At 35.3% G+C, this 288,358-nt stretch overlaps 5 protein-coding genes, 1 long non-coding RNA gene and 1 other non-coding gene across 19 annotated transcripts in view; 5 read left to right on the forward strand and 2 right to left on the reverse strand.

The window, feature by feature from the left end:
* Positions 1-19,755, forward strand: part of LOC148948427 (uncharacterized) — a 51,660-nt gene extending 31,905 nt beyond the window's left edge. For all 3 annotated transcript variants that reach the window (XR_016142219.1, XR_016142221.1, XR_016142220.1), the window contains exons 2-4: positions 16,544-16,728; positions 17,728-17,799; positions 19,638-19,755. This is a non-coding gene — a long non-coding RNA (uncharacterized LOC148948427). The remainder of the gene's footprint in view (positions 1-16,543; positions 16,729-17,727; positions 17,800-19,637) is intronic.
* A 13,707-nt stretch (positions 19,756-33,462) lies between these two features.
* LOC148948431 (uncharacterized) lies at positions 33,463-34,593 on the forward strand. The gene is made up of 2 exons (XM_089094923.1): positions 33,463-33,804; positions 33,913-34,593. Exons 1-2 carry the CDS (start codon positions 33,463-33,465, stop codon positions 34,591-34,593), a joined length of 1,023 nt encoding a protein of 340 aa, XP_088951049.1.
* A 20-nt stretch (positions 34,594-34,613) lies between these two features.
* LOC148948432 (uncharacterized) lies at positions 34,614-39,642 on the forward strand. The gene is made up of 2 exons (XM_089094924.1): positions 34,614-35,287; positions 39,636-39,642. Exons 1-2 carry the CDS (start codon positions 34,614-34,616, stop codon positions 39,640-39,642), a joined length of 681 nt encoding a protein of 226 aa, XP_088951050.1.
* Positions 39,643-90,149: 50,507 nt separating this feature from the next.
* Positions 90,150-143,056, reverse strand: LOC148948433 (uncharacterized). 5 transcript variants are annotated; one of them, XM_089094355.1, is made up of 12 exons: positions 142,953-143,056; positions 135,373-135,553; positions 131,074-131,316; positions 129,238-129,364; positions 126,466-126,622; positions 122,176-122,827; positions 118,607-118,848; positions 117,604-117,747; positions 116,164-116,267; positions 94,876-95,668; positions 93,296-93,396; positions 90,150-91,357 (listed from the first exon to the last, which is right to left on the reverse strand). In XM_089094355.1, the coding sequence occupies exons 2-12, from the start codon at positions 135,539-135,541 to the stop codon at positions 91,231-91,233; spliced, it is 2,859 nt and encodes a 952-aa protein (XP_088950481.1). In that variant the 5' UTR covers positions 135,542-135,553; positions 142,953-143,056; the 3' UTR covers positions 90,150-91,230. The 5 variants fall into 5 exon arrangements, with proteins under 5 accessions (XP_088950481.1, XP_088950483.1, XP_088950482.1 ...); XM_089094357.1 differs by having other exon boundaries at positions 142,920-143,033; XM_089094356.1 differs by having other exon boundaries at positions 142,911-143,026.
* Positions 143,057-143,119: 63 nt separating this feature from the next.
* On the forward strand, positions 143,120-214,330 carry LOC148948434 (SOSS complex subunit B1). The gene is given in 4 exon segments (XM_089093928.1): positions 143,120-143,263; positions 179,319-179,428; positions 204,150-204,250; positions 213,989-214,330. Coding segments are annotated over 4 exon segments (558 nt in total). The 5' UTR covers positions 143,120-143,163; the 3' UTR covers positions 214,236-214,330.
* Positions 195,260-195,407, forward strand: LOC148948435 (U12 minor spliceosomal RNA). Its single transcript, XR_016142253.1, has one exon. It is a non-coding gene; the product is annotated as a U12 minor spliceosomal RNA (small nuclear RNA).
* An 18,237-nt stretch (positions 214,331-232,567) lies between the features above and the next one.
* Positions 232,568-288,358, reverse strand: part of MED18 (mediator complex subunit 18) — a 447,146-nt gene continuing 391,355 nt past the window's right edge. For all 7 annotated transcript variants that reach the window (XM_089094358.1, XM_089094361.1, XM_089094360.1 and 4 more), the window contains one exon: positions 232,568-232,841. In XM_089094358.1, the coding sequence (XP_088950484.1) occupies positions 232,632-232,841 (210 nt within the window). In that variant the 3' untranslated portion in view covers positions 232,568-232,631. The remainder of the gene's footprint in view (positions 232,842-288,358) is intronic.

The raw sequence follows: 288,358 nt of genomic DNA on the forward strand, positions 1-288,358 counted from the left end.
TTTGCACATGCACCATAGACAATGAGCCCATAGTCAATATGGGGTCTTATATGTGATTTATAAAACTGGAGTAAGGTTTTCTCCTTACAACCCCATGGTGTGGAAAGAAGTCTTTTTAGTATATTTGCTTTTCTATAACATTTTTTTATTGTGTTTGAAATGTGGAGGTGGAAATTAAGTTTTTGGTCAAGCATGAGACCTAGGTAATTAATATTATTATCTTCTGGAATAGTTGTTTTATTTAGAGTTAGTTTTGCATGAACATGATTTCGCTTCCGGTGAAATTGGATTATTTTTGACTTGGTGGGTGCAATGGGTAAATCTGAATGTTGACATAATTTTTCAAACTGGAAAAGTGACTTTTGCCTATTTGACTGTGCTATCTGAAAGGTGCTGCCAGATGACCATAGCACCAGATCATCAGCATATTGTAGATTCGTGTGGGGTAGGTTCATGTCCCAGAGATATAAGGCAAATAGGAGGCAACTGAGGACTGCTCCCTGAGGTAGGCCCTTGGTTATTGTCTTTTGGGGTGAAGAGGCTGAACCAACACAAACAATGAAACTTCGCACTTCTATGAAGGATTTAATAAAGGATACTAGCTTAGGAGGTACTCCAAGGTTTGCAAGTTTATTTAAAAGGATGTGGTGGTTCACATTGTTATATGCTCCTTCAAAATCTAGGAAAGCTGCCACTAGGATATTATTTTTTGAGAAAGATTCATTTATTGCATTTGTTAGCAAAATGAAAGCATCTGTTGAGGAGTGGTATTTCCTGAATCCAGTTTGAGTGTGTGGGATCATGTTATTTTTCTCAACAAACCAGAGGAGTCTGTGATAAATCATTTTCTCCATTATTTTCCCCATCACAGGTGTAATCATTATGGGCCTATAAGACTCAGGGTTATCTTTTGGTTTATTTTTCTTTAGGATTGGTAGGAGGGACGAACATTTCCATATATTGGGGAACCTAGAGGATGCCCAAGCGTGATTATAACAATTTAGCAGTTCTTGTTTGTATGAAGGTGTGAGATTCTTTATCCATGTAGGGTGTATATTGTCATAGCTGCTGCTAGTTTTGGACCTAATATGATGTATTGCATTATTCAATTCCTGGATTGAAAATGGATTAGTTATGTACTCGGATCCTGGGCGTGGTTGGTAACTAGGGTTCATAAGAATTGTGGACAGATTGCTTTGATTGTTTGATGTTAGCTTAATAACAAAAAGAGTTGCAAATAGGTTAGCCTTTTCAATATCATTGTCATAATGGGTATTATTATGTATAAGTTCATACAGGAGTGGGTTGGGAGAAGTCTTTTTCCCACAGATGTGGCTTATGACTTTATGTATAATTGGCTCATGCGTTTCTCTGGAGAGATTATTTGCAAAATTATTCCAGTATTTATATTTAGCATCTATTATAGTCCTTTTTAGATTAGATTCTGCTTGTAATTTTTTTAAATATGTAGTAGGTGTTGGTTTTTTTATGAATTCTGTCCTAGCTGCCTTTTTTATAATACATTTATTTATTAACTAATTTGTCAACCATGCCTTATGAATTTGTTTATGGAATGTTTTCTTAGGTGTTGTCCTGGGGATAGCATGATTAGCTGTATATATTAGTAAAGATGTCAAGGCTTCAGCATGTGTGTCAACTGTTGTGTTAGAAATGCATGAACTTTGGGTGAAACTTGTAATTTTATCATTTAGCTTATTTTGGAAAATAGACCAATTTGCTTTAGTGTTGGTATATTTGGAGGTATGAGATGAAGTTTCAGCAGGTTCATTTAGGGAGCAAACTATACCAAAGTGGTCTGTACACAGACTATCAATTTTATTTATGTAAATTTTGTTCAAAAAATTTAAAGACACAGTTTGTAGGTCAATTGTGGAGAATTTGGCACTTTTGGGGTTAAAATATGTATTTAGGTTTGGAGGGGTAGCAACAGCTAATTCATTATTATTTGAAGTCATATGCTCAATAAATTTACCAGCTTTATTTGCTGGTTTATTCCCCCACAAAAGGCTGTGGGCATTGAAATCACCACAAATAATGATGTTTTTTAACATATTAGAATTATTTATATAATTAAAGAAATCCTTGGCATCTGAAGTTTGGCCATTAGGGTTATAGAAGCTTATTATGTAGGTTTTTAAATTATTCAGCCAAACACTTATACCAATTACATCAACATCATTTTCAAAATCTGGAAAATTTATGCCACAAAATTTTATATTATTATTAACTAATAAAGCTACACCACCTCCTTTTCTCTCTGGAGATCTATCCTTTCTCAGGATAGTGTATCCCAGAGACTTAATTTGTTGATTTTGGGTTAAATGAGTTTCCTGGAGGCAAGCAATATTAATGGAATTATTATTCATAAATGATATTGGTTCATTTAGCTTATTTTCTGTGAGTGATCTTACATTCCATTGGAGTATTGATAAATGTTGTGTTGTTGATTTATTCTTCATATGACTGTGTATCAATGTTCAGCTTTGTTAAAAGTAAAGCAAGATCTTTTTTTGCTTGAATGAGCATATCATCTTGGATGTAGATTTTTGCCAATTCTGCAATAATTTTTGTTTTCTGTAGTTGATGTATGTTCATGGCCTGAACTGCATTACAGTTTAGAATGAATAAGCATATATTTGGGGATTGCACTTTTGGTAGTGCATTCTGTTTGTTGGTTAAGGGATTGATTCCAGGTAGTGTTTCTGGTTTGTTTCTTCTTGGGAGGGAGGGCCAGGCTGGCCTCATCTCACCAGAAAACGAGACTTGCTGGCTTGGTGATTCCTTCTGATAGGGATTTGAGCTAGGGGGCTTAGAAGATATTATTTTATATGGGGTGCTTGATGCATTTGGGGCATTTGACTTGGGGGTTTTGGTTGGTTTCATTACAGGCTTTATTTGGTATTGTTGGGCAGCATTTGCTTCCATTGCTGCAATGGGGTATGGGATGGCCTTCTCTGTTGATATTTGGAGTGTTAGAGCTCTTTTCTTGTATGCAGGGCATAATGATTTATTTGTAGATTCATGTGGACCTTTGCAATTGATGCATGTAGGCTGTGTGTTTTTGCAAGTTGTCAGCTCTTTAGGATGGAAAGATTTACAATTACTACACTCTTGGAGAATTTCATTGCATTTGTTTTTCGTGTGTCCCAGTTTGAAACACTTCTGACACTGAATAGGCTTAGGTTTGTATTCCTTGTGTGGTTTGATTTTACTACTGTCAAAATTAATTTTGACAATCATCAAAGATGTTCGGTGTTCAGGGTTGCCAACAGACCGAAAACTTTCGTGACGTCCAAACTCTTAAAAACGTACCTTTTGATAGGAAAGTCTCTTGGTCTCTTTTCAAGGCAGGGTGCCTAAATTTCACTACCAAGAGCGGTACTTGAAAAGGGGAGGGGAATTTTGTTGCCTGTATCATTTGAAAAATATATATTTATGTAATCTCATTAAAAATCTTCCCTCCAACCCTTAAAACGTGCCTAAAAAGTATACAATAATAATAATTAATTCTTCTTTACCTTTAGAAAATTCCTATTTATTCAACTGTAAGTGCTGCTTCTGGCTTACCTACACAGCAGAAAGACAACCCCCTCCCTTCAATGTGTGTATATAACCCCAGACTACTATTTTGCTTATTTTGTTGTTGTTATTTTTAGTTGCCATTATTGGTATTTTAAACCAAAAGTCTTAGAAATCTTAGAATGTATTTATTTAAACCAAAAGTTGACGAGTAATATGACCAAGATAAAAGGCAAATCAATAAGCACCGGAAAATTTAGAGTTCTACTAACCCAACAGCAATTGAGGGAGAGGCTATTTGAGCATAGGTCCTCAATCGACAAGCCCATGAGGCTATGCTAAAGGCCTGAGGTTTTTGATTTCGCCTTGGCTCAACATGTGCATGACAGTCCACACAATTTAATTTTGTTTGACGAAACCTCCATTGTTGCCCCCGTTAAAGGTCTCACGCAAGTTTTCAGCAAGTCATCGTCAAAAACATTGCTATTAAATCTTTCGGCTATTTTGAACGGAATGGCTATCCCAAAATTTTGACGAGATGTCTTTGGGAAAAAGGTCGCTGGAAGAGGCAAAATACCCTCTAAGATTTTTGGTCACCTAAAAAAGACACTAGAGTTTTTTTATTTCCGATCATATTAGCCCTCTCCTAATATTTTAGCATTATTGATTCGATACGATCATCCCCGGAAAAACAAACGAACAAAAATGCATCCGTGACCGTGCTTCTGGTAAAAATACAAAATTTCACATTTTGTATATAGGAGCTTCTAACCTCTACAAAAGAGTTGTCTGATATGCTGAATCTGATTGTGTGATTTTCATTAAGATGACTTGAATTTTTGGGGTTCTTTTCCCCTTTTTCCAAAATTGAGTAAATGTCTCAGGCTTGTAACTTTCGATTGGTATCATTAAACTTAATGAATTTTATATATTTTGTATAACCATAAGAATTTTTTTTTTGGTGTATTCATTGTTTTCAAGGCTCAGTTTCATAGAATTTTGGTTACTATTGAGAAGCATCATTCATTACTTATAATTTGTTACCACGAATTGTTTGATTATGTGCTTGACTGTTCTTTGTTTTTGTCTTTTGATTGTGTGATTTGATAAGTTAATTGAGCCACTGTCCATAGATCATTTGGGCTTCTAGTAGTGGCTGTGTTTATTTTATTGTATATTATTTTTGGGAATTGTTGAAAATTATGGTATCAAGCAATTGGAAATCCCCGTTATTTTCAAATAATTTGAGTTTTTTATAATTTTAATCCTAATCTCCCCCCACCCTCCAGACATAAGAATTGTAATTGTATATGAACCTTCACTGTATATTAAAGCAAACTTAAGGTAAGTGTTTTTCAAGATTCATTTATTTAAAACAGCTTTCATAGTATTGGCAAAAACTTCAATTAAATTGCATTATCTCTTACAACAAGGGAAAAAAAGAGATAAACTAAGCATGATTAATGACACTTTAACAAAACGGAATAACTGAATTTCTGAAGCAATTTGTTCTGTATCCTATTACCTCGAACTTGTTTGTGTGTCAAATATTGGCTTTTGGGGCAATAAGATGAGGAAACAATGTGCAGTAATTTTCATTAGCGAGGAGAGACTAAGTAAAAATTTTGTTTTTGCTTGAAATAGAGTGAGAATTTCGTCTATTCTTGGCAGGGTAAATTTATCACTGACTACTTGTTTGTTAAGGGTTGTATAATTTATTGCAAGTCTTAGATCACCATTCTTTTTTGGAACTAAGATCACTGGTGCAGAATACGGACTTATACTGGGGCATATAATCTCATTTTTTTCTAATTCATGAATTTTATTTTTTAACCACTCTTTGTGCTTATACGGTACACGATATGGCTTTTTCGCGACAGGATTTCCGGTTGTTAGAATTGAATGTTCATAAAACGGTATCAGTCCGTTATCATCTTCAGATACGGAAAAATCATCTTTGAAATTCCAAAATAATTCGCATAATTTTTTTTTAAGTTCCAAGTCAGTAATATAATCCATATTAAATTTGTTTAAAAATTGCGATTTAGTTAGAGGTTATTTGTTAATTGACGTTTCAATGCCGTTAACTAGGTTTCTTTTGGAATTTTCCCATCTATCTAAATCATTCTCTGAAATAACATGGATTTGAACTAGATGGTTTCCCTTTTTTATCGTAACTTTATCATTCCCGTGGTTATTAGCCATCCAAATAGAACGTTCTCCTTTTTTGTAAAATAAAATCTGTTCTTCACATGGCAGATTTTTAGGAATTCCATCTGATAGGATCACGAACCATATGTCGGGTTTGCTATCCACTGGTTCAATCATCTATGATATTTGAACTCTTTGCATCGTTTTGGGAGGGACTTTTGTTTTCCGTATTGCGAATCCATAATATTTTTCTTTATGTTTATTGTTTATTAAATTTAGACTGGCGCTATCCGCTAATAACGTTGGCTGTGCCTGAACCGCATTGGGGTTCATTACTTTTTTCCCTAATTCCACTATTTCCTTAATTTCGTTCTACCTATATCGTCGCATATCTCCTATTTTATTTTTGCAAATTCAATCCACTTATTATTTAAATTTACTTCATTTTTGCAATGTCTTCCTGAATAAGGAAACAAATTTTTTATTGTGCCATGTCCTCTTTGTACCGAGACATAAAGTTCAAAAGATTGTGACATTATGCCGTCAGAAATTTTATTTACTGTTACATTCTCTTTGTAACCTCTGTTGCAATTTCTTAAGGTAGGGGAAGGGGTATTCGCCGGGTAGACAAGCCTTTAGTTCGCTACGTCTAATAATACCTTATTCGAAGTCTAGGCAACTTGGACCTCTTGCGTCCAATTTATGCCCTGTTACACTAGTTAACTTGGGATATCTAAAATTCTTCTCTCGCCTAATATGCGGAGGCAACTAATCAAATACGTATGAGTTTATGATATTAACAGTTGCACCAGAGTCAATTAGGGCCTTAAATTTGCCACACAAAATCATTAAATATAGGTAACTTATTATTACTATCACTACAAGACGGTACTACTATTGGGTTGGACCTATAAAATTTTCTAGGCGCCCTCTGGGTCCAATTTAATCATCTGAGGGGCCTGAAACGTTTCCCTGCGGATTTATTTCATATTTCGGTGTCTACTATAGAGATTCAGTTATACTCATGGAATCTCTAGTTAATTGATTTATATTTGTTTGCCGATTTTGCCGTGTATTATTACGGTAGTTTGGATTTTTTGCAACGGTGCCAGGTGCTAGCGTCGACTGTAAATGCCGTCGGATTGAAAAATTTGCGTTTCCCGTCGGCAAAATCTCGGGATTTCTGTATACCATCCTTGCACCATATTGGTTTAGATGAGTATTGGGGTTTTCAAAACTATAATTATTTTGTCTATTTGGGGGAGGGTTATATAAATTCTGCTGGTACTTATTGTGAGCTACTGGTGTTTGCAATCTTCCCCGTCTATAGCCTTGTGCACCACTGGTGGTAAAATTTGTTCTCCCGAACAAATGGTTCCCATAATTTTGCGTATTACCGACTGCATTTCTTGGTACCGTTATGTTTCTGATTCTAGAACGGCACTCATCGTGATATGCCCAGTGTGATTATAATTATAGCATCTTACTATTATAGGACTGTTTCCATGATTGGTTGGATTAATGGGCTGAAAACATACTGTTTTCTGCCCAGTGGGCTCTTGCGTTCTATTTCTTTTTAGCACTGGGGAATTATTCTTTGAAAAGAAATTTGGAGAAGCCTGACCTTCTAGTGAGGTTAGTTTTGCGGTCAATTCGCCTAGGCTATTTATTTTGGTTTTTATTGTGGTTCGCTACAATCGTGTCAGTTTCCATCATTCGTCCCACCTCCTGAACTGCAAGATCCGATGTCTGAATGTTTTTGGATATTACCATTCTATATAATTTTGGGGGTAGTCCTTGCAAAGAGGTATGTAGTATGTTTTTCTTATACAATTCTCCTGAACCTTTTCCAAATTTTGCTTCTACTGAGATTCGTATATTATGTAAATATTCTCTCACGTTCTGTGTATGGTTAAAGCATACAGTTCCGTGTTTTAATTTATTTGTTGAACTAGTTTCAATAAATCTATCTTTGAATGCCGTTAACAATTTTTCTAGTGTATTTATCGGCAAACTGTCATCATCTCCTACAGTATTTTCAATTTGTTTTAGGAAGGTTAAAGCCTACCCTTTTAATCTTAGGAGTAGCATACCGACTAACGTTTCTAACTCTGGTTTTGTTAATTCTACAAATTTGGCCAATTGGATATTAAATTCGTCAATATCTGTTTGTCTATAATATTGCAGAATAGACTTTGTTATTTCTACATTTTTTGCGACCAACTTTTGCTCAATTAATAGTTCGCTTAATTCTTCCGACATTTTTGCGTTTGAATAATCCAAAATAAATTTATTTTCTTTCACTAAACCTATTTGGGGAAGACTGCTATCTCCTGTGAGATATTCTACAAGGGTTTCCTATTATAGCTTAGCAGTTATAGGCCTATTCACTTTTTCTTATAAGTCTGTATCTATTTAATGATTTAAATTTAAATTAAGAAGTTTGTAGCATAACTAGTTCACATGTTTTCCTCCAAGTTTTTCGACCACGCCACTTCTGCCGTGGGAATTTTGCTCCTATCGACCGCGCCACTTGTAATGGGGCTAAGGTTAATGGGTGACCGTGCCAGTCTCTGTGAGAGAAAATAAAAGAGATTAAAAAGTAAGTTGGGATCCAGATTCAGATTCCCTTTGGAGCGTTACCGATGGAAACAATTGAACTAGCTATTTACTTTGCTGTGAGATACAGACATATAAGTAAAACTACACAAATAGAAAAGTAATGGATTTATTGAAGCTTACATTTCGGGTGTACAACAGTGTATGTACACCTGAGCAAGGCTAACTTCAAAATTGACTACAATAGAGGCAAAGTTAATCATTAATTGTAATAATCATAATAACGACAAAATGACAATGACGCGAAAATCACCTTTCCTCACTATATCACAAAAGTCTAGATTCTGCGCTCTAAGAGCTATTTCACGATTGGCGCAACTCCTGTGGAGGGTCCGCTACTTTGTTATTATGTTTACAAACTAAAATCATTATGCTAACTGATTGCCCAATAATTTATTTTCAATATTCTGATGATTTAGGCGTTCATATTCCTTTGATAGCTTAAAACTTCCTGTGAACTTTGTATCTCGTGGTTTTTATTGCCAAGTATTTTCGCAAAATTCAAAACCGTCTTCCTTGATTTAATAGTTGGTGTGTAAAACAAAATGTCTGGCATGCAGCGAGGTATTTATATCGGAAGTATCCTTAGAAGGAAAGAATTTTTTTATATTTTAAATATATTTTAAATATATCACATATTACTCACGGTACATTTGCGTCGATGAGTCGTTGTGTGATGTCACCAGTGAGCTTTTCAGTCTCTGGGCTTCAAGAGCTCCAGTCACTGAAATCGATGAAAAGACGCGTAAAATTATGCAGTCAGGCTATTAACATAGTGGCGCAAAAATACGCTTTGACCTTTTCTTGCTCTTTTCTTCTTTGAATTGTAGGCAATCCTCAACCAATAAAACATAAAAATCCGATTCAGACCCACTCAAGAACTGCAAACCGCTTGACTGCCTTATCGTCTACGAGCCTACAAATTATTGCAACAACACAAAATAGTTGAACAAAACAACTGAAAACAATAGAAGTCTTCTTTACCACATTGCAGTTAAGTGTATGTCTCTGTCCTCTTCATTGCCAAGTATTTTGTTCCGAAGATCACTGGGTATCTATAATATAAAATTTAGTAAACCAGCGAAATTAAAAAACAATGGTATGACTTAGAATTTATTTCTTCCGCAGAAAATACGACTAGCATTCTTTAAAGGAGAGATAGCTCGTTTTTTTTGTTTTTTAACTTATTGCCTGCACAATAATTTCAGCATTAGGTGAAATTAAGGCGTAATATCTCAATTCCAACTATATAAATGGCTCCAGTAAACCAGAGAACCAGAGAAAATTATCTGAAAAGAAGAATGAATAAAATAACAAGAAAGGAGTATCAGACATTGGTAGCACTTCAGGACTGACTAAATGAGCATGGAAAACTGATAAGAGTGGAAACTTCGACGGTTTAACATGGAAAGATAGGATTTAAAAACTACTAGCGCCAGACGCAGCATAGTTTCTGGCGAAATGATTAAAAATGCCCTTAAATAAATAGAAAAATTTCAAGCTGAACTGGATCAAACAGTTCGTGGTAACGAACTGTAAATAGGGAGCGACCCAGCTCAATGGTAACCGAAATTCTAGAAAACTGGTTTTTGATACCAGTAGATGCATCAAAAGAATCAGATTTCAATGCTGAATTCAAATATATAACTTTCATCATGTTTAATTCTACCCATCAAAAGTTACGCGCCTGAGAAAATTTGGCTGATTTTCAAAAAAAGGGGGAAAGACCCCTTAAAAGCTATAGAACCTAAATGAAAATCACACAATCAGATTCAGCGTATCATAGAACCCTACAGTAGAGGTTTCAAGCTCCTTTCTACGAAAATGTGGAATTTTGCATTTTTTGCCAGAACAAAGGTCATGGATGTGTGTTTATTTGTTTTTTCCCAGGGGTGATCGTATCGAAATCACGGATGCGTGTTTATTTGTTTTTTTTTCTTTTCCTCGGGGGTAATCGTATTGCCCCAGTGGTCCTAGAATATCGTAGGAGGGCTCATTGGAAAGGAAATTAAAAGTTATAGTGCCCCTTTTAAGTGACCAAAAAATGGAGTGCAACTAGGCCCCTCCCACGCTCTTTTTTCTCAACTTTGCCCAATTAAAATTTTGAGATAGCCATTTTGTTCAGCATAGTCGACAATCTAATAGATATGTCTTTTAGGATGACTTAATCCACCACAGTTCCCAGGGGAAGGGCTGCAAGTACTGAGCTTTTCCCATTGCTTACATATTGTATATTGGGAAGTATACAGACATTTTCAGGAAGGTTTTTTTCGGTGGGGGGGATGGAGGAGGGGGTTACTCGGGAGAATCTTTCCGTGGAGGATGTTTCTTTGGGGTAAGCTACAGTTCTATGAAGGGGGCGCCGGATTTCCAAGCATTATTTAAAAAATTATCAGAAATTGAACTAAAAAAACAAGTTTTTTCAACTGAAAGTGAGAAGCAGCATTAAAAATTAAAACGAACAGAAATTATTACATATATGAGGGGGTTCTCTCCCAAGTCAATGCCTTGCTCTTTACGCTACAGTTTTTTTAGTACTTTCAAAAGAGCTATCTATTCTAATTAAACAACCTTTGTGATTCAGGGGTTTGTGAATTAAAGTTTTTTTTAACTTTTAATGTAAAGAGCGTGGTATTGACTAAGGGGAGAACCCCCTCATATACATAATAACATATACATAATAGAAAAAAAACAAGCGATACGGTTCAATAGTAATCGAAATTTTTAAAAATGGAATTTTGATGTCAATAAATGTATCAAAAGAATGAATTCATATTTCTGATTCTAAATACATAAATTTTATTAAGTTTAGTATTACTCATCAAAGGCTATGAGCCTGAGAAAATTTACATGATTTTTTAAAGAGGCGGGAAACATCCCCTAAAAGTGAAAGAATTTTAATGAAAAACACACTGTCAGATTCAGCGTATCAGAAAACCCTATTACATAGGTTTCAAGCTCAAATCTGCTAAAATATACAACTTTGTGTTTCTTTTTCCAGAAGAAAAATATACGAATATAGAAGTTCGTTACGTAAGTTAATTTAAAAATCACGTCAGAACCAAATTTAGAGACAGCCATTTAGCAAACGAAAAGTAAAATTTTTATGCAAATTTTGTTTACTTATTCAATGACAGTGAGCCAAAATAAAAGTTGCATTAACTGAAAAAAGATTATAAATTAAATAAAGGAAAACAAGTTTTTTAAACTGAAAGTAAGGAGCGACATTAAAACTTAAAACGAACAGAAATTATTCCGTATATAAAAGGGGCCGTCCCCTCCTAAACACCTTGCTCTTTACGCTAAAGTTTGACTCTGTCTCACAACTTTATTTTTTAAAACAATAAAAAACTTATGCATAAAGAGCGAGGCATTTAGGAGGGGACAGCCCCTTTCATATACAGAATAATTTCTGTTCGTTTTAGGTCTTAATGTCGCTCCTTACTTTCAGTTTAAAAAAATTGTTTTTTTATTTAATAGCTTAAAGAGCATGGTATTGACTTGGGGGCGAGCCCCCTAATATACGTATTAAAAATCTATGAGTATAAAAGTTCGTTACGTAAGTTAATTCGTAAGTTACGTATATTTATTCCTCATAAAACGTTCATAAATAAAATTAAAAAAGTTTTGAGAAAGCCATTTTATCAAATAAAAGTAAAATTAATGTGAAAATTTTGTTTTAATTATTCATGTACGGTGATTCAAAAGTTTTTTAACTGAAAGTAAGGAACGACGTTAAAACTTAAAACGAGCAGAAATTATTCCGTATATGAAAGGGGCTGTCCCCTCTTCAACGCCTCGCTCTTTACACTAAACTGTGACTTTCTCGCAACTCTTATTTTTTTAAACAATAAAAAACTTTAGCGTAAAGAGCGAGGCGTTGAGGAGGGGACAGCCCCTTTCATATATGGAATAATTTCTGTTCGTTTTAAGTTTTAACGTCGTTCCTTAGTTTCAGTTAAAAAAAGTTGTTTTTTTATTTAATTTGACTGTCAAAAAGCTAACCTACTCTGTACACGGTTGCCAGCTGGACATATTTTATGTCCAAAGGACATATTCCTGTGTGCTGGGACACAATGACATAATAAGGCAAAAAGGGACATATTTTAGAAATTTGGGACATAAATGGGACATATTTTGCAAATTTATGACATAAAATAGAATATTTCCCCGCTGGACACGTATGTTTGCAAAAAAAATGTCTTTTTTCACCGAATCAGTATTAAAACTACTGGTCTAACACTAAATTTACTGAACTACCTGTTTTCTACTATTTTTTTTACAAACGTTATTTTTTTTTTTTACAAACGTTATTATTTGTCGGAGTTGCTTGTCCTTTCCCGCAGACAACAATCTGCAAATACTCTTGAAATTCTTTACAAGTTTGTATTCTTTCATCAGTAAACAATTTTGTTTAACAAACGATTTTTGTTGCTACTGTTGCCTTTTTCTTTAACAATCGCGTCTGGATTCCAATACTCAGGCAAAAAAATCTTTCTATTTATCAAGTATTACTAACTGAAAATTAAAAAGTTAGTAAAAGTAAAAATAGATTCTTGATGATCTGGAATCAATTTTGATATCAATAGATGTAGCAAAAATTAGCTTATTGTGCTGATTCTAAATAAATAATATTTTTCAAGTATAATGTTACAAGTATCAAGCATCAGTAGTGGGCCTGAAAAAATTTGCCAAATTTTTGAAAGAGGTGAAAAACACTCCATAAAAGTCAAATAATTTTAATGGAAATCACGCCATCAGATTCAGCGTATCAGCGAACCCCACTGTAGAGGTTCCAAGCTCCTATCTATAAAAATGAAATTTTATAGTGTTTGCCAGAAGAAACATCACGGATTCGTGTTTATTTGTTGCTTTTTCCAGGGGTGATCATATCGAACCAACGGTACTCGAATTTCGCAAGAGGGCTCGTTGAAACGAAAATTAAAAGGTCTAGTGTCATTTTTAAGTGACCAAAAAATTGGAAGATAACAAGCACCCGTCCCACGCCCTTTCTTCCTGAAAGTCGTTTGATCAAAATTTTGAGATAGCTATTTTGTTCAGTATTGTTGAAAGGTACAATAGATATGTCTTTGGAGATGACATGACCCCTCAGAACCACCAGAGGAAGTGCCACAAGTTATGAAATTTGCCCACTGTTTACATATAGTATTTTTTTTATAGGGAAGTATACCAACATTTTCCAAGGGAGGATGGAGATCTTCTGGGGATGGATTTTCTTTGGGGAGAATTTCCCATTGGGATGGAAGTTTCTGGGGACGAACTTTTCAAGTGAAATTTTACAGGGGGAGAATTTACTAGACTTTGCATACAGAATGTATGTTATTTGTCTTTTTTTCTCGTTGTTGATCCCATTGTACATGTAGAGACACTTTAAGGGAACTCTCAGGGGGAAGTTTTCAGCCGATTTAGAATTCTCTTGGGATCTTTTTTTTTGGGGGGGGGTATTTTCCACGGGAGAAATTATTTAGGGGGAATTATCACCAGGAGAAATTCTCCATAGGAAATTTCCGGGGGATAAACTTTCCAGGGGGGGGGTTGTGTTTTCCAAACAGGGATATTCCCCAATGACCTTACAAAGGACCAGCAACTAAATCAATACAAGTCTTTCCTCAATTAAAAGTATGGTAAGGAATACGTTTCAAGCAGAATCGTAGGCAAAAACTTTTCTGGGAAGGATTCGCAGCAGGGATGGATTTGTCCGGGGGTAATTTCCCGGTGAAAGAATTTTACATGGGAAGAATTTAATATAGAGGAATTTTTCGTGGAGAAACTTTCCATAGAGGGGGGGGGGCTTCCTGGGATTATATGAAAAACGACCAGATATAAATACAAAAACTAGTTTTTCTACCGAAAGTAAGGAGTGACATTGAAACTTAAAACATACAAAAATTTTTCCGTATCTGACGGGGGCTACTCCTTCCTCAATACTCCCTCTCTACGCTATTGTTCGACCTTTTCTCTAATTTTTTCAAGAACGATTCTTGAAACACAAGGGACATGCCTCCTTTGGAGTGTACCTCCTCTACACACGTATTGTTTTCCCTAGATACATCCAACAGAAATTTTGAGATAGAAATTTTGTTAAAAATGGTCCATAGAATATAACAATGCCCTCAGCGTTTGCACAACCCCTAACAGCCCTAGGACAAGGGTTGTAAGTGATGCCCTAGGGGCATACACGGTTTTATGGAATGGGTAGTCGTATAAACTTCAGATGGGGCTCATTTGATAAAATTTAGTGCCCTTATAAGAGTCAAAAGTGATTTGAGGGCAACCCCAAGTGCCTATCAGTTCCGAAAAGCAGCATCCAATCACAATTTGTAGACATCTTTTTTTTTCAGCATTGTTCAAATGTCCAGTAATTATGCCTTTGGGGATGTCATTCCCATGATTGAAGGGCAACCCATCTTACCTACTGCTCCACAACGTCGCTTGACTCCTGGATTGTACCTTATGACATGCACAAGAAATACTCTGATTGGAAAAAAGCTACCAAAAGAAGTGAAAATGCTAACCCTCATGCCGACCATACCTGTCAAGCGGAACTCTCGTAGGAAGATGAGCTTTAAGCCCCCACAATTAGTTTTGAACTGTTTACAAGTTTGTATAACTTTTGTGCTTTCACACTAGCTCATTTTTTATGGATGTACTAAATGAATCTTTTTCGTTTTCATTATATTTGATGTTAACTGACCACTTTAAAATAGGTTTACAAGTCGTAAGAAAACTAGTTTCTGAGAATTCAAGATGGACATATTATAGACAAAATATGGACATAATTTAGCTGAAAAGGACACATTTTTGATGCTAAAGGGACATATTCATTGACCGAAAACTGGCAACCCTGACTCTGTATATTTATATAACTGGAAGGTGAAGTCTCTCTGTAACAAAGTATATAAACACATACAAAGTACTGACAAACTCTCCAAAAGTGACCCCGCGTACCTCAGCGCCTCTAGAGGCGAAATGTACTACTTAATCGCTCCGAGCCAATAAATTATGCTAAGTGTGATTCAGGCGACGAGTGACTGGGAAATTATCGAATATTAGCAGGTTAAAATTAAACAGTAAATCGTTTGATATGGATATGAAGAAGAAGTATTGTACTTAGAAAACTGATTATTATTAAGTGCTGCCGGCTAACAACCAGAATGAGCGTTCGATGCTTTTTCAAAAGGTGCGATATTAATCGAGAAAATGCAAAAGAAAAAGGAGTCAAATTACTTGCTGTACCAAATAACAGGTAGGCTATGAAATGTTTGAAATGTTTTTTTTTTCAAACTTCAGAAAAGTTCTATTCTATTACCATAATGAGATAGCTAAGAAACAAACATACTATGATCTACTTAGAATTCAATGTTATAGGCTATCAAAATATAAATTTAGAAAATTTCAGAATGGCGGGATTCCTTTCATCCCCTAGATTCTATAAAACAAACTTTTCGAGGAGACAGAGGGATTCGGGATAGGGCCCCGGGGCTTCGACCCGAACCCCCAGTAAGCCAAAAACTAGAAAATACTGACCTAGTCTAGGCTATAGGTTATAGGCTAATGAGAAATCTGGAAATGGGCCGTAGTTATATACGTTTTATTTGGTTAATTCGAGGCTGTAGCCTACTTAGTGAGAAATAGTGAGCAAATAAAAAAGATTAAGGGAAAGATTTTACAATTTACACGAATTATAAAGACGATAAACGACCGGAAAATGCTGTATTATAGCTCAATTTCAAATACTTTGACTACTTACCCCCAAATTTATGATCAATTTATCAGAAGGTGCAGCTTTTAATGGTAAACTCCAATATTTCAAAGTTTCAAAGCAAAAAAAAGTTATGCCGAAAAACTAGCACGTTTTAATCCTCTCGAAATTCAAGTTTCGTCTTAGACACTATATTTTTTGTTAATGTTTCCATTTCCTCGTGAGAAAGAGCATTCATTTGAAATTTTTTTCCCCGCATTTTGCCGGTTTATGCTTTTTCTTATTGATAGTCTCTAAAAAAGAGACAAAAATGTGAACTCTGTATCTTCTGAATTATAGACTTTTTTTTATTATCGATGATATTGGCTCTTGGTGGCCGAAATTGGGTTCTCTTCAATGTAGCTCTAATTCTAAAGTCCGATATGAAGCGGGGCATTACTTTTGGATAGGACTGAACTGGCACTAACAAACCAAATCTGACTACTTGTTATTTTTTTTTCTTTTTCACAGACGGGAAGAATGGCTCAGAGCTGTGAAACATGAGGATTTGCCGGAAAATTCGAAAGTGGCAAAAATACTCTTCATATGCACGAGGAATTTCAAGGAAGAGCATTTTATGGCAGCAGATATTACTAAGCTAAACAAAGTCTTGAAGCCAAACGCCATCCCGTTTATTTTAGTCGGTGACGATCAAAGTAAGAATTATGTCTGTTCATTAGCTGTCAGTGGTGTAGTTGGGTGAGAAAGTCGGGGAAATGCGATAAATGGGGAAAGTAATCCATTTGTTTTCCTACGACAAAAAAGGCTCTCGGTTTCATCTGCTTAATTTTTAACCTTTGAGGCATCAGTTATTACGAGATGGTAGCTTTGGGATGGTGAAACAGTGCAGCCCTCCCTCCTCTTTTGCAAGGACTGTACGCCAAGGATAAGCTATTGCCTGAGATTCACTAAAATAGATTCGCGACCTAATCAAATAAATGTTTGTAGCTGGTTTAACAAGCCAGGTTTGGAAGGTTCAGGCAACATTATTATGCGCCAACTATTATCCGACTTCTCGAGGAAAAGGTATTTATTTCAGTTGATGACTCCCTGCACTGGTGACATTGCCTTTACCGACATCAATAGCAACCAGTACAACCCGAATTTGTTTGAAGTTGTGAATTTTAGTGGTAAGTGCTTAATTAGTTAGTTAACTTAGTAAATGAAAAATTACCACTTTTGCTCATTAAAAGCTTGTTTTTTTTCCTTTCCCTCCTTATTTTTGTAGAAAGGCGTCACTGACGTAGCATTCTATAGAATCCAATTAAATCATAAGAATTCCTAACTAACCTAGAATGGTTATTTGTGTTCAATGCATCTTAGAAAAGAAATGTGCGTTTGCATCTTTGACATTGAATCCGGACCTTACGTTTATATTTAGCTTTCTGTTGCTAACATACTCGTATAATTCTTTATTTATCCAAATATTTCAGCCTATCTGAGCATTTAGAGCACTGCTCTGTGCTGCACTGCGCCTACCTGCATATTCAGTCGAGCTTTTATGCAATATAACTTCTACACACCTCACCACTCCCCCTCTCTTCTCTTCTCTTCTCTTCGTATATCGTTTTTTCTTTTCTTCTTTCTTATAGAAGTAGATTGGAGTAGATAGGATATGTCGCAGCAATAAAAATAAGTTTTTTCCACTCTTACAGGTGACATTGCCGTCACTGACAATGGTAGCAGCTCACACAACCTGAATTCCATTGAACTTGTTAATCTTAGTGGTATGTATTGTATAGTAAGTTAGTTCATAAATCTATTAGTGCTCGTTATTGCTCATGCTCATTTATAGCCAGTTATTTCCTCTTTCTCCCTAGTTTATGAAAAAGACATAATTAACACTTAGAAACAAAAAAAAAGCTATTTTGAATATAACCCCTCATGATTTTGCCATTTTTTTTCTGTGATTTGATGGAGGGAAAGTTCCTAGATTCTATATGCATCGAAGGATTAATTAAAGCTTCCTTGGAAAGAAAGTAAATTAATGGTTATAGTTTTTTATGGCTTTTGCTGTTTTGATTGGGGAATAAGCTTGTCCACATAAGGTTGCAATAAGGTTGCAATTTTCAAAACATTAAAATCAATGTTTTCTCTTAACATTCACCTTGATGGATCTTTGCTAGTAGCTGTCCATGATCAGAAATCAGCAGATATAATACTTAATCTAAAATCTCTTCTGAATACCCCAATTGATTCATCTAAATGGAACCCAAAACAATACCCAACAAAAATAGTAGTACATAATGTTCCCCTAGGAATGCCAATTCAGGAGTTAAAAGAAGATAGGGCTGGTAACACAATCCCTGTAGAAGATGTCACTCAAATAGGTAAATCCAACTCTAATGGATTAAAAACAAGTAGATCTTTCTTATTTACCCTGAAGGAAAAAATTTATAAACCGGAAAAGTTATTCCTTTTTGGGCAAATCAAACCGCACAAGGAATACAAGCCAAAGCCCATTCAGTGTCAGAAGTTTCTGAAACTGGGACACACAACAAATAAATGCAATGAAATTCTCCTAGCCTTTAGTAATTGTAAAGGATCCCATCCTAAAGAATTGACAACTTGCAACAACACTCAGCCTGCATGTATCAATTGTAAAGGCCCACATGAATTCACCAATAAATCACAATGCCCTACATACAAGAAAAGAGCACAAACACTCCGAATAGCAACAGAGAAGGCCATTCCATACCATTTTGCAGCTATGGAGGCAAATGCTGCCCAATCACACCAAATAAAACCTATATTGAAATCAAATAAAACTCCCAAGTCAAACACTCCCAATGCATCAAGTACTCATTACAAAACACCCTCCTTTAAGCCCCCTAACTCACATCTCTATCAGGAAGAATCACCGAGCCAACAAGCCTCCTTGCCTAGTGAGATGAGGTGGGCCGGGCACCCCCTCCCGACAAGAAACAAACCAGAAACACTACCAGGAATTAATCCCTTAACTGACAAACTAGATGCACAACCAAACATGCAATCCCAAAATATATGCTTATTCATTCTAAACCGCAATGCAGTTCAGGCCATGAATATACAACAACAACAGAAAACAAAAATCATTGCTGAATTGGCAAAAATCTACATCCCTAATCATATGCTCATTCAAGCAAAAAATATCTTGCTTTACTATTAACAAAGCTGAACATTGATGCACAGTCATATGAAAAATAAATCAACAACACAGCACATATCAATACTCCGGTGGAAAGTAAGATCACATACAGAAAATAAGTTAAATGAATATTAATAAGTTAATGTTTATATTTAGCTTTCTGTTGCTAACATATTCGTATAGTTCTTTATTTATCTAAATATTTCGGCCTATCTGAGCATTTAGAGCACGGCTCAGAGCTGCACTGCGCCTACCTGCATATTCAGTCGAGCTTTTATGCAATTTAGCTTCTACATCCCTCACCACTCCCCCTCTCTTCTCTACTTCTCTTCTCTCCTCTTCGTACATCGATTTTTCTTTTCTTCTTTCTTATAGAAGTAGATTAGAGTAGATAAGATGTGTCGCAGCAATAACAATAAGTTTTTTTCATTCTTATAGGTGACATTGCCGTCACTGACATTGGTAGAAGCAAACACAGCCTGAATTCCGTTGAACTTGTTAATCTTAGTGGTATGTCTTGTATAGTAAATTAGATAATAAATCTAATAGTGCTCGTTATTGCTCATACTCATTTATAGCCAGTTATTTCCTCTTTCTCCCTACTTTATGAAAAAGACACAATTAACACTTAGAAACAAAAAAAAAGCTATTTTAAATATAACTCCTCATGATTTTGCCATTTTTTTTTCTGTGATTTGCTGGAGGGAAAGTCCCTAGATTCTATATGCATCGAAGGATTAATTAAAGCTTCCTTGGAAAGAAAGTAAGTAAATGGTTATAGTTTTTATGGCTTTTGCTGTTTTGATTGGGGAATAAGCTTGTCCACATAAGGTTGCAATTTTCAAAATATTAAAATCAATGTTTTCTCTTAACATTCACCTTGATGGATCTTTGCTAGTAGCTGTCCATGATCAGAAATCAGCAGATATAATACTTAATCTACAATCTCTTCTGAATACCCCAATTAATTCATCTAAATGGAACCCAAAACAACCCCCAAAGAATAGTAGTACATAATGTTCCCCTAGAAATACAAATTCAGGAGTTAAAAGAAGGGCTCTCAGATAGGACTGGTAACACAATCCCTGTAGAAGATGTCAATCAAATAGGTAAACCCAACTCTAATGGATTAAAAACAAGTAGATCTTTCTTATTTACATTGAAGAAAAAATTTATTTCCCGGAAAAGTTATTCCTATTTGGGCAAATCAAACCGCACAAGGAATACAAGCCAAAGCCCATTCAGTGTCAGAAGTTTCTGAAACTGGGACACACAACAAATAAATGCAATGAAATTCTCCTAGCCTGTAGTAATTGTAAAGGATCCCATCCTAAAGAATTGACAACTTGCAACAACACTCAACCTGCATGTATGAATTGTAAAGGCCCACATGAATCCACCAATAAATCACAATGCCCTACATATAAGAAAAGATTACAAACACTCCGAATAGCAACAGAGAAGGCCATTCCATACCCTTTTGCAGCTATGGAGGCAAATGCTGCCCAATCACACCAAATAAAACCTATATTGAAATCAAATAAAACTCCCAAGTCAAACACTCCCAATGCATCAAGTACTCCTTACAAAACACTCTTCTTTAAGCCCCCTAACTCACATCTCTATCAGGAAGAATCACCAAGCCAACAAGCCTCCTTGCCTAGTGAGATGAGGTGGGCCTGGCACCCCCTCCCAACAAGAAACAAACCAGAAACATTACCAGGAATTAATCCCTTAACTGACAAACTGGATGCGCAACCAAACATGCAAGCCCAAATATATGCTTATTCATTCTAAACAGCAATGCAGTTCAGGCCATGAATATACAATAACAACAGAAAACAAAAATCATTGCTGAATTGGCAAAAATCTACATCCCTAATCATATGCTCATTCAAGCAAAAAAAAATCTTGCTTTACTTTTAACAAAGCTGAACACTGATACACAGTCACATGAAAAATAAATCAACAACACAGCACATAGCAATACTCCAGTGGAAAGTAAGATCACTTACAGAAAATAAATTAAATGAACTAATATCTTTTATGAATAATAATTCCATCAATATTGCTTGCCTCCAGGAAACTCAATTAACCCAAAATCAACAAATTAAGTATCTGGGATACACTATCATGAGAAAGGATAGATTATCAGAGAGAAAAGGAGGTGGAGTAGCTTTAATAGTTAAAAATAATATAAAATTCTGTGGCGTCAACTTTCCAGATTTTGTAAATGATGTTGATGCAATTGGTATCAGTGTTTGGCTGAATAATACAGAAACTTACATAATAAGCTTTTATAACCCTAATGGCCAAACTACAGATGCCATGGATTTTTTTCGCTATATAAATAATTCTAATATGTTGAAAAATATCATTATTTGTGGAGACTTTAATGCCCACAGCCTTCTGTGGGGGAATTAACAAGCAAATAAAGCTGGTAAGTTCATTGAGCGTATGACTTCAAATAATAATGAATTAGCTGTTGCTACCCCTCCAAACCTGAGCACATATTTCAACCCCAAAAGTGGCAGTTTCTCTACATTTGACCTACAAATTGTGTCTTTAAATATCTTGAATTAAATTTTTATAAATAAAATTGATAGTCTATGTACTGACCACTTTGCCATAGTTTGCTCCCTAAACGAACCTGCAGAAACCCTATCACATGCCTCCAAATATATAAACACTAAAGCAAATTGGCCTATGTTCCAAAATAAACTAAATGATGAAATTACAAGTTTCGCCCTGAATTAATCCATTCCAAACAAAACAGCTGACACATATGCTGAAGTTTTGGCATCTTTACTAATAAATACAGCTAATCATGCTATCCCCAGGACAATACCCAGGAAAACCTTCCCAATACATATTCCCAAAGCATGGTGGGCAAATGAGTGCCCAAATAAATGGAGAACAAAAAAGGCAGCTAGGAGAACATTTTTAAAAATGCCATCACCTACTGCATATTTGAAAAAAACTACAAGCAGAATCTAATCTAAAAAGGACCATAATAAATGCTAAATATAACTACTGGAATAATTTTGCAAATAATCTTTCCAGAGAAACACATGAGCCAATTATAGATAAAGTCATAAGCCCCATCTGTGGGATAAAGACTTCCCCCAACCCACTCCTGTATGAGCTTATACATAATATTACCCATTATGACAATAATAATGAAAAAGCTAAGCTATTTGCCACTCTTATTGTTAATAGGCTAACATCAAATAATTGTAGCAACATGCCCCCAATTCCTATGAACCCAAGTTACCAACTTCGCCCAGGATCCGAGTATATAACGAGCCCATTTTCAATCCAGGAAATGAATAATAATAATAATGATAATAATAATAATAATATATTGAAAACCTGTCGTATACAATAAATGTACAATGACAGTGTATACAAAAATATGAAAAGAGAAAACAAAAAGATAATATACTAAAAAAAATAACAACAAAAGCAACAACTTCTTAAATAGTATACAAAATAGTACGAAAAGTGGAAACAGAAAGATAACATGCTCAAAGATTACAACAGAAACATCAACTTTTTCGAAAATAGCAACAAGGACAACAACTTTTGAAAGGAGAAAAAAAGGGAAACAAGACGGAAAATTAAACTAGCAAATTCACCCACTCGTGCTTCCGAATTGCTGTTCTTCTTTTTTGCAGAAAAACAAAGGGATGGATCTAGCCTACAGACTAAAATATGTCCTGGGAACATATTTTGAAGTACCTAACTCTGCTCCTTCTCTTTCTAGAGGGTATTGACCTTTGATGAACTTTTAAAATCTCAGCATTACAAAAGTGAAAGCTTGCGCAGTAGTGTTTTAGTAAAATTCTAGTTTAGCTACTTTTTGCTTTCTTGGAAAAGGGTTAGGTTAGGAAAATGAACCTTTCGGGGATTGATCTACAGACTTAAGTTTGTCCTTGGAAATTATTTTGAAGTACCTACCTCCACTCCTTTTCCCTTAGAGGGTTCTGTTCTGACCTTCGATGACCTTTAAATATACTTTTGTTATAAAATCTTGTATAATAGATGTTGTGCTTAAATGAAGCACAGGAAAACTGTTCTCAGCTACACTTCTTTGCTCAATCCCGCCTTATGAGGTTTCAAAAATCTGTTTATATATTCCCTAAATTTAGAATTCTACTTAAATAACAGGGACTGTGTTGTCAAGACTGAAACCAGACCAAAATAAACCAAAAACTAGAAATTAAAGTCAAATATGGTTTTGTCAAAATTCCAATCACTGGCTATTCAAAATGAACAAAATAAATCATTAGTACCACTGAAGAAAATTCTTAGTGGGTCTCTAAAATAAAGCTGAACCTTCTTTGATCAAGGCTAAAAGGATTATTCAAGTTCTGATCACTATCATAGGCAGCACGCTAGCGCTGCCTAAGTAAAGAACGATGTGGGCACAATGTGCTGTTTTTTTTTTTTTCTTCTTCTCCATACCCGCGCACGTTGTATCGAAGGAGTTGTCGCAGAAACTTTGAAAAGGGCTCATTCGATTGTAAATTAGAGTGGCCTTTTTAATAGTCAAGAGTGATTGGAGGGCAACTAGCACCCCCCCCCGCCCGTCATTCCGACAAATACGTCCAATCAAAATTTTGAGATAGCAATTTTGTTCAGCATAGTTGATTTCCTGATAGAAAATATCTTTGAGCAGGACACTCCCCCACAGGGCAAGGCTTTTAAGTTATGCCCTGAGGGCATATAAGGTTTTTATAGAAATTATTGGCGAAGAAACTTCAAAAAAGGCTCATTCGATTGGAAATTCAAAGAACTAGTGCCCTTTTTAATAGTTGAAAGTGATTGGAAGGCAACTAGCCCCCCTACGCCCATCATTCCCGCAAATACATCCAATCAAAATTTTGGGATAGCCATTTTGTTCAGCTTAGTTGATTTCCAGATAGAAAATATCTTTTTGTGGAGGACACTCCCCAACAACCCTTGGGGCAAGGGTTTCAAGTTATGCCCTGGGGTATATAAGTTTTTATAGAAGGCGTTGTCGTAAAAACTTCAAAAAAGGCTCATTCGATTGGAAGTTCAAAGAGCTAGTGCAATTTTAATAGTCGAAAGTGATTGGGGGGCTACTAGGCCCCCCCACGCCCATAATTCCCCTAAACACATCCAATCAAAATTTTGATGTAGCCATTTTGTTCAGCGTAGTTGATTTCCAGATAGAAAATATCTTTTTGAGGAGGACACTCCCCCACATACCTCAGGGCAAGATTTTTAAGTTATGCCCTGGGGGCATATAACGTTTTTATAGATAGCGTTGTGGTAGAAACTTCAAAAAAGGCTCATTCGATTGGAAATTCAAAGGGCTAGTGCCCGTTTTAATAGTCGAAAGTAATTGAAAGGCAACTAGTCCTCCCCCCACTCATCATTTCCCCAAACACATCAAATCAAAATTTGAGATAGCCATTTTGTCCAGCATACTTGATTTCAGATAAAACCTAGTCAATACCTTGCTCTTTAAGTTAAAATTCGAATTTTGTTCCAATTCTTTAAAAATGACCAATTCTTTACAAATACCGTTAATTAGATAAATAGCTCTAATGAAACTACTAAATAATCTTTGGCTTAAAGAGCAAGGTATTGACTATGGGATGAACCCAATCATATACGTAATGTTTTCTGTCGTTTTAAGTTTTGATGTTGCTCCTTACTTTTAGTTAAAAAACTTGTTTTTTTATATATAATTTCTGATCTTTATTTAAATAATGCTGGGAAATCCGGAGCCCCCTTCATAGCAATGTCCCTTCTCCCATGAAAACTTCCTTCATGTTAAGATCCTCCCACATAACCCCCGACCCACTCCCCCCCCCCCACTACCAGAAAAAATCCCCTCTGAAAACGTCTGTATACTTCCCAATAACCAATACTATATGTTAACATTGGGTAAAATTCATAACTTTCAGCCCTCCCCCCAGGGACTTTGGGGAAATAGGTCGTCCTAAAAGACATAGTTATCATATTTTTGACCATGATGAACAAAATGGCTATCTCAAAATTTTGATCGGGTAACTTTGGGAAAAAATGAGCGTGGGAGGGGGCCTAGTTTCCCTCCATTTTTTGGTCATTTAAAAAGGGAAATAGAACTTATAATTTCCGTTCGAATAAGCCCTCCCACGATATTCTAGGACCACTGGATCGATACGATCACACCTGAGAAAAAAAAACTAAATTTTCATTTAGGTTCTACAATTTTTAGGGGGGTCTTTCCCCCTTTTTTCGAAAATCAGCCAAATTTTCTCAGGTGCGTAACTTTTGATAGGTAGGACTAAACTTGATGAACTTGATGAACTTATATATTTGAAATCATCAATAAAATCTGATTCTTTTGATGTACCTATTGGTATCAAAATTCTGTTTTCTACAGTTTCGGTTACCATTGAGCCGGGTCGCTCCTTACTTACAGTTCGCTACCACGAACTGTTTGATAGAGAAATCATAAATTACTAACACTTTCAATTGTTGGGTGGCCACATTGCAGGTAGTCAATTTATAAAGTTCTAATAGGCCATAACGTCTATAATTAACTGATATTCCATAGCGTATTGGCAGTGAACTCGTAATTTCAAAAATTGTTTCAAGCATGTTTGCAGGATTTGCAACAATAAATGGAAAACTTTTATTTTCTGCTTGAAGGATAGAAAGGATTACTCTTTCTATTTTCTTTACTAATTTTTTTTATTTGAATTGAGCTTTTTGTCACTTCCTTGTTGATCTGCTGTCTTAGAAAATTTTATGTCTTTATTCTCTCTGGATATATACTTGATAATACGTTTGGAAGTCCTTCCTAAATTCTAAACTTTTGTTTCTTTCCATTTTTAATTCTTTGTCAAGGTCACTCACTAATGATGTAGAGCGGTCCGAAATATGTATAACTTTTCATTCTTTGCCGTCAAATAATCGACTTCATGAAAAATTTTTCTACTTCTTCTTCAGTTGCTAATCCTGTTACCCATCCTATCGTTTGCCCCAAAAATTGTAATAGACTTCGTTTGTTTCGTTTTGTATTTTCAGTCATTAATGATTCTAGCATTTTGAGAATTCCGTTTTCTTCATTTAATTCTAAGTGTAATAGTTTACAGATATCTAATACACATTCTTTTAGGTCATGTATTCCTCTGAGTTCTGTGAAATCCTTTTTTTTACCTTTTCTAAGTCTTTTTCGACTATTTGTTCCATAATCTTAATATTTTCGACATTCGAGATGATCAAATTTAGATCGTCTATATCAGACCTGAGGCTTTCCATATTAACGGACCATATTACCTGATGTATCCCATTAACTGGGAAAATTTTACCAATATCCTTGAAAGCTATTTGGCTATGTATATCTGTTTCCTTAAGCATTATCCTTCTTGTAAACAAGGTCAGCCAAACAAACAGGGTTCCAACCATTTCGGAAATGGTTTTATGTCTTTTAGTTATAGCTTAACATGGCAGGCTACAAGTTTATTTTATTTAAAACTTTAGAAGGGTCTGTAATTTTACATACCCATGACACAATTAGCAGTGAGAAAGTTGAATGTCTTATAATATGGTATTCTAGTTCTTGTGAATTTCGACCTCCGGACAATCACTGTTTCGATATGGTTATTACCCCATACCCAGCGCGTGTTTCCATTGGTAATAGAATTAAATTTTGTAATCGCCGTTGGCACTTTCATACCAGATTTAATGCAGCGATAACGAATTATTCTAGTCTTAGTTTTGCAGATCCTGACCGCGGGGATTGTTGCTTATATCCAGGTTTTCTCCCTATTATTTTACAGTAATTTGTTTTAAGTGATGTCCAGTGTAAAGTGTATAATTTTTTTAACGACTGATGGGAGGGTCATTTTACACACTCACCATACTGTTTCTATAGACCAAACCAACAACCTTAGGATTTGGAATATTTTGTCCTGTCGGGATGGCCCCAATAATCATCGTTGCATGGTTTTGGTCCTTGGTGGAATTTCGGTGTCAACTCTTGAACAATTTGTAACCAATTTGGTGCGAAAGGAAACCAAGTTATATACCGTTCAGGTTGCACACTTTGCTGGATTTTGTGTAGTTCCTAAGCATACAGGTCTGGAGCAGCCCTTTGAAAGTTTAATTTTAGAATAAGGTATGTTTATCAGTTATTAAGGTTTTGCCATTTTTCCGTCAAAAATCCTTTAAACTAGAATCTTTATAATTTAATGGTTTTATTTTAGTCGTTCTTTCAAGAGTAACTCTTTTCTCCTGTTCGTAATTAGTACTACTTGTTTGCACAGAAGTATTTCCTTCTGCATTCTCATTTATTGCATCACATTCAATCCTGTTCACAGTTTCAACTTGGGATTCTGGTACCCTCAAATCTGTAGGTGTTTCTGGGTTACTAGAATCACTCAACTCTCTCAAAGCACTTAAGGAAGGTTGATTTATATTCTCTAAGTTATCGTCTCTTGCTTGGTATAGTAAATTTCTTTTTAAATTAAAATACCAAATGTTATGTGGGGTCTCTTCCTATATCAGTGTCTTATTTGTTTGTTCCCTTCCAATTTCGTCTGTTACAAGGTCTAAAGGTTTGTCCTTTACCTTTGACCTTTGTTTTACAATTTCAGGGTTCATAGCTAAGAACCTTTCATGGTCGCTTATCTTTTTAAGTTGTCTTTTATTTTGTAAAAGACTAGCCGTCTTTTACAAGTTTTTCACTCGTGTAACAAAAAGACATTTTTATATAATTCTGTTAAATCCAGATAAGGCCCCCAATAGGAATAATTTTTTGATGAACTCTCTTGGATGACATACACTAAATTATTAGGTATGATTATGATTTCTAATATTTTTTGTTGTATTGTGCTGCTTGGCTCTTTCGGGCCCTATTTAATTCATTAATACATATATGTTGGCTGACAAATACTTCTTGTATGAGGCTAGAAACCCATTCATCTTCTGAACAAAACCCGTTCCTCGGATTAGAAAAAATATAGTCGAATACAGATTTAGCTTCGAACCCATGGAGTAGGAAAAAGGGTGTATATTTCCTTCTAGCATCTATGCTAGTGTTTAGCGCTAATTGAATGAATGGTAAGAATTCACCCCAGATGATTCCATGTGTTTCGTCATTATAATGTGTGAATATTCCTTTTACGCATTTTACTCTATTTTCGGCTAACCCATTTGATTGGGGGTTTCCAGGGGACGAATGTGTGATTTTGAATCCCAATGCTTTGGCTATTTCATTAAAAGTTTTACTTGTGAAACATGACGCATTCTCTGATAACAGGAAATCCATATTCCCAAAGTGTGATATAATTTCTTTTATTATAAATTCCATAACTGATTTTGACCTAAGGTCTTTGGCTGGTGCTATGACTGTATACTTAGTGAAATGCTCTACTGCGATAATTATATATTGGTGACCGTTTGCACAAAGCTGCAATTTTCCCGTGGTATCCATTGACCAGATATAAAATGGGTGTAGACTCCGGCGCCGTGCCGATAACGGAAGACCACCGGTGGCTGGGCCAAAAACAGCGCGCCGTTCCGCCGGTAAGATGTTGGCAGCGCGCCGCCAGTAAGATGTCGGATAGCGCGCCGCCGGCGCGATCAATGTTGACCGCAAAATATTAATGTTTTCATCAGTCTTTCTCAAATCACAGTTTAAATTTACAACAGATTTGAGACTATTTATGAGTTCAAAAATTCACAAGTCCCTGGCTGGAAACTGGTCTTCTTCGTTATTCATCAAGAGAAGTAGAAATCTGGTAGAAACGAAATGGCTGTGGCGTTTCAGAACCTTTGCATAATACGAGTAGTTGAAGTATCTATTAGAATTATTTATGTATTCTTAACATAAATAATTATCAAAATTGGTATTTTTTTGGTTTTTTAGTAGTATAATTATTTATGTATTCTTAACATAAATAATTATCAAAATTAGTAGTTTTTTTCATCGACCAATACTGCATACAAAACTTCAAATACCGTATCACAAAATTCTTCAGTTATCTGGGTAAAAACTTTGAATATAACTTTGAACTTAGAAGCTTAATTTTTTCATAATGCCCTTTGCCTATATCTGTTTCATCACCTTTAAAACAGTTGATATGGGCGACTTTGATATTGATTATTTTTTCTGCTCTTTTGGGTTTTTAAAAAGCCTTCTTGTATTAAAAACTGGTTTTTACTTACAATTTAAAAAAAATGCATTAAATTTTTTTTTTTGGCTTCTTTTATAGAATATATATCATGTAGGCTAAGGCTGAACTGCTGCTTTTTTTATTGCTTTTGGCTGCTCTTTTGAATATTATTCATTTTTCCTTTTGGGGATTCATTCCAAATTATAAACTGATAAATACCTAATATCAGTCAAATTATAAACTGCATCTAAAATGAGTAAATTTATCAAATTGAAAAATACATGATAAACACTTCAATTACAATGAAACAATAAACACTTAATGGTTTATTCGGTATGAAGAAAATTGAAGTGCCAGCTATTTTCTTAGGTAAAAAATGAAAAGCTCATCCGTTTTAAATGTAATTAAATCAAATAATATGCAGACTGAAGTAGCTTCAGGAAGATGTTGAGATTTTCATCCTAGTTCGTTAATTTTAATCCAGGCAAAATGTTAGGACACTTAGTATCAGTTAATGAGTTTAAGCTTTCATTTCCAAATGCTCACAAAAATTACCAAATTTAAGAAAGTCGCAACAATAAGTCATCTGTGGTCAAAATAATCAAAGACTCCTGTTTGATCCCCACCCAGGCCCAAAGCTTCTGCTATGGTCATTTCCATGGCAATCTCTAAAGAGTTTCTTTTTAAAATAGCTTTCAAGCGTAGTTAGGGGTATTTAGCGTTTTTTGCTTTTCTTCAAAGCTTTGAAAAAAGTGTTATAATATTCCAAATTTTATGCCCTAACTATGCCCTAACTCTTGGCATCTTATACACGCTGACTTTTGCCAGCAATCTTTTCGGTAATGTCCAAGTTTCCCACAATTTTTACAAGTTGGGGTTTCGCAATTTATTCTTAAATGTCCGGGCTTCCCACAATTAAAACATTTTTTTTCAGTAGTTATAATTCTCATTGTTTTTAGATTCTATCCTGGAGTTAGCTCCTTGTTCTTTAAGGAATTCTTGTCTCTTGAGTCTACCACTGCTGCTTCCAAGGACATGTCTTAGAAGTCCCTATACATTAAATCAATTGATTCGAATCTTTTTGCTAGTGGTAGTAATTCATCCTGGTCGTCAAAGGTATTAGATTGTTCTAATACTCTTCTTCCAACTGAAAATACTAATTTTTCCAACTTTCCAACTTCTTCTAACTTTTAAAAATACTAATTTTTATGTCTTCTGCCCTTATGCCTGGAGAATTTTTTGCATAGTCTATATTGCATTTCCCCTGATCCGTGAGTGAAATTGGTGTACCAGCTCAGATGGCCTTTGTTTCTCGGATAGGAGTTCTTGTAGTTTTGTGTGGCTGTTTTTTCATGTAAAAAGGCTTCTTTAAGAAGTCTTTCTAAATGGTCTATATCTCTGATTTTAGAAATGTCTAAGCTCGTTGCAAATCTTTGGATTTCTCCCCATGTATAGCAAATAGATTGATAGATTGATTGATCGTAGCAATATCATTTTTTCCAAACTCCTTTGTATTTGTTTAAGGGTCGTAATTCACGAATGGATATCATTTGGATATGTTAGTAACGAGATTGGAGGTGTCTGTTCTACGAATAGATTTTGAAGCCTACTTGTGATGGGGGCATTTCCATATTGCTCTTGCAGAGCGTTTATTCTAGCGTTTATGCACTCTCTTTTGCTCCTATTTTCTCCTCTTGCGCTTGTCGTAGTGCAATTTCTAACTTTTTAATTTTGTTTTCATTTGAACTCATAATGGCTCATTATTTTCAACTCTTAGTGTGGGGAACGTTTTGAACCTTTAAATTGTTTTAAATCACTAAAATGAGTTTGTTTATAAATTGTGAGAGAATTAGCTCAGTATGTCGATTTAAATTAACCTTCAAGACTAGTATTATGATTACACACTCTTAAAGAGGATTAACCTGTGGTACTATTTGAGTAAATTACAGACCATACGGATACTAGAGCTTGTAACAAAGAGAAAGAAAAAGAGAAGAAAGAATGAATTTTAGGAAGGGAAAAAGCTGTCTAAACTTCCTTTCAAGTCAAGCTATTTAAATTTGTTTGCTTAAGGGAACACTTTTTCAAACTTTTCTGTTTCTGATAGGCTTTGACAATAATCGTCGGAAAAACTGAACACACAGCTTCTTGGGAGGAATAGAGAACTAAATTTTTACAAAAATTTATAATTTTTATTAATCCTCCCCTCCTTAAACGAAAGTTGCACTGAGCTTGAGTACCGCTGTCACCAGTTATAAGATTGCCCTACTTATCGGGGCTAAAATTTGGTAGCGTGTTATAACTGAGGCGTTGGTTTGAATCGGTACTCACAATCCAGTGATATCTGATATTTATTACAAATAGAATAAAAGAAAAAATGTTGTAATTCTAATTATTCTGAATTCTTCCAATACCTCTTCTAGGTCGGCTAATCTTATATTGTTTTGTGTCTGTTGTTCAATCCAATTTGTTTACCTTAAAAAGGGATTAAATTAGTTCTAGGCTATCAATACTTCTTATTTCAAGTTTTACTCTTGGATAATTAGACAAGACTTGGATACTAAGGTAATTAAAATTCTTTACTTCAAATTATTGTTTCTCGGAAACTTGGAATAACCCTTTGAGTAGAACTCAAATTATTTGTTTAAACTAAACCAAGCTCTTATTTTTATATCTTGAAAAAGAGGTGAACGTTCCTTGGACCTTCGATAAACTTAACATTCACAAGGGAAGATTGAATCTATCCTGAAAAAAAGGAATTGAAATTTTTAATTGGACAATATAATTCCCCTTTGTTCCCTAGCCTTTCTGTACAACATCATGTTCGCCTTTATATAAATCAGCTGGCGCAGGTTAGCAAATGCAAGATTGGCTAAAAAAGACGAATGAGGTCCCTTTTCGTATAAACGTCGGATAATACACAAGGGAGGAGTAGTTTTATTGTCCGATAGTCCCAATCTTCTTATATATAAGATTTTAATAAATCCTAGGTAAGTTCCATGGGTCACTAGGCGGGAAAGAGAAGCACAAAGCTCTCCTAATATAACAAATGAAACTCAGAGAGGAGAGAAACTGACAAAATGAAAAATAAAATAAAAAAGGGTGAAAAAACGAGGATTTTGTCAGCCAGTGGCGAACCATGAAATAGACAAAATATAAGCAAATATTTTGACAAGGACCTCCGCCAAGTCGTCCTAAGTGCTAAACAAAAAAGAAGACAAAGAAAAAAAACGAAAATCTAACCTTTCGAAGTTTACTTTACAAAGACAGAACAGACACTCAGTGTCTTGAGAAAAACCCTGTTTTGAAGCAATTTTTATCATGTAATATTTTCAAGTGATATTTTTAAGCGTTCAATCTGATTTTGAAACATACTGATTTATTTGCATTTTATGGTGACATAAATTGTTGCAAAGTCAAAGACAAGTTTGTACCTTGCTGAGATAAGGGTCTCTCTTTGTTCAACAAAGATTTAACAATTTTGGATTTGGTATCTTTACAAAAAAGTCATAATAAGACTTTGTTATTTTTACTTACACAAAATTCATAATTAGGCTTGGTTATTTTTACAATTTAGTTAGGCTATAATAAGGCTTTCTCACACTATGTACCGACAAACGTGGCCCAAGATGAAAATAAGGACAACATCTATGCGGTACTGTCCTCCGAGCTCTCCTCCGTACCTCCGCACGACTACCTCCCAGTCTTAGGAGATTTTAACGCGTGTGGTACTAACAGCTCTGGTCTGTACAATGGTACTGTTGTACCTGTGACAGTTGACGCTCTTAATGATAATGGCGAGCGGCTGCTCCATTGTTTTATTACCCATACTATATCAGTCACAAATACCTGGTTTGTGAGAAAAGACACTGCGAAGTACCCATGGAACAGCAATGATGGCAAGACAAAAAAGATGCTTGACTACATTATTTTTTCCAAGACGCTGGCTTTCGGCTGTCCAGAACTGCCGCTCATACAGAGGTGCTGAGCTCGGCAATGCCGACCATTGTCTCGTCTCTGCAAGGATAAAACTCCAGGTGAGGGCCAATTAGAGTAACTCCTCATTCACCAAGAAGATAGACACCTCCCGACTGAAGCCAAATCCCTGGATTCGCGAGCGGTATATGGCTGAAGTCTCTAACCGCTTCGAGGCTCTCCAGCTGTATTCAGAAAGCGTTTCAGCATGGGCTAATTTCAAAGACAATATTCTCAGAACAGCTACCGAAGTTGTGGGCTCGAAGCCGCAAAAGAAGAAAGAGTGGATTAGAAACCAGACGTTTGAAATAATTGAGCAGAGACGGCGAGCGAGATTACGAGAAGATATGACACTCTACAGACAGCTCACTAAACTACGCAACTCCTTACTTCATAGGGACAAGACAGCCTTCATTGCGGGTAAAGCCGCTGAGTTCAAGCAAGCTGCCCAAAAGAAAGACATAGGCGCAACATTCAGGATCCTGTGCGAGGTGACTGGCCAACCTGACATGACGTCCGCAAGCCTGAAAGCAGCGAATTGAGAAACTGTACACGACCAGTCTCAATGTGTTAGTCTCTGGGAGTAACACTTTAATAAGCTGCCAAACTCTGATCCTCCCAACTGCATTGACCCAGGGCTTGTTGCCAATGCTGCAGAAGCCACCCCTGCCCCCAACGGCGCCAAATTTTCTTCTGAGGAGATTAAATCTGCATTGAGGAAACTGAAACACAATAAAGCAGCTGGCACCTGTGGCATCGCTTCAGAGCTTCTTATTACGGGTGGCCCTACAACGATACTTTGGCTGCAGATTGTGTTCAGCATAATCTGGCACGCTGAATTTATACCGTCAGACTGGAAGAAAGGAATCATCGTGCTAGTGTTTAAGTGCAAGGGCAGTAAGACGGATTGCAGCAACTACTGTGGCATCACCCTACTCTCTGTTCCTGGAAAGCTGTTTGCAATGCTCCTGTTGAAACGTGCAATAAGTTCTTGCAATAAGTTCCTGCCTCGCCCCCAACAAGCCGGATTCATGCCAGTAAGATTGACAGCTGAACGGATTCATAGAGTCAGACAGATTGTTGAGAATACACTGGAATTCAAAAAGAAAGCTTTGAATGAGACACGCCGGGTCCACCCTTTTGGTATAAGTTATGCCGGGAGGACTTTGTCTGATGTAGACTTTGCCGACGATGTAGCCGTCCTTAGTAAACATCTCGACCAACTTATTCTGTACTCGAGACCCTCTCCTCTACTGCTTCCAGAATTTGGCTGGAAATAAACTGGAAGAAAACGAAGATCATGCCCATAGAAAAGACCGAATCGGTATCACTCTTAACTGTTGCAATCAACGGCCAAGCTGTTGACGTGGTAAGGCAGTTATCTTATCTTGGATCAATTATATCATCAAATGGCAAACTTGACGCCCAGATCTCAGTCAGATCAGCCAAGGCAAACTCTGTATTCGGACGACTCCTGAGAGCAGTCTTCCACAAACCGCAAATTAGTCACCTTACGAAAGCCTGTATCTACAACGCCAAAGTCTCAAGCATCATGCTTTACTCTTCTGAGACATGGTCGATAACCCAAACACAGCTAAGAAAGGTCGATGCCATCCAAACTAGTTACCTGAGTCGAGTTGAAGGCTTCAAATGGATCCTGAGGACCTTCAAGTTAGTGAACCTCTCCACCCACGTAGAAGCTCGTTCTCTAAGATGGTACGGCCACTTACTCTGCCTCCTGCCAACTGCTCCTGCTAGGATCATATCGGACTTCAATCCCTCGACTGTCTGGAAACGTCCTCAAGGGAGGCAGCACACCAGATGGGCTGATGTTATAAATAAACGCCTCTTCAACCGCAACATCGACCCAAATGAGGCCCCATCCTTAGCCCTGGACAGGGTTGCTTGGAAAAAACTGACAGCGCTGTCAAGCAGTTCCCTTATCGCTGGCGACCATACTGAGCAAGACTTTAAGTTAAGAAAGTCAAACAGAGACCTTGCCTTAAATAGATACTGGAGATATTCCAATATACCCAATTTCCAATTTTTTAAAATTACAGGATTCAAATGAAAATTTTTCTTCAGTTTAAATTAAGATCATCTGACCAAACTTTTAATGAGAATTAGGTCAGTTGACAAGCTAAGTCATTTACTAAGCAGAGAATTCTCGCCGTATCTAATTGGTGAATAGCCTTTTATCTATTCTGGCTTGGTTTGTTTGATTCAGTCTTTCTTCTTCTCTGTTAAGAGTTACTTCAAAAGATCAGTTTTCTTTTTTTTGAACACCGAAGGCGGCTGGGCGGAAGTCCGGGATGAAATATTTGCTTCTGTCATTTTTGCTTCTTTTCTGTCAACTGGCTGACATTATCCTCCTTTTTCTCGGCTATTTAATTTTTTGCTCTTGTTTGTTATATGTCAATCCGGCTTGTAGCCCTTTCTGTCTTTAACAGCTTACAACTTTATTTCAGCTAATATTTCACCATTTTAAAATTATAAATACTTGTACTATAATATACTTTATCGTTCTGATAACAAGAGACTGAAATCAGACAGACGACCTTTTAAACCGGGTGATACAGCTTTACATAAAATAGATTCATATCCAAACCTATTACTGCCAGCCTTTTCGCGTTTTAGAGCTGTGAAAATCGTAAGCCCTCGTAAAATATGTAAGATACTAGTAAAATACGTAAATTACGCAAGATAGGTAAATTATGTAAAATACCAATTTTACGGTGGTCCGTAAAATTCACAGTTTATATAATTATCCAGTAAGTTTATCGCAGATCATTTCTGGTCTTCATTCTCGGTACGAACAAAAAGCTCCTCCCACTTATTTCTGAATTAGTAGGTTAGTCTGTTTCCGATTGTTTCCAACAAAGTGCATTATTCGTAATAGCGGGCTTCCACTTGTTTCCCATTAGATCACTGTCTGACTTGTCTACCCGTGAAAATATCTGATTCCGCTTATGTTTCTATCTGCAAAAACGTTCTCTGGAGCACTCGCACCTTGGTCCGGGTTTTTATAATGGGTGAGATAGGGAAAGATCATACTGGATAATTATATAAACTGTGGTAAAATACGTAAAATACTCAACTTTATCGCGACCACTTTTATGCATTACAACACTACTTCAAATACTATAATTTGTTTTCCAAGAGTGTTACAAAATTTAGATTTTGCTGGTGTATAAAAGCTAAACAAGTAATATGGCTGGATCAGCTAAAAGGAGTCTACAGGAATAAATTTCTTTAGTGCACCTGATGCAGAAAAAGGACAGCTCACATAAAGACAGCTCTTCTGAATAAAATACAGATCTGGTATTATATCTTTCTCAGCCTTTTGAGAAATTTTTGTTTCAGACCCAAACTTGACTGCTGTCATCACTGTTGCTATCACCTTAGCTTGAAGACTTAGGTGTTTATTCTTCAAAGCCTTTTTAAACTAAAAAAATTACATCCTGCGCTATCGTCATTCTACATGTTCATCCTCGCTATATCTACCATTCTTACTAGTAATGCTAGCCTACATTCAAGTGGGTTTGTAAATATATTTGTTTGCTCGATCTTTTCATTGCCCAGTATCATCTCTTTATCCTCATTTATTCCTTATTTAAGCAGCATTCTTCCATGCATTAATTTTAATACCTCTTTTCATACCTTGAGTGCTCAAAACCTCCATTGCATTGCTCCATTGCTCAAAAACCATTGCTGTGTCTATGGGACAAAGTTCTTCAAAATATTCTATACCTCAGGGAGGGAGGAGTTAATCCTGTTCAATGCTGATTTCACACCAAACCAACCAACTATTGAAACGTAAAACAAACAGAAATTACAATTAGCAGAAATTAGTGTGACCAGGGCTGACACCTTCCATGCCTTCTTAAAACCAGAAAATAATTAGCACTTTACTAAAGAAAAAAAATGAATATGCATTGTCAATTTAATACACACATGCTGATATTTATTTCTTAAAGTCTTAATAATTTTTGATTTATTATAGTTAAGAAACTTAGAATATTTTAATTGTATTTTTTCAATGAAGAGCAAAGTATCTTTTGGTTTTGAGAAGCCATAGGGATTGTCAGCCCTACCCATGTTAATGAAGTATCATGTTACTCATCTTTTCAAATATCTTACTTTATGAGTTCTTCATTCAAAGGACAGTGATCATTAATGAACTTGGACAAATTTTATTTCATAGAAAGGGAACTTTCAGAAATAAATTTACTGCATAAACGAGTCTTGGGGAAAGGGATTTTAGAATTGCCAAATCCTTTTGCTAAATCCTGCTGTACAAGTTCTAAAAATTTAGAAAAATGTGTCTTAAATAAACAAAATTCTGAAATTGTTTAAAATTTTTAAATTGTTAAAAACAATTTTAAAATAGTTAATAACAGTATTTAAAATTCTGCTCAGACCTTTGGAATTGTGTCTTCATCATTATCATGGACTTCTCTATGTATTAGAAATAAGAAAAGTGCAGACATATGAGCTTGAAAACACTTCTGGGGCATAATTTAGGCTTTAAATTCATTCAATGAAGTTTTATACTTTTAACTTAACTATTCAACTGGACCTCTAAAACTACCTTTTCTTGAATTCTACTGAAACTAGTCATCATGCTTTGCTTCATTATCAGTTTTTGAATATTATGCTTAAAATTCTCCAAGAACAATTTCATGTTTGAGAATGCTATAAATGTGTGCATTAAAGTATTGTGTCATACTGGAAATACTTTTCTGTTGAATAGGTTGATCTGAAAAAGTGTGTGTGTTAATAAAACAATTAGTGGCAGAGGCAGGCTCATATTGCATGGAGAGGAGATCCTATGGTTCTGCTCCTCTATGGAATATCAACATTTCTACATTTTTAACATATCGCATTAGTTTGTTTTCTCTTTTTTACAGGGAACACTACACTAACAAGTTTAAAATACACTACACTCATGGAGTGTAGAAATGTGTTAGAATACTATTTAAAATTTTTGAGGCAATTTGTCTGTTGTTTTTTTTTTGTACTTCCCTCAACAGAAGTCCTTGATTCAGCCTTGCATGCCCAAATTTCTTTAGCAAAATTATCATTAAGAACTTCTAAAAAAAAACTACTGTTCATCGAAAATTTTGACTTCATGATCAAATCTTATTTAAAATTTGACTTACAATCCAATATTTGAATTCTCAAGTACAAAACTGAAAAGGTGGGAAACTACCAACCAATTTACAAGTATCTGTGCATACACTTTAACAGCAATAAATTACTTTCAATTTCCCTTCTAATAAAAATCTGGAATTATCCAGGGGGAATATGTATTGGTAATTATTTGGGTATTAGTCATTATATCTGTTAGCAATAAAAAAAAGGACAGATTTTATCTGTAGTTTGGTAAGAAATACCTTGTTCTGCATCTCGGCTTCGGAATTAAGTTGGAATGTTCAAGAAAATTTTCCTGAAATGTGTATGTTGATAAAATGATTAGTGGCAGAGACAGGCTCATATTGCATGAAGAGGAGATCCAATGGTTTCTGCTTCTCTATGGAATATCAACATTTCTACATTTTAACATATTGTATTAATTTATTTGTTTTCTCTTTTTTGCTTAATTTGCCTCACACCCAAAACTCCTACCTTGGCTCAAAGTAGTTTTTATAGTGGGGGGGGGAGGGAACATTTAACTAACAAGTTTAAAATACACTACGCTCATTAATTGTAGAAATACGGTAAAATATTATTTATAATTTTTTCTATGCATTTTGTCGTTGTCTTTTTTTTGTACTTCCTTCAACAGAAGTCCTTAATTCAGCCTTGCATACCCAAATTTCTTTAGTAAAATTATCATTAAGAACCTATTCAAAAAAATACTGTTCATCGAAAATTTTGACTTACAGAACAAATCTTGTTAAAATTTGACTTGGAATCCAATATTTGAATTTTCAAGCAGAAAACTGAAAAACCGGGAAAGTACCAACGAATTTACAAGTGTCTGAGACTACAGTTTAACAGCAATAAATTACTTTCAATTTCCTTTCTAATGAGCATCTGGAATTATCCAGGAGGATATGGACTGGGAATTATTTGGGTATTAGTTATTATATTTGTTAGTAATAAAAAAGGGCAGATTATATCGTAGTTTGGTATGAAATACCTTGTTCTGCATTCCGGCTTCGGAATTAAGTTGGAATGTTCAGAAAAAAATTTGGAGGGGCAAAAAAATTCGTCCAGTTCTCACAAAAAAGAATCCACTACAGCAATTTATGTCTTTTATCCCTGTCGTCTGACAGTCTCTTTGAATAGTTATTAATTATCTGTTAATTTCTTCCAGACTTTAACTTTGAGAGTCCATTTCACTACCTCTAATTCAAGTCAAGATACTCAGACAATTGTCTCTTCAGATCGTAAATTTAATGATGTCCTTGCAGCTGCTCCCCCTGAGAAGAAGATATCTCTCTGGGAAGATGAGCCAAATCCACCTCAAAAGACCAGTCGTAAGTACCTCGTAGCTAAGGCTTGTAACTATATCTATATAGGTTTTTAAAAATTACTACAGTAATGAATATGCAACGAATTGCGATAACCAATTTTTGAAAGTCTTTAAATCTGTTAAACGTTCTTCAATAGTAATTTTACCAATTCTTAGCTTCTAAACTTTGACCATGCTCATCAAAATAATGTTAGTTACGTCTCAGTAGCATATTTACTGCTAAATTCTTAAAGTTTCATCACTTTTTCATTTAAGTGACCAGCTCTAGGCTACCTAACATGGTTTTCACCTCCCTTTGCCTAGCCTTCACCTTCTAATTCCAGTTTGTATTGTTTCAAGCATTTAGAGAGTGCTTAATAAATGGATAAAATTATATATGTCAGAGACATCATGCCCGTGTTTACGCCTGAATCTATAACGCTGATTGTCTCATTAATACGCATGCATATAAGTGTACCTGTGTATATGTCGTTCGAAGATACGCAAAAGCATCAAACATTTTGGCAAACAGAAAAGCCGCTATGAAATTTAGGGTCCTTACTAAAATAGCTAACAAACGAATACTGCTGGCGATATATGATTGATGCCCCTAGAAGAGCCAGATTCATAGCTAATACCCCATAAGTCTTCTAAAGGCCAGGGCGTTTTTTTTTGTATTGAGAATACTTTTTCTTTTATAAAAGCTGAATGTTTAGACAGGGAGATTAAAACTGTGAAACATTTTAAATATTAAAATGATGAAGTTACCGAGACGAGGTACTTTTGTCCATGAATTTTTTTTCCATCCTAACAGTATGTGAGGTATTGTTACAGTCTTTGGGTCTTCTGTTTGTTCCCGTTTTCTTATATTAGGTGACTGAAGCAAACAGAGTCATTCTTTGAGCATTCCCTAAAGCAAAGAGAAGGTATTGAGGTACAAATAATATTATTAAAATAGAAATTAAAATTCATTTATAATCTCATAGTCCGCTTTGCCAACGGAATGTCATCTTTACATGATAAAAAAAGTGTCTATTTTATGCAAGTTACAATGGTCTTAGTAAAACTAAAGCTGCAACTAACTAAGCAAACCCAGCTGGCTCAGGTGGTAAGTAGGACAGAGTTAGACGTCTCAGCTGAATAGATAATTAATTGGAAAGCGATTCCAATGAACATGAAGACCCTCAAGGGGATAAGAGATCAAAGGAAAAAGACAAAGCGGGTGCAGAAAAAAACATTAGAGGCCAACTCAGTAAGAATAAAAAGAAATCCATGATGAAATCTAATCTATCGTTCACCAGTCCTATCATTGAAGAATTTTTTCTCTCTCTTTATTGAAGACGATAAACTTTGTTAAGTGAAAATAATTTTGAAAACTTATAAAAAAATAAAAAAAAAGGATATTTTGTTCTGATGGGAACGTTTTATTTACCCCAGAAAAAAATTCCATGGATAACGTTAATTTTTGTTCAAGATGCAATATTTTATTCCCTTCGAAACTGATCTTGGGTTCAAAAACATTATTATCATCAAATAAAAAGAAGATTATAAATTAAAATAAAAACTCCAGGAGGAACTAAGTAACGAAAATGAGGCGAAAAGATAAATAGTGAACAGAAATGACCTAGCAAACTATTGCAGGTAATCTAGTCAAGAATGATGAGAATAAAATAGAGTAAAACATAAATGATACAAGGATAACAAAACAAAGAATCATCCAATTAATTTGAAAACACTTAGGTGGGATTATTTTCAAGGAAAAATTAGTTTAGTCTTAAAAACCACCCTAATCAAGTCTAATTTTAGTAATAAATCAGAATGAGTGGCGTACCCAGGATTTTGTTTGGGGGGGGGGCCTTCAGTCTACCTTTTTAAAGCAGTCTTGTGAGCAAGAAAATTATCCATCATAGTGCAAGATTTTAGGCAGAGGGTGGGGGGGTAGCTAGGTAAAGAAATGGAAAGTACACACTTGTCATGAGTATTTCTAGTAGTACTTTTTTTTGTTTGAGAATGGATGACAAAATTTTGCCAATAGTCAGAATTAAAAAAAAAAGTTAGAAGCAGTGAAATTCTATTTTGGGGGAGTAGATGTTTTGGAACTGCCACGAAACAGCAGAATTTAGAAAATATAAAAAAAAGAAGTGCATTATTACTTATATTTGCCTATGGGACCCTTGTTTTAGAGAACCAAATAAATAAAAAATAATATTATATAAAAGACAATTGCCCAGAATTTGGTTTTGGAGGGGTGGGGGCCTCAGTCTACCTAATATAGCAGTCCTGAAAGCAAGAAATGTATTGATATTAACAAGTTTTCAGAGGATGAAGCACAATTAAAGTTTAAAAAACAGAATCACCTGCACTTAGAGAAACAAGCAACGAAAACAAACCTAGCCTCTCAGAGTAACAGCCGCCAGTCGTTTTTGGCTGCAAATCGATCAAAAACCTGGTCAGCATCGACCTGGATATCGTGTTTCAGGGTCATGTGAGCTAGTCTGTTCAGACGCTCCTTGCCTGTTGAGCTCCGGAGATAGGTTTTTAATCACTTAAGATAGCTAAAGCTCCTCTCAGCAGAAGCGGTAGTCACAGGTAATGTCTGAAAAATCGTCAAAAGCCTTCGAATGCATGGGGAAAATTTTGCATCACATGACGCAAGAGTCGAAGCAATAGTTGACGGTTCCTCAGACATTCCGAGCCACTTTTGTTTCCAAAGGACTAAATCACATTCGAGCGCACGTCTACCCCCGTGAAATCCCTCGTAAACAGCAACAGCGTTCACACATTCAGTGATTTTTAATGACTCACTGTTAGCTGGCAAAAGCCTTCCAATTTTTTGAAAGATGCATACTGATGGCGCAAAAATCTTTGATCAAATTCTTCAATAAGTGAAGAAAAGTAAGATTCGAACAATGACTCACGATAAAAAACCTTGATGGACTCATTATTGTTGATGGACTTTTGGTGGATAGACCTTGGAACAGTTGGAGCAACATTTAACTCTTGTGCAAGCTCATAGGCTTTCTGAAAAAATATTTCAAAATTATTTTGTTTTGACTGCCGTAAAGTATCAGAACATAAACGCATTCGCATTTGAAATAACTTCCCTATCGCACCGTATGCTACCAACTATTTCCGCAAGTACAGAAATAATCACACAATGCAAAAAATAAAAAATAAAATGCGATCTTGACACTCCACCCATCTTGTTTCGTACAACTTCACAAGCTTCCTCACAGGACTATCAGGACAAATGACAGCGACCGCTTCTACAAACATATTCGTTCTTTTTGGTGAGGATAATAAAAATGATATAATCTGCTGTATAGTAGCAAAGGTTGACCTAACAAGTCCTACCCTACTAGTTTTACATAAAGCCAAATTTAAGCTGTGCGATGCACAGTGGGTGTAGATCACATGCGGATATTTTTTCTTAATTTCTGCCTTTGTATCAGAATAGCAGCCCGACATGTTGCTGGCCCCATCAAAACCAACCCCCACAAATTTCTCCATTTTTAAGCCGAACGCAATGTATTGGCTGATGATTTGTTTCACTACTGCAGAGCCGGTGAGATTTCCGAAAACAGAAAACCCGAGAAACCGCTCTACAGGTAAAGCACGAGTTTCATATTAGTATCTGACTACAAAAACTAACTAGAACTAATTAGGCTTGTCAGCATGTGTATCAATAACTGGGCAACAAACCTGAAGAATCCTTTGACGCTATATGCTGATGACTGTAAGCTCCTAGGACTGGCCCACAACAACCTAAATCTATCAACTATGCAAGAAGATCTGGACAGACTGTCTAGATGGTCAGCAGATTGGTGTCTACAGTTCAATGCCTTAAAATGTAAAGTTCTACGTCTTGGACACAATAATCCAAAACTTGCATATCACATAGGAGACGTCCAGCTTGAGTCTGTCAGTGAGGAGAAGGACCTGGGGTTATTGTTGACAATTAGCTGAAGTTTCACTGCCACACACGAGTTCAAGTTGCAAAAGCAAACCAAGCCCTTGGCCTCATAAAGTGAATATTTACCACCAGGAAGTCGGGAGTGATTACGAAACTGTAAAAAGCCGTGGTCGGTCCTCACCTGGAATTTGGCATGACCCTAGCCTCTCTGTACTATAAGACTCTCAAACTCCCTACCTTAGTATACCGTAGAAAAAGAGGAGACGTAATAGCAACTCGTAAGTTGCTAGAAAATGACCTATTAAGTCATATCTTTTCCCCGTCCTTCTCAACTACCACAAGAGGGCTCTTTGGATTGGAAACAGAGAGGGTTATTAATCTTTTTAATAGGCGAAAGTAATTAGAGGGAAAATCCTCCCCCCCCCTCCGTCCATCTATTCCCCAAACACTTCCGATCAACAGTTTGATATGGCTATTTTGTTGAACGTAGTTAAAAGGTTTGGAAATTATGTCTTTGAGGATGCCAACCCCCCGCCCCCACAGCCCTCAGGCCAAGGGTTGTAAGGTATGCCCGTGGGGTATATAAGGTTTTTTAGAAAAGGTTGCTGTAAAAGCTCCAAAAAGACCTCTTTCGATTGGAAACTGAGTGGTCTAGTGCCTTTTTTATTAGTCGAAAGTGATCAGAGGACGAATGATCCCCCCCATGCCCATCATTTCCCCAAACACTTCGAATCAAAATTTTGAGATAAGCATTTTGTTCAATGTATTTGAAATTTCCGGAAATTATGTCTTTGAGGATAAAAAATCCCCCAGCCCTCAGGGCAAGGATTGTAAGTTACACCCATGGGAATATAAGGTTTTTATAGAAAGTGTGGTCATGTAAACTTTGGAGGGGCCTCATTGTATTGTAATCAGTCGCTTTAGTGCTCTTTTTAAGAATCAAAGTGATCGGAAGGCAGCAACCCCCCCCCCCACACACACACACACACACACACGTTGTATTGTCCCGAAATGTATCTAATTAAAAATTTGAGATAGCCATTCTATTCAAAAAAGTCTAAATATCATACAACATGGATTTTGGAGTTAAAGCAAAGTCCAAAGAATAGGGCAAGGGGTTTAAGTTATGCCTAGGGGGTATTTAAAGTTTTTATGGAAGGAATGGTTGTTTACCTTTATAAGAGGCTCATTTGGTTGAAAATTGGAAATTCTAATTCCTTTTTAAGCGTCAAAAGTGATAGAGGGCATTTAGCCCTCCTCCCCTACAATCACACCTTTCACCAAACTCATCTGATTGAAATTATGAGATAGTGATTTTTTTCAAAATAGTCCAAAGAACATGCAATAATATCTCTAGGGATGACACAACCCCCCAGTGCCTTGGAGATAGGGTTGTAAGATATTTTATGAGGGCATATAAGGTTTTATGGAACGGGCGGTCGCATAAACATCAAATGGGGCTTATTTGATCTGAAATTGGAAGTTACAGTGCCATTTTTCAGAGTCAAAGTGATTTGAGAGTAAACAGTCCCCCCCCCTGCCACGCTCATCGTTTGCCTTAACACCTTCAATCAAAATTTGGAGATAACTATTTTATTCATCATAGTTAAAGGTTTTGGAAATTATGCCTGTGAGGAAGAGACCCCCCCCCCTACAGCTCTCGGGAAAAGGGTTGTAAGCTATGCCCTTGGGGGATATAAGGCTCTTATATAAAGGGTGGTGGTATATGCTTTTGAGGGGACTCATTGGATTGGTAATCATAAATCCTAGTGGCCCTTAAGATTCAAAGTGATCAGAGTGTAGCTACCCCCCCCCCCACACACACACAAACACACACAAACACGCTGTGTTTTCCTGAGATGTATCAAATAGATATTTTGAGACAGTCATTCTGTTCAAAATAGTTCAAATATCATATAACAAGGCTTTTGAGGTTGATACAAACCACCAGAGCCGTAGAATGTAAGTTATGCCCCGGTGGAATCTAAGGTCCTTATGAAATGGATGGGTGTATAAGCTTAAGAAGTGGCTCATTTGGTCGAAATTGGAAGTTAAAAATTCCTTTTAAGAGTCAATAGCCTCCCCTCCCCCCACTACCCCTCTTTTGACCAAATGCATCTGATTGAAATTGTGCAATGGCAATTTTGTTGAAAATAGTCCAATAAGCATGTAACAATGTTTCCAGGGTTGGCAAAACCTCCCAGAGCCCTGGGGCAAGGGCTTTAAGTTGTGCCCTGGGGTATGTAAGGTTTTTAGGGAAAGGGTGGTCGTATTAAATTCAGATGGGCCTCATTTGATTTTAAATTGGAAGTTAGAGTGCCTTTTTTTAGAGTGAAAGTGATTTGAAAGAACCCCCCCCCCCCCCCGCCCATCATATCCCACAACAAATATCCAACCAAACTTTTGAGACATTAATTTTTCAACATTGTTGAAGGGCTCACTAATTATGCGTACCAATAGTTGTAGCAGCATTAGTAGCAGTATGCAAATAGCACCTTTTTTCCCCATCCCCTTCAAGACACGATGAAATTTTTAACTTAATACTATCAACCGGTCCTGAAGCATAGCTGATACGTTCTCTTGACAACCTGTGTAAGGTTGCCCTACTAACACGGCTAATATATTTGGTAGCGTGTTGCAAACTGAGGTTTGGGTAAGAAATCGGTACTCAGAATTGAGTAACAACTGATTTTTATTGCAAAACAAGATAAAAAGAAAAATATTCTAATTCTGATAATGTTGAATCTTTCTAAACCTCTTCTAGGTCTAAGGTCAAATGATCTACTTGTTCAATCCGCCAATGCTTACCGAAAAGAAAAAGTATAAGTTAATTTAGGCTGTCGAATGTTTCTACTTAAAAAGGTTACACTTGAACAGCTAAACAAGGCTTGAGTTCTGGGTTATTAAAATCCTTTAGTTCAACTTATTGTTGAGCTAAGCTAAGAATAACCGTACTTGATTTTAATTCAGTTGTCGTTAACCCAAACCAAAAGATTCTCTTATTAAGATGGCTCTCGCGCCGTTGAGGCTGTAAGTCATTCTATCCTAGTTTAACTTGTTTGGTGCCTTGAAATACTCCTCCTTTGTGATGAAAGTGGTATTAACCAAAACTGTATTAATAGTGCTATTCTTTGTGACTGAGGCTGCTGCTGAAAACTGGATTGATCAATGCAAAAAAGGTTCCTTTCGTTTCCTTTATAATTACTCAAAAAGTCATACTTTGCTATTTATACAATTTAGTCAGCTTATGATGGCTTTCCCACATTCTCAGCACCTCACCCACTTGCAATTCTTATTACAGTTATTTTTTCTTAATGAAATCATAACTTTGCTGATGAATCAATTTAGTTCAATCTCTTCATGTTCTAAATTTACGCAAAATCCTTGACATTTTTGTTTCCTATAGTCTAACCATAGTTTTCTCAATGTTTTGAATATTATTCCTATAGAGACTAGTCCTAATAAAGATAGAAATAGATTAAAGGTATTGAGAAAAAATGTCCAATAGCTAGCCGTTTTCCTTGCTTTTTCGTCCTTTAAGGAAATGTGCATTTTTCTTAGCTCAGCTATGCCAATCTGCGTCTTGGAGTTGCTTTGGAAATATATAGATATTAAATCTTCAAATTCTTTGCTCCATTCGTTTTCTATACCAGCTATGGAGAGGCTCCCTTTTTGGCTAATTATAGATATGTTTAAAGGTGCCATTTCTTTTGTAATCTTTCCCCTATACATACTGTTTATCTTTAACATCTCTGCAGTTAGAGAACATTCTTCTGTTTTTTTCAGTTTTGCATTCGAAATGTATTCTTATTTTTTCTTTGAAAGGAGATGTGATTATATACTTTTCCCTTCCAATTCTTTGGATTAAGATTTTATTCTCCTTTATAATTTTGGTTTGACACTCTTTATTAATTAATGCATTATTTTCCATATAGTTTGCTAAACTGCAGGAGTTCATTTGTGTGCTTCTAATAATAAATTGGTGGTTGCAGAATAGTGGTATACTCTTTAACTTACATCTTTTTTCTATATTGTCTTCTTCTAAAAAATATCTCGTTTGATCTTTACTCAACCCAAAAAATTTAAACTCGTTTTCTATTTGAAAGAAATACGAAGTGTTTGATACTGGGAAAGGAATGCTGAGCATTTTGAACATTCTGAACCCATCTTGTTTATTTGATATGGAGAAATCACAAATAACCAACCATTTCAATTGTTATGTCACCACATTGCAGCTAGTCGATTTATAAAGTTCCAGTAAGCCGTAACGCCTATAATTTACCGATGTTCTATAACCTATTGGTAGTGAATTTTCGATTTCGAAAATTGTCCTAAGCATTTCTGCCGGATCTGTGACTTTGAATGGGAAACTTTCTGTGACAATGAAAAAAGAATAGATAGGATTACTGTTTCTATTTTCTTTACTAGCTTTTTTATTTGGATTGAACTTTTTGTCATTTCTTTGTTTATCTGTAATTTTAGGAAATTTAGCTCATTAATTTCTTTTGATATATACTCGATAATTCTCTTGGAGGTCCTTCCCAAAATTTTAATTTTTTTCTGTTAAATAATCTACCTCATGAAGAATTTTTTCTACATTTTCTTCCGTTGCTAGTCCTGTGACCCATCCTATTGTTTTTCCCAAAAGTGGTAATAGACTTCGTTTGTTTCGATTTGTATTATCCGTCATTAATTCAAACTTTTTATTTCCTCCGAATACGAAGAGTAAAAAAAAATAAATAAAAATAATAACCGCTAATCAACAGGCCATAAAATTATTTTAAACTATATAACAACAAATACGCAAAGGCCTTCAATCAAAACTACCACACAAATTAACACTTCATTCAATAGATAAAAAATTAACACTTCACAAATTAACACTTCATTCAAAAATTAAATCAAATAAAATACATTAAGCTTCGTGCGCAGCTCTATATAAATAATGAGAAAAAACATTTAATTTGGATAAAAATTTATTTTGCTTTTTCTCCAAAGCATCAACAGGGTTTTTTATTTTATATGTATTCATTAAATAAGTATTTTATTCAGATTTAGAAAAGCGGCAAAGGAACTTAGCAAAATTAAAAAATGTGTTTTTTACATGCGAAATATTACTAATTCTAAAAAACTGGAGAAGCGATGAAAAAAATAAAATTTGAGGCAAAGCGACTGTACTATATACCTGAGCCAGGGATTTCCGAGAAAGAAGATCGCGAAGACAAATTACTGCCCAGAAACTAAACGCTATTCTACTTTTAACTGCTTTAGAAATAGAAGCATGGCATAGAGCTAAAGTTGGTCCATAAGGCACACCAAGATATAAAAAAGATTCCAAAGGTTTTAAAATACTATCATAAATACGGACCATAAATGTCCCTTCTAAGCCCATTTTCCAACTTGAAGTACCTATCTTTTTTCACCCGAAACTATACTTTACAGCTCTTTGGATACCTCAACGCCAAGAAATACTTTTCAAAGACCATTTCAGAGCAGGTTACTTTCTTAATGTCCCTCCTAAACCCATTTTCAAACTTGAAGTACTTATCTTTTTCACCACAACTATACTTTACAGCTTTTTGGATAAATCAAAACAAAGAAATACTTTTCAAAGACCATTTCAGAGCAAGTTACTTTCTTAATGTCCCTCCTAAACCCATTTTCCAACTTGAAGTACTTATCTTTTTCACTCACAACTATACTTTACAGCTTATTGGATATCTCAACATCCCTCCTGGCTTAGGAGGGATCATAAATTTCTGAATTAACGAGATCATTAGCCTTAGGACCAAGAATCAAAAACTGACACTTTTCAGGGTGAAAACGAAGTCCATGCTCACTAAAAACCTTTGCTAAAAAATCTACATTTTGTTGAAGTGGCTAAAGCGATCGACTCAAAAGGAGTAAATCATCTGCGTAAGCAATCCACGACAGAACATAACCTTTACCATAAATAAAAGTCAACTGAATTTGATCAATAGCCCCTAAACAGTAATATTGAAAATCCAAGAGAAATAATGCTCCCTTGCCTCAGCCCCCTACATAACTTAACATTATAATCACTAAAGTGATTCTTCCACTTAATACGAATACGATAGGAGCCATACCACTTTTTTAAAACCAAAACTACTGATAGTGGGACATTATTCTTCAGAAGCGCAGTCATAGCCCAAGAATGGATAATTAAAATCATACGCCGCTGCAAAATCTAACGCAAGTGTATAAACTCATCCCATTGCTTACAAAAGGATATTATTCTTGAAAGGAGGGTATGAACAACATCCATGCTTAAACCCTTGCGGAACAATTTGGAGTATTTGGAGTCTTGGTTACAAGACTCCAAATACTTTAATAAAACTAACTCAAAAACTTTGCTAATCTGGCACGAAACAGTAATCAGCCTGTAATCAGAACATCGATTCGTATTCCCTTCTTTTTTTGAAAGGGGTGAAGTGGTAGCACAAGAAAAGCTAGTTGGAAGAACTCGAGAAGAAAGAATAGTAGTAAAAAGAGTAGCGAGGAGAAGGATTGCTTTTGGGGGTTGCCCAATTTATATGGTTTAAATGTATACCATCATGATCAAAAGAATGCTTACTTTTTAGAGCTTTAATTGCTACCGTTACATCATCAACAGAAATAGATATTTTACTATTTGGGCGGGGCTTTGAAATTTCTTCCGATAATAAAGAGTCAAGCCGTGATTCAACTGCCGCATCACCGGATGAAAAAACTTGATTGTAATGAGTTATCCAATCATCTAGTTTCAGAGAACTATTAGAATCTGGTGAACAATTGTTATTATGACGTCTAGAATTAACCAAACTCCAAAGCGCAGTCCTATCACTAGTAATCCTTGAACCAATTTCATCTTTTATAATTTCATTATGCAAACGCAACTCAGCCCGAAAAACGCGTTTAGTTAATTTCATACCATCATAAAATGGTCCAGATCGCGATTTTCCCGCGCAATTCCAAAGGTAACAAGCTTGAGATGCATTCTTTTGGCGTGCTTTAAAATCGGGTTAAGGTTCCAACCTAAAACACGAGATCCACGACGGAAAGAATCAGTCCTAAATGCTTTATTAGCCCCGCCTTTTAAACTATGAACAATTTCAAGGTAAAATAGATCAATATCAATTTGATCAACACCCTTTGAATAATTTACAATTATTTTAGCTAAAAGTGCATCTGATTCTTCATGATATTTGCACATTTTTTCCCGATCCCAGATCATTTTATTTACAATTTGACTAGAGCGATGGATAATTTTAAAAGATGGAATTTGAATATTTAAATGAAAAGAAAGGTAAAAATGGTCACTGATAGGCATATCCAACCCAACATGAACAGGCTGTGGTAATAACGCTGCATTTGAAACCAGCACATGGTCTAGATTAGAGCAAGAACCAGAATTATGGACATACGTAAAATCCGCATCTTTTGAAACTATTGTAAAAGCCGAAAACAAAGATAAAAGAGCGGAGGAGTAGACTTCAGAGATAGCAATGTTGCAGTTAAAATCCCCGCAAATAAGCCACTGAAAATCTGATGGAACATTCGCCACAAATCGCGATAATTCTAAACATACAAAATTGAAATCAAAATCCGAATCAATAGTATGATAATTTGTTGGTAAATAGCACGAAAAAACAATAATCCCTGGGATTCGAACAGCAACAAAATATCGATTAACGGCAAACACGGAAACTGGAAAATTCTCTCGAATAAAAATTCAAACGCCTCCTGATGGGCGTCCACCTGTAGGTGTAGCTGGAGATATAAAACACTTAAACTGCTGCGACAGGCTCGAAAGAAGACTAGCAGAGTGGTCATGAAGATGATGCTCTTGCAGACACAAAATATCCAGATCGCGCAGCATAGACTGCAATACATGTTATTTATCACCAAAACTATTCAGATTCAGAGATATAATCTTTGCACTAATCATTTTTTATTCTTTGCAACTTTTTCGGTTAACTGTTTGCAGCGAAAGCTAAATCCAGTATGCTCATGAGATCCACAATGGAAGCAACAAGGTTCATTCTGGCAAGGGTTGTTCCTAGAACGAGAGTGTCCACTACCAAGGCACTTGAGACAACGTTCCACGCTAGAGCAGCCTGACGATATATGCTCTAGCGACCCGCACTTGTAGCACATTTGCGGTAAAAACTTATAATCAGTAAGCCGGAAATGTTCGTAGCCAATGTGAATCCCATGACGCAAATAATGGGACTTGGCCGTCACCAAACGGAAGTATACACGATATTATTTCAAAACACCGATGCACTTTATCTTTTCTATACCTTGTTTAGAAGCACACACACTCGCTGGATTGATAGGGAAGTCCACTCGTGATAATAAACCGACAATTCTCGATTTACGAAGCTCAGTTTTACCGACCTTTTCATTCAAAGAGGCTTTCAAGTTTTCGGCGTTTTGTCTTTTCGTATGAATGACCCATTTCTGTTGCTGGGATCCTGATTCTTTAGAAAGTGAAATCCGCACTATAACATCAGCTCCATCCAAAGATTTCAGAAAAGCTTCACGCTTTAAGGGATCATCACAATCTTGTGGTGGTGAATCTACTACAAGACCCACTGTTTCTGACTCGTTATTTAGCGGAGGCCAGGATTTATCATTGAGTTTTTCTTTATTTATACAGCTCAAAACCTCGCTCTGTACTCCGTCACAACACTCTTTCACCAAAGCAGGAGTCTCTGCTACCTTACTTGTCAGGTAATCAAGTTTATCAATTATGCTAAAAAGATACCAGTCCCAGGTTTGAATGGCACGGCTAAAGTGAGCATTTTGATCCGTATCTATTGCAGGTATCGCATCACTTGCAGTCATAACGAATTTCAGATTTGGCAAGCGACGGGTTGCATCCTCAGAAATAAGGATGTCTAAAATATCCTGTGACAGGCTTTGCTTAGCAGAGGGGCCGCGACGTGCAAGGAGATTATGCGAGGGGTTCACTAGAGATGTTAGGAGGCTTCTAGTTTGATCAAGATGATCATTAGAATAGAAGTTTGTACACGAAGATATACAGGAGGCGGACGAAATTCCTGACTGTAGACAATGCCGGAAAAAACTTAAAACTGGTGAACAAACAAGAGGCTCTGAAGGAGGCGGGATCTGCGGGGAAGCAGGTTTATCAGCAAATTTCTCGCAGCAGTCAAAGCACTGATATATTATAATACTGTCTTTCTCAATACTCTGAAGAATTTCACAGCGGTTATGGCAGAGGCGACCACAACCCCCAGCAGATTTGTTGCAAAACACTGTTCCTCTGGTTGCGAGGCTGAGGCTCTCTTTGCAAACTTTGCACCCTGTCTTGTACAACTTTTCAGAAGTCACGGCAGCCATTTATCAATTATTAATAATAACATATAAATATTGACTTGGTACTATGCGCTAAGGAAATGCAAGGGGGTTACCCCAAATCACTACCCCGCCTTCGCCTGAGTAAAACTATTACCAGATAAAATCACTGCTTACGGAAAGTGTTCTCCTCGGTGATCTTATATCCAAAAATAACAGTTCATAAACGCTCACAATATATCACCGTGGATCGTGCCAAAATTCTTTTTATTTCACATAGTATCCTCCTTCACGCAATTTAATTTACTGTAATTTATTTCAAACTTAATCCTCATTCCAAACTAAGCCACTGTCACTAGTCAAAATACTTCTAGTATTTTGAGAATTCCATTCCCTTCACTTAATTCTAAATGTAATAGTTTGCACTTATCTATTACATATTCTTTACGTCATGTATTTCTCTGAGTTCTGTGAAATTCTTTTTTTTTCTTTTCTAAGTCTTTATTGACTATTTGTTCCATAATTTTAATATTTTCGATATTTGAAATAATCAAATTCAGGTCGTCTAAATCAGATCTGAGGCTTTCCGTATTAACATACCATATTACCTTATGTATTCCGTTAACTGGGAAGATCTGACCAACCCCTTGAAAGCTATTTGGCAATGTATTTCTGTTTCCTTAAGCAATATCCCTCTTGTAAAAAGGGTCAGCCAAACAAACAGGGTTCCAACCATTTTCGCTGAAATGGTTTTATGTCCTTTAGTTACCTTTTAATATGGCAGGCTACAAGTGTATTTTATTTAAAAATTTGGAAGGTTCTATAATTTTACATACTAATGACACTATTTGCAGTGAGAAATTTAAATGTCTTATTCTATGGTACTCCCATACTTGTGAACTTTGTCCTCCGTACTCTCAGTGTTTTGATATGGTTATTAAGCCCTTCCCAGATTATAGCCCTTGTGGCATGAGGCTTTCCTTTTGTGATAGACGCTTGCATTTTCATAACGACTTTAATTCAGATATACTTAAATATTCTGTTCTTAGTGTTGCAGATCTTGATAAAGGAGATCTTTGCTTATATCCAGGCTTCCCCCCTCTTATTTTACAGTAATTTGCTTATGTTATGTCTAGTTTAAAGTGTATTGTCTTTTTAACAAGTGTCGGGAAGATTATTTTACACACACACCATAGTGTTTCCTTGGACCTAACCGACAATTTAAGGATTTGGAACATTTCATTCTAAAGAACGTCGCCCTATTAATCATCGGTGTATGGTTTTGTTCCTCGGTGGAATTTCATTATTTACCCTTGAACACTTTCATACCGAACTAGCGAGAAAAGAAACTAAATTATACACTGTTCAGGTTGCTGATTTTGAAGGGTTTTGTACTCTTCCAAAGGATACTGGTTTGGAGCAGCCTTTTGAAAGTTTAAATTTATAATAAGGTATGTTTGTTATTTATTAAGGTTTTGCTATTTTTCTGCCGAGAAAATCCTTTAATCTAGGATCTTTATAATTGAGGGGTTTTGATTTAGCCTTCCTTTCATGGATAAATCTTCCTTGTTTGTAATTATCAACTTTTTGCACCGAAGTATTTCCTTCCGAATTGTCATTTATTTCCTCACTGGTTATTTCGTCCATTGGTTGTAATTGAGGCTCTGGTAATCTCAAGTCTGTGTCTGTTCCTGCGTTACCAGAACCATTCCCCTCACTATAAGTCGTAATGTAAGGTTGGTTTACACTTTCCAAATTGTTTTTATTTATTTGGTTTAATAAACTTCCCTTTAAATTACATTGCCAAATATTATGGGGGACGTCTTCCTCTATCTGTGTTTCATTTATTTGTTCCACTTTAAATTCGTCTGGTATAGGATCTAAGGGCTTGTCATCTACCTTGAACCTTTGTTGTGCAATCTCGGGGTTCATGGCTAAAACTCATATGTGTTCGTGTATCTTTTTAAGTTGTCTTATATTTTCTAACCAGTGTTTTAAAGTTTTTAACTCCGGTAGCAAAAAAACGTTTTTATATAATTCCGATAGCACTAGATAAGGTCCCCTATATGAATAAATTTTTGATCAATTTTCTTGGATGACATACACTAAATTATTAGGGAAGATTTCGATTTCTAATATTTTTTTGTTGTATTGTGCCGCTTGACCTTTTCGGGCCCTTTTTAATTCGTTAATACATATTTGTCGGCTGACAAATACCTCTTGAACGACATTAGATACCCATTCATCTTCTGAACAGAACCCCTCCCTTGGATTAGAAGCAACGCTGTCGAATGCCTATTTAGCTTCGAAACCATGGAGCAGGAAAAAGGGTATATATTTCCTGCTAGCATCTATACTAGTGTTTAACGCTAATTGTATGAATGGTAAGAATTCACTCCAATTTCCTCTATGTATCTCATCGTGGTAGTGAGTTAGTATTCTTTTTACACATTTTACTCTATTTTCTACTTATCCATTAGATTGGGGGTTTCTTGGCAATGAATGTATAATTTTGAATCCTAATTCTTTGACCATTTCATTAAAGGTTTTACTTGTAAAGCATGTGGCATTATCAGACAGTAGGAAATCCATATTTCCAAAATGGGATATGATTTCCTTTATTATAAATTCCATCACTGATTTTGACCTGAGGTCTTTGGCTGGTGCTATGACTGTATACTTAGTGAAATGCTCTACCGCAATAATTATATATTGGTCACCGTTAGCGCAAAGTTGTAATTTTCCCGTGATATCCATTGACCAGATATGAAATGGGTGGTCGGCGAAAACACTTTCTCTCAATTTAGGATATGTATTGCTAGCTTTATTCCTCCTTAAACATAAATCACAATTCTTTACCGCCTCCTCAACTTGGCAGTACATATTTTCAAAAACACAACTTTGTTTTAACTTATTCAAAGTTTTTACAGTCCCCATGTGTGCTCCTAGGAAAAGCCTCGTATGCATAAGATTAATAATTCCTCTAATTAGTTTTTTTGGTAGGATGATTTTAAATTGATGCATCTGTTTCCTTTTTTCTGAGTCGTCTATTGCGTACAATATTCCTTCGACTAGGATCAACTGAAGATATCTTAACCATTTCACAACAAAAGGATTCCCTTTCCCCAAATTTGAATTTTCTGGTCTGTTGTTAATTTGAGCTCTGCCCGAAACTTCAAATTTTGGAAATTCTTCCTGAGGCTTACCCCTCTTGGTGCCTAGGTCTGCGAGTATTCCAGACCCAGCCCAATTATCCATGCTAGTGACCCTTTCTATAGTCCTAGTCTTCGCAAGCTCCACCGCACGAGCTTGTCGTATCCATAATGGCTCGTCCCTCTCCGAGCCTGAATCCCTAGACGTTTGGGATTCGGCCCGATTATCCATAGTGCCAGTAACTCCCACAGTAGTTCTGGTCTTTGCAAGTTCCACCATCAAAACTTTTCCTTTACAGGGTTCAATTTCACTCCCCTCTATAATTGACCTGCTGTCAGTAACACACGCATGCGTACTGCCCTTTACTTTCACCTCTTTCAGTTTGCCGTGGATAGACCCAGAGGTTAGGCATCTATCCCTGTACCCAGGCTTGTTCCTTCTTATAGAAGAAAACTCCTTTTCAGTATTACTACTGAATTCATCCCCTTTCGATGGTTTGATAGCTCCGGGAATGTTTGAGCTACCCGTATTTGACTCACATCCCTCACAGGGCCTGCTCAAACCAGTCTGGCTCGACTGTTCATTTCTAACCTCTTTAGACTTTTCATTATTCTTATCTGTATCCTGGGGAGATTTTAAGCCGAAGAGTGTATTTTCTAATTTTATTATTTCATCGATTGCCACCTTAATTTCAGGGTCTTCTAGTTGAAATCCCCTCATCTCTTCTTTACCTAATCCAAAAAAATCAATCGGTTCCTCATGTCCTAATAGGGCTAAATATTCTACTTCTAACTCATGAAGATTAATTGACCTATTTTCCTTAACAAATTGTGAGCTAGGGTGACTCAAATAGTCTGCAGGGTTCCTGTTAGTGCTGATGTGGTGATATGTATACAAATCGTTGCCTAATAGAACCGCAATTCTATATAATTTTGAGTGAAGATCCTTTGATCTTTTAAGATATGTTAGTGCTGCACAGTCTACAAATATGTGAGTTCTCACGGCCCATAAATACCCTTTTTGGAAATGCTTTAGACTTTGTACTAAGGCAAAAAGTTCCCTGTTGTGGTTATCAAACCTTGAGGCTGCACCACTAAGAACCTTTGAATAGGTTGCTACTATTCGAAATCTATCTGTCGTTTCGCATTGTTGCATTAAAATTGAAGCAATACTTTTTTCCGAGGCATCCGTGACAAGGTAAAATTCTTTGTCTTTATCAGGAAATTCTAAAAAGATACTATTAGGATTTAATAATTCTGTTTTTAATTTTTCAAAGACTACGCTTTGTTCTGGGCCGAAAATAAAAGGAACGTTTTTCTAGTTAGTCGAATTAAATGTTCGGCTAATTTTGCGTAATTATGATAGAATCCCCTGTAATAACCTGTTAAGCCTTGAAATGACCTAATTCCTGTGACGTCACTTGGTGGTTCTAATTTCTTTATAGTTTCTAATTTTTGTGCTTGTAGTTTCACTCCTTTTGTGGAGACTCGAAACCCTAACAAGTCACATTCTTCCGAAAAAATTGAGATTTATCAATAGTAAGCCTTATATTAAATTTTATAGCCTGTTTTAAAGTTAGTTCAATATGTTTCAAATGTTCTTCAAAGTTCCCTGACGTAAGTATTGTCAGGTCATCTACATAACTTGATAAAAATGAAAAAAATTCTGGTCCATAAACGTGATTTAAAAATTCAACAAAAGCGCGGGGCGAGAAAACTGATCCGCGTGGCACCCGCTTAAATGCATAAGGACTCTCTTTATCTGAGAAACAGAAATATTTTTGGCTTTCTTTACCTAAGTTGATGTGACTAAATCAATTTTTTAGGTAAATTGTTGAAATGAATTTGTTTTCCTTTGATGGATCAGAGACGATTTCTGATATTCTTCGAATACCCCACTGTGAGCCTTTTATCGCCTTATTTATTGCTCTTAAATCTATGAGGAACCGACTATTACTTTCATCCCACAAGTTTTTGGTGGAATTTTCCCATCCGTTCCTGGTTTTCCTATGGAAAATATTGGAGCTGTATATTGAGAAGGTCTTATTTCAATTATTCCTACTCATACCATTTCGTATATGTGTTTTTGTAAGCATTCTGTCATTAAAAACGGTAAAGCGAATTGTTTGACACACTTAATAGATATGTCTGAGTCTATTTTTACCTTATATCCTGGGAGGTCATTTTGCCCTACATCATAAGGTCCAGTTGCAAAGGCTCGTTTCAATTTTAATAAGACTGTCTCTACTATGTGTTTTCTTTCTGAACTTAACGGACCCGTTTTAATTCTCTTTAAAAATTCGCTGTCTTCCCATCCTATTTTATCCTCCTCTATAGAGAGGGATTCCTCTTTACTTTTTATTACTCCTGCTGCTAAGAGAGTCGCATCCGTTAAATATTCGTTGTTTATCACCTCATATGAAACAACGGTTTTACCTCATGGTAGGTTTAGAGGTTCATCGCTCGTATCAAAATAAACTATTTTTATTGCATTTTTATAAGTTTCACGCAGCTACGGAGATATATGCAATTGGGTCTGAATAGTCGAGATAAACATTATAGTGTCGCCGTGAGGTGCAAATGGTGCTGAGGGATTCGAAAATTTGGCCTTAATGATTTCGAAACAATTGGCCTGAATACAGACCTGTTTCGCTATATATGGCAATCCCCTTCCCGAAATTTCTTCCATGAAAAACGCAAGGGAATTTATTTCCTCCGTACTTGTATTTCCTAAAGAGATTTTATTATATTTCAAATTTAACGCACAATCAACTTTGTTTAAAATATCATATCCTATAATCACGTCAAATTTCAATTCTGGGACGACTAAAAATTTCCAAAATAATCTTTCATTCCGTTTTGCCTCATCTGTAATGCAGAATGGTACATTTATCTCTCCTATTAGTGGTAAAGTCTCTCCACATAAAGATTTCACGTTTCGGGAGGATGGTTTGAGGTGTCTACGAACATCTACCGGAAATTTATGAAATATTTCATCCTTTAATAAGCTTCTTTGGCACCCGCTATCCAAGAAACATTTTACAAAATTTAGGTCTGCTATTTTAGCAGTCCACATAAATGGAAAAGAACTTGGTTCAGTTTTATTTTCCTGTAACGCACTAAAACAAATATTTTCATCTTGGTTAGAAGGAGGGTTTGTGATTTTATTTTTAGGCTTAGGACTTACCTCCTCTAAGTCCTGCCTGATTCGTTTTTTTCAATAGGATTTGGTGCCATACATTTGTCTGCACTATGCCCGACTTCTTGGCACCTTATACATGCTACACTTTGCCAACAATCTTTCCGGTAATTTCCGGGTTTCCCACAATTTGTACATTTTCTCTTTTTATAGTTATAATTGCCCTTGTTTTTATATTTTACTCTGTGGTTAACTCCTGATTCTTTAGCGGAATTCCTGTCTCTTGAGTCTACTACTGCTGCTCCCAAGGACATATCTGGGGAGTCCCTAAACATTAAATCTATTGCTTCGAGTCTCTTTGCAAATGTTAATAATTCATCTTGGTCGTCCGAGGCCTTAGATTGTTCTAAAACTCTTCTTCCAATGGAAGGGAGCATGCCACCCTTAAAAATACTCATCGTAATGTCATTTGCTCTTATACCAGGAGAATTTTCTGCAAAATCTATTGCCTTCCCCCTGATCCGGGAGTAAAATTGGTGTACTAACTCAGATGGCATTTGTTTTTCAGAGAGCAGCTCTTGTAGTTTTTTGCGGCAGGTTTTTCATGTAAAAAGGCTTCTTTTAGAAGTTTTTCCTAAATGGTCTAAATATCTTATTTTGGGAATATTTAAACTTGTTGCGAATCTTTGTATCTCTCCTCTTGTATAACAGATAGCTTGATTTATCATAGCAATATCATCTTTCCCTAAACTCCTTTATATTTGTTTGAGTGTCATAATCCATGGATGGATTTCATTTGGGTATGTTAGTAACGAGATAGGGGGCGCTTGCTCCACAAATAGGTTTTGAAGCCTGTTTGTGACTGGGGCGTCCCCATATTGCTCTTGTAGAGCGTTTATTCTAGCTTGTGCGATTTCTTCTACTCTTATTCTCTCCTCTTGCGCTTCTCGTAGTGCTAAATCTAACTCTTTAACTTTGTTTTCGTTTGAAATCATGATGGATTTATTCTTTTTAATTCTTAGTGTGGGATACGTTTTGATCCCTTATCGTTTTTTAAGTCGCTAAAATGGGTCTATTTATAAATTGTATTAGGATTTTCTGAGTACCTTGGTTTAAATTTATCCTCAAGTTTAGTATTATAATTACACGCTCTTGAGGATGATTAACCTATAACCCTATTTAAGTAAATTATAGACGATTCGGATACTAGAACTTGTAGCAAAGAGAAAGAAAAGGAGAAGAAAGAAGGAATCTTAGGAAGATAAAAGGCTGCCTGAGCTTCCCCTTAAGGTTAAAAATTTCTTTAATGAACACTTTTTCAAACGTTTCTGTCTTGGATAGGTTTGGAAAACTGAACACACACTTTCTTGTGAGGAACAGAGGACTAAATTTTACCAAATTTTCCAATTTTAATTAATCCTCCCCCACTTAAACAAAACTTGCACCGAACTTGAGTACCGCCGGCACCAGTTGTAAGGTTGCCCTACTAACACGGCTAATATATTTGGTAGCGTGTTGCAAATTGAGGTTTGGGTAAGAAATCAGTACTCAGAATTCAATGACAACTGATTTTTATTACAAAAGAAGATAAAAAGAAAAATATTATAATTCTGATTATGTTGGATCTTTCTAAACTTCTTTTAGGTCTAAGGTCTAATGATCTACTTGTTCAATCCACCAATGTTTACCGAGAAGAAAAAGATTAAGTTAATTCTAGGCTATCAAATGTTTCTACTTAAAAAGGTTACACTTGAACAGCTAGTCAAGGCTTGAGTTCTGGGTTATTAAAATCCTTTAGTTCAACCTATTGTTGAGCTAAGCTAAGAATAACCGTACTTGATTTGAATTCAATGGTCGTTAACCCAAACCAAGAGATTCTCTTATTATTCTTGAAAAGGGATGTGTATTCCTTGGGCCTTTATTAAGCTTTAACTTTAGCAGGGAAAACTCTTAATTGAAAATATCTGGACATAAAGGTTTGGAAATTCTTAAATCGACAATATTGTTCCCTTTTTTTCTAGGCTACCTGTATAAACCTTAAGGCCACCTTTGTATAAACATGCAGTACGGGTTTAACGAAATGAAAGAATGATTAAAAAGGGAACGGTGTTCCTCTCCGTATATACGTCTGAAGATTGCACAAGGGGGGGGGGTAAGTAATTGTATTGTCTGATAATTCCAATCTACGGATATAAGGTCTTTATAAAGTCAAGCTAAGTCCCAAGGAACTCTAGCCTGAAAGGGGGAGCAAAAGGGCTCGTCTTAATGTTGATTTCTTGGTTATGGTTCCTTTTCTCTTTAAACCGTCAGTTATTCGAAGCTTAAATTTCCGGGAAGAAATTTAATTTAGCTTATTCTAACCTTAAAATGCTGTTTTGTTCAAATGGCTCAAGCCTTGTCTAAGTGGAAATACTACCGAACTATAAACCCAAAATAACCAACTTATTGTAAAAATGTTAGATTTCAGCACTAGTTGTTATTAATTTCTCCTATATACGCATTAAAGTTATTTCCAAGTGACAGAAATCTTTTGGAGGTTTTCTTCTTATTTTAATTTTATCTTCAAACTTGTATCTCCAAGGGGAATTCAGACAGACAGTGGTAGCCTATCGCAATTACAAAGTAAAAACACTTACTCCTTGTTTGATCCAAAAAAGACTACCCTCTTTTCTGTCCCCGAATCCCTATTTTAAGTTTTGTCTTATTTGGTCCTTCTTTTCTCTCATAGGCCAGAGACCAGTTTTGATGTAATCCTAATAATAAGTCTTTTGTTCAAACGGTTAGTTTCCGCTTTCTCTCTTTAAAACCCTGTTAGTGACTTTTTCTAACATCCTCGAGCAGCATTACGTTAGCTCGAGACCGTTAGTCCACCCCTTGCGAACGAGGACGCGTCCGCTAGGCATACTTTCGTATCTTTAAGGGGTATTTTTTTAGTAACGCAAAAACAAGACAAGTATTTACATACAGTTAAATACTACAAACTAGTTTTTGTTTTTTTGGAGACATCGAAAACGGTTGACGCAAAAAGAAGCCAAATAGTAGAAGTAGTCTATATATCTTTAGTTTCTTTTTAGCTAAAAGTAAGGGCGAATATTTATAAAACAAAATCCAGGCGACGATTTTTCTTCGTGCAAAAATGTCGATGACATTGTCAAGGCAGATGTCAACGTCTCTATGGACTGCAAGGAGGGCTAAGCCACTCAATCGTTCTTCTCTTGTTGAATTTCTCAGCCAGGTTTTGAGCCTTCTGACCGTTGAGAAACTTCGTTCCGGAGTAGCAGTGCTAACAGGAAACGTCACAAGAACAGATAGAAGAAGAAAAACATTTGAAAAAAGGTGAGGTTGCATGCCTGAAACGAATACACAGCAGAAGTAGGCCTCTCTGATACCGGAACAATCTCCTACTTGATGCACCATAGCTCAATGTCTTGCTTCAGACAGTTTGGCTCGGGAAGAATATCGCTATAAAATTCAACTAATGACTCCAGGTTTAATGCCTTCAGATCGACAGAAACAATTTTGGCAGGAGAAAGCATGCTGAGATTTAACAGCAGTACCTGGTGAAGCACAAATAGTTGTTTCAGCGCGGAGGTGTAGTGGTCCAGAAAAAGAATAAAGAGCGAGGTTCTATAGTGGCTGAGAAGGTCTGGATTGTCTGCCTTCATACTCCGGCCATCTCTCGTCCTTGGACGAGTCATCTCCAGTCCTAAGTCACTGGCAAAACGCTGAGCTTCGTCGAAAATAGACATGAAAGCAGATGCAACATTTCCTCGCATTTCCTTTGTTTTTGAAAGGACAGTTTCCACGTGTCTGCATGCAGCTGCCAAATCACAAAACAGACTGAAGAGTCTTGCACAGTGGAAGTGTAAGGCAGAAAATCTCTTTGACCACATGGAGACACACAACAAATTGCGACTGGTTCATCGTATCCAGTAACTGCGCCGCTTTTGCAGAAGTTTCTGCACTTCCGCTTTCTTCAAGAGCTTCCAGGGATCAAAGGATTGGTTGGTACAGCTCAAGAAAAAACACGAATGAATCATGGCACTCCACCAATCTTGTTTTGCAGAGTCCGGTTAAAGTATGTTTCCTCGAATCCGGTAGTATCTTTTTGTTCTTTTCTTTTAAATTCTATGTTCTGAGTGGGGAAGCATGGTAAAAACTGCAGACTTGTGACAAGACACCGAAAAAATGCTTAAACGCCAGAATAGAGCATGCAAAAGAGATTACCAAGTTGAGACTGTGCGCACTACAATGGACGTAAAGTGCCTTCGGATACTTTTCACGTATAACAGCCTGGACACCCCTAGATGCCCACTCATCGCTGCTGCATCGTTATATCCCTGACGAACCATCTTGTTCAGATTAAAACCAAGGCTTTCGAGAAATCGCAGGATTGATGAACCCAGACCTTGCCCAGTCAAATCAAAAACTGGGGTAAAACCAAGGAAGTTCTCATGCAGGTTCCCTTTGAAAGTGTAGCGGAATGCAAACAAACAGCTGCTTGGTATTCGAAACGTCCGTCGTTTCCTCGGCAAGCACCAAAAAGCATGGACTTGCGTTTACTCTCTACACAATAGACTGCTGAAGAAGCTCCCCGGATGCGGTGATAATACCATTCTGTATTATGGGAGAAAGATATATAGCATTTTCGACCACAGAAATAAGATGGTTTTTCAGAACATCGTCACCGTGTCTCGCCCTCAGCCGCAGTAGTGCTCGGAAGTTGCCATTATTGTGAGAAGGTTCTGGATTCGATACCAAAATGGGGCAGGAATTGTTGGTACCACAAAGGGCAAGTTGTTGCAGCCCAAAAAATATCACCATCTCAACAATTGGTCGCAACTTCTGGCGATTTTCTTGAACCTGTGCTTTCCTTGCCGCGTCTAGTTGGTGCACGATATTGTCCTGCCTTTTATCCGAGACAGAAGTAAATTTTTCAGCCAATACGATGCAGTTTCTATGAAACTCTGCTTTTTGGTGAGCTTTGAAGCACTCTATCGCATCCTTCCAGTTCCTGAATGGTTTGGTAACTAGATTGCCCAAGCGCTCGTGGCAGCCTTTGCCAACTGTCTCTGACGAGAACAGAACGCAAAATCTGCAAAAAGCAGCTTCTCCAGACGGAGAGTAGGACAACCAACTGAAAGGAGCGAGCCAAGTTAACTGAAACTTCAGCTTCCGTTTTTCCGGATACTGTTTTTCTCCGGAACCATTTTTACGTTTTTCCGGCAACATTTTTCCGGATACTGGAAAAATGTAGGAGATATCTAGAGTCCAAGGGCTCTTCACCAAACGAAGTTTAGAATTTGTATTCAGACTGGATGATTTGTTGACAAAACGACCGATGTCATTTGCAAACAACGACAGAGACTGGGTTGGTGCAGGTGCATGATGCGTCGTGGTTGGTTCCAGTGCCCTTCAGATCCACAGGTTAAGATGAATGCTCCGCAGACGTCCCACTAACGCCATTGTCAGAAACATTCCTGGTCCGCTTGGGCGCGAAAAACGACGTATTGTCACACTACCTCTTCATGTTAAAAATCCCTCTTCTCTTATCCAAGTCCGAAGTTGAACTGAACTGAACTGACAATCTTGCACTCTCTTATAACATTTAACTCGGCCCCCATTAATCCTAATTTACTATGCAAGGTCTGACTATGCAAGGTCTGACCTTGCATAATAGGGCGGAATAAATGCAATTATTAAACAAATAAGGCATAATAAATGCAATAGGATAATAGTGCATATTAACCCTAATTTACTATGCAAGGTCAGGTGAACATGGGGTTACCTACGGTTAACTAATTGCGTTAGCTGATCAAAATCGTTTACCCACAAAATGCACTAGAATTTAGTGCAGGAGCATATTTTTTTTCTGGTAAGGTTTTGTCCTTACAGATATTTTTTAGACTAATTTTTGACTCAGTCAAAAATTTTGGCGGGGGGGGGCTCAAACCGGGTAACCCCCCTGGATACGGCCTTGACTCGTTTAGGGTTCTTTCCAATCATACCAGGATAAGTATTTTCCAACAGATCACATTTTTCATAGTGATAATTGGAGCATAGATTTCCTCTAAATTGTTTCTCAGATCATCTCCCCATATTTAATGGTATTCTTCAGGGGACTATTCCAGACCCTCTCCTTTTTTTCTCTTATTATTAACACGCTTTCAACCCTTTATGACAATAGGTGGAAATTTGTCGATGACTTGACAATTCCAGAGATATGTCATAAAAATATTTTCAGCAACCTATTAGGCATACTCAAAGATGTTGCCTGTGAGGCCTCCTCCCTTGATATGACAGTTAACCCTTCTAAATCTGCAATAGTCTCAGTAAATTTCATTAAATCTCCTTCCCCTTTTTCTTATTCCTATTCCTCCTGAAACCTCTGTCACATCTTTTAAGCTTTTTGGTTTTACAATTTCTTCCAATTTGAAATGGGATGCCCATATAAATAATATCCTACGACAAGCAAACTCCTCGCTTTCCCTCCTTAAAAGTTTTAAATAAATTTAGTTGCCCCCAATCACATTTACTACAAGTACATTTTTTTTGGCGTCCCATATTAGAGTATTTTTGTCCTGTGTGGCACCCTGACTTCTCAAATGAAGCAACACAAAATATTGAAATGTCGAAAAGAGAGCTCTAAGAATTATTTTTAAAGAGAGCAAAGTACCATATTTATATTTGTTAAATATTTCTAAACTAGAGACCCTCGAGCGAAGAAGAAATGATTTGTGCCTCCGTTTTGGTAAGTTGGCACTTCTGAGGCTCCGCACTGCGAACCTTTTCCCTGAATACCACGTACCGGACAGAAATCGTATTCCACGAACTGTGTCCCAGCCTATCCCCACCTAATCTCCCATTCTTTGTACTACCTTGCGGTATAATAAATCTTTTATCCCTTTTTTTTACTGATATAATAAATAGTTGTTAATTTGTACATAAATCTTATCTTATCTCTAACAGATAAAAGAACAGCTCGTTTTTCTTTTTTTTTGTTCCCTATCCCCTTTTCATGTTGTTTTTTAAACATTTTTTAATGTATATATTATTTAATTTTTTTTTAGTTTTATCAGTTTTTATCTTTTTAAATAGTTGCCATTTTGCAGTTTTTAATATAAGTGACAAAGGAATAATATAACATTCCGACATTTTTTTTTTGTATTGTTTGCCAATTTTTTCGTTGTGGTGCTTTTGTTATGATTTTCTTGTTTATTTGTTTTTTCATGGACTTCGAAATTGAAATTCGGGGCTTGTGATAGTAATTTCTCGAAATAAATATCTATGTATCTATAGGGTGAGAGTCACAAATCTCTTCAAGACAGGAATTATAGTCTTTAATTTGTACTACATATCCTCTATGTAATTTACATGGATTGCATAATTTGCACTTTTCATTATACTCCTCAATAATAGTACAATTCTCACATGATGACCAACTGCCAAGGGTATACATACATAGTGAACATGTATAGAACATTTTTTCCAATGTTAACTCTCTCACAGCTAAAATGAAACTGATCTACGATTGATAAATTCAGAGAGAGAGAGAGAGAGAGAGGGGGGGAGGGAGAGAGAGAGAGGAGTAAGTATGTGACGTTACAAAACCTGTTTTGAAGAGAATCTTCTCTCTCATCTAGGTAAAATCTAAGGTAGTGTATTTAAAAGTAAATCCACGATATTATTTTGCTTTGTTTCAATTAATACATCAATAAATTGAGTAAATGCATTTGAGTCGCGTCTTAAAAGTTGCATACAACAGTCCAATGATTTCTAATTATATCGTCAAGTGTTCTTTGAGAAAATATTTTCCTTTGAAGAGATAACTCCAGAAAATCATCATCTAGAATCAAACATTTTTCCATAATCACAAGATTCAACAAAATTCTCTCATTCTCAAATTCATTCAATTTTCAATTCTAACCCTCTCACTGCTGACTTTAGACTAACCAGAATTCGTTCTACTTCGAGAATATTTTCTAACCTGCTTAAAAAAATCTAACAAGAACAAAAAGAACATTTTCAATTTCAAAACAATTTTATTGTGTGTGTATAATTACAACAATAATATATATATTACGCATACAATTACTGATATAAATTGTTCCCCTCAATATGTTTCACTATTGCATTTAAAGCAATTTGAAGTCTATGTATATGCACTATATCAATTTTAGTGCTGAACGTTTATAAGGGGGGCCGCTCCATCCTCAATGTCTTGCTCTTTACGCTAAAGTAAAATTGAAAAGTTTCTATGTTCCAGGTATTTGAGAATGACTCTTGAAACACAAGAGCCGTTTAATTGGAATAATAAGCTTTTTCAAAAATTCAAAAAAAAATTACCATCAAGAGCGAGGAATTGAGGAGCGGGAAGCCCCCTCACATATGTAATAATTTCAACTCGTTTTAAATTTTATGTTGCTCCTTACTTTCTGCTGACAAAACTTTTTTTTATTATTTCTGATTGTTTTTTAAATAATACCGGGAAATCCAGCTCCCCTTCCACGGAAAACTCTCTTTTCCTACGAAAAATTCCTCCATCGGAAATCCAGCTCCCCTTTCATGGAAAACTTCATTCCTGCACAAAAATCCCTCCGTGTAAAGATCCTCCCACGTAACCCCCCCCCCCCCGAAAAAAACACACCCCCCTTAAAAAATCCCCCCTTCCAAAAAAATATCCATATGAGTCCCAATAGCGAATACTATATATAAATAAAGCGCAAAATTCATTGGTTGGAGCCCTTCCCCCATGGGCTAGGGGTCAAATCATTGTAAAAGACATAGTTATTAGATCTTTCGACCATTTTCAATAAAATGGCTATATCAAAATCTTGATCAGACGACTTCGGGAATATAGGGATGCTGGGGGGGGGGGGGGGGCTAGTTTCCCTCCAATATTTTTGGTTACTTAAAAATGTCTCTAGAACTTCTGATGTCCGATCAAATGAGCCCTCTCCCAATCTTCTAGAATCACTGGTTTTATGCGATTACCCCTGGGAAAAACAAATAAACACACATCCGTGATCTTGCTTTTGGTAAAAATGCAAAATTCCACATTTTGTATATAGGACTTTCAAACCTCTACAGTAGGCGTCTCTGATATGGCGGATCTGACGGTGGGATTTTCATTAAGATCACTTGATTTTTTAGGGGTGTTTCTCCAATTTTCCCAAAGTGGGCAAATTTTCTAAAGCTCGTAAATTTGGATGGGTAACAATAAACTTGATGAATTTTATTTATTTTCAGTAAGCATCAAAACTCAATTCCTTTGGCGTAGACTCTTTTTTAGATTTTCAGTTACTATTGAGCCATATCGCCTTTTATGTACAGTTTTTTATCCCAAACTCTTTGAAAATGCATGTTACTGTTTTTTGTTTGTTTGTTTTCTTCTTTTGATTATGCAATTTAATTAGTTAATTGAGCCACTGGGCAGAAGTCATTTGGCCCTCTTGTAGTGGCTGAGTTTATTTCATTCTTTATTATTTTCGGGAGTTGTTGAAAATAAAGGTATCAATCAATCAAAAATCCTAATTATTTTCAGCTTCTTTTAATTATAACTACTTCCTTGTCCCGTCCAGACATGAAAACTGCACGAACCTTTTATGATGGTATATCAGCAGTAGATTCTTGGCCTACATATTTAGAGGAGAGAGAAAAAGAAGTTATTAGGGACCAAGGAGGAACTAGTTTACTGTAGATCTAGTATCATAGGCAGCGCAATAGCGCTGCATAAATAAAGAACGATGTTGGCACAATATATTTTTTTTTTTTTTTTGGTTTGTTTTAGACCAGGGTACTTTGTATCGAAGGAGTTGTCACAGAAACTTCAAATAGGGCTTATTCGATTGACAGCTGAAAGGGCTAGTGTCCTTTTTAATCGTCAAAAGTGATAGGAGGGAAACTAACCCCCCTTACCATGCCCACCATTTACCCAAACACATTCAATCAATATTCTGAGATAGCCATTTTGTTCAACGTAGTTGAAAGGTCCAGAAACTATGTCTTTGAGGATGAAACACCCCCCACAGTCCTCAGGGCAAGGGTTGTAAGTTATGCCCTGGGGGCATATTAGGTTTTTAAAGAAAGCGTTGTCGTAAAAACTTCAAAAAGGGCTTATTCAGTTGGAAACTGAATGTACTATTGCCCTTTTAATAGTAGAAAGTGGTCAGAGGGCACATGCCCCCCTCCACACGTTCATAATTTTACCAAGCATTTCCGATCAAAATTTTTAGATAGCCATTTTGTTCAACGTAGTTGAAAGCTCTGGAAATTAGGTCTTTGAGGAGGACAACCCTGCCCCCCACAGCCCTCAGGGCAAGGGTTATAAATTACGCCCTGGGGGGATATACGGTTTTTATAGAAAGTTTTTTCATACAAGCTTAAGATAAGATTAGATTTATTACTGAAAAACGACTATCACAAGCCCAAATGGGCCGACTTTGCACTTTAGCGTAAATAAAACAAAGAAGAACCGAAAACAAACAACAACGAAAAAATTATAAAAGAGTCAATTCCAAATAAGTAAAAATATCAAAACAATTCAACCTCAAAATTAGAATTCCAATGCCGAATCAAAAAAATGTCAAAACGAAGAAAAACTCTTAAAATTAAAAAGGGAATAAAATATTTAAAACAAAAAAAAACAATTTAGTTGTGTGACCAAAAACTAGAAAGCTCGAAATTTGCAAAATGAACATAAAAATTATAAGGTGATAAGGGAGATAGGGGGGGGGAGATTCAATGATTGAATATGTCAACTATGTGTGGGATGAAAGTATTTTTATATCTTTCAGTGAAACTTTTATTGGGGCAAGGGGGTGATTTTTGTTGAAGCAGAACGCGGGAAGCGGGGTCGAAGGGGTGAATATTGACTAGGGAAAAGGATAGTTGTCAGAGGGTTGTGAAGGGCATTGTTGGCGAAATGCAAGGAACTTTTTGCTATTTTTTCATTAAGAATAACTAGGTTTGCTCTCAGAAAAAGGGAAATATAAGGCACTCTACCCTCACTAAAGATAATTCTTAGGCACCTTTTTTGGAATGTCTCTATTCTGTCCGACAATTCAATAGAGATGCCAGGATGCCAAACAAGGACAGGCGAAATCGAGGGTTGGGCGTACAAATGAAAGGAAAATCCTCAAACAATACGATATAGGATATTTAAATTTTTAAGGAGTTTAAGGAAGGAAAATACGGCATTTTGAAACATCAACAGAATGTAACACTGACAAGATAATCCACGAGACAAAACTACAAAAATAATCCATGTCTTACGTTTCAACGAAAAAATTCCAAAATGCACTTTGAAACATCAACAGAATGTAACACTGACAAGATGAACCACGACAAAACACTACAAAAATATTCCATGTCATACGTTTCAACGAAGAAATTCCAAAATGCACTTTGAACATCAAAAGAATATGACAATGATAAGATAAACCACAATACAACACTACAAAAATATTCTATATCATACATTTCAACAAAAAATTTCCAAAATGCAGTTTGAAACAATAACACAATGTGACACTGACAAGACAAACCGCGATACAACAGTACAAAAATATCCCATGTCATGTGTTTCAACGAAAAAATTCCAAAATGCATTTTGAAACAACAACAGAATGTAAGACTGACAAGATAAACCACGACACAACACTACAAAATATTCCATATCATACGTTTTAACGAAAAAAAAAATCCAAAATGTACTTTGAAACAGCAACAGAATGTAACACTGACAAGAAAATCCACAACACAACACAACAAAAATAATCATGTAATACATTACAACAAAAAGATTCCAAAATGCACTTTGAAACATCAACAGCATTTAACACTGACAAGATAAACCACGACACATCACTACAAAAATATTCCATGTAATATGTTTCAACGAAATAATTCCAAAACGCACTTTGAAACATCAACAGAATGTTACAATGACAAGATAAACCACGATTCAACATTACAAAAATATTCTATGTCATACGTTTCAACGAAAAAATTCCAAAGTGCGGTTTGAAACACCAAAAGAATGTAACACTGACAAGATAAACCACGACACAATACTACAAAGATATTCCATGTAATATGTTTCAACGAAATAATTCCAAAACACACTTTGAAAAATCAACAGAATGTGACAATGACAAGATGAACCACGACACAACACTACAAAAATATTCCATGTCATATGTTTCAATGAAAAAATTCCAAAATTCACTTTGAAACATTAAAAGAATGTAATATTGACACGATAAACCACGACACAACACTAAAAAATATTCCATGAAATACGTTTCAACGAAAAAATTCCAAAATGCACTTTGAAACATCGAAAGAATATGACAATGATAAGATAAGATATGATTTATTGATGAAAAATGGCTATCACAAGCCCAAAAGGGCTGAATTCGCACTTTAGCGTTAAGTACAGCGAAAAAAAAAAAAAAAAAAACAATCAAACAACAACAGAAAAATATAAAAGGGTAAATGTCAAAAACGTAAAAAACGTTAAAACAAAGTACAAAGTAAACTCATAAAATTAGAAGGCCAATGTCAAGTCAGAAAAAATGCCCCCCCCCCCAAAAAAAAACAAAAAAACTCGTAAAATTAACAAGGGGATAAAGTAGAATTAAAACAAAAACATAAGTTAGTTGGTGACTAACAAACATAAATATAAAACCTCCCAATTTGCAAAATGGGCATTAAAATTAATAACTATGAGGTAAAGAGTGAGTGGGGGGGGGCAGGCAGCGGAGATTCAATGGTTGAAAATGTCAACTATGTAAGGGATAAAACTTCTTCTATATCTTTCAGTGCAAACTCTTATTTGGGCGTGAAGGGGGATTTTAGTTGACACAGAACGTGGGAGATGGGGTCGAAGGGGTGAATATTGCCCGGGGAAAAGGGGAGTTGTTCGAGGGTTATGAAGGGCATTGTTAGCAAAACGCAAGGTAATTTTTGCTCTCCTTTCCTTAAGGGTGACAAGATTAGCTCTCCTAAGAAGGGAAATATAAGGTACTTTACCCTCATTGAAGATAATTCTTAGGCACCTTTTTTGTACTGCCTCTATTCTGTCTGACAATTCAATGGAAATGCCAGGATACCAAACAGGACAGGCGTACTCAAGGATTGGTCGTACAAATGACAAGAAAATCCTCAAACAGTGCGATTTAGGGCATTTAAATTTTTTAAGGAGTTTAAGGAGGGAAAATGCGGTATTTGCGCATTTTTAAGATGTCATTTAATATGACAATCCCATTTTAAGTCGCTTGAGATGGTAACGCCCAGTAATTTCATAGTGGTAACGGACATTTCAGGGGGAAATTGGACAGGAAAAAGAAGGAGGAGTTTTAAGGAAATTAATACGATAAACCACGATACAACATGAAGATAAACCACGATACAACACTACAAAAATATTCTATATCATACGTTTCAAAAAAAAAGAAAAATTCCAAAATGCAGTTTGAAACAATAACAGAATGTAACACTGACAAGATAAACCACGACACAAAACTACAAAAATATCCCATGTCATGCGTTTCAACGAAAAAATTCCAAAATTCACTTTGAAACACCAACAGAATGTAACACTGACAAGATAAACCACGATACAACACTACAAAATATTTCATATCATACGTTTCAACGAAAAAAAAAATCCACAATTCATTTTGAAACATCAACAGATTATAACACTGAAAAGATAATCCACAACACAACTCTACAAAAATAATCCATGTAATACATTTCAACGAAAAGATTCCAAAATGCGCTTTGAAACATCAACAGCATGTAACACTGACAAGATAAACCACGACATAACGCTACAAAAATATTCCATGTAATATGTTTCAACAAAATAATTCCAAAATGCACTTTGAAACATCAACAGAATGTGACAATGACAGGATAAACCACGATACAACATTACAAAAATATACTATGTCATACGTTTCAACAAAAAAATTCCAAAGTGCAGTTTGAAAGAACAACAGAATGTAACACTGACAAGATATATCAGGACACAATACTACAAAAATATTCCAAGTCATAAGTTTCAACGAAAAAATTCCAAAATGCGCTTCAAAACATCAACAGAATATAGCATGGACTAGATAAACCCCGACACAACACTACGAAAATATTCAATGTCATACGTTTCAACAAAAAATTCCAAAATACACTTTGAAACATCAACAGAATGTAACACTGACAATGAGATCTTTGTCTTCTTCTTCTCGTTTCGGTTTGTATGGAGACACTTTTGTATAGTACCATTGACGGAATCAACTTCCAATTCCTGCACATTTATATCATCCTCATTTTGTACTTTTAAAATATCACGAGTGATTTTTTTGCTAGATGTATATTTGATGTGATTTTAAGACATGGAAAAAAAGATGAAAAAAACTATGTAAAAAAAAAATTGGGAGTAGGGAAGCCTGGTGGAGGGAAGGGGTCAGACCCTGGAGGGTGGGGGCGGGGGTGGGAGTGGGGCATGGAGTGGGACTTGGGGCCCTGATCTGTTTAGTGTGCATCTCAAATCTTTTTTGTATGCATATTCTTAGGAGGAAGCCATAAATGATACCCCGAAACATGTCACTGTTAATACCTACAAAAAATCCAATTGATAAATCATATGGGCAAATAATTTGTTACGATATTGTGAAGCGTAACATCAGTTGAAAAACGTTCTGGAAACAAGATATTGAATGCACTAGGATATATTTCTAAAAAACTAATATTATAATGGCTTGTTGGCAGAGTCGAGTAACGAGTCGTTCTTTTACCATAGGAAATCATGAGTCTCACGTCCGATTCCTACATCAAACGCAAATTTCATAAAATCAACGTGAAGTTGCTAAGAAGCTTAAAAACGTGTCGTTGGAAGATAAAACATATCATCATTAGAGTACAAAAAAAGATCTCATCCAATTGTTTATTATAATCCATAACAAGACTTCGTTTATAAGACATAATTTCGCTTCAAATTCACTTCTAAACATTGGTTTGAGATAACTGGAGGCTCGCTTGAAATGTTGGCATTCTTAAACAAAAATTCGATGGATATGTGTCTTATGGCATGGTTGTTTATCTGTAGTGTATGGTGTTGATTTGGATGTTTTTTATATGGGTGTGTATATGTTTGGGTGTATTGATGTCTGTTCCTCATAGTGTTTGCGTTTATTTAATATTTCTTGTGTGGATGTATGATATTATTGTGTTTGGTGTTGTGTATTGATAAATGATTGCATATGTGTATTTATGTATGTTGGGGGTACTGCTCTTTTGGAGTGCATACAGGGATCCCGGGGATACTGTTGGCTTAAACTGCATTCACAATAAAGGGGTACTGTCTGCTAGTATATATTAATAAAAAAAATGGAGTACTGCCCGCTTGTATTCACTACATTGTTTCACTGACAGCATGAATGATTACAAAATATCAGATAAAGTATAATTCATGAAATTCGCAAAATCCTGAAAAACCTATGTTCAAAAAGGATTGTACACCGCATGTATATATTACCTTGTTTCACTAAAAAAAAGAAATCATTAGGCGATATCAGATAAGGCATAATTCTTGAAATTCATTAAATTCTCAGAAGCCTATGTGCAAAAGGGATTCGGCACCGCTCGGAGATATTACTAAAAAAGGGGGTATTGCCCGCTCATTCTGTATACACAATAAGGCGATTCTGTCTTCTCATTCAACTCTTCAGCTCTTCTATCACATTTCAACCAAATAGAGATAGCTGTTAGGTAAATCTGCTTTCTACAGTATTTAATGCTGATGAAAATTCGTTTTGTCTTGGTCATTGGAATTGTCACATTAGGTCATTGTATCGTGAAATTCTGCAGATACTTGATAGTACAAATTGCAGATTTGATATTACAGGCCTATGTAAGACTTTTTAACGTCAGCACATTATCTGTCCCTTTTTAGTTTTCTAGGATACCAGCTTACTGTAAAAAAAATAGAAAGACGATGGCGTGTGGAGGTTTATTATTTCCAGTTAAGGAGCATCTTATAGCCAATGTGAGGGAGGATTACTCCATTAGGATTGAAGGTAAAGTTGAAACTCTTACTCTTGAGCTAGAAATTGGCGTGAGTCAGATTCTGATAAGTGACGTATATAAGCCACTGAGTACTCAATGGTAATAGTTTGCACTTGGTTTTGGTCGAGTTTTGAATGAGATCCAGTTGAATACTTTCGAGTTTATTTGCATGAGTGACTTGAATTTTGATCTTATTTTTGAATAATGATAATTTAGAGTTTTTTACCCTTATAGTTAGTCATGATCTATATCCCCTAGTAAGAATTCCAACGCGTGTTACTCAACATTCAGGAACATTAATCAATCAAGAAGATAGACTTTGCAATCTCTTTGTTACGGAGCTTCACTATAACTGGCACTACTCTGTCAGGTCTACTTGCAGGGTTATTATTCAGGCTCAGTCTATGTACTCTAATAATTTCGGAATCGGCAATCGGAATCGGAATTCGGCACCGCTCGGAGATATTACTAAAAAAGGGGGTATTGCCCGCTCATTCTGTATACACAATAAGGCGATTCTGTCTTCTCATTCAACTCTTCAGCTCTTCTATCACATTTCAACCAAATAGAGATAGCTGTTAGGTAAATCTGCTTTCTACAGTATTTATTGCTGATGAAAATTCGTTTTGTCTTTGTCATTGGAATTGTCACAATACGTCATCGTATCGTGAAATTCTGCATATTCTTGACAGTACAAATTGTATATTTGATATGATAGGCCTATGTAAGACTTTTTAACGTCAGCACATTATCTGTCCCTTTTTAGTTTTCTAGGATACCAGCTTACTGTAAAACAATAGAAAGACGATGGCGTGTGGAGGTTTATTATTTCCAGTTAAGGAGCATCTTATGGCTAATGTGAGGGAGGATTACTCCATTAGGATTGAAGGTAAAGTTGAAACTCTTACTCTTGAGCTAGAAATTGGCGGGAGTCAGATTCTGATAAGTGACGTATATAAGCCACTGAGTACTCAATGGTAATAGTTTGCACTTGGTTTTGGTCGAGTTTTGAATGAGATCCAGTTGAATACTTTCGAGTTTATTTGCATGAGTGACTTGAATTTTGATCTTATTTTTGAATAATGATAATTTAGAGTTTTTTACCCTTATAGTTAGTCATGATCTATATCCCCTAGTAAGAATTCCAACGCGTGTTACTCAACATTCAGGAACATTAATCAATAACATATTTGTTCGATCTTGGCTACTTGCTACTTCTTATGCTGATGTAATAATTAGTGAGTCTTTTGATCATTTTTCTGTGGGAGCAGTGACTTCTTTACTACGTACAAAAAAGCCAAAAATAAAGAGGATAAAGTAAAGGCTACTGAAAAAAAGAGAATATTGATCAATAGAGGCAAAACTGAGTCTTCTTTCGTGGCAAGAGGCTTATGATTAATATATGAAAGTCCAACCGCTGCATTTGATAAGCTTATAGGTATTGTTCAACCGATATTTGATTCAATATGTCCAATGAAAACTGTCAAGCTGAAGAAATCTACTCCTAAAAAAGCATGGGTAACCCAGGATCTTCTTCGCCTAATACAGAAAAAAAATGATTTGTTCATACTTTATTTGAACTCAGAGTCACAGGAGGTGCTCAGTGATTTTAAAAAACTTCGTAATGAAACTAATCGGCTTCGCAGATCTTGTGTTCAAAAATATTATGCGATGAAATTTGAAAATAATAAAGGGAACACGAAAGGTACGTGGAAAACTATAAATGAACTATTAAATGTTGGCAAGAAAAATGAAAATCCAGCTAGCCTGAATGTTGACGATAGAATAGCTGTTGAAAGGAAGGAAATCTCTGATGTTTTGGGTAAACATTTTCGAAAATAGGTAAATCAGTAAGTGAAATTTCATATAATGATAGCAGTAAAATTGTTGAACCTTTTAAGGATAAAAGAGGTTTGGGGGTAACGATTAATATTGCTGAGACTAATCTGGAGGAGATGAAGCAAATAATAGGAATGATGAAGTCAAATTCGTCAGGGAGTGATGGTCTCGATCCGCAAACATTTAAATTAGTAATGCTATGTTTGTTGCTCTGCCTTGTATATTTGATTAACTTATTGCTGAAAAAGGGTGAGTTTCCTTCACGATTAAAAGAGGCCACGGTTATCCTTTTTCATAAAGGAGGTCTTAAGACATATCCTTCGCACTGGAGACCAATTTCGATGTTGTCTTTGTTTTCAAAGCTATATGAAAAGGTCATGCATAAAAGATTGTATAACCATCTGAATCTATATGGATTTCTCGCAGAAACTTAGTTTGGATTCAGGAAAGTCCATTCTACGATACACGCAGTTCACCATATGACAGATTTTGTTAACTCTGCGCTTGAACGTGGGGAGCAGGTGCTTTAAATTTTCATAGATTTTTGCAAAGTTTTTGATACTGTTGATTTACGATCTTATTGAGCAGACTACGTTGTTTAGGTGTTCAGGATTTAACTTTGGATTGCTTTGAGTCTTATCTAGGAGGGAGAACACTTAGAGTGAATGTTGATGGCTGCAAATCAAGAAATTATTGAGTCCATTGCGGAGTTCCACAAGGTTCAGTGCTTGGGCCCCTACTTTACCTAATTTATGTAGATACCATGCGATTTTATATTCCTGGGACACTAATAACGTCCTTCGCTGATGACACTACGTTTACAGTAACATCATCTTGCGAAAATCTTTTGATTGAAAAGGTAAAAAAGGCCCTAAGGGAAATGACAAATTTTACAAGATGTAGATGTCTATCTGTTAATGTTTTTAAGGCGAATTTCATAAATTTTTGTTGAATTGGTATACTCATTTTTTAAATAATAAAATATGTCTGAATGGTGTATTCTTAAAACAAGCTTTTAGTGTAAAATATTTAGGTTTTTATCTTGATTTCAATTTGAGCTGGAAATTACACTGTGATGCAGTAGCAGCAAAAGTGGAAAGAGGATTGGGTCTTATAAGAAGGCTAAGGAATGAGCTCCCACCAAGAATTCTAATGATCCTCTATCATTGCCTTATCAGTCCGTATCTATCTTATGGTTGTGTGCTATGGACTAGTTCTTTTCTGTCAAGTTTTAAAAGAGTTCAAAGTTTACAAAATAAAGTTGTTCGTGCCTTAGGAGATTATGTGAGATTTGAAAATGGTGCTTTGAGTTGCTTCACTAAAATAAAAATTATAAATATTTATAAGTTAAGAGATTATCAACTAGCTAATTTTTTTTATCAATGTTTAAATCGTTATTCACCGGAGTGCTTTTGACAAATTTTTATGTCTTAATCGTTTTATCATTGTTATGAAACTAGGCATTCTTCAGGGATAGTGTCTGAGGCTCGGAGTACTCAACGCAGATCTTTATTTCTGCGTTTTGCAGGACCATAGCTGTGGAATTCACTCCCTGAGGGTATAAAGGTGACAGATAATGTTAGCCAGTTCAAGAGTGGGTTGAAACGTTACCTTCTCGGAAGTTGTTAATGATTTAAGTTATCTTGCTAGTATTTCGTTTCCATGTCGTTTATGGTTTATTGACGATATTGTTTAAAAGTGTGTACTAATAGTTAAAAGTTGGTATATTTTAACTTTTTTTTGTTATTTTGATTTACAGGTGAAGTGTGAATATATGTTAGTAGATTATAAGGATGGAAACAACCATCATATATAACCCAACGGGTTTCCCCGATGATTTTTGAAAGATTATGTAAGCATTATTTTGGTTAATAAATCATTTCTCTCTCTGTCTCTCATTCTGCAATCAGAATAACGGGGTATTGTCTTCTAGTGCATACATAATAAGGGGGTACTGTCTTCTCATTCTGCATACACAATAAGGGGGTATTATCTTCTTGTAGTCCATACACAATAAGGGGGTACTGTCTTCTTGTAGTGCATACACAATAAGGGGGTACTTTCTTCTTGTAGTGCATACCCCCATGCTACTAGTATGGTTGCAATGTCTTTATTTTGTTACTTATCCTTGCTGTCCTTCTGGACCATGGAGGCTTATGGGATAATTTTGTTTAAATTGAGAAATCGAGGAAAAACGTCAGAATAAAGCCTAGTGTGCCACTAAAATTGTGTACTAGAGGGGATGACTCCCTGGGTGTTCAGATAAAGATAAGAAGTTGTTAAAGTACCAAAGACATAAAAATGAAAATATTTTTTGCCCTTCAACTTTATTTTGGGTCTTTGCATACCCGACAACCAGGAATTTCTACGATTTTTTGTTTGATTTTTACAAATCACATGCAAAGTCGGGCGCATTTTACCACGCCGAATCTTGTCAAACAGTTCGTGGTAACGAACTGTAAGTAAGGAGTCACCGGGCTCAATGGTAACCGAAACTCTAGAAAACAGGTTTTTGATACCAATAGATATATCAAAAGAATCTGATTTCAAATATATAACTTTCATCAAGTTTAGTGCTACCCATCAAAAGTTACGCGCCTGAGAATATTTGGCTGATTTTCAAAAAAAGGGGGAAAGACCCCTTAAAAGTTGTAGAACCTTAATGAAAATCACGCCATCAGGTTTAGAGTATAAAAAAACTCTACTATGGAGTTTTGGAGTACTTATTTGCAAATATATTGAATTTTGTATTTTTTGCCAGAAGAAAGATCATGGGTGCGTGTTTATTTGTTTTTTTGTTGTTGTTATTTCTCACAGGGGTAATCGTATTGACTCAGTGATCTTAAAATTTCGAAGGAAGGCTCAGTGGAACGGAATTTTAAAATTATAGTGCCCTATTTAAGTGACCGAAAAAATGGAGGGCAACTAGGCCCCCTCCCACGCTTTTTTTTCCCAAAGTCCCCCGATCAAAATTTTGAGATAGCCATTTTGTTCAGCATGGTCGAAAATATGATAAATATGTTTTTTAGGATAACTTAATCCCCCAAAGTCCCCAGGGGGAGGGCTAAAAGTTATGAACTTTACCCAATGTTAACATATAGCTTTGGTTATTGGGAAGTATACAGACGTTTTCAGGTGGGTTTTTTTCTGGTTGTGGGGGGGGGTGGGTCGGGGGGTATGTTGGAGGATCTGTCCATGAAGGAAGTTTTCATGGGGGAAGGGAAATTGCCCTGAATGGGGCGCCGGACTTGCCAGCATTAGTCATTGGTATTGGGAAGTATACAGACATTTTCAGGAAGGATTTTTTTCTGGAGGGGGGGCTAGAGGAGGGGGTTACTCTGGAAAATCTTTCCGTGGAGGATGTTTCTTTGGGTTAAGGGACATTTCTATGAAGGGGGCGCCAGATTTCCAAGCATTTTTTAAAAAACGATCAGAAATTAAATATAAAAAAAACAAGTTTTTTCAACTGAAAGTAAGAAGCAACATTAGAACTTAAAACAAACAGAAATTATAAAATATGTGAGGGGGTTCTACCCCAAGTCAGTACCTCGCATTTTACGCTACAGATTTTTTAGTGCTTTCAAAAGAGCTATCTATTCTAATTAAACGGCCTTTGTGATTCAGGGGTTTGTGAATCAAAATTTTTTTTAACTTTTAACGTGAAGAGCGTGGTATTGACTAAGGGGAGAACCCCCTTATATACGTAAAAACATATACGTAATAAAAAAAACAAGCGATACGGCTCAATAGTAATCGAAACTTTTAAAAACGGAATTTTGATGTCAATAAATGTATCAAAAGACTGGGTTTATAATGTTGATTCTAAATATATAAATTTTATTAAGTTTAGTATTACTCATCAAAGGCTACGAGCCTGAGAAAATCTACCCGATTTTTTAAAGAGGGGGGAAACATCCCCTACAAGTGAAAGAATTTCACTCTGAAAGAATTTAGCGTATCAGAAAACCCTATTACATAGGTTTCAAGCTCATATCTGCAAAAATCTGCAACTTAGTATTTTTTGCCAGAAGAAAAATATACGAATATAGAAGTTAGTTACGTAAGTTAATTTGTAAATTACGTCATAACCAAATTTAGAGACATCCATTTAGCAAAAGAAAAGTAAATTTTTTATTTAAATTTTGTTTACTTATTCAATGACGGCGAGCAAAAATAAAAGCTGCATTAACTTAAAAACGATCAAAAATTAAATAAAAAAAAAATAAGTTTTTTTAACCGAAAGTAAGGAGCGACATTAAAACTTAAATCATACAGAAATTATTCAGTATATGAATGGGGCTATCCCTTCCTCAACGCCTCGCGCTTTACACTAAAAGTAGACTCTGTCTCACAACTTTATTTTTTAAATCAATAAAAAACTTTCGCGTAAAGTGCGTGGTAGTGAGAAGGGGACAACTCCTTTCATATACGGAATAATTTCTGTTCGTTTTAAGTTTTAATATCGCTCCTTACTTTCAGTTTAAAAAGATGGAAGGGGTCGTCGTCTGAACTTTGGAGGGGGTTCATTCCATTGGAAATCGAAACTGCCAGTGCTCTTTTCAGAGTCAAAAGAGATCAGAGGCAGCTAGCTCCCCCCCCCCCTCTGTTCGGGATTGAAAAAAAAACCTCTCAACCAGGGTGCAAGAGTTGATTGTTATGCAAGCTTCTCATTATTAACCCATAAGGGTTTTATGGAAGGGGTGTTCATATAATTTTTGGAGGAGATTCACTTAATTGAAAATCGAAAATTTATTTCCCTTTTAAAGGGTAAACAATGATGGCAAATAATATCAAAAACAATGAAAAATACAAATATTGCAAAATGAAGTTATTGTGTTTACAAATATTGCAAAATGGAGTTTGAGTTAGCAAAATGGTAGTTATTTTTTTCTTTTAATTGCTTGCATTGTGAGAGAGGGGGATCAGGTCGACACATATTGAAAATCGAAAATTTGGATCATAGTCACTTTTCAAAAGATTTTCTACTAGGTTCACTTTGTTAGTTGTTATAGCTGTAACTGAAGCTGTTGGATCAAAAGCACTCATTAGATCAAACTGAGCACCATATGAAATAAGTAACTGACACATATCAGCTCCTCCTTTCCGAAGAGCATAGTGTAAAGAAAGACACTCATCAGGGTTTGGATTTGCCCCACTTTTCAAAAGAATTTTGACTATATCCAATTTGTTAGCTTTTACAGCTGTAACTAAAGGAGTTTCATCAAATACATTCGTTGTTTCCAACTCAGCACCATGTAACAAAAGTAACTGACACATATCAGCTCCTCCTTTCCGAACGGCTTGGTGTAAAGGTGTTTCGCCGCTTACAACGTTTTTCAAATAGTGGTCTTCAACTTTTCCGTGGAAGCAATAGCTAGGATTTACTCCACTTTTCAGAATATATTCAACAAAATCTGCTCTGCCTCCCTCAACAGCGTATTGTAAACACTCTTCTCGGTTTAGACTTGCCTCGCTTTCATAAATTTTTTTGAATATACTCAGTTTGTTAGCTTTTATAGCTGCGACTAGAGGTGGAGGCTCAATTCTAGACATGCATGTGCCTGATTCCTCATTTGATCGGGCAGGTACTGGTGTGGTGACATTTTCAAAGCTGAAGTCACAGGTTTTCCTTTGTTTTCGATTCACAGTCCTGTTAGACCCTTGGTCACTTATTTCTTCAAAACGACGTTTTCTTGACGGCTCAATTTTAGAACTGTGCGTGCCTGCTTGTTCATGTAATTGGGCGGAAACGTATTCTGCTTTGACAAATACTGACGCACTCAAATTTTCAGGTCCCAAGTCAGGAGTTTTTCTTTTTCTTGGATTCACAGCTTTGGTACTTGCGTTACTCATTTCTTCAATAGGCATTTTTCTTAACGGTTCATGTTTAAAAATATTTGCAGCCGGTTCATCATGTAATCGGACAGAAATACATTCTGCATCGTCAGGTACTGACCCGTTTAAATTCGGAAAGCTCAGGACATGACTTTTTATTTGTTTTAAATTTGTGGCCTTGCTAGGACCTGGGTCACCTATCTCTTTAAACTGCTGTTTTCCTGACGGTTTAATTTTAGAAATGTGTGTACCAAGTTTGTCATGTAATCGGGTGGAAATATATTCAGCCTTGACAGGTACTAAGACGCTCGTATTTTCAAATATCAGGTCATGGGATCTCCCTTTTTTCTCATTTATAGCCTTATTAGGACCTCGGCTACTCCTTTTTTCTAAAGGATGTTTTCTTGAAATTAATCTGGTGGAAATACCGTTTGGCTTTACAGGCACTGATGCGTTCTTATCTACAAAACTTTTGTCCCATGTTTTCATTCTTTTTAGATCTACCGTCATGCTGGAACTTGGCTCACTTATTTCCACAGTAGCTGAGTTTACAACCATAGAAACACAGTAATCTATAGATGATTCTAGATTACAATCGTCACTTTTATCAAAGTTTTGATGATCTTCTCTCATTGCTTTATTTTTTTAAACTATGACCCTACCCGTAAAAGCGCATCTATTTGTAGTATCGATGACGTCATGTTCATATTTAGGTTAATGACGTAAAGTATCCTTGCAATACCACATTTGTAGTGTATGACGTCATACCAGCGCGATTCACCCCTTGCCATTTTATATAAATTACAATAACAAAATCAATATAGTTAGATGTCTCACCGTCATGTGAATACCATCTTAACTTATGGGTCAGTTTACAATAAAATACTGCCTTGTTTATGACTAGATTGTTATGCTTAAGAAATCGTAGGAGACTGTAACCATCGCCGTTTTCTCCCTACACCAAATTTATATATTGTACTATACAATATATGTTACTCTATACAAACAAATGATTTTTTTGTGAATCCAAAGATGTATCGATTCCCTATGATAGAAGTTTGCATATAAAACCTTGAGATTTATAGCCTCCTTTTTTAAGTTGGAAAATGGCCGTGACAATTTTTATTCACTAATTACAAAAAATAGAATGCACGTCTAAGAGCTCTTTGATTTACAAGAGAAAACTTGGATTAAGAGGAATGTTCAAGAAAAATTTTTCCATTCGAATTTCAAACTGTGAAGGTTAGCTTTTGAAAAAAACAACTAGCAACTTATTGAACACACATACGTCTTTATCTCAATTAAAAGAAACTCTCCGCCTACGTCGAGGTTGCATCGGTAGCTAGCATCTGAGTTGTAGCGGTAGCTAGCCTCCGGGTTGCAGCAATAGTTAGCAACCTAGTAAGAGACGATCACGTCCAATGTTAAGAAATATAATAACCCGTAACTCCTAAAAATGGAGTCAGATTAAAACAAAAAGTACATCATTAGAACCGCCCTGTCTGAAACCCCTTTATAGGAAACTTTCTGTCCCTTGGCTCGAACAGCAAGGGAAATATATTTGCTCAGAAATCAAGAAAAGTGGTAGCTACTATAGTGGTTACCATACCTTTGGAAATCAAAAACCTGGACTAGAAAAATCGTTGGAAGAAAAAAAAACTTGTCCTACCGCCTAAATAATTAAAAGAAACAAAGGTTCTTCAATATGTCTTTCAAAATGATAAAAGACAATCCAAGGCAAAAGAAGAAGTTTTTGCCCCACCACCTCAACAATTAAAAGAAACAAATCTGGTCATTAATGCCTACCATACCTTTGAGAATCAAAAACCTGGACTAAATAAATCGTTGGAAGAAAAAGAGATTTTTGTCCCACCACCCGAACAATTAAAAGAAACAAGTTTCGGCAATATGTTTTTCATAGTGAAAGAAGACAAGCCGAGGCAAAAAAAGAATTTTTTGTCCCACCACCTGAACTATTAAAATAAGCAAAGGTTTGCCTCATTGCTACTGAATTATGGAACAATATAACAAAGACGAATCTAATAGCTGAGGAAAAACAGGAAAAGAAGTTCACATTTCTCGAGCTACGGTTGCCTCTAATAAAGGTCAACATGGATATAATGTTCAACGATATCAATATTTCCACTTCGACCCGCATTTGCCATGACTATACATAAGTCACAAGTGCAAACTTTTGAATTTGCTGGCGTCGATCTTGGTACTCCAGTTTTTAACCATGAAATATTATACGTGGCATTTTCTCGTGTGAAAAGACAAATTAACTTTAGAGTTCTGCTACCACCTGAAAGTGGAATACTCCTTTATTTTAAAGGACCCTGTTTTTTTACTTGAGGGATGGGGGAGGGATCCCACACACTTAAATATGGACTATTCTATAGACAATCCATCTTTTTCACGCCTTTATGTTTACTGGGGAAAATCTTACATCTGATGGAATCACTACGGTTGATTTTATCCATGATAATAGTTGTTTTATATACCTGAAACCGAAAATGTGACGATAATAACTAATATCAAGCGCATACTATAGCATAATAAAACTAAAGTGAAATTAAAACAATCCTATCAATATTGATGACTTGATTGTCAATATTTTAATATATTCTCAATTTAGTGTCTATATAATAACTTCCAAAGGTACTTAAATTCATTGACATGTCCTATAAGATTTCGCTTTAACATTTATCCATTAACTCAATATTGTGCTATTGGAATTCAAATGTTTAAATTAGTTCCAATCACAAAATTGCAAGAATTTGAAACTTCCAATCAAGAGTACCCCTTCTGCTTTTAGCAGAGGGGTGTCTCATTTTTGACAGAAGTGTCTCATTATTGGCAAAACCATGGCCTATTCTCACATTTTTGTCTTCCAATTAAAAATTGATAGTTAAAAGTAAATCAGCCAACTAAAAATATCCCCGCCTCTTGTGCCAAGCATAGGATAAAGTGGAAGGTTTAAAAAAAAGTTGTCGTTTTACAGGAAAATGTCATTTTTTCCTGTAGAACTAGGCAATTTTTTATTATAAAATCGTTTATTTTATTATTTCCAGGCGCTTGTCGGCCCTGTCCCAGTGTAAAAGTTTGCTATTCACTCAAAAGCTTTTTTCTAAATATTCTTTTCCTTGACAATCAAAACATCTGACGCTGGATTATATTAAATAACAAAATTACTTTTTCAAAACTTTAAAACAAAAAGAAATTACAAAATTGTCTCATCCTTGACCTAATTCTTTTTAGGTTTGTAATGTTAATCTTTACTCACATTTGAAACAAAAAAAAATTCTTACTTAATCTGTATTAAGGATAATCTGTATTAAGGGGAGGGATGAGACAATTTTCTCTCTTATGACACGCAGAACTGACTCAAAGAGCTTGCAGGTAGTTTAATTTTCTTCAGTTTTACTAACGTTTATAGGAATATGTTGAGCAAAAAGGAGAAAAAAGTGTAAGATTTTCTTATATTTTATTGTTCATTTTATAGATTTACTCAATCCTAACAAGCAGAGACAATTTGGAGATAACAGCATTACAATCCATCGTGGACTCGGAATTTTATGTGGACTATAAATCCATTTCTGTTCTTTTCTTTGCCTATAAAACATTTCCAAGTTCGAGCCAGGGCTGTACCGAGGACTCATGTTTGAGGAGGGGGGGGGGGTTAAAAGATTAAAAAATGCATCAAAAATACGTTTTTATTCCTTTTTATGACGGTTTTAGAAGTTGGACAAACATTTCAGGGGGGAGGGTTCAAACCCCCTAACCCCTCCCCTGAATACGGTCCAGATAATCCCTCCTGCTTTCCCGCAACATTTCTGTTATATTTTTTTCGTCATGTGTTTGTCATTTGTTTCTATTATCAAAGATGAAATTAATGGCTTTTAATTATTTCTATATGCTCCCCTTTTTGTTGAAATTTAATAGGTTCTGCGGTCCATTGAATTATTTCAAGTGACAACACAGCCTACTACAATAAAAGATTAGACATCGTTGGTTGACACAATATTTATAATAATAAGTTTTACAAAGAAGACTATCACAAATGATGATACTCATGAGTAAACACAAATTTTGACTGTCACCGTTTTAGTTTTCAGACCCCAAGAAAAAATTCTCTTAATTCTAATATCTTTGTCCGAGAGGAAGAGGATTCGAATCCTAGTGTACCCAATTATTTGGTTTGGGAAGGGGGTAGTGGCATGACTCTGTAAGCTCAGCCAGAGTCGACCCAGCTTTAAATTGGTATCTGGAGAAATCTGGGGAAGGTATACAGGAAGGGTGTGCGAAAGCACAGGAAAGTTGGCCCCCATCCCCATTGCACTTTCTGGCTGGAGGGCCAAGAAACGGAGATCAGCACCGCCGGTAGGGACTGTGAAGTCCAATACCGTATTCCTTTTTTTACCTTAAAATAAAGTTAACATCATTTTATTAATATGAAAAAGATTGCAACAGCAATATATATACAAAGCAATTTCACTTACACATTATACATTACTGGATAATCAAGGTAACCAAATTGTATTCAAAAATAACACTCCTTCATTCCACTTTAAATCATCAGCCTTTTAGAAATCACAATATTCATATAATAAATCTTAAGAAACACAATAACAATCAGTTTAAGAACAAAATATATGCACAAACCGGTATAGTGAGTGAATCTTTGCACAAAGAAAGAATATACAAACAAAAAAGGAGAAAGATATTCACATTACGAAGCTGTACATTGAAGGCTCTAACATCTTCTTTGGTTAAGGATTAAAGACCATTGGAATCTCTCTATTTAGCTCTCTTTTTTCAAACATTTTGAATCACTATATGGATGGAAGTTTGTGTTACTTCTCAGGAGCAATTGTCTACATACTAACCTAGCCCTACCAATTTTATAATAAATCAAATTACTTTAAAGGAACAGAATTGGCCAACTTTCAGACAACTGTAACTTGTATCCAAATAAATTTTCAGACCTTAAATTAGAGCCGTATCCAGGGGTGATAAGGTTACCCAGTTTGCCTCCCCTCCCCCCCCCCCCCAAAAAAAATTCCGACTCGTAAATGGTTACAAAATTCATGTGAACAAATTTTATTCCATTTCTTGAAGTTTTTTGTGGGTAACCACCCCCCTGAACAAAAATCTTAGATACATTGGTCTTTAATTAGTACCTAAATTTTAGCAAAGTAAAATTAAGATTGTTTTGATCTCTGTGGGGCTAGTAGAATCTAATTTTGTATTAAACTTTTATCGTTTATATTAAACTCTTTCACATTAAATAACATTAATTTGTTATTAAAATGAAAGTTTATTTATATTATGTTAGATTAAATAGTCTATCTTAAACTCATGTTGAAGCGGAAAAGTTATCATATATGTACCATTTGCTCGACAAATTTGATGGTTTGAAGTCTTTGGCGTCCTGACAAAGATACAGATATTTTCAATGGATTTCAAACAATTGTTACCGCAACCTAGAAGGAGATTTTAAGAAATAATTGTTTCAACGAGCTAGCTGGAAATTGTTACGAACAATTATTTCACGTGCTAGCAGGAAATTGTTACTAGAAATCATTTCCACTACCTAACAAGAAATTATTGCTAACAATTATCAGTATAATTCTCAACAATTCAAAACGCCGTTGCAGAATTGTTGAAGAATTTTAAGGCCCAAATTCAAAAAATACAAGAAATAACAACACGATTTGCGAACGCCTTCCTTTAGAAAATATTGGGGACGAATTTTGTTTTTTATACTTTTTGTTACATTTTAATTGTCACTTGAAAGTTAAAAGGCTTAAATCTTATTTGATTCTTGACAAACATTGATCCTATTTTACAGTTTCAACTCCCCCCTCCAGTTATAAAATGTCCTGATCCGATTTATTTTAGCCTTGTTTAAAAAGATTTGGAATGTTTACTTGGACATTTTAGTCCTCTGGCTCAATGAAGGACATAAAAAAAAAAAAAACTGAACTGTCATCAGCCTGATAGCTACAGCTAGTCACCAGCAACAAAAACAAAACCATTCAGAATTCATTTGCCTTCCTTAAAGTTACTTTGGAGTCCCAAATGCTGTTTTAAAACTTTGTTTGCGTGTCTCGAAAGAGTTCTATTTTTAAATTTTTATTCCAAATAAATATGATTTCACAAATGGTTGGTAAGTTGTAGCCAAAAATTGTTAGTAATCATTGAAACAACAAAAATTGGGCTTAGGAATGGATATAAAAGGCTACTGAAAATTAGAAATTACTTTTAAATTTTTTCAACCAATCAAATATGTTTTCCCAAATAAAAAGTATCCCATCTGTGTTACTTAAAAATTCTGATGCCATGATCTAAGTAAAAGTCTGATCAGAGCCGTTCAGAGGTGGGGGGAAGGGCAACCGGGAGGCTTCCCCAGGCACCGTGGCTGGGGGGCGGGCAGCAGGAGGGTTGCCCACTTCGATCAAATTGTTTACTTTGATTCAGCTTTTTTCGCTTATATTTGAGCCAGGAGGAGGGCGCTGCCATTAGTTTCTCCCCGGGTACCACCAAACCTAGAACGGCTATGATTATGGTGAAGTCATAATTGAGCTAACGACAGGTACATGGCATTGGTTTTGAAAAAAAGGTTATTAAAACTGGCTAAAAACAAGAATTTTTCCAAATTGGTGGACACAATATTAGGGGAAATTTATCCTTTTCTACTTTCATGAATTCTTCCCTCTTTTACGTTTTACGGTTTTTATACCTTGAACACCATGGCCCCAGGATCATTCCCAAAAACAGTAAAAATATAATATAAATGGTAAACTAAAAAATAGATAAAACACTTAAATACTACAGACTATACACTTATTATATATATATATATATATATATATATATATATATATATATATATATATATATATATATATATATATATATATATATATATATATATATATATATATATATATATATATTTATATTTATATATATATATATATATATATATATATATATATATATATATATATATATATATATATATATATATATATATATATTTTTTTTTTTTTAGGTATATATATATATATAGGTATATATAAAAAATTATTATTATTCACACTTGTAGATTATTTAAAGTGATACAATACATTCAATATATCTAAGCATTTAACAATTTACATGTACATCCAAAGATGTATCAATTCCCTATCATAAAAGTTCACAGATAAGACCTAGAGATTTATACCCTCCCTATTTTTTTTTTTAAATTATAAAAAGGTCGTAACAATTTTTACCCGCTTATTAATAAAAAATAATGAACATTTAAATACTCTTTGATTTACAAGAGAAAACTACTGATTGAGTTTTTTAATAAAACTTCTTCCAATCGAAATCCAAACAGTGATGGTTATTAGTTTTGGTAAAAAAAAAAAAAATAATAATAATAAACTGAGCCTACATATACATAACCATAAATAACACAGGAAGCCCAAAATATTTTTAGGGAAAAAATTTCCCTCACACAAAATTAACAAACATTTCATGATAAGAACATAGCGTAAGATGATAATGGGGGAGGGACTGAGGTAACGTTTTCTCTTACGCAGAACTGATTCAAAGGGCTTGGGAACAGAGAAAAACAATTTGCAGAGAAAATTCAAAAAAAGATTCATTAATTGAATTTATTTTAAACCATTAGTCACTGAGTGGAGACAATGTTCATAAATGCCATTTATCTAGTGTCAAAATGTTAAATGTCAGTGTGAAATTTATTTAAGGTGTTATGTGAGCGTTGAGTCAACTCAGCCAGCGCAGTCGAGTCAATCTGAGTACTTGGGCAATAGAGGATAATTTTCGCTTATAATATATAATATTATAAGATTAGCTAAAACTGGTTTTTAGCCAAGATTAGCTTTAGCCAATCTTATTTTAAAAATAAAATAAGATTGGCTAAAACTAATTTTTGGTTTGATGAGTATTTGATGGTAAAAATTATCATTTTAGCTCTGAGGAATATCCATAACAACGTACAAAGTTGATCGAGTCAACCAAGCGCTTTGAAGGATCATCTTTGCCAAACATAATGGAAAATTGTACAGGAATAAAAAAACGATAAAAATTCAACAAATGTGGCCTATTTAAAGCCAACATCGAATCTGAATATACAGGGTAAAATCTGTAATTTCTTATAAAAGAGATTTACTGGTCACCCTTTTTCTTTTTCCCTTTCTTTTTTCCGGGAACCGCCGTCTTTTTCTTCGCTAAACAACGCTGACAATACCAATTCTCAGATTCAGATGGCGCCACTCTTATACCGACACAAACCCTGCAAAAGAAGCACAAATTAATCAATAAAAAAAACTAATTTTATTTTTGGCCGTTTACAAACATAATGGACTGAAAAATGTAAAAAAAACATCTACTAAACATAAAAAAATACAGAATTAATCCAAAAACACGCATAAATTCCACATATTTGTTTCATCCGTTCAAAGGCCATCATGACCAAGTCCATAAAACATAGAATAAAATATCCCTCCCCCATGTGTTATTCGTGAATTGACATTACTGCTTCAGTATATTTTCAAAGCAGTCTAAATCAACATGCGTTGATCACACGCCAGAGGTTCATGGGAATTAGTATCGGAAACAAGTGGGGGTGGGTGGGTGGTTTTCAACCCGAAAAAAGTCCATTTTGGCCAAATTTCTTCTGAGGAGGTACTGAGGCGTCCTTTAGACCAACTCGTGTTCAACCGCTTACCGTTCCATATACATCGTTTAGCCAGTGAAAAAAGATAATCCCATAAATATTTTGGTTAAACCTCCGCTCAACTATCCTCAATACAGGATTGAGGATAATAACAAAAAAAAAAAAAAAAAAAAAAATAAATAAAAGAGGTTCTTTCTCAAGGAACAGTGAAAAGGCCAGCAATGAAAAAGTCAGATGCCTATTTAAAGAGTCCGGACCTCTTTTATTTTAGTATTTTTCTTTATTGTCTGTCTACTTATATATTCTTTGAGGCCAACCTGACTCTTATACATGATAATGGTAGATGGTAATAAAATCAAGGTAGGTTTAAAGAAAAATCAAGGCCTGACATCCATAGCTTAGGTAAGCTTATTACCATCTACCATTATCAAGTCTGTCTTTACAGACATGTGGACTTACATACAAACTCTTTTTTTTCATTTTTAGTGCTGCACTGAGGATGGTTGAGCGGAGGTCTCGGACAAACCGTTCAGTGCTAGTGTACAACTAGAATTCTAGTTGTTATCTAAAATGAAGTAGTGGAATTTATAGGAACAAATATAGGATTTTGGGCTACACTTAAATAATTAGGGTGGCTGATAATAGACTATTAGTAAAAGAAGCCAAGAAAAAAACAAAAAGGTATTTTTATAATCTGAAAACAAAAATTTAAGTTTCACTCAAAGTTGATTGAAAATTGTTTTCATGACAAACTATTATTTATTCCCCAATTGTACTATATCAAAAAGCGTTTTAAAAGTTCTGCTTTTGTTTTAATGAGCTGTTTTAAGGCTTTTTGATCAATTTTTAGAAAAACGACACAAATAATCTGAGGTAGATCTTAAGTTACATATCTTTATATCATAATATCAAAACGATCAAATGATTTAGCTTGTGATAAAATGTGTTTCTGCAAAAAAAAAAAAAAAAATAATAATAATAAAAAGAAACACCTTTGCTTAATATAATATGTACTTTTATCTTACAAAAAAAAAAAAAAAAAAAAAAAAAAAATGAAGAAAAGAAAAGAAAACAGATTATGCTAAAAGCTTTTGCACGAGAGAGGGAGAGAGAGAGAGAGAGAGAGAGAGAGAGAGAGAGAGAGAGAGAGAGAGAGAGAGAGAGAGAGAGAGAGAGAGAGAGAGAGAGAGAGAGAGAGAGAGAGAGAGAGAGAGAGTAGAAGTAAATTAGCAATTAAATGGTGAGCATGGTCGCGGCCTACTCCTTTCTTGAAGCCGGTGTATAAGAGTTATCAGATATCTCATCAATAATTAATAACTCAAAAACTGTGCACAAAACCGGTGACACCGTAATTGGCCTAAAAGAAAAACAATGATCCGAGGGCTTTCCCACATATAATTAATGCTAAGAAGTCGTCATCAAAGTCACAAGCTTTACTCGATAAAAGCCAGAAACTACTACTTGACAGATATCAAGCCGATTATATTAAATTTACAGGAATAACGTTTGGAATGAGCCTAATAATATAAACAAAAACTTTGAACATATTCATACCAGTGGTACCAGTCATCACATTCGTCACAGCCAATCATTGGAGTTCCATCATCCTGCCGTCCACACGTTGGACAGATCCAAATTTTGTTCCCTTCTTCATCCTAGAATTCAAAATAGAAATGTTATGGACATTCAGACAATGTAAACATAAAACTATAGTAACTATTTTGGCACTAAGTCTCTTAGACCTCTTAATTTATGTTGTTATTCACCCTACTTTATGATACTCTTATCTTACCTTATGCTAATTACTTATCTTACTTTATCTTGTTATTATTTATCCTTGAACCCCTCCTTACTTATCTTTTTGATTTTCATTAGAAACAAAAATCATAAAAAAGACCCAAACATTAAATTTCTAGAAATGATTGACAATGAGTTTAACCAAATTTATGTGTTTTTTTTTCATAAAGGTAATTTAATTACCTTTATGAAAAAATTTAATTCAATTTTTATGAAAAAAACATAAACATTTAATTTAACTCATTTTTAATTTTTTTCTCCTTTCTTTGCATTATCTATCAGCGAGTAATGTGCTCAGTGGCGTGGGATAAGAAACGGGTTGGGTGACTTGGATTTGAACCCCTACCACTAGCATGAGTTTAACAAAGTACCTAGAACTCCATTCGAAGTCTAGACTACATCATTGGATAAAAGTGGACAAGAACACCTTTTTGCAAACTTAGAAAGTTATTGTGCTAGGTAATGAGGTGTAGCCTACTTTTAACACATACAAGAGCATGAGAAGAAAAAAGCCCTCAGTTGCAGGGTTGCAACCTGTAGCACGAGAGTGCTATTTTAGCACTATTTTATTGCGTGTAGCACTTGCTCAAGGTTGCTAAAATGCCACGTAAGTCAGTTTTTTGATAATAGCACTGAAAATCACTGTAAAGCACGCAAATTTAAGCAATTGTAGCAGTTTAGGAACTGACCGTAGTGGCAATCCTGATTTTTTTTTTTTTCAACTTAAGAAGGTACCCGTCTCAGTAATAATAGTAGCTTCTATCAGGCATAATTGCACAGTACCAAGGTCGGTGACAACTAAATATAATTTTTTGAATTGGTATTTACACAACCACATTTATCTTTCAAAAGAAGGAAAAATCGGAATTCAGTTTATAATAAAAATAACTTCCATTTGCATTTACACAGTTCGTGTTAATAACACAACAGCAGACAATTAGACAATCACATTTATCTTTCAAGGCATGAAAAATCGGATTTTTTTATACGATTTTTATTGTATTACAAATAAGAAATTAAATAAATACTCTCGATTCTTTCCTTTTCAGATAATAGAGTGTTATTTGATATATTCCTATTCTCCTCTCAAAGATAAAGTTAGTGAATTGCCAAAAATTACGGAAATAAAAACAACTATTCAGGAAAATATAAGTAATAAATTAAAATAAAACTCGTGACAGCATTAACAACAAACACTAAACGAATAAATAATTTTGATTGACTCTATTAAGTCTTGGCTGTTTGCATAAGAAAGTGATTGGCTATTATAATTTTTAAAATGGAATAGAGCTAATCTGATGGTACAATTCAACAGAGAAGCGATCTAAAATACTTACAAAGTACGACCCAACTGATTCAGCAAAATGAAGTGCCTCCTCCTGCTTTTTCTTTGCAGCAGCTCCCTTGGCTTGTTTAGGTGATGGCTTTTCTTTCTTTGGCTCCTTCGGTTTTGGAGTTTTCGGAATCTTCTCAGCCTTCTTCTTTTCAGGTTCTACTTTCTTTTTCTCTGGCACCACCTTCTTTTTCTCCGGTTCAACCTTCTTTTTTTCTGGCTCCACCTTCTTTTTCTCAGGTTGTCCCTTTTTCTTCTCAACGTCCTCAGGCATAGGAGATGGTGGCGGTTTCTTTGCCTTAGCTGCAGCTTTAGCAATGTTTGCCGCTTTTGGGGTTGGGGGAGGCTTTGGCGTTACTGCTTTGATTGGGCTTGGCGACCTTTTGACAGCTTCCTTCTTTATTTTAGCCGGTGACTTTTTACGTTCCTTCACCTTTTTAGAAGCTATTACTTTCTCTTCTTCCTTAGAGACTAAAATTTCCTTCTGCGCTTCTTTTTCTTTTCTTGTCTCTTCTTTCTCTCTGGCCTCCCTTTTTTCTCTTTCTTCTTTTTCTTTTGCTTCCTTTTTTAGTTGGTCTTCCTTTTCTTTTTCTTCTTTTTTAATTTTTTCTTCCCTTTCTTTTGCTTCTTTCTTTAGTTTTTCTTCTCTTTCTTTCGCCTCCTTCTTTAGTTTTTCTTCTTTCTCTTTCGCCTCCTCCTTTAGTCTTTCTTCTTTCTCTTTTGCCTCCTTCTTTTCTTTTTCTTCTTTCTCCTTTGCCTCCTTCTTTTCCTTTTCTTTCTTTGATGGCTTAGGCGAACTGGAAAATAGAAGTTGATATATATATATATATATATATATAATATATATATATATATATATATATATATATATATATATATATATATATATATATATATATATATATATATATATATATATATATATATATATATATATATATATATATATATATATATATATATATATATATATATATATATATATATATATATATATATATATATATATATATATATATATATATATATATATATATATATATATATATATATATATATATATATATATATATATATATATATATATATATATATATATATATATATATATATATATATATATATATATATATATATATATATATATATATATATATATATATATATATATATATATATATATATATATATATATATATATATATATATATATATATATATATATATATATATATATATATATATATATATATATTTACACAAAAGAATAATTGACTATAATATTTTTGGGAATAGACTCATGCTTAAAGCCATAGAAGCGTTTCCAAAAAGTAACTGAAAACAACAATCAAATTTATCAAGCTGTTGATAAAGACTTATTCTTCTTTTTCAGAACAAAATTTGTACTTTACTGAAAAATATAAATATTTTTACTTTTATAACTTTAATAAATCAAATAATATTAATATTTTGATTACTAAATATGAGTATATATATATATATATATATATATATATATATATATATATATATATATATATATATATATATATATATATATATATATATATATATATATATATATATATATATATATATTAAACTGACAATGCACATTCATTTGTATCTATTCAGTAAAGTACAAATTTTGTTCTGGCCTTGGGAAGGCATAGGGGTATTACGCCCAACTTATGTTAATTTCTGCTCGTTTTGAGTTTGACTCGATTATTTATTATAATTTCTGTTCGTTTTTGGTTTCATTTATTTATTGATGCTGATGTGTGGTAGTTTGACGCTTGGTAGATTATTTGATATTAGTTTTGCTCTTTTTTTGTCAAATCGAGTTCTTTATTTTTCTTTGAAAAACTTATTTTGTAGAAAGTTTTTTTTAACTAATTTCTGTTCGTTTTATATTGACAAAGTCATTTCAGGGAAAAAGAAAATGATACTTTAAATCTTTTCGTTTTTTAAGACTTCATAGTTTGGCCTGCTATTTGTATGCTGGAGAAAACTTTTCAGCAATTTTTATCAACATAAACCCTGTTAAAAATTTGGACACAAATAGTACTGCTTAATTTAGTTTCATATCTCCTCTAGTTGACCTGAAATGGAAAACTTTATACCATTCGCAAAAAAATCTGTTTACTTTCTTTGATAGCTTGGATACACTTACGCTATTTTGATTTGGTTAAATTTTAAGAGCAGAAATAGCCCCGAAAGTTTGAACATAATACCCTCAGTCATTCTTGGGATACTGCTGAGATGCCTTATTGGGAATTAGCATTAAATTTTAATGCTAATTTATTGGGAAGTGCATTTTGATTTAATCTTAAGGCAACATTTAGTTTTTAAACATAATGGGCAAATGGGAGGGTGGGAGTGAAAGGGGGACTAGTTGCCCTCCAATCAATTTCGACTATTAAACAGGGCATCAGCCCTTTCTACTTACAATCGATTGAGGCCTTTTCGAAGTTCATACGACAACTCCTTCGATACAAAGTGCCCTTGTCTAAACAACAATAACAACAACAACAAAGAATAGTACATTATACCTACCTCAATCTTTACTATAAAAATTTCGAGCCTTCCAATCACTTTCGAATATTGAAAAGTGCACTAGGCCTTTGGATTTCCAATCGAATTAGCCCTTTTGGAAACGACAACGCTTTCTAAAAACACCTAATATGCCCCCAGGGCAAAAATTACCTTACCCTAAGGTCATTCTCAAAGACCTAATTTCCAGAACTTTAAACTACGTTGAACAACATGGATATCTCAAAATTTTAACTTGCTGGGTTCGGGAAAATTACGAGCGTCAGAAGGGGGTTTTTTACTCTTCAGTCACTTTTATCTGTTGAAAATGATACTATATCTTTCAGTTTCTAATTGAATTAGCCCTTTTGAAGTTTCTACGATAACGCTTTCAATGAAAACTTTATATACCCCCAGAATATAACTTACAACACTTGCCCTGAGGGCTGTAGGGGTAGGGGTTGTCATCCTTAAAGACCTAATTTCTAAAACTTTCAAGTACGTTGAACAAAATGGTTATCTAAAAATTTTGATTAGATGTGTTTTGGGGAAAGGTGGGCGTGCAAGGGGGGGGGGGGTAGTTGCCCTCAAATAAGTTTCGACAATTAAAAAGGGTACTAGCCCTTTGGATTTAAAATCGAATGAGCTCTTTTTCAAGTTTCTATGACAAAGATTTCAATAAAAACCTTATAAGCCCCCAGGGCATAACTTATAATCCTTGCCCTGAGGGTTTTGGGGGAGTGTCCTCCTCAAAAATGTTTTCTATCTGGAAATCAACTACGCTGAACAAAATGGCTATCTCAAAATTTTTATTGGATGTGTTTGGGGGAAGGATGGGTGTGGGGGGGCTAGTTGCCCTCCAATCACTTTCAACTATTAAAAAGGGCACTAGCCCTTTGAATTTCCAATCGAATGAACTTTTTTGAAGCTTCTACGACAACTCCTTCTTTAAAAACCTTATATGCCCCCAGGGTATAACTTAAAACCCTTGCCCTGAGGGCTGTTGGGGAGTGTCCTCCTCAAAAATATAATTTATATCTGGAAATCAACTACACTGAACAAAATGGCTATCTCAAAATTTTGATTGGATGTGTTTGGGGAAATGATGGGCTGGGGGGGGGGGGGGCTTGTTGCCCTCCAATCACTTTCGACTATTAAAAAGGGCATTAGCTCTTTGAATTTCCAATCGAATGAGTATTTTTTGAAGTTTCTATGGCAACGTCTTCTATAAAAACCTTGTATGCCCCCAGGGCATAACTTAAAATCCTTGCCCTGAGGGTTGTGTCCTGCTCAAGTACATATTTTCTATTTGGAAATCAACTACGCTGAACAAAATGGCTATCTCAAAATTTTGATTGGATGTGTTTGGGGGAATGATGGGCGTGGGGGAGGGGGGGGCTAGTTGCCCTCCAGTCACTTTCGACTATTAAAAAGGGCACTAGCCACCCCAATTTCCAATGAAATGAGCCCTTTTCGAAGTTTCTACGACAACTCTTTCAATACGATGGGCCTGGATATGGAGGAAAAAAAAACAAAAAAAAAACACATTGTGCCCCTATCGTTCTTAACTTGGGCAGAGGTAGCGCGCTGCCTATGATCTAGCTCATCTGTATGGTTATATACGCTTCGTTGTATATGATGCAGTGGTAAATGGAGAACATGCCATAAAACCAGAGTTGCAACTTAGGGGAGATCTTGGGAGAAAAACAGACCAGAGGCTAAAATAAAATATGAAGAATTGTTCTTAAATAGGTTAAAAATGTAGTTTTATCCTGTTTCCACAAGATAATACCCACTTCCAAAGATTTGTCAAATACCCCCCCCCCTAAAAAGTTAGTTTTGCGTTTTAATCCCCTTTCCCCCTTAAGAACTACCCTCGGCATAGGAAAAAAATATTACGTTAAAATTAGTAAAAAGTTGTACTTTGTAGAACACAGTCCTTGTACAAAAGTTTGGGTCAAAATAAAATAATCATCAAAACGGCCTTTACAAGCAAGCAATACCAAAAATTTCTTGGTACAAAAAAAAGACATAAAAATAAGAATTGGAAAATATACTCTAGGTCAAAAGTGAACAGCAATAAATTTCGCTCAATTAAAATCAATATGGAGAACCTAATACGATAAAAACAATTTAAAGTTATTTAAAGATTAAATTTGGAAACAAATGAGGGCATAGAACATCTGTTGTACCTGTTTGTTTTGTTTTAAATTGGAGTGATCACATAAACTTTTTGACCTTTCTAACTTGGGAGGCAACTTGTGAGTGGGCTGCCATGGGGAGGGAATGTATCTTGGATCCAGCAACTATTAAGAGCCTAGGGACCACAGTTGACGCAAAACACCTTACATCTGTCAGTCAGGAGAACTAAACGTGCTTTATACAAAATACAAGCGTAGGGCATTTAGGCTTTGAAAACAATCAAAAAATGCTCTCTTCTGAAATGTTTGGATTTGGTGTGTTCTCAGTTAGGCTATGATGCCGAATGGAAGAGGCATTTCTAATGAAGGCCTAATAAAAGATATACAAACAATAAGAATGTGATATACTCGGCATAAAAATTTGAAAGAAGGTTAAGGCTTAAAATCAATATTAGTCTCTTACACAGATGGGACCGAGCCCTAATCTAGAAGCGAAGCAGTCATTAGTGTTGAAGTTCCAAAATCATTTATTATTATTTGCTTTCTTTTATGCAGCCAATTTGCTTTGAAGAAAACAAACTTTAACGTTATTGTTCAATTATCAAAGGCTAGTCATCCCAGTTTTATACAATACTATTCCTCCTATACCATGAAATCATAAACAACATTCGATATTCAAACATTTTTTTTTTCTGAATCAAAAAGGGGAGGAAATGTTGGTTCACTTTTTTTCACATTTCCTTTTGATTTTTTTGAATAAATATTTTTTTTTAGTTTTAATGGAATATATTTTGCGTGAATTAAAAATTAGTAAATCAATTTTATTGATTCCCCCCCCCCCCAAAAAATTATTGAATAAAAAAGGGAGATTAAAGTAGATCTTTACAATTTTTATACGCTTTTAAAGAATTGAAAAACCCTCTGCATTTTTCTTTTTATAAGTCATAAAAATTTCTGTAAGTACTTGAATTTTGGACAAACTATAGCTTCTACAATTTGCGAATATCAAAGTGAGTCTCCCTGCTACAACACGATCCAGCTGAAAGTAAAAGAAAATATCCCTTTAAATACATTCCGAAAATCGGTTGGAAACAAGGGTTATTCCACCCTTGTTTCCTGTTTGATAGCGTTAAGTCGTCGGCCAGACCTATCAATGCGGAAATTTGCTGATAATCCGATTCTTACTATAACTGTGAGTTTCAAAGCAGTGGCGTCATTACAATTCGTCAGATCTCTTTCGAAATTCGAGCGCGAGTAAAATTAAGGATCCATCTCAACTAAGGCACAGGTTGGTCTGTTTTGTAAGAAAAATTCCCTTAAATTTCTTTTCAAAATAAAACTTTACTGTTAATACTAATTTAGATAATAGTTACCATTTCTGAGCCAGCTATAAATGGCAATTTTTTCTCACTAGCCATTTTATTAAACATGTTTTTTCTAATTTTTGGTTACAATGGGGTTCGTCCTATACTAAATTACAGCTATTGGTGTAACCATGATCTCGTCAAATACGGAGATACCACTTGACATTAGTAGGCAAGGTAACACCAAGAAGTCTAATATGGAAAGCAATCCCAGCGAGAGGTATAGGGGTAAAAAAGATGCAGAACTATTCAAGAGCTAAGCACGAAAACTGAAATTTTATTCTAATTAATTGTTATATTGTTAGAAGAAGCTTCAGTTCAAATGTCATCTGAATTTTTCTTAAGAAATCGGAACTTCTAGACCAGATATTTCGTCACCGAATTTCCATGTACAAGGAAGATTTTCATCGATATTCTTAACCACGGTTGCAGTAATAGTTATAGCCTAGTAAGAAGCTAACCACCAGTAGTAGCCATGGGCACCCATAGGCTGAATTTTAGGGGGGGGGGTTGGCTTACCTGGTTTAATCAGCACTTCCAACAATTTACAATAAAAATCTCAAAACAAAAATATATAAATATTAGGTAGCGTCATTCAGCCAGGGGGACTGCCCCCCCCTGGCTTCCCTTATGGGCACCCATGCTAGTTGCCAAAACATTTTCTAAATAAACGTCCCTATGTAGAGGAATCGTCATTGGACGCTGGTGAAAAAGTGACTAAATCCATATTAAACTCAAAAGTAAAAAGTGATGACGAAAATAAATTTACGGGAATTTCAGAAAGGAGCTTCAAAACCCTCAAAAACATGGGCTCGTAAACATAAAATAGTGTGCCATTGTAATCACCATGAAAGAAAACCCCTACCGGGAGTTTTCAGCACTCCATCCTGAAAGTTGGAGAAACTCGTATTTTAGCTCGGGTAGAACGATATACTTTTTATTGGGCACTGGAACATCGTAGAGTTGTTTATGCGCTTTATAATCAAGAAAAGTAAAGAGTCAAATGAAGTTCTTTGCGGTAATCCACAAAAAAACTGGTGGAAAATTAGAGTTACTATTCGGTATTTCATCCCTTGGCAACATGCAACAGCTGGCAACACTTGGCTACAGTTTGACAATAGGCAGCAATAATTATTACAACGAAATGATGAACGTGAAATCCAATTAAAATTATATCAATGTGTATACTACGATCAATCAAAGCAAAAGACTTGTAGAATCCGACTTGAATAAGGTTGAGCTAGGTCCTTATTACCTCAAGATTTTTATATATGGTCTCAGGGAGGCTTGCTAAGTAATGACAGGTGGAAGTCCTACCCAAAATGGTCATCATCTATAGGATGTAGAACTTCTTCTTTTAACTAATCTGTTGAGAATTTTTCATACAACTTATTGAAAAGAGCAGTAGGTACAGATTGTATTTAATGCCTCAAAAGACAATTAAAAAAGCAGACAATCTGTGAGTAAGGGAGGCTTTTACAAAAAAAGAAGTTAAAGGCACTAACGAAGAAGAGGCAGTCATATTCTAGAGGGACGACATGAGAAATTGAACCAGAGGACATGGAGATATATTAGTTCTTTTCAAAGGGCCGATTTTTTTAGATTCTCAGAACGGTTAATAATTGGGTGAATTCAACCTAATTTGTAGAGGGAAAAAAGTAGATCTTCATCGACTTTATATAGGCTTTGACCAATTGATATAAAGCATAGGTTTCATCGTCGCAATTAATGAACCAAGTTCAATATTACATTTGTGTTTCACAAGCGCATTTAAAACATGAAAAGATACTCATTGGAATAGAAAACTAACAGGACTTGGGTGCATTAAGGGGTTTCGAAGCTGCTCTTAGTCCTATTAAGGATATAAAAAAACAATTTACTCCTGATTAGAAATTCTAGTGAATATTGCGCGTCTCGTCCGAAATTTTTTCGGAATTCGGATTATATTGTGGTAACACAATTTTGCGCAACATAATAATATAAACAAGTAACAAAGATCTTTATCATCACTCCTAATTTTTGTTTTCTACTCTCCGGCCAAGAATTCACAATGAATGGCAAAACAGTGTGGCATCATTTTGGCTCCAAATAGGAAATTCTACCACCTAGTGGTACTAAAATACACCTCCTTGAGAGCAAATTAAGCACACCATTTAAGGACTCTTACGAGCGCAAAAGCTCATTCCCAAATAAAATAGGGAATTATAAAATTTACACGTTTATTTTGGGTAGGAAATTATTCTGAATGAAGTTAGTACTTTGTTACAGCTTGTCAGTGAAAAGTCTTTGAAAAAAAGTATGTAAAATATAAAGCCCGAATGAAAACGAGAAATACGTATGCCTTTCCACAATGGGGTGTAGCCTAACATCCTGAAATTTGATGAACTTAAAAAGCTGGAGCATAAAATGAAACTATCCAAAATCAATCTTACGTTTAAAAAAACCTTTGCGCTTTTAAACCATCCAAAAAAGAGGCGTGAAAGTTATAACTGGAGTCCTTTACTTAATTAACGACGACGGCTTGACAAGAATCAACCTAAGGTCAGTCAAAAAGGGTTGTCAATTTCTTAACGATTAATTTTAAACGTAAATGGCTCAACTCCAACCTTCACCGGCATCTCCTCCCTCTTATTGAACAAAATCTCTCACCCCTTCTAACACCAGACTCACGACAAAAGTCTCACCAAAAAGACTCACACCAGTCTCACCCGGTTATGTCGACGACGAGGTACTGCCACTTTTGGGCCCTACTTTTATTCCGAATTTTCATTATCGCAATTTTCCAGCCCTACCAGATTATTTTAGGCGGTAATATTTACGGCATTTTGACAAGCTACTTCAAGGTAATTTTTAAACTTGATAAAAATGTATTTTTACCTATTTTAAAAACTCTTAATTTTGTATGGGTAGCTTATGATAGCTTCGTGCTATTTTAGTACATAAATCACATTTTATTCCACTCAGAGCAATCCATAAATAAAACACAACTTCAGCAAAAATTTTGAAGCCTTTAAACGTGGTTCAAGATAATTTAATTATATTCAAAGGGGTATGGGATTGGAAAATGATTACTTATCTCAGATTTAGATGCCCATCCAAAGAAATAAATAGAAGATATATACGTTATCTGGTGTTTATTTGAATATTCAATTTTCTACTAAAATATGGCCGTCAAGAATAGAACAATTCAATAATTTGGGGCCTTTGCCCTTGGAGCTCCGGGGGTCACTTCCTCCCTTAAGGCAAACTTTTTTACTACTAATACAAACAACTCACCGCAGTACCATGCCGACTGAGCCCTACACGTCTAAGCACGCTCCTCCTCCATCCCAATCTATTGAAAACCTCCCTCTTTGCACCTTCCCAGGAATTTCCCATTTACCTTAAATCTTTCCTTACACCATCCTCCCATCCCAAACGAGGTAGACCTGCTTCCTTTTAGCCCTAGATGTTTGGTCAAAAAGAACAATATTTGGCAATCTGTCATCCTTCATCCGCAAAACTAGTCATCCCAACTCTTCTCTAATTAAAGCCCTAAAAAATGGGATTGAACCACACTTTTCGTACAGCCTACCGTTTGAAATACGGTCAGTCAGTCAGGTACCCAAAACAATCTGTAGGCAATTTCCTGGAAAATGTCTAGCTAATCTATCTCCGTTTTTCGGAACGCCTTTTTACCTTTCTATTATCGTGATAGAAATGTGTATCTCAATTCTAAATCCAGTTCTATGGGGTACGAGAGGATGAGTACGAGGGTCCACAGGGCCGAACAGGGGACACGGTACCCTCCAATCACTTTTACCCTAAAAATGGGCACTATTAACTTCAATGTCTAATAAAACGTGCACCCTCTGAAGCATCTATGACCATACGTTCTATATGAAGTGGTCGAAAAAAAAACGAATGGGAGAAAAGTCGCTCTTTACTAAATAGACACTGCTAAGCTGACTTTAAAAATATGTCATGGTGGTGGAAGTAGCTACAACCCAGTAAAGAACAAAACTACAGCCCATAGTAACCGAAAATTTAAAAAACGCGTTTTGCTTTCGCTTACAGAAGGCAGGCAAACCATAAAGCAGCTTCATTAGCGTAATTTACTCACAGCAATGTTGGAAAGGAGAAAGAGGAGAGAGAGAGAGAGAGAGAGAGAGAGAGAGAGAGAGAGAGAGAGAGAGAGAGAGAGAGAGAGATAGAGAGAGAGAGAGGGAGATAAAGAGAGAGAGAGAGATAGAGAGAGAGAGACAGAGAGAGACAGCGGGAGAGAGAGAGAGAGAAAGAGAGATGCAAAAGCCTAACAAGATGATTCTCTAAAGCTGTAATTCAAAATAAACATCGTCATTTAATATCAAAAGTAAGAAAAGATAAGGCGTACAAAAATGGCACAAAGTCTAAAGGAAATTGTACTTTAATCTAGCAGGAATTGAGATCAAAATGAGTGAGAACCAAAATCAAAATTTCATACAAAAGAAAAAGGCAGACATAAGTGTTGTGATGAAACATAAAGAATGAGAATGGTAGCTTAAACTGCAATTTAGCACGTTACTAATTTACCTTTACCCCTTCGTTAATAATCAAGCCTAATCTTCAAAAAGCGTGTTTTATTCGGCTATCTAAACTGAAATTTCGTCGCTTTTTCGGAAATCACAAACAAAACAAGGATCTTATATGCATAAGAAAGACAAGCACACTACGAAAGAACGTCCACACTGCAAATAAGACGGCAGTCCATTGTGAATAGTAGTTTCGCGAAACTGGTCACAAGAGATACAGGTATGGATGTACATTTTTGTATTCTATTCAAAAAAAGAGATCTTCTATAGATAGTAAGGATTAAAAGCTACCACATATATGGTACTATAAAATGGTACCATAATTACCATGCATATCTAATGGCCACTATAAAAACTAGGTGGCAGTCTATTGCGAAAACTAGTTTCTCGAAAATCACCACAAGATATACATGTATAGCTGTGCTTTTTAGCATTTCATTCAAAATAAAAATCTCATATCGATAGGAAGGGCCAATAAATGCCACAGAGTAGCCACTATGCAAATAAGGTGAAAGTTCTCTGAGAAAACCGAGAAACTGTGTCCGAAATTTGTCGCAAGATATACTTCTATAGACGTAAATTTTAGCATTTTATTCAAAAAGAGATCTTATATCAATAGGAGGAACTAATAAGCTACCACGGAATGACCACTATGCAAATTAGGTGGCAGTTCATTGTGAAAACTAGTTTCCCGAAAGTTGTCGTAAGATATACATGTATAGATGTGAATTTTAGTATTTTATTCAAAAAGAGGTCTTATATCGATAGGAAGGAACAACAAGCTACCACAGAATAACCGTTATAGAAATTAGGTGGCAGTCCATTGTGAAAACTAGCATTCCGATAATTGTCGCAATATGCACATGTAAAGATGTGCATTTTAGCATTTCATTCAAAAGAGATTTTATGTCAATACGGAGGACAAACAAGGTAACACACAATGGCCACAATGCAAATAAGGCGACAGTCCATTGTGAAAGCCAGTCTCCGGAAAGTTCTCGCAAGATATACCTGCATGTCTCCTTTACAGGCCATGGAACTTTTTCGGGGATTTGTGATTGAATTTTCTGAATGATTTTGGTTGTTTTTTGGTTGAAATACCCCTTAATCTTTATTTTGTTATCTTATTCCACAAGTGCACCCTCGAGAACCACAACTTATCCTTATACTTTGTTTTCACGGACACCCAGGATTTCTCTAAGGACACGATTTGCTTAGAGACCCCGCCCCCCTGAAAAATTCGAAAGATATGACATGTCAATCCATTATTGAGATTTCAGACCACCTCCTTTCCATCTCAACACGGAACACATTGACAACACGTAAGCTGCGTTTTCTCTACAGTTTGGGCTCTTATAAAGAAGCATGTTTTGATTTCGCAACTTAAATGAAATGAAACAGGTATAATTTTTAATAAACCCGGAATTGAACTCATTTTTAATCATTTTTGAGTTGCAACTACCCTTTAAAATCTTCTAAACTTCTTAGGGTTACACAAACTTCTAAGGTTTGAAACTTCAGAGGCAGTCGGCCTAAAAGACTAAATAGGTATAAACGAGAAACCTCTTGACGGTTGATTTGATTCACTCAGACTCGCATTTCTTGAAACTATATGCAAATGAAACAACAGGCTTTATCGACAGAGACATATGTGATTTGCAGACGCAACACTGTTGGTTTCGATTGTTCGGTAAGGCCCTATCTAACACGGTCGATACCAGTTCATTCAAGCATATGCAAAACAAACACTACTGTTCATGAGATCACCCAGTCTTTTAAAGTCAAATAATATAAAAGATCTAAAGCCGAACTTTTGTGGTTTCATGAAGGTAGCTGGCAATTGTATATGCAAGTAATTGTATATTATATGTTAGTCTATTTTAATTTTATACATCTTTTAGTCATATTTTTGTTTTAGTTTCTATTTTTTTTTTTTTTTCTACGCTGAAGAAAAACACAAAAATTATCTTTTTATAATATCTCAGAAATCAGAAACTTCTTCTGATTTCAGAACCTCTATAATTCAGAAACCTCTTCTTTCGAGGTTTCAATATTTGACACGGCGGGAAAAACTTAAACTAAATAACCTCCCAATTATACTTCACTACAATTGTCATTACATAGATAGATATTTTCTGATAAATTATTCCCAAGTCGATCACTGTCAACCCTAAAGGTCGTATCTGACATTTTTACACTTGTAAAGTAATTGCTCAAAACTGTTAACTAAGCTATTTTCAGTGAAGAATGGGAGGGGTCATAAACGCAATACAGATTGGGAGAATCAAAATGTAGCTGAAATTCTACTGCCTTGGCATTCTCCGTCTGAGCAAGGTTTGCAAATAAATCTGGGCAATTATCCCAGAAATGTAAAAATGCCACATGTGACCTTTGGACGTGACGGAGACGAACCATGTCCATGAAACAATCACAATATCCTGTTTTAAACTCATGTCTGCCTTTGTATAAACATAAATCAGTTACGGACTTCGTCAAGAAAAGCAAGCAATAGCTAAGACAAAATGGAGAATGTTTGTGCAAAATAAGTAAGAGAGGAACTTTAAATAATGGACGAGGATCTCTTTCTGAAGAGCAGCAACTGAGCATAATTGACAACACTGACATTTCTCTGAGACCGACGCATAGGCTTAAATCTAGAGAAAAAAAAATCTATTAGAATCTTAGCTATCACTTGCTCTAACTTTATCAGGAAATTTAGTTCAAACATTAGAAAAGGTATAGAAAAATCATTAAATTATCCTCTGTCGGGGAGAATTTCTCATGAGAGGGAGTTGGGGATAGGTTCTGATTCTCTACGACGGAAACCAACACTACCTTGCGCAACTGAGTAAAACGATAAAGTAGCTCACCACATAGTTACGGCATAAATCTCCTTGGGAGGGGGGAGAGTCGGGAACCTATAAAACCCCGAAAAATGAGTGAACTAAGAAGAAATCAAAAGAAAAACCTTGAAACGATGATAGCTGACAACATTCTAAAACAGAGTTTAGTTCTCAGAAGACGTTTTAACATCATATCTACCTACAGAGGTAATCAACTCTAAAACTGACTGGGAAAAAACAACATCCAAAAATAGTTCCCAAAATACAGCATCATCAAGGGAATAAGATCCTGAGCCCCCTCCCCTCCCCAAGAGTGTGATTGCATGTCCCTACATTTGAAGAAAATAAAGTAGATACGACACTAACCATAATTTTTTAAAAAAAATCGCAGCACTGCCCTTCTATTTTTAAATAAAATGGAGACATAGAAATGTAAAACGGCCAATAATTTTACTTAAGACGGATGGGGATTGCTAAATTTGATGGTAGAGAAGAGGGTTGAGCCGTTAAGGGTCGTTTTGGCAAACTACTTCAAAGCATTTCAGATATGCTTTTTTTGTGGAATTTTTTTATACATAGTTTTGTTTTTGCACTTTTATGTTGTTTTCTTGTACGTTTTAGTTTTTTTTTTCTGTTCATAAAGATTGTGAAACTAAGATATATTCAGGCTTTATTCAATTTAGATGATTGTCAGAATTAAACCTTTATTCGTTGTTAAATATTTCTATATTTTAATTTTATTTACATGAGTTTAAACAAACAAATTGACTAATTCTGAAGATTAACAGCAAGTAAAAAACTTAATTTGTATTTAATTTTTATTATACTGAATTCTATTTAGAATTAAGTGACTCAAATCCTGTGGACCTTGACGTCACGACTTACGTTTTTACATCAAAATCAATATAATACAGATTGAGAAAGATGGTCATGTTTATGTGGGATCATTTACAATTAATTTTAGAGGTGACAGAATCATTGACATGAGGAGCATAAATTTTACCATCTCTGGCAAATCATTTAATGTTGACAAATTAGCAAAATTCTCACGGGAGCGAGATAGCGTGGAATTTATCAAACTCCAGAAACCAAAAATCTAGCACTTAGTGATAAAGGGGAGAAAAAAAAAGACTAATGCTATTTTAGAAGCACATCGTGCTTTCGGCGTTTACTGTAAGTAACTCCAATTTAGGCAGGCTTAACATTTCACATTCAGAGATCACAGCCTCCGGAGAATTAGATCAGCCACAAGTTATAAAGGCCTAAGGAAATGCTTGGACTATAAACATAGCACTAAGGCTAACAATAAAAGATGACCTGGTCACTATAAGTACCGAAACCACAGTGTGTAGTATTTTTACTGTAAACACTTAAGTTCATCTGCTATGGTTTCTTCTTCTTCTTCTTTATGGTACTGCACTATTTCTTAGGTTTCTTTATAAGAAGGTTATAAACGATTATCTTACTACATAAAAAGTTTAGTCAACCCTTTCAAATATTTCGACTCAAAAGAAAAATAATTCAGGTTCATTTGGTAGAGCAACCATCCCAAGATTTTCCTTATCGGTTTTAAAATATTTCAAACACAAAGGTAATTGGGCTCTAAATCAAAAGGCTTCAACCCACTGTTGATGTCATTGCCTGGAAAAACTAACCACTGAGCCGTTCAAAACAGGTGAAATATTATACAACCCAATAAAATGGAGAATAGAGTTTGAGAGGGGGATAGCTTCTCTCTTATTACATATGCATTTTGAAGGTAAAAGTAAAAGAATTCATTCATTCGTTTTCTGTGGAGAGGCAGAGGTGCCTGAAGGCTCAAAAATGCATGTACAGGCTCGTTTATTTTTAAATTTCAATTAACCCTTAACCTCCCGTCCCTCGAAGAAACATATTTGCAGTTAGCAGACACTTGTGATGGTAAAAATTTCAATATAAATACAGACATAACTTAAGTTAACAAAGGCCTAAGAATATAGCATTTGGACTAAGCGTTGATTCAAGGGGTTCGAAGGTTCTAGGGTTTCTCGAACCTTTTTAACTGATTTAAATAAATCTGGATATTGTAAATAAGAATTTATTTGGAATTTAGAATCTTTAAGTCAATCCCAAATTACCCGTGCTGCGTTTTCTATCCGCTATTAGTCATAATGTTGAAAAGTAGATGTTTAAAGGCTGTGTTTTGTCTTGTGTAATCCTTTGCCAACAGGCTTTTGACCACAAACCATCCTTTTTTTTTACTCCCGGTTGATTGCGAATATATCGTAGATTTTTATCGGAAAATGCGGCATTATGAAACACAAGGGTCGTTTAATAAGAACAATAATAAGCTTTTTTAAAAGTACCAAAAAACTTTAGCGTAAAGAGCGAGGTGATAAGGAGTGGGTAACTCTTTTTATATACGAGATAATTTCTGTTCGTTTTTAAGTATTACGTTCAGTTGATTTTTTTTTATGCTATAGAAGTCACACGCGCAATATTCCACCACGTGTAATATTTACATGGATATATTTCTCTAATTGTTATATGTTAAAAATCATCGTATCATGAAAAAAACATAGTAATTAATGCTTGTCTTTTAGGTGTTATTTCAATCTAAAAAATTCATAGATTAGATGGAGACGAAAAGAGAAACGCACTTGGAGGTTTGCAACGATCTGTGTGTATAATGGTTGCAGCAGTAGATGCAACCTAGTAAAGAGTGAACCAAAGCCCATTGTAACCAAAGTTTGCGGCTGGAAGTTAAACATTATAGATTTCTCAATACGTTTTGGACGACTTATGTCATTATCTTATTTATTTATTAATTTGACCCTACTTAGTGAATAGCCGGGGTGATGTGTCTTTCCTTACCCAAAAGGGGTCCTGAAAATCCCAATGTTCTCTGAATAAACATTCCCCCAATTTTCTATGGCTAAATCAGACATGTAGGTATTTTCTATTTCTGCTTATCTTAGTAAAATTTTTGGTAAATTATTACAATTCTATATTTTGTCACAGGTTACCAAGAACTGTCATAACCTCACCAAAAGAAATAAGACTTACAGAACAGTGAAGTTCAGTAAAGAAAGAATAAGGAATAGGAAAAAGAAATAAGAGAAGGGAAAAATGAATAAAACTTAATAACATATAATGGGAGAAAACAGCAATAATCGGGATAATGTTTCTTTCCTTACCCAAAAAGGGTCCTGGAAATCCGAAGTTTCTTTAAATAAGCATTTCCCCAATTGTCCATTACTGAATCAGGCATGTGTGTATAAGGGGGGGGGGTATTTCTGCTTATCTTAGTTTACTTTGTAAGTTTTTTATAATTTCTCGTAATTCACTAATAACTCGCAACTTTACCACAAAAAAAGGAAAAAAGATTAAAACTTACAGACCAGTTAAGTTTAGAGAAGAAAAAAATATTACGAATACTCGGATTTTCACTTGAGAAGCTGAGGCTTATTGGACTATTAGTATCACAAGCTACAAATAAGCCGACTTAAAAAAGAAACAAAGGACTTAATACAATATAATTCTAGATGGTAGTTTTAAGTCCTGAAAATAGTATAAATAATAATATTTGATTAACAGGGTAATTGTTACGATATTTGACAAATAATATTAGGATATACAATTATTAGGATTTTAATTATAAATGGTGAAACTTAAGTTAAGCATTCGGTATTGAATTTCATTGAGATTCTAAAGCTAAAAGTTTACTAGCCTTGGGTCACCACACCAGAAAAAATTAATAATTTCTTAGACCATACTTCCTTTCCGTTTACAGAATTTAAAAAATGAAAATAAAGAGAAAACGGGTATAATATAATTCTGTTGTACGTTTCTGTTAAAAAGCTTATCGATTTATGACTAAAATCATAATAATCGTATATCCTAATATTATTTGTCAAATATCATAACAATTACCCTGTTAATCAAATAGTATTATTAATAATATTTTGGGGACTTAAAACTACAATCTAAAACGAGCCTTGACGATAAATATTTAAATTTGAGTGTTTGACACACTAGTGTAGTTATTTATTTGTCTCTTGTCGTTTTTCATCGTTGTGTTATAAAAATCTTTCTATTTACCTAATTACAATTAATCATATAGTTTTTTTTCCCAATCAGAGTATCTCAGACATGTACACAGCAGAAGATCTTCGTGCCAGTGCCCCCTCCTCAATTTTGAGATTCAATTCCACGGAGTGAATTCCTGCATACATGTCAGGAACGATAGTGCAGAAAAAATACACGTGCAGAAACACACGTACACGAATGTGCAGAAACACACTTATTGGAGTGCGCAAAAACACACTTATACGAGTGTACAGAAACACACTTACACTTATACGAGTGTGCAGAAACACACTTATACGAGTGTGCAGAAACACACTTGTATAAGTGTGCAGAAACACACTTACATGACTGTGCAGAAACACTTTCTAACAAAGTACTTTGCAGAAACTATTACAAATAGTACAAAATGACCGCAAAAATTTCTCCAGCAAACAGTTTAATATTTGCTGCCCAAATTACCTCAAACATTCCCTAGCTTATGGCTGCCATATAAAACTTAACAATATCTCAAGATTATATTGAAAAAAAAAACAGATCAAGATAGTAAATAATAATATTATAATTTAGTATAATTTAGTACAATTTAATATACACATTTTTCTAAGATCTAGAATTGAAGACTGAAACCCCAAGATTTTTGGAAAATTTCCAAAAAGCAGCACTCTTACTATCAATAATTTGTTTGTTTCCTCATTTTTCCTTCTAATGACGAGTTTTAACCATGGAGAATGCAGTCTTTTGTCTTTGGGTCAGCACTACGATTAAACAGGAACATTGCTAATAACTTTTCATTATTAGGGGTGCCAATAGGGGTTAGGGGGGGGGGGAAGTGTCAGTGTGGCAATTGCCTCCAAGTAGTTTTCTTTTGGCATTTTTATCAAAGAAAAAAACAATGAAATTACCCTCCTTCCCAGAGTTCGAACTTCCCCTGTCAGTTACCCTTTCCACCACCAAAAGCTAATCTCTCAGTTTGGACGATGTATAATTCCGTATTTTGAGTAAATTATATATCTAGTAACTATTGGTCGCGATTCACCTCACCATCATAATTACTTTTTTAACCATTAGAACAAATTGAACAAATACCCAAAGAGTACTGATAACTTATATGAGTGGAAACTAACACTGATATCGACAAAAAAAAAATCACCAACACTATCTACCGTTTGGCGTTTCTCTGAATTTATCGTTGTAAGAATTAGTTTAATTGGCAAAAGTAATGTAGTAATAAGTGTCTGATCTCAGTTTCTGACAAAATATTAAGAAGGTTGAAAAAATGTAAAAAAAAATCACCAAACTTTAGATCGCGTTGGTAATTTTTTTCAGCACCAGCCTCAGTTTCCACTCTTACAAATTACCTATTTTCTTTGCACACACCATTAGAACAAAAGCCACTGTCTCCACTTTAAATAACTCAAAAGGTTTACTTGCATTCTAAGCGATGGTGGCTTTCAAGAAGAATACAGAATAGTGGAATAGTTATAGTGGTATGGAATAGTGAAATAGTGGAATTATGAAATGGAATAGTGTGGAGGAGGCAGCAAGCAAGTAAGTTTGTTTATACAGCAAATAATTAGTTCTATGAGCATTTATGTGTGTACATATGTTCAGACTATATCCGCAACTTTTTTAGCTATTCTTGATCGCCACCAACAATCAAAGAAAAACCTAATCATTTGCGCTACTGACAATACTAAGGTTTTTGACTCAGTTCTAAATTCTCGGACCATTTTATCCCTTTTCAATATCGGAGTGAACCCTATGATTTGTACGGGTTTATGGAATTGGCACACAGGTGCATCTAACCGCGTAAGGTCCGGAAGTCAAATCAGTAGCCCTATTCCTGTTCGCCGTGGCGAAAAACAGGGCACGGTTTTGAGTCCTGCCATTTTTAATAACGCCATTCAAATCGTCATGGGTCACATTCCAAGTTTCATGGTTGAAGCGGCAGCTATAGCCTAGTAAAGGACAAACCACGGCCCATAGTAACAAAAAATTAAAAAACACACTTAAAAAAAAGGATTGGTTATAAAAAATTGCTATTTCTGAAATTCAGGAATGATAACTATTATCTCAATTAATCTTAATTGCAAAATATTATTTTGAAAATAAATTTAAGGTAATTTCAAAAATAGTCTGACACCCCCTAAAAAATGGTAAAAGGTAAAGAATATAGTATTGGACTTTACAGTCCCTACCGACGGTGCTTATGTCCGTTTCTTGGCCCTTCCGCCAGGAAGTGCAATGAGGGGCAGGAGGCCAACCACCCTGTGCTTTCGCACACCCTTCCTGTTTACCTTCCCAAGATTTCTCTATGTACCCATTTAGAGCTGGGTCGACTCTGGCTGAGCTTACAGAGTCACACCAGTGACCCCCGTCCCAACCAAATAATTGGATACACTAGGATTCGAACCCTCGCCCTCTCACAAAAAAATGAAGTAAAAAACAATATAGCAATATAAGTAAAGAACAAACCAAAGCACGTAGTAACCAAAATTAAAAAACACGCTTTAAAAAAAAACAGGCTAGTAGGAAACCATCTCCATTTATATTCTAATAAAAGTAACCACAGGTAGTGATAAAAGATAACGTACACCATTAGAATCTGCCATGGACAAAAATTTACCTTTTTTGCGCCAATGACAATCTCAACGTTAGATGACCTTCAGGCATTACAACTTGCTGTGGATATTATTTACACTTGGTTAAAGGAAATTGGGCTCTTTGTGACCCCTTGGAAAACATGATTGCTTGTTTTTCGGCCCTAGCAATCTGCTAATGTCACTATTCAGGTCGATACCACAGTAATACCTGATGTCAAACCGCTGAGATATTTTGTCTCCCGTTTGGTATATCTACTAAATCTACAAGAACACTCATTTTAGTGCTCTGATGTAGCATTGAGATAAAATTATGGATTACTTACTAAGGTCAAGGGTCAGTTTGAAAAAGAACTTTGGTTGACCTTAAAATATTTTGTACACCATGGGTTTTTCCTAACTACAATTTTGCAATTTTTCTATACATATCCTTTCTGTCTTCTAAGATTTATCAAAAATTTCCTCCAAATTTCAATATGGACTAGAAAAACTTACGCTCCTTGGTGGTATGCTGTTTTTGAAATTTGCGAAAAAATTGATGTGATGCAATTTTTTAACCAATCTGATAAAATTGTTTATTTCCATTTGAGAAGAAAAAAATCAAGTTAAAGAAATTTGTGTATGTTAGAAGATGATTTTACAGTTTTATTTAAGGCCATCGTCACCGAGTACTACTACTACTACTAACAACTCACTGCATCACCAAAACGCCTGAGGCCAACAGAGCTTCGCACGCTTCTCCATCCTAATCTATTTAAAGACTCCCTCTTTGCACCCTCTCAGGAAGTTCCCATTTCCCTCAAATCTGTCTTTACGACATCCTCCCACCCCAACCGCGGACGACCTGCTTTCCGTTTAGCCCTAGACGGTTGGCCGAAAAGGACAATCTTTGGCAATCAGTTATGCTCGCCGACTGAATATTCTTATTGTTTTCGATGACAGTATATGTTATATTTTTTCCTTGTGAAGAGTGTGTTTTTCTCTAATGTACTACTTCAGTGTGTATTTTCTTGTCTTGTATGCACAGACGGAAAAAATAAATATTATTATTAGGATAGCAATATTAATTAAGATTCAGAATATAAGCTACATTTTTCATGACTTTATTTTTCTTATCGTTAGAACAAATGGAACACAAACACCATTCAACAAAAGCCACCGTTACCACTTTAGATAACTTAATAGGATACTCACATGTTCAATGAAGCAGGTAGCTCTGGTGCTGGTGATTCCGCATCACAGGTAGATGGCGACTTTAGCTTGAAAGTTATTTTTGGGAGTGCGTCTTCATCCATTACCTAAAAATACAGACATACAAAGACATATTGCTGAAGAAGTAAACAAAAGAGGAATGAATTCGAATATTTACTTCAAGTTTAATACATTATATTTACTATAATATTTATTTACACAGAGAAACAGGAGTACTAATCGTATTTAGAAAATAAAAATTAGAGGTGGTAGCTATAAATTAGCTATAAAAGAGACCAAATACACACACATCAAGGTTGAATCAAAGTCGAATGCGAATTCAACATCAAGTTTTACCATAAAATCTATACTTTGCTTATTCTAAAGTACCTTGCGTACTTTAGCGACCCTGAAATTCAGATGAAGGTAAACAAAATTGAGTGAGAATTTAAGCATAAATTTGGTACCTTAATCAAACCTTTTTGTATTTTATAACGATAGCTAGCCTATTAGCTTTACGCCAACTTTATAGTCATAACTAGCCTGTTAGCTTTTTCTACACATGTTGGATGATAGACGTGAAAACAGTAACTTGTACACTTTTGTGAGGATCGGAGAAAGAACATTTTGCCTCCTCCAACCAAACACGGAAATATAAGTTCCCTTACCCCCTCGTATCCAAGCGAAAAGAATCCTGAAAGTCTTTACTCAAGCTCCCTCCCCCGTTAGACAAAACAGGGTATACTTACCAATCTACGCATAAAATTTTTCGCCTCTTGAAGAAACCTATTGACTGTATGCAACCTCTATAATGAGAAACAGTCGCTTGTCTTTAGGCTTCAGCCATAAAAAAACGCATACTCTCTAATAAGCCCGTGAAAAAGAACTGACTAATTATAAAACTATCCCTCAACGCGTGACTGCTTTCAGATTAGTGATTGGCTTGATATTACAGAGGCTTACCAATTATACGAACTGTACGAAAAATGTCAGTCAATCCCGCTTTCTAGAGCTATAATGAGAGACATGTTGAGATAGTTAGGACACGTCCTGTGGATGATAGATTGCCCAAGATCATCCTTGTCAGGCAACCATCTAGGCCTGAACAAAAAGCAGGTCACCCCCAAAGGAGATGGGAGGATGTCGGAAGATAAGATTTAAGGGAAATGGGAACTTTTTGGGAGGATATAAACAGGGAGGCTTGTCGGTAGATAGATATCAAATTCAATACACCTACGGAAAAATTGTTCGTGCCTATACACGGCGCTAAGAGCGTCATGCAGAAAAATTACCCACCACTGCAGATTTTGAGGACCCCCCCCACACGAAATTGGGTCATATTATTGACTAAAAATTTTATTTTGAAATAATTTATATTGTCAGCATACCAGAAAATTCCCTTATAAAGACTACAACTAAATGGAAAAGAGATGGAAAAAATACCTTATCCACTTCTTTTAGTTTCTCTGGTTTCTCTTCAACCAAAACTGCTTCTGCTTCTTGTTCATCACGAAGCCTTTTCAACGCTCTTTTTTCTTCTTTTTTCAGTTTCTTCTCTTCTTTTAAACGCATCCTTTCCTCTTTTTCCTAAATTGAAACGACATATATTAAACCAAATAATCCATTATGGTAAGTTCAATTATGCTGGCGGAATAGTCAGACAGCCTATCAAGAAGGTCATGGAAACGGCCTTGACAAAAAGGCAATAGAAAGGCTATAAAAAGACCAAAAAGGTCATAACATTTAGGTTCTACCAGTATTGTAGACTATTTGAATTGTAAATGGTATTTGTTATTCAATTTATTTAATTTAGAAAAATTAAAAAAAAAAAAAATTACGCTCCCCCGCAGAATGAGTCGATAAAACAGCAAGGAACAAGAAATAAGTGCGACTTCATACAGTTCAAGTACCAAGGACTTCGAAATAAAAAAGATTACGGCCTCACAGCTTACGGCCTTTACAACCTAATAAACCCTAAGTACGATTTATCACACTAGTAAATGAGAAAAAGAAACGACTTGTCCTACAGTGCACTGGTTTAAACTTGTTCTTGTGGCACGTTACTGTTGACTACAGCGGCAGGGCGTAGTAGGGAGCAGTGTTTAACACCCAAAATCACGCTATGTCCAAAATTACGCATCAGATATTACCTGCCTTCTTTAGGGGTAGGGATTCGTTGAGCTGTAAGGGCAGTCGTAAGTGACATACTTGGTTTCTAGGATAAAACATTTCTCGCCCCCTAGACCTATCTTAGGTCTATTTATGCTTGATAAACATAGTTTTTCTTTTGGTTATTTCAAAATTCTACTTTTTTAAGGCAGTACCAAACTTTCGTCAGTGTTGCCACGTTGAACAGTGAAAACAAATAAGCAAAACAATTAAGTTTGACAATCAATTAAGTTTGGAGGAAGGGAGATAGAAAAGGGAGAGAAAGAGACTCTCTTACCTTCATTCGCTCCTCTTTGTCTTTGGACTTGAACTTCTTCTCTTTTTTCTTCTTTTCCTTTTTACTCTTCTTTGGAGTTTCTCGCCCACTCGGACTTAGAGCATCGCTAAGGTACGTGTCTGATATAGGTGAGGTCATTAAACTTTCGGCCACAGGAGACGGTGTAAGGGACTTCAATGTAGGGGTCGGAGTGCGCTCTTTAATGGGACTAGGAACTCTCATTGGTGGAGGAATTGGACGAACTAAAGAGAAAACTTCAATTATGGATAGTATATACAAAAGCAGTGTCTATAAGAGAGATTTTCAAAGCTAAAGTTATTTTTAGGATTATGAAGACCTTACCGTTTAAAATACAATTTATCCTTCTTTTTGAAACTGCAGGTGGACATATTTTAGGCAAACAATTGAAAAAAAAGGAAGGCTTACAATAAAAAATTATCATTATGTAATAATCAATACATATGTTACGTAGCACCTTGCTTCACGATTAACTGTGCGACTTGCACTTTTTCTAAAGCGTTTTTGAACTTTATTATCATCATGTTCACAATCAATGAAAAAAGTTATCTTTGTTTTTTATTCTTAAAGATTATTAAACAAATAGATTTCTATTCTTAAAGAAGCAGAATCTCAAAATAAACTTTATTACTTTTTTTATTATTATTATTTATATTTTGGTCTCACTTAGTCTGATATTTCAGTCACAGATGTGATTTTGCACTCGGTTTAAAGAAAATGCTGCCATCGTTAATGGCTTCAATCGTTTGTACTCAGTTCCAATCAGCCAGCAATCAAACGATTGTGCGCAATTTTACTCGTATCACAAATTTCCACTTGCAACTAAACTTGCATTTTTTCAACTTCTATCGCGGTCGTCTTCTTGCAATTTCGGTCAGGATCCAAATTAGTTTTCTTTTTCTAATTTATCGCAGACAGCCTATTCGCTGCAATTCATCGCAGTTGTAGGTGAATTTTCGTTGGAATTGGCAAGAACCAAGCAAAAGCGCTGTCTTATTCGAGTGGTAAGCGTGCTGAACATCCAATTCTATATCTTTCAGGACTGTGGTTCGAGTCCTAGTATTGCTGGTTATTTGGTTTCGGACACGGGTCAGTATCGTGACTCTGTAAGCTCAGCCAGAGTCAATGGTAAAACCCAGCTTTAAAAATACAAACAGGAAAGGTCTACGAAAGCATAGGATGGCTGGACCCCAATCCCAATTGCACTTCCTGGATGAAAGGTCATGAAATGGAGTGCAGAATTGCCGGTTTGAATTACAAAGTCTAGAACCGAAACCTTTACCTTACTTATTTTATTTAATACCCAATTGGCCAACAAAACCAAAAATTCGTGTATCTTCTAAATAAATACCATACTGAAGGCGACCACCTCAAACACGGGGTCCATGCACATCTCATGCAAATTTTAGTTCGATCAAGGGAAAATCAAACCTTATTGATGTTATGAGTGTTATTTTTGATCTAAATTATAAGTTTTTTTTGTAGCTTTTTCGTGACAGAAACAATTTATGGTGTATAATTTTTTTTGGGAGGGGGGGGAATATAAGAATATTTTGAAGTTGACTATTGAACACGTTTATCACTGATATACACTATTTTACTTTGAAGCGATTTCGCATCTATTCAAGCATTTAATATCAAAATTAGAGTGATTAATACTAGACAAGATAAGAAAAACTCAAAAGAAGAAAAAACGAGGATATTTACAGCCAGTTAAGATGAAAATGCAAAACAAATATTTCGGCCAAGACCAGCGCTCGACCGTCCTCAGTGCGAAAATAAAAAAAAAAGGACCATAAAAAAACAACTACCACAGTATAAAAATAAATAATTATTTAGTGACATTTTTCACGGTTTGGTTTTTATGTATTTTAGTAGTTGTTTTTTAAGGCCTTTTTTATATTTGCATAAAAAACGCAATTCAAGAAAACGCGTTCAATAATCGACTGCTTCAAAAAAATCGAATAATCAACTGCTTCAAAATAATAACATCAGACAAAAAGGTATATAATACAGATGTCCAGTTGAGCAGTTTTCTGGTAATCGATAAATTTAATGCTTGTTCTCGTCTGTCTTCAGTTTCTTCCCAAAATGTTTTTATATAAATAATGCTTGTTAAAAGCAAACTGTTTTAGCACATTTGATCTTTACAAAAGAAATTCAAGAAAATTAAATATAACTTATGAAATAATAATAAAAATTATAAATTTTATTGTGATTACTAGTCAGTTTTAAACCTATGATTGAGTTGCCAATAAGAAGTAATAAATTATGATTTCAGTATATGCTGGTAGTTTTAACACATTCTGCATAAAAGGAGGTTAACAATTTTTTACAACATACTCATATATTTACGTGGATGTAAATATCCTCGTTTTTTCTTCTTTTCGAGTGTTTTCCTCGGTTTTCCTTACTTTGTTATGCTTAGCCAGTGTAGTCTTAAAAACTATTTATGATTAATACTAGAAAAAATGTTACGAAGTGCTTCGAAATTTGTTCAAGGATGATATGATTACTAACACCTTTATATTAAAAAGAATAGGCCTAAGGATGATACAAAGTCAAATCCAACATTTTTTCTGACGCTCCACTACTAATATTAAACTCCGCATAGTTACTTTTCCTCATTAACTCTTTACATTTGCTTTGTAAATAAATTGTAATTGAGAAATCAATCACTTCTAAATCCTCAGGGCAAAAAAGGACAAAAAATAATTACATTTATAAATTTGGACCAACTGTTTTTTCTGCACATGGCTTTCCCATGATATACCCTACTTTACTTTCTAAGAATCTTTCCCTGAGAAAAAAAGGTTTTGGCGATTATAACACCATCCCTGGGAACGAACTCTCACTCTTTTACCTCATGTCAATGACTTCTTAAAATAAAACAAAGAAATTTAAATAAAAAAGACAATGATGTGAAAAGGACATTTGGAGATTCTAAAGCAAGATTTTCACATGGGGTTACATACAGGTGAACTAGACAAAAAATAAAAGTTTATGCAAATAGCAACTGTATTTCTTTCATCTCACAAATGCACATTTTGAACTTGAAACCAAATTCTATCCCCACCCCTTTCCCTTTACAAATAAGTCAAGTAATAAAAAAAAAAAAAAAAAAAAAAAAAAAAAAAAAAAAAAAAACAAAGGCAGAAACCAAATAGGTGATAAATAAATAAAAGTAACGTAAAATATAAATAAATTCTCGTAAGCTGTTTGATGGCACACGTGATTCATTTAATTTTTTTAATTTTAGCCTTATATCAAGGTGATATCTTTAAATATCACCTCGGGTTTGTGTTCAAAGACAATAAATAAATATAATATTTTTTTGCATAATTTACAGATTGTTAGGCCGTGTAGAAAGACAATCATTTCATTTTAAAGCAAACAAATTTAATTTAATTTCCATTTAACATACAACACGAGATAGATAATCAATCAAGACAGACAAGCGTTTAGGCTCAAGAAACTAACGTACAAACTAAACAAGTGATAAATAAATATATATTAGGAAAAAAAAAGTAAATAAATAAATAAAAGCTTACCGCCACCAGGTCTGATTCCCAGCAAGGCTGCTGGTATATTCTTCAATGCACTTGGCAGCTCTTTGACATCAGTGGCAACAGGAAGTGGAGGTACAAATGGATCCCATTTTTTCACAGGCGCCTCTTCAACTTCTTCCATTATCTCGCCGTCAGATTCAATTATCTCTTCACTCTTAATCTTTTCCTTTCGTTTCTTCTTCTTCCTTTCAGGAGTCTCAGGCGTTAGAGGAGATGGGGACTTTGGAGGTGGTGAAGGTGGGTGAGCAACAGGCAGAGGACTTGGCGACTTTTCAATGAGCTTCTCTTTTTTAACCTCAACGCTTTCAACATCTATTTCTTCATTACGTTTATCCTCTTTTCCTTTTAGTAGCTTCTTGAAGAGGTGCAATTTGCTATACCTCTCAGGTGGTTTTTCAGGTTCTACTGGTTTTGCTTTTACTTCTTTTGGAGTCGTTTGTACTTGCTTACCAGGGTAAACCATATCTCCATGGGTAGAGGCTCTACGCAGCTCCTGTCGTGGGGTTCGTTTCTCTTTGGATTTCTTAAGCGATGGAGGTACATGAGCTTCGTCAGTGGGCTCATGTTTTATCTTCTTTGGGTCCACAGGTTCAATTTTCTTGACACCTTCAACAATTCTCTTCATTGGAAGTACCTAGAAAGAAACAATTTATAAATGCAGTGCAATCGCAACAAGAACACAGTCCCTGGTAGAAATTTTGGAAGTTGCTAGAAAGGCCCAATCAGACCAAAGAAAAAGCAATCAAGAAATTTTCAATAAACCGACAGGAATTTTCTTAGCCACTTTATTTAGCCCAACAATCCTTTTCGTTAGAAGTGCCTAGAAAATGTAACAGATGTAACAAATGCAATACCTTATACTAAAGAAGAACTTCTGAAAAATTGCCGGAACGACCCAGCATAAAAAAAGCAATCAAGAAATTTTCAATAAACCGACAGGAATTTTCTTGGCCCCTTAATTTAGCCCAACAATTCTTTTCGTCAGAAGTGCCTAGAAAATGTAACAGATGTAACAAATGCAATACCTTATACTAAAGAAGAACTTCTGAAAAGTTGCCGGAAAGACCCAACACAAAAAAAAAGCTATCAGGAAACCTTATGACAGAATTCTTGCTTTTCCCTTCAGTATAACGCAACAACTTTTAAATGAGAGCTTTGATAAAGCAAGTTTAAGAAGAAATGTATAATTTTTAAGTTAGTTAATTTGTTTTTAGTTTTATGAATTTGATAATCAGAGAAAAAAATATCAGCAGCTGAATAGTGCGAAAAAAAAATGCTTTCTTCAATAGGAGATTAGAGCATGACAATTAAATTCAGTACTTGATCCTAGACTTCAATTTTTTCTAGTATTTCTTTCACCGAGATAATCAATTTCAAAGCAAAAGAATCCCAGCTCTTTTGGATTTGTGACAATTCGGCATTATCTTGCTCATCTTGAAGACTCTTACTAGGAAAATATTAAAAAATCATATACTTGGCTTAATCTAATCTAATTGATCTTAATCTAATTTCTAATTATCTCCAAAAATACTTATATCTTGTTAATCATAATGTATTAATACAAAAGTGGCCAACGAATTCGATATTGACTTGATCCTTGTAAAACTAGTTGCCTTATTCCTGTCAAATATATCGCAAATCATTACTCAAGTCCCTTCCCTGTCTGCAATGACTACCACAAGGAACCCTCAAAGCAGCCCATCATTTTCCAGGTCTAAAACACTTCGAAGAATTTTCCCAAAAGCCAGAAATACGTTGATGACTTAACAGTCCTTGAAACTTGCTATAAAAATTTTTGTTCTATATTTTTCAAATCTTCCGATGAAAATTCCAAAAAAGGCAATTTTTCAATAAAAATACCCCCCAAAAAAGGTACTTTCAAATGCAATTGACGCCACTGAAAGAGTAGATGCCAGAGAGGCTAATTTAAGAATTAGTCATTGCTTGAAAGAGGAAATTTATTTTTCGGCGCTGGTATATGATTGATGAGATACTCTTTCATTGTTGCTTTCTACTCTGTTTCTTCTGTTTCCTTCCTCTCGTTTTTTATTTTTTTCTTTACTTTTCCTCGCTTTTTTTTTAATTCGGTTGATCTTTATTCATTTGGGGAATATAATTTCATATTTCGAGACACGATATTAATATGCAGTTAAAATAGGACTATTTATCCCAAAATCGAAAATACAATTAAAAATCTTCCATTCCACAGATCCTTTGTTAGTCCTCAATCGGAACATAAGCATGTTCCGTATGCACCCAGGTTTTTCAAGTGAGGACTCGGATAGAATTCGGATAGAAGGACCCCTGAAAACTTTCATCCTCTCCCCAATATCCCTACCATCAAAATCGCCAAATAAAAGTATATATTCTTTCCTTAAAAATATTACCAGTGGAATTATTATTATCTTTTCATGGATTGATGTTTTGTGTTAAGTATTTTGCTAAAATTCTACCGAAAATTTTCTATGCTATGGATCTATTTAATCAATGTGAGCATGAGCACGATGGAATGAGGGGATCTTCTAAGTATGTTCAACCCCGAGCGTGCACTGAGAGATCGAGGTTCTCACTCAGGCACTGCATAACCTAACTTTGGAATGTGCATGGGTCGGGTTTTAATATTGGTCTTTCTGTTGGTACACTGCGGGGTCATTTAAAAACTCTTTTACTAACCCTTTGATCATTTTAATTTTTATTATTATTTTTTTTTTTTTTAATTCAGTTATGGTCTTCCCGCTGGCACATTCTATTGGTAGGGTTTCCCCATGGCTCCACTTCACTATTTTTGGTGTTTTGTTTTAGTATGTTCTCCATTTGGCTGCTGGCTTGGGATGATGCTTGGTAAGTCATACATTTTCCTTTCTTTTTTATCTATTTACAAAAGAGTGTGATTATGTACAAATGCAGTTATATATTATGTTTTTGTTGTTTTTATTTGTTATCGGTTGCCTGGTAATACGAGCTAGACTCTCAGCCGGGCATACCCATATTGTCGTTGTATTTAGTTTATAAATAAAAGAACCTGAACAACCAAAAAAGAAACTTATTATAAACTTTCAAAAGGGTGAAGTTCTATACTCCCTCCTACTAAATCACAGGTTAAAAACCCTAGATACCAAACCGAATTATCTGTTTCGCAGAAAAATTGCAGCACCAAATCTTTACATAAAAAAAATCCCAAAATATACTTCCCGCTCAGAATTCGCCCACCCGCTGATGTTTTTCACCCTGTACCCCGTCCATTGCCTTACTTTAAGGTATGAAAAAGAAAACTAGCCCCCATCCTCACATCTTACTTATGTTTGCGGTCCCATCAGATTTCTCGTTTGTTTTATTTCTGTCTTTTTCATTTTTTCTCATTTAAGCGTGATTTAAAAAAAATCTCAATTATTTGGACTATCTGTCTTGGCTTTTCTCTGTCTACAATTAGCCATGTCTTGATGCAACCTATGCAACCAACTGCAAAATAGTTGATAACTTCAATTCAAAGAAGTTCCACAAAGAAGTTCCTAACGTGTAAATTCATATTACAAGGTGTTTATTTGTTAAAGCCTTATATAATTATGGTAAACACAAATTGATGATCGTATGAATTTTCCTTTTACTCAGACGAATCCTGGCTTGTTGGATTTCTCGTTTGTTTTATTTCTGCCTTTTTTAATTTTTTTCACCCTTTTTTCTTTTTTATCTAGTTTCGTCATTATGTTCTTTTCGAGGTTGTTCTGACTCAAAACTGCAAATTGTGTCTGCCAAGTCTTAAGACAGTTCATTTTATACAATAAATATTTCATCATATACACTTACTTTTATGCATATTTCGTTGACTACAAAGTTACTAGGCTCAATACAAAAAACAGTATCCCAAATACCAGTAAGGTAAGTAAAATCACAAGAGCGAATACTACAAACTAAGCCACATGGGATCAATAACACAGCACCGAGCCATGCCGATTTCTTGGCTCTAATTCCCTAAACAGCTGCCTTCTGAGCCTTCTTCTTCCTGAGTGAGGAAGAAGGAGCTGCACCAGGAAACTCTGAATAATCCAAAAGTTTCCACGTACGGTCTTATCCACTAAACGGTCAGGGGAAATTATATAATGAAGGTCACGTCAATCCTTCGGCGCTACCACTCCTTCAGAAAGAAAGCCTTGCAAAATACAGGTTTGAATAATCCACAGTTTCCGGTTGTGGTTTTATCCAGTGTGCTGTCAAGAGAAAGCATATAATAAAACAAAAATCCGTATAACAAAATAAGTATATATGTAAACGTACCTTTTTGGGTTTCACGTCAATCGTTTCTTCATCAAAGAAAGGAGCGGGCAATCGAGATTCTGGAAGTTTCCCCTCCCTTGCTTCTGAAATAAAGCCCGATGTTGTCATCATAACACTTGTCACTTCGCGAACTTTCTGCTCATCGTCACCATACATCCTGTCAAAGATAACATACGGGGTAAGAAATTATAAGTGGTGTCAAATTTTTAAGAGTACAATCCCATTTTTATTTATCAATAGAGTAAAAATACGGAAATATATAAATAATAGGCAAAACTTGTAAAAAAAAAATCGTTCCGTCAGAACAGCACGCCACTTCCTCCTGACTGATTAAAATTGCATAGGCTTTTTTTAGAATCATGGTTGCGGCAACCAACCAATGTAAAGAACCAAGTCCAGCACAAAGTAACCAAAAACCTAAAAAACATGTTTTGCAAAAAGGCCTGTCAAGTGAGGAACAATCTTCATTTAAAGCTAATACAAGAATGCCAAGTATTATCTTGACATATGTTAATAGTTAAGGTTTAAGGCGAAAATAAATCAACAGAAATTTAGAAAAACAGCCAGAAACTGCAAAAATGGTGTCAAATTGAAATCTAAGCCATTGGAATCTTCATAGTCAAAATCCATATTTATGAAAATTAGGAGTCACCCATTTTGAGCACAAAAAATCTCTTTTTCGCATGGGTGATGTGTCTCCTTTTTTTTTATGTCACCTTATTACAAAGCTTTCACAATAGATTTTTAGATACAAGTTTTGATTTTCTTTGTTTACACTAGTTTTTTTTTTCTTTTCGTTGATATAGGTTTTCAAAATTGAAAATAAAAATTTAGGCATTTATTTGTTAATCTTTAATAATATCGATTTCATATATTTACATTTTATTTACAGATTAGCTACCATATAGAATCCAGCGAGGAAGTCATAAAAAGGATGCAAGGGGAATTGGGACTTTACGAAAGAAGAAAGCACGAAACTTGAAACAGATTGGGTTGAAGGAGGGGCGCGTATAGCTCTGTTGGCCTCAGGCGACCTGGCGCACTGAGTGAATTGAATATAAATAGACAACGGCGCTCAGCTTAAGTTGTTTAAAAACTAAATTGAATAAAAAAAAAAAAAAAAAAAAAAAGGCCATTGATCATACCAAAGAAAAACTTTTCACCGGCCATAGAGAAAATAAGAAAATTTTTTATAAGATACCAAAAAGAAAACTATCTACTTGACACTACAATAAAAGAATCGTATTGACAGGCTTAGTGATTCTTGGCTGGTTAGTACAAGACAAGACGAGTCACCGCTGCTTAGACCAAAGAGAAATAATCCTGTTGACATGTTCTAAATGAATCTTTTTCCAAAAAATTGTGTTTTCTCCAGTTCCCAGCATTGCAATTTAAGTATTCTCGTGAAATCCCCCAGAAGAAGACTTCTTGATGACAACTAGTCATCTGTAAGAGTTTGCTAAATGTTACATTCCTGCTAAAATATTACAGATTCTTGCCACTAGATTAAGTAAAAAAAAAATTCAGAATCGGTAACCCGTAAATTAATCAGCGAAGTAACGACCCTTCACAGAGTTATGTGCGGGCGATACAACGAATTCTAGAGTTCTTAGAAATGCTCCCTCCGCCTTGAAATTCTAACAGACAGGAGCGTTATGATCTGCTCGTCTTTTAAATGGATAGTCTCAGAGGCATATCCATTCAAATAGATACGCCACAGAGACACTGTGGCCTGTCTGAGCACTCGATAGAACTTACGGGCGCCGTGTGCCTTACACGCGGCTTCCATCAAATTGGACATTTCAGTCCAGTAGTTTTGCCAGTCTATTCTAGATGACTTCTTAGCTCCAGCTTTTCATTTCTTACACTCTGTTTTAGAGCAGGACACTTGACATTTGTTGCGTAGCTTAATGTTTTTTTGGCTAACATCTAACACTGCTTTTTTAGCTCCAAGGTACGAAGAACTTCTTTCGCAGACAACTGCTTTCACTTCCTATCTGCAGAATCCTCAGGAATCTTCTCCAGATTTCCTTTGTCATTCACAGTGGACAAATCAAGACAGTTTGGCAAAGGCGGGTGAACTTATCCTTAATGTTAGAGTTGCTGTAACTCTTGACATCTATTCTAGGAATAAAATCTGTGACATGAATTCTAAGGATAATCAGAATGTGATCTGAACCAGGGTTGGAGCATGTATTGGCACCAAGATACGAATCTAAATTCAGCACAGAACTTTCGAACCTAGAGATGACAAGTACTCAGTTTATACAGGGCTCGGTAACTCCGTCCTTGGAGTACCCCGTAATCAAATGGTTTTTCTGATGCTGGGACATCGTATTGCACTTCTGCCGTATGATCTGTTTTAAAAACTGTGTTGCGAATTAGAACTGCTTGTGTTACGTCGACTTTTGACTTCATAAAAACTCACTTTGAGATAACATAGCCCAAAGGAAACCATGTTTTTGTGGTTTTCAATGATTAATTGTTTAACACAGGAAAGATAAATTATCTAAAATTACTTGGAATGCTCACACATTACTAAAATATAATTCCACGTTATATTTTGTGCTAAATTTAGGCCTAAAAAATCCCTTTATTTGTTTCATACACCTCACCTTGACATCTGCCTATTCTGACATCATCCTTAGGCCTCATAATTACCTATTTTGACCCTCATATGTTTTTGTATTATAATTATTTAACACAGACACATACTTAATTAATTTGCATTTCAACTTATTCAAAAAATATAAGTAAATAAAAGAAAATAACCTTAGACGTTTAGATAAAGTCGATTCATTTGCTTCTCCAGGTCGTTTCATGGTCGGAGAATTTGTCGAAGGGATGTCAACACTGACTGACGTTTCTGTGTCAAAATTTTCTGGAGCTGGTTGATCTTCTAAAAATTGAAAACAATTTTATTGTAAGTATATAATTGAAGCAATTTCAAAGGTTGATTTGATATTGCTGCTGCATGGACTTATTTTTGCTTGCGCGCCTAATGGCCGCATCTGACGCTTGGAAACTTCTAAGATAATAGCGAAAAACCGTTTACTGAACTGCATTTAAAGGGAAGGTCAACAGAGCAATTTATCTTCGACCGCCCTTCTATCCTCCTAATCCACATTGCCTTGGTGATTCTCTCTTCGACAACAGCTTGGCAAACGGTTTTTGGCAATTATTTCAGGAGCGTCAGAATGTCAGCCTCTGCTTTTAGGTGTGACACTTAAAGTTAAGTTTGTGTAAAGAGTGGCCAGCCAGAACACAGACATAAGTGTACAGATGATTTGAAACATGAACAAATGTCGAAATAATTCCTTCAAGTGACTATAATTGTTTTTCTGGTGTAGACTATACTAGAGAAATTTTTACCCGAGCTAGCAGCAGAGCTCCCAAAACTATGCAGCTTGCGGCAGTTTGTTGCTGTCTTTATATATCTAAGCAGGCATATCAGCTGAAGACCTACTGTTTTACGCACATATCACGCTGCTGATATATAATTCAAAAAATGTATTTGATACTGCAAAAAAAAATATAGAAACGATCCTACCCACTTCCCATATTCTTAAAGAGGTATTTCAGCTAAAATCTTATAGGCTATTCGAAAGGAGGGGCAAGATTCTGTTAAGACCTAAAGGGATTTGAAAGCCTCCAGTAGAGAGGCTTCCAAATCCCAGTTCGAACATAAAAAAATAAAAAACGCATGAAAATTGGTTTGCATGCATTTTCGTTACGCTTTACGAGTCGAACAACATTTCGGGGGGGGGGGGGGGGTCAAAATCAGTTCCCCTCCTGGATACAGACTCCCAGGGTACATTATCCGTTGGTCCAGGATTTATAATATACTCATCTAGGGGCAGGGTAGCTTAAGCTTTGAATTACTTCATCAGATTTATCAATGCTCGATTTTTTGAAGTGATTTTTTGGGGTGGAAGAGGAGGGGGAGTAAAACTTTAACCCCTTCTGGGTGTGTATTTTTTTATCTAAAGCCTAACTTCTACATAATTGTTGGAACTCTGATTACAGAATATGGCAAGCAATATTTTAGAATAAATTCAGCTTTTGTCATTAATGTTGCATTGAAAACAACACTGATATAACTCCCATTCCAATGTAATATTGGTTAGAAGCCATGAAGCACTTGCATTTAAATTCTTGAAAACATTTTTAAGAACTAATACTTAGTAGATTGAGATTATTTTTGTATGAAATAAAATGCCAAATTCACCAATAAAAAAAGCATTTTCTTTGCTCTGTAAATTCACAAGGTAACTATGAGATTCGCATCAAAATTAAAAACACTATATTTAATAATTAATGATGAAGAAAAAAATTGCCTGCCTGGCAACTTTTAATTAAAAAATTAATTAAAAATTTAACTAATAACAAAAAACCTAGTTGCCTTCAACAAAGCTTTTGATTTTTGCCAATATTTAAAGCAAATACTTTGCAAATTCTAGCATTTTTTTTTTTGAAAAATTCAGTGTTGAATTTACCTTAAATACAGAACCACAAAAAACCAATTTCAAATTGATTTGCAAAGTCTAGCATAAGTTATGTCTTTAACACATAAAAATCGACAGTCTATCACTACAAAACAAGACTCACCTTCCAGAGATGGGTTCATAGGAGGTAAGTACTCTTGGATATGGACAGGCCTTGTTAATACCTCCCGACTTCCAGGTTTCATAAAATTCAGCTGAGACTGAGTTGGCACAGGGAAAGAAGCAACTGCATGTGATGGAGGTATAGGATAGACACTTTGCACATATTCTTCTAAACCAGGTATTGAGACCTCCATATCATCAAAGGCAAGTAACAAGTCGTCCAAAGTAGGTTGTGTTCTTCCAACTTAAAATTATTATAACATTATCACCAGTGCCATATTCAGTATCTTCAGGGGGGGGGGGGTAAACTTTAAAAATGCATCAAAAATTGGTTTATATGCATTCTTGCTCTGTTTTTATGAATGAGACCAAACATTTCGGGGAGGGGGGGGGGGAGAGTCAAACCCCCTGCCCCCCACCTATATACAGCATTGATTATCATATATTTCTATATAGTCAACTATTTTGATGGTAAACAAACTTTAGTAGAGGAATTAAAAATAAAAAGAAGACAGAAACTTTTGAGAGAATGTGCTGCAAGGAAGAAACAGAAGACAAAGTATTTTTTTTTAATGTGCTTGCCTAATCTATATTATATAATATAATAAATATTATAAATATTAAGCACAATAAATTTATAAGCGGATTTTTCACTGCATTTATTATATATTTGTGAATAATCAATTATACTAAGTTATCAAGTAAAGGATCATGTTATAAGTTTCTCAAAACTACCAAGTTAAATATAAAGCTTCCCAATAATGTTCAATTGACCAGCTATCTTCAAATCTTTACTGTCCTCAGCAAAACTTTAGCCCTTGTTGATTAAAAGCCCTTTGGTTACTTCAAAAGGGAATTTTATGAAGATTAGCTTTCAAATAAGCCCTTGTCCATCTCTCAACAAACATCCATTTCACAAAATGATGCCTTAAAAAAGGAGATATAACTGTTACTAAAACTAAAATTTAATTGTCCCTAGTTTTCAAGAGGGGTATTTGCTAAGACAATATTCCAGAGGTGCATTTAAATGCAATTATAATTTGCCATACAGGTTTCCAAGAGCTTAACACATTTACAAGAGGTTTCAGGCTTTTATTGTAATTCTAAAAAGTTCACTTTTTTTAGGTAATTACTAATATCTCGTAAGTTACACCTAAATAATAATTACCAGTTTTGAATCATTGTCAAGTGAACATTTTCTACACAAAGCATTTTCTTCGAAAATGTGTTTTTCTTTCACTGCAATAGGCTGCAATGATTGCAACTACTGCTACAATCAATAAAACAATATAAAATTCTTGTTCTTGTCCCTCCCTCCCCCCCCCCCCTCTCCTCTGCTGTATCATTTTACATGCAACTTCCAATCCCTATTTATTGTATGCTCAGTTTTAGCTTTATTTTGTGCTTTATATCATTTTTTGTTTCACCTTTTCAACTAATTTCATTGATGTGGGCTATGTTATTCATTAATTATGGCTTTTTGTTTCTAGACTCCATTGATACAATGATAGATTTCATAACAGACACTTATTCTTTTCTCATTTACTTCATTTTTGATATTTAATATGAACTTCAGCAGTTGTGCTGAAATCTAGCATATCTCAAAATTGAATTTTCCCTATTTATGTAAGAAAAAGTCATTGATAAGTATTCTTTAGTTGCAAAGCATGGTCATATTGGTTATAAAATGGTAATAAAGATATAGGAATGTATCTTTCCCTATATCTTATGATAGTATAGGGAAAGAGAAAATGCTTTTAAATCTATTTGCTTATTGCTAATTCTATAAAAAAACATAAATAAAGCTACATTACAGACCAAATTTTGAAAAATTCAATATAATTTTTTGGCAATACTGATGAATGGTTTGAATTTCAGATATATCTCAGGAATTCTATCACAACAGGATCACAACATTGACACCATGCTAAAATAACACTTTACATTAAACATTGAATTATCTCTTCACTGTCAAATGGTCCCACCATCCCTACCATTAGATTTGTCATCTACTATTGATTGATAAGTCATCATATACAGCAAAGAGTTCAAACCTTAATTCTTTCAGTAATTTGCAAACAATCAAGAGGTAGACATGACTTTGTTAATATTTTGACAGATTGGACAAAAAGAAGGACTTTTACTAAGAAAAACCCTTTAAAGACATTTCCATTCATTTGGAAAATAGCTAGCATTCAATGCCAGCTTCCTAGATCCCAGGGCTGAAATTGATTTTTTAATTAATTTTAATTAAATAAAAATAAAGCAGTAAAACCATAATTAGTCACAGTTTTTGACCCTATTTTGAAGGTACCATAAGAAGGTTCACTGATCAAATCTGGCTTTTTGGCCATTAAAATTCAAAACTTTGCATACGGGATAGTCAGTAGCTGAACTTGAAGGCAATAGTGTTTGTTTTTAAATAATAATTAAATTAAAAAAAACAAGTTTTTTAAACTGAAAGTAAGGAGCGACATTAGAACTTAAAACGAACAGAAATTATTCCGTATATGAAGGGGGCTGTCCCCTCCTCAACGCCTCACTCTTTACGCTAAAGTTTTTTTATTGTTTAGAAAAATAGAGTTGTGAGAAAGTCAAACTTTAGCGTAAAGAGCGAGGCGTTGAGGAGGGGACTGCCCCTTTCATATACGGAATAATTTCTATTCGTTTTAAGTTTTAATGTCACTCCTTACTTTCAGTTAAAAAAACTTGTTTTTTTTTTTATTTAATTTTTGAACGTTTTTGAATAAATGCAGGTTTTGATCTTGGCTCACCGTACATGAATAATTAAAACAAAATTTGTATATTATATTTGGTTAAATGGCTTTCTCGAAACTTGTTTAATTTTATTTACGAACGTTTTTATTAGTAATAAATATACGTAACTTAGAATTAACTTACGTAACGAACTTCTATATTCATAAATTTTTAACACGTATATTAGGGGGTTGGCCCCCTAGTCAATACCCTGCTCTTTAAACTATAGTTCGAATTTTTTTTCCAGTTCTTTAAAAATGACCTCTTAATCAAAATCAGTTGAAAAACTTGTTTTTTTTTTATTTAATTCCTGATCTTTTTCTTGAATAATGCTGGGAAATCCGGCGCCCCCTTCATAGCAATGTCCCTTCCCCCATGAAAACTTCCTTCATGGAAAGATCCTTCCATATAGCCCCCGACCCTCTCCTTCCCCCACCTACCAGAAAAAATCTCCTCTGAAAAAGTCTGTATACTTCCCAATAACCAATACTATATGTTAACATTGAGTAGCCTAAAGTTCATAACTTTCAGCCCTCCCCCTGGGGACTTTGGGGGATCAAGTCATTCTAAAAGACATTTTTATCATATTTTCGACCATGCTGAACAAAATGGCTATCTCAAAATTTTGATCGGGTGACTTTGGGAAAACAATGAGCGTGGGAGGGGGTCGAATTGCCCTCCATTTTTTTTGGTCTCTTATAAAGGGCACTAGAACTTTTAATTTCCGTTCCAATGAGCCCTCCCACGATATTCTAGGACCACTGGGTCGATACGATCACCCCTGGAAAAAAAAAAAAAAAAAAAAAAAAAAAACAAAAAAAAAAGCATACGTGATGTTTCTTATGGCAAAAAATGCAAAAATACACATTTTTGTAGATAGGAGATTTAAAGCTATACAGTAGGGTTATATGATACGCTGAATATTATGGTGTGATTTTCATTAAGGTTCTATAACTTTTAGGGGGTCTTTCCCCCAATTTTCGAAAATCAGCCAAATTTTCTCAGGCGCGTAACTTTGGATAGGTAAAATTAAACTTGATGAAACTTATATATTTGAAATCAGAATTAAAATCTAATTCTTTTGATGTGTCTATTGGTATCAAAATCCCATTTTTTAGAGTTTCGGTTACCATTGAGCCGGGTCGCTCCTTACTTACAGTTTGTTACCATGAACTGTTTGATTTTTTTCAGAATTTTCAATATATACATTTTATCTTGGTATACTAATTGAATTTTAGAAAAACAGGAGCACCAATTCACAAAAATGTAGGGGGAAGTGGGGAGGCAGGGTTTTTCTTTTTAACAAAGATACAAAAAAAATGTATTTTTCATGGCCTAGAATAAGAGACAATTTGTCTTCTTTCAATGAAAATACCACAAAAAGGTGTTTTATGAGGTGTAAAGAGAGGCCTTCCCCCAAACTGGCACCCCTATCAAGGGCCTTAAGTAGAATACAACCATTATTTTAAGTCAAACACTATTTTTGGTAGACCATCTAGTAATCTTAGAGAATACATTGTAATGAAAACAAATTATTACTTACACAATTCAGAGTATCTATGGACATGTTGTCCTGTTTCACATATAAATCTCCTTGTTATTTCTGTTAAAAGATCTAAAGCAGACACATGAGCATTAGTCCATCCAACAACAGTACATAGTTGTGAAACACTGGTTTTTAAGACCTTTGATGCAAATTCATTGCTTGCCATTTCTCTGGAAACCTAAAAAGAGTTTTAATCTTAATAATATGTTTTTTGGTGTTAAATATATATATATATATATATATATATATATATATATATATATATATATATATATATATATATATATATATATATATATATATATATATATATATATATATATATATATATATATATATATATATATATATATATATATATATATATATATATATATATATATATATATATATATATATATATATATATAAACATGATAGATGCAGACTAACCTTGTGATGGTCTCATTTATAAATATCCACAAAGATTTGGTCTGTTTATATAGAACACAGTACAAATGCAACTTTGAATCAAAAGTTAAAAACTAACTTGTAGAGGTGGCGGGGAGCTGTGTAGTAGGCTCTTATGTGTTTTTTTTTTCCAAATAATTCTGTTGCTTCTTGAATGGTCTACATTCCTGGAATTCAGTAAGAAACAAATGTTTGCATTAAAGATGTCTCCAGATTATAGACATTTTATGCCCTTTTGTTCATCTGTGAATATAAACAGAGAATGCCCCTGCCCTGTTCCAACTGGCACCCCTGCTAACTTGTTGCCTAGCACACAATTGCCTCTGCAGCATAAGCCTGATGTTGTCAGTGGAGCAATGCATTTGGTAGCCAGGGATTGTCTATTTGTACTATGTGGCAAAGGTATGTCTATTGGCAAACTCTTATGACATCTGTCACAAGAGGCTGACCTCTTCAAGTGCCAAGTATTGGCTGTCTTCACAGACAGGGTCAAGAGGACACTGAAATTGATTATGCATTACTGATTGATTGGATTAAATGCTACTTAGTAAATAAATTTAAATCATTTTTTTAAAAGAGCCTGAAACCCCCTGACAGAAATGGACAAACCTTTGATTAACTCAGTAATGAGATAGCTAGAAATAGACATACCCTTCAAGTCAAAATTTCATCCTGAATCCAAATATAATATTGATTTTTGGTGGAAATAAACTTTATCCCCACCCTTTAATGTGCAATTATACACCCTGAATTGTATATATGCAATTTTCAGACAAACTAAGCTGAAACTCCCAACACTTGTGTACAACAGAAATAGAGGTGATGTCATTCTAACCAATAAGTTGTTTTTTTTATCCAATCCCAGTATTGTATATTCTACACCTCCCTTATATAATATATCACATAATATGGAACCAATTCTGATTACAGATACTTTGGTTCTAAAGGAACTGAAATCCCTCAAACTGAATAAATCTGCTGGCCCATATGGCATTCACCCCTGTATCCTACACAAATGTTGTACAGTTTTGTGTCAACCTCTTTCCCTGCTGTTCAAATTATCATTAAATCTTTCTACACTACCTCAGGATTGGAAAACTGCACACATTATTCCTATTTTTTAAAAAAGCTAGAAAGGACCTTGCTGAAAATTAGCAACCCATTAGCCTGCCATCAACAGCTGTTAAGGTTCTTGGAAGAACCGTTCACCATGTAATTTTTAATTGTCTTAATGTTTCCACTGTTTCGTATAGTTCAAAATATAGGTTTCCTTGATAGAGATCTGTTCAGACCAACCTCCTTAGATCATATAGTCACATCACGAAGTTACGGTAGGCCGGGGCGTCAGTTAACAGGATGCTACTTAACCTTTCTGAAGGTTTTGATAAAGTGTGTCACAAGCGACTTGCAATTAAATTGCAGGCCATTAAGCTGAAGAGAAATCCCTGCTCTGGATCCTTGATTTTCTTTATTTGCAAAACCAATGTGTTCAGTTGTTTGATGACTCTGGAGATCATACTCTTTCTTCCTCAACGTGTGTTCTGAGTGGAGTTCCTCAGAGAAGTGTCTTGGGTCCTAAATTATTTAATATTTTCATCAATGATCTTCCTTCCATTATCAGCAGTAATTCAACTCTTTATGCAGATGACCTTAAGCTTCTTGGACCAGCTTTGTCCTGTGAATATCATGCCCTGCTACAAAATAATCTTCAACTGCTGGGTCAAAGGGCTGAGGTCTGGCTTCTTGAATTCAATGTTGCCAAGTGCCATATCATTCACTTAGGCAATCAGAACCCATGCCACTCTTATTTTTTCTTAGGCCACCCACTCTCCTCTGTAAATAATAAGCAAGATCTTGGTGTCAATAGTGACAATGAATTAAAATTCAGTATTCACGCAAAGAGGTCTGCTGCTGGGGCTAGTTTAAACTTGGGTTTGATTAAGCATACCATTTTCACTTGTTCTTCTAAAGGCATCAGTCTTCTTTATAAGAGACTTGTGCATCCTAAGCTTGAGGTTGGAATGTCACTTGCCTCTCCATATTTTAAAAAAGATATAAAAGTTCTTGAAGATGTGCAGAGATGTGCCACTAAAGTGATATCTGGCATGCAAGAGCTTTCCTATCCTGTAAGACTATCAAAGTTGAATCTCTCTACACTTGTATACAGGAGAAATAGAGGGGATGCCATTTTAGCCTTTAAGTTATTGAGGGGTAACATTCTCCCAGCATTAATCCCTACTGTTAGTACCAATTCAAGAATTAGAGGTCATCACCTGAAACTATTCAAGCAGTCAACAACTTCTGGAGTCCATACTCAATTCTTTTCAGCTCGTAGTGTCAATAATTGGAAGAAACTGTCTAATGAATCTGTTGATGTTTTTAAACAAAGGCTAGATGCTCAGTGGTCCTCCAAAGAGCATAAATTCAATTGGGATGCTATCAAAAATGGAACAGCACCTGGTCAGCAGTGATTCTTGCATACAACTAGTCATCACTCCAGAGCTCTACAAGGAGAAATCCTTAGATTGCTCCTAGCTGCAATTTAAGGTTAATGAAGGCTAAAACTCTCCAAGCATTTCCTATTGTTAGTCCTAATTCAAGAACTTGTCATTGGCTGAAACTTGTAAAGCAGTCTACCCTAATCAGAGTCTGCACTCAATTGTTGATGCAACCTGCAAAATACTTGATAACTTCAATTCAAGAGAGTCATGCATACTCCCGCCATTTAAACATTTGCCTCTCAATTTATTGGACTATCTGTCTTGGCTTTTCTCTGTCTACAATTAGCCATATCTTGATGCAACCTGCAAAATACTTGATAACTTCAATTCAAGCATATTGAAATGTATTCATATGAAATCATCAGAATGAATCTGTTGATTTTGAATTGAAGTTATCAAGTATTTTGCAGGTTGCATCAAGACATGGATAATTGTAGACAGAGAAAAGCCAAGATAGATGGTCCAATTAACTGAGAGGCAAATGTTTAAATAGCTGTTTGAGAGCCAAATGGTAAATGGTGGGAGTATGCATGACTCTCTTATTGGACACATACTCGTTTGTTAGTTTTTGGAAAGGCATGCCTGCCTAGAGTCTCAGGCATGTTGACCAAGATTTTAAAATTGACTTAAGACTGTTAGACCCCCTTTACCTCATTCAAAACAGAATGAGGTAAAAATTTTACCTCATTCAAAACAGACATAAACAGTTCTTTGTTTCTTTTCAAGGGAAGATCAATAATAGATCCAGCAAGCCTTATCAAATAGCAACAGTCTCTAGTTTGTTTGTATTTTCTGATGAAAGTGAAGATCAGTTATTAGTATAAGAGCTATCTACAAGAAATGCCAAAAATGCAGAAAATTTAAAATTGGTCTATGAGAATTTAAAATGGAAAAAAATAAACCTGGAGAGTTACAAATAACTTACATTAGAGACTTAAAAAATGGAATGAAACACATAAATCTGCTTGTCATAGTCTTAGAAATGGGTTAGTAATTCTGAGTTTTGCTTTCTGTGTGTTAAGTTATAAGGTAAATGTATTGTAGAAAAGTAATCTTTGGGATAAGTTTTCCCTTTTTTAAATAATTTTCTTACTGAAAGATGAGCATGACACTATGCACCTCTTAACATTTACATGATTTCTGCCTTTACAAATATGTCCTTCTTTGAACTTAGATATGACAGAGGGTTTATTTGATTGGAAATTGGAGTGGCTAGTGCCTTTTTTGATACTCCAAAGTGATTGGAAGGCAACTAACACCCCTTCCATGCCCACCATTTCCCTAAACACATTCAATCAAAATTTTGAGATAGCCATTTTGTTCAGCATAGTTGATTTCCAGACAGAAATTTTGTTTTTGAGGAGGACAACCCCCCCCCCAACCACCCTCAGGGCAAGGGTTATATGTTATGCCCTGGGGGCACATAAGGTTTTCATAGAAAGTATTGCCATAGTAAACTTCAAAAGCAGATCATTTGATTGGAAATTGAAATGGCTAGTGCCCTTTTCAACAGTCAAAAGTGATTGGAGGGCATCTAACATTCCTTCCATGCCCATCATTTATCCAAACACATTCAATCAAAATTTACCCTGGGGACATATAAGGTTTTTATTGAAAGCTTTGCCTTAGAAACTTGAAAAAGGGCATATTTGATTGAAAAGTCAAAGGTTTATCACCCTTTTCAATAGTCAAAAGTGACTGGAGGGCAACTAACCCCCTTCTCATGCCCACCTTTTCCCCAAACAGATACAATCAAAATCTTTAGATAGCTATTTTGTTCAACATAGTTGAAAGTTTTGGAAATTATGTAATTAAGAATAACAACCCCCCCCCCCCACAGTCCTCAATGCAAGGGTTGTAAGTTAAGCCCTAGGGACATATAAGGTTTTTCATAGAAAGCATTGTTGTAGAAACTTCAAAAAGGGCTTATTCCATGGGAAATTGAAATGGCCTTTTTAATGGTCAAAAGTAATTGGAGGGCAACTCCCCTTCTCAAGCCCACTATTTTCCCAAACACATATAATCAAAATTTTGAGATAACCATTTTTTTCAACATAGTTGAAAGTTCTGGAAATTATGTCTTTGGGATAACAACCCTCAGGGCAAGGGCTGTAAGTTATGCCCTGGGGGCATATGATGTTTTTACAGAAAGTGTTGTTGTAAAACTTCAAAAAGGACTCATTCAATCGAAATTAAAAGGGCTAGTTCCCTTTCAGTTGAAAGGACTGTTGAAAGTAATTGGAGGGCAACTAACAGTTGGAACGCTGTTGGAAGTGGTGTCCCCCAGGGCACAGTTTTGGGTCCAACTTTATTTAATATATATATAAATGACGTGCATAAAATCCTAAATAACAAAGTAAGCCTCTACGCTGATGACTTGAAACTTATCGGTCGTGCAGACACAGCGGAGAATATTAAGTCGATCCAAGTGGACCTTGATACATTCACTCACTGGACTAATATTTGGAGGCTTGAATTCAATGCATCAAAATGCAAGACTCTCCACCTTGGGAAGAAAAACCCACACACTCAGTACCATATGGATTGTAGGGATGGGTCCTGTAATGCTATTTTCAGCAGCCACATGGAGAGAGATCTTGGTGTCCTGGTAGATGACAAAATGAATTTTCATATTCATGCACAAGCAACTGTTGCAAAGGCTAACCAGAAACTTGACTAAATCAAAAGAATGTTCACTAGCAGATCCCCAACTGTTATGACCAAGCTATACAAGAGTCTAGTTCGACCAAGGCTAGAGTTTGGAATGTATAACGCATGCCCAATCAATAAGACAGACCAAGCAGCTCTAGAATCAGTTCAGAGGAGGGCAATGAAATGTATTAGAGACCTCTATGATGTCCCTTATCCATCCCGTCTCCGTAAGCTTAGAATACCATCTCTTACATATCGTCGCAAACGAGGCGATGTGATAACAGCATACAAGCTTCTAAATGCTGAGGATACCATTCCTGGCCTTTTCCAACCAGACAATTGAAATAGAACTCGTGGTCATTCTCAAAAGCTTTTCCAAAAACCAGCCAACACCAGACTAAGGAACAAGTTCTTCTCAAATAGAGTTGTCAGCTTGTGGAACTCCCTTAGTGAAAAAACAGTAACCTCTACCAGCGTGGATGCGTTCAAGTCATCAGTGGATAGGGAGTGGCTCAACAAACCATGGATGAACCATTTGGGACGCCACAGATGATGATTAACTATCATCACTGAAGCTGGCAGACACAGGATTCGTCCTATTGCTAGCAAGTGCGATTTAAGGTAATTTAAGGTAACAGGCCTCTCATGTCCACCATTTCCCCAAACACATCCAATCAAAATTTTGAGAAATTAATTTTATTCAGCATAGTTAAAAGTTCTGGAAATTAGGTCTTTTAGGATGACAACCCCCTCAGAGCAAGGGTTTTAAGTTATACCCTGGTGGCATATAAGGTTATTATAGAAAGTAGTGTTGTAGAAAGGCTTATTTGATTGGAAATTGAAAGAGCTACTCCTTTTTTTAGCCACTCCTTGTCCACTAATGACTTCAACTCATCTATGCTGGTAGAGCTCACAGTTTTTTCACAGAGGGACCTCTACAAGCTGACCACTCTAGGCTAATTGAATAGAAATTGTTCCTTTGTCTGGTATTTGCTTGTTTCTGGAAAATATCATTCCCAATGCAAATTAATTTAAAATTTTGATTCATTCTGATTCTAACAATATGTCTCTTTCTTAGCTAAACCTATCTCATTAGTGAGTTCATCTGAAAATTCACCTATCATAGCAACTTCACCCCCACCCCCCTTAATGCAGAAATATATACCCTGAATTGGCACATATAGGTGGGGGGGGGCTAAAATTCATTTCCAATAGAAATGATTGTTATATTTATAATCAGCATAAAAAAAGGCATCAAATGGTGTATTCACTTTATTCTTAACTCAATACCTATGCTTTGGTAAATATTGACCAAAAAAGGAAACTCAGAAACAATTATTGATTTTAGGCTAGGAAGAGCACAAAAAGATATAAAACAATGCATTTATTTTCTCTTAACTAAATTAGATGTGAATTGGAAGTCTAGGCTATAAATTTAACTAGGCTAAGTGAGATCTTCTTTCTTTTGGTTTTATATAGGCCCTATTCTAGGCCTAAATGTGGGACCATCCTAGGGGGAGGGTTTGAGTTGTGTGTTGTCACAAATGACCATGATAGGCTATATGGAAATATTATAAAATAAAGAATCTAATGGTATTAGCCTACCTTTATCATGTTAAAATATTTACTTCAAAAGTGCTGTAACTCTACTCAGTTAGCTTTTTTAGGTTAACATAATATTTTATAAGCTATGGGGTAGCAAGATAGGCCTATTTTTGATTTCTTGTTGAATAAAATTCATTTAAATGTTCAAAATCCATTCAATAGAGAACAAAAATTACATTTATTCCATAAACTAACAGAAGTACAACCTTACATGAGTAGCCAAGGCTAATAATGCAAATCTAAGTTTAGCAGGTCTAGCCTTGGCCTGTAGGATATTATAGCCTAGGCCTACCTTCTTAAAATGAATCTCGAGAGAAAATACTTAACCCCTTTTACCTCATTCAAAATAGAATAAGGTAAAAATTTAACCTCGTTCAAAAAGGACGTAAACAGTCCTTTGTTTCTTTTCAAGGGAAGATCAATAATAGGTCTAGCAAGCCTTATCAAATAGCAATAGCCTCTGGTTTGTTTGTATTTTCTAATGAAAGTGACGATCAGTCATCAGTTATCTATACAAGAGCTGTCTATACAAAAAGGCTAAAAATGCGAAATATTTAAAATTGTTACACGAGAATTTAAAATGGAAAAAAAGAAACCTGGAGAGTTCCAAATAACTTACGTTAGAGACTTAAAAAATGGAATGAAAAACATAAATCTGCTTCTCATAGTCTTAGAAATAGGTTGGTAATTCTGAGTTTTGCTTTCTGCGTGTGTTAGTTATAAGGTAACTGTATTGGACAAAAGTAGCCTAATCTTTGGGGTAAGTTTTCCCTTTTTTAAATAATTTTCTTACTGAAAGATGAGCATGACACTCTATGCACCTCTTAAAATTTACACGATTGCTTCCCTTTCAAATATATCCTTCTCTCCCCTCCTTTATGTGTGCTGGAAATGGCCATGAGCCAAAAGAAAGTAGGCTTGGCTATTTTGTAATTTGTGTTGTTTTTTTTCAAATCAGACTAGGCCTATCCATTTAGTACTCGGTAAAGTTCTACCAAATCATATTATTGACTTAGCCTATGCATAAAGTGAATATACCACTTGATGCCTTTTTTATGCTGATTATGAATATAATAGGCTAGCCTAATCATTTCTATTGGAAATGAATTTGAGCCCCCCCCCTATGTATGCCAATTCAGGGTATATATTTCTACATTAGGGGGTGGGGATAAAGTTTAAACTTACCTCCCATTTACATCAGAAACAAAATCTCCCCCCCCCCCCTAATGTAGAAATATATACCCTGAATTGGCATATTTAGGGGGGTCTGAAATTCATTTCCGATAGAAATGATTATTATATTTGTAATCAACTTATAAAAAGGCATCAAATGGTGTATTCACTTTATATGTAAGTCAATAATATGATTTGGTAGAACTTTACCTTAGTACTCTGGTATAGGTAAATATCTACCAAATCATATTATTGAGTTAGGAATAAAGTGAATACACCATTCAATGCCTTTTTTTATGCTGATTACAAATATAATAATCATTTCTATCAGAACTGAATTCCAGCCCCCCCCTCCCCCTTATATATTCCAATTCAGGGGTAGGGTTTAGAAATAAATACCCTGAATTGGCATATATAGGGGGGGGGCTGAAATTCATTTCCAATAGAAATTATTATTATATTTGTAATCAGCATAAAAAAGGGCATTGAATGGTGTATTCACTTTATTCCTAACTCAATAATATGATTTGGTAGATATTTACCCTGGTATAACCCTAGAAGACCAGCCATACATAAGGAAACAGGTAAATTTTTACCAAATTGTGTTAATGACTTATAAATAAAGTGAATGTACCACTTGATGCCTTTTTTTATGCTCTTTACAAATATAATAATCACTTCTATTGGACATTCAAATTTAAGCCCATTTTGAGCTCTTGAAAATGACAAAAATAAAAAATATATAGGGTGTAAAAAGGCTTAAAACATCTGTTCTAAACTTACTGTTTCATAATAAATCCTTTTTTTAATCCACAAGCACTGACTTTCCACAATTAAGTTGGATAAAAGAAAGTTATAAAATAAATTTTTTAATATTATGCTGTGCTGTTCTCTTCTTCCTTAACGTCAAATGTTAAAGGGACAGCAACCAAACCTTCTTGACCTGGTATTTCTCAGGAGACCAGAAGCTCTCCTCTCTACCTATTACATGCCCCTAATCAGGAAGAGTGATCATGTCACCATAGACATTAGAACAACATTCCTCAAAGTAACAAATTGCTACAGCAAGAAGATCTTTATTAGCAATGAGAAGATTAGAATGGATCTCAACAACATTAGATTGGACAACTTATTATCTGGTTCTCTAGAACAGCAATAGCAGTGCTTCAAAGAATTACTGATAAGCAAAGCAAATCAGTACACCTCAAGCAAGCTCATCCCCAAACCAAGAACACTTCCAATAATGACAAAAGAGATTAAGAGGGAAATCAACAATAAAAGCAGACAATGGAAGAAATATAAAAACACCACTCCCCTGAAAATAGAGAGAAATATTCCAACAGCCAGGACAAACTTAAAAACTTGATGTGGGCCTTGTACACAAGCTTTGAATCCTAACTCGCTGATGAAGCCAAAACAAACCCAAAGAAGTTTTGGTGGTACCTCTCTAGCCAGGACCACAATAGGTTGTGTATCAAAAACTGATAACAGAGCAAGGTGAAGAAACTACAGACACTAACAAGCTTGCTGACTTACTGAACCTACAATTTGTCTCAATTTTCACCACTGAACCAGATGGCCCTTTACCTTCCTCACTGAAATACGATGTAAAAGCCCCAATAGAGAGCACCATGGTATTTTCTACAGATGTCCTTAAACATTTACTGAAATTAGATGCTAACAAGTTGCCAGGACCTGATAATATACATCCCAGACTATTAAAAGAAACTGCAGAAGTGATAGCAGAGCCCCTCACAAGAATCTTCCAGGCATCACTTATCTCTAGAGAGCTACCAGTAGATTGGAAAGTAGCCAACATAATGCTGGTATTCAAAAAAGTTGATCACACCAAATCCAAGAATTATTGACCTATTAGCCTAACTTCAGCTGTTGTTAAGATACTTGAACATATAGTCAATGATTCAATTCTCAAACATTTAACCAAAAACAAGATCTTGTTGCCCAAGCAGCATGGATTCCAGTCAGGGAAATCAATCAAAACAAGCCTATTGGAATCATATGAAAAAATTACAAATCTAATTAACCAAGGACATCCAGTCAACTTACTGCTGCTGGACTTTGCCAAGGCTTTTGACAAGGTACCGCACATTCGATTGCACTCCCAATTGTCTGCCTCTGGCATCAATTCAGCTGTGATAGACTGGCTAATGAATTTCCTCACCAACCACAAGCAGAAAGTCTGCTTATTCAAGATAGGTGGCCAGCCAATCTACTCCCATGAGGCCATGGTAATGAGCAGGGTACCATAGGGAACTGTACTAGGCCCAACCCTTTTCTTGATGTACATCAACAACATCTTCAATCATGTAGATAATAGTATGCATTTGTTCGCTGATGATGCCAAACTGTTCACCATTGCAAATCCACAGACCATCCCACATGACATAGACAGGGTACAGGATTGGACTCAAGACTGGGTCCTTCAATTCATTACAATCAAATGCTGTATTTTGCACCTTGGACCCAACAACCCAATGGCTACCTACTCAATTTACAATCCCATCACAAAAACAAGGGAGCATCTAGAGAATAGAGAAGAAGAAAGGGACCTTGGTGTCATCATCAATGACAAGTTGAAGTTCCACAGACACGTTCAGCATGTTGTTTCCCATGCAAATTCCAGCCTTGGCCTATTAAACCGGACCATCAGTAGCCGAGATGCAACAATATTCATAAAATTATATACAGCTCTTGTCAGACCCAATCTCGATTTTGGCATGTTGCAGGTCCTTCTTATCAGCAAGATGTAAGGCTCATTAAAAATGTTCAGAGGTGGGCAACAAAGTGCACGAAAAGCCTAAAATCAACTTCATATGAGGACCACCTCAAGCAACTTAAGCTATCTTCCCTCATCTACAGATGCATGTGTAGCAATATGATGCTAACTTACAAACTTCAAAAAGAAAACTACCATCTTTAGCAGCAGTCATAGCACAAGCCATAATTACACAAGAGGACACTCCAAGAAGCTGCCAAAGTTAAGCTCCTGATCGAGAACCCATCAAATGTACTTCTCAAGAAGAGTCATAAACCATTGGAATCAATTGAAGGACTCAACTGTCAGCACTCCCTCCATCCAGTCATTCAAATGCCACCTTGACAAGGGGTGGGAGAAGAGGCAGTGGAATTTCAATTGGGAGTTCTCGATGCAAGAGCACTTCAGGTCTGGAGGATTATATATATATATATATATATATATATATATATATATATATATATATATATATATATATATATATATATATATATATATATATATATATATATATATATATATATATATATATATATATATATATATATATATATATATATATATATATTATGTAACAGTGAATATACCACTCAATGCCTTGTTTTATGCTCTTTAAAAATATAATAATCACCTCTATCAAATATTCAAATTTTAGCACTTTTTTAGTTCGTTTTTTTATACCTTAATATATATATATATATATATATATATATATATATATATATATATATATATATATATATATATATATATATATTCCGTGGTCTCCCATTGCCTTTCCTGTGCTCCTTAAAACAAAGTCCATCAAAATAATCCATAGAAAGGGGGATAGAACACAACCCTGCTTAACTCCTGATTTAATACAAAACCAGCTGCTAACCTTATTTCCGAAATTAACCACTGCAGTGTTATTCACGTACATAGCACTAATCACTTTAATGTATTTGGCTGGTATACCATACAAGGATAAAACCCTTACTAAAGCTCTTCTATCAACAGAATCGAACGCTTGCTCATAATCTATAAAACTGAGGACCAAAGATGTTTGAAAACTCAGGCACTTCTCAATTATTAACCCAAGAGTGAAAATTTGGTCGACACATCCTCAACCTTTTCTCAAACTGCACTGTTCTTCTCTTAAAACTTTGTCTATGGCATCTCTCAGTCTAAAAAGTATCACATTATTAAGTAATTTACTACCTATAGAGACCAGACTAATGCCTCGATAATTACCACACTCACTTTTATCACCTTTCTTAAAAAGTGGCTTAATTAAGGTTTTCCTAAAACCGTTAAGTACTTCTCCTTTTTCAAGAATCATATTCATAATCTTCAGTAACTTATTTCTAACCTCAGGCTTGATTAAGGTTTTCCTAAAATCTTTGGGTACTTCCCCTTTTTCAAAAATCATATTAATTATCTTCAGTAACTTATTTCTAACCTCAACGCTACCATATTTAAGAAACTCATTTACCACCCTATCAGCACCTGGAGCCTTATTATTTTTTAATCCTTTTAGTTCTGTTGCTAATTCCTCGTCACACAACAGATCTTCCTTCACATTCAAGGTATCACAAACTTTTTCATTTTCCTCTATATTTTTTCCTGCAACTCCATCTCGGTTAAGCAAATTCTCAAAATGTTCGGCCCATCTCTCTTTAGTTTTTTCCTTGTTGCTAATTGCGACCCCATTCCTATCTTTAACTGGGCCAAGTTGGATTGACTACTCCCTCTAAATTTATTGATATGCCAGTACAGTATTTTAATTTAATGCTGTCTAGCTGCATCTTCCAGATCCTTAGCAAATTTATCTATAGCATCCACATTACACTTCTGCAGCTGATATATTAATATTTCCGCCATTCCATCTAAATTCCTTATGTTTTCATATGATCTATCACTCAGATAATTCTTGTACAAAGCTTTTTCACTAATATTCTTAGCTGCAGTTCTAGCTTTCTTCCCTAATACACCTTCAGCAACTTCTCAATTTTTTTTTCTAAAATTATTCCAACCATCTTCCACAGTTTGAAATTTTAAACTCTCAATTTTAGTATTCAACTGTTCCTGGAAACTTTCTCTCAAATTCTCATCCTGGAGTCTACCAACATCATAACTTCCCGGGAGGTAGTTACCCTTCCAATATTTCAGCTTTAAATTAACCCTTGACACTACTAGATGATGATCTTTATTTTTAACATCAATAACAGCACTCCTATATACCCTAGTATCTTGTATTGATCCTGCCAGTCTTTGGTTTACTATAACATAATCAATAAGGTTTGCTGTCTTACCATCACGTGAATACCCTGTTAACTTTTGAGCCATTTTATGACCAAACAACATATTGGTTATAACTAGATTGTTATACCTACAAAATTGCAAAATTGCAATTGCAAATTTGGGTTTGAGATAGAAGCAATTATTATATTTGTAAAGATTATAAAAAAATACATTGAGTGGTATGTTCACTTTATTTGTAAGTCAATAATATAAACTGCAAAAAAAATTTATAAGTTAGCTACTAAGTCAAACTTGCGTAAATTTCTAGGTGGTACCATAATTTAGCTAAGATGAAAGTGAAAATGTTGTTTGATGCCTTCTTTTATGCTCTTTCACAATTCAATAATTGCTTCTGGGGCTAGTTGCATCTTGAGCCCTTAAAGGGGCCCCAAAGGTATTTCATTTTTGTAACCACATAAAGAAGTTATCAACGCTAGTTAAGCTAACCTCATTTTTTAGGCAACTCAATATAAACCATTTTCCTACCATTTCAAGGTTTCAAATACTGTCGACAAAAATAGTGCTGAATTTTGGAATTTGAAAATTTGCGATTTACAATTCAGGGTATATATTTGCACTTTAGGGGGATGGGTGAATTTTATCATAACTTTGCAGTGGGTCATATAATTTAGCTAGGATGGCACTATAATTTAGCTAGGATGAAAGTGAAAACATCATTTGATGCTTTTTTTATGCTCTTTCATAATTCATAAGAAATACCTTTGGGGCCACTTTAAGGAGTCAAGATGCAATTAGCCCCTGAAGCAATTATTAAACTATGAAAGAGTATAAAAAAAGGCATAAAATGACATTTTCACTTTTATCTTAGCTAAATTATAGCACCACCTAGAAATTTACCCAAACTTGTTGACAAGCTATTGTCACTATACAACCATTGAAAGAAGACAACTCTTGTTAATGCCCTGTTTGGCATGTTCATTGCATAAAATACTGTTGATTAAGTAGCTATGGATGCGGGTAAAAGCTTTTGCGATAGTTGAAGAATCTCTTGTATTGAGCCAGTTGCAATCTTGAGAAGGATTATAAATTATAGACTGGAATGTGACAATTTTTCCTATTTTATTAAGGTGTCATGTTAGGTGTCATGAAATTGACACCTAAGTACCCAGACAAACAAAGACAGATATACAATGGCAAAACTTATTATTTACATTCAAAATGAAACAAAATTCAGGAAAATTTCAAACAGCTAGGAATCATGGCAAATAAATTTATCATTTTTTTATATTTGTTTCTCCTTCAGTTTTTTCTTTTTCTTTATGGGCAGATAAGAGGAATAATCCACTAAAATAGTTGTCTGATATTGTACTGCTTGTCCATGTTTTAACTCTTCTTAGCATGCTGAAAATTATACACATGTTTAAGAGTGGTCTGGGGCGTATTACAATGTCATAATAGTTGGGATTGACCTATTTTTATTATTAGAAATTGGGCCTTGGAAACAAATTATCTACAGACCCAACAAAATTGCAAGAAATCCACTATAAAAAAAAAAAAAAAAAAAAAAAAAAAAAAAAAAAAAAAACCAGCAAAACATTAGAATGAATGTTCAACTTATAATGTATATTAGTACTCAAAATCTATCTGAATTGAAGTTTGTGACATGAAAGTAATACTATTTCTGTGAGAAATTTAATACCCTTAAAGAAAAATAGTTTGTAAAGATCAAGATATTATTAGAAAATGACAAGTAATGATCATTTTATTTCTGTAAGAACCCTTTAATTCATGGCAATACAAAATAAAATATTACATTCTAAGTAACATAAACACTAACAAAAATACACCAAGTAGACCCCCTCCCTTTGCCCCATGTTTTCTTTTGTACTGTCAAATATGACGGTATACATATTGTGCCTTTCTGCATATTTGAATATGAAAGCCAATTGTACTTAGCCAGCCACTCATGAATAAATGGTCATTTTCCTAGAGCAAAATCGCCTTTAAAATTGTAGTTTTTGTCAGGCTTCCATGATTTGGTGAGCAACAAGAACCTTGTTTCATCGTATATTTCTCATTTAATATACAACCCCATATCCAATGAATCCGGGCTGTCTTCTGTTTCTAATTTAACATCAAGTTCAGAGATACTTTCAGGGACTTACGATGTACTAGGAACAGGGTCCAAAAGGTCATCTGTTTTCAAACGTTTGCTGAAAAGATGTAAGACACCTGTAAAGAGCATGTTCAATTAATATAGCAGCATAACAGCCTAAATTGAGAAATCCATTAAGCATTTAATGGAAGCAGTTGAAGAAGAAGAAGTTGTTGCAGAAACTTAAAAAAGGGCACTGCTGTTAAATAGAAGAAGAAGGGCACTAGAACTTCTGATTTCAAATCCAATGAGCCCTCTCCAAAGTGTATAGTTCCATTTGATTGAAACTGAGAGTTCTAGTGCCCTTTTTAGTAGTCAAAAGTGATGGGGCATATAAGGTTTTTATGGAAAGGTCGGTCGTATAAACTTTGGAGAGGGCTTCTTGGATGGGAAATAAGAAGTTCTAGTGCCCTTTTTAAGAGTCAAAGTGATCAAATGGCAAATAGCCCCCTCCCTCTCATGTCCTATATTCCCCAAATACGTCCGATGGAAATTTTGAGACAGCCATTTGTTCAAAAACAGAACAAAGATCACATAACAAGGACTTTGGGCCTGGCACAACCCCCCGGAGCCTGGGCCAAGGGTTGTGAGTTATGCCCCAGGGGCATATAATGTTTTTATGGAAGTGGTGGTTGTGTGAACTTGAGAAAGGCTTATTTGATTGGGAATTTAAAGGTCTAGTTCATTTTTAAGAGTCAAAAGAGATTGGAGGGCAAGCAACCCTCCTCCCAAGCCCATTAATTTTCTAAATATATCCAGTCAAAGTTTTGAGATAGCTATTTTGTTCAACGTGGTAGAACAGTCCAGTAACTATGTCTCTAGGAATATTGAAGATGTCAACCCCCCACAGTTATCTAATTGGTCCATTATGCTTTAAAACAAAATCAAAAAGGCACTGTGTGTATGGCTGCCAATAAGACACATCAGCAATATTTCAAGAACGACTAAGGGTATTGAGTTGAAACTTTTGGAGCTACTTACAATTTATACAAATCAAGAGTGTAAGTGTATACAGGTTCTCAAAATGCATAGATAGAATTTTTGGGAATGATATTATATTTTTTTTAGGTCAACTTGAGGAGGTATAAAATAGAATTAAACAGTACTATCTGTGTCAGGATTAAACATTGATGAAAAAGTTCCTCCGCCATACAAATAGCAAGCCAAACTATGAACTCATAGAAAACAAAAGATATAAAATATTTTTTCTTTCCATGAATAAGGCTATTTCAACAAAAAAAACGAACAGAAATTAATTTTTAAAAAATTTTTCCACAAAATAAGTTTTTAAAAGAAAGGTAAAGAGCAAGCAAAAATAAAGCCAAATAATCTTCCAAGCGTAAAACTACGCAAATCACCATTAATAAATAAACGAAACCCAAAACGAACAGAAATTCCAATAAATAACTGAGTCAAACTCAAAACTTTACTGGAGAAAAATGACCGTGGATTGTCAGTGTTAAGACACGTATACTTAAAACTATTATCCCTTAAAGTTTGAAATTCTTTTATTTATTAAAGTCAAAAAAGTAAAAACACTTAAAATGTATTTTGTTTCCAGTAAAGTGCAAATTATGTTCTGTTCTTGAGAAGGCATGGGGGTTGTCAGCCCTACTCATGTTAATTTTGCTCATTTGAGTTTGACTTGGTTATTTATTCTAATTACTGTTCGTTTTGAGTTTCACTTAGCTGTTGATAGTGGTTTGTGAGAGTTTTACACTTGAAAGATTATTTGACTTTATTTTGGCTCATTTTTTGTTTAATAGAGCTCTTTACTTTTCTTTCAAAAGCTGGTTTTGGGGAAAAAAAAATTTAAATTAATTTTCATAAAGAATAAATTAGATTCACTTACCTGGGGAGAAATATGGAACAGAGGACAACCACTAATTTCAACTAAACAACTGAAGACCTATCACTATTAAATCAGTAAACCAAACTCCAGATTTAACTTTGGTGTTAATCGAATGGGGCACGCCAAAATACGGAGGATTTGTTAGATGTTTTCCTGAGGAATTGTCTACAGATAGTTTTGGGTACCCTTTAGACTGATCAAGGGCACCGGTGGAAAGTTTTCCAGGGGGAGGGGCAGACGCCAAAATAAGTGGTGGTTGAGTGACAGTTTAGGCGGTCTACAGCACCAAACTACGACTTTACCCCGAAGAGGACGAATTTACAATCAATTTAATATCCTGAGAAGCTAATTAATTTAAAAGTATCATTAACTATATTTTAGGCTTCCCAGTTGCAAAAGAAGTAATGCCACATAGGGGTAGTGCTGGATTCAACCAAGTTGATTCGCTTTATTTGTATTTCAGTTTAGGATAAAATTTGAATATACTTAGAAAAATATTATCATTTAAATTTGCTGAAAACTAAGTTCCTAGCAGTATTTGCCACCCCATGGAAGTTTCATGGCGAGGCTGACGATGACCTGCCTTGCCTTTCCCACCTCTGTGCTGGTAGATATGGCAATGTAAGATATTAACTGTACAGAGAAACATTCTAATTAATTCCTACTCCCCTTCCTCTTTCAATGTTTATCTGAAGTCTCATGAAGAGTAAGCAGTTTGTCCATTAAAATGTACTTTTAGAGGAATCTACCCTACCCCCACCTAAACAATGACTCCCTCCCCCCTCAATATAGCTGATACGCACTTACATATCACCAAGTAGTAGCCTAATTTCTTAAAGACAAAACAAAAATAAGAAATTCTTTTTCTTTGATTAGTTGTTACACTTCTATTTTTTCCTATTGTGCTCTAAATTCCAGGGGTGGGGGGGCACGGCCCCCTGCCGGTGCCCATGAAATATATAGCCCAAATTGTATATTCTTCATGCATTCTTCCATTTCTTCAATTCATTGATATCACTTCTTTGCCATTAAATCTATACAAAGAGAAGAGTTACATATGGAAAAAATGAGTTAAAACTAGCCTATACAAAGGAAAATCAAACTTACTTTGCTAAAAAAAAAATCAGTGCAAAATAATAATATCTTGCTAGAAGTATTTCTCAAGTTCATTTGTCCTGTTTTGTCAAACTGCAAGGCTCAATTGACATTCAAGGCAGTTAATTAATTAAGCAATTTCAAATTTATGCCAAAAAATATAAAAATCAATTCAAATCGAAACCTTTAAACAGTGAGTTAATTAATATCCACTCAACATCTAACTTCATTTTCACAGTTTTTTTCAGGTCCTGCTAAAATCCTTCAGAAAATTCCCAGAGGTGCGACCTATCTAGATTGTTTTTGAAGCTGGAAAATCTTAGTATCTTAAAAGATGGATAGTTTTCAAATCCATTCTGATGCTAGGCTTACAAGACATTAGTGGGTTACTAATAACGAATTCTCCCTTATCTATCACCAGAGGCAATTTTTCAGTATCTGATAAAAAAAATGGCTCAGAATAGGCATAAAAATGTCCCACAATTAAGAGATTAGCCATCTTGAATGCAGCAAACGCTTTAATGAGGCCAAGAATGCAGTGGCATCAGTTGGGGTGGGGGAAGGGAGGGCCCTGTCCCTCTAGCTTTTGAAAATAACTTTTTTGGGTGGTATTTTCAGTCTTACTTGAGTCTTCAAAGTAATAACATCTATTTTGGATTATTTTAACTGTGAAGCTTGCTTTCATCCGGAATTATTGCACCGGTTTTGAACTGACCTATCATGACATTCATTAATTCAGAGCTTTCAAGTTAATTTAATTCGGGAATGTTATTTTGCAATAATTTGTTTTGGATTAAATCCTATGAAGCCTACCAGAATTCAGTGACTGTTATTTCGCAATATTTTGTTTGGGATTAAGTTGACCTGACTTAGATTCAAGCTATTATTTGCAATTTGGATAATATATGAGTTTCTCGCTGGACTAACGTTCACTGGACTCTGCTTTCATTGCATGTAAACTGGTTTCAAGTAAGTGTTGAAACTAATCATAGTGTGCAAGTTGGCAACCCTGCTTCCAACTGCAAATACACCATTTACACCTATATAAGCCTATTGGATCATTTACACTTTACTGAAAACAAGCTATCGATAATTGCAAATATGTCCACTGCCCTGTAATGAACTTTCTGCAAAATAACTGGGAAGAAGGAATTCAAGACGATATTATTATTCAACACGCAATCATCTTTTTTGAATGTGGTGTAATTACTAATGCAAAAAATGAATTTTGGGCGAAGGTTGCGCCTAATGATAATTGCCCACAGCACATTGGCGCGAAAGCTTCTATAAATAATATAAAAGATACTCTTGACCTTATTAAAAAATTGGACTCTGAGGAGGTATTGACTCCAATTTATGTTATCAAGTCTCCTACCGAGGTTCCCATTCTGTCCGTCGTGGCTTACTCTAGGCTTTTTACAAACACTAATTGTGTGGGAAAACTACTCAAGGTCGTTGCGACAAAGCTGGATGCTTAGGAATGGACTTGTCCGCAACTGCCAAAGCCTACAATTCCCGAGCCGCATGCTACTATTGTTCAATCGCTAGTATAAATCCTGTACTTGACAAACTGATTATCGATATAGATAAGTCAATTGCCAAAGATTTCCGTTTATCAGTAGCTGGAGTGGTAACTGGCTCTTCTGCAAAAGTCCAAACCAAGAAGTTTTATGGCTGCTTGAAGGGAATTCCAAGCATTTTTTAATTATCTCACCTCATTTCCTGCCCTGGCGTTTTTGACGCCTCTAGGCTAGGGAAATCCAATGCAGTAAAACTTGAATTCTCTGATGCAATGTCAAGAGCCAAAGCAGTAAGATATGGTCTTAAAGTAGGATAAGGCAATTCCCCATTTTTGTAACGTTTGCCGATCCCCTGAACATCTCCAGTCGTCTTGTTCTAGTGTAACACCGAAATGTGTGCAATGTGCTGGTCCCCATGTCTCAGATAGAGACTCGCCAGGCAATTTGTCACCTATGTGTGCGAATTGTGGAGGCTATCATGTTTTGTTTTGTTTGACATGTCCTAAACTGAAATCAATTGCAAATCTCAATTCGCCAAAAACCATTTAATATCTGTATCAATATCAGTCGCGTCTTTTAATATTTATGGGACAAAAAACAAGGATCTGACCATTGATGAACTGTACAGTAAGTTTGACACTAAATGCTTTCAGGAACGTCTTTTGACGGGAACAAGCGTTAATTTCCTGCGCCGCAGTGCTAATCCCTTTTGCTTTAACAACAAATGCTATTTCTGCTTCTGGAAGGCCTTCCTGGGGCTTAGCGTGTATTATAAAACAAAAGCTCAGCTTTTTCTCTACGTCATGTTATTTTTCTGGTGAGCATTCTCTAGCTATAAGAATAGGTAAACCCGTTTCAATTAATACATATATGCCTAATGATGAGAAGAATATGACTTCCCTGAATAAATTCTCCAAAGCATGTGCAAGTTTAAAAACTCTCCTCCATAAGATAAGCAAGGATGGTTACGAATTTTTTATTATTGGTGATATGAACACTGACATAAATCTTGATTTTGTGCATACTGTGAACCCTCTTGATAGTCTTCCTGATTACAGAATAATTGCGGAGAATCTATCTTTTTCGTACATGCATAATTATGGCAGCCTATCGTTTATTGATTATGTGATTTCTTCCCCGTTATTGCATCTTCAACAGTGAAGATTCAACGTTTATTGCATCTTCAACACGTCCACGAAGATGAGCAAGGTATAGATCACCTTCCATTACCTCTCTACTTCTCGATTAAGACAAATAGTACAGCCCAGCCAGATTTTCCGGCCTCTAAATGGTTTGTTCAGAGTAACTGAAAAAACGCTAAAATGTCACTATATATTTCAACCCTGGCCATACTCCTTGGTTCTTTACGTGTACCCTTTCATTTACTCCAGCTGAGTTTGGGCTCTAGAAAAGGCAATTATGAACTGAATCAGTACTACAACCAAATTATGTGGTGTTGAAAACGTGCTGAGGAGGTTGCCCTCAGTAGCGAGTGAGAAGAAGTACAGGGAAAGCAATCTGGTTGTTTGACCCTGAAATGTAAATCGTGGAAAATAGAGCCAAATTGTTGCTGCGGATATGGATTGATAATGGTCGACCACTATCCGGAAATGTGTAAAGGGTATGGTCTTCATATTTGTGATCTTCCTAAGGCTTTCGATAGTATTGTACATAGGCAGGCTCTTTACTCTCTTTATAGTCACGGCATTAACTTTTCGCTTATTTCTCTTCCTAAGTTTTGGTATAGTAAATCTTATCTTCGAATTAAAACTAACGGTGCCCTTTCTTCTTTTACTGTCCCTGTTCGTCGGGGTATACGGCAGGGCGGAGTATTATCTCCAATGATTTCTAAATTTTGTATTTCTAATATTCTTGAGAATATTTCTTCTATGTGTTTTGTTGAGTTAGCTGATATTTTCATACCTTGCTTATGCTGATGATATTCTTCTAATTAGTCGGTCTAAACTCAGACTATGGCAGATGGCTCATAAAATTTCTTGTTCTTTTACTAAAATCAGTTTTTCGCTTATTGTCGGTAAATGCGAGTGTCTTTCTTTCAATTTTCCATTCCCTCCTAAACCTCTAAGTTCTAAAAAAATTTCCATTCCTCATGTAGATTTAACGCGGTGGTTGTTTTTTTTTGGCACTTTTGGTAAAAAAAACTGTTGGTACTTACGAAGAATCTAATCTTTTCGTGAGCGTGCTGTCCGGGATGCTAGAACAAAGATCCTAATCGACGCAAATATAATCGTAATGCCCTTGGAAAGCTTTATTCTACTTTTTCATATCATTCTACCCTTTACCTTTCTGGGCTTTACCCTACTTTTAGGAATAAGGATTTTAGTGATGTTCGAGTGGCTTATTTCCATTTCTGTGAATATCTTCTCTATCTTCGTCTTTGGTATAGGAATCGGAAAATGATAAATAAGTCTTACCTTCCGAATATCACTGAGAAGCTGACTGGTTTATACAAAAAGCTTTCAGAAACAGCATATCAGCGTTTGTTGTCTCGCCATGGCTTGATCTGTTTGTTTATTAATTTTATTTATTTAACATTATTGTTGTTTAATTGTTATTGGCGATTTATGTTTTTTTTTTATGTAGTGTCATTTTCGTTTTTGAATCACTTTTTTTTAAGTGTTTACTCCACTATTTATCTTATGATATGAGTGGGTTATAAATAAATATTATTACATTTTATTATTATCATTTTCATTTTAAAAAAATGCCATTTTGTATTTTCAGCATACAATTGGAAAACAATAGATTTGCCCCCTCACTTGCTTATGACATAAAGCTATTTGGCCCAATTTCTTCAATTGATAATATACTCCAGCTTTTTTTTAGCTTGTTATGTCAATAGGCTACTACTTTGAAGCTAGAGTTTAAACACTGTATAATGCAAGGTCTTCCATTTGGTCCATAAAAACCCTGATCATTTTTTTCATATTCTAACTACAGATATAATTTACAAGTTTATGAGAACAATCTTGGAATTACTGTGAAACGCCAATTCACCTAAGAACTATCCCCTATCAAGATTCTGTAAAAAAAAAAGGCTTAAATTCCCAACATGTAAATACCAGAGAAACCTAGGTGACATGAATCAGGCCTAGAAAACCTTGGATTCTTCTAACCTTCCACCCATACTCCCTTCTCCCCTGATGCTGATATGACTTGAGGGTACTCAAAAAATTTTCCAATTTTCATTAAGAACAGTTGCCCTCTTTTCTTCAATTGTAAGAAAAGGATTGACCCTGTGTCAAGTTTTTATTTACTTTTATGGCATATAAGTATGTACTGAATTTCCTTACCACCCACTCTATCAAGTGTCCTGTCTAAGAAAACGATGTGTACTGGTAGGTTAGGGCTCTACTTGCATGTTTCATCTTAAGCTAAATTGGGGGAATAAAAAAACTTAAAATGTCCTCCCAGGCCCTAATATGAGATATAGATCTATTCCAGAAAGTTCTATTAATTAGTCTGGTACAAAACTATTAGAGTTTGTGAAAAGCAGTTATTTAAATCAAACAGTTCGTGGTAACGAACTGTAAGTAAGGAGTGACCCGGCTCAATAGTAACCGAAACTCTAAAACACCGAATTTTGATACCAATAGATACATCAAAAGAATCAGATTTTTATGCTGATTTCAAATATATAAGTTTTATCAAGTTTAGTTTTACCGATCAAAAGTTACGCGCCTGAGAAAAATTGTACTATTTAAAAAGGGGGAAACATCCCCTAAAAGTCATAGAACTTAATTGAAAATCACACCATCAGATTCAGCGTATCAGAGAACCCTACTATAGAAGTTTCAAACTCCTATCTGCAAAAATGTGGAATTTTGTATTTTTTGCCAGAACAAAGATCACGGATGCCTGTTTATTTGTTTTTTTTTCCAGGGGTTATCGTATCGACCCAGTGGCTGCCCCCTCCTCAACCCCTGGCTCTTTACGCTAAAGTTTGACTCTGTCTCACAACTTTGTTTTTTTAAAACAATAAAAACTTTAGCGTATATAGCGAGGGGTTGAGGAGGGGGCAGCCCCTTTCATATACGGAATAATTTCTGTTTTAAGATCTGTTTAAAGATCTTTAAACAAGATCTGTTTAAAAATCATCTGTTATTTTGATCAAATTTCAGATTTCAAGCGAAATTTGAAATTAATTGAATGGAAGTAAAAATGGGTTAGAAAATCGTTTCAAAAATTTAGAAAAAACACACAAAAAAAAAAATATGTAAAACACAATAAAATATTGTTGAAAATGTTCCGGTCATAGGGAATATTAAACATATTTTTTAAGGTTTTTCTTAAAGATCATTTTTAAAAGGTCATTCTTGAATTACGACGTTTTAATAATTAATATTTTCATATCATTTTTCAGAGAAAAGTAACAGTACACTTATTTATCATCACTTCTTTTAATTACATACTGATTATGACGCAGCTTATCAGCAAGTTCAAACCTTCACCCCAGATTCACCATGCAAAACTCTTTTCGTCACTCAATGAAATATCACCACCTCAGAATTTGTCTCGTCCAATTTCATGTTGCTCCAAGGAGCAACTAAGTAATTCCCAATCCATCCCAAGGTCAGAATACTCCATCTAAAGTTTATATAGGGATGCAGTGGGAAAATTGGGAAAGGTCTGGAGATGGAAAGATTTAGTTTATTACTTCTGAGGAGAAAGGGTAGTATTTTGAGTACTTTAACTTTAACTGAAACAAAGATCTGTTTTTAAAATCTGTTTTTCTGTTTTAAGTTTTAAGATCGCTCCTTTCTTTCAGTTAAAAAAAAATGTTTTTTTTTTATTTATATTAATAAGGATGGTTCTTTTTCTTTGTTGTAAGTAGTAAGGCAATACTGAATCCGACCAGTGATTGCGTAATAAGCCTTACCACGGGTCAGTCACCTATTACTACGAACGGTACTTGCCTTAGCAGACGGGTTTTTATGAGGTAACATCCATTTTTTTGGGGTCAAACAGAGAGAGAGCGGCGGTCACTGCATATAGAGTAACTTGATTAGTAGTTGGATTCAAATGTAAGGAGTAATTTTCATTGTAGTTCATATTAGTAAGAGAATAGAATTCAGAGAGAGAATAGTTTATTTGAGAAGATATTAATGGAAAAAAAATTACTGGTACATTTATATTATTGGAGATTAATGATGGAACCGACAGCGGCAGCAGCAACGATATACGAGTACCCAATGTAGCTGTGGAAATAACCGCTGGCTGTAGACTATGCCTTGAATGGGATAGTATGTATGCTAGATACGTGATATCATTAAGCAAGTTTAAGCAGGAGGAGCAACTAGGTTTTGCGGGAAAAGTGAATATTCTCCATATAAATAAACTTCGGTCAGCATTAGATGTCCTATTGAAATATATTGATGAGAACAAAATGCATCGGTGAATATTATTATTTTAACTGTATTCAATACAAAAGTTTCTAAATCATTGTTATTTATTTCTTTCTATAGTAGACTAGCGTATATTTTCTAGAGCACAAAAATAAATTCTGGCTAGGCTGAAGTTAGTTGTGAGAGAGTTAGGATTCTAAAAATTGTTAGATTCGAGTAAGAGCGAATCTTGTGGAATCTAGTTCTTATGGGAAAACGTTTTATTCTAGATGATGATTTTCTAAATTTGTATATTCAAAGGAATATATTTTCTCGGGGAAGGATTGTTTATTTAATTAGAACTAATTATTCATCAATAGAATTTTGTATGAATCTTCTATGTTGCTGTCCAAATAAATGTGCACAATTTATTCATATATTGATCACGTCATGGCAAAACGATATTGTGGATGTGCTTGTAAACATTAGTTTTAAAATTTAAGACTTTTTTCATGAAAAAGATGGTGTTCAAGGATGATTTACTCCTCTCTTTTTCTCTCTCTCAAAGAATTTTTGTGGTTTTTAGGTCAGTTTCAGGTTTGTAGTGAGAGTGGAAACAGGTAACAAAATGTTCCATACATGTCCGTTATGTATGTACTCACTGGGCAGCTGGTCATCATAATTTGAGAATTGTGAAATGATTGAGGAGTAGGATTAATAGTTTATATAATGCAACCCCTGTGAATAGCATAGAGGATATGCCGTACAAATTAAAGGTGTTAATTACTGTCTTGAAGATGTGTGTGACTCTCATCCTAAAGGCCACCTATGCTCAAATTGTGACTATGATAAATGTAAGCAGTGGAATAATACATACACCGGTATGATTGGTAAGAATACTGACCATTTTTTTGTCCTATGTCTTCGTGAGTGTTCTAGTCGTTGTTAATCATTTTTCTGGGAGGAGGAACCATGTCAACGATACGAATGCTGGCGCAACGAAAAACTTAGGTTCCTACGACGACATTGGGGAGATAATGGATGTTAAGTTTATCAGACAACTGATTCGGGTCAACGATTCAACTGTTGGAACAACAAAAGAATATGGTTTCTACGTCATCGTTGTGAAGACATCGCCTGTTACCATTATTAACCCACTGTTTTGTATTTGGCAGTGACGGAATTTGATTTGACACTTGAGGACACTGTTTGTGAAATTGTTTCAAATAGGCAAATTGAAACATTTGAATTATATAGAATGAATGAGAATAGTATCATTGACTATAAAAAGAGATATGACAAGAGTAAAGTTATACTCTACTGTAGAAAATGTGACTCCGACATTGCACTTTATCAAAAACATTGCGCCTTGAAGGCGAATAAGCTAACCGCACGACAAATACCTAGTTGTAGGCATCAAATACCTAGTAGTGTGTAAAATAGAGGGGATAAAAGTGCCGTTTTTTTATCATGTATATAAATTTTTTTTATTAATAGGAAAATTAGCGAACTTTCACAGGGAACTTAATTCTCATGGCACTAAAATCAATATTAAATAAAGTTGTAAGTATACTTTCCACTAGAAAGTCGTTCAATTGAGGTACGTCAAAGTAGATGTTGAGAAACTGGCTGTAGGTGTAGCCACGACATCTGAACATGAAAAAACGTAGTGAATGAAAGCCACATGTCTTATTTGTTATATCCTGTACTCTTCGTTGATTTTGAATAATGGTTTTCACTCTGCTTTCAATTAAGTTGCTGATGTATGGAACTTAGAATTTATACGATAGGCCAAGAGGATCAAAAAATTCAATATTCTTCGTTGTTTGAAATATGCATAGCCACTGGCCGGTCTTCAAAGTCGACGGACTGCTAGTAACAATGATAAGGGTATTGTCAGCACTTGGAAATTTTTCAATGAAGTCTGAAGGTATGCAATGGGACATGTATTGGGACATGTATGGATTCATACTAAATACATTGATTATTTGGATTGTGTTCATGGTGCTAGGTCTAGTAGAACACTGCTGTCGGGCGTGATTTACCAATAGGTTTCAAATTGACTCAGTGATATTTCTATGATACTCTCAGTCAGAGCATTGGCGAATGTAAACTCTAAGCGTAAATTTCCTGTTCGTTCTATGCTTAAATTCTGTGCGCCCGACAAATCCAAAACAATGACTCCATAACTTTTTGAAAACATTGAATCCGTTATTCTATTTTCAAATAGTTGAGAGTCATGATCTAGGGATCGCATAGTCAACTCGTACACAGTTCTATAGGATTTTTGTCAAATGATAGAGTGTACAGTGGTATACCATACCCTTTGCACACAAGACTAGATAGACCGAAAAAATTAAAATCGTGGGGGGATTTAGTCCAGGATTCAGCGGCGCTACCACTCTTTACAAAGGCCAAAGCCAATTTTGAAGGATTTCTCCATTGATAAATGATGAATCGCTATAGCTACGAGAGCCAGTGGCAATGTGACACTTATGGGTGATCATATGAGGAACAAGAATTTTAATTTTGGTACCATTGGCTTTTAGCTTTTTCACTACCAATGCAACAGTTCTCATAATTTGTTGTTTTCGGGCTTGGAGAATTGCCGAAGTGATATTGAGATATGCATTGGGTGCTGCAGGAATTAATTTTATCAAAATGAAATTCGATAGGGTCATCTGCAGCTTCATGTCAATCTTGACATTGGGGGGTAGCCATTGGGATATATTGAATATCTCATGATTTGATTTTCCGACTAGATGACACTCCTGGGTCACTGCAGTAGTCAATACGCCGTCAGTATCAATACCTGACCGATAGTCAAAGACCAATGATTGTTCTCTAAAGTCTTTGTATACCATTGGCGTCATAATCATGAATTGTATGTAACTTGTATAATTTGATGAATTGTTGCTAATGCTCACTGGTACTCCATTAGTAAATACATTAATTTGTTTGAATAGGTTGTGAAGAATACAGTTTTCATAGGAGAGACCCTCGCGGGCATTTGGAGTTGTATTATCTGACTTTTTCTTCACAAAAATATTTAAATCAATAAATGTTTACGACAAATCAATAAAATAGTCTTCATTGGAAAATATTTGAAAGTGTATATTTCCCAAGAGGGTGTGTTGGGGGTAAAATTGTTCATATTAACCATGCTTTACACTGACATCAACATTTTCAGCATTGAATAGATTCAATGAGGAACTAATTGATGGATATGATTCCTTGTGGGGGAGATAAGTCATCTTAAGAGAAGAAATCCTTCTTTGATCTAACAATCTTTTCTTTTTCCTCTTCTTCTGCTTATTGGTCTTCCTTGTTTTATTCCTCAAAGTCCTTGTTGATGTCCTTTGCTTCCTGCCTGGGTCGAGACTGATGAATGAATGATGCGAACGCATCCTTTTCAACCCCTTCCAATTTTGTCGATATTTTAGTTGCTTACCAACGGCCCTTGCTGAAGATTTAATATTTTACTTAACACTCTCCTTGAAACTCTTGCCCGACCCCCAGTCCTGTAGTGTGGAGGCAGCAATAGTTGATGCAGCAGGTAAAAGATATTTTCTGTCAAGGGGTAGTGCAGAACGAAATAGCCTAGCAAACCAGCTACCAAGACCATAGCCAAACATTGTAGTACGCCCCTTGCAGTAGTGCAATCCACTACTTTTTTGACTTGGAATCAAAGAACAAGTATAGCACTCCACATTAGGAAAGAAAAATTGATTTTTCCTATTTTTTATTTTAAGTGACTTTGTTTTTGTCGAAAATGGGTGGAATATAATCTGTAATTACTGCTAAGCTTTGTTTTATAGCGAGAGAGTTACCCAATTCACCTCTTAGTGTTAATTGACAGATTTCCAAATATGAAGTTTTTACAAGAATATACTGAAGATACTTTATATTCTAATGATGAACAAATTCATGAGTTGTTTTTCGCTCAAGAACACGTAGGAGGGGTATATTTGAATTACCTACTCTCAACGTTTCTAAAAAGGATGTATAGAAAAATATGCTAGAATTCAAGGCAAAAGAAGTTAGATAATAAGCAAAAATAAGTTCATTCATCTCGTAAACGGTGCAAGCATTTTTCCCATTGATCACTGTCTTTGTAAAGCCAAAAATATCTCTCAAATTATCAATGAGAATAATTGCTTCAGTGTCAACAGGTGAGTTAATGTAAATCTTATCGTATTCTAAGGTCTAAACAAAATAGAATGTGCCATTCTTGCGATATTAGATTTATCTATGGATTACTCAACAAAAATCTCTTATAGTTTAATTTCCAGTGAATGTCGATTTTGCATAAGTACATTCACTAGATTTAAGTGCCTCAACTTATTCTCATTTGACATAGCCCAACCCGGTATTACCTCAATAAAGTTGTATATCATATATATCATACTCACTATCCTTTATCAGAATGTAAGATGTATTTTTAGGAATAGATTTGATAAGACTAACTTCATATGCATCGGCAAATGTGATGGCAAGGAAAAGCTTTTTCCAAAAACCACTTATCGTATTCAACTCGTTGTAGAGAAGATCGGAAACGTTGGACATGAATTTTAGATAGAAATAATGGGGATTTGTCAATATCTTTAACACCAATCCCAGAATCAAAATCAGAATTGTATCCTAGCCCCTGAACCAGTAACTGTCTACCACCTTTGTGAGTACGTCTCTATAATATTTTTTTAATTCGATATATTTCCCTAGCCTTTTTAACTTTTCGCAATTCAAAGTCATAAAACCCGCTGAGAGTCTGCTTATCTTTAGCATCACGCAAGAAATATATTATAAGCTTTGAACCTGAGATATTTGTCACTTTAAAAAGTTCCGTGGCCCATAAGCAATTCCTCTTTTCAAAAATATTGGCTGCTATATTAACTCAAATGACATCACGAACATTAAATATATTTTTCTTCTTCTTGAAAAGTAATTCCTCGGCATACTGTTTAAAAATGTTGTAAATTACATAATTATCAGACTAATGGACTTCCGTTGGCGAATTGTCAGACATTGATCGTTGGCATTGGTTATTATAAATCAGAATTATTTTATGTATATCATGTAGAAGAGTCGAAGTATATTTTAATATAAAATATTTTTAAATTAAAAGTCAAGTAGTTCTTATTAATCATTTAACCATTGGAGCCCTTATAGAACTGCGACCAATATAGTGCAGTGTTTTATGTTTCTTTAGTACTTTTGCAACAAGCCTATTAACAAATTCACTGCCGCAATCCGATTGAATTTTTTTTATATGAATCCTGTTCGAGAATACTTACAAAGCCATGCTTAAATTCAACACCTTTCTTTGATTATAATGGAATTGCAAATATATAACGACTATTAAACCTGATTGCAAGTAAAATATCATTGTTCCGTTTATTGTGACGACTTTGAAGCTCAGCTCAAGTCAGAATGTATGATTGAATTATATGCAATTGGTCAAAGGCTTTATTTTTTCGATATTGATTGGAACGAAGTATATGATTTCTATGCAGAGTGTAACTTTACTCATTTTGTAGATAGTCTTGTAAATTTTTAGTGTGAACACAAGTGACTTCGGTAAAAGTGGTTGAGAAACGTAAACTCCCTGCTTCAACAGAATTCTCAAAAGTACATTTCAGAGCATCATGCATTGTGTACGCAAGAATGATGTGTAACGGTCACGTCCCTAATGTTGGCTGGCTGTTGGTGGTGGTGGTGGTGGTGATGTTGACTGGTTTTATCTTCAATTGTGTCTATCTATTAGTTGTGGTCTTATATTATCCAAAATTGATTTCAAACATTCTTCTTCTTTAATTTCATTTTTTAATGTTGTCAATGTTGATGATGATGATGATGATGATGCATGTGCATTTAATTTTCTTAGAATTCGTCCATTGCCAATAAGACTTTTGGGGAAGTTTAATGTATTTAGAAAGTTGTATAGATAAGTGTTAAATGATAATAGTCCTTTACGATTTGTAACCATATCATAGATTAAATCAAGTAGATTTTAGCTCTTACCCAAAATTATAATCCCTTCCCCATTGCTCTCAACTTGAATGCAATCTTGACCGCTTTCCAAGAGATATGCTAGGAGTCGTGTACTTTGTTCACGATATGATTGGGGGCTTAGATTTAGGGATTTAAAAAAAAATTAATACAAATACTACTTCGTTAATTTTGTCCCAGCAGACTCGTTAGGTGATGATTCTTTTTTGGGATCAGCAGCAGCAGCAGCAGCAGTGGGCTTCAATAAATAGGACTTGTGTACGTCCACTCCGTGAAGTGCATATTGAAGTAAAAGCAGTTTTTTTATCATCATCAATATTTTCATTGTCAAGGAATTTACTCGGATTGTCGTCAAAGTGTTCGACGGGTGAGAGAGCGAGCTCTATTTGAGTCAATTTACAGGGCTTTGCCGTTCTCTCTCTAGAAAAAACTGTTTTCAAGTCCTGCAATCATTGGCATTAGAAGCGCGAAAAAGCTAAAGCCCACTTGAAGATAACGTTTTCTATAGTAATACTTTTATTCCCTTTGATAGACCCAAGTACGTACAATGAAGCAAAGTTGCTTTACCTGCTTCTAAGATACATGTTACAGTTGAATATTCAAATCAATTAAATTTCAACAAGGTTTTAATATTGTATTAATGAGATCGTTGTCAAAACCATGCTTGAGCATGGCCTTTCTAAGTGATGATTTTAGAGTGCTTATAAGTGAAAACTAATATCTTTTTTCTTGTAGTATATTGAGTGTCATGATAACAACTAATAGATGTTTTCGGTGCTCACAGGGAGATATACTGTAATTTCATGGTCAAAAATATCTGTGACCACACCCAGATCGTTGGGTGTATTTTGATTAAGATCCAATAGGATGTATACGTATGGCTTATTAGTTGCTTGATTATAGTCTAATAGTAGACATTCGTAATTTTCTACAAAGATTGTTTTTTTAAGAGTTCTGCGCAGGTTAGAACAACGAACAACTCTGTAGATTATATAATAGATGCAGTTCAATGCAAGTGTTTGCATAGATTTGCCCTGATGAAAGAGATTGTTTAGAACCAGAGTAACGGATGTCTGCTCATGATGAAAGCGAACAGTGAATAGCTGTACAGTTTCATTGAACCCTTGTTCAATAGATATACCCAAGTCATCCATGTTTAGCGAAGAGCGGTGTTCAATAATGTTAAAGACTTCAAGTCCCTTATTTAATTGTATCTGCACCAACCCCGTAGTGGCAACCGAGTATATTATAACACACGACTCTTACTAAATAGTTTAACAATAGTAGATTTTTTTCGACTTTTTTACAAACATTTTATCTTAATTTTTAGTTATTTTATTTAATAGTGTGGTTTTTCCCGATATTGACGATCCACACAGAATAAATCTGAATTGTGTTTTAAATTGATGCATGGTCCCGTCAAAAGTTCACCTAGGCAACTAACTGTAGACTTTAGCTGTATAATGACTGAATAATTTCCCCATTACTACTCTATTCAAGAATAATAATAATAATAATAATAATAAGACTAATAAAGAATAATATTATATTTTATTAAACATAAAAAAGTAACAACACTTTAAAAAAATACGACATTGAAAAAGTCACATTAAACATGAAAAAAATACACCTTTTTAATTTATTTATAATAAAAATACATAATTTGCATACCCACTAGAAAAAACACTTGAATGAATACACTTTTTTCTTTTGTTTATTTATAAAAAAATACAACATATATTAGAATAAAGCACTTGAAATAATATCACTTTTATTTAAAACTCTTTAAATTGGGGGATCCTTCCTCCCCCCGGGGGCAGCCGCTGTGGTAGCGAGGGGCGAGCCAGGAAGTGCCGGGCGCCGGGAAGCGGGGGCCCCCGGCCGCGGGCCCCGGCTGGGGCTGGCAGTGAATACATTACCTTGATCTGCTTTGCACACACACACACACACACACACATTGAAAATTTAGTGTGATATAGAATTAAAAAGAATTAAAAAACACTCCAATCACCCAAAAAACCTCCCACCCGATTTATACTTTTTTTTTTAATGAATTTAAGTTAATTTTTTTATACCGAGTTGTTTTATTTAATATAAAAATTAGAAACTGTCTTAAATTAAATAATTAACATACTGTAGTAACTTCAAACCAACTACAAGTATATAGACATTATCCGATAAGGCAGACCAGACGTTTTTCACAATTCTAAATATGTATTTTTTAACTTGGAAAGTGCGAATTGCCATTACTTTCACCCTTTGCACTAAACTAAGGTCCACTCAGTTTCCATAGAAAAACAGTTCGAAATTATTTTTTAAAGAGCGTGTGGGTACCCTATTGGCAATCTTTTTTATATCCTTGCCGTGATTTTCCAAACAGTATACTTTTAGACCCGGAAACACACAAGTGTATATCAGATCGCCGCCTATTTGATTTTGTAACATTAAAAATAGATTTTAGGGGTGATATTTAACAAACTAGGGGTAAAAGAATTCCCCCCAACTAGTATAGTACATTTATGAGCTTATGTACTCGCCGTTTTCCAAACAACTCAAAAGAGTTTCAGTGTTGAATTTTATCAGGAGTGAATCAGTGTCCCCGTAATACATTTGAACTTGTCTTTCAATCAGCCACTGTACCTTACATAAATTGTAATAAACTGACAACATATTTTTCTTTGATATTTGATTTATCGCAATTCTACCCGCAATATTTTCATTTAATACAATGTTTGTTTTATTGTGCTGTCGGAACACCACAGTAGAGTCTATGATCATGGAAGATCGGAAGTTTGGATCCGAACAGAGTCGAGCACAATCGTAGGGGATGATTAATATGTCACATCAACTTATATGTTGTACGCCCTTGCACATTTAACCAAGATCTGAGTTAAAAATAAGTTCATAGACCCCTTTTTCAACTTTCATTTTCGCTTTTGAAGGATTACTGACAATGGTATCAACAAACGTTTTCATGTAAGGCTTTTGATCAAATTGGAGGGCTCTATGAATATTTTTGACCTTTAAACAATTGGACACCATCCATCTCAATAGCTCGTGATGAATAATGATATTTTGTTTTGAGTTGAGGTCGGAAATTAGTTTTTGTTTTGAAGGTACCCAATGTATACTCCCGTCCTCTACTAAAGATAATTTGTAGGGGCTCAGAGAGTCCATACCCACCGGTCTGTGTATGCGCGGAAAAACAAAGCCCTTTACCGAGTCCTGGATTTCCATAGGTTTTTCACCATTAATATCAAAAAATCGTCCCTTCGTCCCGTTCCCATAAAAACTGGCAATGTTGTTGAAATTTGAAGCACACGGATTGTCAAAAACTCTATAATTGACAAACTGTAAACAGTAGTGAGAAACTACCGATGAGTAAAGAGAGTTCATATCCAAAAAAAATGTGTCCAGCTTTTTATCAGTATGCTGTCCACTCGGAGCAGTTTTCATGGTACAATCCCTTTGAATAAGATAACCCCCCCTCCATGTTATATAAACAAAAATATTCTTATACAAAATGGCAATAAAACCTAACTATTATTTGCTGATTTTGAGTATCAAGTCCATCAACGCATGGAGGGTGAAAAAAAAAAAAATTAAATTCAATTAGGAGACCCCATCGATTTTATCCACATTCTTTAAACAAATGTTCAGCAAAGTTATTACCTCTTTTACCAAGTAGAGTTTACAATAATCCCACCCATTTTCGCACTCGTCCTGTGTCCAAACTCTCTTAGCAAATTCTTAATAGGTAGTGCGGCACTTACTTTCAGTAAGAGAATTGTAAAAGACTTCAATTTGTGGTAGTCATACCTTATTTCTCCTCGTGCCACATTTTTAATAATCATTTGAATATATAATCTTACACGTTAATAACCCTCGCATTTCCTCGTCGGGACACGCTGCTTGAGAAGAATGGCTCAGTCAAAGTTTTCTCTTGTCTGTTCCGGAATCAATATACTTAGATTTGGGGAAGAAGCATAAAGAGTCTAAAAAAAGAAACTTATTGTGACTCGTATTACCTATGTCAAGAATATTCCAAATGTACTCTAGTATCATTAGCTTTTCTAATAATTTGGGTATGCTATTATATGACAAAGGAACCATATATCCATGCCTTATATATAACCCTTCCCTGAGCAATGTGAGCCAACGCCGCAAGAACAAAAATGATGTCGTAATTGAAATGGTGTGTAAAAACAGGTACGAAATATTGTTGTCTAACGTTTAAATTGCATGATTGGTGTGTTACCCCTCTAAAGTTACTCCCTCCCGATGTAATTTCCTGCCACAAATGATCATGGTCGATCAACTTCCTCCTCCCCCATTCCCAACACCATCATCAAATTCTCCCTTGCAAACCCAACACATATTACGATTTTTAATGGCCACTATGTCATCTGGTGATAGGAGCATAGGACAGTTTGTATAGCTAAGACATGAAATTGTACCATTCACTATGATGATTAGACCAACCATTGCTAAGTACATACAGCCCTCCTCGTCACTCAACATCTCCCATATGCTCAGCACTTGCCCGACATTTCTGGAATATTGGTGTGTGTGACCTTAAAATACTCTTATTGCTTTATGTATTTTAACAGATTTTGAATTTCATGGATCGTACAAGTCTCTCAGTCTATCTTTACAATTCAAACTGATCTGAAGGCTCTTCAAGGACGTGTTTTGAAAATTATCTAAAAGTGAGGTCACTCCTTCTTTGTTAAGCGTCCTCACCGCCTGATATCTTTGGTGTTTACAGTGTTTCGTCTGGTACTTTAACTTTTAAATCTGACTAAAATTTTGAGAAACTTACTGGACAGTAATAAAAGAAAACACTCCGCTGTCTACTCTCACTTATAACCTTAATAATATTCGTAATTGGATTTAAAAGACCAATTTAATCAGAGAACGTGGTTGGGGTGTATAGAAGCCATACCCAATGTTCTGCTGATTCAATTGAAGGAACCCGTACTGAAAAAAATACACCCTTCTTATCGGAATGCTGAACCTCTTAAAATTCTGCTTAATATTGTAACACTGTGACAACAATATTTAAATATGCATTAGCTATATCAAAAATATCTATTTTTTTTAGTTTCATGGAAACTTGACTATTTAAACAATTCAAAATCTAGTTTGGGGAACTTTGAACCCACCCAACCATTAACTGCCGTTTTATACAACTTTTTCTTAGAGGCATCTATTCTAAGGGGTCTATAGGTTGCAGTTAAAAATATATACTTGATACACAGTAGCCTCGTATTGAAATAGATTCGTTATACCCCCTGACACCTCTCTAAATCTGAACTATATTTTAATTCAGTAGATCTCGCTCCCCCTTTCACGATAAAATTGTTTTTAAAACAAAATACATTGACACGTAAGGATTCAGTAAATAAAGCTACAGATAAAATACCACAATTATGGGAATTTTCACACGTCCTTTGAACACTATTAGCCCAATGTACAAAAACGGTCCCGGAATTTAATAGATGTGGGTGAATTGCCAACAAAGCTGAATGCAACTTTTCTAATCGAATAACAGTCACATTTTCAGTATAAAAAAATAGTTTTATTTATCTCTATAATTTTAAGATGAACCACTCTTCCAGAACTCTCAGTGTTTGTCCAAGAATGTTTTAAATCTTGTATGTATCTAAAGTTGTAATAGTTAAAAAATCTAGTTTTATATCCCCCGACACTAGAAAGTTTAATAGGTCAATAAATTTGGTACTGTTGACTATTTTGTGGTGTAAGACTGAGTTAGAGAGAAAAAAATCTGCCAGAAAAAATACTGTTGCTGTTGTTGTTGTACAACTATTAGTAGTAGTGATATCCTCAGTCGGTATGGATCGGTTCAAGAGCGAATGATGGATAACACCACCACTCACAGTTTGCTTCAGAGCGTTGAGTGAAGATGACGTGAGATCCCATCGTATATATTCCATGGTGCTTTGGGACAATTGACTCTGTCAGCCTATTTCTTTTTATGATGTACTTTTGTTATGAGGAAATGGTCCAGATGCGCTAGTAACATCACCTAAATGCTCCCGCATAAAACTATCTACCCTCCCCAGATACTCCAGCACGTCGCTATCATAGTTTAAGTCATCTAAGCTAGCCATGTCCCCAAATACTTCATTGAAAAAACCCTTATACAATTCCATATTCTCCAGACGTAGTGTAGCCTCATCACAAAGCACTAATGGCGGTAAGATAGTTGGTCCTGTGAATTCACATATTTCATCTCTCAATGGTGGCGATAGTAATTGATCAATAATTTGTAGAAAAAAAGGTTTTATTTATTGTATGAAATGAGCTTTGTTTAATGAATTTTAAGTATCATGCTAATTTCTAGTTATATTTTTGCGTGAATATTTAACAAGTACTATTTGTCAACATTATCCAACTAAACTCAATTCCTTCTCGAATTATTTAAACTAAATTGTTTCCCCATAATCCTTCAGAAAGTTCACATAAATACAAGATAATTATTTGTATTAAAGCGTTTTTCTAAACGTCAACTAAATTTTAAAACTAAAATGGTACACCCTCTTCCATCATAAAGATCAGACAAACACAATAGCCTAATCTGCAGTGAAGTATCTTTCTACTCTTATGTCTCATGAATATTTCACACCTTCCATGTTTACTTACCCTCCAACAGCACACAAATCCTCCTAGAATTATTTAAACTAAAAAGTTTCACCCTCCTCTCTCAGAAAGTTCAGAAAAATACAATAGACTTATTTGTAGTGAATCGTTTTCCTATTCTTAAAAAAATTCTTTTAAACTACAAAGGTACCCCTTCCTCCCTCAGAAAGTGCAGAAAGACGCAATAGCATTATCTGTAGTAACGTATTTTTCTACTCGTATCTTTCACAAATAATTAAAATGTACCATTTTCCCTTACCATCCAACAGAACCCAATTCATGCTATAAATTTTAAACTAAAAAGTTACCCCCTCCTCCCTCGGAAAATTCAGAAAAACGCAATAACCATATTTGTAGTGAATCGTTTTTCTACTCATAAACCAATTTTTTAAACTAAAAAGTTACCCCCTCCTCCCTCAGAAAGTTCAGAAAAATACCATAGCCTTATCTGTAGTAAAGAATTTTTCTAATCGTAAGTTTCCCAAATATTTAAAACGTACCATTTTTCCATACCATCCAACAAAACCCATTTCCTCCTAGCATTTTTTAAACTAAAAACTTACCCCCTCCCCCCTCAGAAAGTTCTAAAAAGCACAATAACCATATCCGTAGTCAAGCGTTGTTCTACTAATAATATAATTTTTTAAACTAAAAAGTCATACCCTCCTCCCTCAGAAAGTTAAGAAAGACACAATAGCCTATCTGTTGTGTAACATTTTTCTAATCATATGTTTCCCAAATATTTAACACGTATGAATTTTCCATGCCATCCACCAACACACTTGTCTCCCTATAATTTTTTAAACTACAAAGTTACCCCCTCATCCCTCAGAAAATTCACAAAAACATAATAGCCATAACTGTAGTGAAGCATTTTTCTTCTCTTCAAATAATTATTTAAAATAAAAAGTTACCCCCTATTTACTCAAAAAGTTCAGAAAGACACAATAGCCTTATCTGAATTTAAGTGTTTGTCTAATCGTATGTTTCCCGAATATTTAACACGTACCATTTTTCCTTACCAACCAACAGAACACAAGTCCTGCTATGAATTTTAAACTAAAAGGCTTACCCCGTCTCCCGCGAAAAGTTCACAGAATCACGATCACCATATCCGTAGTCAAGCGATTTTCTATTAATAAAATACTTTATTAAACTAAACATTCACCCCCTCATCCCTCAGACAGTTAAGAATGGCAAAAAAACCTATCAGTAGTGAAACATTTTTATAATCGTATTTTTCACGAATATTGACCTCTTACCAATTTTAAATACCCTCACACCATAATACACTTCTCACTATAATTTTTTAAACTACAAAGTTATCCCCTCACCCCTCAGAAGGTTAAGAAAACCAAACAAGTCTTATCGGTATTGAAGCATTTTTCAACTTGTGACCAAATTTTTTAAACTAAAAATTTACCCCCCTCCACACACAGAAAGTTTAAAAAAAAAACAAAAAAAAAGTTGGACAGAAATAGTTAGAAGCTGTAGGTGAAAATAATAATATTTCCAAATTAAGACTGCTTTTGAGAGCAATCCGTTTCGTCCATATATGTTGATTAATACCATCTTGGTTTCTTTTCCAGAGGGGGGTAATTTCAGGAATCCTCTTCATTAAAAAGAAGGCAAAATTTAGCATGAAAAAAAACAATCCTCTTTTTCCATTTTGTTGGATAAATGCTTAAGAGGTCAAATTTTGCCCTCCTCTTGTTTAAAGGCAAAAAGTTTATTGGTCATTAAGGCGTGATGTGCATAATGGCTTAAAGGTGCTCTAATAATCGCAGGTGGCTTTTGTATTTTAACATTTGCAAAACATCAGTAATATTTTCCTTTTGTTTGTTTGTTCAGGTTTCGAAGAGTTAAATATTCTGTATCTTAACAAAGTAAGAAGTAATAATCTTTCGGCTGCTACTCCGCTTGTCATAAAGAGCTTGCCTCTTCACAAATAGCCAATCAGATGAATCTTCCTTCTGGCTGTAATGCTTCCAAATGCGTGAGCACCCGGTTCTCGATTTTCGTCTCTTTGATGCAAATTATTCTTTTGTTTTGAAATTAAGTGAAAGTTCAAAAAACAAACATTTTCGTTCGCACAAGTTTCATTATCATTCTTGATTGTTTAAAAATTGTTACCAAAGCTACAGTTTAGCTCTCCAGTCATGAGACAAGAAGGGGTATATTTGCTAGAACTCTTGTTTTGGAAATTTTCATAAACATAGGTGTTTTCCTCTTCTTACCCATGGTGAAGTTATTTATTTATTCTCGCGGTTGGTCAACTCTGTCAATATGGGCCTTGCAATTTGTTTAAGTTCGTTCACCTATTATTGGTTCCTGATGTGCGCTTTGGATTAAGAAATTTACATGTGTGCTTTTCATTTGCTTTTAGGATATTCAAATTGATAATTTCTGCATTATGGCTTATCTTTCTCTAGCTTTCGACTCACTTTGCGGGTTTATTTTTACAGGTTAAAATTTATCTCGCGTCTGTTTTTTTTTTTTTTTCAATTTCGATCTCTCGGGCAAAAACTGGTTGATTAGATAAAGATTATGTCTTTGTTTTTTTATAATGTTGTTTTATTTTTTTTTTCTATTAGGTAACTCCTTTTTGAGTAAGATTGCATGGCGATTATGTATGTATGTCCGTATAACACTATTGGTTATTAAACGGTATTTACTCTTGCTATTTGGTTAAAATTTCTAATGCTCTGTCTTAAAGTCTGGGGAGCTTTTGCCCTCTTATTTATTTTGTTCAGGTTTACAATGACTTGAATGTAGTTCCTTTTATATTATGTTATGACTCTAATATGTTTCAAAATGGAGGGCTCGGTCAAGTTCACCTGTTGTGTGTATGTTTAATTTATATTTTACCCCTTAGGTACGCGTTTTTACTATACTAGCGCTTGTTTGTGGTTCTTTGTCAGAGGCTAAGTCCCCCTGAAATTTGAATTTACTAGTAAAACGTTTTTTTTTTTTGGGGAAATAAAAAATGAAAGTGTACTCACATTGGAAATTGACGAATCCATTGTTTTCAAAGTTAATAAAATGTAATGTACTATAATCAATGTGTTAAAGCATAATGAAACTTGGAATGTAGTGTATGAACATTTATAGGGTTTTTGCTTGAGTACATCATACGTCACCAAGTTTTTTTTAAAAAAAACTACCAATCAAGTTACTGTGTATTGGACTAACCGCCGCTCTCTCTCTCTGTTTGACCCCAAAAAAATGGATCTCACCTTAGAAACCCTTCTGGTAAGACATGTAATCAAACTCTCAAAACATGGTTGTGTACATTATACTTTGCCAAGTTTAAAAAAAAAACCAACTATTCAAGTCACTCTATATAGACTAACAACCGCTCTCTCTGTGTTTGACCCCAAAAAAATGGCTTCTACCTCAGGAAAACCAGTCTGGTAAGGCAAGTACCGTTCGCAGTAATAGGTGTCTGACCCGTGGTAAGGCATATTACGAAATCACTGTTCGGATTCAGTATTGCCTTACTACTGTTGTACCAGTTTGTAACCTCTATGAAATCAATTAAGATAAAATTATGTAGCTTGGAGCTTTCTGATTTTTGGCTATCAGTACAAGAAGCGGCTAAGAGGTGGCAATACCACGTTTCTTGTTGTAACCTGTGTTTGTTTGGCTTTGGCTTCATTGTAGTTTCTGTTTGTTTTAGGCTTTAATAATAATAATATTTTATTTTTAACCGACTAGAAACAACAACAAAAAAAGACCAGCCAGAAGTAATAGCCCATCGTCCTATGTTTGGTGATGCCAAATTTTGAAGAAAATACCCTTCGCCGATCGCCCAATCTTTTAAATTGATTACAGCGTTGCCAAATTTTGTCTCGTATAACCTAAAGAACTATTGAAAATACTTTAACACAATTACTTCGGAACAGAGGAGATTCTAAGGAGTCAGACACTATTTTTAGGGACTAAACCATATCTGCTTGACTAGTAGCTCAATTTAAAGCCCTTTTTCATAATATACACTTCTTACCGCGTTTAAAAGTCTTGAATTAAATTTAGTTCTATCAATTCTACCTTTATCAGTACAAGAATATTTAGTGCCAACTGGTAAAGCTCCACGAATATTAATTCTATTTTCAGCCTTCTATTTGTGCAAAGCTGGATTTTGGGCTGTCACAGCAATAAAAGTTAGAATATCTTAAAAATTAATGTTTAATAAGAAATTCAGGTTCCCATATCCTATTTATTCTGAGATTTATGAAGTTGTGCAGTGAAAAACAAGGCCAGACATCCCACTGATAGTTTTAATAATGTTAATCATCAATCAATGTTCAGTAAACTCTTTCTTTACATAAAATTCACATTTGATTTATTTTAAACTAGCCGAACCACATTAAAGTACGCTTCAACTTCAAATCAAACCCTATTGAGTGAATTTGCTTCATCACCAGCTTCTAAAACGAAGATTATGGTTGCTGCCCAGACTCAATATAGATATTATGAAAATAATTGAAATTAGATATTTTATATTATCCAGGGAAAATAGTATATGTTTTTAATTTTTCACTGTTACATCAATAATTGCCGAGTTCTTATTAATTAAGGTTAGCAAAGTTATGTATATTTAAAATATAAAAATAAAATTATAATGGGACAGAGTTGTTATTTTGCATTTTTTTTTCTCTTGTTGTTATTCTGTTTTGTATTTTTTTTTTTTTTTTTTTTTTTTTTAATTTATCTCTATCCTCTCTAAAACAAATCTAGTTTTCCCATTTCTCAAGATGGTCCAGAACTGAAAAATTTGTGATGTATTAGGGGTGCTGTGGAAAAATATAATGTTTTTAACAAGCTGTAACCCCCCCCCCCCCCAAAAAAAAAAAATTGAGAACCATGTCTTAAATTTTAAAAGTTGATCAACATAAGAAACTAGACTTTTACTACAAAATTAAATAAATCAAAGGGTAGAATGACAAGTAGCCTACTGCATTAATTGTAGTAAGAATGCAGTAACTTTGAATCCACATTCCTATTTGCCACCAGGAACACATCAATAGTATGGCACCAAACTTATGTGTAATCCCTTGGTTTCTATACCAACAATCCTAATACCATAGGATTATAATACCATCGTAATAGCGAAGATGCAAAATATATATCTCACATAGGCTATATTGATCACACAATAATGGGGGTAAACCTGGTAGAAAAAGAATTGAGTGGTTATTCAAAATACTGAATAAAATCTTTCTAAAGCCTAAATAGAACATTGGTAATATTTTGTAAAAATATCAGTCTAACCTCCTTTAAGTATACTCTTAATATATACAAAGGAGAGAAGAACAAATAGCTGATACAGAAGAAAAATTGTAAACACTTAGCCACCACAGCACAGGAATCAACTTAAATGAGAAAATGAGAAAAAACTTAAATGAGAAAAAACGCGATTATGATTGTGCATTTTTTTAATTTTTTTTTTGGTACTTTAACCACTAAATGTTTGCACTTCTCAGTATTCCAGTTTAAGGCCGATTTCCTTATACAAACCAGAAACAATCCACACGAAATTTGACCCAATCCATTATAAGTTGACCATGCTTGATATAAACAGTCAAGGGTGTGTATAAGTGTAAGTTAATTTATAACAATAAAACTTCTCCCAAGCCAAGACCCCCCTCCTTTCCTGCATCTGTCACGGACTATCTTCAAGCAGTAGCTTGAATCTTCAGCTCAAATAAACTGTTATCCATATTTTAGGCAATGATATTGATCTCCAGAAGCATCAGTGTGAGTCAAATTGACTAAATTTGACCCCAGCTTAACCAAATAAATTTATTATTTATTTTATTTATTATTTATTATCATTGCTTGCCGTTTATTATTATTATCATTTTGTTATTTGGTATAATTAATGAAGGGTACTATTTCAGGGACCCCAAATTTGACTAAGGATGGTCACGAAGTTAGGACATGTAAAGTTGCTGACAAAAGTGGTTGTGTGAATTTTAGTGTTTGGGATGAGCCTGGCCAAGTTTTACAGGTGAGAAAAAAGAAACATAACAAAATACAGTTGGAGTAGGTTTATGCTCTAAGTGGGATTAAAGGCTACTAAGATAATAGGCTTATGACACAAAGAAATTAAGTTTATTTGTAAAAAATATTGTGAATTGTGCTCTTTTTATTTCAATTTATTCACTAAAAATCTGTGTACATAACATTTCATAGTAGATAAAATGTCGTGTATGCCTATCTGTGTTTTCTATATGCATTACTACACTATTCATCCGATCGGCAAGCTGTTCGATACAAGATCTAGCAAAGGTTTTAGATATAAATCCCCCCCCCCAATGCCCTCTTAATAATTAATCTGGGATTAGTTCTATCGTGGAAAGAATGACAAAAAATTCGATGTTCGTGTTTATTGCTTCGGTGCGTTTTTGTGTTACTTGGTGTATGGACTCAATTCTCAAGTAAAGGGGAATTATTGGAGAAATTTTTTGTGGGAGGGTGACAGGAATTTTCCGTTGGGGATTTCCAGGGGGAAGAATGGTCCGCAGGGGACTTTTACTAGGAGGGGGAGTTTTCTGTATGGGAAGATTTTCCTTGAAATTCCTTTGTTTTAAGACTGCAGCTACGCGTGACGTGTAAGCTAGTTTTATGCAAAAGAACCAATTGGATGGTTTTGTTCTTTTTACTGGCTCAAAATTTGACATAACAATAACAGATAAATAAAATTATGGTCAAAGCGTGGAGGTCATTTGTCTTCCTTTTCTGACAGACGCTTAATTTTAACATCATTTTAACGGTTTATAGGCATTAAGGAGTGTAATTTAGTTTTGCCAACATGGTACAATTGTACCATTTTGGTACAATGCGGTACAATTGATTTTTTTTTTTTTTTTTTTGGTATTATACAAGTTTTCTGGTACATTTTTGTTTTACTTACTCCTTCCACACTCGGACGCTTGTTCAACTTTAAATTTGTCGAAAATTTTCTTTTTGTTATGGCAAATTTCAACCTGCTGTTCAAATGGTACAAATTAATCTCTTGCGGTAAAATTTTAGTTGGAAAACCGGTACAGTTTATTTCAAAGCGTTTGCAACGCGGGTATAGTTTCCATATTTTCCAAGAAACTATTCTGATTTTAAGAATACAAACCGGTAGTTAAGAATCACATAACAGAGGAAAATCCAATTTAGCTCCCTAAGGATTCTGGAGAACCTTTTGACACCCTATCCCTACGAGTTCTATTGACATCTATGTTCTATATCGCCTTGTGTTAAGGTATGTTGGTGATTATTAGCCTGGAGTATAAGATGGTTTTTCTTAGGCGTCTGTCTAAGAGTTTTTTTTAGGTGTCTGTCTAACAGTAAATGAGAGATGACCTTCTTCTTGAACGTTTGAAAACAAGATAGCCTTAAGTGCATTTTTTTTTGCAATTGAGACGGCCATTTCCATAAAAAATCTCCCGACGCCCCCCTCCCAACATAAAAGAGAAAATTGGGAACTTGCACTTATGGCATTAATATTATAGGATGGGGGGGGGGGGTTGAGGGGTGATTCCTGATGACCGAGTTTAGGGGGGGAACTTCAAATTAGCAAAAGCTGTTTTGAAATAAAATAAAAAAGGTATCAATAATGAGCAGGAATTAAAGTTAATGATAAGGTCAAATTTTAAGCAGTCAGAAGTTATCACAAATATGAATCGGACTATCCCATCCTTCTCCCAGAAAGCTTTAAATAAAAAAAGAAAAAAAAACAAGAAAACGAGGGTGAACAAGAAAGTGGAAAATAACGAAGCGAAAAGACAAAACAGATATTTTGGCAAGGACTTACCTTGGACTTTTGGCAAGTACTAAGGGCACTGAGGACGGCCAAGCTGTCCTCAGTGCAAGAAAAACAAAACTTTTGAAGTGAACATTAACAAAAGAGAAGAAACACTTAAACAAACAAACAAAAAACCAACCTTGGTTAATAAAAGACTATTGATAAATTAGACTGGGCAAAATTTATCTCTTTAGCTATTAATGCAGCTTTTCTACTAACCCGATTTTTTTTTTATTACGATCAAATAAGTTTGGTTTAAAATGACAAAGAATATTACTTGATGACTTTGCATTAAATTATCGTAAATTGGTTTTGTAGAAAAGTGGCTGGAGTGTCATTTGTGCTTTAGATAAATTTGGGTATATTATTAATAGTCTTTTTTTTATCAGAACATTTGAATATACAAAGACTAATCAAGTTTTCAGAAAAAATGGCTTCTTTGATAATCAGTTTAGTTTCAATATTTCAAAGAGACACAAATAAGAACCGGTATGTCCTCTCCTCCCTCAAAGTTTTTGACAAAAACGATAAAAATGCAATAAAAATAACAAGAATACGACAATGATTTTCAGCCTGTGGAAAAACCAGAACTAAAAGACAAAAACAAATATTTCGGCAAGGACCTTTGCCAAGTTGTTCTCAGTGCTCAAAACAAAACAAAAAAAGATAAAAACTAACTCAAAAGGCTAACCTATTTGTGAATAGTCTTTTATTAATCTTTTTTTTCTTTCAGCGTTTCTTCAACTTTGTTAATTTTCACTTGAATAGGTTAGCTTTCTGAATTAATTTTTATCTTTTTTTTGCTTTGTTTTGAGCACTGAGGGCAACTTGGCGAAGGTCCTTGCCGAAATATTTGTTTTTGTCTTTTAGTTCTGGTTTTTCCAATGGCTGAACATCATTGTCGTATTCTTGTTATTTTTATTACATTTTATCTTTTTTTTTGTTTTGTTTTGAGCACCTTTACACTGGCTGAAAATCATTGTCGTATTCTTGTTATTTTTATTACATTTTTATTGTAATAAAAAGAAAAAGGAAATTTGCTAGGGGAAGTTTGCGGAAAGACTCGCTCTCTGCTTCCAATGCATAGATATATGTAATTTAACCACGAGTCTCAATACATTTTGCACAACATTTTGAGAATTTGCTAAACCGAGCAAGAGTTGCAGGAAGAGATATAGAGGAAAATGAAAAAGTGTGTAATACCTTGGATGTGAAGGAAGATTTGTTTTGTAAGGAAAAGGTAGTGACAGTACTAAAAGGATTAAGAAAAATAATAAGTCTCCAGGTGCTGATAGGGTGGTAAACGAGTTTCTTAAATATGGTGGCTTTGAGGTTAGAAATAAGTTATTGAAGATAATTAATATGATTTTTGAAAAAGGGGAAGTACCTAAAGATTTTAGGAAAACCTTAATTAAGCCACTTTATAAGGAAGGTGATAAAAGTTAGTTTGGTAATTGTAATTTTAGTGAGTTTGGTAATTGTAAAAGTGAGTATTGTAATTATCGAGGCATTAGTCTAGGTTTCTGTGGGTTGTAAATTACTTGGTAATATGATACTTTTTAGACTGAAAGATGCCATAGACAAAGTTTTAAGAGAAGAACAGTTTGGTTTTAGAAAAGGTAGAGTATGTGTCGACCAAATTTCCACTCTTAGGTTAATAATTGAGAAGTGCCTCATTTGTCAAACACCTTTGGTCTTCAGTTTTATAGATTATGAACAAGCGTTCGATTCTGTTGATAGAAGAGCTTTAGTAAAGGTTTTATCCTTGTATGGTATACCAGACAAATACATTAAAGTGATTAGTGCTAATTACGAGAATAACACTGCTGCGGTTAAGGGAGGAAATGAGGTTAGCAGCTGGTTTTGCATTAAATCAGGAGTTAAGCAGGATTGTATTCTATCCCCCTTTATATGGATTATTTTCATGGACTTTGTCTTAAGAGCACAGGAAAGGCAATTGAGGGAAATCAACAATTTTCCTCAAAGGCTAGAATGTCATTTGCGCTTTACTGATAGCAATCTAAAGCTATATTTTGGAAAGTGCTTTGTTTTTGTTTTTTTTTTTTTTTCGTCATAACGATAAAAAAAAGACAATGCGAGTTTCCAGGAAAAAATTAAAAAAAAAGCTAAAAACATATTTGTCATAGTTAATTTATTTATTTATTCAAAAATGCGTAAGCTTTACCAAGCTTAATAAATTGTTACTATTTGAAAAGGTCGCCTTTTTTGTCAATGCGTCTTCCTTCTAATCCCATTTCTTTCAAAAGAATACAAAATTTTTCATGCTAAGTATAACTTTATAAAACATTAGTCAGCAATTTCAGAAGCAGTTTGTTTAGAAATTTTCAGTAAAGCACCAATGTCACTTCACACTTTAGTAAGTTTTGAGAGAGGCAGTAGACCAACATAAATTGTAATTAATATTTTTTATTAGTTTTTTTTCTGTTTTATGACTATTTTTGTTCGTTTCAGGGCTTAATTCCGCTCTGTTCTTATGTTGAAAACAGTTTTTCAAACGTTTTAATGTAATTTATGTTAGTTTTTTTTTTCAAAATACTTTTTTATGTTAACTGCTTGAAGACTTCCATTAAAAAGTAAGTTTTGGAGGAAAATTTCCATTTTGGTGCAAATTGCATATAGAAATAAATTTACATTTCCTTGTAGTTGTTGTGCAGTAATCTTTTAATATAACCTCTCGCCAAATCTTGGGTTTTTAGATTCTTCAAAAATAAATGCTAAGCATCAAATTGAAAAATTCTTGAATACCAGCGTTGATGAAGACTGGACTATTTCTGACATTTTTCTTAATTCGTTTTGGTTTTTGATTTACATATTGCAACATTTACCTTAAAATGCTGCTGGTGCTGCGGTGAGTTGTTGGTAGTAGTGGTAGTCCTCGTGAATCCTTAAATACTAACTTAGAGAAAATCAAACACTCTTTTTAAAACATGTGATTAATATGGTTCTCCTCTATCCCAGGTTGTTTATCAACAGGCGAAGGAATTCTCACACACAATTTGGATGAAGATAAAATACTGTTTGTAAAATATCTAATTAACGTGTTTTGACTTTTAACTCCTAAATGGTATAAGTAGCCTCAGATTTGTAAAAAAAAAATTTGCGCTTACAAAATATGGCACTAAGGAGTTTACAAATCTGTTTGTACGGCACTTAACGGGATGTTGTATATTTCTCATGCCTAGTAATTCTGCTAATTTGTACAGAAGGTGGAAAAACAGATCGGTGCTTCTCGTTGGCTAATAGTGTTTTCCCAAATTTGATTACTAAATCATATATTCGAGCGATTAATTTGGGCAAGTTCAAGAGCACTTTCATAGTTGCCGAAGCGGGGTCCGAGTATTATTTTAATAGTACGTGTTTGAACATCTTCTAGGTCTTCTGACATGTAAGCAGTGTTTTGAGTTTTGGGGTCCCGAATGAGACGACAATGCTCAAAGGTAGGCCTGATGTAGATTGTATACGCAAGTAGGAGTTGGCGATCAGAGAAGCCCAACCTACGCATACTTGTTAAACTCTGGATTGAGGAAGTAACCTTTGCGTGCAATATGATTGACCATTTTATTGACATTGGGTGATGAAGTCCATGAAGAGAGTTGGGTGAAACTGCTGTTTTGCTACCGCGTTCCGGACTATGTACTTGAGAAGTGCAGACAAATCGTCAACGAACTTAAAACGCTCTTTGAATTCTGCAAGGGTTGAGTTGATGACGGCAGCACCATGGACAAGGACTTCGACGTAAAAACTTTTTGTTCTCTGGATCCATCTTAGGTCTATTTACAGATGGAAACTGCGATTTTCTAGGATTTTGTGTTTCAAAACAGTGATTTTTTTAGGGCAGTACAACATCTTCGTCAGTGTTGCAACGTTGAATAGCTGAAATATATCAGCAAAACAAATTGATTAAATCAGATCACGTTTATCATCCTCAAAAATAACAACTTGTTGATTCCCAAAGATAACAATCAAAGGGAAATTATACCATCTTAGACTGTTATATACCTTATATTTTTCGTTGACTTTTCACCCATGTTTCTTTTTTCTATATTTGGCATTCACTACTACCAAAACTGCATAACTGCATATGGAGCTCTTATTCATTAGAAACTGAATGCCCCACTTTTTTTAATATTTTAAGAGATATATGGTAGTGTAAGTTTCCTCTTAACCAATCAAAAACTCAGATTTCAATTTGGCTGCCCTTGGTGATTTAAATGAAACGCCATTTATGGAAACTGTACTTTGTTTATTTTGATTCTATGGGCATCCATATTGCGATCCCGACCAAAGGAGGTGGGAGAGGGAACGTTCAAATTCGTATTATTATTATAAAAAAAAATGTACAAAACCAGCAAAGCGCCATAGCCTATTTTTAGTTCTTAGTTAATACTTGAACTGTATATACAAACAAAGAAACTAGTCAGGTTAGGTCGATTCTATCTTAAATTCACAGAAATTAAAATACTGTATGACATAATTACACTCATACTTCAGAAATATAACATTGCTTAAAAGCGGTAACGAAATTTTGCTCGCATCTCACTGTAGTTTGGGATCAGGTGCCGCTTGGGGAGGGGGGTTCTTAGGGAATGATAAAACGGGGGAAGAATATTTCAGCGAATTAAAAAAGGGACAATCCAGAGGTTTTGACGACCTTTTTTTACTGTCGAACAAAAAGAGTTGATGGCGGAACATTTGCACTATCGACTAAAGGGGACCGGAGACGTTACGTACTTCAGACCAAAAAGGTACCAGGAAGGGTGCGGACTTGCTGTTGATCAAATGGGAGGGCGATGGATCGTGTGCATTATTAACCCAAGTGGGGTCGGAGACAGAGTATACGCAATTCTGGCTAGATAATGCTAGAGACGGTGCAGACTTAACGTTGACCGAATGAAGTCGATGATAGTGCATGCGTAGTGTTTATCAAAATGATTCAGATGTGAAGTTTGACGCACTGTCGACCAAAGGAGGTCGTAAACCGAATGTGAGAACTTTTTACCAAAGGGGTTTTGAAACGAAGCGCGCGCACTGTTGACCCAAGGGAAAAAGACACCGAGCACATGCACCATCGACTCAAGGGCTATCGAATAGTTACAAGAGCTATCGAATAGTTAATAGTTACAATAGTTACAAAAAGGTAAACTGTGCTTATATTTGTGAATCTGGGGTGAAACAGCTGAAGGAGGCTCGGGCTGAAAGGTTTACATTCATAAAGATGAAAATTTTGTCGGATTCCGGTGCTATAAAGCCTCTGCTTTATATAGGTTATTTACATAATTTGAGGCCCTTACCTCTCGGACCGTACTTATCGTGTCACTCATGAACGCGCTTTTTTTATCTTTCCTCTGTTGTAATGAAAATAGTTGCATTAAAATGCGTTGTAACGACAATTGGGGCGACCAGAGGACATGGGGCTTTGAAGAAATATCAGGATGCCCTTTTATTGGTTTTAGCCCTAAAAAGATCAATATAACTCAGAATTCACGATCGATTTAGCCATTTCCCAGCTTCTTATGACTATCCGTCGTTCACGATGACATATAGCTCTTAACAAGACAACCATGTAGGTGATAGTCTCTCCCCCATTGAATATATATGCATATAATTTATACTCGTTTTTTTTAATGTTGCTTTTTCATTCTCTTTGAAAATGTTGATTATAGAAATTGCGCAAAACATACACTTTTCAGTCACGTAAGGGCTCAAAAAGACAACAAGATTCTCGTAGTTACCTCCTCAATCTTGCGTACAGATCTGCTGCTGACTCAGAAGCTGTGGAGGCAAGTTTTTCTGCACAAATTCATGTGCGAAGGTCTTCTATGGAGGGGTTAGTCGGTTAGATTACCCCTCTTCCCGCTAGAATATGGATAATTCCCGGATTTTCTTCAAAATATGAAAATGTCTACTTCTAATTCTATGGCACACATGGAAGAGAGAGGGTACCGAAAGCTTTTTCCTGCAAGACGAGGGAATAAATGAATACCTTAATGAAGCGTTGTATTTTTTCCGAGTACTAATATATTTTGTCCTTTTAAATATGCTTATCACCAAAGGGGTTGTAAATACCTGCTTGCCCCATACCCCTTCCTCATGTGTTGATTGTGTTATGGTAATGAGTTATCAAATAGTTCGTGGAAACGAACTGTAAGTAAGGAGCAACCCGGCTCAATAGTAACCGAAACTTCAAAAAACGGTATTTTGATACCAATAGATAGCCTACATCAAAAGAATTGAATTTTTATGCTGATTTAAAATATATAAGTTTCATCAAGTTTAGTCTTACCCATCAAAAGTTACGAGCCTGAGAAAATCTGCCTTATTTTCGAAAAAAGGAGGACACCCCCTAAAAGTCATAGAATCTTAATGAAAATGATATTTTTCTTTTCAGGGGTGATCGTATCGACCCAGTGGTTCTAGAATATCACGAGAGGGCTCGTTCGAACGGAAATTAAAAGCTCTAGTGCCGTTTTTAAGTGACCAAAAAAATTGGAGGGCAAATAGGCCCCCTCCTGGGGCGGATCCAGGGTTTTTAAGAGGGGGGGGGAATAGGGTGATCCGATAAACTTTCGTTATGAACAAGTTTAATTAACGCAAACTTGCGTTAATTAAGTAAATTACACTACTTTAAGCTATGTTAGGGAGGGCGCGCTCCCTCGCCCCCCTCTATATCTGCCACTGGCCCCCTCCCACGCTCATTTGTCTCCCAAAGTCACCGGATAAAAATTTTTAGATAGACATTTTATTCAGCATAGTCGAAAAACCTAATAACTATGTCTTTGAGGACGACTTAATACCCCACATTCCCCGGGGGAAGGGCTGCAAGTTATGAACTTTGCCCATTGTTTACATATAGTATTGGTTATTGGGAAGTATACAGATGTTTTCAGGGGAATTTTTTCTTGTGGGGGGCCGGGGTCGGGGGTTACGTGGTAGGATCTTTTCATGGAGGAATTTTTCATGGGGGAAGAGAATTCTTCCATGAAGGGGGCGGCAGATTTCCCAGCATTATTTAAAAAACGATCAGAAACTATAAAAAAAACATGTTTTTTCAAGTGAAAGTAAGAAGCAACATAAAAAGTTAAAACGAACAGAAATTAATACGTGTATGAGTGGATTTTCCCCCTCGTCAATACCTTGCTCTTTACGCTAAAGTTTTTTTTTAGTGCTTTCAAAAGAGCTATTTGTTCTAATTAAACGGCTTTTTTGTTATCCAACGTCACCTTTTCATCTTCACTTATTTCTAGCCTTAGTGACTTAGTCTTCTTAACATTAATTTTCTAACCTATTCTAGCACCCTGAACACGCAAAGCCTTTAAAAGTTCATTCACTTCGCTCACACTTTCATCTATTAGAATAGAATATGATTTATTGACTAAAATAGCACAAAAGCTAGCATAGGCACGTCAGAATTACCATAACAAAACAAATGTTATGTGATAAACATAAAACAAAAATTGAATCAATAATAAAACAGATGTCAGGGGATAAACATAAAACAAAAGTTATATCATTTATTAAAATAGGAAACAAAATAGGGGACAAAAGATTTTTTGTACCTCATGGTCAACATTTGGGGATACAGGTCCAGTTGGGTATTTGGAGCTCTAAGAGCATTGAGCCTTGTATTAGGAAGAGTTGGGGGATTTTCTTTAAAGGGAGGGAGAAAACGTCGATGATAGTCAGAATTAAGGCACTTGAGACCAAAGTTCATGGTAAGGATGTGACGTCGTGATTCCAATGTAATAAGTTCAAGTCTAGCCAAACCTTCATTGTATGTAGTATACTCTGTCCCCGTGATAATTTTTATGGTTGTTTTTTTAATACTTTCAATTTTAAAACATTGGTCTTTGGTCAGCCCGGGGTGCCAGACAGGGCAAGCATATTCCAGACAGGGTCTTATATAAGAACAATAAATCTTTTTAAGGTTTTGGATTGATATGGAGAAACGTTTGAGAAGAGAGAAAGCTTTAAGGAGAAAACAACCTGACTTAAATAAGTGGGAAATCCATTTAAGGTCGTTGTCCAACTGCACACCAAGCAGTTTAACAGTATTTAAATTTGGTATGCAAAGGTAATTATTGATAGGGGGTATATTTTTTTAAAAAGAAAATAACATGAAACTGCTTTTGGTTATGCTTAAGTTGAGTTTAACATTGTCAAGATCATTCTTTAAATTGTTAATTAGTGAATCGAGTCTAACATTCAAAGTATTAGATGTTTGACAAAGGTTCAGTAATGTCAAATCATCCGAAAATTTAAAATAGTTGTCAAAACTTGGTAGAACATTATTAAAAGCTATTAAAAATGCTAAAGGACCTAACTTAGTCCCTTGAGGTGCACCACAGGAAATCGAGGAAAATTCTGATAAATCCCCGTTAGGGAGGACTAATCATTGCTCACGGCCTGACAAAAATCTAGCTAACATACGTAAAAAAAAATCTCTTGCCCCTAAAGCCCTTGCATTATCTATAAATGTCTGATGATCCAAATTGTCGAAGGCTTTTCTAATATCAGCAAAAACAGCCTCAACGTAGGAATTATTCAACTCAAGATGTTTGAAAATAGTATCAAATATATAAATTAATCAATGCGTGGTGCTATGATTCGGCCTAAAGCCAAACTGATTTGGGTTGATTTTATCATGAGTATCGTCAAAAAGGAAATGGTAAATAAAATTTTCAAAGATTTTAGAGAAAATGGAGGTTTTTGATATTGGTCTCAAGTCAGAGGGAACTTTTGGGGTCTTAGTTTTCGGTATAGAAGATATAATAGCTCGTTTAAAACACACTGGAAAAATACCATCTACAAAACATTGGTTAAAAATAACAGTTAGAGGTACACTTAAATACTGGTCACATTCTACAATCAATTTGGTAGGGATATCACCTGGGTATACTGACTTATTTGTATCAAGAGTTTCGAGTTTAAGTTGAGTCTGATGAATTTCAATCACAGGAATGTCACTCACTGCACTGTTGGTCAGCATATGTTGGAGTGGCGGGTGAATTTTACAAATTGAAGCAAAATGATCATTTATGACATCCGCACCCACTGGGTCATCATTACTGTCCAGTAAGAAAAATTTTGAAGAGACCTTTCCCATGAGATCTTGGACACTTTTGTGGAATTTCGTAGGGTCCGAATACAGTAACATATTGAGGCCGTGAGCGTCGTGCTCCGTCATTGCTTTAAGGATTTTGCTGACAACGATGTTTTTAAATTTTCGAAATTCTTAGAAAAATTCTTTCTTAAAGACTTTATCTCGTTAATTTATTAGGTACAAAATTTTTTTATTTATCCACAGTTTGCAATTAGACTTGTGAGTAATATTTTTTACTGGAAAGGTGTCACAATATAACTGGAAAAGTTCTTCTGAACACTTAGAAGCCATTTCATTACCATTGGTAAGACAGGATATTGGCCCAAGATTTGGAACTAAGTTTTAATTTGAAATGGGCAACCTTCTCGTCAGTAATGGGTCTATAAGAGTAACTGATAAATTGCTTAGGGGGAAAGGAAGATAAGGGGGTCCAAAAGATGCATAGATGGTCACTTACCCCTAATGGGGGGGGGGGGCCACTTTGGGGACACAATAGTAATCTTCAATGTTGGTAAAAATGAAGTCTAGGGTTTTATCACCGCGTGTAGGCGACTTGACCACTTGATCAAGGCTAAGATCAGAGCTAAGCTACTTTTAAGCCACTTTTCTCTAGCTCATTAAAATCACCACATAATGTAATTGCAGCATAAGGATGCTTGCAGCGAATTCTGTCAGTACAAAATTGCAGATATTCCGTCAGCTCCTTCTTAAATCCACTACGAGGAGGGTAATAAATAATACAAAAAATCAAGCAAGATACTTCTTTTGGGAGGTTTTTGGGTCTGGTCCATAGCCATAGAACTTCGGTTTTGGATTTGTTCAATATTTCGTAAAATGAAAGAATCCGATTAGGAAGGGTAGACCGACAAAAAAAACCAACTCCTCCATCATGAGATATAGAGATACCATCTTTGTCTAACCTGGTCTTAAAATGGAAAACATAATTTTGAATGGAGCAATAGTTTTCAGTTGCAGTCCATTATTTGGTCAGGCAAGCAATATCTATCTGGTTTTTGTCAAGACTAATTTGAAGTTCATCCATTTTATTTACCAGTGACCTTACATTCACTAGAAGGATTCTGGGAAATGTGTAGGAGGAGCAGCAATGTATCAAACTAGGGTTTCTTGATTTGTTATTGTAGACTTGTTGTAAGTTCTTGGGTACATTTGGTGTCAATAACGGGACTGAGGAGATGGACTAATTTGGTGATTTAAATGAGAAGTAGCTGGAATGTAATATAGATGTCTTCTGAATGGGTTTGTTTGGTGCTGTTGATAATTCGGATTCCTGTCGCTATTGAGGGCTGGTGGGAACAGTGGGAGAGATACATACACGGGAGAGAGTTTGACAGTTGATGATAACTCTATCTTGTATTATTAAAAAGTTTTTTGAATGCGTCATAGCCATGATTCAAATGAATCCGGTCACAACCAAAACAACGACCACTTCCAAACTTAAAACAAACTTTCTGGTGTAATAGTTGGCAGTCAGAGACCTTACACTCACCTCCAACATTAAAACTCTTGCAAACATGCAGATATTTACATTTTTTGCAAATATCATTCCAGGCAAATTTGCATACACCCTTATGTGTAGTCAGTTCGTGACCGCTTATCTTGATTGCCTTGACCTTTAGTTCGCATTCATTAGTATTCAACTTCATGTTTTCCAGGTCAGATGAACTCTTAATTATGTTATCCCCAAGGTAACTGAACTTTTGAAAAATACAAGTTTGTTTCATCACCTCTTTGTTACAGGAAACAATTGCATATTTATCCGGGTGGGATTTGTTAATGATAATTTCCTGATTTTGATCCTCATTAACATCAGACGACTTTGGAGGGATTTAATTTAGACGTGACCTAAGGTCTATGATTGCAGATATTTCCTTGCTTATTAATTCTAATTTATCTCGCATTGCTATAAGCGAAAGAAGTGATAAGTCCGATAGAGGATTAGAACAACAATTGCCACAAGTAGTAGTTTCAGTCAGGCAGGAGGCATTAGATTTGTTGGCTTCGAGGTGGTCATTATTACTTGGAAGGTTTGGAGCTAGAGGGGGCGGTCGAATTTCCATCACAATGTTCGCCAGGTCATTGCCTGATAGACGACGAGGGGGAGTAATTGGGAGAGGCTGGGGTTGACTGGAATAAGTATCAGCAAAAGTAATTACCTTTTTTGGACTATCCTTTTTCACAGAACAATCTAGGCATGGCCAACTTTTAGTCCATTGGAAACGTTCAATTCCAGCACATTGTTCGTGAAAATATGATCCACAGTCATTGCATATCAAACAGTTTAACGTTGCCCTGCAGCGGCATTCGGGGCATACTCTCCTAGTCATTCTTGGGGTTTAGGATAAAATGAAGTTTAGTCTTTAATTAAGTCCAAATATAATCCTTTTAATTCACATCTGTTCAAAACTGGGATTTAATCCTTTAAAAGAATAAATATGTCTTAACAGGTCAGAGACTGAATAGCGACTGACTTTCATCTATTATGCTTACAATAGCATAATCTAAGTCCAGGAGAGTTATATAATATAAAAGTTCATATATATATATATATATATATATATATATATATATATATATATATATATATATATATATATATATATATATATATATATATATATATATATATATATATATATATATAATATACGAGGGCAATTCAGAAACTAACCTCTGATTGGTTACAGTACGTGTAATGGGGGGGAGTAGCGCGCCCTCTGTGTATTCACGCACTCAGCATGTCAGTGGCCATCAAGCCGTAGTCGAGTGAACATCGTACCTGCGCTAGTGCAGGTATTGTGGTAGTTTGAAATGTGTGCTGCAATAGAAAATCCCGCCAAATGTGAAGTGCGTGCTGTTATAAGGTTTTTTACAGCCAAAGGATACTCTGCAGCTGCTATTCATCGTGAGCTTTGTACCGTGTACGGACCAAAAGTTATGATTTAAGGAGTTGTCCGTGAATGGGTACGTTTAATTAAAAGTGGACGAGAAAACGTTCATGATGAAGAGAGGAGTGGTAGACCATCCTTGGTGACTGACGAACTCGTTCAGACAGTTGATGCAAAAGTTCGTGAAAATCGACGTTTCACAATGGCGGAGTTGTCTACTGATTTTCCACAGATTTCTAAGACTCTTTTGTACGAGATAGTGACAGCGAGATTGGGTTACCGTACGTTCTGTGAACGATGGGTGCCCAAAATTCTTACCGACCACCACAAAACTCAAAGAATGGCCTCTGCATTAGACTTTCTGTCACGTTATGAGGACGAAGGAGAACCATTGTTAAACAGAATCGTGACCGGTGACGAAACCTGGATTAAGTACGTGAACCCTGAGACAAAAGAACAGTCAAAGATGTGGGCACATTCAGATTCGCTTACCAAACCAAAAAAAGCCCGGCAAGATTTTTCTGCCCTAAAACTGATGGCAACGGTGTTTTGGGATGCCAAAGGGGTGTTGTTGGTTGAATTCATGGAACGTGGGACGACCATTAATCAAGACGTGTACTGTGAAGCACTAAAAACATTACGACGGGCTATACAGAACAAACGCCGTGGTATGCTGACTTCTGGTATCGTTTTTTTCCACGATAAGGCCCGTCCTCACTCTGCTCGCAGAACAACAGCCCTTCTTGAGTCCTTCAAGTGGGACGTTTTCAACCATCCACCTTACAGCCCAGATCTGGCGCCAAGCGATTATCACCTCTTCATGCATATGAAGAAATGGCTTGGGTCCCAGCAGTTTGATGACGACGAAGAGCCGTCATATATATATATATATATATATATATATATATATATATATATATATATATATATATATATATATATATATATATACTGTTCTATTAGCTGGGCAACACGTGGGAAGTGAAGTTTGGTTAATGCTAATGAAATAAAACAAAATATAATGAAAATATAATAGTTTACAAACAAATTTCGGCTATATATTTGCACATTAGGCTTTTCTCTGCCAGAGAAAGCCTAATGTGGCATTCTCTTTAGGATTTTCTCTAGGCTTTTATTATCTCCTGTTTCTCTGCTTGGATTCAATTAGCTTTGCGAATCAGCTTTTTCAGTCTTATGCAAGCTTTGATGGCAAAAGTTAAAGTTAGGTTCAATAAGGTTATAAATCTCAGAAATGAGTTGAAAACCTTACCTGTCACCGTCAAACCTTGCATAAAACTGAAAAAGTTGACTGGCAACGCTGACTAAATCCAATGAGAAAAAGGGCATTTTGGGTATTCACCGGTGAATGTCAACATTCACCTATATCACATACATATATATATATATATATATATATATATATATATATATATATATATATATATATATATATATATATATATATATATATATATACATATATACATATATACATATATACATAAATTCTTCTAATGATTGCTTGTTTACTAGACGATGTTGCAAAATTTGATTTGGATCTTGCATTTGTCTTGGTAAATCTAATTTAAAGAACGAATAACCCAAGGCCGTATCCAGGGGGGGGGTTTACCTGGTTTGAACCCCCCCCCCCCCCAAAATTTTTGACCGAGTCGAAAATTAGTAAAACTTATGTAAAAATCAGTAAAATTAGTCGAAAACTGAGTCAAAAATTAGTAAACCCCCCCCCCCCCCGAAAAAAATCCTAGATCCGCCCTTGGAAGAACCCCTCGCTTTTGTTTTTCAAAAATTCCGTTCTGTCTTGATTCCTCCAGACCTAAAATGGTACTTAAGATTTCCTCAAAGTAGCTTTTTAGAAAGTTTCTGTAACATGTGACACGAAATTACATAGAAAATTAAGCAAAGAAAAAAAAACCCGGAAATGTTATTATTTTTATTTGAGGTACAAACTTATTTTATTAGTTCATTATATATTTTGATAGAAATCTTATAGAAGTTGTACCTCAAACCAATAGTAAGGAAAATAAAGTACCTTGGTAATACTTAGTATACTTTATGTAGCCGAGCTACTTACGTAATTTTTGGAGGGTTAAGGTTGTCCCTTGGTTGCTGCCTACTTTGTGATGACTGTGGTTTAATCTGCCCTGTAATCTTTTAGACATCTCTTCTAGGTTATGTTTGATTTATACCTTCAACAACCAACGTGGAACGTGCATAGCCTGTTAGAGTTACCACCTGTTGCGTGATAGTGCTATTTTAGCACTATTCCATCGGGGGGGGGCATATCGTACGGAAAGGATTATGCTTTTTTGGACAGATCTGTGCTACACCCAGGTTTCACGAGCAAGTTAGTTAGGCAAAGTAAGAATAGTATAGGAAATAAATAAAAAGGCTTTTTACTTGTCCAGGGAAAGGATATTGGTTGACAATTTGGGTTTTTGTTGAAGCTCAATTTCACTCCAAGTTGCCTTTCTTCTCGAAGCGGTGCCTTTGAAAACATAGTCTTATTTCATCATCCAAATTTTCCTTCACATACATTAAAAAAATTGAGTTCATATTCACGGGTCTATTCATCTTAGCTTTCAAATTCGTCTTCTTCAACAGGGGGTGGAGGGCCTAAAAAGAGGTTCTCGGAATTGTGGAGCCTTATCTGATTGTCTGTTGGGGCATATTTGCAGCAAACCGGGGTCTACTTCATCTTCGCTTTCAAATTCGTCTTCTTCAACAGGGGGTGGAGGGCCTCAATGGAGGTTCTCGAAATTGTGGAGCCTTATCTGATTGTCTGTTGGGACATATTTGCAGCAAACCGTATCTTTTATTTTTAGTCGCGATTTTATAACCATGACGGTTTCAATACTTTCTTTACCTATTCCGTTTTTTTTTTTGTCTTGACATCACTCATCCAAGACAAAATTCCTTCTGAGTCTGCATTCGAATGCGGTAGGGAGAGCACCCTCTTGACGAGTTCTGCCAGGTCTGGGAGAATTCTTTCGTCGGTGAAATTCCTTGCTTCGTGTAGTTTTCTCCACATCAAGTCTATAGTCATTTTAATCATAACTTTGTTTTCGGAGTCACTAAAGTATATGGCAGCTTGCGCCACTGGACGTCAATATCTGTGAGTTTTGGGATGAGACTTAAAAATCGATATACCACGACGCGTAGTGTCAGAATACTGGTTCTTTCAGTTCCCAGGTCCATCTTGGGATTTGCTAACTCAAGGAACTTCAAAAAAGGATTACCGTGCGGGAATTGCTTCTGCGTTTGTGTCGCTGCGCTAGTATAAAAACCTAAACATGTGTATAGAAAGTGCTTATGTCCTCAGGGGGTATTTTACCACTCTGCATTGATGTCATAAGGAATTCCGCACATTTACCTCCTAAGAAACGTCTTCTAATGATTTATAATGACTCGGATTTGATGGATTGAGCTTTGTACAGTTTCTGGAAAACATTTCTTGGAAGAAGTTGCTACACAGAGTCTTGATGAACTTTTCACACTCAGACTGCGAATCTTGGATGAGAATTTTTGCCGATTGGAAAAAGGCATTGAAGGAGTTGAAGTCGTTGAGAGCATACTTAAAAAAAAGCAAATACGATTTTTGTGAAGTTGTTCCATTTCTAGCAAGATTTTGTCTGCAATAACTTGCCGGTCTTCTGCTGAAGCTAGCACGAAAAAGGGTTCAAGGAGACTCTACAGGTCTCACAATGCACTGGTGAGCAGCAAGCCATCTCGTGTCTGCGAGTTTAAGTAGTCTCTTTGAGGATGTTTTGTAGTACTCCTGAAACTCCATAAGAATCGCAGTTCTTTTTGAACTTAAAGTAACATAATTAACAACCATCTCCACAAATGCTTCGACATTCTTTGGTATCTCGGCTGTAGCAGCAGCCGCACATAGATGGACTGAATGGCAAATATATTTCAATAACACTTGGTCCTTAGAGTCCTTGGAATCCTTCAAAGGATTCAAAGCAGAGAAGAGATATTCGAGAGCAAAGAAATCTCCCCTGCTCTCATTCCAATCATGGCACATCTATTTTCCCTGCTTTGTCTTTATGAGGCAGTCTTTCTTCTTCAGCCTAATTGCAAAGTGGATGGCTGAAATACTAAACATTGTTGACTGTTGTCAACAACAAACACATGTTGATATAACATGCTCTGCATGTTTACCAATATTTTGGAATTACATTGTAATATTTTTTCATTCTACTCATGATGACTTTACTACTCTTCTTGATTACTGGCAAAGCCTACTTACAGGCTAGACAAGCAGAAAGTTCAAAAGGATCAGAAAATGAGATTCAAGCTGCCTGAAATAGCTAAATTTGAAATAGAATTTAAAACAAAATGTAAGAAATCTCCTCTGCTTTCATTAAAATCTTTCTTCAGCCAATGTTTTGGAATTATATTGTAATAATTTTTTTTTATCCTACTCTTGATAACTTTACTACTCTCCTTGATCACTGGCAAGGCCTACTTAAAGACTAAACAAGCACAAAGTTTAAAAGGAACTGGAAAAAGTTCTAGATCGCTTGGTTCATTTTTGAATATGGCAATGTAGCAGTTTGAATCTTATCTATATTCACTATGTATACCAATGCTTTACATTCCTAGACATCTCTACTCATTACATTTAGTTTAGTCGGAAAATTCAAAAAATGATCTCTGGTGTTTGTTTGATTTTTGGATGTGACGTTATTATGAGTTTTTCTACATTGCCTTAGATTGTGCTACAATTATGCTGTCTTAGAGAGGATTGTGCTTGGATGCTTTTGATTCTTAATTATACTACGATAATAACTACGTCTGGCAACACTGGGAGGGGCACATGCTACATTGAATGTAGAAATTTTCCTCTAATATAACCAATTTGAAAATAAGGACATATAAAATGCAATTACATGATGTGTCTCACATCAAAATGTATGTCTGAACATTTTTTACGCATGACAATAATCTAAATACGCGATATCCGTGTTAGCGTACATTTCCTTATTCAACGCTCTGGTCAGATACATTTTTATTCCTCTACATTAAAAAAGATTAAAAAAACTGACCTAAAAACTAATCTGTTTAGGCTACACTATCTGAGTGATAGATCGTATGAAAACAAAAGAAATGTAAAGAAAGTGGATGAACTAAGGAGGTGTGAAGTGGAGGCCATGGGTAAAATTGCCGAGGATCTGGAAGATGCAGCTAGACGGCATAATAGTACAATATTGTACTGGCACGTTAACAAATTGAGAGGGAGTAGTCAATCCGGACTTATCCCAGCTAAAGATAGGAATGGGGTCGCAATTAGCGATAAGTAAAAAACTAAGGAGAGATGGGTCGAACATTTTGAGAACTAGCTTAACCGAGATAGAGTTACAAGAAAAGATATAGAGGAAAATGAAAAAGTTTTTGATACCTTGGATGTGAAAGAAGATTTGGTGTGTGAGGAAGAATTAGCAACGGTATTAAAAGGATTAAAGAATATTAATGCTACAGGTGCTGATAGGGTAATAAATGAGTTTATTAAATATGGTGGCTCTAAGGCTAGAAATAAGTTACAGAAGATTATGAATATGATTTTTGAAAAAGGGGAAGTACCTAACAATTTTAGGAAAACCTTAATTAAGCCACTTTATAAGAAAGGTGATAAAAGTGAGTGTGGTAATTATCGAGGCATTAGTGTGGTCTCTCTAGGTAGTAAATTACTTAGTAATATGATACTTTTTAGACTGAGAGATGCCGTACACAAAGTTTTAAGAGAAGAGCAGGGCGGTTTCAGAAAAGGTGGAGAATGTGTCGACCAAACTTTCATACTTAGACTAATAATTGAGAAGTGCCTGAGTTTTCAAACACCTTTGGTTCTCAGTTTTATAGATTACAAGCAAGCGTTCGATTCTGTTGATAGAAGTGCTTTAGTAAAGGTTTTATCCTTGTATGGTATACCAGACAAATACATTAAAGTGATTAGTGCTATGTACGAGAATAAAACTGCTGCGGTTAAGGTAGGAAATGAGGTTAGCAGCTGGTTTTGTATTAACTCAGGACTTAAGCAGGGTTGTGTTCTATCCTCCTTTATATGGATTATTTTGATGGACTTTGTCTTAAGGAGCACAGGAAAGGCAATGGGAGACACACGGAATCAAATGGGGAGGAAAAAGTCTCCTGGACTTGGATTATGCTGATGATTTAAGCATCCCAGATGAAAGTGTGAGCAAAATGAATGAATTTTTAGAGGTTTTGCGAGTTCAGGGTGCTAGAATTGGTTTGAAAATTAATATTAGGAAGACTAAGTCACTAAGACTAGGAGTGAAGATGGAACTGTGATGTTGGGTAATGAATACATTGATCAGGTGGGCAGCTTCACTTACCTTGGTAGTATTATTGGTAAAGATGGTTTGAGTAGCGAAGATGTTAAAAATAGAATAGCCAAGGCTCAGGGTGTTTTTTCACAGTTAAAAAAAGTCTGGAAGAATAGGAAAATAAGTCTGCAAAACAAGATTAGAATATTAGAAGCTACAGTGATGACAGAGGTCAAATATGACTCTGAAGCAGGGACGCTCCGAAAAGCGGATGAAGATTTGTTAGATGTTTTCCAGAAAAATTGCTTACGGGTTGTTCTGGGTACCCGGCTGATTGATTGTATTTCAAACAATAGGCTACACGAAAAATGTGGTTCAATACCGCTCTCTAGGGCTATAAGGAAAGAAAGGTTAAGGTGGTTAGGGCACGTTGTGCGGATGAAGGATGACAGATTGCCGAAGATTGTTCTTTTCGGCCAACCATCTAGGGGTAAACAGAAAGCAGGTCGTCCCCGGTAGGGGTGGGAGGACGTCATAAAGAAAGCTTTAAAGGAAATGGGAACTTCGTGGGCGGGTGTAAAAAGGGAGGCTTTGAATAGATTGGGGTGGAGGAGGAGCGTGCGTAGCTGTCTTGGCCTCAGGTGGCTTATTGCTGCGGTGAGTTGTTAGTAGTAGTAGTAGTAATAGTACACTTAAACGGACCATGCGTGTCGCAGCTTGTGCTGCAAACACGCGCAAAGAATATTATAACTGTAGCACCGAAAATTGCTGTGTTGCACGCAGATTTGGACAATTCTAGCACTTTAGGAACTGACTGTGGCGGCAATCCTGCATCCAGTATCACAAAGTTGGCTCAAAAATGGGCTGCTCTTTCGCCACTATCGTAACCTGAGCAAGCATATCTACTTGAATTGCCTAAGGTATTTAAAACGAAAAGATATTTTTCTTCTTCTTCTTCGTCTACTTTGCACAGATTAATTGGAAACGCTAATTAACTATTGCTTAAAGAGAAATTCCATTTTTAACCTATAGAAAATTAGATTAATATTTTCAACTAGCAAATTTTCTACTTTTTAATATAGGAATTCAAGTCTATATATATATATATATATATATATATATATATATATATATATATATATATATATATATATATATATATATATATATATATATAGACTTGAATTCCTTTGTCAGTGAGGACAGGGTTCCATTCCTCGGTGTCGCTGGTTATTTGGTTTGGAACGGAGGTCAGTGGCATGACTCTGTAAGCTCAGTCAACAGTTGACCTAGCTCTAAATGGGTACCAGGAGAAATCCGGGGAGGTTAAACAGGAAGAGTGTGCGAAATCACAGGATGGCTGATCCTCAACCCCATACTGCACTTCCTGGGTAAAGAGCCATGAAACGAAGATCATCATCGCCGGTAGGGCCTGTCCCGGTTGGGACTATCCCTCTTCCTCAGCTGACAAGCTCCATCCGGATTCATTCGTGTGAACAAGAAACCCTATGTTGTCCAAGTTTTAGGGGTAATCAATAGGAAGGTTGAAAAGAATCGATCCGGACAAATCAACTTTTTAGATCAATAATGAGCACTATAATACAAAGTCGACTGAAAAAAGGGCTATACAAGAGACTATGGGGCACTATCAAAATTAGAGAAAGCTAATCTGCTTAACCTGCCTAAGATATTTAAAGTAACCCTAGGCCTACTTTGAACAGAGAGGAAATCAGTTAAAACGTTGTTTGAAAAAACTAAAGAATCCTAATTAAGTCTTATTTTGAGAAATATCACCTTTATCCTATAGAATTGTAGATTAATATTCTCAATTAGCAAAAGTCACCAGACGCTGTAGTAAAAGGGGTGCAGCTGTTTTCCCTCACATTTTATGTTGAATCGACATCTAACTCTTTGTAGTACCCAGTGTTGTCAAAGCTTTGCAATGAACTTTACCAGTTTTCCAACTAAAATTGTACCGCAAAAAAAGAAAAAAAAGGTTATAATTATACCGAGTCGGCAACGCTGATGTACACATGAGTTTTTGAAAGTATCAATAAAACAGGTAACTGGAAGGGAATCCTAGTAGATTTGGGGGTAGATTGACACCACAGTCACAGTAAATTAAGGAGCAACCATGGGGCAACCTTTGTCCCGCAAAAGTAGGCTAAGTACTAAGTAACTAGGCTACCAAAAGTATACCAAGCGTTACCAAGGTACTTGATTTTTTCCTTACTCATTAGTTTGAGGATCGATAAAGCAAGAGTTCCATGTAAATTTATAATAAATCGATAAAATAGGTTTGTGCCAGAAATAAAGACTCTGAATTAATTTGAGCCAATTCTTTACTGCGTCAACCGCAATGCTGGAGCTTTTCTTTCTCGTGTGGTTAAGGATTTTCGATTTTCACAGCCTGCTTCCTTGTTTACATGCTTTGTTACTTCATTTTTTCTTTTCCACCTCTTCTCTGCCTTCCTTGTAGTAAAGGCAGCTCCAATCTTGGCTTTCACTGATGTGTCAGGGACCACTTTTGTTCTGCCCTACTTTCTTCCTTGAAGCATTTTTTTTCTCTTGGGGGTGCTGGGATGTAGTTGTACTTGTTCAGGTGTGACTATCCTATTTCACAGTGGCTGCAAAATCACAGGGCTTACTGAAAGCATTTGGGCAAGAGGATGGCAGTGCAGGTAGGGATGGGGTTGGAGTTAGAACCTCTGATGAGCTTTGCAATTTGCCATCAGCTTCATGGGCTAAAAAATATTTGGTTGGTCTGCATTTAAGAGCAAAGATTTCCATTAACAAACCAATCTGTATTGAAAGAGGATATACCTTCCAAATCCCTTCTGGATGTTTGATGGTATGAAAGCTAAGGGGAAAGATTTTCCTTCCAACCCAGCTGTGATGTAAATGGTGACAGTTCTTCTCAATGGTGACGGTTGCTCGAAAAAAAAATACTACTAATTTTGGCAATTAATTCAGTTAGGAATACATATCTGTTAGATATTTCACCTATTATGCAAGAGTTCTGAAATGTCACATCCATTTCGTTTCTGCCCGATTTCTACTTCTCTTGATGAATAAAGAAGAAGACCAGCGTCCAGCCAGCGACTCACGAAGTTTCTAACTCGTGAATAAGCCCAAATCTGATGTAAATTAAAGCTGGGATGTGAGAAAGACTGATCAAAACAAAAATATTTGCGGTCAACAATGATTTCGTCATCGGTGCGCCGCTGCTGCTATTTTTGCCGCCACCAACCTTCTCTTATCGGCGCGGTGCCGGGGTCTAGTTGAATAATAGAAACCTCTAAAACTAAAAATACAATGCCGCGTCATTCAGCCAGGAGGACTGGCGTCCCTCTCCGCCCTTATGGGCACCCATGTATAGCTCACCAGGGTTGCCGCCCGGTGAAAAAATCCCTAGATTTTAGTGATTTTCTTCAATAGTGTAGTGATTTGTGTGCCGATTTATAGATTTTTTTTTTGTTTAGGCAATATAAATAGTGATAAATCACTAGAGGTGGCAACCCTGCAGCTCACCTCTCAGATAAACGATAAGCAGTGTTCATTTAAGGTTGTATGTGACTTGACATATGGGGATGAAGGGTAAGGCTCAATGTTGTCAACGCTTTGAAATAAATAGTACCAGTTTTCTGACTAAAACTCTACCGCAAGAGATTGATGGTTCGTTTACACATTGCGGAAATCCATGGAAATCCGTCCGTTTCTGTTCGAACTATGGCTAAAATAACGCTGCGTTTTAAGGAAAAGATTTCAAATTATTGCAACAGCATGACCTATGTTCTTACCCTCTTCTGAAAGCTGTTGAACAGTAGAGACCCAAATGACACCGTTTTGTTTAGTTTTCTTATAGCCTGGGTGTGTAGGATCATAGAATCTGGGTGTAGCCTTGAACCAAAGATATAAGATCGTGTAGTTTTTGATGATCCATACTCATGATTTTATTCATTTAAAAATCTTGCCAAGATTCCGTCCTGATTTGACCAAAACGTTGCGGTAAGCTATAGATTTTTTCTACCACGAAAACGGACGGAATTTCCGCACGGATTGCTAAATCCGCGTGAATTTCCGCAATGTATAAACAAACCATGATTTGTACGAACTGAACAGCATGTTGAAAATTTTCGGTAATCAGAAGAAAATTTTGGATAATGTAAAACGTGAATAGATACCCGAATCAGAAAGGATCAAGTAAGACCAAATATACCCGAAAATTTGTGTTACCAAAAAATTTCTAGCTATACCATATTGAACCAGGATCTCTAAATTGTACCAAAAACGGTACAATTGTAGCACGTTGGCAACGCTGGTCATGCTTCTATTTAAACGTATTGTATCTGCTCTTCCCGCTTGCGTGCCAACTCAGCACACTCTTGATGTATTATTTTTACTAAGAAAAATTTACTATGTACTTCATGTGACAAATTGTTTTCATTTTTGCAGCTTGGGGATATTATTCGTGTTACGAAGGGATAATCTTCAATATGGAAGAATTGTCTTACTTTATATATGGGGAAAGGAGGTGATATTGTCCGGATGGGAGAGTAAGTAGAGGCGTTTGTATGATTTTTTTTTCATTTTTGCAGCTTGGGGATATTATTCGTGTTACGAAGGGATACTCTTAAATATGGAAGAATTGTCTTACTTTATATATGGGGAAAGGAGGTGATATTGTCCGGATGGGAGAGTAAGTAGAGGCGTTTGTATGATTTTTTTTTATTTTGTAAACATTTCGTGATACAGTTTATATATTCTGGGCTCAGGTATGCAGACTTATGCAGGGATTCTAGATAAATTCGTTATAATTAGTTTTTTTTTATATGTTTGTACTGCGCTGAATCTTGATAAGCTCTTAATGTGGTTCACCTTTGTGGCTAAAATTGTCTGTTTATCAAATTTGCTATAAAAAATGATACAATTTCATTATTATTTGCAAATGGAGAGCTGGCAGTAGTTTTTTGTCATTTGGAGGGTTAAATTCAATTTCAATTTATTCAAATAAAAACATAACACAAACATCAATAACAATAAAGATCCTAGAAGAGAACTTGTTAAGGACCAAAAAAAAAAAAAGAATTAAAATAACACTGAAAAAAAAAGATAGAAGAATAAAACATTGTTAATTAAAGAAAATAGGTTGAAAATTGAAAGATTAAATTATATTATCCAGTTTGGTTACATTTTTGTAAAGCTTGCGATAACTTGTGACTAGTTCAACACTGGAGGGTGTTTTGTTCCATTGAATAATGGATTTGTAAATGGGAGATTGCTGGGCAGCACTAGAAACGCATTTAGGAATTATAAAGGATCTATTGGATGAACGGAGATATTGGGCTTCCGAATTACTAATGTTATAATAGTTTAGTATTTGAGGTGGAAGATTATTGTGGAAAGCAGAGTAAGCAAGTGATTAGTTTAGTTTTTGTATTATTTGATCACGTGGAGCTATGCCAAAATCTGAGTACAAATCATGGGTTGAATAAAGACGGGGAAGCCAAAAAACTGCTTTAATGGCACGGTTTTGGGCAAATCTGAGTTTTTTATTGAAGGACCGTTTTGTATTTCTCCCAATTGATCCGCAATAAGAAAGGTAAGGAAAAATAAAGGAATAATAGAGGGAAATAGGATGTCACTAGGAAGAAAATAATTCACACGGTTAATCATAGCTACTTGTCTCAAAATTATTGCTGTGATGTATGAAATATGATTAGAGAAGGATAAGCATGAGTCAATAAATACACCAAGAAACTTGGCAACCTCCACTTGTGGGAGGATGTCGGAGGAGTACTTGAGACCAAGAGCAGGTTGAATTACGTCTTTGTTGTATGGGGTTCTGAATAATACTTTTTGACTTTTTTGCTATTAATGGTCATGTTATTCGTAAGGCACCACGCCTGGACTCCGATGGTTATTTCCGATGGTAAATTGGTGCCAGTGATGAAGAAGTTGCTGTCATCAGCAAATAGTACAGAATACACTGAAGGGCCCATGTCCATAACAAGATCATTGATATATAGGAGAAATAAAATAGGGCCTAGAACGGAGCCTTGCGGGATACCCCTCCAAACAGGTAAGGTCTGAGAGGATACTCCACCTAAGCTCACACTCTGTACCCTTCCAGATAGGTAAGAATCAAACCAAGAGAGGGTAACAAAACGAATACCGTAACTATTTAATTTACTTATTAAAATACTATGATCGACCGTGTCAAATGCCTTAGAAAAATCGAAAAATAAACCCAATACAGTTTTTTAAGGTCGAGTTGTGAGCGTATGAACTGCGTGGCGTCAATTGGAGCATGATAAGTTCAAAATTTCGGCCTAAAGCCATATTGGTGAAGAGAAATCAAGGAAACAGAGTGCTGACTGTCAAACAGAAAGGGAGACAGACGTCTGAAGATGATTCTCTCGAGCACTTTGGATATAACAGGGAGAATTGAGATTGGACGATAATTACCTATCTCAGTTGGGTTGCTTTTTTAAGAACTGGGATAACAATGGCTAACTTTAGTAAATCAGGGAAAACTCCGTGGGTTAAAGATAGGTTGGCAATATGCTTGATGGGCTCGCAAACAAAAGGAGATATGGTCTTCAGGAGCTTATTACTTAATCCAAGACAGTCAGGTGTAAAACTAATAGGGAGAGAACCGATGATTTGAAGTAACCTCATTGCTATCAGTTGGGCAGAAAAACATGGATCCAGAATTGAAGCAAGGGAATACAGCCTGTAAGGAGGAGCGGGAATCAGTATGGGGAACATTAGAAAAATAATTATTAAATGCGTCAGGTGCATGTGAACGGTCAATTAATCTACCATTTGTCTCTTTAATGTGAATAGGTATAGACTTTGATTTTCTATTTTTTGAGAGTATATCATTAATGGTGGACCATATCTTCTTCAGATTTCCTTTGCAATTGAGAATTTTTGTATAATAATAATTTTTCTTCGCTACACGGATGAGTTTAATGTATAAGTTTTTATAATTTTTATAATTTAGTAGGTCAATATCACTACTGGTCCTACAGGCTAACTTAAATAATTTGTTTTTACGATATGAGGAGACAATGAGGCTATGTGACATCCAGGGGCATATAGGGATAGTTTTCCGGTTATGTTTACGAATAGGAAAAGTTGAATGGATAATCTCACTTAGCCTTTGCGCAAAACCATTTGTGGCAGAATTTACCTCTTGACAATTTAAAACATCGGACCAGTCAGTGGTTCTTAGGCAATTGATAAAATTGGTTATATTTGCAGAGCTGTAGTTTCTAGTAGGTGTTGGGATATTAATTCTAGAGCGTAGAGTTAGTGGTTGTGAAGGTACTACTACTACTACTAACAACTCATCGCAGCACCATGCCGCCTGAGGCCAACACAGCTACGCACGCTCTTTCTCCACCCCAATCTATTCAAAGCCTCCCTTTTTATACCCACACACGAAGTTCCCATTTCCTTTAAATCTTTCTTTATGACGTCCTCCCACCCCAGACGAGGACGGCCTGCTTTCGGTTTAGCCCAAGACGGTTGGCCGAAAAGAACAATCTTCGGCAATCTGTCATCCTTCATCCGCAGAACATGCCCTAGCCACCTCAACCTTCCTTTCATTATAGACCTAGAAAGCGGTATTGAACCACATTTTTCGTATAGCCTATTGTTTGAAATACGGTCAGTCAGCCGGGTACCCAGAACAATCCTTAAGCAATTTCTCTGGAAAATATCTAGCAAATCTCCGTCCGCTTTTCGGAGCGTCCATGCTTCAGAGCCATATTTAACCACTGTCATCACTGTAGCTTCTATTATTCTGATCTTGGTTTGCAGACTTATCTTCCTATTCTTCCAGACTTTTTTTAACTGTGAAAAAACACCCTGATCCTTGGCTATTCTATTTTTAACATCTTCACTGCTCCCACCATCTTTACTAGTGATATTACCTAGGTAAGTGAAGTTGCCCACCTGATCAATCTTTTTGTTACCCAACGTCACCTTTTCATCCTCACTCACTCCCAGCCTCAGTGACTTAGTATTCCTAACATTAATTTTCCAACCAATACTAGCACCCTGAACTTGCAAAACCTCTAAAACTTCATTCATTTTGCTCACACTTTCATCTAGGATACTTAAATCATCAGCATAATCCAAGTCCAGGAGATTTTTTCCTCCCCATTTGATTTTGTGGTCTCCCATTGCCTATTCTGTGTTCCTTAAGACAAAATCCATCAAAATAGTCTATATTAAGGGGGATAGTACACATTCCTGCATAACTACCTATTTAATAAAAAACTAGCTGCAAACCTCATTTCCTACCTTAACCGCAGCATTTTTATTCTTGTACACAACAATTATCACTTTAATGTATTTGTCTGTTATAACATACAAGGATAAGACCTTTACTAAAGCTCCTCTATCAACAGAATCGAACGCTTGATCATAATCTATAAAACTGAGGACCAAAGGTGTTTGAAAACTTAGTCACTTCTCAATTATTAACCTAAGAGTGAAAATTTGGTCAACACATCCTCTACCTTTTCTAAAACCGTACTGCTCTTCTCTTAAAACTTTGTCTACGGCATCTCTCAGTCTGAAAAGTATCATATTGCTTAGTAATTTGCTACCTACAGAGACCAGACTAATACCTCGCTAATTACTACATTCACTTTTATCACCTTTCTTATAAAGTGGTTTAATTAAGGGTTTCCTAAAATCATTAGGTACTTCTCCTTTTTCAAAAATCATATTCATAATCTTCAATAACTTATTTCTAACCTCAGAGCCACCATATTTAAGAAACTCATTTACTACCTTATCAGCACCTGGAGCCTTATTATTCTTTAATCCTTTTAGTACTGTTGCTAAGTCCTCCTCACAAAACAAATATTCCTTCACATCCAAGGTATCACAAACTTTCATTTTCCTCCATATTTTTTCCTGCAACTCTATCTCGGTTTAGCAAATTCTCAAAATGTTCGGCCCATCTCGCTTTAGCTTTTTCCTTATCGCTAATTGCCACCCCATTCCTATCTTTAACTGGGACAAGTCCGGATTGACTACTACCTCTCATTTTGTTAACGTGCCAGTACAATATTTTACTATTATGCCGACTAGCTGCATCTTCTAAATCCTCGGCAATTTTATCCATGGCCTCCACTTCACCCCTCCTTAGTTCATATTTCAATGCTTTCTCCACTTTCTTTACATTTCTTTTGTTTTCATGTGATCTATCACTCAGATAATCCTTGTACAAGTCCTTTCTCCTTTCTATTAAACATAAAGCTTTTTCACTAATATTCTTAGCTGCAGTTCTAGCTATCTTCCCTAATACACCTTCAGCAACTTCACAAATTATTTTTCTAAAATTATTCCAACCATTTTCCACATTATCAAATTTTAAACTCTCAAGTTTAGTATTCAACTGTTCCTGGAAAGTTTCTCTCAAATTCTCATCCTGGAGGTAAGTGACAAGTAAATAGGAAAATGGTCTGACAGATCCGAAAATATTATATTTGAGGACAGGTCATTTCCCAGGGAAGTGGATACAAAAATGTTATCAATTAATGTTGAAGTTGATCGCAAAGAATCGACTCTGCTGGGGAAAAAATTGTGAGTAGAAGACCACTCGCGGTTACCGATTCAAAAAAAATGTCAGATTCAATGTTTTTACCAACATTGAATAGGTTACAATTAAAGTCCCCAAGAACTATTGCCTTTTTATGGGGTAGATTAATAAAATTAGAGAAATCATCAAACAGATTACAAAAACATGAGGTCGGAAATGGTGGAGGTTTATAAAATAACTAGAGTATATAGGAATTTTGGCCTATAACTATGTTAACAATTATTGAATAAATACATCTGAGATTTATTTGTGTAGAGAAAATAGTTTCGCACTCTGATAGCCTGGTAAAATTTACATTCGAACGGATGTCAAGTGAGATACCCCCACAACAATTTGTCAATCTCCTGGGCATATGGATTATTTGGTAACCAGGGAGTAAAAAATCACTAGTGTCATCATTATTGGAAAGCCATGTCTCTGTTAATCCTATTACGTCAAAAGGGCAGACACCATTGAATGAAATTAAATCTTTAAACTTGAGCCACTTATCCTGGATGCTTCTGATATTGAAACAAAGGACATTAAGGGAATTCTTATTTACTAGTTTTGGCTTCACATTGGTAGCAAAATCGAGAATATCAAGGTAATTACAACTAGCATGAGTTAAGGTACCATTGGGGCTGCTTATAGGGTTGGCATGCTGAATACCTTCTATATCGGAATAATTAAAAGCAATGTTATTAGAAAGGGATTAATTAGTGAAAAACGAAAAGTCACACATTAATTAGTCGTCAGGCATTCTTGTTGGGTATCTTCTCACTTGGGTTTTGCTTTGAACTTCATCCTCGCCCGAAGAGACTTCGTGAGGGATCGTCAATTTCTGTGTTACTGTGTTGATCGGCTTTTTCTTGTTTTTTTTTGTTTTGCTATGGCTTGGTGCTTCTACCATCGTTTCAAGTGCTGGTGATTCTTTCAAATTTCTGGGGGACTTGGTAACAGTTTGGATCGTAGAAAATGTTGAGTTAGAATGGCATTCCATGCCTTCTTTGAAGGATAAAAGTTGGACCGTAGCTTTTTGCCAGATTTCCTCTCTTAGGAGCGTAGTAATGGCCTTTTTTTTTAAGGATTTTTTTTAGTTCAACTGGTTTACTGCCAACCTCGATAAGATGGGAAACTGCGAGGTATGTGGCTAACCTTTGCCATTCTTGATTATAATGATGAATAGCTTGTGGATATGATAAAACTGGAAGTTGGGAAGAGGAAGGCTGCGATTTGGCCTCAAGTTGAGGAAATTGTGTGTACCATTGGGTAAATGAGAAGCCTTTATCTATTGGGGGAGGGACCTTTTGACTCTGGTTCTTTGAAACTTTAGTTTGGTTATTGAAGAGTTAACGTGGAGTTGAGTTTCTAGGGCTTGTAGTGGCTACGATGGACTAGGGCACGTTTAATATCACAGAGGCTTGGGGGATCTTGGTACTCTTATGATAGCTCGAACAGTATTACTTCTACAGTGCCGTGTGCCCCTTATTATTACAATTTTTACCGTAGGCGTCTTTCTCGGTGCAATTTTCTGTAAAGTGGCTAGGTTTACCACATTTTCGACATGATTGGAGTGACTGTTTACAATTATTTTTGCTAAGACCATGAGCTAGGCAAATTGCACATTGTAGGGGCTTAGGTTTATAGGACTTATGGCGAAGAGCCATACCATACAGAAAAACTTCTCCTTGCAACTCATTTTTGCATACAATGAGCACTGAGCGACTGGGTACAAGATTACAATCATTTTTCAAGAAGAGTCTTGTGGCTGTTGTTGGATGGACGGGATGACCTGAAGAATGAATTAATTGAGTTGTAAATCTCTCTTTTGGATGACTATTACCAACACCACAATCTACGCATTTATAGAACTTATCTACTTGTTTAGAAAGTACAGCTATTTTGAAATCATTAATAATCCGTTATTTGGACTTCAGATAATAGAATACGTAAACGTATTAGATGTCATATATATATTAATCAGGATACCTTTTCGAAGAACTACTACAAAAGTTGAGTAAACTAGTAGAAATATAGGCTTTCTAATATCAATTAACTGCTCTCTAGTAAAGGGTCGACCATTGGTTTTCTTGATGTTCACAATGTAATAGTATGGCTGATCTAAATAGCTAGGAAGCGATTCAATTGGTTGGGAATCATCAGGGAGTGATATAACCTCGGTTTGGGGTTCCTCAGGGGGTGATCTAATTGCATCATTTTTTCTTTTTTTGCCAGAGTTTCACCGGTACTTTTAGCTTGAAGGATGTTTAGGGCTTGTATCCCCTTAAGATGTGTGGTTGATTTAGACATAGGAGTTGGGGGGGGGGGGGTTCAAGTTAAGTTTCTTTTGGAACGCAGGAATGGTGAGACATCTATGTCTTTCAGGAGCTTCCTTAGTTTCAAACATGAGATATTTGGAACTAAAGATCTCGCCTCTTATTTCTTTCATTGTTCAGAACTATAATTCAAATCCTATAATCAAATTATCAAGAACCAATGTCACTAATATTACTTAGGAGAGTCCAGGGACATGCACAGTCTGTAAATATTCAAGTTACTTATCGGGAAATTCGACTGGCAAATACCAAGAGTGAAAACACCAATTAGATGTTAACACAGCGGAATGAAGTTCATAACTCAAATGTTTGCTTTATTACCAAGTAAAACAAATGGTGAGTTTGCAGTAGGCTCTGGTCATTTGGAAGGTTAATGTTTGTATGTGGGAGGGGGCTGAGCACATAGGTTTATTTAAAAATAGATTAATTTAGTATTTTCTGAATGATAAATTGTAGTTTATTATTTAGATTTCTTTATGAAAAAGGCATGGGTAAGAGAGATTGTATTTATTTTGTTTGTGTTTTTATTTAATAATCGGTTGAGTATCAAAGGATTGCAGCCGTCTTTTGTCAGGCGCTTTGTTGCCTTCCCTTGACGTTTGTTGCAAGTGACGTTAATTTATATGTAGTTGGCAAATAAATTAGTCAGTCAGTATTATTAAAATATAACGTCAAATCACTATCACTATAATTTTCTTTCCAAAAATCCAGGGGCTTTCTTCAAATGACCTGGATCATTCCTTTGTAGAAGTGGTGGGTAGTTTTACCAAATATTACTGCCACACAGGGGGGAGGGGGAGCTTCGAGATCCAGCCGTCCGTCACCTGAATCTAGAGATTATCACAATATTTTGCGTATAGTTTGCCAGTTCGTTGCTTTCTTTGAAATTATAGCCTCCTCCCCCGAAACAAATTATGGCACACCTCCCTGATGGTTGCCCAGTTTATCTTGAAATTCAGAAACGTTGTTCGCAGGAAACCCAGAATAGAGCTATCAGTGGAGACTGTAGCGCTACCAATGAGTGTTAAATATCTGGAGGGAGGGGGCGAATTCATGTTTTTTTAATGGAAATATCAAAAAAGAACTATGCCCTTTTCAATTAAAATACCCCCAAAATAGACATTTTTCAAAATATAAGGGGGGTGGGGGTTCTGGGATGCATAGCCCTCCTTCAATTAAGGGCACTGCCCACACCCGACCCCTTTTCGATACGCACATTTTGGCAGGTATTAGTAGTATTCCATTTCCAAAAAGTTCATGTTTGTCTTGCTAAGCTGGTATCCCCCAAGGTACTTTTTTTGCTCTTAAATCTACCATAAAAATGCAAGCAAAAGGGCTGTTTCTTTTAAGAAACTGAAAATTATTTATCTGACTAGCAAATTGGTCTTAAACATGCAGATAAAAGATTTTTAAATGTCTCCCCTGAACAAAAATTATTTTGATAGCCCCCTCCTACGAACAGAAATCCTGAATAAGACTCTGATGGGAATTTTTTTTTTTTTGCTTTTGCTAAGTACCTTTCTAGACTCTGAAACGTAAGATTATTTTAGCCAGCTGAACCCTTCCCCCTCATAAATGTTTGTCCGACTCATAAAACGTAACAAAAGTGAATATAAACAAATTTTTTTGTATCCCTCCCAAAAAAATCCTTTTGTACCCCCCGCCTCCTCAGAAAAAATCCTGGATACGACCCTGACCGCCATTATCAATTGTATAAACTAATATTTAGCGCAGCACAAACTGCTCACAAGAAGATTATAGTCCATATAAAACCTACGTCATAATCATATGTTACAACTTTAAACAAAGATATAGTAAAGCCGTATGATTATGTGTAGTTCCGAGGTTCACTCTTTGCTGTATGAACGTGAAAAAATAGTTACAATTCATTAATCAGTGTCAGTTGGCAATTTTTTCTTATTCGTCAGTTTTTTTTTTTTTTTGTTTTTTTTTTTTTTTTTTTTTTTTTTAATGCATTTCTATCTTTTGGCTACTATGGGCCGTCCATTTTTTCGGTCTCACATTAATATTTAATATTTGAGTTACTATGTGCTAGACCTTGTTCTTTAGAATAATTTTACAAATTTTTAGTGAGTGAGAGATTATTTTAGACGAAAAATTTAATAATAAATGGAATTGAAAATTGAGTTTTTCAATTCAAAAATATAAAACAAAAATAAGCTAAAAACATATGGCACCAAACTGCTTAAGAAGTGTAGCTTTCCTTTGAAGATGTCGTTGTCTTGTGGAATCAATATATTGTTAATGTCCGAATTATATGCCTGAACAGCGTTGTCAAACTCAACTATACCGTTTTGCTTATTTATTTTGACGGTTCAACGTAGCAACACTGACGGAATTGTGGTAGTGCCTTAAGAACTTAGTAATTTTGAAAGAGCCGAGTGAAAAATCGTAGAAGAAAGATGGAGCCAGGGGCAAAAAATGTTTTTATCTTGGCATCATTGGTACTTAAAGAAATGCTAATTTTTATTTTTAGATTCTGCATGGTTTTTTGTGAGCAGCCTAATATGAGTGAGCCGAACCCTGAACTGTCAAACGCTCCTGCAGCAATCCCAACCAATCAGGCTCAAGCTGGCGGAACACCAAGGCCTCTTCAGCCAATGACCAATGGCTCTCAGACGTCTGTATGGAGTCAACCTCAGCCACCTAAGCCACCCGTAACAACTAATATAAGACCTGCTAGTGCCCTCCGACCAACTGATCCAAGAAGCAAAAAGAGATAGTATTCAAATATGCTGGCCTTTTTTTAATTTAAATGTAGCCTTATTTTTATTCTTTAGCAAAAAAGAAAGAAAGTTTGTTTCCTTCCTTTGAGAAAGGAGTGTCGTATACTTCCTTTTTAAAACTATGTTCTAGTTACATTGATTTATTTTTATGACTTTTTTTTGCGAGCCAATGCCTTTAATCCTTATTTCTAAAGAGACAAATATGCCCGCCTTCTAAAGTCCTGATTGGTTTTAAAAAAAACAATTTAAGGCTAAGAAGTTGCATCAAATAAGTTTGTTTTGTATGACGCACTTGTATTATTCTAAACTTTTTGGTTCTTTTGTATGAAATCTAAGCCAGTAGAAAGAAAGAAGTGTATTGAGTCTCAACGTTTTTTACAAGTAAACTCTCTATTTATTTTTAGCTTGATAATGTTTGCCACGCTTCCTAAAACTAACTACAAAAATCTTTGAGTTTCTCTTTATGCCTTTTTGTAGCTGTTAAAAAAAAATCGGTTAAGAAAAATGAGAAATAAATCCCGGTTTGACAAAAAAAAAGCATCACTCTTTTTTATCACTTGTATATATCACTTTTTGGATGGTAGTGTGAGAAAATTTTCTTAAAAAGAAATTGAGATTTGTCATACAATGCAAACATTTTCTCTCAAATTGGCTTCAGCAACTCAAAATGGTTATGTAGCACAGCATATGTTTTTTTTTTGTATTTAAATCTGCCTCCCCTTGGAAGACAATATTTTACAAAATTGAGTAAGGGGTTCAAACCCGTTATCCCTGTCCCTCTGGATACGGCCTTGTTCACTAGCCTTCTTAATATACAGGTTTCCGAGATAAATTTATTTTTTCCTTTTCATTTTCAAAAATAGCCTTAAGTGATGGTACCGATACAAAAATGAACTGTCAACGTTTTTTACCCAATGGTAATATATCTAGAACATCATATATAAAAAAGGTCATTTTCCTTGACATGAAAGAAAACTTCCATCGTGTTTTTAAGTTTCATTCAGTGTCAAAAATAAGTTAGACTTTAGATGGTTTTGGCGAACTCCATTTTTTTACGCTATTTTAGGTTTGCATAAGTCAGCTCCATTCTCCATAAGATAATGTTAATACGGACTAGTATCTTTCTTTTTTCGACTTCCGGAGGACACGCCATTGAAGACAACACTACTACAATTTATCGTTTATTAGCATAATTAATATATTTAAAGAGGAAATCCCTCTTAATGATTAAATAAAAAAACAAGTTTTTTTAACTGAAAGTAAGGAACGACGTTAAAACTTAAAACGAACAGAAATTATTCCGTATATGAAGGGGGCTGTCCCCTCCTAAACGCCTAGCTCTTTACGCAAATGTTTTTTTATTGTTTAAAAAAATATAGTTGTGAGAAAGTCAAACTTTAGCGTAAAGAGCGAGGCGTTGAGGAGGGGACAGCCCCTTTCATATACAGAATAATTTATGTTCGTTTTAAGTTTTAACGTCGTTCCTTACTTTCAGTTAAAAAAAACTTGTTCTTTTTATTTAATTTTTGAACGTTTTTGAATTAATGCAGGCTTTGATATTGGCTCACTGTACATGAATAATTAAAACAAAATTTGCATATTATATTTGGTTAAATGGCTTTCTTGAAACTTGTTTAATTTTATTTACGAACGTTTTAATTAGTAATAAATATACGTAACTTAGAATTAACTTACGTAACGAACTTATATATTCATAAATTTTTAACACGTATATTAGGGGGTTCGCCCCCTAGTCAATACCCTGCTCTTTAAACTATAGTTCGAATTTTTTTGCCAGTTCTTTAAAAATGACCTCTTAATCACAATCAGTTGATCAGTTGAAAAACTTGTTTTTTTTTATTTAATTCCTGATCTTTTTCTTTAATAATGCTGGGAAATCCGGCGCCCCCTTCATAGCAATGTCCCTTCCCCCATGAAAACTTCCTTCATGGAAAGATCCTTCCATATAGCCCCCGACCCTCTCCTTCCCCCACCTACCAGAAAAAATCTCCTCTGAAAAAGTCTGTATACTTCCCAATAACCAATACTATATGTTAACATTGAGTAAAGTTCATAACTTTCAGCCCTCCCCTGGGGACTTTGGGGGATCAAGTCATCCTAAAAGAAATTTTTATCATATTTTCAACCATTCTGAACAAAATGGATAGCTCGAAATTTTGATCGGGAGACTTTGGGAAAAAAATAAGCGGGGGAGGGGAGCTAGTCGCCATTAATTTTTTTTTTGATCACTTAAAAAAGGCACTATAGCTTTTAATTTACACTCTAACAAGCCCTTCCACGATATTTTAGAACCACTGGGTCAATACGATCGCTCCTGGGAAAAAACAAAAAACAAAAAAAACAAACAAATAAACACGCACCAGTTATCTTTCTTCTGGCAAAAAATGCAGAATTCCATATTTTTGTAGATAGGAGCTTGAAACCTCTACAGCAAGTCTCACTGATACGCTGAATATGATGGTGTGATTTTCATTGAGGTTCTATAACTTTTAGGGGGTCTTTCCCCCTTTTTTCGAAAATCAGCCAAATTTTCTCAGGCACGTAACTTTTGATGGGTATGATTAATCATAATGACACTTATATATTTGAAATCAGAATTAAAATCTTATTCTTTTGATGTATCTATTGGTATCAAAATCCCATTTTTTAGAGTTTCGGTTACCATTGAGCCGAGTCGCTCCTTACTTACAGTTCGTTACCACGAACTGTTTGATTACATATTTAATTTCATCGCTAATAGCCACGCTGTATTATTTGTAAGAGAATACGAAACATTGGAGTTTCTTTGACAATTTAACAACTGATGAAGATAGGGATTAAAAATGGCTGCTGCCACAAACAGTTTGGGGTTTGGCGACTTGATTAAAAAAAATAAATTTTCAAAGAAAACCCGATATTTGACATGGTCAGTCGACAGTATAATAGGATCGAAGGTAAAATTCTCCGTAAACAATAATTAACCAGGATTTTTTTATTTTCAAGAATTATTTTAATCAAATATATGACCAAAATTTTCTATGAATAAAAAGTTCAGGGTATCAGTTATAGTAGTATATGCCCCTGTAGACGGAGATACTAGTGACTCAGAAGAATTTTACTTATAGTTACAGGAGCAAATAGACAGGGTCCCAGGTAGAAATATGATGTATTTATTAGGAGATTTTAACGCCATGTTGGTAGAAATACGGGTCGATGGTATCCTAGCCTAGGTAAATTTGTTGTTGGAAAAAAAACAGTTGGGGCTACAGAGTGCTGCAATTTTCTAGGTTAAACAATCTAGTTAAAACCAATACAGCGTTTGGTCGTAAAATGACCCATAAATTAAAGTGGTATTCACGTGATAGTAAGACAGCAAATCTCATTGACTATATTATTGTAAACCGAAGACTGGCAGGATCAATACAAAATACTGGGCTTTATAGGAGTGGGGTTAGTGATGTTAAAAGTAAAGATCACCATCTAGTTGTGTCTAGGATTAATTTAAAGCCAAAATTTCGGAAGGGTCACTACCTCCCGAAAAACTATGATGTTAGCAGACTTCAGGATGAGAATTTGAGAGAAACTTTCCAGAAACAGTTGAGTACTAAATTGGAGAGTTTAAAATTTGACTATGTAGAAGTTGGATAGAATAATTTTAGGAAAATAATTTGTGAAGTTGCCGATGGTGTCTTAAGGAAGAAAGTTGGGAACGCAGCTAGGAATGTTAGTGAAAAAGCTTTATGTTTAATAGAGAGGAGAAAGGACTTATACAAGAATTATATAAGTGATTGATCATATGAAAACAAGAGAAATGTAAAGAAAGTAGAGAAAGCATTAAAACATGAACCAAGAAGGTGTGAAGTGGAGGCTATGAATAAAATTGCCGAGGGTCTGGAATCTGGAAGATACAGCTAGACGGCATAACAGTAAAATATTGTACTGTCATGTTAGTAAATTGAGAGGGAGTAGTCAATCCGGACTTGTCCCAGTTAAAGATAGGAACGGGGCCACAATTAGTGATAAGGAAAAACTTAAAGAGAGATGGGAAGAACATCTTGAGAATGTGCTAAACCGAGATAGAGTTTCAGGAAAAGATACAGAGGAAAACGAAGAAGTTTGTGATACCTTGGATGTGAAGGAAGACTTGTTTTGTGAGGAAGAATTAGCGAAGCTACTAAAATGATTACAAAATAATAAAGGTCCAGGTGCTGATAGTGTGGTAAATGAGTTTTAAATATGGTGGCTCTGAGGTTAGAAATAAGTTGCTGAAGATTATGAGAATGATTTTCGAAAAAGGGAAGTACCTAGCGATTTTAGGAAAACCCTAGTTAAACCACTATGTAAGTAAGAAAGGTGATAAAAGTGGGTGTGGTAATTATCGCGGCATTAGCTTGGTCTCTGCAGTTAGCAAATTACTTAGTATGATGATACTTTTTAGACTGAGAGATGATGTAGACAATGTTACAAGAGAATAACAGTACGGATTTAGGAAGGGTAAAGAATGTGTCGACCAAATTTTCACCCTTGGGTTAATAATTGAGAAGTGCCTCAGTTAACAAACACTTTTGGTCCTCAGTCTTATCGATTATGAGCAAGCGTTCGACTCTGTTGATAGAATAGCTTTAGAAAAGGTCTTATCCTTGTATGGTATACCAGATAAATACATTAAGGTGGTTAGTGCTATGTACGAGAATAACACTGCTGTGGTTATGGTAGGAAATAAGGGTAGCAGCTGGTTTCGTATTAAATCAGGAGTTAAGCAGGGTTGTGTTCTGTCCTTTTTTATATAGATCATTTTGATGGAGTTTGTCTTAAGGAGCACAGGAAAGATAATGAGAGAACGCGGAATCAATTCGGGAGGAAATGTTTTTCTGGGATTAGATTAAGCTGATGATTTAAGCATCCTAGATGAAAGTGTGAGCAAAATAAATGAACTTTTAGAGGTTTTGCGAGTTAAGGGTGCTGGAATAGGTTTAAAAATTAACGTTAAGAAGAATAAGTCTCTAAGGATAGGAATAAGAGAAGATGAAAAGGTGACGTTGGGTAACGAAAAGATTGATCAGGTGGACAGCTTCACTTACCTTGGTAGTATTATTAGTAAAGATGGTGGGAGCAGTGAAGATGTTAAAAATAGAATAGCCAAGGTTCAGGGTGTTTTTTCACAGTTAAAAAAGGTTTGGAAGAATCGGAAGATAAGTCTGTGAACCAAGATGAGAATATTGGAAGTTACAGTGATGACAGTGGTCAAAATATAGTTCTGAATCATGGGCATTCCGAAAAGTGGATGAAGATTTGCTAGATGTTTTCCAGAGATATTCCCTACGGATTGTTCCGGGTACCCGGCTGACTGACCGTATTATAAACAGGAGGCTATACGAAAAGTGTGATCCTGGGACGTCACTAGCCTATTACATTTGGGGGGGGGATAAATGTGCCGACGAATTCGGGTAGGTGCCAACAAAACCGACATTTGTTACTTCGTTTTTTAGGTATTAAGATAATGTTTATTAGTTACGGAAGATTGTCATATAATGAAGAGAAAAACTCAGGTATAACAGCAGAATTAAGAAAAAGAAAATAAGCTAGTCTTTAAGGCTGCGCGCTAAACACTGTTCGTGGCTGGCAGGGGGTGTTTCGTGCGCGAAGATGCCAAAGAAGTCAGCTTCATTGACTTCTGCTACGATTTTTGAACTAGCTCTGTTCGAACAATCACAATTAATTTATTTTGGCTATTACCCGACAGATAACTGGTGACATTCGGCGTCATCTGGTTTTTCTTTCGATGGTCCATTTTGATGTTGTGTCTCGGAAGAAGATTTGCTAGCTCAATGTGATTTTCACCGTCATGATTCTTCCCACGAAATTCCAGCTCTTATTTACCTAGAGTGGTGGTAACATCTAGCAACATATATATAATGCAACACCCTCTTTCCCTTTCTTTTCTGACTCCGTAACTTTCATTAGTTTCTCCTTGTTAACTAAGCTTTGGCAATGATTTATTTCTCTCTATAAAATACATAAGATCACCTAGAGAATCTTTGTGACCATTTGGTTGGAAGTGAGTGACGAGCATTTCAGCCTTGGCGCCCTTGCTTCACATTTTGTGCTAGAGTCTAGTTCATGTTATAAATGAAGAATTCACGTCTTCACGTGAAAAAAATGTTTCTGTATTCGCGGCCAGATAAAGTTGAAAACAACGAATAGGCAAAACAGTAGGCTATTTCTTTCTCGACACTATACTCTAGGTACGGGTACTCGTTGTACTAGTTTTTGACAAAACCGCAACTGGTGTTTGGAACCCTGGGATTGGATTTCATCGTTTTTTTTTTTGGAAAATTGATTTTTGGCTGAAATGGTCCTTGTTTGAAAAGAGATCTGCTTTTCTAAGTTTAATTATTTTTTTTTTCTTGAGCCCGGAATTATGCTCGACTCTTACCATTGCAGCTTGCTGTAAACTTTCGGCTTCTTACTCTACTCCTTCCATTCTTGGCACTTTCTGAGAAATAAATTTTTCTGACTGACTATTAAGCCTAGTTCCATATTCGCTGATTGATCGCCCTATGTGTTTAATGCATTAGTGACCGAATCCAACTTAACTTCAAGTGTCAGTTTTTTTGCCACCTCAATACAGTCAATAGTGCAAGAAAGAATAGTGAATATATTGCCTACCGTTTCTTCGTGATCAGTTTCTGAACAACGAATTTTTTCCAATATTTTTTTTTCTTTCACCAGATTCCACAGCGTCAGACCTGAAAGGATAAGTAACTTCGATTTTTTTTTCTGTCGCATCTTCTTCTATTCAGACTCCGATATTTGTCAAGGATGGACCAGGACGAACTTCCACAAGTGATATCTGAATTGTTACTTCGATTTCATCATAGTTGTTTGTCTGTATTTATTTCACACATTCGAAGAAAATGAAAACCTCGAAACAAATTCGTAAACTTTTATAAGGAAACCTAACAATAACCTATTAAACTTGAAAGGCAATCTCAAAATAATATTCTTCTTTGCTTCTTGCAGTCAGTTTGGTAGACCTTAGTTCAGTTCAGTTTAGTTCTATTTTAAAGCATACCTCGAAAGAAAAGAGAGTAAGAACCCCAAAAGTAAAGAGCAGGCTCAAACGCGTTCGAGCAAGCTCAAACGTGTCCGCTGCATAGTAATACCGCTATGTTGCATATATATATATATATATATTTATTTATTTATTTAAGTATAATTCAATATCTCTAAAATTCACGCGGCTCCAATACTCCAATCCTGTAGGAAAGACCCTTACCAGGACTGTCCTCTAACTCACAAAAACACAATTAAATTAGGTAAAAATACAAAAAGTGCATATTAAAAGGACATGTTCAACGCCCTTAAGGGTAACTCATCTTTTTATCATATATGATCAAAAATTAAGGATAGATTTTTTAATTTTCCCTAATCTTATTATCATTTCCTCGTTTATCAATTACAAATTATTGAATGTTTCAATCAAATTTTTTAAAGTTCACTACCCTTTAATAAACTGAAGCTCGTTGATAAAATTTTCCCCTTTAAAGCAAGGTTCTGCCCAGACTTTGGGAGTCTGTCCTATCAAATCGTTTACTTACAGCTAGGACATCTGCTGAACTTCTGTGATAAATATCTTTAGCAGTACCGTTTTCTGTTCCTCACTATGATGCTTTAGAATGTGAATAGCTCGATAATCCGAGTCAAATTCGTAATACCTTTTATCTTTCTTTCTTTGAAACAAACTTCACACACAAGCTTTATTCTAGTTCTGAATCTTTTCCTTTTTTTTGCAAACATTTTCATGTACTGATGATCTAAACAAATAAATTAGTGCTCCAAGCGTCCTTTTAGGTTTAAATGCAGAATCCCACTAGTTCGAATTGCAAACCCTAGATGGCTGAGAAACTTGATTCCCTGTAAACTTTCCTCATTCTTGACAAACTGGTTTGGTTTGAGTTTGTTTCGACGTGTGTATGTATTACAAATTTTCTTTTGTAGTAGCAGTATAAAAAAGGTTTCTGGGCTACCTGCCTCCTTCTTTATTTTTGTTAAATAAAGTTTTAAAATAAGTATAATGTCACAAATCCGCAAAATTTTCGAATCTAGAATTAAAAGTTGTTTCTTACCCTTGCAGTTTTAATATCCATGCTCTCGGTTATATCATTTTTTATGAGGCTTCTGAAAATAAGCGAAAGAAGCCTAGTTGTAAATAAGCCTACTATAATATTGAAATTCTATGAGCTCATGTATTAGCAAAATATGTCAGCTGTTTCCGATATTATGGAAAGAATATTTCTCAACAAGTTTTTTCTCTGTAAAGCCACTAGAATTGTCCTCACTAATCGACGCGTTGAAAATATCAAGTCTTGCTAGGCTCCACCCGACAACTCGTTTCCTAGGTGGCAAATTGGTTTCTGTCAACTCCATGCAGATGAAGCAGTCAATATCGTTGACTTTTTCCGGCGGAAGTCTTTTATGACATAGTAATGGACCAACAAAATATTAGGCTTTTGTTGACTTCGTGCAGATGAAGCAGTAAATTTAGTTGTCCTTCGCCCGCCGGAAGTCTTTAATGACATTAGATTGGACCGACTATGCATCACGTTTTGTAGGACTCGGCTCAACAAGTCGTTTTCTAGGGGGGCAATTGGTTTCTGTTGACTTTGCGCTTATGAAGCAGTAAATTTTTGTGTTCTTCGCCCGACGAAACAGTAAATTTTTGTGTTCTTTGCCCGACGAAAGTCTTTTATGACATTACTTTGGAGCGACAAAATACCAAATTTTGTAGGGCTCCGCTCGACAAGCCGTTTTTTAGGGGGCCAATAGGTTTCTATCGATTTCGCACACGAGAAGCAGTAAGTTTCGTCGGGCTTCGACCGACGAAATCCCTTCCAAAATGCCAGCTGTGCTTCCCTTCCAAAAGGCCAGCTGTGCTGGCCTCTGTCGGCGTGGTCCTGTGGTGATTTGTTAGTAGTAGTAGTATTTTAGCTAAAAATCCAGTCAACACTAATGCACCAGTCTGGTTAACATGAGAAAATCTTGGCATTGTAACTGAACTTGTTGATCTTAATCTTGTAGATCTATCGAGGAAAAGATTCTGCTTTCTTTGCTTCCCCCTCCCCTTCCTGCATTTTAAGTACCGAAAGAGACGAGTGGGTAATAGTTAGGGCAGGTAAAAAAAAGGAACAACATCGCAGAATACTAGATGGCGCTGGTGATTTTCTTTTCAGCGCTAGGGCCAGTTTCTTCTCATTAAGTTTAAAGCATGCTCCTTGGGAGTAATAGTAGATCACTTCCTTAAAATAATTGGTAGAAATTCAAGCCGTAGTAAATTCATTGTAAAATCACAAAAAGATGGCCTTGCGTTATACATGTGAAATTATCGATTATATCGTCAAAAGAGTTGCATTTTTTTTATTGCCATTGCTGGGAAAGCGTTGTCTAATCGATTTTGAGGGTTTGAGCAAAGGCAACAACAGCCTTATTGGTGGTAATTTATGATTCTCAAGTATTTGGTAATTTAAAATGCCTCATAATAATCGCTAACATAGATTGTCATCGTCACGTTATTTTAGGTTTAGCCTTTGTATGAGTAATGAAAACTCAGTTCGGTAAAAAAATTGGTAGCAATCACAGGTCGTAGTACTTCCTTTGTAAAATTGCACTCAGATGTCCTTGCCTTATAAAGGTGGATTTTTAATTGTATCATCGTAAAGGTGGCATTTTATATCGTCACTGCTGGGAAAATTTTTAATCTATTTTGGGTGTTTAAGGGGTAGCAACAACATCCTTATTTTTGGTAATTTATGGCCTACTTAAGTTTGGCTTCATAATTAATTGTAATTTCTGTTTGCCTTATATTTTATTTCATCAGTCATCGCAGTTTTTGCTTGTTTAATGTTTGACCGTTTCTATGAGCTAATTTCTGCTTAGTATAAGTTTTAAATTCGGTCTTTAGATTTCAAGGGAAAGCAAAACTTCGTAATTATTTTGGGTTCGTTTTTAGTGACATTGTCTTTGGATATAATGATAGTAGTAATGTTTCATTGTATAGTTCCATTTAATGATAGCAGTTGATTTAATTAATCGTCTAAACTTGGTAGTAATAGTCGCGGTAGGTGCCGCTGCACAACTATTTTGGACTTCTATGTTGCAATAGTAACCTAAGATTTACAAACATTAGCCTCATAAATTCTTTAAATACCAAATTATGGAAAATCAAATCATAGTTGTGAAATTTGTGCTTAATATGGTTTGATATGCGGCTCCTATGATGTAATATACAGCTTAATGGTGTGCAAAAGCACAAAATGGCTGGCCCCCAATCCCCCATTGCACTTCCTGGCTGAAAGGCCACGAAACGGAGATCAGCACCGCCGGTTTGGAGCTTGAGGATCTAGTGCCGTCATACTTACTTACTTATATATAAGCTTTAGATTCATAACTGTATCATCATAAATTTGGACTAAGCTTCTATTGACAAGGGTTGCTCTTTACTTATTGTTCATTACTATAAATGGTTCGAGACCGGTGTGTTTGACTCCTAGGTTTTAATTCAAAAATCAGGAACGAATCAAGAGTTATTCCAGCGCAAGCCAGAGTTTTCTCTCGAGTCCTTACAAAAAATGCTTCAACTTCTTATATAAAATACCTCGATTTTTTTTTCGTTTTACTACTACTACTACTACTAACAACTCATCGTAGCACCAAGCCAGAGGTCAACACAGCTACGCATGCTCCTCCTCCATCTCAATCTGTTCAAAGCCTCCCTTTTTACACCCTCCCACGAGGTTCCCATTTCCTTTAAATCTTTCTTCATGTCGTCCTCCCACCCCAGACGAAGACAACCTGCTTTCCGTTTTGCTCTAGACGGTTGGTCGAAAAGAACAATCTTCGGCAATCTGTCATCCTTCATCCGCACAACGTGCTCTAGTCATCTCAACCTTTCTTTCTTTATATCCCTAGAGAGCGGTATTGAACCTCATTTTGCGTACATTCTATTGTTGGAGATACGTCCAGTCAGCCGGATACCAAGGACAATCCTTAGGCAATTTCTCTGGAAAACATCCAGCAATTCTTCATCCGCTTTTCGAATCGCCCATGCTTCAGAGCCATATTTGACTATTGTCATCACTATAGCTTCTAATATTCTAATTTTGGCTTGCAGACTTATCTTCCTATTCTTCTAAACTTTTTTTAATTGTGAAAAAACACCCTGAGCCTTGGCTAATCTACTTTTAACACCTTCACTGCTCCCACCATCTATACTAATAATACTACCGAGGTAAGTGAAGCTGCCCACTTGATCAATCTTTTCATTACCCAACGTCACCTTTTCTACTTCAGTTATTTCTAGCATTAGTGACTTAGTCTACTTAGCATACATTTCCAAACCTATGCTAGTACCCTGAATTGGCGAAATCTTTAAAAGCTCGTTCATTTGACTCAAACATTCCTTTAGGGTACTTAGATCATCTGCGTAATCTAAGTTAAGAACAATTTTTCCTCCCATTTGATACCGTTGTCTTCGGTTGCCTTTCCTGTGCTCCTTAAAGCAGAATCCATCAAAATAATCCACATTAAGGGGGATAGAACACAACCCTGCTTAACTCCTGATTTATTACAAAACCAGCTGCTAACCTCGTTTCTTACCTTAACCGCAGCAGTGTTATTCTCTTACAGAGCACTAATCACTTTAATGTATTTGTCTGGTATACCATACAAGGATAAAACCTTTACTAAAGCTCCTCTATCAGCAGGATCGAACGCTTGCTCATAATCTATAAAACTGAGGACCAAAGGTGTTTGAAAACTTAGGCACTTCTCAATTATTAACCTAAGAGTGAAAATTTGGTCGACGCATCCTCTACGTTTCCTAAAACTGCACTGTTCTTCTCTTAAAACTTTGTCTACGGCATCTCCCAGTCTAAAAAGTGTCATATTACTAAGTAATTTGCTACCTACAGAGACCAGACTAATGCCTCGATAATTACCACACTCACTTTTATCACCTTTCTTATAAAGTGGCTTAATTAAGGTTTTCCTAAAATCATTTGGTACTTCCCCTTTTTCAAAAATAATATTCATAATGTTCAGTAACTTGTTTCTAACCTCAGAGCCACCATATTTAAGAAACTCATTGACTACCCTATCAGCACCTGGAGCCTTACTGTTTTTTAATCCTTTTAGTACCGTCGCTAATTCTTCCTCGCCAAACAAATCTTTCTTCACATCTATGGTATCACAAACTTTCTCATTTTCCTCTATATCTTTACCTACAACTCCATCTCGGTTTAGCAAATTCTCAAAATGTTCTGCCCATCTCTCTTTAATTCTTTCCTTATCACTAATTGTGGCCCCATTTCTATCTTTAACTGGGCCAAGTCCGAATTGACTACTCCCTCTCAATTTATTGACATTCCAGTACAATATTTTACTATTATGCCGTCTAGCTGCATCTTCCAGATCCTCGGCAATTTTATCCATGGTTTCCACTTCACACCTTCTTAGTTCATATTTTAATGCTTTCTCCACTTTCTTTACATTGCTTTTGTTTTCTTATGATCTATGACTCAAATAATTCTTGTACAAGTCCTTTCTCCTTTCTATTAAACATAAAGCTTCTTCACTAATATTCTTAGCTGCAGTCCTAGCTTTCTTCCCTACGACACCTTCAGCAACTTCGCAAATTATTTTTATAAATTTAAATATATTTTTCTAAAATTTTTCGTTTTAGTGCGATACAAAATTTAGGATTCTTTTCAATCTTTATGGATTTCAATTTTTGTTAGTGCAAGGTTTCGCTCAGAATGGCTTCGTTTCAAAGCCATGCTGCGCCATTGTTATTACCATCGTTTCCAATATTTTAATCCCGGTTTGCCCGTTTAACCTTCCTTTTCTTGCAAATTGTTATTTACAGTGGCTTATTTGGTTTGTTTAACAGTTATTTTTACTCTTTAGCGGACTCAGTGCACTTCCAACTTTAAAATTTGGATATTCAAAATATGTAGAATGGGGTGCTACCATTTCGAACAACCGTCACAAGTACCAAACGTCTTAACATCCAACCGTCAGGACATCCAACCGTCAGAACATTCACAAAAATGTATAATTTTGTATCATAATAACAAGTATATAATAGTTTAGAAGCAAATTTGAGCTATATATTTGCACATCCGGGGGGTGGGGGTAAAGCATAGCATATATTAAATACGTAATCTAACCTAACCTAGGTACCTTTTCCCCCCTAAACCCCAACAAACTGAAGTTTTAAAATTTTGGATGTTGGTGGTTCTGACGGATTTTTTTGTCGATGTTATGGCGGATTTTTGTGGATGTTATGACGTTGGATGTCCTGACGGTTGGATGTTATAACGCCTTCCCATGTAGAATAGTAAAATAATTTCCCAAAAATTAATCCACAAAATAAAATATGTATAGAGCATTCACCGTCTTCTCAGTTGACACTAAGGGTTAGGTGATGCAAAAATATTTATTAATCGAAAAATGTCTATTCATTTCTGGGTAACAGAAGAATTTTCATAAATAGGGTATTTTATGGCTTAGAAAGCTGAAAAAAAACTCTTTAACTCTTTCCTTTATACAAATAGAAAAGAGAGTCTTCGTCCTTCTAGCTAATAGAAATAAAAGTGAGTGTAAAAAAAGTCTTAATTGCTAATTTTGCCGCACACGAAATACAGCACAATTGATAAAGCTGAATCCAGAAACTCCTTGGTCTGATGTTCAAACCCTTTTTCACAAAGGATTCTACCTGGAGGAATGGTGGGCCGTAAGGTTGACATAGCCAAAGAATTAACAACGCCAGTGTATTGACCTCAAGCGGCTTTGCGCTATTTTTGGTACTTGTAGTATTAGTTATCAGGGCAGGTATAAAGAATACGTTTTGTGATTTTAATATCTGTCTTCCCTTCCTCAATTTTTTTTCGACTTAGTTAAAAAAAAACCGTGGCCTGTACAAAGTGTTCCCACAAATAAGTGAAGGTTTTTTCATATCATGTAGGGAACACCTAGTTGAGAATAAACCACGGCCCATAATAATAGATAATAAACGCATGACACTACAGGGGAGTGGGTGGTCTCCCTTCCAACGTGTTTGATTAGTCGGTAACAAAATGGATGCATCCAACTACAGTACAAAGCGTCGCAGCTATTCCGATTTTACTGCGATTTTCCCGAAACATTGACATATGCATTTAGCAGCTGGTTAAAATTTGCAGAAATTGCCATCTATTTCGTTGCAAATTACCAGAAAGTTTGCTACCAAAAAATTTCAAAGTACTAGAATGTTGGTAAAATTTTGTTAAAAAACACTAGCTATTTTGTTAAAAAGTAACTGAATATTTGCAACCAGAAAATTACCGAAGTACCAGAAAGTTTGCAAAATTACCAACTAGCCAGTAACATTCATTTGCTACCTCCCACCTACAAATATTTTGGCTAGAGATGCCTCTTGTAACCCTTGTTTTTATATTTGTATGTCCCTTTCATAAAATTAACAGAATTACCCTTCGCCTCCACACCGGCTTTCAAAAAACGTAAGAATGTAATGTCAAAATGTCAAAAAACGTAAGAATGCAATGTCAAAATGTCAAAAAACGTAAGAATGTAATGTCAAAAAACGTAAGAATGTAATGTCAAAATGTCGAAAAACGTAATAGTGTAAATTAGACTAAGACTCACCATTAAAATAGTTTCCGAGAATCAAAAGCTACTTTATGTCCGTAATCTCCATACTGTAAACTCTTAAGTTTCAATATAAAACCACCACAATTCGTTATTATAGCTCTTTCAATAAAGTTCAAAAAAATATGCAGGTTTCAGTGTGCTAGAAACTTGCCAGTGAAACTCTATAGAACGTAACCGGTTTTCTTGTTGACCTACAGTGGCGTCGTTGGGGGGGGGGGGGTGAATTATAAATTACTTTTTTGGTATTCCCATTGAAACGAATAACCAAACAGAACTCCCCTAGATTTTGACCTGTCCCCCTACATTTCTGTCAATTGACTTCACCGTTGGCCCATCTTTATTTTTCCGTAAATCTTTCCCAAATGTACATCTCCGCGCGGAAAGTCCGTTACTTATGCATAAAATTGGCTGTAAACTGGTGGATATTTATTCCTTTTAGACGGCCAATCTTTTAATTTAATTTTTCCTTTCTTTTAAACTTCCAATGGTTTATTTGTGTGTTTTTTTTTGTTTTTTTTAATTCAAAACGCTTTTTTCTTTCAAAATATAAAAATATATTAACATATTAAATATGATAAATCCAAGAAAATTATAACCCCTTTCCCTAAATTTTGATAAGTATATTCATCTCCCTAGATATCCGTGAATTGGCGCAACCGTTGTGCCATCTTTTAAAGCTTCAAATTTTCAGTCTCTTTTCACACATTTTCAATATTTTGAGGCTCAGGGTGTTTCTTCACAGTTAAAAAAAGTTTGAAAGAATAGGAAGACAAGTCTGCAAACCAAGATGAAATATTGGAAGCTACAGTGACGACAGTGGTCAAATATAGTTCTGAAGCATGGGCACTCCGAAAATGGGATGAAAATTTGCTAGGTGTTTTTCATAGAAATTGCGTACGGATCGTTCTGGGTACCCGGCTGACTGACCGTATTACAAACAGTAGGCTGTACGAAGAGTGTTGTCCAATCCCGCTTTCTAGGGCTATAGTGAGAAACAGGTTGAGATTGCGAAGGCATGTTTTGTGGATGATCGATGACAGATTGTCGAAGACTGTCCTTTTTGGCCTAGCGTCTAGGGTAACGAAAACCAGGTCGTACGCAGTTGGGGTGGGAGGATTTCATAAAGAAAGATTCAAAGGAAATGGGTACTTCCTAGGGGAGTTGTAAGGAGGGTGGCTTTGAATAGATCGTAATATAGGAGGGGCGTGCGTAGCTCTGTTGGCCTCAGGCGGCGTGGTGCTGCGGTGAGCTGTTAGCAGTAGTACTATTTTAACTCAAAATCCAGTGAACACAAATGCACCAGTCTGGTTAACTTGAGAAAATCTTGGCATTGTAATTTAGCTTGTTGATCTTAATCTTCTAGATCTACCGGCGAAAAGATTCTGCTTTCTTTACTTCCCCCTCCCCTGCGAAAGTACCGAAAGAGACAGGTAGGTAATAGTTAGGGGAGGTTAAAAAAGAACAACATCGCAGCTTTCTAGATGGCACTGGTGATTTACTTTTCAATGCTAGGGCCAGTTTCTTATTAAGTTTAAAGCATGCTCCTTTGGAGTAATAGTAAGTCACTTCCTTAAGAAATTGGTAGAAATTCAGGCCGTAGCGTATTCGTTGTAAAATCATAAAAAGATGTCCTTGTGTTATACCAGTGCAATTATCGATTATATCGTCAAAAGAGTTGCATTTTTTTTTATTGTCATTACTTAGAAAACGTTGTCTAATTGATTTTGAAGTTTGAGCAGCGACAACAGATTGTTTGAGCTTGGTTCTCTAAAAAAGTATATTTATATATAAAATATAAAAATCAAAAACATACTATCAAAAAGAATTTCTTTCACCAGAAGCCAACTGCAGAAGCTCACCTCTTATCATCTGTCTTTCGAAATTAAGCAAAGGTCATAAGTGGTAAAATTTTTAGCTTGTTTCTACTTCAAACATAGGTCAACCTTCTGGGGGAAGGCAAGGACACATTTTTTGCCGAAAAAGAATGGTGTGGGGTATATGAAACAAGTAGCTGCATTCTTAGACCAATTTTTCAATCTTCTCCAAAACTCTAATTTTCAAAACTCAGTAAAATTCTATCTGCTCTTTTCAGTGACAAAGAGTGGTTGTCTGAATCCAAACTATGTTCGATCTGTGCCACATAAGTAGCATAATTTTGATGAGAATATATGCAAATATTCCACCGATGCGCAATTGAAGAGAACGTGGGGGGAGGAATTTTGATTGAAGATACCAAAAGAGGTATTTTTCAAAATTTAGGTAGATAAAATTTGTTTTTTCAATTTTTCAATGAAATAGCAAAAAAAAGTATGTTGAAATCTTTGGTCAGGGGAAGGGCAACTGCTCCTTCTTTTATCACCTCCAATTGGCACCCCTGCCACCAAAAAAAGTACATTTAAGATACATTTCCATAATAAAAATTAAATATGTTGGTTAATAAAAATAAGAAACGAATCAAATAGAAATATGTAAGCTAGCAAGATGATAATGTCAATACTAAGTTACTAAAAAAAAAAGAAAAAAAAGTTAATAGATATTTGACCTTGGCTAAACTTAAAGTTTTTATGACTGTTTCTTCGGAAATGCACCTAACTTTCGACTACAATGAAACTTCATCTGCAATGAAACTTTATAGGTAGCAGCGAAAATGAAATTATTACTTTGAAGTTATTTATCTTAATTATTAAATCATTCCAACGAACTGATTAATATGAATTTAGCACAAATCACTACAGGTTATAATGAAAATGAAAAGAAACCATAATAAAGCTTTAAAGTTTCAGTCTCTTTCATACATTTTCAATATTTAATTGCTTTCTAGAACCAAGTAAATTCTGTAGTTTCAATTTTTTCATATCTAATCCTAACATTAATTTCATATTGAAACCTGATCTTTGGATCTTAGTATATTTGATATGTGAAATAGTGACTTGACAATGCGTCTAAAAGACAACATTTTTGCTCTTTTTTGATTCTGAATCACAACGTAATGACTACTTGTGATATTAACGTGGACGTATTTAAGCCTCGGGCTAAAGTTCTGCAGCCTCTTAAGCCCTTTAGAAACAAGAATTATTATCCTTGCACATCTTATATATCCAATTTTTTATTGAGGGGGGGGGAGAATGGGTATTATATTGAGGTTTCGAAACTGCCCTTCCATAAGTCTGAAAGTTCCGACTTTAAAAGAAATAGATTATATGCAAAAATTCCCTGAATTTTTTGTGACACCTAATATGTTGTGATTCTTAGTGAAGAATTTGTGACAAGGAGGGTTGTCAACATACGAAAAAAGATGATTTTCTAGACCGCAGTTCTTTATTGAACAATAGTTATGCAGAATCTGGACAAATATATCTTAGAATAGAGTTAAGTTCGTGAAGTTTTGTTGTTTGGTTGTTGGAGTTACCCCCTTTTGTTCTTTTTGTGCAGGTTCTTAAGAATCCATTTCTGTTGTTCATGTGTTACCTGCCATAATTGTTGAAAATCAGTTACTGCAAAGAGTGAATAGGATGAAGCTTAAGCTAAGTACTTTTTCCTACTGAACCAAAAAAATGTTCAATTGACGTTTAATTTACACCTATCATAGAGTTAAACGACAAAGTTAAAATTGTTAAACGTTTTTAACACCTTTAATAGTTTATTTATATTTTCTTCCAAAGTGTATAAAAAGACAATTATCAATTACTGGAAACCCGGCGGGGCAGCAAGCCTCTTGTAATCTGTCTTTTCCAAATTAACCAAAGGTCGCAATTGATCAGCAAATGTTTTCATGTCTTCACCGACAGCTTTGTCTTGACCTGGTGCCAATACGCTCAGTTCTACCAAGTAAGATGATGAAAATGGTGTACCTGCGCTAGTCTCTATACCATCACCTGCCTTTGAAATGTTAGGCTGGAAAAGAGAACAGATAGTACATATATACAATAATCAATAAAATAAATACTTAATAAAACTTAAAAAATGATAAAAAAAAATCCATACTTTATTGCAAGGCATTTTTTTCTATGAAACTTTTTTTTAAGGTTTCAGATAACCTTAACTGGAATTTCTGGAGACACTCAAATCAGAATTATGGACAGTTCATATTTGATGATTTTGTGGGGAGGGTTTCTAGGTAGTCAGATTTCAGCGTTAGCAGGGGCGTATGAATAGCCCCCCCCCCGTTTCTTTTATTATTGCCCCTCCCCCCAAAAAATTTCTGTGTTCGTGCGAGGGCGATAGAAGCTCGAAAGTCATTATGAAGTTAAATTTTTATGAAATGCATCCTTATAGCCTGCCCCTCACAGTCAGTAACATGATTTGTCAAGTACTCTAATTCGTTTTCACGACAGACCAATTAATTTAATTTGTATTAATACACTTTTTAGTTTATAATTTTAATATATAAATTGCAATTTTAATTTATATCAGATTAATTTATAACAAACTACAGACAACATTTGATCTGGCGAGCTCCTTGTGCGTCTTGCAGCAAAGGTTTCTTGAGGTATTTGAAGAAGGCCAAACCAGCTATTTAGGTATGCTTCTCTATTATCTGGTTATTTGTTAACATTCTTGTTAGTTGTTTACTTGCTCACGTGTCATAGATGTTGTTTTATTTCGAACGCCTAGAAATTTTTCCTTGTGCAAACATCTGGTCATTCATAATAGTCGAAAAACCAGAAACGTGTTTTTCATTTCTTTGCTCTATGTCATGTCATGCAACTACGTCATGCAACATTTTGATCTAGTGCCTCCAATACGCCAATTCAGAGGCACGTTAAAAATATAAATAGCTTAATAAGATCATTTTAATTCTCAGCAAATTTCTACTTTGAAACAAATTTGGGAATCATGGTTGACTAGTAGGATAGGTGTCGACTTCCTTTATTCTTTCTCAAAGATCAGGGCTTTCGTTAAGGTACCAAATGCCCTTAATTCCTAATAAATATAGTCTCTGGAGCTTAATTTATTATTGAATTTTTAAAAGGAGGGTAAAAAAAATATTGTCAAGTTTAACCTCAAAGTAAAGTCTCTATTGGCCCTCTCTTTGGTCTTGGCTCTTATTATATTATTCCGTTGGATGTTCTCCAATCTACCCGTTATCTGACGTTTCATCTTCTCTTATTTGTGTTTTTCTTTTCTCGCTTTAATTACATTTTTTTTCTCTATTTCACACAATCTTTATTAACGATGGTATTTCATTATTGAGATTGTTTTTATTTGTGTTCAATCCTGGTTTTCCCCCAGGTTTTCTTGAGCTCTGATCCCTACTTTGGAAATAATTATTTTTTGTTTATTTTAACTATGTGTGTTTATTTTCATTGTATTTCATTTATTATGTTCTAATTCATTTCTAAACTTCCTTTTAGGTTTCAAATCAATTTTGTCACACGAAAGGGATTATAATTTAAATCGTAATTACACCAAAGTGTCAGCAAACTGTGCAGTCAGTCAACGAAGGGGAAACAGAGTTGTAGCACAAACCACAGTGATTTATATGTTCCTTAAAGGTAACTGCAAAATATAAAAAGAGGAACTTGCTCTTGCTGAGAAATAAGGGTCACCTTCCCCAACGCTGACAAATTCTGGCTGACCTACCAAGACCTAAAGAAGGCAATTTATCGGCAGAACTGCAAAATTTTAAATTCTGCTGAAAAACAAAGAACAGTTTTGAATCAGACCGTACGTACAGACCGTAGGTGCAACTTAATTGAAGGGCCATTCGCACTTGCGGTATATCTAACCAATGCCTTACATATTGATTACCCAAGCCGTTCTTTACAGTAATTCAACCATGATTATATATCACACAGAAAAAATCCTTTGTTTTTTTTTTAGCTGGATATAGTAAAGAATGAGAGTCAGATGCAACAGACGTCACAATATAGTTTTCCTACACCGTCATTTATTGTTGTAACCAAAGGTTATGACGTCATTCATTATCTTGTACATGAAGATGCAGTTTTTTGTCAAAAAATTGATTTCAGGGAGAGCCTCAAACCTACTAAGCTATGGTAACTAAGTAAAGAGAGTGTCTTTGCAGGTAGAGGAATGTGTAAATTTTGGCAAAGATAGTCCAAGACAGAAGAGCCCTCCCTTAACAACAAGAAAGCTTCTGACCCAATCTGTTTGTTCGAACCAAGAACAAAAAGAAGCAAATCCTAACTCACATGATAACAAAATGTCTTTGCTGGTGGAGCAATTTGATTGAGAAAAACTACAAAAATGTGTTTGATGCAGCAAAACAACCGAGGAAAATGGCTGTAGTAAAACTAAATAAGGAGTTTCGACCTTTACCCAGGAACTAGGCAATAGTAAAATAGCATGTTTGGTGGCACCAACTGAAGAAGCGAAAGGGGTTGAGCTTTGCAGCAGTTATGAGAGTGAAGAACCCACGTCTGAAGGTAGACAAATTGCCGGCTTAAATGGCTATTTGTAGGAGACCTGAGAAAAGAGAAATCAAAACTCAATGTTGGAAAGAGAGAATAAATATGCTGCAATGGTGATGGTAAAATAAACAATCATTGAATAATTTCAAATGTAGGGAGTTGATCCTAAAACTAGGGACATCTTCAGATAAATGAGGGCATCGTGATACAAAGCCGTGCTCAAGAAAAGAGTACTCTCCTAGTGATCAGCGGGTGCATACTGCCAATACCTCAAATCCAAAAAAAAACGTGGAAGAAATATTTCATCATAAACACGGAAAAATTCTGTCCAAGACGCATCTTCAAATAATTTGAGGAGACGTGGTTCAAAGCCGTCTCCAGAAAAAAAGTCTCCTCCCAGTGACCAAAAACAAAGTACCAAAGCCAACACTTCAAATACAAAAAAAAAAACTATTGCTGTCATAAAAAAGGGTTTAATGGAAAAATCAATCGTGACAATACAGTTTCTAATGTAGGTGTGCCACAATGCAGAAGAGGTGCAGAATACCGAAAAGAAGAACCATGCATTGGTCCAAGAATCGTTGTAATTAGGCAGCCAGAAGTTTCCAAAAAACACCACTCATCCCGGTTGCAGCGGTAGCTAGCAACCTAGTAAGAGACGATCACGTCCAATGTTAAGAAATATAAAAACCCATAACTCCTTAAAAAAAGTCAGATCAAAACAAAAAGTATATCATTGCAACTGCCATGTCTGAAACCCTTACAAAGGAAACTTCCTGTACCTTGGCTTTAACAGTAAGTGAAATATAGTGGCTTTAAACTCAAGAAAAGTGGCAGCTATTACAGCACTCTGCCTAAACGGCATCTTTTTCTTTTCTTTTTTTTCCACAGATAGTTTGGCACTGGAACATCGTAGATTTGTTCAATGGCTCATTTTAAAGTAAATTAATAGGGTTAAAAACGATTTGTAATTAAAACAAATTATTTTTAAAATACAATAAATTTTTTTACGAAAAACTACATATTTAATGTTAAAGATTGATCAGTGACATCATAATCGTATTACAGTAAAGAACATTAGAGATAAAAGGCCATTATGTCAAATACTAAAAAAGAAGCACATTTTTCAGCGACTTAAGCTAGTTCCTCGGTGCCTAGGTCTATCTCCTTAGCAGTGGCGACAATTCACGAAAATTAAATGAGGGCAAAAAATATTTTTTTTTTTGGGGGGGGGGGCAATTTTGGTCCATTTTTTAAATGAAAGTACCCAAAAAAGCCATTTTGAAAATACCGAAAAAGGGTATTTTTCAAAATAGGGGGGATCCTGGGGAGAGGGGCAATGCCCCTAACCAATTGACGCCACTGACTAAGTTACCCATTCTTCCGAAAACTAACAAATTAATAATGTCTTACAAAAATGGAAATCAAAACATATTGGAATGGATGGTTAAGTCTTGTACACTACATGTCAACCCCGTCGATCCATGTTGGTTAATGCATTTTATAGGTTGATGCTTGGCTGATGTTGGTTTAGTACGCAGAGCTTTTTACGGGTATAAAAGTTCTCGTTGACTTAGACGTTCATTAGATAGGGAGGTATGCACGCTATAATTTGTAAGTGGCACACAGAAAAGAAGCTGTCAGTTATCTTCCAGAAATTATTTTGTATCGAAGACGTTGTACCGTTTCCAGAGATAGCTGCAACCTGAGTACTGTTTGGAAACCCAGAAATTACTCCCAGAAGCTGAAACTTACACTATTTGAGAGTAATATACTGTCTATACTCATGTATGTATGTGAACCATAGAGCCGTTCAAAGAATGCAGATAGACAAGTACTTAGCTTCAAAAACAAAACAGATACTGAACCGCCCCTGGTGACCATCGAGACCAGAATAAGGAGATAGAGATACTGGGGGGATGTGGTCCGCATGAAAAACGGACGCCTTCTTTACGATATATGGTGTTGGACTCCACTGGGTCTTCTAATGAGAGAAAGACAGCGTAACACACTAGGTCGGTACCTGGAAAAAGAGTTAACAAGGTTTGAAACTACCCTGAATGAGCTCTGTTCCCTGGTTTGAGTCTGGTCTCTGGTATGGTAGGCTGAACTGGAGGTCTACTGTTGGTTCCTTATGCACCTCTAGGCGTGATATGACCCAAGTCTAAGTAAGTAAGTAATAAACAAATAAAAGTAATTCAATAAAAGATTCAAATAAATTATAATGATCCAGAAAATAATTAACTGACGATTGAACAGTAAAATTCCGAAAAGCAAAGTTAATTTTCTCTTATTTGATTCAAAGAAGAATATGGAATCTCAATTCATGGGCTGCGCTTGAAAAATGTCAATGAGAAAATGCTTATAATTTGCATTTAAGCTCATTAGAAACACTCTAATAAGGGCCACATCCAGGATTTTTTATTTGGGGGGGGGGGGGGTACGAAAGGATTTTTCGGGTGGGGGGGAGTACAAACAAAACCTTTAAAAATCCATCAAAATTTGTTTCTATTATATATATTACGTTTTTACGAGTCGGAAAAACATTTCGGGGGGGGAGGGGTTCAAACCTCCTTCCCCCTTTATACTGCCTTGATTTTAATCAATCCAATAAACTCATTATCTGAGTTTTTAGCGAGGTAAATTATTGATTTTTGATTAAGTAATTGGTGATCAATATCCTCTAATTAGGGAATGGTTTAATCCGTCACAGAACAACTAGCTAAATCCGTCAGAAACAAATTTCTCGTTAAAAGAAGTCTCCTGGGGAAATTGATAATGTTTTGTAATCACAATTATAGTTCTGAGGATTATGCTGAAGAAAAAAGAAATTCCAAAGGAGTGATTCTACATTTAATAGAATGAACTGTGAAAAAAACAAATAGTAGTCATCTCAAGTCGCGACGCACGCAGGAGGGCCTTACCCTCTCGGAATCTTGATTTTTTTTTTCTCGGGAACTTTAATTCACATTATGAAATAAATAACAATAAAAGTATTTCAATTTATTTTCGAAATGTCGAACTGTTCAAATGTCGAAATCATGTATACTCCAATGTGTATACAGCTTATTTTCAATTTCCTGAAGATGTGCCGCTTTTTTCTATTACTGTCCCCTTTTGTTCTCGCATGTAATTCATACTATTTTTCTATTTTTTGATATGATTGAATAGTTTTTTAAATATGACGTCACTTATCCTGCATTTTCCAGGGTTAGCAGGTGTAACTTATCCAAACTGTTCCAAGTACCAATCCCCCTCACCTCTGAAATCATTTTCGTCTTGTGGAACGCTAAGGATATGTCTGATACTTCTGGCGGTAACGGAATCAATGAAAAATTACATCACATCCTAGAGAGGCAACTTTTCAAAAGATGTGTGTATTATACTATCCTGTCAAAAGAAATGGGTGTTATATTATCTTGTATATGAAGATGCAGTTTTGTAAAAATTTGGATTTTTCTTATAAGTATTATCTTTTATTACTTACAAAAGGCACCAGATATAGCTATTCCCTTTTAAATCAGCCCTTAAACATCTCTATGATGTTTCAGAGCCCCACTATCGGTGGAAAAACAACAACAGAGAAACAAAGAAAGGGGGATACATCGTTGTTTTCCGTGCGGTTAGATGCGAAAAAGTTTTTCTCTTCATGTTGCTCAAGATGGGGGACTGTAATTCTCCTATAGGGGCTTTTTGGATACGATAATTCCAATGTTATAGTTTTCGTTTTGACTCGACACCGTCGTCTTGGGGTTTCAGGCAATTGCCGTAAATTTTGATTTCGCAATAAACTTTTACCATTGAGATTAACGGAAAGAACAATTACAATTACTGAATCGGCTTCGAATGGTGATTCTTCCTTACTTGACAGTTTCTTTCTTCAATACGCTATAAAATTTTTGGTTACCATGGGCTAGAATTCGTTCTTTATAAGATTGCACCTGACGCTGCAACCATGGTGATAATCTTGGTATGCTTCAACGTACTAACTCGGAATTCCGACATTGAACAGAGCATTATTCAAACAACCGCCATACTCTTCACACTTCACGTATGTTCAAAACTCTACAAGCCTTTTGTTAAGAAGTTTCCAGGGGGAAAATACACACATTCAGTTTCGAAAACATATTCTACAAATCTAAAGGGATCCTGAGATATTCCTAAGGGATCTAAAATTCTACATATATAAGAATCCCTGGTTTGGATCCCTGAATGACCCAAACTACAAGTTACTATCATGTGACAAAATTGACCTAAAACTTAAGAGGATGAGATGGAAATTTTAATCCGAGCGCTGGAGTCGGGGAAAATCGGGGAGTCGGAGAGAATTTAAAAGTACTTCTTCTAAAAATATACATGGCCATCCTTATCATTCAGCTAGTTACGGATTCGACCATGACTGGCTTGTTTCTAGAGATGGTGTGTTTATAGTTTTTGTTTAATTGTTTTGTGACATATCTGGATTATAATAGCAGATAAATTTCTATTCCAATAGGTTTTTTTTTACTTTTCTACTTTAACTTTTCTATTTTGGTATATTCGTCTTCCTTTTTTGGAATTAATTGTGTCAAAATAAGATAAAATAATTTCTTAAGCTTACCCACAGCTAAGGATTATCAAGCATTAATTATTGAATCAAGGGATACTTCGACCAGTCCTTTGTCGTGTCAGCATAAGGATTGTCTGGAAACGTTTAGTGCAGCAATTTACGCCCTTTATTTCATTACTGTAGGAGAGCTTAAATCACTCTCTTTTAATTATATGCAATAAAACATTTTGTCTATTTCAAGATAAATTTAAAGCAATTTTTGCTATTCTGCACAGAACATGTCCTTAATTCATCTGATGTGAAACACTTGTGAAGAATAGACTAATTAGGGTATAATTTGAAGAATTAATAGACATGGTTATGACGGAAGCTCTCAGTCTGGAGAACTAATTTATAGAATTGACAGAATAATCTTGCCCGAAGACCAATTTGTAGCTAGGAAAAATATACAGAAAACACGTAAAACTTACATACCAAAAATGCCTTAAGGAAACTTCATTCCGATTTATTGTTAAAAAAAAAGTATCCAGGCCTAGTGTTACATTATAAAAAGTATCCAAAATATTATTATCAAATCTTAAAAACAAGAATTACAGATGTGGGAGCTTAGGCATAACTTTTTTTAATTTAGAGTAACTATTGGGTCTTCTTCTCAGTGGTGAATTAACTCAAGCCACTGAGAGCGTTGCCAGGTGGCCGATAGAGGTATATCCTAGAAATATATAGGATGCCTCCGTGTGGAAGGAAGCGCGGAACAATAGGAGCCTAATCCTTGGGAGTCCACCATTGAAGCTAGATTACCCTCAACAGAAGGGTCAAAAATACGGACGGAGGGGAACGAACTCTGCTAGTTGACGAAGAGGAGTGGCTTAATGTTGTCAATGAGTAATAAAAAAAAAATCCCATTGTAAACATTGGTTCGAAAATTAAAGTATAAATACTACAAAACACGAGGCACCCGTCAAGCCTTCTGTTTTGTTCTTGAAAACAAACTTGTATGGATTCCCAATTTGTCACCATGTAGGGAAGTAGCGTTACCGAGGAATCGGTGACCACCATAAGCACAGTCACATCAGCCACTTGGTCTACTGTATATGTACCGCTGCAGTGGTGTAAGACAACAAGAGTCCCAATTCACAAAAACAGATTCTAAGAAAGAATGTGAAAACCACCCATTTATCAGCCTGAAAAGCCACCAAACTTGAATCCTGATCAGGGGCCTCCTCCGAAGAATTCAATCACCACTTCAGTTACTACTGAATATCAAGCAAGCTTTCGTCGCGGACGATTTACTGTCGATCAAATCATTGCTGTACACCAACTGATCAAATAGTTCATCGATTTTATTACAAACATCTGTCAGCTACTTATTGACTTTCAGCCAGCCTTTGGTCTAATATGGAGGAGAGTGTTCTGGCATATTCTAAATCATTACGACGTCCCAAATGGAACCGTCAGAGAACACATTGAACCAGTTCAAAATCCCCTTAGTGACTACCAATCTAATGAATTGTTAACAACTAGTTGTGTCCTGCAAAGATTTATTCTTTCTCCACACCTATTCAACCTATTGCTAAATCTTATCCTCTAATACCTGCTGAGAAGGTACCATACCTTATTCAGCTAAATTCAAGTTTACTTCATTAAAAAAATTTGTCCTTGGTAGGGGGTAATGAATTTTCTGGGGGGTACATCCCCCGCCACCTCGCTACTAATACCTATGTCTGTATACAAATTGTTGTAGGGTAGAATTTGCTATGAGTAAAAGTTATAAATTATGTTCTTTTTTTAAAAAGATATTCAGGAATCTAAATTAAAATTGCTTTTCTTACAATGAATTTCATACCCTATGTTTAATTCTTCTCATATTACCACTGTGAATGGAAGAACGTAAAACTTTTTGAAATCTGCCGATAAATTACGTACAATAAAAAATCCTAATGGAAAAGACACATCGCAAAGAGAAACTCTGAAATATCCTTTTCCACACGAGATAAATGGCAAAATTACATTTATTAATAGCCAAACAGAAAGAAACTGGAAGAACACTTCAGAAGCATTTACGTAATTAAATACTGGACAGTATGACTAAAATAGAAAATTCCTTTATGCCTCCGAACATCTCTGGTTTTGAAAGAAGGGAAATAGGAAAAATAAACAACTTTCTCCCCTCAGATTATAAATGGAACTATACTTCTGAATCAATTTATATTTTAACTTACAGGAGTTGACTCCTGGCCCTCCATGGCCTGTAACCCACCCCCTCCCCCCCCAAAAAAAAAAAATTCCAAAACTTGTGAAAGCTGACCTTTGGCCCTCCATGGCACGACCCCTACCCAAGAAAATTATTAACAAGTTTTCATTCCAAAACTTATGGGAGCTGATCCCTGGCTCTCCATGGCCCGACCCCCGCCTTCCCCCCACACACAAACAAATTATTAACGATGTTTTATTCCAAAACTTACTAGAGCTGACCCTCGATGGCCCCACCCCTTCCACTCCAAAAAATATTAACGATATTTTATTCCATAACTCATGGGAGCTAACACCTGACCCTCTATAGCCCGACCTCTCCCTCCCCCCAAAATAAGATTATTGACAATATTTTATCCCAGAACTTATGGGAGCTGACCCCTAGCCCTCCATGGCCCAATTCCTCCCCCCTCTCCCTAAAAAATATTAACGATATTTTATTTTAAAACTTATGAAAGCTGACCTATATGTGTCTTGGACAGTTTTGGAAAACTATATGTGTTAGTCCAGGACTTTTAGGGTTTGACCCGGACAAAATTGCAATATAAACGAAAATGGTGCCAAAATGTTCAGAAAAAAATTCTGTACAACATGCTAAAAGTCCCCATAAATCCGAGTGGGACGAGTACCCGAAAAACAGGGGAAAAGGGGGAAATGCGGGGAAAATTGGGTAAAATGCCGAACATGCCCACAAAATAGGTCAACGGGCGTTGGCGGGGGCTTTCCCACCCTCTGAACACGAACCTCACCTCTAACATCCCGTATATAACACACCAACTCCGGAAAACGGGGGGAACAGGGGGAAGAGGGGAAAAAATTAAAAAATACAGGGTAGGGGTAGAAAGCACTTTGAAATATGTTTTCTGGGGTCTTTCTATCTGCTGATCCCGAAACTAACATCTAAAATGAAACAAAGAACATGAGCCCCACCATAACGGGGGAAAAGGGGGAAAGAGGGGAAGAAAAGGGACAATTGAAGTCAGGGGTAGAAATCAGTTTGAAATGTGTTTTCTGGGGTTTTGCATATCGACCCTGCACTGCTTTTTCAACGTCTTTCGACTGCTGCCCATACATCTGAAAATGACATGGCATAAACTTTGCGTTACGAACTGTGTAGTTATCCGCCCGCTTTGTTTGAGAATTCTGGCATAATGCGTCAACCAGACAAACATGCACTAGCGAAAGCAATATGGTAAGAAGCGAAAACGGACTCGATTCATCACCTGCCAGTATCAGATCGTGTCACTGTAGTTGACGGAGGTTGGCTGCTTCAGCAAGTACCTTGGAAGATTGGTGATACTTATGATTCAATCTGTGACAGCTATGTTAGTTTCGGTACTCGACGCTGTACCTCCCCTACTGTTGTCTTTGATGGATACAGCGCTGGTCCAACCACGAAAGATGCTACCCACAACCGACGGTGTAAGGGAAGCCAGCATCAAGTGATCGATTTCAGTTTAGGGATGAAGCTCCAGAAAAAGAAGGAAGAGTTTTTGAGCAACTCTCAGAGCCAAAGGATTTGAAGTCGTCCATGCGAAGGACGATGCTGACTATCTAATCGTGAAGACTGCCGTAACGAAAGCAGAAAACTTTGAAACAATAGTTCTTGGCAACGACACTGACCTTCTGATTCTACTCTTGTATCACCTCCCGCCTAAAGCAATAACACTTTACTTCGAATCGTCAACGAACGCAAAAGAAGCGATAACACGGTTCTGGTGCCTCAACGAAGTTAAAAAAAAAATGGGAGAAGTATCCAGGCTACTTCTGGTAGGGCACGCACTCTTGGGATGTGACACGACCTTACGAGTTTTCGGACTTGGAAAGCAAGCTGTGCTACTTCTTTTGAAGAAGAGCGAAGTGTTCAGAAAAAAATTCGAAGTGTTTCTGGATGAATCATCGTCTAAAGATGAAATTGTGAAAGCGGGTGAATATCTTCTCCTCAGCTTGTATAAAGCACGACCAAACGAAAATATCACTAAGCTGCGACATCGAATTTTCATGGTAAAAGTTTCTTCGTCTAATACTACGGCGTTTGTTAAGCCTGAAAGGCTTCCGCAAACCGAAGCCGCAGCTTCATTCCACTCCCAGAGAGTGCGCCTCCAGGTATCCCGTTGGAAAGAGGAACCAGCTGAGCTCGACCCGGCTGACTGGGGTTGGGGCCTCAGAGACCATAAATATTCACCTGTGATGACCGATTTGTTGCCCGCACCTCAGACTCTTTTGAGTGTCGTGAGATGCAACTGTAAGACAGGCTGCGAGAACTCGCGATGCAGCTGCAAGAAAAATGGATTAGCGTGTACGTTAGCGTGCGGAGAATGTCAGGGTATCAACTGTTTGAACAGGGACAACGAGATTGTCGAAGACGAGGAGCTCGACTAGTGACATCAATTCTGTGTTTTTCAAGTCAACTCTACTGCCTTAAAAAGTGCAGATTTTACCTATAGTTACTGAAGTTCTTTTTTTAGTTTTTTATTCAACGAAATTGCCTTCGAAAGTACAAATTTTACCTATAATAGCTGAAGTTTTATACTGTGATCACTGCCAAGCGGTTGTTTTCTTTATGTTTAGTAATTCAAATGGTTTTAAGAAATGTCTGTGATTCAAGACAGTAAAAGTTTGATACTTAAGCGAGTTATTTTATCAATAGGCCTACTTATTAGCCATTAGCAGCTGGCTCAGGAGTCAGGCTTCCCTTCCCCTGGTCCGTTATTTCATCAAGTTTTGTTCGTTTTTCATGGTTCTCGGTTTTCTTCTTTTATTTTAGGTGTGAGTGTTTGGATCAGTAGATATGAAAATCCCGGAAAACATATCTCAAACTGATTTCTACCCCTGAATTCAATTGTCCCATTTCTTACCCTCTTTCCCCCTTTTCTCCCGGTATGGTGGTGCTCATGTTATTTATTTCATGTTAGATGTCAGTTTCGGGATCAGCAGATAGAAAGACCCCAGAAAACATATTTCAAAGTGATTTCTACCCCTACCCTGTATTTTTAAATTTTTCCCCCTCTTCCCCCTGTCCCCCCGTTTTCCGTAGTACTTTTATTCTATACTGAATTTTAGATGTCAATTTCGTAATCAGCGTATGAGAAAACCTCAGAAAACTCACTTTAAACTATTTTCTGGGCATGTTCGGCATTTTTCCCATTTTCCCCTGCATTTCCCCCTTTTCCCCTGTTTTTCGGGTACTCGCCCCACTCGGATTTATGGGGACTTTTAGTATGTTGTACAGAATTTTTTTCTGATCATTTTGGTACCATTTTCATTTATATTGCAATTTTGTCCGGGTTCGACACTTTTTTGAGCTAAAAGTCCTGGACTATGTCTTGAACAGTCTTGGAAAGAAGTCTTGGAATTTTTATTTTCATTTTCAACGCTGAATTAATTTGAACAGAAAATATTTTAAATATAATTCGCTTTTAGTGAAGCGCAAATGATGTAGTAAGCTATAGACTATTACAGTTTGAGAAGGGGGAAGTTATCAAACTCTTGTTTGTAGTGAAACTATATCTGTCTTGAACAGTCTTGGAAAGAACTAATAAAATTAAAGTGAATATTTGATATATAATGATATTAATTGCTGAAAGCTCATCAGTTCAAAATTTAATTGGTCAAGCTGTTCATGCATTGACACACTGTAAACCGGTTTCTTTCGCTAGTTTCTTTCACCTTAGTGTGAGAAAAACAAAAAGAAGTGACAGAATAGATGGGAAATATATAGCTTGGCCTGCATATTTGCACATTAGGGGAGAGGGTAAAGTATTTGGACAGTGTGAAGTCAGAAAACAATTCTTACTTCATAATATGCAAAATAATTGTAGCCAACACATGCTGCATGCAGACCCGCTTTACTTTACCCCCCCCCCCTTAATGTGCAAATATTTAGCCCACATTTGTTTCTAAACTATTATATTTTTACCATACCTAGGTATATTTTATTAGGATTAATTTCACTTCTTGAGTGGTAGTGGGTATGCCATACAAGTACCATTTAATTTTACTATAATTTTTATTTTCAATGTTGTAATAAGTACAGAATAAAACATTTGTAACATAATTCGTTTTCAGTAAAGCACCAATGACGCAATGGGTTTTAGACTTTTACAGTTAAGGAAGGAGGCAGTATCCGAACTCTTAATTGTAGTGATTTTTGTTCGTTTTAACCACAGTTTATATAATTAGCAGTATGATCATTCTCTATCTCACCCATTATAAAAACCCGGACCGGGGTGCGAGTGCTCCGGAGAACGTTTTTGCAGATATAAACATAAGCGAAGTCAGATCTTTTCACGGGTAGACAAGTCAGATTTCTCTCAGACGCGAAACTTGGCTTCAACGTTGGAACACTAATTTTGAAGAAACTAATTTTAAATTAATTTATTCCAATACATACATGAAAACCGGTAGTTAGTAGTGTAATGTTATTATTAGATGTTTTTAGGAATTAAAAATAGGTTTCGAAGTCTCAAGTTGGTTTCAAAGACATTTTGAGAAAGTGTCTGCCAAAATACGTGTTCCAGGGTAATTGGACCGCTGATGGCAGATCAAATGAGAGGAGCTGTTTGTACGCGCCGATATATATATATATATATATATATATATATATATATATATATATATATATATATATATATATATATATATATATATATATATATATATATATATATATATATATATATAATATATATATATATATATATATATATATATATATATATATATATATATATATATATATTATATATATATATATATATAATACGAAAACTTTACGAAAAAGAAAGTTTTTTTTAAAGAAAAGTAAAGGCCATATTAAACTTAAGATCAGTAGAAATAGAAGCCTACAATAATTCAAACTCAAAACGACCAGAAATTATTATTGAAGAATAAAAAAGGAAAGTAGAATAATTGGTATGGCGGTAACACTGCATATAAATTTATATGAATGTATATATAGTGGGCTGTAATAATGCAAAAGGTAAATATAACATTGGTTTAAGAATGGAAAGAAAGACAAGGAATAAATTTACGACGATAATCAAGTAAAAAATTAGTTTTATTTGAACAATGCCATAAAGCGATGACATTTGATTATGATATTTGGTGCTTCGCATTGATATTTCAGTTTTAAAAGTTTTATCAATTTTTTCTCAAAGGGAAATTACGTGGTGGGCATGAATATAGACTTGCAGCTAAATTATATATAGTCACTTCCACTTTTCATATCTGTTTATTGATATTGGTTTGATTTTTATTGTCTGTAGTACTGAGGAGCTCATTAAGGAGATAATCAAACACAAATTTTAAAAAATTTTACCCCTTTGTTCAAAAAAAGAGATAATCAAATATTTAAACTACTAAAACTAAAATAATTACTTGCTAGTTTATTTTCCTTGATAGGTACGTCTCTCGATTTCCCGATTCTTAAATTTTACTTCGTAATATGCACGAGTGCGCAAAAAAATCTTATAAACTGTTCAAGGGGGAAGTCCTCATAGCCAGTTTCCCAATTCAGGTCTTTGCACTCAAGCCATATTCGATTGATTATTCCCAGTTTCCAGCAAGAATTTCTATAATGTTTGAGGAAAATGGAGTCACAGTCTTGCAGAAACGAAACGACACCTAGCGAAGGAGCTGTAAGGTTGGATAAATTCAGGCTTGACTGGTCGTAGGCCTTTTCTGCCATAAAAGAATAAACTTCGTCAAAAACTTCACTATCACCTTGAATAAGCTTTGAAGAACACATCGGACACTTGTGCCAAGTCAGCAGCTTCTTAACACCAAAACCAACAATATGTATAACCAAGTAACCTTGGCTGGCTCACCAAGTTTTTTTCTGCTTTCGCAATTACGAATAATGCACTTGGTAACCATTTCTCAGTGATTGACGAAAACAGACTAATCCGCTAATGCAGAAATAAGTGGGAGGAACTTTTTGTTCGCACCGAGAACAAAGACCAGAAATGATCTGCGATAAGCTTACTGTCTATAAACTGTGGTTTTAAGCATGATTCGCATATTCAATTTAAGTTTTACTCGTTTTCAGGTTTATTTATACATTTATATTAGTATGACTAAACTTGACGAAACCTATACATTTAAAATCATCATAAAAATCTAATTCTTTGGATGTGTCTATTGGTATCAAAATTCCGTTTTTTAGAGTTATACTAAACAGTTTTTTTTCGGAATATATTTTTAGACTTTTGATTACTATGAACTGTTTTACCATTTGGGTTCTCATTAGGGGCGGAGAATTTAATGTCCTCCAGAAACAATTATTAAATTACGAAAGATGATGAAAAAAGGCATCATGTCATGTTTTCACTTTCATCCTAGTTAAACTATGTACATTAGCCATTAAAATTTACATATTAAAGTAAAGTAATAAAGTTATAGAAGAATTGGTAGTAGGAAGGGCATAATGACTCCCGGGTTCACACCACTGCTGCCATTTACAATTGAGTCTAACGCCAAGCTAACATAATTTATTCAAGGATTATCGATCGAGTCTATTGGGGTCAAGGTCAATTGATTTGTTGTTGTTCGTCTAGGTGTAATGACTCCGGAGTAAAGTTTGCACATGTGCATTAACGGGGGAGGGATGTATTGATTGCGTAATCGAAGGGGAGAGGATTTTTGAGAAATTGATTGCGTAATCGAAGGGGAAGTGAATTTCTGAGAAAATGATTGCGTAATCGACTAGGACAAGAGGGGAACTAAATTTCTGAGAAATTGATTTACATAATCGGTGGGGGAATGTATTGATCCACGAAAGGGGAATTTATTTGTTGTTTCTCAGGGGAATTATTGATCCATGAAAGGGGAATTTATTTGTTGTTTCTAAGGGGAATTATTGATTCACGAAAGGGGAATTAGAAATGACATCACTTGTTTCCTAGGAATTATACGGGAGTCTAAAGAGATAGAAATTCTATTTTTCAATATAGATTCTCTGATCTTTAGGTCTGAGCGATAAATTGATATTCTATCGAAACCATAATAGTGTAGCTAGGAACATCTTAGAGATGAAGAGATTAACGCGGGAATTTTTTCCTGGGAATTTCAAATGTGACAGCGCAGGGATGCCAAAACAAAAGGAAAACGCAGATAATTACGTTTAGGGATTATTTGGACGAAACCGTTTTCGACATTTTAGAAGATGATTTAGGCGAAACAGAATGAAACATTTTAGAAGATGATTTGGGCAAAACCATTTGAGACATTTTAGAAGATGATTTAGAAGATGATTTGGGGTGAAACTCTGTGGTCGTTATAATACACAAGTTCCATTTGAACAATGTTGTGAGGTCCCCTACCCCAACCCCAAAGGCCCCCCCCAAACGCAAACGTCCCCCCGGGCCCCCAAATGCCCCAGACCCTCAAATGACCCCCGGGCCCCCAAAGATCCCCCCGGCCCCCAGGGACCCAAAGCCCCCCCCCCCAACTTTTTTGCCCCCCCCATTTTATAATACTTTTTTATTTGCACATTTGAAACACAGAAGGGCCTCGTACCCCCAACTTTTTGGCTCCCCCTCCCGCCAGTTGTTTGTTGTTATGGTTTACCTTGTAACAGTTACATTTTCTTAATTTTTCAAAGTTCATTTTTAATTTATATATTAGAATTGCAAGAGTTGGATTATTTCAGTAGTGTTTTGTCGTGGTTTACCGTCTCATAGTTACATTCTCGTTATTTTTCGAAGTTCCTTTTGGATTTATTTCCTTGAAATGCAAGAGTTGGAATATTTCGGTAGTGTTTTTTCGTGGTTTACATTTTCACACTTACATTGCCTCGAGTTTTCAAAGTTCATTTTGAGTTTATTTAGTTGAAATGAAAGAGTTGGAATATTTCAGTAGTGTTTTGTCGTGGTTTACCCGGTCATAGTTACATTCTCTTGATGTTTCAAAGTTCATTTTGAATTTCTTTCGTTGAAATGCAAGAGTTGGAATATTTCAGTAGTGTTTTGTCGTGGTTTACCGTGTAACAGTTACATTCTCTCGATTTTTCAAAGTTCATTTTGGATTTCTTTCATTGAAATGCAAGAATTGAAATATTTCAGTAGTGTTTTGTCGTAGTTTACCCTGTCATAGTTACATTCTCTTGATTTTTCAAAGTTCATTTTGTATTTCTTTCGTTGAAATGCAAGAGTTGGAATATTTCAGTAGTGTTTTGTTGTTGTTTGCCTTGTCACAGTTACATTCTCTTGATTTTTCAAAGTTCATTTTGTATTTCTTTCGTTGAAATGCAAGAGTTGGAATATTTCAGTAGTGTTTTGTCATGGTGTACCTTGTCACAGTTACATTCTCTTGATTTTTCAAAGTTCATTTTGGATTTCTTTCGTTGAAATGCAAAAGTTGGAATATTTCAGTAGTGTTTTGTCGTGGTTCACCTTGTCACAGTTACATTCTCTTGATTTTTCAAAGTTCATTTTGAATTTCTTTCGCTGAAATGCAAGAGTTGGAACATTTCAGTAGTGGATTGTGGTGGTTCACCTTGTCACGGTTACATTCTCTTGATTTTCCAAAGTTCATTTTGAATTTCTCTCATTGAAATGCAAGAGTTGGAATATTTCAGTAGTGTTTTGTCGTCGTTCACCGTTTCACAGTTACATTCTCTTGATTTTTCAAAGTTAATTTTGGATTTCTTTCGTTGAAATGCAAGAGTTGGAATATTTCAGTAGTTTTTTGTCGTGGTTTACTCTGTCATAGATACATTCTCTTGATTTTTCAAAGTTCATTTTGATTTTCTTTCGTTGAAATGCAAGAGTTGAAATATTTCAGTAGTGGTTTTTTGTGGTTTAGCTTGTCACAATTACATTTTCTTGATTTTTCAAAGTTCATTTCGAATTTCTTTCATTGAAATGCAAGAGTTGGAATATTTCAGAAGTGTTTTGTCATGGTTTTCCTTGTCACAGTTACATTCTCTTGATTTTTCATGTCGTGATTTACCTTGTCACAGTTACATTCTCTTGATTTTTCAAAGTCCATTTTGAATTTCTTTCGTTGAAATGCAAGAGTTAGAATATTTCAGTAGTGTTTTGTCGTGGTTTACCTTTTCACAGTTACATTCTCTTGGTTTTTCAAAGTTCATTTTGAATTTCTTTCGTTGAAATGCAAGAGTTTGAATATTTCAGTAGTGTTTTGTCGTGGTTTACCCTGTCATAGTTACATTCCCTTGATTTTTCAAAGTTCATTTTTAATTTCTATCATTGAAATGCAAGAGTTTGAATATTTCAGTAGTGCTTTGTCGTGGTTTACCGTCTCACAGTTGTATTCTCTTGATTTTTCAAAGTACATTTTGAATTTCTTTCGTTGAAATGCAAGAGTTGGAATATTTCAGTAGTGCTTTGTCGTGGTTTACCATATCATAGTTAAATTCTATTGATTTTTAAAAGTTCCTTTTGATTTTCTTTCGTTTAAATGCAAGAGTTGGAATATTTCAGTGGTGTTTTGTTGTGGTTTACCTTGTCACAGTTACATTCTCTTGATTTTTCAAAGTTCATTATGAATTTCTTTCGTTGAAATGCAAGAGTTGGAATATTTCAGTAGTGTTTTGTCGTGGTTTACCTTGTCGCAGTTACAGTGTTTTGTTGTGGTTTAGCTTGTCACAGTTACATTCTCTTGATTTTTCAAAGTTCATTTTGAATTTCTTTCGTTGAAATGCAAGAGTTGGAATATTTCAGTAGCGTTTTGTCGTGGTTTACCGTGTCACAGTTACATTCTGTTGATCTTTCAAAGTTCATTTTGAATTTCATTCATTGAAATGCAAGAGTTGGAATATTTCAGTAGTGTTTTGTCGTGGTTTACCTTGTCACAGTTATATTCTTTTGATTTTTCAAAAAGTTCATTTTGAATTTCTTTCGTGAAATGCAAGAGTTGGAATTCTCTTGATTTTTCAAAGGTCATTTCGGATTTCTTGCGTTGAAATGCAAGAGTTGGAATATTTCCGTAGTGTTTTGTTGTGGTTTAACTTTGTCACAGTTACATTCTCTTGATTTTTCAAAGTTCATTTTTGGATTTCTTTCGTTGAAATGCAAGAGTTGGAATATTTCAGTAGTGTTTTGTTGTGTTTTACCTTGTCACAGTTACATTCTCTTGATTTTTCAAAGTTCATTATGAATTTCTTTCGTTGAAATGCAAGAATTGGAGTATTTCAGTAGTGTTTTGTCGTGGTTTACCTTGTCACAGTTACATTCTCTAGATTTTTCAAAGTTCATTTTTTGATTTATTTCGTTGAAATGCAAGAGTTGGAATATTTCAGTAGTGTTTTGTTCTGCTTTAACTTGTCACAGTTACATTCTCTTAATTTTTCAAAGTTCAGTTTTGGACTTCTTTCGTATAAATGCAAGAGTTGGATTATTTCAGTAGTGTTTTGTAGTGGTTTACCTTGTCGCAGTTACAGTGTTTCGTCGTGGTTTACCTTGTCACAGTTTCTTTCTCTTGATGTTTCAAAGTTCATTTTGAATTTCTTTCGTTGAAATACAAGAATTGGAATTTTTCAGTAGTGTTTTGTCGTGATTTACAGTGCCACAGTTACAGTCTTTGGATTTTTAAAAGTTCATTTTGAATTTCATTCATTGAAATGCAAGAGTTGGAATATTTCAGTAGTGTTTTGTCATGGTTTACCTTTTCAAAGTTACATTATCTTGATTTTTTAAAGTTAATTTCGATTTTATTTCATGAAATACAAGAGTTGAAATATTTCAACAGTGTTTTGTCGTGGTTTACCTTTTCAAAGTTACATTATCTTGATTTTCAAAGTTCATTTTGATTTTATTTCGTTGAAATGCAATAGGTGGAATATTTCAGTAGTGTTTTGTCCTGGTTTACCTTGTCACAGTTACATTCTCTTGATTTTTCAAAGGTCATTTCGGATTTCTTGCGTTGAAATGCAAGAGTTGGAATATTTCAGTAGTGTTTTGTTGTGGTTTAACTTTGTCACAGTTACATTCTCTTGATTTTTCAAAGTTCATTTTTGGATTTCTGTCGTTGAAATGCAAGAGTTGGAATATTTCAGTAGTGTTTTGTTGTGGTTTACCTTGTCACAGTTACATTCTCTTGATTTTTCAAAGTTCCTTTTGGATTTCTTTCGTTGAAATGCAAGAGTTGGAATATTTCAGTAGTGTTTTGTAGTGGTTCACCTTGTCAGAGTTACATTCTCTCACTTTTCTAAACTTAACTTTGGATTTCTTTTATTTAAATTAAAAAGTTTGAATATTTCAGTAGTGTTTTGTTGTGGTTTACCTACTCACGGTTACATTCTCTTGGTTTTTCAAAGTTCATTTTGGATTTCTTTCGTTTAAATGCAAAAGTTGGAATATTTCAGTAGTGTTTTGTTGTGCTTTACCTTGTCACAGTTACATTCTCTTGATTTTTCAAAGTTCATTATGGACTTCTTTCGTTGAAATGCAAGAATTGGAATATTTCAGTAGTGTTTTGTCGTGGTTTACCTTGTCACAGTTACATTCTCTTGATTTTTCAAAGTTCATTTTGGATTTGTTTCGTTGAAATGCAAGAGTTGGAAGATTTCAGTAGTGTTTTGCTGTGTTTTTCCTTGTCACTGTTACATTCTCTTGATTTTTCAAAGTTCATTTTGGATTTCTTCCGAAGAAATACAAGAGTTGGAATATTTCAGTAGTGTTTTGTCGTGGTTTACCTTGTCACAGTTACATTCTCTTGATTTTCAAAGTTCATTTTGAATTTCTTTCGTTGAAATGCAATAGGTGGAATATTTCAGTAGTGTTTTGTCGTGGTTTACCTTGTCACAGTTACATTCTCTTGATTTTTCAAAGTTCATTTTGAATTTCTTTCGTGAAATGCAAGAGTTGGAATATTTAAGTAGTGTTTTGTCGTTGTTTATCTTGTCACATTTACATTCTCTAGATTTTCAAAGTTCATTTTGGATTTCTTTCGTTGAAATGAAATAGGTGGAATATTTCAGTAGTGTTTTGTCGTGGTTTACCTTGTCACAGTTACATTCTCTTGATTTTTCAAAGGTCATTTCAGATTTCTTGCGTTGAAATGCAAGAGTTGGAATATTTCAGTAGTGTTTTTTTTGTGGTTTAACTTTGTCACAGTTACATTCTCTTGATTTTTCAAAGTTCATTTTGGATTTCTTTCGTTGAAATGAAAGAGTTGGAGTATTTCAGTAGTGTTTTGTGCTGTTTTACCTTGTCACAGTTACATTCTCTTGATTTTTCAAAGTTCATTTTGGACTTCTTTCGTTGAAATGCAAGAGTTGGAATATTTCAGTAGTGTTTTGTAGTGGTTTACCTTGTCGCAGTTACATTCTCTTGATTTTTCAAAGTTACATTTTTTTATTTTCAAGAATTATTTTAATCAAATATATGACCAAAATTTTCTATGAATAAAAAGAAATCAATAACGAGAATGTAAGTGTGACAAGGTAAACCACGACAAAACACTTCTGAAATATTCCAATTCTTGCATTTCAACGAAAAATATCAAGAGAATGTATCTGTGTCAAGGTAAACCACGACAAAACACTATTGAAATATTACAACTCTTGAAATTCAACGACAGAAATTCAAAATGAACTTTGAAAAAGCAAGAGAATGTAACTGTGACATGGTAAACCACGACAAAACACAAGCGAAATATTCCAACTCTCGCATTTTAACGAAAAAAATCCAAAATGAACTTTTAAAAATCAAGAGAATGTAAGTGTGACAAGGTAAGCCCCGACAAAACACTTCTGAAATATTCCAACTCTTGCATTTCAACGAAAAATATCAAGAGAATGTATCTGTTATATGGCAAACCACGACAAAACACTACTGAAATATTCCAACTATTGCATTTCAACGAAAAAAAATCCATAATGAACTTTAAAAAATCAAGAGAATGTAACTGTGACAAGGTAAAGCACGACAAAACACTACTGAAATATTCCAACTCTTGCATTTCAACGAAAGAAATCCAAAATGAACTTTGAAAAAGCAAGATAATGTAACTGTGACAAAGTAAACCACGACAAAACACTACTGAAATATTCCAACTCTTGCATTTCACAAAAGAAATTCAAAATGAACTTTGAAACTCAAGAGAATGTAAGTGAGAATATGTAAACAATGAAAAACAAAGAAATATAGATTCAAACGTGACTTACAACGTAAGAAAACAACATTAAAAATTTAAAAATCTATATAATGTAACTGTGACAATGTAAATCACCATAAAACCCTCATTACCTAAACCACTATTTAAGATTGAAAACGCAGGTCCAAATGAAATAGTAAAAATAAAGCCACTGTAAGCTGGACAAGCTAAACCACGACAAAACACTGTAACTGCGACAAGGTAAACCACGACAAAACACTACTGAAATATTCCAACTCTTGCATTTCAACGAAAGAAATCCATAATGAACTTTGAAAAATCAAGAGAATGTAACTGTGACAAGCTAAAGCACAACAAAACACTAATGAAATATTCCAACTCTTGCAATTAAACTAAAGAAAATCAAAATGAACTTTGAAAAATCAAGAGAATGTAACTATGACAGGGTAAACCACGACAAAACACTATTGAAATATTTCAATTCTTACTTTTCAACGAAAGAAATCCAAAATGAACTTTGAAAATTCAAGAGAATGTAACTGTGATACGGTAAACAACGATAAAACACTACTGAAATTTTCCAACTCTTGCATTTCAACGAAAGATATTCAAAATGAACTTTTAATCATCATGAGAATGTAAATATGACCGTGTAAACCACGACAAAACGCAACCGAAACATTCTAACTCTTGCGTTTCAACGAAAGAAATTCAATATGAACTTAGAAAAATCAATGGAATGTAACTATGACAAGCTAAACTAAAACAAAACACAACTTAAATATTCCAACTCTTGCATTTAAACGAAAGAAAATCAAAATGAACTTTGAAAAATCAAGAGAATGTAACTATGACAGGGTAAACCACGACAAAACACTACTGAAATATTCCAACTCTTGCATTTCAACGAAAGAAATCCAAAATGAACTTTGAAAAATCAAGAGAATGTAACTGTGATACGGTAAACCACGACAAAACACTACTGAAATATTCCAACTCTTGCATTTAAATGAAATAAATTCAAAATGAACTTTAAAACATCAAGAGAATGTAACTATGACAGGGTAAACCACGACAAAACACTACTGAAATATTCCAACTCTTGCATTTCAACGAAAGAAATTCAAAATGAACTTTGAAAAACCAAGAGAATGTAACTGTGAAAAGGTAAACCACGACAAAACACTACTGAAATATTCTAACTCTTGCATTTCAACGAAAGAAATTCAAAATGGACTTTGAAAAATCAAGAGAATGTAACTGTGACAAGGTAAAGCACGACATGAAAAATCAAGAGAATGTAACTGTGACAAAGTAAACCGCAACAAAACACGACTGAAACTTTCCAACTATTGCATTTCCACGAAAGAAATCCCAAATGAACTTTGAAAAACCAAGATAATGTAACTTTGACAAGATAAAACACAACAAAACACAACTGAAATATTTCCAACTCTTGCATTTCAACGAAAGAAACTCAAAATGAACTTTGAAAAATCAAGAGAATGTAACTGTGACAGAGTAAACCACGACAAAACACTACTGAAATATTCCAACTCTTGCATTTCAACGAAAGAAATCCAAAATGAACTTTGAAAAATCAAGAGAATGTAACTGTGAAACGGTAAACGACGACAAAACACTACTGAAATATTCCAACTCTTGCTTTTCAACGAAAGAAATTCAAAATTAACTTTGAAAAATCAAGAGAATGTAACTGTGACAAGGTGAACCACGACAAAACACTACTGAAATATTCCAACTCTTGCATTTCAGCGAAAGAAATTCAAAATGAACTTTGAAAAATCAAGAGAATGTAACTGTGACAAGGTAAACCATGACAAAACACTACTGAAATATTCCAACTTTTACATTTCAACGACTTAAAATCAAAATGAATTTTGAAAAATTATGAGCATATAACTTTAACAAGGTGAATCACGACTAAACATTACTATAATATTCCAACTCTTGCATTTCGACGAGAGAACTTCAAAATGAACTTTAGAACATCCAGAGACTATAACTATGACTAGATAAACCACAGCAAAACACTACTGAAATATTCTAACTCTTGCATTTCAACGAAAGAGATCCAAAATGAACTTTGAAACATCAAGAGAATGTAACTATGACGGGGTAAACCACGACAAAACACTACTGAAATATTCCAACTCTTGCATTTCAACAAAAGAAATCCAAAATGAACTTTGAAAAATGAAGAGAAAGTAACTGCGACAAGGTAAACCACAACAAAACACTACTGAAATTTTCCAACTCTTGCATTTCAACGAAAGAAATTCAAAATGAACTTTGAAGCATCATGAGAATGTAAATATGACCGGGTAAACCACGACAAAACGCTACTGAAATATGACAACTCTTGCATTTCAACTGAAGAAACTCAAAATGAACTTTGAAAAATCGAGGCAATGTAACTGTGACAAGGTAAACCACGAAAAAACACTACCGAAATATTCCAACTCTTGCATTTCAATGAAAGAAATCCAAAATGAACTTCGAAAAATCACGAGAATGTAACTGTGAGAAGGTAAACCACGACAAAACACTACTGAAATATTCCAACTCTTGCATTTCAACGAAAGAAATTCAAAATGAACTTTAAAAAATTAAGAGAATCTAACTGTGACAAGGTAAACCACAACAAAACACTAATGGTGGGAGGGGGAGCCAAAAAGTTGGGGGTATGGGGCCCTTCTGTGTCTCAAATGCGCAAATAAAAAAGTATTAAAAAATGGGGGGCAAAAAAGTTGGGGGGGCCTTTGGGTCCCTGGGGGCCGGGGGATCTTTGGGGGCCCGGGGGGCCGTTTGCGTTTGGGGGGGGGCCTTTGGGGTTGGGATATGGGGACCTCACAACATTGTTCAAATGGAACTTGTTTATTATAACGACCACAGAGTTTCACCCCAAATCATCTTCTAAATCATCTTCTAAAATGTCTCAAATGGTTTCGCCCAAATCATCTTCTAAAATGTCTCAATCTGTTTCGCCTAAATCATCTTCTAAAATGTCGAAAACGGTTTCGACCAAATAACCCGTAAACGTAATTTCTGCGTGTTCCTTTTGTTTTGGCATCCCTGCGCTGTCACATTTGAAATTCCCAGGAAAAAATTCCCGCGTTAATCTCTTCATCTATATGATGTTCCTAGCTACACTATTATGCTTTCGATAGAATATCAATTTATCGCTCTGACCTAAAGATCAGAGAAGCTATATTGAAAAATAGAATTTATATCTCTTTAGAGTCCCGTATAATTCCTAGGAAACAAGTGATGTCATTTCTAATTCTCCTTCCGTGAATCAATAATTCCCCTTAGAAACAACAAATAAATTCCCCTTTCTTGGATCAATAATTCCCCTTAGAAACAACAAATAAATTCCCCGTTCGTGGATCAATAATTCCCCTTAGAAACAACAAATAAATTCCCCTTTCGTGGATCAATACAGTCCCCCACCTATTTTGTAAATCAATTTCTCGGAAATTTACTTCCCCTCTTGTCCTAGTCGATTACGCAAACATTTTCTTAGAAATTCACTTCCCCTTCGATTACGCAATCAATTTCTCGGAAATCCTCTCCCCTTCGATTACGCAATCAATACATCCCTCCCCCGTTAATGCGCATGTGCAAACTTCACTCCGGAGTGATTACACCTAGACGAACAACAACAAATCAATTGACCTTGACCCCAATAGACTCGATCGATAATCCTTGAATAAATTATGTTAGCTTGGCGTTAGACTCAATTGTAGATGGCAGCAGTGGTGTGAGCCCGGGAGTCATTATGCCCTTCCTACTATTGTTGTCTTTAATACCTTGCGATGACGTCGTGGATAAAGCTACTCTAAATCTTGATTGAAGGTTGGCAGGTTTAATCCCACGCGTCGCAAGGATATTTCGACGCCTCTCAGTAAAAAAAAACCTCCTCAAAACCCCGCTTACGGTTTCTTCATCACTGCAGGAATCTCTTCTTTGCACTAAATTTTCTTTTTGTAAGGGTGAATGACTATCACATTCTTTGAATAGTAACAAAAATAATTAAAATAATCATCTACACAATGATTCCTTTTAGTCACTATGGGCAATAGTTCGTTCCTTAATGTATCGAGTGTTAGTTGTTCTTTACTGAGAACTGAACAGATTACTTGGGAAATTTCCAGTTGACGTTTTAGAAGTTTTGTTTATGCATCAGTATACGCCATTTTTCAATGGATTGGAATTAAAAAGTGAAATACTTCTGGAAAAAAGATGGTTATGATAAGTTATTTTAATGGAAAGTCTAAGGTACTCGTGAGGGGTTCCCTGCTCTCAGAAATCATGTACACCAGGTAGCGCGTTCCAAGTGCTTTGGAACTATGCCAAGCGTGGCGGAACTAATTTCACAATTTTTATGTCTATTTTTACCACAAAAACCTCAATCCAAGAATATTAGGAAATTTTTGCCAAAATTCGAACTCTACCAAACGAGAGGGAACTGCCTGGCCCATGTGGAGGTCTGAGATGCACACCAGGTGGCAGGAAGTGAGCAACCCATCGAATTATCGTTTAACTGACCGTATATCAAGCAATAAGCTCTGAGAAAAATTAGTTCGATTCCACTTACCAGGGGCTACAATGAAATAAAAGTCAACATGACCAAGAAACATTTCAAACAGTTCATGGTAACGAACTGTAAGCAAGGAGCAACCCAGGTCAATAGTAATCGAAACTTAAAAAAAAAGAATTTTGGTAACAATTAATAGATCAAAGGAATTGGGATTTTATGCTGATTCTAAATATAAGTTTTTATTAATTTTACTGTCAAACAGTTCGTGGTGACGAACTGTAAGTAAGGAGCGACTCGGCCTAATAGTCACCGAAACTCTAAAAGACAGAATTTTAATAATAATAGATACATCAAAAAATTATCTTTTTAATGCGGATTCTAAAAATATAAAATCTATTTATTTTAATGTTACCCATAAAAAGGTAGGACCCAGCGAAAATTTGCCCAGCTTTTGCAAAAAGGGTGGAATACCCCAAGAAGTCAAGGAATCTTAATAGAAATCATAGTATCAGATTCAGCTTATCAGAAAAATCTATTTTAGAGGTTTCCACCTCCCATCCGCAAATTGAGGATTTTTTTTGTCAGAAAAAGATCACCGATGCATGTTTATGTGCTTGTTTGTTTGTTTTTTCCCCAGGGTGATCGTATTGTACCAATGGTCTTAGAAAACCAGGAAAGGGTTCATTCGAACTGAAATTAAAAGTTATAGTGTGCTTTATAAGTGACCCAAAAGATTAGAGGGCAATAGACGCCCTCTCATACCCACTTTTCTCATTTGATCAAAATTATTAGATTTCCATTTTGTTCTGCATAGTTGAAAAGTCCAATAGCTATTCCTTTGGGGGTTGACATGACCCCCCCCCCCAAACTCTGGGGGAAAGGTTGTAAATTATGAAATATACCCGTTTAATTATAGAATTTGTTATTGGGAAGTATACGGACATTTTTCATGGGAACAAGTTTTTTGCAGGGATTTTTCCGTGGAAGAGATTTTTCGCGGGAGAAATTCTCCATGGTGGAATTCTCCGCGGGAGAAACTCTCCTTTGAGGAATTTTTTCGCGGGATAAACTCTATAGGGGGAATTTTCACGGAAAGGGGGAAGGATTTCCGGTGTGATTTGGAAAAAGATTAGAAAAGTTAAATAAATAAACATGTCTTTTTCAAATGAAAGTAGGCTAAGAAGAATAATCCAGGCCTGATTTTGCGTTAGAAATTTTGTAAGGTTTATTGAAGGCCAAGAATTTTCCATCCGAGGTCAGGGTGGAATTATCTGGGGTAATTTCCCGGGGGGGGGCTGTGGAATTTTACGTTGGAGGAGCTCCCATGGGAGAACATGTCATGGGTATTTTTTCATGGAGAAGGAAGATGTCCCGGCATTATTTTAAGAGTGATCAGAAATTAATTAAAAACCATTTGAGTCTAAAGTTCGACTTTTTGTCCCGGATCTTTAAGAACGAATCGTGAAAAACAAAGGCAGTTTAATTAGAATAAGAAGTTTTTTAAAGTACCGAAAAACTTTAGTTTGAAGAGCGAGGCATTGAGGGAAATATTTTGGGTCATATTTTTTTTCAAATAAACGAAGTTGTTCGACGATCTGGTAGCTTGGTCAAAGGGGTGGTAGTTAACTGTTACTGATTTTTCTTTCTTAGCCCCAAAATTCTGCCATATTCGTTGATTGCTTGAAAATAATCTTTTGTTATTTTCGGCCTTGTCTTGAATTCATCGTCTAAAACCATCACAATCAACGTAAGCAACGTAAAAACGCGGAATGAGGATGGAGAATCAAGTTCTGATCAAGCCGGAGGACTTCCAAAGGAAAGTATATTAATTTATTTTCAAATTTTATTAATTGCTCATCCAGAAGATATGCTTTGTTGCTACTATATTGACGTCACCATAATAAGAAATAAACTTAAATAACAAATAATACTAAGCAGAGATGAAGTCAACTTTGCACTGCCTACATTATCAACATAATTTGCTCGGGAACATTATATAACATGACGTAAAGTCCTGAGTGATGTTATTTACTATCATGAAAGAACACTGAGCCGTATGACCCCTAGACTTTTTCGGAGCCTAACGTCATCACCGTCATCATTATTTTCATTGCTATTGTCTTCATTTCGGTCACTGGGGATTATTATTGTCGTCCCTTTACTGAAATCCTTACTATATTACAAACAGAAAAAGGCTATAGCTTTTTCTTAATTGGAATAGTAAGAGACGACCTGAATAAAACCTACAATTATGACGTCATTGATCAATCTTTAACATGAAATTATAATCTTCTTTTAGTTACTATAGGCTGGAAGTTAGTTTTTTACTGTAATACGATTATGACGTCATTGATGAATCTTTAACATGAAACATGCAGTTTTTCGTAAAAAAAATTGATTCTATTTTAAAAATAATTTGCTTTAACCACAAAAGGTTGTAAACCCTATCACTTTCCTTTAAAATAAGCCATTGAACAACTCTACGATGTTCCAGTGCCAAGCTATTTGTGGAAGAAAAAAAGAAAAAAAGATGCCGTTTAGGTAGAATGCTGTAGTAGCTGCCACTTTTCTTGATTTTCAAGCCAGTATATTTCCCTTGCTGTTCAAGCCAAGGGACAGAATGTTTCCTACATAGGGGTTTCAGACAAGGCGGATCTAATGGTGTACTTTTTGTTTTGATCTGACTCTTGTTTTTAGGAGTTATGGGTTTTTATATTACTTAACATTGGACGTGATCGTCTCTTACTAGGTTGCTAGCAACCGCTGTAGCCCGGAAAAACTAACTCCAATGTATGCAATGGTTTGTTCTTCTGATGATCGTTTTTTAAAAAAATTCTAAAATACAGTTTTTTGTAAAAATACATTTTAGATTAAAAATTATTTTTGTTAATTACAAAAGGTTTCTATATAACAACAATGTTTAACAACCAAGGTTTCTATAATAATAAGTACACTTTTAGAACCACCTGTTCGGAAACTCCTATACAGGAAACTTACCGTCTCTTGGCTTGAACAACAGGGAAAATATAACAGGGAATATAAAGTTTAGTCTCCCCCATCAAAATTTACGAGCCTGTGAAAATTTGCGATATTTTCAAAAAAAGGCTAAAACACCCCCCAAAAGTCATAGAATCTTAATCAAAATCACACCATCAGTTTCCGCATATCAGAGAACCTAACTGTAGAGGTTTCAAGTTCCTATCTGCAAAAAGGTGGAATTTGGTATTTTTTGCAAGAAGAAACATCACGGATGCGTGTTTATTAGTTTGTTTTTTTCCCTAGGGGTGATCGTATTGACCCAGTGGTCTTAGAATGTCGCGAGAGGGCTCATTCAAACGAAAATTAAAAGTTCTAGTGACCTTTTCAATAAAAAAAAATAGAATCACGTTTTACAAAGAAAACTGCATTTTTGATGTCTTTTCATACTGCAGTCTTTTCAAAGATATTTGCTTTTTGAAACAATCAACCGCTGCCGCGTAGCTACCGCTGCAACCCAGATTTACTATAATTTTTTACTAATCTTATTTTTCTCTTCTTTATCAAACAGTTCGTGGTAACGAACTGCATAGTAAGAGCGCCTCGTCTCAATATTAACTGAAACTCTAAAAAACGGAATTTTAATATCAATAGATGCATCAAAAGAATTGGATTTTTATGCTGATTTCAACATATAAGTTTCATCAATTTTATTCTTACTCATCAAAAGTTACGAGCCTGGTAAAATTTGCGCTATTTTCGAGAAAAGGGGAAAACACCCCCCCCCCAAAAAAAAGACATAGAATCTTAATGGAAATCACACCATTAGTTTCAGCGTATCAGAGAACTTTACTATAGAGGTTTCAAGCTCCTATCTGAAATAATGTGGAATTTGGTATTTTTTGACAGAAGAAAATCACGGATGCGTGTTTATTTATTTTTTACATTAAAGAACGACCTGCAGTCCATAGTAACTGAATAGTCCGGGATACAGCGGTAGCTATCAACCTACTAAGAGACGATTATGTCCAATGCTGAGAAATATAATAACCGTTAACTCCTAAAAGTAGGGTCAGGTCGAAACAAGAAGTATAAGTTAGAACCGTCTAGTCCGAAACCCTTAAATAGGAAACTTACTGTCCCTTGGCTTGAACAAAAAGGTAACTATTTTGGCTTGAAAATCAAGAAGTGACTACAACCAGAATATTCTGCATCGAGTGCATCTTTTTTTTCTTTTTTTTTCTCCGCAGCTAGTGGGGCACTGGGACATCATAGAGTTGTTTAATGGCTCATTTTAAATGAAACTCATGTATTTAAAAACCTTTTCTAAATTACAAAAATAATTTTTGAAATAGAATAAATTTTTTCGAAAAACTGTATTTTCATGTACAAGATTGATGAATGATGTCATAATCTTAGGTTGTAACCAGATATGCCGCAAAAGTGAATGCGATATAACAATATTAGCTATAATTACATCAGTACAGAATGGCTAATGTTATTATGCAAACAGCAAAATATTTATGGTGTCTGAAAAAATGCGTGAAAACTTTTAAATTAGTTTTTTTTCAAACAGTTCGTGGTAACAAACTGTATAGTAAGAGCGACTCGTCTCAATAGTAACCGAAACTCTAAAAAACGTAATTTTGATACCAATAGATACATCAAAAGAATTGGATTTTTATGCTGATTTGCAATATGAAAGTTTCATCAAGTTTAATTCTTACCTATCAAAAGTTACGAGCCTGAGAAAATTTGCCTTATTTTCGAAAAAAGGCGAAACACCCCCTAAAAGTCATAAAATCTTCATAAAAATTACACCGTCAGATTCAGTGAATCAGAGAACCCAACTTTGGAGCTTTCAAGATAATATATGCTAAAATGTGAAATTTTGTCTTTTTTTTACCTCAAGAAAGATCATGGATACGTGTTAGTTCGTTGTTGTTTTTTCCCGGGGTGATCGTATTGACCCCTTGGTCCTAGAAGTTCGCGATAGGGCTCATTCGAACGGAAATTAAGAGTAATAGTGCATTTTTTAATTAAAAAACGAAAAATTTAAAAACAGAATCACTTCATACAAAAAAAACTGCATTGTTGATGTTTTTTCATATTGAATCTTTGCAAAGATATTTGCTTTTTGTAACAAGTCTGATTTCTAACACCGATTGTCTACTAATAGCCATATAAGACGTAATAAGTGACGTGACGTAATATCTAACATCGATTGTGTACTAATAACCAAATATGACATAATGAGTGACGTCACACAAAAATTGAAAAAAAAATTATTTTATTTTAGTTTTTTGTTCAGAATCGCTAAAAACTGCAAAAATATTTATGGTATCTGAGTAACACAGGGTTTGTCCAGAAAGTAATAAGACTGAGTCGATTTAAAAAAATTTATTGAGCCAATCGTTACAACTCTTTAAAACTTTAAAAATAGGCTCCTTTTGCGTCAAAGCAGCGCTGCCAGCGCGATTTCTAAGCATTGAAGGTGTCACTGTTGTATTCTCCGAAATATCCTTTAGAGCCGCGGTGCATGCTGCTTGGATCCCCTCTGTCGCCTCAAAATACTTGCCTTTCAACGGTCTTTTCAGGCGAGGAAACAAAAAAAAAGTTCAGGGGGCGGAGCACATCTGGGCTGTAGGGTGGCTGCGGAAGCGTTGGGATGCCAGCCTTGGCCAGGTAGCTGTTCACAAGAAAGGCGGTGTAAGCCGGAGCGTTGTTGCGGTGCAATTTCCAGTCGGCTGCGAAATCTTGTCGGACCCGATTGACCCTTTGTTTGAGTCTTTTGAGCACTTCCACATAAAACTTGGCGTTGGCGGTTTGTCTAGGAGGAACAAATTCATGGTGGACGATCCCTTTGATGTCAAATTAGTGGCTCAGTCAGTAGAGCGTAAGTGCTGGGATCCTAAGGTTTTGAGCTTGAACCTCACCCAGTGCAAAATTTTCTGTTAATTATGAATGGATGATGCTGGTTTCTAGGAAAGTAAGGTTTTATTACAAACTTTTAGTCCCCTAGTAATATTCATTTATTATTTCTAGTAATATTCAGGCTTTACTGTTCGTTCTTTACTTTAAGACTTCAATAAATTGTCGCTTCAATAAACCGTTACTTCATAAACCGTCACTTCAATAAGTTGTCGCTCCAATAAACCGTCGTTTCAATACACCTTCACTTCAATAAACCATCGCTTCTATAAACCATCGCTTCTATAAACCATCGCTTCATTTTTTTTCTAAATCTAAATGTATCTTGTTCGTTCTTTAATATATTATAAACAGGAAAAGTCTACGGCTTTTTCTTTTTTGGAATAGTAAGAGACGAATCTCAAAGAATCAGGCAGCCAACTAAGTCTAACATATGCAATGGTCTGCTCTTCTAATTATCATCTCTTAATATAATTAAAAAGGCACTAGAACTTTTAATTTACGTTGAAATAACCCCTTTTGCAAAATTCTAGGACAACTGGGTCGATACGATCATCCCTGGGAAAAAAGGCAAACAAACAAATAAACACGCATCCGTGATCTTTCTTTTGGCAAAAAATACAAATTCCACATTTTTGGAGATAAAAGCTTGATACCTCATCAGAAAGGTTTTCTGATACGCTGAATCTGATGGTGTGATTTTCATTAAGATTCTATGACTGTTATAGGGTGTTTTTTTCTTTTTTTGAAAGTAAGGCAAATTTTCTCAGGCTCGTAACTTTTGATGAGTACGACTAAACTTGATGAAACTTATATATTTAAAATCAGGTTCTATGACTCTAAAGTCGATTTTATGACTTTTGTGGGGTGTTTTCCCTTTTTTCGAAAATAGCACAAATTTTCCCAGGCTCATAAATTTTGATGGGTAAAACTAAAATTTTGATGGGTAAAACTAAAATCAGCATAAAAATCAAATTCTTTTGATGTATCTATTGATATTAACATTCCGTTTTCTAGAGTTTCGGTTACTATTGAGACGCGCCACTCTTACTATACAGTTCGTTACCACGAACTGTTTGATTGCAATAAATGATTTTCTTATGGAACTATCAAACGGTTCGTGTTTAGTTCTCGTATCAAGTACCGAAAACCTAACAAAAAATAAAACTAATTTTTAAATTTTTCCAGCATTTTTCTAGTTTAAATTAAAAGATTAAAATTACAGCGTATGTCCGGAAAGTAATAGGACTAATTTTCTTTCGCCGTGTCTGTACTTTGGAGCCTGCATGTTCCGACTGGATTCGGTAGAGGGTTTTCCCGGATAACAAACGGGATGCTTGGCAGTTGTATCTGATCACATGGAGAGTCAGAACAGGCATTAATAGGTGAAGTGTTTTCTTTGACTGATGCAAGCCGAAAATGCAGCGTTCGTTAGACCAGAGGTACGCAATTAAATTGTGTGAAACTCGGTAAATCTGCGACAGAGACGTTTGAAATGATCAAGCAGGCTTACCCAGATGTTGCTTTAGCAAGAAGTGGAGTGTTTCGGTGGCGCCAGGCCTTTTTGGAGGGCCGGGAAGAGGTCGCCGATGCAGAAAGTGCTGGAAGACCTTCGACTTCGACAAAAACAGACGATGTGACTCGTGTGCGCAAAGTTTTGAACCATCGACTAAGTATTCGTTTAATTGCCCAAATGTTAAATTTACCAAAATCTGTCTTTCATGACATTGTGACGGTACATTTGAACATGCACGAGGTATGCGCGAAGATGGTCCAAAAACTGCTCAATGACGACCAGAAATTTCGGCGAGTGGAAGTGTGCCAAGAAAATTTGAACATGTTTGAAAGAGACCCCCAATTTTTGAAAAACGTAATCTCAGGTGTCTGCCAGATCTTTGAGTATGATCCCGAGACAAAGAGGCAATCTTCCGAGTGGCACACGTCGGCGTCTCCTCGCCCAAAAAGGTAAGAATGAGCAAATCCAAAGTGAAAACGATGTTATTTGTATTTTTTGACTTCAAAGGGATCGTCCACCATGAATTTGTTCCTCCTAGACAAACCACCAACGCCAAGTTTTATGTGGAAGTGCTCAAAAGACTCAAACAAAGGGTCAATCGGGTCCGACAAGATTTCGCAGCCGACTGGAAATTGCACCGCAACAACGCTCCGGCTTACACCGCCTTTCTTGTGAACAGCTACCTGGCCAAGGCTGGCATCCCAACGCTTCTGCAGCCACCCTACAGCCTAGATGTGAACCCCGGACTTTTTTTGTTTCCTCGCCTGAAAAGGCCGTTGAAAGGCAAGTACCTTTAAGCGACAGAGGGGATCAAAGCAGAATGCACCGCGCTCTAAAGGTTATTCCGGAGAATACATACCGTTACGCCTTCAATGCTTGGAAATCGCGCTGGCAGCGCTGCATTGACGCAAAAGGAGCCTATTTTTAAATAATTTAAAGAATTGTAACGATTGGCTCAATAAATGTTTTTAAATCGAATTAGTCCTATTACTTTCTGGACAAACCCTGTATTACTCAGAAACCATAAATATTTTTGCAGTTTTTAGCGATTCTGAACTGAAAACTAAAATAAAATATTTTTTTTTCAATTTTTACGTCACGTCACTCATTATATCATATTTGGTTATTAGTACACAATCGGTGTTAGAAATCAGAGTTGCTTCAAAAATCAAATATCTTTGCAAAGATTCAATATGAAAAAACATCAACATCGCAGTTTTTTTTGTATGAAGTGATTCTGTTTTTAAATTTTTTGTCTTTTAATTAAAAAAAGCACTATAACTCTTTCCGTTCAAATGAGCCCTATCGCGAACTTCTAGGACCAAGGGGTTGTTACGATCACCCCTGGAAAAAGAACAACAAACAAACACGCATCCGTGATCTTTCTTCTGGAAAAAATACAAAATTCCACATTTTTGCATATAGGAGCTTGAAACCTCTACATTCGGATTATCTATACGTTGATTCTGATATCATAAATTTCATTAAGATTCTAGGAATTTTCAGGATTGTTTTTCCCTTTTTTCGAAAATAAGGCAAATTCTCTCAGGCTCGTAACCTTTTCTGGGTAAAAATTAAACTTGATAAAACTTATATATTTAAAATCAGCATAAAAATACAATTCTTTTGATGTATCTATTGGTATCAAAATTACGTTTCTAGAGTTTCGGTTACTATTGAGACGAGTCGCTCTTACTTTACAGTTCGTTACCATGAACCGTTTGAAAAAAACTAATTTAAAAGTTTTCAGGTATTTTTCAGGCATTTCTCAGACACCATAAAAATTATGCAGTTTGCATAATAACATTAGCCATTTTGTACTGGTGTAATTATAGCTAATATTATAATATTGCATTTACTTTTGCGGCATATATGGTTACAACCTAAGATAATGACGTCATTCATCAATCTTGTACATGAAAATACTGTTTTTCGAAAAAATTGATTCTATTTCAAAAACTATTTCTGTAATTTAGCAAAGGTTTTTAAATAAATCAATTTCCTTTAAAATGAGCCATTAAACAACTCTCTATGATGTTCCAGTGCCCCACTAGCTGTGGTGAAAAAAAGGAAAAAAAAGATGCACTCGATGCAGAATATTCTGGTTGTAGTCACTTCTTGATTTTTAATACAACATATTTCCCTTGTTGTTCTCTATTGTCTTGTTGTACTGTCCATATTGCCAATGGACAGTAAGTTTCCTATTTAAGGGTTTTGGACTAGGCGGTTCTAACTTGTACTTCTTGTTCCGATCTGACTCTACTTTTAGGAGTTAACGCTTATTACATTTCTTAGTATTGGGCATGATCGTCTCTTAGTAGGTTGATAGCTACCGCTGCATCCCGGACTATTCAGTTACTATGGACTGCAGATCGTTCTTTAATGTAAAAAATAAATAAACAAGCATCCTTGATCTTTCTTCTGGCAAAAAATACCAAATTCCACAATTTTGCAGATAGGAGCTTGAAACCTCAATAGTAAGGTTCTCTGATACGCTGAAACTGATGGTGTGATTATCATTAAGATTCTATGTTGTTTTTGTTTTTTTTTGGGGGGGGGTTCCCCTTTTCTCGAAAATAGCGCAAATTTTCCCAGGCTCGTAATTTTTGATGAGTAAGACTAAACTTGATGAAACTTAAATGTAAAAATCAGCATAAAAATCCAATTCTTTTGATGCATCTATTGATATTAAAATTCCGTATTTTAGAGTTTCAGTTAATATTGTAACTGAAGTAAAGAAGAGAAAAATGAGATTAGGAAAAAATTATAGTAAATCTGGGTTGTAGCGGTAGCTAGCAACCTAGTAAAAGATCATAGGTAAAAATTCATCGTACCGGAAATCTATCTCAGGCCAACTGGGTAAGAGCCAGCTATCCTAATCCGGGTTGCAGCGGTAGCTAGAAATTTAGTAGGAGACGATTACGCCCCATAGTAAAAAATAAATTTACCATTCCTGTGTTTTTCCCTGTCTTTGTTGCTGAGTTTTTCTACCCCTTCATTCCCGTGGTTTTTCCTGGATTTATGCCTATTCCTTTTTATTTTTTACCCTTGATCCTTCCTTATATTTAATGTAATAGTAACCTGAGCCATTACCCATTAATGATAACCTGATTACAAATACGAAAAAGCCTACGGCTTTTTCTTCTTTGAAATAGAAAGAGACGAACCTATAACAATCAAGTAGCTAACTAAGTCCAATGTATGCTATGGTTTGTTATTCCAATGATCGTCTTTCAATGTAATTATGACCACGAACTATTCGATTTAATACTTCAGTTACTATGGGTTACATTTCGTTCCTTAATATGATCTTTTAATGTATTAATTAACGGCGTTATAGTGCAAGTGTCTAGCACGATTGGCCGTTAATCGAAAGGTTGGTGGTTCAAGGCCACCCGGGGTCGATTTCTTTTAGTTTGTAATTCAGCTATAAATAAAACCATGTAACGATGATGCTTAGAACATTCCAATAGATACAAAAGATTTTTAAGCCAATTAATTTCCTTTAAAATGAGCCATTGAACAAATCTCTACGATGTTCCAGTGCCAAGCTATTTGCGGAAAACAAGAAAAAAAGGAAAAAAATATCCCGTTTTGGCAAAATGTTGTAGTAGCTGCCACTTTTCTTGATTTTCAAGCCAATATATTTCCCTTGCTGTTCAAGCCAATGGACAGAAAGTTTCCTATACAGGGGTTTCGGACAAGACGGTTCTAATGGTGTACTTTTGTTTTGATCTGACTCTTTTTTTAGGAACTATGGGTTTTTATATTTCTTAACATTGGACGTGATCGCCTCTTACTAGGTTGCTAGCTACCGCTGCAACCAGGATGAATAAACCACAGGGTTCAGTTTCTTTAGGCTTGAGTCCGTTCTTTACTATAACTACCGCTTGAATCCAGGTTATAAATTACAAACAGGAAAAAGCCTACGGATTTTTCTTCTTTGGAATAGTAAGAGACGATCCTCAAATAATCAGACAGCTAACTAGGTTTATAATTTGTTCTTTAACATAAACGTCATTAATCGGATATTTTAATAAATCCTATATGGGCTCGAGGTTGGGATAGCTCTCACCCAGTTGGCTTGAGTTCAAATTTTGTACGGGAAATTTTAACTTGTGATGATTTCTTAAGGAAGCTAATTAAAATTTCTTAATGTAATAAAAATAATTTATTTTAATTACAAGTTTTACATTATTTTAAGTTTTTAACCCCATTAACATTCTTTAAAATGAGCCATTGAACAACTCTACGATGTTCCAGTGCCAAGCTATCTGTTGAATTACTAACCTATACTATAATTAAGTGGCGTATAAAATTTAGTATAGGCAAGAGGTCGTTCTTTATTATAATAAATGGAAATTACATAATCCCTATTTATGTTTCAGTTAACATGGGCTAGGTGTCGTTCGTTATTGTAATTCTAATAAAAAACTATTTTAATTTAATTACAAAAGTGACTACATGTAGAAATTTCCTTTAAAATGAACCATTATACAGCTCTCTATATTTTTCCAGTGCCCAGCTAGCTGAGGAGAAAAAAAAGCGGAAAGAAAAAAAGATGCCGTTTGTGGAGAATATCGTGGTTTAAGTCAATTTTCGTGATTTTCATGGCAATATATTTTCTTTGTTATTCAAGCCAAAGGACGGTAAAATTGCTATACAGAAGTTTTGGACAAGGCGGTTCTAATAGTGTACTTCTTGTTTTGATCTTAATCTTTTTTCAGGAGTTATGGGTTACTTTAGTTTTTCCTATTGTGCGTGATCGTCTCTTACTAGGTTGCTAGCTACCGCTGCAACTCGGATACAGTTCGTTATCACGCACTGTTTGCTTTGATGTATCTATTGGTATCAAAATTTCGTTCTTTAGAGTTTCGGTTACTTTTGAGACAAGTAGCTATTACTATAGTTCATTACCATGAACTCTTTGATTACTTCAAAATTCAAATATCTTTGAAAAGACTGCAGCATGAAAATATATCACAAATGCAGTTTTTTTTTTTACAAAATTGATTCTACTTAAAATCTGTTTAAGTTTTAATTACAAAAGTGACTAGATGTAGCAATTTCCTTTAAAATGAGCCATTATACAGCTCTCTATGATTTTCCAGTGCCCAGCTAGCTGAGGAGTAAAAAAAGCGGAAAGAAAAAAAGATGCCGTTTGTGGAAAATATCGTGGTTAAAGTCAATCTTCTTGATTTTCAAGCCAATATATTTTGTTTGTTATTCAAGCTAAACGACGGTAAGTTTGCTGTATAGAGGTTTCGGACAAGGCGGTTCCAATAGTGTACTTTTTGTTTTGATCTGAATTTTTTTTCAGCAGTTATGGGTTACTTTAGTTTTTAGTATGGGGCGTGATCAGCTCTCACTAGGTTGCTAGCTACCGCTGCAACCCGAATTTGCAGTTAAATAAAATTATTATATTTAAACTTTTCAGGAGTTATTCTAGTTTCAGCTAACAAATAAATTTTTTGTTAAAGCCTTCCAAAATTACTTCATTTTACATAATAATGTATAATTACATAAAAAAAAACATAATTGAGAAACAACATTTATGATGATTTATATCGGTCCTTTATGTAAACTAATTTATTACAAACAGGGAAAAGCCTACGGCTTTTTCTTCCTTGAAATAGTAAGAGACTGGCCTCAAGCAATCAAGTAGCTAACTAAATCAAGTGTATGTAATGGGTTTTTATTCCAATGATCGTCTTTTAATGAAAAATTTTAATATATTGACCTTAAATATAACTGTACTAGCCTATACTACAGTTAAGTGGCGTAAAAAATTTAGTATAGGCAAGAGGTCGTTCTTTATTATAATTTACTGTAAATACCGCTGCAACCCGGATAGTTACAAAAGGTTTTTAACCCAATTAATTTCCTTTAAAATGAGCTATTGAACAACCCTCTACGATGTTCCAGTGCCAAGCTATCTCTGGAAACAAAGAAAAAAAGAAAAAAATATCCCGTTTAGGAAGAATGTTGTAGTAGCTGCCACTTTTCTTGATTTTCAAGCCAATATATTTCCCTTGCTGTTCAAGCCAAGGGACAGAAAGTTTCCTATACAGGGGTTTCGGACAAGGCGGTTCTAATGGTGTACTTTTTGTTTTGATCTGACTCCTTTTTTAAGAACTATGGGTTTTTATATTTCTTAACATTGGACATGATCGTCTCTTACTAGATTGCTAGCTACCGCTGCAACCCGGATGTTTTGGCCTTATTATAATTGGTATGATGAAATAATAATATGCATATGGTTCTTAAATCATACTTCTTTATGGTCCCATATGGTCTAGTGTCTAGGATAGTTAACTTTCACTTAACAGGCCCGGGTTTGATTCCCGGTGTGGGAAAATTTTTAACTCTTATAAATACTGTAATCTTAACTATAGTGAAGTTGCCTATGCAAGTTAGTATAGGGAAGAATTCGATCTTTATCATATAATTATGACGTCACTCTATTCACGTCATAGCTCTAATATAAAACTATGATGACGTTCATTATTTATCTAGTAGGGTTTCAGACAAGGTATTTCTAATGATGTACTTTTGTTTTGATCTGACTCTATTTTTAGGAGTTTTGGGTTTTTATATTTCTTAGCATTGGACTGATCGTCTATTACTAGGTTGCTAGCTACTGCTGCAACCCAAATTCACATATATATTTATTTATGAGAGGCAGCCTGGCCGAGTGGTCCAAGGCACTGGTGTTAGCCACCAGTCTCTTCAGAGGCGTGGGTTCAATTCTTACCGCTGGTATACGATTATGTTTGAAAGACTGCAGTGTGAAAAGACATCAAAAATGCAGTTTTTGGTGGAAAAATTTATTCTCTTTTAGAAATAATTTATTTTAGTTACTATAGATTTTTAACCCAATTAATTTCCTTGAAAATGCGCTATTGAACAACCCTTTACGATGTTCCAGTGCCAAGCTATCAGTGGAAAAGAAAAAAGAAAAAAAAAGAAAAAAAAAGAAAAAAATATCCCGTTTAGGCAGAATGTTGTAGTAGCTGCCACTTTTCTTGATTTTCAAGCCAATATATTTCCCTTGCTGTTCAAGCCAAGGGACAGAAATTTTACTATGCAGGGGTTTCGGACAAGGCGGTTCTAATGGTGTACTTTTTGTTTTGATCTGACTCCTTTTTTAGGAGCTATGGGTTTTTATATTTCTTAACATTGGACGTGATCGTCTCTTACTAGGTTGCTAGCTACCGCTGCAACCCGGATCAATTATTACTTCTCGATACGCCTGGTCGGTTGAATACCTTTGCTTTTCTCTTTTCAAGATGCTATTTCTGTTTTTTGTGTAGTACTGTTTTTTTTAACTTGCGTGTAGCTTGCTTTGATTTAACCATTATGTAATCATGAATTAGACCATTTACATCTTTGTCGCTGTTTATATAGTAATTATGACGTCATGGCGCAATGATATTTCATGACGTCATGGCGTAATGATATTATTTCATGACGTCTTCAGAAACAACAACATAATGTCGCGTTTTTCTATTCACGTCATAGCTCTATTAAAACTATGGTGACATTCATTATTTATCTAGTAGGGTTTCAGACAAGGTGGTTCTAATGATGTACTTTTGTTTTGATCTGACTCTATTTTTAGGAGTTCTGGGTTTTTATATTTCTTAGCATTGGACTGATCGTCTCTTACTAGGCTGCTAGCTACTGATGCAACCCGGATTCAAATATATAGTTATGAGAGGCAGCGTGGCCGAATGGTCAAAGGCGCTTGTGTTAGCCACCAGTCTCTTCGTAGGCGTGGGTTCAAATCTTACCGCTGGTATACGATTATGATTTATGTACAAAAATCAAATATCTTTGAAAAGACTGCAGTATGAAAAGACATAAAAAATGCAGTTTTTAGTGTTAAAATTCGTTCTCTTTTAGAAATAATTTATTTTAGTTACAAAAGATTTTTAACCCAATTAATTTCCTTTTAGATGAGCCATTGAACAACTCTCTACGATGTTCCAGTGCCAAGCTATCTGTTGAAAATAAAAAAAAAGAGAAAGAAAAAAATATGCCGTTTAGGCAGAATGTTGTAGTAACCGCCACTTTTCTTGATTTTCAAGCCAATATATTTCCCTCTTACTAGGTTGCTAGCTACCGCTGCAACCCGGATGATCGTCTCTACTAGGTTGCTAGCTACCGCTGCAACCCGGATCGGAATCCAAACTGCTGCAATCTTCTGGTTGACTTGAAGGCTTGAAACCCTCGCTTGACTCGTTTCCATCAAGGGTGTCTTTGAAAACACACATTTTCTTCGTTTTTTTTCTGGATTTCTGTATGCTTAAAAAAAAATCATAAGCCAGGAATGGATGAACTCGATAGAAAATGAAACATTATCAAACACCTGTGCCTGCCTGACAAATCAATAAATTGTAGACAAACATTTTCTTTAAACACAATCTTTAGCAAAACGTGTTATTTTGTAGGATACGAATCTTCGCTTCGTCACTCAGCAGCTGAAGAAGTAAGGAAATAAAAAAAAGAAACAACTTAAACAGAGTAAGATACAAGTGGTACAAAGCTTAGGAACAATTTATTTTATTTTGTTCAAGATATATAGACAGGAATAAAGCACATTTGAATAGTTGTACTTGTTTTTCATTCACTATTTGTCAAATATTTAAATCATTTTGTTATAAAACAAGGCAAAGCAGTCTAGCAACAAGGAAGTAGATGTTCAAAAACCTGTTCTTCAGGCTTACATGCATCAACACATCATGAAAATTATGAGCCAGGATTTGGGATAACTTTTAATAAAAGATTTAGCCCAAATCTCATTACAGTTTGCGTACTCATTACAGTAACAACATGTAGTGAAATTGCAAGCAGAAATTTACAAGTCTACTTGCTATTAGATTTTATGAAGTTAACCTTTCTTGGACTTATTACCTATTTTCTCACCGCGTCAGTATATGCTTTGAACCGATTTTATTATTTGCCTAATAAGAAATAAAAGCTTGAAGCATAGACTAAGATTTGAATAACTTCTCAGAAACAGCTTCTCCACTTATTTTTCACCAAATTTTAGTGCCTTGGACTTCTCATGACCCAGATATTTTACTTTTAGTTTAATTTTAGTACACTAAGTACTCAGTCCAGTTCAGTTAAAACACTTTAAAATCCTTACTTCAAAAGACTGAATAATAATAATGACAACCTATGATCTAAGTTGTAATTAAAAATACGTATTTAATTACGTTGAAAATTAATTAAATATTTATTTAAATACTTGTAATTAATTACTTCCACACCACTGGTGAAGGCGATTCAACTCCCACAAAAGCCGTTCCGTCTTTTTGCGGGCTTTCGTGGGCTGGTTTTGATTTTTTAACTTTTCCATACAAATATATCTTAATAAGCTATCGCAAGCCAAGTACCTTTTTACCGTTTTGGGTATTTTTAGCTTGTTTATTTTGCTAAATGTTCTAACTTGCCCTAGATTTTTTCTTATGGCATCTCGACACATGTCTTTCAGTCCAGAGGTAGTTTCTCCAAAGGTAGGATGAGTGTTGCTTAGAGATAGGAGAAATTGAAGCTTCTTATATGTTTTATGCTTGTATACGTTACACTTGAATGGCTACTTACCAGTGTGGATTTTCACATGTCTAATGAGATTACTAGTATCTGAGAAACTCTTATTACATGTATTACACTTATATGGCTTTTCACTCGTGTGGGTTCTCATGTGTATGGTAAGAGTACACTTGCGACTAAAACTTTGCTTGCATAAGTCAGAATTAAATGGCTTTTCACCGGTTCGGGTTCTCATGTGTATGGCAAGATTATACTTGTGACTAAAACTTTGCTTGCATACATCACACTTGAATGGCTTCTCACCGGTGTGGATCCTCACAAGGCGAATAAGATGAATATTTCGAGAAAAGCTCTTATTACATGTGTTGCACTTCTATGACTTTTCATTGGTGTGGGCTCTCATGTGTATGGCAAGAGTGTTCTTAAGATTGTTGCACATAGATCACTTCTCGTCATTTTGAAAAGATTTTTCATTCATCTGATTTGCTGCGTCCTCTTCATTTTTATCAGGTATTTTCTCAAGCTGGTTAGTCAGCTTCTTTGTGGCTGGATTTTCATCCAAAATGTATACTGGTGAGATGTTTGGATTCGATAGCTCAGTTTCATTAGAGTCAGTTAGAGATAGATTGGACTGATTGGTTTCACCGGTGTGGGTTTTCATGTGTTTGGCAAGAGTGCTCATCTGACTAAAACTTTTCTTGCATACGTCACGCTTGAATGGCTTCTCACCAGAGTGGATCATTACGCTAATGAACACAGCGATGAACAGAGAGATTTAAAATTCATGAACTTCACCTCAACAGATGAAAAAATTGCTAAAAAATGGTGTCAAGGCCTATTCAAGGCATCACGTAGTCATCTTCCACATCGTCAATCCGTTTAAATGGGTCTTAAAAAGGTTCACTCAAAATTAAGTTTAGATGTGAATCTATTCGGTAAAATACCCGTAAATAACATAGTTAAAGAATTTACAACGGTAGAAGATCTGGATCTTGTCCCTTACTACAGGCGGAATTGAACCCGCAAACCTCGAATCATGAGGCACACTTTCATCCATTGTGCTATAGTAAGGTAATTATTAATTTGATTTTTCCACAAAACTGTGTATATACGGATAAATAGATTTTGATAAACGTATTCTAATGGCTATACTAACTTGACTATGCAAGTTAGTATAGCCAAGAGTTATTTTATCATTATAATGACGTCATATACACCATATACCTCTTTTTATTTTCTCTGTTGCATCAGTTACTATGAGATAGACTTCGTTCCTTACTGTAATTTGAATACTTTTCGTGATCCTGGTAAAACATGCGTAAAATGTTTCTCAATTTACGAAGATCAGCCTGCATTTTTACCATCTTCTTGCATTTCTGAATGTAACTTTTCCCTTTGTCCTTATGCGTTCTTCGGTACAACCTCGCAGAGAATTTAAGTTTTTCATTATAGATTTTGTCACCCCAGTATCTACCCATTATTCTGGTAGCAACTTTTTTCTTATATATTTTTTGGTAATCTTCATCATTGTGATAACGCTCCTTGATCTTTTGTCTAGCCTGCTCAATTGTTGCTTCTCTATAAAGTTTATCATTGTGATAACGCTCCTTGATCTTTTGTCTAGCCTGCTCAATTCTTGCTTCTCTGTAATCTTTATCATTATCATACCGTTCCTTGCTCTTTTGTCTAGCCTGCTCAATTGTTACTTCTCTATAAAGTTTATCATTGTGATAACGCTCCTTGATCTTTTGTCTAGCCTGCTCAATTTTTACTTCTCGATACGCCTGGTCGGTTGAATACCTTTGCTTTTCTCTTTTCAAGATACTATCTCTATTGTCTGTGTAGTACTATTTTTTTAACTTACGTGCAGCTTGCTTTGATCTAACCATTATGTAATTAACGAATGAGACCATTTACATCTTTGTCCGTTCTTAAGTAGTAATTATGACGTCATGGCGTAATGATTTTATTTCATGACGTCATGGCGCAATGATATTATTTCATGACGTCTTCAGAAACCACAACATAATATCGTGTTTTTCTATTCACGTCATAGCTCTAATATAAAACAATGACGACATTCATTATTTATCTAGTAAGGTTTCAGACAAGGTAGTTCTAATGATGTACTTTTGTTTTGATCTTACTCTATTTTTAGGAGTATTGGGTTTTTATATTTCTTAGCATTGTACTGATCGTCTCTTGGTAGGTTGCTAGCTACTGCTGCAACCCAGATTCATATATATAATATTTATGAGAGGCAGTCTGGCCGACTGGTTCAAGGCACTGGTATTAGCCACCAGTGTCTTCGGAGGAGTTGGCTCAAATCCTGCCGCTGGTATACGATTATGTTTGAAAGACTGCAGTGTGAAAAGACATCAAAAATGCAGTTTTTGGTGGAAAAATTTATTCTCTTTTAGAAATAATTTATTTTAGTTACTAAAGATTTTTAACCCAATTAATTTCCTTTAAAATGAGCCATTGAACAACTCTCTATGATGTTCCAATGCCAAGCTATCTGTGGAAAAGAAAAAAGGAAAAAAAAATATCCCGTTTAGGCAGAATGTTGTAGTAGCTGCCACTTTTCTTGATTTTCAAGCCAATTAATTTTTATTGGCTTGCTGTTCAAACCAATATTTCCCTTGCTGTTCAAACCAAGGGACTGAAAGTTTCCTATACAGGGGTTTCGGACAAGGCGGTTCTAATGGTGTACTTTTGAATTTGATCTGACTCCTTTTTTAGGAACTATGGTTTTTTATATTTCTTAACATTGGACGTGATCGTCTCTTACTAGGTTGCTAGCTACCGCTGCAACCCGGATGTGGGAAAAAACAAGGAAAAAAATATGCCGTTTAGGCAGAATGTTGTAGCAGCTGCCACTTTTCTTGATTTTCAAGCCAATATATTTCCCTTGCTGTTCTAGCCAAGGAACAGAATGTTTTCTTTACAGGGGTTTCGCACAAGGCGGTTCTAATAGTGTACTTTTTGTTTTGACCTGACTCCTTTTTTAGGAGCTATGGGTTTTTATATTTCTTAAAATTGGACGGGATCGTCTCTTACTAGATTGCTAGCTACCACTGCAACCCGGATTCTTTATTATAGAACTGCAGGTTCAAATCCTGCCAGAGGCAATTTTTACACATTTATCTATTTAAAGTCTAAATAAAACTTCTATTAATTAGTACTACATTAGATCCTCTTGACTGACATCGATCCTTTATGTAACAAATCTTACCGCTGGTATACGATTATGATTCATGTGCGAAAATCAAATATCTTTGAAAAGACCGCAGTATGAAAAGACATCAAAAATGTAGTTTTTAATTGAAAAATTTATTCTCTCTTAGAAATAATTAATTTTAGTAACAAAAGGTTTTTTAAATATGCCGTTTAGGCAGAATGTTGTAGTAGCTGCCACTTTTCTTGATTTTCAAGCCAATATATTTCCCTTGCTGTTCAAGCCAAATAACAGAAAGTTTATTATACAGGGGTTTCGGACAAGGCGGTTCTAATGGTGTACTTTTTGTTTTGATCTGACTCCTTTTTAGGAGCTATGGGTTTTTATATTTCTTAACATTGGACGTGATCGTCTCTTAGTAGGTTGCTAGCTACCGCTGCAACCCGGATACCACTGCAACCCGGATACCGCTGGTATACGATTATGATTTATGGACAAAATCAAATATCGTTGAAAAGACTGCAGTATGAAAAGACATCAAAAATGCAGTTTTTAATTGAAAAATTTATTCTCTCTGAGAAAAAATTTATTTTAGTTACAAAAGATTTTTAACCCAATTAATTTCCTTTTAAATGAGTCATTGAACAACTTTCTACGATGTTCCAGTGCCAAGCTATCTCTGGAAAACAAGAGAAAGAAAAAAAATATCCCGTTTAGGCAGAATGTTGTAGTAGCTGCCACTTTTCTTGATTTTCAAGCCAATATATTTCCCTTGCTTTTCAAACCAAGGGACAGAAAGTTTACTATACAGGGGTTTTGGACAAGGCGGTTCTAATGGTGTACTTTTTGTTTTGATCTGACTCCTTTTTTAGGAACTATGGGTTATTATATTTCTTAACATTGGACGTGATCGTCTCTTACTAGGTTGCTAGCTACTGCTGCAACCCGGATGATCTGACTCTATTTTTATGAGTTTTGGGTTCTTTTATTTCTTAGCTGCCACTTTGTAGTAGCTGCCACTTTTCTTGATTTTCAAGCCAATATATTTCCCTTGCTTTTCAAACCAAGGGACAGAAAGTTTACTATACAGGGGTTTTGGACAAGGCGGTTCTAATGGTGTACTTTTTGTTTTGATCTGACTCCTTTTTTAGGAACTATGGGTTTTTATATTTCTTTACATTGGACGTGATCGTCTCTTACTAGGCTGCTAGCTACTGCTGCAACCCGGATTCACATATATAGTTATGAGAGGCAGCGTGGCCGAGTGGTCAAAGGCACTTGTGTTAGCCACCAGTCTCTTCGGAGGCGTGGGTTCAAATCTTACTTCTGATATACGATTATGATTTATGTACAAAAATCAAATATCTTTGAAAAGACTGCAGAATGAAAAGACAACAAAAATGCAATTTTAGTGGAAAAATTTATTCTCTTTTAGAAATAATTTATTTTAGTTACAAAAGATTTTTAACGCAATTAATTTCCTTTAAAATGAGCCATTGAACAACTCTCTACGATGTTCCAGTGCCAAGCTATCTGTGGAAAAGAAAAAAGAAAAAAAAATATCCCGTTTAGGCAGAATGTTGTAGTAGCTGCACTTTTCTTGATTTTCATGCCAATATATTTCCCTTGCTGTTGAAGCCAAGGGACAGAAAGTCTCCTATATAGGGGTTTCGGACAAGGCTGTCTAATGGTGTACTTTTTGTTTTGATCTGACTCTTTTTTAGGAGTTATGGGTTTTTATATTTCTTAACATTGGACGTGATCGTTTCTTACTAGGTTGCTAGTTACCTCTGCAACCCGGATTACAAACAGGAAAAAGTCTATGGCTTTTTCTTAATTGGAATAGAATGAGACGACCTGGCTACAACCTACGGTTATGACATCATTGATCAATCTTTAACATGATCAGCATAAAAATCCGATTCTTTTTATGTATCTATTGGTATTAAAATTGCGTTTTTTTAAAGTTTCGGTTACCATTGAGACGAGTCGCTCTTACTATATAGTTCGTTATCTCGAACTTTTTGATTGTTTCAAAAAGTAAATATCTTTGAAAATACTCCAGCACGAAAAGACATCAAAAATGCAGTTTTTTTTAAAAAGTGATTCTATTTTTATTTTTTATTAAAAAAGGCACTGGAACTTTTAATTTCCGTTTTAAAGAGCCCTCTCACGACATTATAGGACCACTGGGTCGATACGATCATCCCTGGGAAAAAGAAAAAACAAACAAATAAACACGCATCCGTGATGTTTCTTCTTGCAAAAAATACCAAATTCCACATTTTTGCAGATAGGAGCTTCAAACCTCTACAGTTAAGTTCTCTGATATGCTGAAACTGATGGCGTGATTTTCATTAAGATTCTATGACTTTTGGGGGGTGTTTTAGCCTTTTTTCGAAAATAGCACAAATTTTCCAAGGCTCGTAAATTTTGATGGGTAAGACTAAACTTGACGAAACTTAAATATTTAAAATCAGCATAAAAATCTAATTCTTTTGATGTATCTATTGACATTAAAATTCGGTTTTTAGAGTTTTGATTACTATTGAAACTAGTAACTCTTAATATACAGTTGGTTACCACGAACTGTTTGATTTTACTTAATTGGAATAGCAAGAGACGATGGGCTACAACCTACGATTATAACGTCATTGATCAATCTTGTACATGAAAAATTTAGTTTTCATAAGAAATTGATTATTTTTTCAAAAGTTAATTTTTGTAATTACACAAGGTTTTTAACCACATCAATTCCCTTTAAAATGAGCCATTAAACAGCTCTCTACGATGTTCCAGTGCCAAGCTATCTGAGGAGAAAAAAAAACATGCCGTATATGCAGAATGTCGTGGTTTCAGCCACTTTTCTTGATTTTCAAGCTAACATATTTTCCTTGTTGTTCAAGCCAAGAGACAGTAAGTTTCCTCTATAGGGGTTTCCGAAAAGGTGGTTCTAAAAGTGTACTAAAAGTAAGACTTTTAAACTACGCAGAACAAAATGGAAATCTAAAAATTTTGATCAAATGAGAAAAGGGGATGTGAGAGGGCGTCTATTTGCCCTCTAATCTTTAGGGTCACTTATAAAGCGCACTATAACTTTTAATTTCAGTTCGAACGAACCCTTTCCTGATTTTCTAAGACCATTGGTACAATACGATCACCCCTGGGGAAAAAACAAACAAACAAGCAAATAAACATGCATCGGTGATCTTTTTCTGGCAAAAAAAAAATCCACATATTTGCGGATGGGAGGTTGTAACCTCTACAATAGATTTTTCTGATAAGCTGAATCTGATGGTATGATTTCCATTAAGATTCCTTGAGTTCTTGGGGTATTCCACCTTTTTTGCAAAAGCTGGGCAAATTTTCGCTGGGTCCTACCTTTTGAAGGGCAACATTAAAATAAATGCATTTTATATTTTTAGAATCAGCATTAAAAGAAAATTCTTTGATGCATCTATTATTATCAAAATTCTGTCTTTTAGAGTTTCGGTGACTATTAGGCCGAGTCGCTCCTTACTTACAGTTCGTCACCATGAACTGTTTGACAGTAAAATTAATAAAAACTTATATTTAGAATCAGCATAAAAAGCCAATTCCTTTGATCTATTAATTGTTACCAAAATTCTTTTTTTTAAGTTTCGGTTACTATTGATTTGGGTCGCTCCTTGCTTACAGTTCATTACCATGAACTGTTTGAAATGTGGCTTGGTCATGTTGACGTTTATTTCATTGTAGCCCCTGGTAAGTAGAATTCAACTGATTATTAAAATTATCTTGTAGGCAAATATAATTACAGAAAAGAAAATAAGTCATTTATCTGAAAAGAAAAGAAACAAGTGGTGGTACCCCAACACCTCCCCCCGTAAGATAAATGACCACCCATGCGCCACGCTGGTCCAACCTTACAAATATAACACTTTCTTCCACCAGTGCCTGTACTTTCACCACTTGGCTTAGGATCTGTCGTCATCCACACGTCTCTACTGTAGAACCAACATGGTCTCTATCGTATGGCATCCACATTTTGTTTTGAAAACTGAATCCCCGAGATTCGCAGAAAATGATCGTACTCAGCACAATCAAAATACAAATTTGCTTGCTCTCACAAATTTACATATGAGAGGAGCAGAGAATCAGTTTCTGGCATATTCGATAATGCCAGCCATCATCAAAAATAGGCTGAACTACCCTTTTAGTTTCCATCGGTGGAAGCAAACCCACATCTCAATTAATTTTGTTTTTTGGGTCATGTCTCATTTGATGGTCCAGGTTGTCGATTTTAACTCATTGTGAATTTAATGTCAGTGCCCTTTGCTTTAGTTGCCCTTATTGGTCTAGTATTACATCATGGTCCAGGTTGTAGATTTGTTAATTGTTCAGTCGGTGGGACAAAAACTTCTTTTTCTTCCAACGAATTATCATTTATAAGACTTGTAAATTTGTGTTTTGGGTTTTGTCTCATATGAAGGTCCAGGTTGGCGATTTTCACCCATTGTGAATTTAAAGCCAATGCCTTTTGCTTTAGCTGCCTTTATTGGTCTAGTATTACACGATGGTCCAGGTTGTCGATTTGTTAATTGTTTAGTTGGTGGGACAAAAACTTCTTTTTCTTTCAACGAATTATTATTTATATCACTTGCAAATTTTCGTTTTTTGGGTCTACCAGAAGATAAGTTTTTTATGACGGATATGTCTTTTTGTACTGTGTCTTTTCAAAGATATTTGATTATTGAAGTAAGTCAGGTTTTTAACACCGATTGCCTACTAGGCTTCAAACTTTTGGTTTTCTTTTTTAAGGTTTTTGAATTGTTGCAATCCCTAGTTAAGATACATACAAATATTTTTGCCATTACCAGTTTTTTGGTCTTTGAGAAATTTGATGTCTTTCATGCTGCAGTTTTTTTTCAAATATATTTGATTATTTAAGCAAGTCCGATTTCTAACAAAGATTTCTATAAGTTTCAAACTTCTGGTTTCCTTTTTTAAGGTTTTTCAATTGTTCTAACCCCTTGTTAAAATATAGACAAATATTTTTGCAATTACCAGTTTTATGCTATTTACGCAATTTAATGTCTTTTTATGCTGTGTCTTTTCAAAGATATTTGATTATTGAATCAAGTCGGATTTCTAACAAGAATTTCTACTAGACTTCAAACTTTCGGTTTTCTTTTTTTAGCTTTTTGAATTGTTGTAATCCCTTGTCAATATATATATATATATATATATATATTTTTTTTTTTTTTTTTTTTTTTTTTTTATATATATATATATATATATATATATATATTTTTTTTTTTTTTTTTTTTTTTTTTTTTTTTTTTTTTTTTTTTATATATATATATATATATATATATATATATATATATATATATATATATATATATATATATATATATATATATATATATATATATATATATATATATATATATATATATATATATATATATATATATATATATGTCTTACATTTTTGTCTATGTCTACAATTACCGGGTTTTTTTTCCTTTTAAAGAAATTTAATGTAACCTTTTCCATGCATAAAAACCTTCAAATTTTTCCACACAAGTGTGACAACGTCATAGCAACACTGGTGTACATAAAATTGACGTCTCTCAAAAAAATATTTTTTTCTAAAATTAAGGCTGTTACCAAATTTTCTCAAGCTTCTGACCTATCTAGATGGTTTTTCTTAGGTCAGAATATCCCAGTGTACCAATTTTACCGAAAAAATATGGAGCAGCTTTCGAGAAAAATAAATAAATACATACATAAATACCTACACAATTATTACTCATTTATAGGATTTAGGAACGGGATGATAACCCTCTGGCTGAACAGCCCAGGGGATTGCTCACTTATAAGGATACATCACTTCATATATATATATATATATATATATATATATATATATATATATATATATATATATATATATATATATATATATATATATATATATATATATATATATATATATATATATATATATATATATATATATATATATATATATATATATATATATATATATATATATATATATATATATATATATATATATATATACGTATACCAAGGGTGCCGGCAGAAAATTTTCCAGGGGGGCAGACGCCAAAATAGCAGTGGTGGTTGGGTGACAGTTTAGGCGGTTTCAATTCAATTTCAATTTATAACTGGGATTTATTTTACCATATACATAAAAACAAACAAACAAAATACCCCCAGAAGCAAGCTTGTGCGGGGGTAATCCCTTCTAAACTCATAAAAAATCATAATAACAAAATAAGATCCAAAATAATAACTCTTTTCAGTTAATATGAATACAAATACAAGTTCTGCCCTCCAACTCAAAAACTAATACTAACATACTCTACATAACCACCTGACCATCCTCACGTACCCCCCCCCTTTTTAGCCAATTCATTAAAAATAATAAATTACTAAACAATACGACCTCAATAAACTACGGAACAGCAGCAGGTCATCCACACATTTAAGTTCCACTGGTAAACTATTCCAAGCACTCGGACCGGCATGACGGATAGAAAAAAATGATCTTGTCGCTTGCGGAATCGGTCTTCGAAATTCTTCCAAATTTCTAGTTCCATGCTCATGAACATCACCCCCACTCACAAACATTCCCTTAAAACAAACAGGAACACTACCATAAAGATACTTAAACATGAACTGTGTTTTATAAAATTTAAAAAGACCCGATACCGGTAGAATCTTCAGCGTCATAAACTCATTACGAACAGATGATCCTCTATTATCCTTACCAATCAAAAGCCTTATTGCCGAATTTTGTAGTACACGCAGGGGCAGAAGATGCGTTCCGAAAGTAGACGACCATACTGAAGAACAATATAATAGATATGGATGTACAATTGAAAAATACAATAATCTTAATATACTAGTTGGGAGAAAATTTTTCAGTTTACGCATAATTCCAACATTACGTGCAAGTTTCATAGACACACAATCAATATGATCTACAAAACTTAAAGTTTCATCAATAATAATCCCCAAATATCTAACACTCCTCCTTCGTGGAATCATTGATGTACCATTACTTAAATTATTCACCCATGGGTAATAACTTGGAGATCTGCTATATATCAATAAACTAGACTTATTACAATTAAGTTTTAACCTATTACTTCTCATCCACCTTTCTATATTCTTAAAACCTTCTCGTAATTGCGACATCAATTCATTCTCAGTCCTACCACATACGGTTAATTTCGTGTCGTCAGCAAACATAACTAGGGCTTTACTAGGTTTAAGTGTCTCTAGAGGAGGTTTAATAATAGTATACAACCCATCAACTGCACTTGACAAATCATTTATATAAATAGAAAACAAAAGTGGGCCTAGGGGTGATCCCTGGGGAACTCCACAATTTATAAATCTACTGTCAGAACGTGCATCATTAACCTCCACAAACATTGACCTTGAATTTAAGAATGATTCTAACAACTTCAAAGCATTTCCCCTAATACCACAATTTTCTAACTTCATTAACAAAATATCATAAGATACAGTGTCGAACGCTTTCGCAATATCCAGAAAAATTGATGCAACTTTAAGGTTATTGTCTAATGCATCATTAACATATGTAGTCAAAAACAACATTGCATGCTCACTAGAATAACCTTTTCTGAAACCAAATTGATTTTGATAAAAAAACAAATTCTTTTCAAGATACTTTTCTAGCCTTATATATACTAGCTTCTCGAAAATTCTAGCAATAACTGGTAGCAGCGAAATGGGACGGTAATTACTTATATCATTTTTATCACCCCCTTAAATATTGGAACAATCTTCGCTCGTTTCAAACACTTTGGAAACACACCACTTTTAAAACAACCATTTATTAGTGAAACCAGTTGTTTAATAACACAATGTAGAACAAACTTTAGCACTCTTATAGATATTAGATCAACACCTGAAGCTTTATTTTTCATAGCCATTATTACATCTGTTATTTCACTTTCCGTCACTTTAGTCATTAAAATAGAAGTATCACAACTGGGAGGAAGATACTGATCAAAAGTACAATCACTCCTATCACAATAAATAGATCCGGCAACATTACTACCTACACTAGAAAAATAATCACACATCTGATTGGAAAGTTGAACTGGAGTTTGATCTGACTGAAGATTTGGCAACGTAACTCTTCTCTTGCCAATAAGAGGCCTGAGGAGACTCCACGTCTTTGCCGGGTTACCCTCACTCTTTTTAAATTCTTTAGCTAAATACTCAATTCTAGACTTCCTCAATAATTTATTTAAAGCAACATTATACTTACGATAAATTTGCTGGTTTAGTACGCTTGCCTCAATTATACTCTTTTTATATAATTCATGGCGCCTTTTCATAGATCTAAGAAGACTACTGTTAATCCACGGTTTTCT

Source organism: Artemia sp. Qi Xiang Cuo, chromosome 9, assembly GCF_049724085.1.
Source record: "Artemia sp. Qi Xiang Cuo chromosome 9, ASM4972408v1, whole genome shotgun sequence".
In the NCBI taxonomy this organism is placed as follows: domain Eukaryota; kingdom Metazoa; phylum Arthropoda; class Branchiopoda; order Anostraca; family Artemiidae; genus Artemia; species Artemia sp. Qi Xiang Cuo.

Excerpts from the sequence above, each read along its gene's own strand:
- LOC148948432 (XM_089094924.1), top strand. The coding sequence starts at position 34,614 with ATGCCCATAGAAAAGACCGAATCGGTATCACTCTTAACTGTTGCAATC.
- LOC148948431 (XM_089094923.1), top strand. The coding sequence starts at position 33,463 with ATGGCTGAAGTCTCTAACCGCTTCGAGGCTCTCCAGCTGTATTCAGAA. Across the intron at positions 33,805-33,912 it reads CATTCAGGATCCTGTGCGAG|CTGCCAAACTCTGATCCTCC; the intron begins GTGACTGGCCAA and ends CACTTTAATAAG.
- LOC148948433 (XM_089094353.1), bottom strand. Across the intron at positions 126,623-129,237 it reads ACTTTATCTAAACGTCTAAG|GATGTATGGTGACGATGAGC; the intron begins GTTATTTTCTTT and ends TATCTTTGACAG. Across the intron at positions 95,669-116,163 it reads CTACCTGCTTCATTGAACAT|TTCGCCTAAGCCATCAAAGA; the intron begins GTGAGTATCCTA and ends TCTATTTTCCAG.